This window comes from Gorilla gorilla, chromosome 1, assembly GCF_029281585.2.
Source record: "Gorilla gorilla gorilla isolate KB3781 chromosome 1, NHGRI_mGorGor1-v2.1_pri, whole genome shotgun sequence".
Lineage (NCBI taxonomy): Eukaryota > Metazoa > Chordata > Mammalia > Primates > Hominidae > Gorilla > Gorilla gorilla.
The window spans coordinates 99707841-99990993 of NC_073224.2; the positions used below are offsets into that span (position 1 = coordinate 99707841).

The window sequence follows — 283153 nt, forward strand, 5'->3', positions numbered from 1 at the left end:
CGGGAGTTGAGTAGGGGTGGCAGTCTGAGCACAGGTTGGGGGCTGGGAGGAGCAGGGGGGACCTTGGGGGATGGGAGTGCACAGGCTGAGGTGGAAGGCAGATCTAGAGATGAATTCCCAAAGGAGGGGGATGGAGCAAGTGGAGGAGGGACAGCAGCCGGGGTGGGCAGGGGAGCAGGGCTGAGAGCAGGGAGCACCCACCCCCCAGCCTCCTGCCCATGGTATTGATCTGCTAGATTACTCAATTTCACCCGTATTGATCAGGTAATTGCTTTATCTCGGTTCTCATTTGAGCTCTGCATTCTCCTGGCTTCCCCTTCTCTCTCTCTTGTTTTTTCCTATCAACCTGACACAGGGCTCCTTAACTCAGAATATATATAAAGTTTGGTTAGGCTGCCCTGGGTTGGCGTTTGGGGAAGGGGAAAAGGGTGGGAGGGAGGAAGAGACCTGCCTCCCCTCTGAGCCCCTGAGTTATCCTCTTCCAAGAAATCCTTCCTGGCTCCAGATAGTGGAAATGTCTGCCCATCCCAGCTTCTCAGAGGTCCGGAAAAGAACAAGGGAAATAGAATCCAGGGGTGACCCCAAACCCGAGAGGCCTAGAGCCTCTTCTCACCATGCCCCAATCCTGCGCCCCAGCTCCCATGCCTGGCTGTTGGCCAGCCCTCACGAAGCGTGAAGAACATCCATCCCTCTTGCTGCTCTTTCGGGGCCCCTGGAACTAAGCACCATGCCTGTTGGGTTCTGCCTGTCTGCAGCCCTGGGCATGTGTCCTTCCCACCCAGCTCCCTCACTCTCCCATCCCTTACCATTCTCCAAGAGCCCCCAACCCCTAGTGCTCAGGCCACACACCTGGCCTCCACCTGGAGGAAGGAGGACTAGGGAAGGGGACTCAGCCCCTCCTCCAGGCACCCCCCAATCCAAAGAAGGAGATGCAGTTCCTCCAGGAAGCTCGTCATCTGAGAAGCAATAGCTCCTGTCTCCCTGAAGCCCCCAGACTGAGGGAAGAGATAAGACCCCATCTGAGGACCAGCCAAGAGCACTACACAAAAGATAAAAGGGGAGGGCTCCAAGGGAGAGTCAACAGTGTGGGATCCTGGACAAGATTCAGTTCTCTCACCGTCTTCCAGAACGCAGCCCTGGACCAGCTCACAGACCAGCGGCACAGAGAGGCAGAGAGTGAGTGCATACTGAAATTGTCATTCTCAAAGGATACCACACTGAGACCAGGGCAGCCAGTGCCCCAGCCCAGGTGAAGCTCTTCAAGGCCAAGGGGACAGGCCCACGTGGAGCCACATTCCTCCTTCTAGCACACACTCTGGGTCTCTGGCACCCTCCAATTCCCTGTCCAAATGACAGGAGCCCCATCCAGGAGTGCTCGAGCCTCTGCCCTAGGCACATCCTCCTGAACAGGAGCAGTGTTGTTTCCACTCCCGCACAGATGCCTGCAAATGTCAGGAGCAGGCCAGGCCACACAGATTTTTAGTACTGGAGCTCTGTCTTCAAAACTTCTACTGAGAACTCAGTTTATAAAACAGATGTTTAAAACCTTGTGTGACCTCCAAAGTTTAAATCTTCATGGCTATGACAACCCCTCAAACTCCTCAAAGGCTCCAAAGGGCAGTGGCAGGGCAATTTGAAAGACACTGCCTTGAGACAAAACAGCAAGGGACAGCAGAGGCTGGAGGCCCCTCCGCTGGAGCCAGCTTGTGTCTGACTTTCCAGAGGCTTCTGCAGGAATGAGAGTTGCAGGTGCTCACCTGTGAGGCCCAGTGCAGGAGACCCCAGGGAAGACAGGAGCAGGAAGGATTAGAGGGATGTGGCTGACAGAAGGCACAGCCAGAGAACTAAAAGGGCCCCTTTGTCATTCACTCCCGGAGAAGAGGATGGCTAAAGCACTCAGGAGCAGGGGCAAAGCTATGAGTTTAGTCAAGACACATTTCCTGAGGGGCCATTATGTGCCAGGCACTGAGATGGGATTGGGAATTCCATGGTAAACATGACGGAGAAGGCTCCAACCCTCCTGTTGGAGTTCAGAGACTCTGGGAGACCATAAACAAGGTCTCCCTCCCCAAAGCCTCCTGACCTCCACGCCCATCACCCAGGGCCATCCAGGGCCCAGTCTGTCATCTTTGAGGAAGGTGGCCCACCAAGCAGAGAGAGGGAAGGACACAAAGCCAGACACCCTCACACTGTGCACTGAGGGAGTCCCGTCTCTGAGCCGTGCTCTCATCCCCATCCAGTGAGGAGACAGAGAGAGCAGCGTGGGGTGTGCAAGAGGGTGGGAGCCCCACAGGTGCTCTGTCTGGGTGCACCCCACCAGCCACAGGCAGGCAGGCTTAAGCCGTGAGCAGCCACACGCAGGCAAGCACGCTGTCTGCTGCTGTGCCCTGCAGAGCCCAGCACGACTTCCCTCTGGAGTTTTGCAGGGTGGGGGACAGCCCATCTCTTTTCCTTCCTGTGTTAGTTTCCAGAGTTCCCCTCTGTGCCCTGGGGAAGTTCCCCCTTTGATCTAACTATCATTCCTCCTGCTGCTCTCACAGCCTTTTTTTTCCTCGTTCCTCCCCCATTCAAATATCTCAACCTTTCCATCTACTCCTTCGACTCCCCTCACCCTACTAGTCTGCCATCCTTCCTTCCCTGATACCCGCACTGCCATTCACTTTGGCCTTCTCACGTCTATGCCTGGAAGGAGGGGGAACAATTGCCCTGTTTTTCTGGGACTGTTCCAGTTTTAGCACTGAAAGTACTGCATCTGGGGAACCTGTCAGTCCCAGGCAAAGCAGGACAGCGGAGCACCCCACCTGGAAGGTAGGACATTGTCTGAGGTCCAGCTCAAGGGGCCAGGTTGGGGCAGGGTTTTGGTGCCAGTACTGAGAGGCTAGCAGCATTTTCCCACAAGTACAGGGGACAAAGACAGTCACAACCCCCACCACACACACAGAGAGAGACACCCCCACACAGTCTCTGAAACAAAGCACAGCCCACGCACCCAGAGCAGACACCCCCAGAAACATGGGCTCACACACAGATTCACACACAGCAAGCCCAGGTTCACACACCCACCTTCTCAGAGATAGGTGTGCATGGACACAGGCACACACAGCCCACCAACACACACTGGAAACACAAAAACTGACACAAACACCTACGCACAAAAATACGTGGTTACAGAGACAGCCAGCCACAGAACACACAAATCCTGAGACACACAGACGCACACCTGCTAACAGAGACAGAAAGACACGCATTCAGACTCCCACACGGAGGCACACATGGAAAGACGTCTTTCTATAGACCCAGGAGTACAAAGAAGCCTTCACCTGCACCCACAGGGTGAGCTGATCAACAAATTCCAGAGCTTTTCCCTGTTCTGCCTTGGAAATAGCCCCAGGGTTTGGGAGGTGGCCCTAGCTCCTCCTTACCCCTAGAAAGAAGGAAGAACTGGGCCTGGGACTCACAGGGCCAGGTAGCAAGAACCCCCACCCTGCCCGGTGCCAGGGCTGGGGACGGTTCCGAGCACAGCCTCTCTGGAGTTCGGGTCAGGGGTGGGAAGCTCTCACTCCCTCTCGCGGGGTCGGGCTGGCGGGGGTGGAGAAGTGTGAGTGAAATGGGTTTATTACTGGGAGTCTGTTGCCTCGATTGGTATCGATCCCCACATGTCACCTTCCATTGCCGCTAATGGGACATGAAGAGTCTCCACCGACACCGCAGCCACCGGCTTCGCACACTCACACACCGCCTCCTCCCCTGCCCTCCCCCAGCCCTTGCGTCCCTCCTCCGGATGCAGCATTCCAGGGCTGCCTCAGCCAGGCCTCCTCCTGCCCTCTCTGGTCCCTCTCCTCTTCCCTCAGCCTCATCACTTCCTTCTAATCTTCCCCCTTTCCTTCTTCTTTGTCTCCTTAAATCAGATTTCTTCCTCCTTCCCAGTGCTTACCTGGCACCTCCTTTCCTGTCCTCTTTCTGGCCACCTGGGGCCTTGTCCCTCCCTGCAGGAGCGCCCCTGTTCCCTCCCCTCCCTCTGAGTTCAGTCTCAGTCACCACTTTGGCCCCTGCCTTTGGCCTCTGCCCCTCTAATGGGGGTGCATTGGGCCCCATCAGAATGGCAGAGAATGAGCCCTCTTTCTCCAACAGCCGGCAAGGAGTGCTTATGAGTGGGTATTCTTCTTCCGACACGATTGGACTGGCCAGACAGACCTTCCTGGAATCAGCCAGGCCCCCTGAACTTTACTCCACTGGCTGCCATGACCCCAGGCCAGATCCCTGGCTGAAGGGCAAGGAGCCAGTGGAGGAGAAGGGATGAGCCTGTTTTCCTGGCTTCTTCCTATTCCTCAGGAAGGCAATGGCACCATCTTGTCATCTCCACCCCTCCACCCTGTGCAGCTCCTTGAGAAACACTCCCCAAGGTCTGATCCCATCCCTGTGTCCTCTGGTGCTGCCCATTTTAATGTCAGATGGTTACAAAGGCTCAGTGAGGCCTGAGAGAACCCACTCGGGGTGGTGAGGTCTTGATACAAAGTCAATAGACTCTGAATTTAGTCACTTGTGCTGGTTGTTACTCAAGTATGAAAAAAGCGTCACTAACTAGAACAGGAAAAGTCTACTTGAAGCTCAAATAGCATATCCTTTGGCTTCCTCCTATGAGAGGACCCTTCCCGCCTGAGTTTGTGAGATTAATCTCTAGGGGCTGGGAGGAGAGCTGAGGACAGGAGGCTGTTCCCATTCCCTCCCTGGCCTCCCTCAGCCCAAGTGGATGCTGACAGACACCCAGAGCCAGCTCTAAGCACCAAAGCAAGACGGGCTGCCTCCTGCCAGGTTCCTGTCCCCAGACAGAGACAGCTCCACCCCCACCCATTTGGCCTAACCCCACTATTGTTCACCCTGTCAGGGAGTTTAGGGAGCTGGACAGTTAATGGAAATGAAGATGGGGGCTCATGCCTGTAATTCCAGCACTTTGGGAGGCCAAGGCAGGCAGATCACTTCAGCTCAGGAGTTTGAGACCAGCCTGGGCAACATGGTAAAACCCATCTCTACCAAAAATACAAAAATTAGCTGGGCATGGTGGTGTATGCCTGTAGTCCCAGCTACTTGGGATGCTGAGATAGGAGGATCACTTAAGCCCAGGAGGCGAACGTAGCAGTGAGCTGAGATTGCACCACTGCACTCCAGCCTGGGTAACAGAGTGAGACCCCACCTCAAAAAAATAAAATAAAATGTGTCGAGGCTGCCTATTGTGAGTGAGTCCAGGCAATTGGGCTGGCTAGAGCGTGGGGTGCTGATTGAAGCATGAGGTTCTTTTTGGTTTATTCACTTCCCAGTCATGACGGAGCAGCCCCCATATCCAGGCACTGTGCTACACACTAGGATGCACGCAGAAAGCTTCATAATCTAGAACGGTCTTGGTTGGGTCAGGAGATCCTCCACCCATGGCCATTTGCCATTTCCTCCACCCACTGCTAGGGAGCTAAGCCATCTGCTTATATTTAGAGGATGAAGCAGAGGAGGCTCAGCTTGCCATTCTAGCAGCCAAGGTCTGAGCCAAGCGCCTAGCGTCCATGCCCAGCCTAGCCTACAAAGGCCAACCACTGAAGTGTGAGTTGGACAGAAAGTAGGGAGCAGGCAGGAAGAACTGTCTTTATCCAGCTCTAGAAGATGAGAGGAAGCAGGTAGGGACAGTGGAAAGAGCAGCAGAAGAGAAGAGTGAAAATCCCACTCAGAAACAGCTCCTGAGGCCGGGGGTGGTGGCGCACACCTGTAATCTTAGCTACTTGGAGGGCTGAAGGCAGGGGGATCACTTGAGGCCAGAAGTTTGAGACCCCATCTCTACAAAAAAAAAAGGACTTGAAGATAGCCTTATGAGAGACTTTGCTGGGAGCTGGGATGGTCGCAGGAAGTGGGACCCCCACAATAGCTTGGAGCCTCCTTGTCTGGAGGTCTCTCAGATATTACCTCCTAGGAAAGCCTATAGAGGCAAGAGGAGGTCCAAATGATCCCGGGAGTCCAGTGCCTGGGTCTAGGCTCCTGTTCCCCCACTTCAGTTCTGCTCTGACCCCCTCTTTGGCAGGGCCTTCCTGAAGAGGAGGGGCAGAGCCATTCTTCCTAATGGAGTCCTCCTTGGCCTTGGCATCTTCTGCAGCTAACTCAAATGATCCTGAAACTCTTCAGTGAAGAAGAGAGGATGGGGTGGAGGTGAGCAAGGGGCAGGATAAGCTTTCCAGATGAGGAAGTACCAATGACACCTACGAGAAATGCCCAGGTTACCGCATCTTGGCTCTAACTTCAGTCTTTCTTGCCATAGATCTCTGTCTTTTATGGAGATCAAGTCTGTCTCGTCCTTGCTAATATCACCCCCACCCACCCATCCAACTCCATAGAACAGTGTTCTGTGCCATTCCTCCCTGTAGCCCCTTTCCTCTTTGCCCTAGTGGGCCTGGAGCCCAGTCCTCCCTGGCTCTCCCTGACCAGGACCCTCTCTCCATGGCCCCCAGCTCCTGCCTCCTCCATCAATCAGCCTCTCTCTCACCTTTCCCTCATGTTAGCTTCGGTTGATTTAGCCAGAAAACAACCCCCAGAATTTAATTCCATGGCCCTCCATTCCCATCTCGATCAGCTCAGGGTTGGGAGGGGCTGTATAATGAGGAGAGTGGAGGGTAGGGGGAAACTTGGTATCTCAGAGTCAGGGGAAAAAAAAAGAAAATCATATCGATTCCCCCAATGACATCCATCAATCTTCTCCCCGATGGTGAGTGGGGAGATTGGACACAGGGCCGACAGGCTCCAGGGTCACTTGATCCCCAGGACTTTAACGACAGAGCCCTGGTCTTCAGTATCCTCCCTCCTCCAGCTTCCCTGGAAAAGCCTTTCCTGAGGTCAGTTACCCACGTCCTCCATCCCCTCCCAGGACATTCTGGATTCCTACCCCTTCTCTTGTTTCTAATATTTCCTTAGCAGGCTCTCTGATGCCCCCGTCATCACTTTCTCCTGCCTGGTTTATCCCTTAGTTGGAAGTTCTTCCTGCTGTCTAACTTCAAGTCACATTAATTTTTTTAAAAAAGGAAAAATCATTTTCTACAACTCTAAGAGGAAACAGACATAATCGCTGCTTTAAAATCCTTAGGGAAAAGAGATTAGCTAAATGATTATCATTTTACTGGAGACTACGAAGAAAAGTTACAAATTGCAAAGATCCAGCACTACCATGGTGAGCAGAGCATGGCCTGGGGCTCAGAGGAGAAAACAAGGAGTGAGATGGTGTTAAGAATCAGAGGTTGGGAAGGGTGTTTCTTCTGCAGGTCTGGACTCCATCTCCACAGAAGTCTGCATAAAAGAAGGGCTGACAAAGTAGGAAGGGTGGACAGCAGAAGGCCTTCCCAATAGGTCAGCGTCCCTTTTCCTGGCGTTAAAGAAGGGGTAGCCCTCTCCCTAGTCTCCCTGTTGGTCAGATGTTTTAGGTCTGATCTTCCCCAGAGGCAGGCTCTGGATGCAAAGGACCCAGTGAGAGATACTCCCTCCCACCTCACCCCCAAAGAGGTGGGGGTGCAAGGGAAGGGGCTCAAGGCCGTGGTGTTGCTAGCCCCCGAAGGGTTAATGCTATTGTCTGAAAACCACATCGGCTCCCCTGGGAGCTTGGAGATCCCGCTCTCATTTTAAGTAACCCTAACGCGTGTGATGAGCGAGGAGGGGGTCGTTGCTGGGCGAGGAGAGCGCCAGAGGGAGCCAGTCGGAGGAGCACGGGGACCTGGCTGCTGCTCCAAGGTAAGGGACTCTGATGGCAGGTCTGCAGCTGGGGCCAGCCGGCAGGGACGAGCCCTTTTCTGTCCACCACCTCAATGGTGGAGCCGATCGTGGGGCAATTAGGAAGGGGAGACATAAGGAGAGCTAGGCACCGGGTGGAGAGGGGAACCCAAGGGTCACACTGAAGCTGCGTGGGAGGTGGCAGGGCTCTTCCATCTAGGTATGGGACAGCCACAGAGCCAGGTGTTGGGCACTTAGGCCAGAGAGAACCCTGGCACCTGCAGAAGGACATCATAATGACAGCAGGTCCAGCCTACCAATAGGCTCTCCTCCCCTGAGATGGGGCACAGCTGGGGTCAGCTATTGGCAGATACAACTCTTGGGATGAATGGATCAAGTTGGATCCTGGGGCTGACCGAATGCTGGTCTCAGCTACCTCCCTGCCCCAGGGTTCTGTGTCTCAGGGAGCTCTCTGCTGTCATCTCTGTGGCTGAGGTTGAAGATCAGTGGGTGAGGATTGACAATCAGCTGGTGGCTACTACTGGGCAGAGGGAGGCAGGTGAGGGTGTGGACCTCATAGCATGAGGACGGGAAGGAGCAGGGGTGGGCAGAGGGCCACCAGGATTGTGCTCCCACCTGATCCGGGCTGGGGTGTTCTGAATTGAAACCTCTGATGGGATGAGAGGATTCTGCCCCACTCCTACCTCCTTCCCTTCCTCAGACTCTTGGGATCCTTCTCAAGGAACTAGAAGAAGCCTAAAGTCTGAGAACGTGGGTCTCCTGCTTATCACGAGAGCCCCTGTGATGGTGAGGGCAGATCCAGGCTTGTGAGGCTGGAGAGACACAGAGATGATGCTCCCGTGGCAGAGAGAAGTCCTGCTCGTCTCACCAACTCCTTCCCAGTGGAGACAAGAGGAGAAGGGCTGGGGAGAGTGGTGCTGCTGTCTCGCCACCTCCGAGCCCCTTTCTGGTCCTGCCCAAGGGCAGTGGGGCTCCAGTGGGCACAGGGACCAGGGTGCATGGATGCAGCCTTCAATGAGGCTTTGGGCTTAGTGGAAGTTGAAGGTTCTTGTTAAGATTGGGGTTGGGGTTGAGGCTGGAAGTGGACATGAGGGTTGAGGGTTGGGGATTGAGTCAGAAGGTATCAGAGGCCCCCAGCTAGGGAGAATGGCCTCAGATGCCTGCTTCTCATGCTGCTGTCCTGGTCCCAGTTACTCAGCCCCATGCTGGCCCTGCCAGCTCATCCAGCTCAGCTGTTTGCTAGGAGCTTTCACTTCCTCTGCCTCTGACCTGCTCCTCTGCCACGTCATCGCCTGCTGGAGGGGATTTCTTGTCTCTGTGTTGGGGGGACAAAGGGAAGGATCAGGGGGTGTCCAGGCAGGGGGCTCCCCCAGGCACAGCTGATGGGAATGAGGTTGCCACTAGGGGAAGGTCAAGGGGTGCAGGGGGGATCTGAGGAGGAAGTAGGGGAGTGGGGTGGTGGTGCTGTAAGGGCAGGGCAGGGAAGCTGGGAGGCCTGTGGTCAGTTTCCTTCTCCAAAGCATGGATGAGAGATGGGGGGCAAGAGAAGAAAGAAAGACAAGGAAACAGAAAGCAACAAGAGGAGACAGTGACAGAGACAGCAAAACAGAGAGCACCAGGCTGGAAAAGAAGTGTTGAGACAGGCAACACTCCAGAGGAGGGAAATGGGCATTCCAAGGGGCAGGATAGGTAGGGCAACAAAGAGAGAGGCCATAGGATCGGCAGACACAGGAAGTAAAGGCAGAAATGGAGAGACCAAGAGAAACTGGCAGAGGAGAGGACAGGGGAGAAGAGAGAAAAGAGTGGAAAAATACATGGCAAAATCAATAATGGTGCGGAAGAAAGGCCAAGAGAAGGTTGCTGGGTGGGAAGTGGAAAGAAGGAAAAAGAATTAAAGTGGGAGGGAAGAGGAGAGAACAGTGAAGGAGCAAATGAGGCGAAGAAAGATAAACCGGTCAAACAGAGAGAAGTGGAGGCCGGCAGGGGCCTGACAGGCAGAGGGATGCGTGTGGAGCTGGAAGCTGGTCTCCAGACACCCTCTCCCTTCCCCCGGCCCCTGGGTCCCTGAAGGTGTGTGAGGGGATGACCTTCCCCCGACCTTCAGCTGCCCATCGTGACAGGTATGAGGGGCAGGGGATGGGAGTGTCTGGGTTTGGATTTCTGCTCCACGGAGTTACACAAAACTTTTAAATCCCACGGCCCCCAGGGACCCAAGAGACAAGAGTTGGAGGCATCTGCAAGGGACAGGGGGACTAAGAGGAGGGGCCGGGCAGAGATCTGAGGCTGTATGAGGGGACTGGGCAGTGACAGCAGTCGAGAGGGAGCCTGGAGGGGCGTTGAGGACTGAGGAAAGAGAAGGAGAAGCAGGACTGCTGCTGGACCCCACTCGGGGAGGCTCTCCCAGCTGTGGAGATAGAAGGAAGAGCTGAGGCTGCAGGAGGGAGACAGGGTTCGTCTGGCTGATTCCCAGCACCCTGCATCAAAAAGAGGTCCTCTCTATTGCCTGGGCAGGGAGAGAAAAGATGCCCTTGGGGTCACTGCCAGCATATCCCTTGATCAGGGGAGAAGGAAAGAGAAGTTAAGGGGACATGAAGGAAGGGTATCTAGCCCTCTCCTTCCCTCAAATTCTCCAAGGAAAAAGGTGACTGGCTTTGACCCTCCCAGGCCCCCAGCCCCTCTTGCTCTCCTACCTAAGCAGCTTTAACTAATAGCATTAAAGCAGGTCTCAGGACTAACCACTCTCCACTTGGGGCTGAGATCAAGAGGAGAGACCAGAAGCTTCTAATCAGATTGGGGATTTGGTGTAGGGGTGGGGGATGCAGTTTGTTCAGGGCTAAAAAGCACAAAATACCCCCTGGAGGTCACCAATGCAATGTCTCCAAGGGGTTTCTCCCTGCACTGTCGCCCCTCTAAGCTGGTTTCTCCACTCTGATCTTTCCATCCCCTGGGCCATATTCTGGACCTCACCTGTGTCCACAGCTTTTGATTTCTGCATCACTCTTTCTCTGTCTGATACTCTCTGATTCACTCTCTTTCTCACTGACTCACATGGTCCATCTCTTCCCGCTGCCTTTGTATTTACACACAGTCCCATTTTCCCACTGAATCAATCAAGCAGTCACTGAAAACACTTGGTTTGTCCAATCAATCTGATTATGCAGTCAATCCACTTCAGCCCCTTAAAAGGCTCCAACAACAAAGGGACTTTTGATGCAACTTTCCACTTTGTATACATGCGGCATTGGTCTTGAACACTCTGACTTTTTTTTTTTTTTTTTTAAGATTGTGTAGGTTCTTGTCTTTCTCATCCTTTCTGTATTGCTCTCTGCCCATTTGGCTGGCTGTCCTCTGGATTTCTGGGGACTCTGTGGATAATTTTTCTAGCAAAGAGCCCACATGGAGGGTTTAGACTAGAAGTGCTTCCTTCAGGGCCCAGGGCCTCCCATCAGCCTCACCTCTCTGCTCTGAAGTTTCATCCTCAACTTTTCTGCCCTGATTGACTGATTACAGCTTGGAGCCTAAAGTCAGACAGACCTGTTCCCATCCAGCTCCACCACTTGGCCAGGATATTATGCAAGTCTCTTAATCTTGAGCCTCAATTTCCTTAGCATACAAAACAGATAATGCCCATCTCGAAGGGTTATTGTGAAGAGTCAATGAAGTAACATAGGAAAACATGTTAAACCCAATACTGGGAGCATGATAGGGGCTCAATTCATATTAATTAAAATCTTCAAAAGGTGACCTGTGCTTTGGACATTTCCTTTGGCTCCAAGCCCTAGCTTAAGGCTTACTCTCTATTGTTATCTTCAGCATCTGTATTGCTTTTATTAAGTAATGACCTAAAACATACATGTGTTGTAATGAACATTTACACTGGCCAAGGGGGTTAATCATATTATTAGTAATCAGAATGATGGTGTGATGACAATACTAATTGCTTGCTGCTACAACCCTTCAAGAAACACAAAGTGCTTAAGAGAAGCCACTTTGATCATTCGAGATTGGGTTATGATCCTTTTTGATTTATGGTTTTCAATACTCATTCTCCTCTAAGATCTTGCCATGGGGGGTCTTGGGTAATCAGGGGCTGTGCAGAACCCATGGTCAGAGCTTCCCCAAGCTTTGTGTGTCTAGCCCACAGCACAAGAGGGGAGAAGTGGGAGCCTAGAAGATAGGGGCGGGGTGGGGACGGAATGGGACTCCTTCCCCAGCCTTGGGAGCATCACCACCAGAGCGTGGATTAAAGTGAAGCACATGGAGTTAAGGTTAAGTGCCAAGAACAGCTCTTGGACATGAAGGCAGAACTGAGACCTGGTGTTTTCTGAGTGTTCCCCAGTCAGCTCAGAGGCTCATGTAGGAAAGGAAGGATGGAGGGAAGGCGTTTGGCAGGACTTGTCAGCAGCAAGGATTTCCACACCCAGAACTGGCAAGCTCCTCAGAGACTTAAGGATCCACCAGGGACTCTCACAGACACGGGAGAGGCTGGGGAGGAGGCTGCTGGCATCAGGAAGCTTGGAGACTTGACCTTGCCTACTCATGCCACTTTGGTTTTGTATTTTGAGGTTTTTTTTCTTTTGGGGGAGTCAGAGAGGGGGTGTTGGGAGCCTACCTAGATGGCCGAACACTATAAATCTTGACTCAAGGTCTTGCTTTCCCCTCTTTTATTTAAGAGCTGTATGGCCTTAGAGAAGTTATGCAACCCCTCTGCTACCTCCTGTGAGGTTTCAGTATATGTCTATTTCAATCGCTTAAAGTAGTGCAGAGCACACTGAGTGTCTGGTCAGTGGTGGGGTTTATTGTTCTCTTCTTGCCAGATCCTAAATCTACCCTAAGGTTTCATTCCCATCCTTCAGACCAGAAAACACCATCAGACTCAGCAGGTGCCAGGGGGAGCCATAGGAAATTCTATCAGCTTCCTCCAGAGAACAGTCGTACCTTGGAATCTCTCAAAACTCACCTCTGCACCCTGCCCCATTTCCCAGCCCATTTTCTTAAGGTGAAGCAGAAGAGATCCTAATCAGATTGAGGTTTGACTGAGGAGGAATTTCCAAGTAGACAGGGAAGGAAAGGAGGTTGGAAGAGGAGTGGGGGCATCTGCTTCAGGGGAGGAAAGGAGAGAAGACTCCAGAATGTCAGCTGCCAGTTTAGAGACAGAGGGATGAGTAGGATAACCTATTCATGCAGATTCCAGGTGAGCTTGGATCTACTCACTGCCCTATTCACCTTAATTTCCAGAGACACTCTCAGTTCAGGCCAGAATGTGTGCCTCCAAGCTCCCACCCCTAACTGCCTGTCTGTCAGTTTACATCGCTGGCACTGAGCATTCCCTGGGAAAGGGAGAGTGAGAGACCAGATGATTTGGTGCCAGGAGTGGGAGGTGCCAGGATTCTTACAACCTGAAGTGTCTAGGGTTCCCTGACTTTCTGACATCCACAGCCTCTTTTTGCTGCATCCCATGGGTTCTATGGATTCTCACTGCTCAAAGTATGGTCTTCGGACCGGCAGCAGCAGCATCACCTAGGAGCTTGTTAGAAGTGCAGAGTCAGCTGGGCGCGGTGGCTCACGCCTGTAATCCCAGCACTTTGGGAGGCCGAGGCAGGCGGATCACGAGGTCAGGAGATCGAGACCATCCTGGCTAACACAGTGAAACCCCATCTCTACTAAAAATACAAAAAATTAGCCGGGTGTGGTGGCGGGTGCCTGTAGTCCCAGCTACTCGGGATGCTGAGGCAGGAGAATGGCGTGAACCCGGGAGGCGGAGCTTGCAGTGAGCTGAGATTGCGCCACTGCACTCCCGCCTGGGCAAAAGAGCAAGACTCTGTCTCAAAAAAAAAAAAAAAAAAAAAAAAAGAAGTGCAGAGTCTTGGTTGGGCGCGGTGGCTCACGCCTGTAATCCCAGTACTTTGGGAGGCCAAGGCGGGCAGATCACTTAAGGTCAGTTTGAGACCAGCCTGGCCACATAATGAAACCCCATTCCTACTAAAAATACAAAAATTAGCTAGTCGTGGTGATGGGTGCCTGTAGTCCTAGCTACTTGGGAGGCTGAGGTGGGAGAATTGCCTGTACCTGGAGGTTGCATTGAGCTGAGATCGTGCCACTGCACTCCAGCCTGGGTGACAGAGTGAGACTCTGTCTCAAAAAATAAATAAATAAATAAATAAATAAATAAATAAATAAATAATAGAAGTACAGAGTCTTAGGTCCCCCAAATCCCACTGAATCAGAATCTGTATTTTAAAGAGACCTTCAGATCATTCCTATTCACATTAGAGTCTGAAAATCACCAACATAGATTTTTTTTTTTTTTAAGTCTTAAGGCAACTCAGTATATGAGAAAGTGCTATGGATTAGGAGTCAGGGGGCAGGGCAGCTAACTCACCATCTGTCTTTGGTCAAGTCATTTTCCCTGTCTGAGCCTCCTCTGGAAAGTGAGGAAGCAACTCCAGACAAATCCTCACATGCCCTCCAGACCTCACAGCCCAATAAGTTCTCACTGAGACTACTGCACACTAACTCCACCAAAGATGGAGAGCCAGGCCCGGGTCACGTAACCCTGTTCATAGGCAGTCCTAAGCGCCCAGGAACCTCCCAATGCCCTGGCCCACCAGGAGCAGGTCCCATGTGCTGCATCCCCAAGGCGGCCTCTCCCAGTCCCTTTGCATATTGTTTCATCTTCCATTAGTTATAGTGGAAACCAGCCTTTTGCACCATCCAGAAGGCTTTCTGTTCCATCCAGAAGGCTTTAGAGCTTAGACATTTTTTTCTCTTTTCCTATATCAGGCAAGTCTATCTCACTAGGGCTCATTCCATAAACTCCCCACCCTTCTCATCGGAGAACCACAAGATTCCCGGTTCCTGTCCATGGTTCACAAATTCAACAAATATCTATAAAGCACCTTTGAGTATGAGGTCCTGTGCTACGATGGGATCTGGGGAGCCAGCAGAGGAGAACAAGACAGCTAGGGTTGCTGATCTCGGAGCTGACACTCTGAGCGGTATACAGATGTTCAACAAAGAAGACACTATCTATAAGTCCATTACCATTCATTCATTCGATCAGCAATCATTTATTGAACACCTATTTTGTGCCAGGCCCTTGGGACTGGCAAAAAAAAAGCCCATAAAAATTCCTGCTCGTCTGGGCATGGTGGCTCACACCTGTAATCCTAGCACTTTGGGAGGCGGAGGCAGGCGGATCACCTGAGGTCAGGAGTTCAAGACCAACCTAGCCAACAGGGCGAAACCCTGTCTCTACTAAAAATACAAAAATATGCTGGGCATGGTGGTGGGCACATGTAATCCCATCTACTCAGGAGGCTGAGGCAGAAGAATCGCTTGAACCTGGGAGGCAGAGGTTGCAGTGAGCCGAGATCTCACCACTACACTCCAGCCTGGGTGACAGAGCGAGACTCCATCTCAAAAAAACAAACAAACAAAAAAACCAAATTCCTGCTCTTCTCAAATGTGAAATTATTTGAAATACGGTAAAGGCGGCCAGGTGCAGTGGCTCACACTTGTAATCCCAGCACTTTGGGAGGCCAAGGTGGGCGGATCACGAGGTCAGGAGTTCGAGACCAGCCTGGCCAACATGGTGAAACCCCATCTCTACTAAAAATAAAAAATAAAAAAAATTAGCTGGGCGTGATGGCATGCACCTGTAATCCCAGCTACTCGGGAGGCTGAGGCAGGAGAATTGCTTGAATCTAGGAGGCGGACGTTGCAGTGAGCCGAGATCACCCCATTGCACTCCAGCCTGGGCGACAGGGCGAGACTCTGTCTCAAAAAAAATAAAAAAAGAAAGAAAAAAAAAAAAGAAATACTGTAAAGGCACAGGTATGTGTATATGCCACCTCCTTCCCACTCAAGATTTAGAATGAGCCCATGATTAATTACATTTCCTTTTGTCTTCTCTTGGGAAAAACTCCAATCCTGTTAAGCCCTAAGAAGAGATCTCATTCTCTGTCTAAATCCCCCAGCAGGGGCAGGATATAGGACCCTTTGCACTTCTCTCCATCTGTATAAGTAGCTCAGCCAGAAGCCCTGAGTCCGAGTCAGCCCTGGGCAGCGGGGAGGTCCCCAGAGGAGGCTGGGCCCTGTCTGGGTATAGGGAAGCTTGCTGCCTCTGGTTCCCTTTTCTCGCCTTCACTGGCAACCTCTTGTCCCTTCCCTTTTCTCTCTTTCTTTCCTGACCCTCTCCCTTCCTTCCTTCTTTCCCTCCATTTTTCCTTCCTCTTTCACTGTCCTCCCCTCTGCCTCCTTCCTTCCCTTCCTCTTAAGTGGTGACCATTTCCCCAAGGCCCAGACACAGCCCATCTCGCCGGAGTGGACCATGCACTGCAGCTGCTTGGCTGAGGGCATCCCAGCCAACCCCGGCAAATGGATCTCAGGTGAGCCTCTTGGCCAGGCCTACCCCCTGCTCCAACGGTGGCCTAAGGCAGGGCCTCCAGAGCCCTCACTCTCCCCTCTCCACCCAGGGTTGGCCTTCCCTGACTGGGCCTACAAAGCCGAGTCGTCCCCAGGCTCCCGGCAGATCCAGCTGTGGCACTTCATCCTGGAGCTGCTGCAGAAGGAAGAGTTCCGCCATGTCATCGCCTGGCAGCAGGGAGAGTACGGGGAATTTGTCATCAAGGATCCAGATGAGGTGGCCCGCCTCTGGGGCCGCAGGAAATGCAAACCACAGATGAATTATGACAAGCTGAGCCGGGCCCTCAGGTGAGAGGAGGCGGCTGACATGGCCAAAGAGGGGGGATTTCAAGGAAAAGGGCCGTGGTTTCTGGCACCCCTGCTGATTCCCACCCCTCCAAGGCTTGGGAAGTGTCCTGGCCTGTGGTGAGCAGCCTAGTGGTTCTCGGGGAACAGCTTAGGGTCAGCCCGGCTAGCGGGGAGAATGTGACTGGGTCCCTGACTCTATTCTCTGACTGCTGGGCCAACTCTATTCTCAACTTCGAATTCTCCAGATATTACTACAATAAGAGGATCCTGCATAAGACCAAAGGCAAAAGGTTCACATACAAGTTCAACTTCAGCAAGCTCATCGTAGTCAACTATCCTTTGTGGGAAGTGCGGGCGCCGCCATCCCCCCACTTGCCGCTGGGGGCCCCTGCCCTGTGTCGGCCAGCGCTGGTGCCCGTGGGTGTGCAGAGTGAGGTAAGAGCGGAGGTGGCCCCTGTCTCAGGGCTCCACCAGGTCCTGCCCCTCTGCGCAGGAGGCTCCCCACCCTCCTCTTTGCCTCTGGGGCCCATCAGCCTCCAGTTTTCTTCTCCTCCTGCATCCTAGACCCTGAGTGCCCCAGAGGCAGGGGTATTAACAATCCAGGTGGTACAGGACCCACCTGTGAGAAAGGGTGGCTCCTTCTGTGCTAGGCGCCACTCCTTTAGGGGTGGATCAGAGGGAAGGGCCCAGGGCATCTGAGACTGTAGGCAGCCGTGGCAGTGGGCTTTTAACAATGGGTATGAGAGGCCAGGCGTGGTGGCTCACGCCTGTAATCCCAGCACTTTGGGAGGACAAGGTGGACGGATCATTTGAGGTCAGGAGTTCGAGACCAGCCTGGACAATGTGGCAAAACCCTATCTCCACTAAAAATATAAAAGTAGCTGGGCGTGGTGGTACATGTCTGTAATCCCAGCTACTAGGGAGGCTGAGGCAGGAGAATCGCTTGAACCCAGGAGGCAGAGGTTGCAGTGAGCCAGGATGGCGCCTGGGTGACAGAGCAAGACTCCAACTCAAAAAAAAACAAAAAATCGGTATGAGAGTATTTCATTGTTTTAGCAACTGGCTAACAGTACCAGAGTGTACTGGAGGATACATGCCAAGGAGAGCCCATCACACCTCACACCTACTTCTCACCCCTCAGCTCCTGCACAGCATGCTATTCACCCATCAGGCCATGGTGGAGCAGCTGACAGGACAGCAGACCCCCCAAGGGCCACCAGAGGCCTCTGGGGATAAGAAGGGGAGCAGCAGCAGCGTCCACCGTGAGTGTTCAAGGCTGGGAGGGCCCAGGGGATCTTAGCCAGAGGAGGGAGGGCCCTCCTGACTGAGTACATGGCTGAGGGGGCATGAGACAAGGGATACTATGTAACTCATTCATTCATTCGACCAACATTTATTGAACATCAGCTATTTACTAGGTGTGGGGGTTCAGAGATGAAAGGCTCATGAGGCTCAGAACCTAGTGGGGAGCAGAGATGGGATTACTGCCAGCGACTGCTGCTGGCATTCAGGTAAGCACTAGGTGCTGTACATTCAGGTCCAGAGAAGGAACTGGGGCTTCCCAGAGGACACAACACTGGGGCAGGTGAAGGAGGTGGGAAAAGATGCCTAAGCAGAGGGAATAGCATTTATTTATTCTTTTTTTTTTTTTTTTTTTTTTTTTTTTGAGACGGAGTCTCACTGTTGCCCAGGCTGGAACACAGTGGCAGGATCTCAGCTCACTGCAGCCTCTGCCTCCCGGGTTCAAGTGATTCTCATGCCTCAGCCTCCTGAGTAGCTGGGACTACAGACATGCACCACCACGCCCAGCTAATTTTTGTATTTTTAGTAGAGACGGGGTTTCACCATGTTGGCCAGGCTGGTCTCGAACTCCTGACCTCAGGTGATCCACCCGCCTCAGCCTCCCAAAGTGCTGGGATTACAGGTGTGAGACACCACACCCAGTCAGAAATAGCATTTATAAAGCAAAAAGCTGTGAACAAGTGTAGCAAATCTGGAGAACTGCTGGTAGTTTGCTGTTGGAGAGCAAGTCTTGTGATGGGGTGGGAACAAGCAGGACGGATGAGAGACGGGGCTGGCAAGGCAAACAGGCGTCAGGCCACAGAGGCCTCACAAGCCATGCTAAGGGAGCAGGACTTTCTCCTGTGGGCAGGAGGGACTGGGAGGGAGATCCATGGTCAGGCTTTCATTTTATTTTACTTTATTTTATTATTTTTTGAGATGGCGTTTTGCTCTTGCTGCCCAGGCTGGAGTGCAATGGCGCAATCTTGGCTCACTGCAACCTCCGTCTCCTGGGTTCAAGCAATTCTCATGCCTCAGCCTCCCAAGTAACTGGGATTACAGGCATGCGCCACCACCTTGGCTAATTTTGTATTTTTAGTAGAGACCAGGTTTCTCCATGTTGGTCAGGCTGGTCTTGAACTCCTGACCTCAGGTGATCCTCCTGCCTCAGCCTTCCAAAGTGCTGGGATTACAGGCGTGAGCCACCGCGCCCGGCCACTTTCATTTTATAAAGATGACTGTGTGTGTGTAGAGTTTGGGTTGGAGGAAGCATAAGACTGGAGTTGGGAGGCTTTTGAAGATAATCTACGCAGGAGATGATGGGGTGGTAACCAAGACAAGGGCCATGGGATGAAGAAGGAGGCTCAGCTGGAGAGAGATTGGGAAGATAGGGTTCATTCACTCATTCACTCACTCATTCATTTCTTCTTTCAACAGATGCTTAATGACCCCCTGTTTAATGTGCCAGGCACTGTCCTAGGGGCTAGGAAGCCAATGTGAACAACACTGCCTTTATAGGACTTATAGGCAAGGGGGGTACTGATATTCAACTAATGATCGATAAGTGATTATAACTGTGCTAACTGCTGCAGACGAGAAGTGCAGGGTGCCGAGGGCATCAGAGAAGACTTCCTTGACAAAGTGACACTTGAGATGACACCCAAAGTGTACGTGAGTGTCAGCTTAGCTCAGAGGGAGTAGGGAGAGCATGGCGAGCGAGAGAATAGTGTGTGCAATGGCCCTGGAACAGAGGGCGAGCGAGAGAATAGTGCGTGCAATGGCCCTGGAACAGAGAGACTGGGAGAAGGCCAGTGCAGAAACACATGGCCAATGAGTGGGAGAAGAAGGTGGAAATGTAGGCAGACATCAGCTCTCACAGAGGCTGTGAGCTGGGAACTGACAATATCAGATTTTCTGTGAAAAAGATCACAGAGACACTCGGCCAAACCAAGGCTCTTGTGCAGAGGTCAAAGAATTGCCCCTCTACTCCAACCAATTTCATGGAAGGAGGATCCATGGCCTTCACCCACCCCGAGCTGCTGGGGGCCCAAGCTCTGCACCCCTGGGAGTGCAGCTGAGGCCATGGGTGTCGGGTACTCCAGGGCCTGCTGGGACTCGCTGGGCCTGGTCTGGCAGCCTGGAGCTAAATAGCACCTGAACAGTCCTCCCTGTTTCTCCACCCCCACCCACCCCGTCCCAGCTCTGGGAATGCCTTGGGCAGAGAGCTTCTCTCTTTAGGAAACTATGAGGGAAAGAAAAAAGTGTTCCCTCTCCAGGTGGATAGTGTTAGAAAAAAAAAGAAAGAAAGAAAGAAAGAAAAAAGTGTTCCCTCCCAAGCCCCACTTGGAGTGGGCTATTTTGCACCTCCCTCCCCTCTGCAGGCAAACACACATGCCCTGCCTATGCTTTGGCCCTAAGGGATGCTAAGCAGGTATAGGTCACCAGAAGATTGGAAGCAGCCACATGCCCCACTTCTAGACTGAGATTCCAGAAGCCTGTGCCAGCCCCTCACCTCCACCCTCACTCAGAGCATTTGGTGCCAAGAAAGGAAGCTGCTTCCGGGAGTGCCAGGTCTATTGAGCCGGAGGCAGGGAGCTGCAGGGCCAGTGCTGGGAAAGGTTGGGAACCGGTGGGAGAATGAGAGGAGGACTCTTAGAAATAAAAATATCTCTTCCACATGCCCTCAGGAGCGCCGAGGGACACAGCCTTCCCGTGCAACAGCAGTCTCCACCTCATCTAAGGACCCAAGGAAAAGGACAATGACTCAGAGAGAGGGTGTTCGGATAGGGGCCTCCACACTTGTTCTTCTAGAGGATCACTGCCACTGTTTTCTCCCTACATAGATCTGACTTCAGAAATATTCTTCTTATCAAATACACTGGACATATTAAGTAATAACTAATTTGTTTTTCCAGGTTTTTTTTTTTTTGAGACAGAGTTTCACTTTTGTTGCCCAGGCTGGAGTGCAATGGTGTGATCTTGGCTCACCGCAACCTCCGCCTCCCGGGTTCAAGCAATTCTCCTGTCTCAGCCTCTCGAGTAGCTGGGATTACAGGTGCGTGCCACCACGCCCGGCTAATTTTTGTATTTTTAGTAGAGACGGGGTTTCATCACATTGGTCAGGCTGGTCTCGAACTCCTGATCTTAGGTGATCCGCTCGCCTCGGCCTCCCAAAGTGCTGGGATTACAGGCATGAGCCACCACACCTGGCCTGTTTCTCCGGTTTTTATTCACTATAGCCCAACCAATGTGACTAAGTTGGGTTGATGCTTGTTCTTTTAGTTAAATGATGTGGTCTTGCTAAGAAAAATGTGGAATTGCAGTTAGGCTTTTCGAAATACAGAAAGTGATGTGAAGTTCTATATAGTCATCTCCAAGGCCCCCAGCTGGGAGGCCCTATCGTAGGGCCCTGGCAGGGTTGGAGAGGGAAAGAGGCAGGATTAGAAGGAGCAGGAAGAAGGAAGCCTTTTTGGAGGTGGAAAGTTATGGACCAGAGTGAGACAGAGAAGAAGGAGGCTGGGGCTCCCCATACCTGCCCTGGGCCTCCCGTCATGCACTCTGCAGGGCCTCTTCTTACCCATGACACAGCTTAATCCAAGCTAGGAGAGGGGATTTTATGGATGAAGAAACAGAGGACTGCAAATTTAAATGACAAGGCCAAGGCCACACAACCAGTTCTTTGCCCGGCTAGACTGGAGGCCCTTGCTGCAGGGGTAGGGAGTGAAGAATGGAACCATTGAGATATAGCAGAGAATATCCTTCCCTTATTCACTGGACTCATTTTTCTTGAGCACTGATTATGTCCAGACTGGCTAGATTCGAGGGAAAATAAAACAACTACAGCCCCTGCCCCCAAAGAGTTGGGCTCACAGACATTAAATAAAAAGCACACAAATGACTACATGACCCTAACTCAGCCGAGTGCCCTTGGAGGAAAGGTTCATGGAGGGATGAGAGCAGGCAGCAGGCACTCTCGCCTAGGCTAGGAGTCTCAGAAGTCTTCTCCAAAGAGTGATATTTATGATGAGGCCTAAAGAAAAGCAGAAAAGGGGCTGTACATGGTGGCTCATGCTTGTAATCCCAGCACTTTGGCCAAGGCAGGTGGATCACCTGAGGTCAGGAGTTCGAGACCAGCCTGACCAATATGGTGAAACCCTGTCTCTACAAAAAAATACAAAAATTAGCTGGATGTGGTGGCATGCACATGTAGTCTCAGCTACTCGGGAGGCTGAGACAGGAAAATTGCTTGAACCCGGGAGGAGGAGATTGCAGTGAGCCAAGATCACGCCACTGCACTCCAGCCTGGGCAACAGAGCAAGACTCTGTTTAAAAAAAAAAAAAAAAGAAAGAAAAAAGAAAAGAAAAGCATAAAAGGAAGGGCAAGCCTGTCAACACGGCGAGACTCAATCTATACAAAAAACACAAAAATTAGCCGGGCATGGTGGCACAGGCACCTGTAGTCCCAGCTACTCAGCAAGCTGAGGTGGGAGGATCGTTTGAACCCAGGTGGGGTTCAAGCCTACACTGCAGCCTGGGTGACAGAGAGAGACTCTCAAAAAAATAAGACAGAAAGAAAAGGAAGGGCAGTGGGGCGAGGAAGAGACTTCCAAGCAAGAAACAAGAAGGGCTGGGAAATGGGAGGAGCAAGGAACATCTGCGAGAGGTTGGGCTCCCTTGACCCTTTCTCTCTTTCTTTCTCTAGGACTTGGCTCTGCCCCAGGCCCCTGCCGGCTGGGCCTTTGCTGCCATTTGGGGAGCGTCCAAGGCGAGCTGCCTGGTGTTGCCTCCTTCACTCCTCCCCTCCCGCCCCCTCTGCCCTCCAACTGGACCTGTCTCTCGGGGCCCTTCTTGCCTCCTCTCCCGTCAGAGCAGCAGCTCCCAGGGGCTTTTAAGCCAGACATCCTGCTCCCAGGACCTAGGAGCCTCCCAGGGGCCTGGCATTTTCCAGGGCTTCCTCTCTTGGCAGGGCTGGGACAGGGTGCGGGTGAGAGGCTTTGGCTCTTGTCCCTCAGGCCCGAGGGGCTGGAAGTAAAGCCTGCTCCCATGATGGAGGCAAAGGGATGCCTGGATCCCAGGGAGGTCTTCTGCCCAGAGACCTGCAGACTCAAAACTGGGGAGGAAAGCCTTACTTCCCCCAATCTGGAGAACCTCAAAGCAGTGTGGCCCTTGGATCCTCCTTAACTGGAGAGGAAGGTGGGAAGTTGGGGAGGAGTCCTCCAAAGTCCATCTCTCCTCTTGCCCACCACCTCTGGGTTAGCCCCTTCCCCTACCTGGACATGGGCTGAAATTGCAGGATTTGAAGGGGTGGAGTTGGACCCAAGGTGGGGAGCATTGCAGGGAAGGTGTGAATGTAGAAATGGGAAAAACCAAGACAGGGTGCCCCTCCTCTTTCACCATATTGCTAAGCAGACTAAGGAGACATTCCTAATCTCAACTTTTCTTCAGGGAGACGAGAATAAAGTTTCTATAATTTCCATCCTGTCCACATAAGGGGGAAAATTAAGGGTCTAGCCTGGGGAGAGGACAGGGGTGGTTGTGTTCCCTGAGTCTTGTCTGGGGCCCATCTCCCTATTCCAGGCTAAGGTCTCCAGTCCCTTTCTCACCCCTCCATGCAACTTCTCTCCCATCCCTCTGATTTCTAAGACCCTGGAAACCCCTGTCCCATGCAGGCACTTCCTCCTCTCTCCATTTCCCCAGGACCCAGGCAGGTGGGGTAGGGAGACACTGGCCCTCTCTGCTCTGTAATACTCCACTGTGACCATGAATAAAATGCCCTTGCAAACTGTCCTCTGGCTGACCACCCCCCCTGCAGTGGACCCCCATCCTCCCATTGTGCTCCTCCTGCATTCTGGACTGGTGTGATGGGAAAAGGCCCGAGCAGGAGTTTGGAGGAGGACCTGAGGCCTGGAGTGGAGCTACACATCCCACCAGCCAGTCTCTTCCCTCCTGCCAGCATCTCCTCTCAGACAGAAAGGCTGGAAGGAAGCCAGGGCATGAGGAGCTTCCTGGGCACAGTGGGAAACCCGCCTCAAAGGAGGAACTTCAGACTACAGCAGGGGTCCTTAAAGAACGGCCCTCAGATCCCTGTGGACCACCTTGGAGCAGAAGGGTTGGGTGAGGAGGAGGAGGAGGATGCTGTCAGGGGCCCCTTTTCCTCTACACCCCAGGCCCTAAGAATGCCAAGCAGAGCAGCAGTGAGGCATCAGGTGCCTGGGAAGTAGGGGACATGTGACAGAGAGGGTCTTTTGCCCAAACAAGGACATGCCAACAGAGAGGGGTGCCCCAGGAGCCATGACTGTTGATCCCATCACCCTACTGTCAATAGGCTGCCAATTACAAGCCTAGGATCTGTCCCCACTCCCTTTCTATGACATGGAGCATGGACTCGTGTGGCACAGAGGGCCCCTTTACTCAATGTTTGTCCCTGTTCCTCAGTCCCAGGAGTTGGTGCATCCCTCTCAGGGACACCCTGAGCACGTGCTTCTGCAGCCTCTCAGCCCTTCTTAGTGGCATATGCATGGCCACAGGGCCACACATGGAACTGGGAAAGGAGAGACCCAGAGGGGGGCAGGATGGGCCCTCGCTCCTCAGGAAGGTGGTGATGGACACAGCACACAGGTCCTGGGTTTCCAAGCTGGATCTAGGCCAGGAGAAAGGATCTACGAGAGTTCTTCATCTCAGTCTCCCTCCTTCATGCCAGATGCCAAGAAAGTGGGGACCACAGAGTTTCTCTCCTGAGAGTTCCCAGCGCTACAATGAAAACTACTTCTCACTTGCCCCCAAAGCCACAGGCCCATCCCTGGCCCTGCAAGAAGGACGAGCCCCCAGGGGCTTTCCCATCACCCTGCCCAGTTCTGGGAGACAAAGAGCTAGTGTTGTCTGCTCCAGCATAAGGAACTGGATGGTTTTGTCATGGGGTTTGGGCCCTGTTCAGAGAGACCAGCTCCTGGGACAGAATTGTTCTCCTTCATGGGGATCCTCACATGCCCCTCTGCCAGACCCCACTGCCTCTTCACTGCTTTGTGGTATCTGTGACCCTCACGTCTCCGGCAATGGGAAATGCCTCGAGGTCATTCTTCTAAAATTTCTCTTTGGAGTAGGTGAACCTGGGAGACTAAAAGCTCAGCCCCAGAGGACTTACATTTCCAGGTGGTGCACTCTGCGTCTAGGCAATAGATTCGAGTGGAGCAGACTTTTTCAACCTTGGCACTGTTGATATTTTCGGCTGCATAATTCTTTGTTGTGGGCGGCTGTCCTGTGCATTCCTGGGCGTTTAGCAGCATCTGGGGCCCCTACTCAGTAGATTCCAGGAGCACCCTCCCCCACCCGGTTAGGACAACCAGACTGTCTCCAGACATTGGTAAATGTCTCCTGGGGAGACGGGAGAAACTGCTCCCAGTGGAGAACCACTTAAGTAGAGAAAGGCTTCAGCAAATCCAGATGTTCTGGCAAAGATGGGAACCAGGTTCCTCGGACTCAGAAGACTGTTGGTCTCCACAAGGCAAGAGTGCCCTCTGGTGGCCAGAGTCAGTACCGGCGGTCGAGAGGAGCTCAGAGCCCCGGCCTAGACTGGGTGCAGAGCCCACAGCCGACTCTGAGGTGAAGGACTGATGCCCACCTTGGAATCCTCTGAGAGGAGGAAGAGAGTTGCAGAAGAAAAACATTTTGTGAGAACCTTCCCATTTCAAACCCCCTTAGCAAATCATGGACTATCCACCAAAGGAGTACAGGTCTAACATAGCAACACACTCTGCAGCCTGTTTGTTTCTGGTGCAACCAGGTGACATCACATCCTCTGGCCATCTGTGACTGTGACTGTCAGCCTCATCTGGGGATAGAATGCTGTGGATGCTCAGTCTTCTTCCAGGACAGTGGACACCGGGCCGAGACACAGCAGAGTCAGCTCACCTGCCAGCCCTGCTCCTCGGCACTCGGCTCCACCGTACCAAAGGCACGTGCAGATACACACCTGGGCCTCGGGAGTTTCAGGGAGTCAGGCTCCCAGGCTGCACTGTTAGGAATCAGAAGGGACCTTTGAGAGCATCAAGTTCAAGTCCCATAACTTCACAGGCCCAGAGAGAAGAAGGTACTTGTTCAAAACCAAACAAGAGAAGAATCAAATGTAGAACATACATTTCCTAATTATCACTTAATGTTCTTTCCATTTCACCATGACCACTCAATTACAGAATTGAAAATCCCTTAGAAATGAGTATATATGTGAAGAGAAAAGTTTTAAAATTTATTCCTGAGTGATTTGTTTATTTATTTATTTGTTTGTTTATTTTGAGACACGATCTCACTTTGTCTCACAAGTTGGACTGCAGTGGCATGATCTCGGCTCACTGCAACCTCCATCTCCTGGGTTCAAGTGATTCTACCACCTCAACCTCCCGAGTAGCTAGGATTACAGGGGCGGACCACCATGCCAGGCTAATTTTTGTATTTTTACAAATACAAAATTTGTCTCAAACTCCTGACCTCAGGGGATCTGCCCACCTTGGCCTCCCAGAGTGCTGGGATTACAGGCGTGAGCCACCGTGCCCGGCCCACCTTGGAGATTTAAAAACAAAAGCAAAGTATTTGCTGTCCTGAGTTGTTGGTGAGAGTGAGGACAATCCCCATCCTCCCCCTTTCATTCCCTAATGAAGACGCTGACCCAGGGGGAAGAAAAAAATTCAAGCACCATATACATATTTCATACCTAAGATTTCAGTGCTCCACATCTTGTCCCACGGGAAAGTCTTCAGGGGCCATAACATGCATGGAGCTGTCATCTGCTATAACAACGCCTTCTTCTGGAATACCTTGTGAATGACCTGCCTGAGGCAATCCTGATTGTGCCCAAATGGACATGGATAATACTATACATGCTGCTCCATAACACAATATTTCATGGATGTCTTCCCAATTAAATATATAAAAATAAACAGTCATGCATTGCTTAATGACAGGGATACATTCTGAAAAAATGCATTGTTAGGCAATCTTTGAACAAACATCATAGGGTATATTTACACAAACCTAGATGGTACAGGCTGCCACACACCTAGGCTGCACATGGCCTGTTGCTCCTAGGCTACAAACCTTACAGCATGTTACTAAATACCATAGGCAGTTGTAATACAATGATAAGTACTTGTGTATCTAAACACAGAAAAGATACAGGAAAAATACAGCACAAGAGGTAGAAAACGGTACACCTGTAGAGCACATTTTGCCATGAATGGAGCTTGGAGGACTGGCAGTTGCTCTGGATAGGTCGGTGAGTGAGTGTTGAATGAATATGAAGCCTGAAGATATTACTGTACACTGTATAAACACTGTACACTTAGGCTACACTCAGGCTACACTCAATTGATTTAAAAGATTTTTTTCTGCAATAATAAACTAACCTTAGCTTACTGTAACTTTTTTACTTTTTATTTTATTTATTTTATTCATCTATTATTTGTATTTTTATTTTTATTTTTTGGAGACAAAGTCTTGCTCTGTGGCCCAGACTGGAGTGTAGTGGCGCGATCTCGGCTCACTGCAACCTCCGCCTCCCCAGTTCAAGCCATTCCCGTGCCTCCCAAGTAGCTGGGATTACAGGAGCATGCCACCATGCCTGGCTAATTTTTTGTATTTTTAGTAGAGACAGTGTTTTGCCATGTTGTCCAGGCTGTTCTTGAACTCCTGACCTCAGGTGATCCGCCTACCTTGGCCTCCCAAACTTTTTTACTTTAAAAGCTTTAATTTTTTTTTTAACCTTTAGACTCTTTTGTGGTAACACTTAGTTTAAGACACAAATACACTGCACCGATGTACAAAAATATTTTTTCTTTATATCCTTATATGTAAGGATATTATCTCTATTCTATAAGCTTTTTTCTATTTAACAAAATTTTTTAATTTATTACTTTTTAAACTTTTTTGTTAAAAGCTAAGACACAAGCGCACACATTAAGACACAAGCACATGGGCTGGGCGCAGTGGCTCACGCCTATAATCCCAGCACTTTGGGAGGCCAAGGCGGGCAGATCACAAGGTCAGGAGATCAAGACTATCCTGGCTAACATGGTGAAACCCGTCTCTCCTAAAAAATACAAAAAAATTAGCCAGGCGTGGTGGTGAGAGCCTGTAGTCCCAGCTGCTCGGGAGGCTGAGGCAGGAGAATGGCATGAACCTGGGAGGCGGAGCTTGCAGTGAGCGGAGATAGTGCCACCGCACTCCAGCCTGGGCGACAGAGAGAGACTCCATCTCAAAAAAAAAAAAAAAAGACACAAGCATGTGGCCTGAGTGGTGGCTCATGCCTATAATCCCAGCACCTTGGGAGGCCAAGGTGGGAGGATCACTTGAGCCCACGAGTTCCAAACCAGCATGGGCAACACAGGGAGACCTCCTCTCTATAAAAAATTAAAAAAAAAAAAATTAGCTGGGCCTGGTGGCATATGCCTGTGGTCCCAGCTACTCAGAAGGCTGAGGTTGGAGAATAGCTTGGGCCTGGGAGTCAAGGCTTCAGTAAGTTGTGATCGCTACTACGCTCTAGCCTATGTGACAGAGTGAGACTCTGTCTCAAAAACCAAACCAACCAAACAAACAAAGACACAGGCACACACAAGCGCAGACCTACACACAGGGTCAGGATCGTCAGTGTCACTGTCTCCCACCTCCACATCTTGTCGCACGGGAAAGTCTTCAGGGGCAATAACATGCAAGGGGCTGTTCATCTGCTATGAGAACAACACCTTCTGGAAAACCTCCGGAAGGACTTGCCTGAGGCTGTTTTACGGTTAATTTTTTTGAATAAGTGGAATGAGAACACTGAAATAATGATTTAAAAGTGTAGTACAGTAAATACATAAGCCAATAACATAGCCATTTATTATCACTATCAAGTATTAGGTACTGCACACAACTGTATGTGCTATACCTTTATATGACTGGCAGTGCCATAGGTTTGTTTACACCAGCATCACCACAAACACATGAAAAGTGTGGTGCACTACAACATTACAACAGCTACAATGTCATTAGGTGATAGGAATTTTTCAGCTCCATTATAATCTTATGGGACCACGCTGTTATGCGGCACATGACTGTATATACAGTTCAACAAACATTGATTAAATGCCTACTGTGTGCCAAACACGGCACTGCCAGGTGCTGAGAAACAGAGTACCTGCCTTAAGACACTTTCATCTGTGCTGTGTCACACAGGTAGCCTGGCAGAAGTCAGTACGTTGCACAGAAGGCAAGCGAGCTTGTAGGTGGATGGGGGTGGGGAGGAGTAGGGGAGCAGCCAGGAGGGGCGGCTCTGCAGGAGTTGTTTAGAAATCAACCTTTTTTTTTTTTTTTTTTCTGAGATGGAATCTCACTCTGTCACCCAGGCTGGAGTGCAGTGGCGCAATCTTGGCTCACTGCAACCTCCGCCTCCCAGGTTCAAGCGATTCCCATGCTTCAGCCTCTCAAGTAGCTGGGTTTACAGGAGCCCACCACCACGCCTGGCCAATTTTTTTTTCTTTGTATTTTTAGTAGAGATGGGGTTTCACCATGTTGGCCAGGCTGGTCTCAAACTCCTGACCTCAAGTGATCCGCCCACCTCCCGCCTCCCAAAGTGCTGGGATTACAGATGTGAGCCACCACGTCTGGCCCTGAAATCAACGTACTTTAAAATGCCCAAAAATAAATCTTAAGAAGCCATCTGTAATTCCCCAATGGAGAAAGCCAGGTGATATGTGCTTATAAAGTTATCATAACACATATACAACTCTGTGGTCACTTTTTTCCATCTAATTATTTAATAAACACTTCACCAGTTATTTGCAGCTAATGTTGATCATCTTAACCATAGCAAATATCCTGTCATGTTGATTCACATATATTTAGCCACTACCCTTTTGGTGATCTTTTAGGTTGTTTCTTGTTATTTGCTTTACAGATAAAAATGGTTTTGAAACTTTTGTCTGTGGTTAGAATCTTTTTTTTTCTTTCCTTATATTAATTCCTTGAGATAAATTCTCAGGAGTGAAATTACTGGGTCAAAAATTACGACATTTTCCCAGCTACTCTGGAGGCTGAAGTGGGAGGATCGCTTGAGCCTGGGAATTGAAGCTGCAATAAGCCATGATTGCACCACTGCGCTCCAGCCTGAGTGACAGAACATGACCCCATCACAAAAAAAAAAAAAAAAATTATGACATTGTAATGGCTTTGGATACATATTGCCCAACTATCCTCCAAAAGATTATCACAGTTTTAAAAAATCACATTTAGGCCGGGCACAGTGACTCATGCCTATAATAGCAACACTTTGGGAGGCCGAGGTTGGAGGATGACTTGAGCCCAGTAGTTCAAGACTAGCCTGGGTAACATAGTAATACCCCATTTCTACAAAAAAATAAAATAAAATAAAATAAAATAAAAAATTAGCCAGGGGTGGTGGTGTATGTCTGTACTCCCAGATCCTGCAGTGAGCCATGATCATGCCACTGCACTCCAGCCTGGGTGACAGAGCAAGACCTTGTTTCAAAAAATAAAAGTTACATTTATACACCATTCGCTATAAGCCATGCTGTTCTAAGTGCTTTGCATACATTAGCTCAATCAATACTCATAACAGCTTTGCACTATTATAATCCCATTTTTTTTTTTTTTTAGTTTTTTTTTTTTTGGTAGGAATGGGATCTCAGTATGTTGCCCAGGCTGGTCTCAAACTCCTGGCCTCAAGAGACCCTCCTGCCCCAGCCTCCCAAAGTGTTGGGATTACAGATATGAGCCACCACACTTGGCCTATAATCTCATTTTACAGATGAGGAAATTAAGGTCTAAACAGGTAAAATAACTTGCTCAAGGCCACATTCCTGGCAAGCAGCAGAGCCAGGGTTCAGACCTAAGCAGTCTGGCTCCGCAGTCTCTGCTCAAGTGCTGGCCTCCGATGCCAATAGCCAAAGACAAGTCCTCGGAACCTCAGCAGCTGTGGCCTTTCTCCACCTTTGGCCACTTTTACCAATAAGAGTATGGTTATGTCATCACTGTCCTCTTTGGTATGTCTTCAAATAGCTGGTGAGGGCAACCGAACGTTTTTCTGCTCATTTGCTACTTATAATTTGGCCTCTCCTGTTTTAAAATTAGGAACAAGGACCACCTCACTAACACAATATTGAAAAGATATTTTGGCCGGGCGCGGTGGCTCACGCCTGTAATCCCAGCACTTTGGGAGGCCAAGGCGGGTGGATCACGAGGTCAGGAGATTGAGACCATCCTGGCTAACACGGTGAAACCCCATCTCTACTAAAAATACAAAAAATTAGCCAGGTGTGGTGGCAGGCGCCTGTAGTCCCAGCTACTTGGGAGGCTGAGGCAGGAGAATGGCCTGAACCCGGGAGGCAGAGCTTGCAGTGAGCCGAGATCGCGCCACTGCAGTCCAGCGTGGGTGACAGAGAAAGACTCCGTCTCAAAAAAAAAAAAAAAGAAAAGATATTTTAAATTAATGTGACTGCCAGGTGAGGATGGAGGGAGGAAATAGGGATGGGTGAAGAAAGAGGAAGCAAAAAGGGGACAGAGTTCTTCAGAAGATTTTGAGGAAAAGGGGAAAGAAAATATTCCAATCACCAGGCTAGCCATCAATGAAGTAATCTTCATTTAGCATTGAAAAAATAAATGACTTTTATAGAACTCCCCTCTGGCTACTTGGGCTGAAAGCTGTAATTTCATTTGAAATTGTAATGCTGCAGCTAATTACTGACTGTTCGTAATTATTTCATTGTTTTATCCCAAACATTTCGGAGGCTCAGACCAGGCAGGGCAACCACAGGGGAAAACTGAGTGACCACCACCATAAATACCTGGAGGGTTCAGCCAGAAGAAAGCAAGCAACAGGTGAGACTGGGTCTTTGGGCATCCTAGTGCCATGAGACCCACGCAGCTCAGATACCATGGACCACTGCCAGGACTTAGCAATGGAGCCAGGGATATCGTCCAGTCCATCCATTTATTTTTTAGTTGCAGGTTCAAAGACCCCTGAGGAGAGTTGTTCCAGGTCATCAGGAAAAGTAAAACCTATGTATGAACCCCTGAGTGTCAATCACACTCACTTTTCCTACCATTAACTTGCTGTGAACTGATGGAGAAAATCTCCTAACTGCAAGACTTGTTGCTACCATAAACTCCTCCCTCTCCAACCTCATCTGGCCCTCACAAGCCTTTTGCTAGTCCTGGGTCAGCTCTTGGCATCTATTCTAAATCTTCCTCCACCCACATCCCACTCCCTTCATCTCCAAAGTCTACCGCAATTCCTTGGCCAGGCGTGGTGCCTCACACCTGTAATCCCAGCAGTTTGGAAGCCTGAGGCAGGTGGATCACCTGAGGTCAGGAATTCAAGACCACACTGACCAACATGGTGAAACCCCGTCTCTACTAAAAAATACAAAAATTAGCTGGGCATGGGGGCACATGCCTGTAATCCCAGCTACTTGGGAGGCTGAGGCAGGAGAATGGCTTGCAACCTGGGAGGCGGAGGTTGCAGTGAGCCAAGATCGCGCCATTGCACTCCAGCCTAGGCGACAGAGCAAAACTCCATCTCAAAAAAACAAACAAAACAAAACAAATAAAAAAACAAAGTCTACTGTACTTCCTACTAGGGCTTCCTTTCCTTCCCCCAGTCCTTACTTCTAGTCTCAAGAATGGGTTGTTCCTGACCCAGTGATGTAACCCCTCCACCTGTACCAAACAAGGAAAGTCAAGCAGGTGTTAGCTCTTGTGCCAACTCCAGTTAATTGACTGGGATGCAACTAGGAAGCACATGGTCAAGAAGGATTCCAAGGTTGTGCTGGGGGCTTAGGAAGGAGAGTGGTGCCATGTTTTTTCCATGACTTTCATAGTACTAAATCCAGTGACCACATTTTTGTCCTTATCTTATTTTGTCCTCTGGTTGTGACATCATGGACAGCCCTTTGTTCCATTAGCTGCCAATATCCATCCCTTCCCAGTTCTCTCTTTCCTAAGACTGTTGCTTTTCAAACTCATTTCTGGGCATTCCTCTGTATCCTCAACTTTGGGGTTCTCCAGAACACTGGTCCACAGCTCTGTGTATTTTACACATCCTTCCTAGAGAGTTTCCGTTTGGGCTTCTCTCTGTGCCTTAACCACCACCTAAATGCTGACTGCTCCTAGATCTGTATGACTAGCCCTGACCTCTGGCTCAAGCTTCAAGGTCATGGGTCCAAATGCCCACTGAGCATTGCTGCCTGGATGTCCCATAGGCATCTCAAACTTAGCATGTCCAAAATGGAACTCTTTGTCTCAACACCTGGTGCTGCCTTCCACTCTCCTTTTCTTTCTGTTCCTTGCTTTAGTTAATGACACCACAATACATCCAGTTATACCAAAGCAGGAACCAGGGTGTCAGCCCATGCTGTCTTTTCCCTCACCACCTATACCCAGTAGGTTGCCAGATCCGATCAGTTTCACCTCCTAAACATTTCCGAAATCTGCTTTCTCCTGGACAACTCTATACTGACTTAGTTTAGGCCCTATAGATAGTCTAATCTTGTCCCTTTCCAATCCATACTCCATATTGCTAAGGTGCTCTGTTTAAAATGCCAAACTGATCATTTAACTTAAAACTCTTCAATGGCTCCCCTGAAAGGAAAAAAAAAAAAAATCTCTCTATCCCCCTAGTGATGATAATTTATATGTACTATAATGTCATTTAAATAGATATAGACATAAAACTAGGTATAAATATATATTTATGGCACATAAAACTATAAAAGCAATGGCAATTTACCAATTAAATAGAAACAAAACTATAAAGCCAATACATTTTAAAATAAAAACATTAATGTATTGTGACAGATGATGTTTGCTGAAACTAATTGCTGCACAAAATGTGATCGTGGAATGGAGAGTTCCAGCTCAGGGTCTCTGGAGTTTGGCACGCTGTGCAATGACTCACTTCTCCCACCACTTTTCTCTATTGGAACTTCTGCTCACCCTTTGTTCATTCAGCCTGCTGGGAGGACATTTGGCCTCCTCCAGGCTCAAACGCATCATTTACATATTAAGTCCTCCTCTGTTCTTTTCTAATTAGCTGAGACAACTAAAGCAGCACTGCTTGGTGCCAGCTCAACACAAACACAAAGACGAATGCAGACACTGAAATCATTTGGCAATACAGGTTATAAAGTGCCACCCAGATGATCCAAACCATGATTATCTCATTTGTTTTTTATATTATCATTAAAAGTAAGACACAAAAGTTAACATTTTCCTAGAAAGTCTATGGACTTCAGATAAGACCTAAAGAGCCAGGCCCAAGCTCCCTACAACATGGGATCCAGGAGCTCATCACTGGACCCCACGCACTCACAGACACACTTCTGCAGCCACTTCCCAACACCCGCTTGGCACCCTGGTGGTACCAAATCCCTTGTGCTTCTGTGTTTTGGATGCCTGCTCATCCCTCCGACTGACAGGCCATGCCTGCCCTCTTCTTAGGCTAACTCCTCCTAATCCTTTAGGAGTTTGCTCAGAAGCTCATCTTTTTTTTTTTTTTTTTTTTTTTTAGACAGAGTCTTGCTCTGTCGCCCAGGCTGGAGTGCAGTGGCGCGATCTGGGCTCACTGCAAGCTCCACCTCCCAGATTCACACCATCCTCCTGCCTCAGCTTCCTGAGTAGCTGGGACTACAGGCACCCGCCAACACACCCAGCTAATTTTTTTGTTTTTGTATTTTTTTTTAGTACAGACGGGGTTTCACCATGTTAGCCAGGATGGTCTCGATCTCCTGACCTCATGATCTGCCCACCTCTGCCTCCCAAATTGCTGGGATTACAGGCGTGAGCCACCACACCCGGCCTACATATTTCCCGGCCCAGAAGCTCATCTTGACCCCACAGGCAGGGTCAACTGCCTTTCCTCTGTGCCTAGCTTTATCATAGCACTGACTGCATCGTGTGCAAATTACCCTGGAATGTAAGCTGCCCCAGGGCAGGGACGAGGCCCTATCAAGCTCTAGATAGGGTCTAGATAGGGTCTGGCATATGGCAACATGCAACAAGGGCTGCTGAACTAAAATCCAGGCTCCATGCTGTACTGGAGAGAAACTCTGACGGTGGCTGGGCTGTAGAACTTGCTTTGATGACCGTCTGTGATCTTAGACATGTCATTTCACCACCTCGAGCCCCAGCTGCCCCAACTATGAAACAGAGATGATACAGATATACTGGTACAGGTGCAAAATTACAAGGAAATTTGATGCAGCATGATTTCAAAAGAAAAATATCGGAAGCGCCTAAATGTCCACCTTTGGTGTGCTGATTAAACAAATAATGGTACATCCATACAACGGAACACTATGCACTGTCAAAAAGAAAGCAGAAGCTTATTATGTACTGATGTGGAATTACCTCTCAAGTTTGTCTTAAGAGAAAAAAGTGGGAGCAGAAGAGTATATGTGGGATTTTACTATTTGTTTAAGAAGGGGGAAAATACATATATAGATTTGTGTTGACTTGATTAGGTACTAAAATGCTTGAAAAGGACCGGGCACGATGGCTCACGGCTGTAATCTCAGCACTTTGGGAGGCCAAGGTGGGTGGATCACTTGAGGTCAGAAGTTCGAGACCAGCCTGGCCAACATAGTGAAACCCCATCTCTACTAGAAATAAAAAAATTAAAAAATTAGCCAGGTGTGGTGGTGCACGCCTGTACTCTCAGCTACTTGGGAAACTGAGGCAGGAGAATAACTTGAACCCAGGAGGCAGAGGCTGCAGTGAACTGAGATCACGCCACTGCACTCCAGCCTAGGTGACAGAGCAAGACTCCACCTCAAAAATACATACATACATAAATAAATACATAAATAAAATGTTTGAAAAGATAAACAAGAACAATAGAGGTTACCTATTGGGGAGAAGAAAATGGATGGATAGAGGACGGAAGAGAAGTAGATTTTTCACTGCATATATTTTATACTTATGATTTTAAAACTACAATACCATATTACTTACATAAAATTTAAAAATTTTAAAGTAAACATTTCCTGCCCACCATAATTACCTCACAAGATCAAGTAGGAAGATCAAGTAAACATTGTAGGCAGGGCATAGGGGCTCACGCCTGTAATCCCAGCACTTTAGGAGGCCAAGATGGGCAGATCACTTGAGGTCAGAAGTTCAAGACCAACCTGGCCAACATGTTGAAACCCCATCTCTACTAAAAATACAAAAATTAGCCAGGCATGGTGGCGTGTACCTGTAATCCCAGCTATTCGAGAGGCTGAGGTGGGAGAAATGCTTCAACCCGGGAGGCAGAGGTTGCAGTGAGCCGAGATCACGCCATTGCACTCCAGCCGCCTGGGCAACAAAGCAACACTGTCTGAAGAAAAAAAAAAAAAAAAAGTAAATATTGTAAAAGCATGTACTGTTGTTGGAAGGTGTAAGCAAGAATGACATTTTGTGGTGAAGCTACTGTGTTATACTTGTACTAATAATTATAATGACAAAGATACCTTCCCTTCTCCATCCGCATCTTTCTCCAACACACACCCTCCAGGGGAGCATCAAGCTTCACTCTCATTTTACAGAATAAAGGAGATTGAAAGAAGGGAAGTGACAGCTATGTTGACACATGATCTCACATCTGCTTCTAATACAGAGAGTCCCACACATGAACCTTCCCCTAAAGGGCCTTATAATAGCACCCTCTTCAACAAGATCCTGCCTACTTCCTATCCTCCCTTTCCATGCCCCATGCCTACCTTCTCAGGGACCCCCACACAACAAGGGGCTCTGCCACAGATTCTCAAACATCTCCCTTCAATTCCACACATCATTTTCTCATTAGTCTAGTATGCACACTGGGTCTGCTGACCTTTCCTCATCCACCTTGGCATCCTCACAGAAACCTCAAGGCTGCAAAATCCAAATAGCAGCCCAATGGCAGGCTCCACACAGAGATAGTGGGTGCTAACTCTGAGAACTCGAAACAAACCCTGTCATAAGGATGATGGCCTTCTTACTTCTCATCTCTCTTCCTCTTTGTCAAATATTTCCAAGAAACCAGAACTGGAGGGGACGAATGCTAAGGTTTGCTTCTGGAGAGCGGCCAGGTAATGTGTGCTAACACCCCAGGGATGTCTGCAGAAAGGGTCTTCTATGTTAAGGAATTCTGCATTCAGTCCTACTCAGTTCAAGGCATGGCTGAAAAGACCCTAATGAAATGATTAAACACATGGACTTTAATGTCACGTATTTATTTATTTATTTTTATTTTTATTTATTTATTTTTTGAATTGGAGTCTCGCTCTGTCGCCCAGGCTGGAGTGCAATGGAGTGCAATGGCACAATCTCGGCTCACTGCAACCTCTGCCTCCTGCAAGCAATTCTCCTGCCTTAACCTCCCAAGTAGCTGGGATTACAGGTGCCCACCACCACACCTGGCTAACTTTTGTATTTTTAGTAGAGACAGGGTTTCACCATGTTGGCTAGGCTGGTCTCGAACTCCTGACCTCAGATGATCCACCTGCCTCAGCCTCCCAAAGTGCTGGGATTACAGGCGTGAACCACCACACCCAGCCAATGTCATGCATTTATTAATTCAACAAATATTTATGGGGTACCTACTCAATCCTAGTCACTCTACTAGATAATGGCATGCTGGACCCTGATCTCCCAAAACAGAAATTTTTAAATCCTGATTTAAAGAATTTACCAATTACCATGGTGTAAATACTCCCACCACAGTCAATATCAGTGAATGTAGAACTGGGAAGAGATGTATACAATCGGCTCTTGTGATCCAGTACAAGCTGGCTTTGGCAAACCACTGGACAATGAACAAAATACACATAGACTCTATATTCATGAAATTAAGTATAATAACTAACATTTATTGAGTGTCTACTATATGTCAGATAATATTGGAAGAACTTTATAGATATAAACCATGTAATTATCACAAAACCCCTGGAAGGTATTGTTATCTAACAACAAAAAACTAAACATATAATCTCAAATTGTGATAAATGATATGAAGCAAACAAAAAGGGTTGGGGGAGAACACAAAATTGAAATGTTTGCTGATTTTCATGGTGTAAATACTCCCACCATGACCAAATTCAAGCTACCAATGTGACTTCAATTGGTTTGCCAAATTCCACAAAATTTACCATATTGCTCTCATTAGCCAATATGAGCCAGTACAAGCCAGCTCCAACATACTACTTGGATAGAAGAAGGAGGAGGAAGGGAGAGCGAATTTGGAATGATCACAGGTCTCTCTGGGAGATGGAATTTAAGCAGAGACATGAAAGATGACAAGGAGATAATCTTGTGCAGAACCAGGGAACACCCAGAAAGAGAGGCATGAAATGAGGTTACAGAGAAACGCTAGGGCCAGATCATGCAGTGTCCCTTTGACTGTGGGCAGAAGATTGAAATTTATTCCAAATGCATAGAGAGACCTGGGTTTAAATTTCAGTTCCACTGCTTACTATGTGTGTGATTATGGGAAAGTTCTTTAACTTCTTCAAGACTGTTTTCCTCATGGGTGAAATAGGTTTAATACCTGAAATCTATTCTCACTGTGTTATCATAACTAATACATGAGATGTGTATATAATGCCTGCCCAATACTGGAGCTGTTATTATTACTAACCCACAATACATAATGCCCATTCATGTGAGAAAGAGAGAACTAGGGGTAAATGTCTGAGAGCCCGGGAAAATTTGCTCCATATGAGGTTGCTCTAGGGTCTCAAACTCAAAGGCCTACAGGGTCAGGCATATCATACCCAATGGAACATGAAAGAGACTAAGGCAAACAGAGAACATGCTATGTTCCAAAGGGAGCAGTTATTACAAAATCCAACAGGTTGTAGTCATCTGTAACATGAACCCCATGTTGACCAGTCTTCCAATTATTGGGATTTTTATATGAAATCTCCCCATTTGCAAATGTTGACCCTAATTCCAATTTAAAACACTGTGTAGACCAAACCAAACAAGCCTACAGACCACTCATTTGTGACCCCGGCTTTATACCTTTCAATGGGCTCTTTCTCTAACCCAAGAGGAATTGGACTAGCCAAGGAATGCCTTTGGCTGGCTCAGACTGGGGACACACAAGTGAAGTTAGGCTGTAAGAGTGACCTTCAGGATGAAAAGGGCAACTCAACTTCGAAGGCAGTGGCCAAGCAAAAGAAATGATTCCGTATATCCTACAACTCCTAGATGCTCATAAGCTCGGAAATCACTTTCTGATAATATATTAGTTTCAATCCACCATCTTGTTTTTTTATGTTACTTTTTCTTCTTTTGAATTTTTAACAAATTGTTTCATTTCTTTTTTTGTCCTCTACTAATTTAGAAATTATATACACAGTTTCTGTCTTATAATGGGTTGACCTCAAAATTACGACTTGCATTCTTAACTTGTCCAATGTTGTTGTCTAATGTTAAGTACCTTTACTGCTCCATCCCAGACAGTATAAGAATCCTAAATATTTTCAGGTTTTAATTTTATTTTTATTTTTATTTTTTATAGAGATGGGGATCTCGCTTTGTTGCCCAGGCTGGTCTTGAACTCCTGGGCTCAAGTGATCTTCCCACCTCAGCCTCCCAAAGTGCTGGGATTACAGGTGTGAGCCGCCCTGCCTGGTTGGGAACCCTAAATATTTTAATTACACATCCCCTGGTCTCCACTGCCAAACCTCACTTTTGTGGTTTTCCCATTTTTGTCTGGCTGGAAAGATGACTCTTAGGGCCACCTTGGAAGCAATGTGCTGAAAATGGAGAGTATTTGCCTGCCCTGGTACCTGAATAAATAAGCAGGGAAGGGCTGTGTGCGTGCTATGTGTTTACCCACTCTGTACTGTTAGGTGATTAAGGAATACATTTATGATGGTTAAGGCACTGATATTTGGGGATTTGCTTGTTACAACACATAACATTATCCTATTTAATATAGATATTTTCAGACGGGCACGGTGGCTCACGCCTGTAATCCCAGCACTTTGGGAGGCAGAGGTGGGCAGGTCACAAGGTCAGGAGATCAAGACCAGCCTGGCCAATATGGTGAAACTCCATCTCTACTAAAAATACAAAAATTAGCTGGGTATGGTGGTGGGCACCTGTAGTCCCAGCTACTCAGGAGGCTGAGGCAGGAGAATCACTTGAACTCGGGAGGTGGAGGTTGCAGTGAGCCGAGATGAAGCCACTGCACTCCAGCCTGGGCAACAGGGTGAGACTCCGTCTCAAGAAAAAAAAAAAAAAGAAAGTAATTTGTCTTTTTTCTCTAATCGTTTTTTAAAAAAATTTCTGTGGTTCTTTCAATATGTGTCTTTACAGATAAGGAAGAATTCTTTATTTGTAACATAACCACAATATTGTTATCATACAAAATATTAACTGTAATTCCTTAAATCACCAAATAGCCCATGTACGAAATTCTAATTGTCTCACAAATGTCATTTGCTTTTTAAAAACAATGTGTTTGTTTAAACCAGTATTTATAAGGTGCACACATTATGATCAGATTATATCTTTTTAATCCTTTTATCTATAGGTTCACCCTTCATATTGCTCACTCTCCCTCTCTCTTTCTCTGTGTGTGTGATTTTTACATACATATGTATATGTATATACATACACACATGTATATAAAAATATAAATATAATTTTTTTCTGGCAGTTCATTTGTTAAAGAAACCTGATTGTCTTACAGAGGCCCCATAGTCTGCATTTTGATGATTACAGTTTAATGGTATCCTTTTAGTAAGATAACTTCATAGATAGTGTTGTGTAGAGTGTATAGTAGTCTCTCTATGCTAATTTATGGTCAATCCATTAGTTCACTAGAAGTTATATAATATTGATATCCCAATTACATCATATATTGATTTATTAGATAGAATACACCTATAAGGATAAATTCCCCTTCACCTTTTTTTTTTTTTTTTTTTTTGAAAGAGCTAGCTGAGGTTTTATTTTGGACCAAAAAAAAAAAAAAAAAAAGCAATTGAATTGTTTTGTAGCTGGAGGCATGGGCAAGCGGGGTCCCCAGGTAGTAAACTCCCCCGCAGGTGGGCTGAGGGCCAGGGCTGAGCCTCAGGTGGGTCTCCTGTTCCCAGTGCTACCCTGCATAGTGGCCTCCTCCCAAACTCTGGGGCAGCGCAGAAGGGGCAGGCTGGGAGGGGCTGCCGCAGCTGTTCACTTGGGCAGGAGTCGGAGGACTCGGACACCAGCTTCCTATCACGTGTCTCGATCTTCTTCACAACCACGGCCCTCGAGGAGCTGGTGCGGCTGAAGGAGCTGGAGCCCGCACCAGAGCCAAAGCTGGAGCCCAGGCCACAGCTGAGGCTGGGGCTTGTGAGGCCCCCAAAGGCCGAGCTCAGACCACCTGCATAGCCGCTGGTGGTCTTCGTATGAATACTCATGTTCTGCATCCCAGACTCCAGCCGGCTCTCCTCGCCCTCCAGCAGCTTCCTGTAGGTGGCGATCTCGACGTCTAGGACCAGCTTGACGTTCCTCAGCTCCTGGTACTCACACAGCTGCCGCAACATGTCCCGCTTGGCCCGCTGCAGGGCGGCCTCCAGCTCGGACAACTTGGCGTTGGCATACTTAATAGTCAGCTCTCCGCGCTGCTGGGCATCTGCAATGGCGGCCTCCAGGGAAGCCCTCTGGCCTTTGGGGCCCTCAATCTCAGCCTGGAGCCGGCTGATGTTCCGGTTTATCTCGGAGATCTCAGTCTTTGTGCGCCACAGGTCATCCCTGTGCTTCCCAGCCAGGCTCTTGCAGCTCCTCATTCTTGATCTGGTACATGCTCTCAGCCTCAGCCTGGCTGCGGTTGGCGGTCTCCTCGTACTGTGCCTTGACCTCAGCAATGACGCTGTCCATGTCCAGGGAGTGGCTGTTGTCCATGGACAGCACCACAGATGTGTCTGAGATCTGGGACTGCAGCTCCCGGATCTCCTCTTCATACAGCTGCCTGAGGAAGCTGATCTCTTCAGTCAGCCCTTCCAGGCGAGACTCCAGCTCTACCTTGTTCATGTAAGCTTCATCCACATCCTTCTTGGTGAGCACAAATTCATTCTCCATCTTTGTACGCTTATTGATCTCATCCTCATACTTGTTCTTGAAGGCCTCCACCAGCCCCTGGATGTTGCCAAGTTCCGCCTCCAGCTTCAGCTTCTCCTGGCCCAGAGTCTCCAGCTGCCGCCTAAGGTTGTTGATGTAGCTCTCGAACTTGTTGTCCATGTTGCTCCGAGCCGTCTTCTGCTGCTGCAGGAGGCTCCACTTGGTCTCCGGCATCTTGTTCTGCTGCTCCAGGAACCGTACCTTGTCTATGAAGGAGGCAAACTTGTTGTTGAGGGTCTTGATCTGCTCCTTCTCCTGGGTGCACACGGCCTGGATGTTGGGGTCCACCTCCAGGACAAGGGGGCTCAGCAGGTTCTGGTTTACCATGACTGCGGTGATGCCTCCCATGCCGCTGGCGCCACCATAACCGCCACCCAGGCCACCCCGAAAGCTGCTGCTGCCCACTTGGGAGAAGCTCAAGGAGCTGATGCAGGCACCGGGCCCACTCGAGTAGGAGTGGCTGCTGAAGGCCCGGGGACCAGAGGTGGACAACTTGTAGGACTTTTGGGTCACCCTGATGGACATGGTGGAGGCAGGAGTGGAGGCAGGCGGGCCAAACCAGGCGGAGATCCTAGAAGGAGTGGAGAAGCTGCTTCTTGGTCCCCTTCATCTTTTATTAGTTACCCAGTAGTGCAGTTTATATAGGAAAGACAGAATACATATATGATTATTTCCTGTATTTACCAGTTTTCAAAAAAAAAAAAAAATTAAACTGGTTCCCTAGCATCCTCCAAGTAACCAATTTACTTTGCTTTATTGCCGTTGTTTTTGTCATTAGGAATTCATAGATTTGAACATATTTGTTGTTTTGATCTACACCTAAGGGTGTAGCCCTTTGAGATTCTGGTTTAAAATGGACGTGTCTTATCAGAGCCTCACCTTTGGCAGGTCTTGGGTTTTTATTTTTGTCACCTTAGCCCCACGTCATCACCAAAAATACAGCGTAGTTTGGAAGATTGGAAATGGCTCTCAGGGCAAATACAACTTTGAGTGAAGGGCATGTCTCACTAGATTTTCATCTTCTCCTAGATGTTGGCCTATTAATTCCTATCTTAATTGCTTTTTTATATTTTCTAAATATTTAATTCAGTTTTATGACTATTCTCAGTAGGAAGATTGTTCTGAATTCTTTAGTCTCCATTACTATAAGAATTTACTTCCTTATGTGGTATATATACACCATGGAGTACTACTCAGCCATAAAAAGAACAAAATAATGTCTTTTACAGTAACTTGTATGGAGCTGAAGGCCACTATTCAAAATGAAGTTACTCAAAAATGGAAAATCAAATACTGCATGTTCTCACTTACAAATGGGAGCTAAGCTATGGGTACACAAGGGCATTCAGAGTGGTATCATGGACATTGGAGACTCAGAAGTGGGGGACAAGCAAAGGGTACAATGGGTACAATGTACAATACTCAGCTGACAGGTGCACTGAAATCTCAAACTTCATCACTATACAATTCACCCATGTAACCAAAACTTCTTATACCCCAAAAGCTATTGAAATAAAAAAAAAAGACTTTAAAGAATTCACTGTCTTGAAGATGCCTTTCCTGACCCAATCCTAACTCCTCAGAATCATCTGTGAGACTCTCAATAATCTAACCTCAGTAAACCTCCTCTTCCACTGCCTTCCCATTAAACTATATGTTTGAATTCTACAAATATTTTTCTTCCCTACCACTCTTTTTATCCCAGACTTCCTAGCCTTTGCACAGGCAGATTCCTTTGCCAAGAATGCCTTAAATTCCCCAAAATAATGATTAAACCCTAACTATTTTTTAAAGACTCAACCTAATTATCACTTTTCCCATGCTCCCCAAATATTATATTCATTCCTCCATTTTATCAATATAAAAGGTTATGTCACAAAAGCCATGGCAGGGTTTAAGGGCTGTGATCAATGGTGTCAAGTGTCTCAAAAGAGTCCAATGGTCACCAAAATATATCCACTGGACCTGACAGAATGGCAGCCACTGGAGACTGCTGCCCGGGCAGTTCAGAAATACAGTGGGGAAGAAATCCAGACTGAAACATGCTGAAGAAAAATGAGCAGTGGAGGTAAAAATGTAGATTATTATTTCAAGGAGCTTGGTTGTGAAGAGGCGCCAGAGGTTAGGTAGGTTTCATGTTTTGTAAATGGAAAAGATGCATAAATATGTCAGAGGAAAAAGACAGTAGAGAGGGAGAAGATAAAGATACAGGAGACAAAATGACAATTTATAGCACAAGTTCTCACTGAGACTTGAGGACAAAAGTAAGGTGGAGAGGTTTACAGAGAACCTTAGGGGTGGGGGTGAGCTTTAAATATGAGTTATAACTTCATCTTTTTTATTTTCATAAAACAAATAAGAAGACTTGTGGAGGGGAACACTTGAAGCAAGGGGTGAAAGTTTATAGTAGTTGTTATGGGGGAAAGGGGAGGAGTTGATACCTCTCAGAAACACACAGGATCACAGGAAATCAAGCAGAGGGAAGAGATCATGAATTTGTACTGGTATAAAATTCCGTGGTTGGGTAACTGACTGTCCAGCAGTCCTCGCCAACACAGATACAGGGTCGGAAAAGGAGGACAGATGTACTGCTCTGGGGTTGAAGTTTATAAAGGAACAATGGGTTTGGGGGTATTAATAAGAGAAGTGATGGATCATAGATATAGACTGATAGACTGGAGAAATTGGAGGAGTGAAGGGAATGTTGATTTTAGTGAGAGAGAACAGATGCAGAGAGGGATAAGTGTTGATAGGGAAGGAAGTCATAGCCAGGGATATTGGACTTGAAGAATCAGTTGATAACAAACTCCATGATACGGCATAAGAGTAAGTGGATGACATAGAGTAAAAGTAAAAGAAATTGAACACTAGACAAAGGACAAAAAAGCTTGAACATTGAACAGCCATTAACACTGATCCTGAAAGCCATCCAAGATGATGGCAGGATCCACAAGATATAGGAGAACTGAGTCAGGTGCCAGAATTTTAGAAGTGACCAAATCCCTATATGTCAATTTTCTATATAACAAATAGGAGCAGAGGGTCATGTTGCCAGACTAAAAGAGTCTCAAAGAGGATGGAAGAATTATGGTCATGGCTTTGGGCTTCCATTTTCTTTTCTGGAAAAAAAGGCGAGATTAAATTAGGTCATCTCTGAGCAATCTTAGAGCTCTAAAATCTACGAGCTCGTATCTAGACGATGACAGCCTGGAGGGTGCTCCCCATTTTCTAGCAGGGCACTCCCTACATCTGCTGCTCACACTCTGTTGGGGTTCCCACGTGTCAATGCTCAGCTTTTCAGTCACTCCTCAGCCATGCCCCTGTGTTTCCTGGGCTCATGGGCTGGTCTTTTCACCCTCTAAATCCCATGGACTCTGATTTATGTGGTCCTTGCCGTCTGTGCTAGCCTGGCCTACCTAGCTTGGTGTATCTATTTAGCAACAGGAAGCTCTCTTTATTCACTGTCCATCTTTTTACTCAAGCCTCAATATCCACCATTTACTCAGCTCTGCTCAGATACCTAGTTCTTGGCAGACCTCTTTCTGTTTCCTACCACTGACACCATGATGTAGGCCTATAGTTAACATGAATTAGGAAAGCCTTGGGCTGCCAAGGACCTCTTTCTCTCCTGTCCATAAAAGCCAAGACTGAATCAGATTGATTAGAGCTTCCCCTTCATCCAATGTCATTTTTACATGAGTCCACTCCATTTAATTTTTCTTCCTCAATCTTCATTATTCCACCACACATACTCATTTTAGGACTTCCAATTTCAACCTCACCCTTCACCCTATCCAGCAGCACAGCTTCTCACCTCCCACTTCCATCCCTAATGCTAACCCACTTCTCAAAAAGGCAGTCTCTCCCACTGTTGGAATCATTGTGATCTTGGTTGAGAATCTCTAATCTCTCCAGTCTGACTGCTGTGTGTTCTCCAGCTGTGAGGATTAGTGAGGCATCAGAATAGGTTGGCACACATGCTGGGCTATCCCTGCAGCTGTTGTGCTTTTTCAAAAACCACCAAGCAGGGAGCCCAGCCTGCCAGCAAAGAGCTACAGGCTATAGTGGCTTCTTGCAACTTTCCTCTGAAAACTCAGTGGGAAAGGTCACTATGTGTGCAAGTCCTCGGACAGGACTCCGTAAAAGCCTCCTGTGAAACTCATCCAAGTACATGAAGAAGTGGTAGTCAGAATATCTGGGCCCTTATCCATCCCACTTTACGTATTGCTGCTGGAATGAAGTAGTCTTTACCTTTTCCCATCTCCACCAGATAATCCTACTGGCTCCCTGCTGTCCTCTCTTAAAATTAAAATAATTTAGGGCCAGGCGCGGTGGCTCACACCTGTAATCCCAGCACTTTGGGAGGCCGAGGCAGGTGGATCACGAGGTCAGGAGTTTGAGACCAGCCTGGCCAACATAGTGAAAACCCATCTCTACTAAAACTACAAAAATTAGCCGGGCATGGTGGCGCCCTCCTGTAGTCCCAGCTACTCGGGAGGCTGATGCAGGAGAATCGCTTGAACCTGGGAGGCAGAGGTTGCAGTGAGCCAAGATTGTGCCACTATGCTCCAGCCTAGGTGACAGAGCGAGACTCCGTCACAAAAAAAATAAAAAATAAAATAAAATAATTTAAAAATTGTATGTTTTTATTATTGGACTAATACAGGTTATTGCAGAAAACCTGGAGGAAAACAAATGGAGAAGTGTAAAGAAGACTATATAAATCTCTTGTCATTCCAACACCCAGAAGTAATATTGTTATTATGTTGGCATGTTGCCTAACAATCTTCTTTTTTTTTTTTTTTTTTTTCGAGACGGAGTCTTGCTTGGTTGCCCAGGCTGGAGTGCAGTAGTGGTGCGATCTCGGTTCACTGCAAGCTCTGCCTCCCAGGTTCAAGCCATTCACCTGCCTCAGCCTCCCAAGTAGCCGGGACTACAGGAGTGAGCCACTGTGCCCGGCCACAGTCTTATGTGTATGTGTGTGGGGTGTGTGTGGGGGTGTAAGAATATGTTTGTGTTCCTGGTTTTGTTTTACAAAATTGGCACGCCTGATAATATTCCAGAATACAGTTAGGCTGTAATTCAATTATTTTATATTATCAAAAATTTTTCCAATTTTGTATTAGTATAAGTAATGATGCTGCAATAAACATCCTTGAGGAATTATTCAAGCAAAAGATATATCCACTGTAAGGCTCTTTATTCATGCTGCCAAATTGTCCCCCAAAGAGTAAAAATCAGTTTCTACTTTATTCAACGAGAGTTTCTATTTCATGGAACACTTCTTGCCCACATTAGATAGTTTTACTTTTCTAATGCTTTGCAAATTTGGTACTGTTTGGTAAACGACATCTTATTTGAATATGTACCCCTTATGAAAGAGGTTGCTCATTTTTTGTTTGTTTGTTTAGTGGGTTGGTTTGTTTTTTTAGAGACAGAGTTTCTGTGCCAGTCTGGAGTGCAGTGGTATGATCATGGCTATGGAGTAGCTGGACTACAGGTGTGTGCCATCACACCTGGGTAATTTTTTCATTTCTTTTGTGGAGATGGGGTCTCATTATGTTCCCAGGCTGGTCTTGAACCCCTGGGCTCAAGCATTCCTCCAGCCTTGGCCTCCCAAAGTGCTGGGATTACAAGTGTGAGCCACCACTCCCGGCCCTGTTGTACATTTTTTCCCATGCTGATTGGTCCATTCAATCTCAACAAAAATTAGCCCAGTCTCCAAACTTTATTCCACTGTGCTCATCCTCCTTTACCAACCTCATTTCTCATGACCTCCCACCAATCTGTATCCCACAATAGCCAAGCTTGTCTCATTACACAATGCTTGCACTCTTCATTTATACAAATAGCCAACTTTAATAATCATCTGCTATGTGTTAGGCATTGTACAAGCACTTTACAAGTATTAACTCATTTAGTCTTCACACCAGCTCTATAGGCAAGGTATTATTGTTATTATTAACTACTTTTAAAATGTGGATACAGGGACAGATAAATTAGTTAACGTTTCCAAGATCACACGGCTTGAATCTTGAACCCTGGAGGATCTAAGAATCAAATCCAGACAGAGGGCTCAAGAGCTGATCATTAGACTAAAAAGCCTCCCTCCTAAAAGGGTAACATGAACAGCCTTCCTTTAAAAATTTCACCAATGTGAAAATTTTTCAGATTTTAAGTATAGGAGTAGGGTTAAAGTTTGAAAATAAAGGGCAAGCAGAATTTTTCTTTTTAGCCCAGATAGAGTAGTAGGAACTGGATTCGGTTGTTTCAGTTGAAAACAACTGAAACAACTAAAAAAATAGACAAAATATATGAAACAATTGTTCTCAAGACATTGGATACCAGGAAATGAAGGACAGTGACTCCTGAGAAGTGGAAAACAAACACAGGGAGCCCTACATTGCTCCAGCTTACTTCCTGGACAAAGTTTCCAGGCCAAGGCACAGGAAGGGGGAACTCAAGTGGAGTCCTGTGGTATTCCCCGAGTTGAGGAGTCAAAATTAAGAGTCCAGGAGGGCAAGGTGGCTGGAGTTCACAGGCCAGAGTATCAAAAAGGAAACTGCTGCATAGAGAGGACTCCAGAGATCTGCACAGGGCCGGTCTCTTTTGAGTACTCAGCTGAATTTAGATCAATGAATGTACGTGAGGAAATTTCCTCAGAGTGAGGAAAAAACTTCCTGAAAGGATTAGAAAGAATAACGCTTGGCCAGGCACAGTGGCTCACACCTGCAATCCCTGTACTTTGGGAGGCCGAGGCAGGTGGATCACTTGAGGTTAGGAGTTCAAGACCAGTCTGGCCAACATGGTGAAAACTCGTCTCTACTAAAAATACAAAAATTAGCCCAGCTTGGTGGTGCATGTTTGTAATCCCAGCTACTCAGGAAGCTGAGGCATGAGAATTCCTTGAACCTGGGAGGTGGAGGTTGTAGTGAGCTGAGATCGTGCCATTGCACTTCAGCCTGGGCAATAAAGTGAGACTCCAACTCAAAAAAAAAAGAAAAAAAAGAAAAAGAAAGAATAACCCTTGACACTCACACAGGGCCAGCAATAGTGTCTGTTCCCACCAGCCAGAGTGAAAGATCTCTTAATTCACAAGGTAAGGCAGAGTACACAGAAAGGTCTAGCCTCAATAATGAGGGGGAAAAAAATCAACCTTAGAATAAATGTAGTCCTGGTTTTACCTCACAAAGTTTAAAAGAACAATCTGAAGGGTTCAGACTGTTTCTAAGAAACTTTACTGCATTCTACAGCAAAATTCAAGAATATATATAAGAAATCAAAAATATCTAGCACCCAACAAAGTAAAACTCACAATGCCTATTATCCAGTAAAAAATTGCCAGGCATGGACAAGACAGGGATGCCCTCTCTCACCACCCCTATTCAACATAGTGTTGGAAGTTCTGGCCAGGGCAATCAGGCAAGAGAAAGAAATAAAGGGTATTCAATTAGGAAAGGAAGAAGTCAAATTGTCCCTGTTTGCAGATGACATGATTGTGTATTTAGAAAACCCCATCATCTCAGCCCAAAATCTCCTTAAGCTGATAAGCAACTTCAGCAAAGTCTCAGGATACAAAATCAATGTGCAAAAATCACAAGCATTCTTATACACCATTAACAGACAGACAGGCAAATCATGAGTGAACTCCCATTCACAATTGCTACAAAGAGAATAAAATACATAGGAATCCAACTTACAAGGGATATAAAGGACCTCTTCAAGGAGAATTACAAACCACTGCTCAAGGAAATAAAAGAGGACACAAACAAGTAGAAGAACATTCCATGCTCATGGATAGGAAGAATCAGTATCATAAAAATGGCCATACTGTCCAAAGTAATTTATAGATTCAATGCCATCCCCATTAAGCTACAAATAACTTTCTTCACAGAATTGGAAAAAAAACTACTTTAACGTTCATATGGAACAAAAAAAGAGCCTGCATTGCCAAGACAATCCTAAGCAAAAAGAACAAAGCTGGAGGCATCACACTACTTGACTTCAAACTATACTACAAGGCTATAGTAACCAAAACATCATGGTACTGGTAGCAAAACAGATATATAGACCAATGGAAAAGCAAGAGGTCTCAGAAATAACACCACACATCTAACCATCTGATCTTTGACAAACCTGACAAAAACAAGAAATGGGAAAAGGATTTCCTATTTAATAAATGGTGCTGGGAAAACTGGCTAGCCATATGTAGAAAGCTGAAACTGGATCCCTTCCTTACACTTTATACAAAAATTAATTCAAGATGGATTAAAGACTTAAATGTTAGACCTAAAACCATAAAAACCCTAGAAGAAAACCTAGGCAATACCATTCAGGACACAGGTACGGGCAAGGACTTCATGACTAAAACACCAAAAGCAATGGCAACAAAAGCCAAAATAGACAAATGGGATCTAATTAAACTAAAGAGCTTCTGCACAGCAAAAGAAACTACTATCAGAGTGAACAGGCAACCTACAGAATGGGAGAAAATTTTTGCAATCTACCCATCTGACAAAGGGCTAATATCCAGAATCTACAAAGAACTCAAACAAATTTACAAGAAAAAAAACAACCCCATCAAAAAGTGAGCAAAGGATATGAACAGACACTTCTCAAAAGAAGACATCTATGCAGCCAACAGACACATGAAAAAATGCTTATCATCACTGGTCATCAGAGAAATGCAAATCAAAACCACAATGAGATACCATCTCACGCCAGCTAGAATGGCAATCATTAAAAAGTCAGGAAATAACTTTGTCGGAGAGGATGTGGAGAAATAGGAACGCTTTTACACTGTTGGTGGGAGTGTAAATTAGTTCAACCACTGTGGAAGACAGTGTGGCAATTCCTCAAGGATCTAGAACTAGAATTACCATTTGACCCCACAATCCCATTACTGGGGATTATATACCCAAAGGATTATAATTCATGCTACTATAAATACACATGCACGCATATGTTTATTATGGCACTATTCACAATAGCAAAGACTTGGAGCCAACCCAATGCCCATCAGTGATAGACTGGATAAATAAAATGTGGCACATATACACCATGGAATATATGCGGCCATAAAAAAGGATGAGTTCACGTCCTTTGCAGGGACATGGATGAAGCTGGAAACCATCCTTCTCAGCAAACTATCACAAGGACAGAAAACCAAACACCGCATGTTCTCACTCATAGGTGGGAATTGCACGATGAGATCACTTGGACACAGGGCAGGGAACATTACACACCAGGGCCTGTCGGGGGTTGGGGGGCTGGGGGAGGGATAGCATTAGGAGAAATGCCTAATGTAAATGATGAATTATGGGTGCAGCAAACTAACATGGCACATGTATGCCTATGGATCAAACCTGCACATTGTGCACATGTACCCTAGAACTTAAAGTATAAAAAAGAAATCCAAAATTAAATAACATAATCCATCACATCAGCTGGCTAATGAAGAAAAATTACATGATCATATTAATAGATGCAGAAAAAGCATTTGACAAAATCCAACATCTATTAAGGATAAAACTCTCAGTTAGCTAGGAATAGAGAGAAATTTCCTCAATTTGAGAAAGAATATCCATGAAAAAAAAAATGCCAGGCATGCAAAGGAAATTATTGCCTACAATAGGAAAAATATCAGTCAATTGAAACTGATCCAGAAATGATACATGAGATAGAATTAGTACCCACAAAGAATTATTTTAACTATATTACACACATTCAAGAAGCTAAAGGAAAGACTGAGCATATTAAGCATAGACATACAAAAAAAATGTAAAAAGAACCTAATTGAAGTTCTTGTTATGAAAACTCTAATGTTTTAAATGAAAAATATACTGGATATGATTAATAGCAAATTAGACATAGCAGAAGAAAAGATTAATGGATTTATAGAATAGCAATAGTAACTATCCAAAATGAAGCATAAAGAGAAAAAAAGACTGAAAAAAAAGAGATTCAGTGAGCTGTGAGATACTTCAAGTGTCCTATTATACAGAAATTAGTTTCCAAAGGAGAGGAATGAGATGAGGGAAACAGACAAAAATATCTGAAGAAATAACAAAAATTTACCAAATTTCATGAAAACTATAACCCACAGATCCAAGAAGCTCAATGAACCCGCAAGTAAAGAAACTATATTAAGAACATCATAATCCAATTGTTTGAAACAAGAGATAAAAAGAAGATTTTGAAGGAAGCCAGAGGAAAAAATACACATTACATACAGAAGAATAAAGATAGGGTATGAAGATGATTTCTCATTATTTTTTTAAAAAAATGCATGTTAGAAGATGGCGGAGCAACATCTTTAAACTATTAGAAGAAAATAAACTGTCAACTTAGAAACCTTTAACTCTACAAACATGTCCTTCAAAAATAAAGACAGGACCAGCCTGACCAACTTGGTGAAACCCTGTCTCCACTAAAAAAAACACACACAAAAATTAGCCGGGCATGTTGGTGTGCACCTGTAGTCCCAGCTACACAGCAGGCTGAGGCAGGAGAATCCTGAACCCAGGAGGCAGAGGCTGCAGTGAGCCGCGATTGCACCACTGCACTCCAGCCTGGGTGACAGGCCAAGACTCCGTCTCAATAATACATAAATAAATAAATACATAAATAAAAAAGACAGGCCAGGCACGATGGCTCATGCCTGTAATCCCAGCATCTTGGGAGGCTGAAGCGGGAGGATCAATTGAGCCCAGGAGTTCAAGACCAGCCTGGGCAATATGGCGAGGCTCCATCTCTACAAGAAATAAAGACAATTAGCCAGGCATAGTGCATGCCTCTAGTCTCAGCTGCTCAGGAAGCTGAGGTGGGAGGATTGTTTGAGCTTAGGAGGTCGAGGCTACAGTGAGCTGTGATTGTACCACTGCAGTCAGCCTGGGTAATAGAGTAAGACCCTGTCTAGAAAATAAATAAATAAAATAAAACATTTTCAGGCATACAAAAGTTGAAAGAATTTATCATCAGCAGACACTACACAATAAGAGATGTTAAAGGAAGTATTTCAGGCAGAAGGAATGATACCAGATGAAAATCTGGATTTATACAAAAAAATGAAGAGCACCAGAAATAGTCAGTATGTGGGTAAATACAAAGATTTCTATATTAATTATTTAAATCTCTTTAAAAGGCAGTTGACTGTTTAAAACAAAAAGAATAACAATGTAATGTAGAATTTGCAACAAATGTGGAACTAAAATATATGTTAACAATAGCACAAAAGCTGGGAGGAGAGAAATAGAAGGGTATTGTTACTGGGTTATTATATTATATGCAAAGTAGAATAATACCACTTGATAGTAGTAAAGAAAAATTAATGCATACTATAATAGCACAACAAAAAGTTACAGCTAATAAGTCAATAAGAGAGATTAAAATAAATCATTAAAAATATAACCATATATCTTAAGGAACTAGAAAAAAAAAGAGCAAACTAAGCCCAATGTTAGCAGAAGGTAAGAAATAATAAGAGTACAGTGAACAAAAATAAAAAAGAAAATAATAGAAAATGGAGAGAGTCAATGAAACCAAAACTTGGTTCTTTGAAAAGATCAACAAATTGACAAACCTTTAGCTAGGTTGACAGAAAAAAAGAAGACTCAAAATACTAAAATCAGAAATAAAAGTTAGGACATTACTACCAATTTTACAGAAGTAAAAAGGATTATAAAAGAATACTATGAACAATTGTATGTCAACCAACTGGAGAGCCATGCTGAAATGAACAGACTTCTAGAAACACACAAATTACCCTAACTCGAAAAGAAATAGAAAATCTAAATAGACCTGTAAGTCATATGGATATCAAACCAGTCATAAAAAACCTCCTGCTATGGACTAACTTATGTCCCACCAAATTCATAAGTTGAAGCTCTAACCTCAGTGTGATGATATTTGGACATGGGGACCTTTGGGAGGTTCAGATGAGGTCATGAGGATGGGGCCCTCATGATGGGATTAGTGTCCCTATTGGAAGAGATTTGAGAGCTTTCTCTAGTTTTTTTCTCCACCAGGTAAGAATACAGTGAGAAGGCAGCTATCTGCAATCCAGGAAGAAAGTCCTCACCAGAACCCAACAGTGCTGGTACCCTGATCTTGGACTTCCCAACCTCCAGAACTGTGAAAAATAAATGTCTGTTGTTTCTGTCACCCTGTCTGTAGTATTTTGTTATGGCAGCCCAAGCAGACTAATATACTTTCCAACAAAGAAAAGCCCCAGGACCAGATAACTTCACTAATAAATTCTACCAAATATTTAAGGAGGAATTAGTATAAATTTTTCTCTAACTCTTCCCCAAAATTGAAGAGGCAAGAATACTTCCTAACTCATTCAATGAGGCCAGCATTACCCTGATACCAAAGCCAGATAGGGAAACCACAAGAAAATTACAGACCAATATCCCTTATACAGACGCAAAAATTCTCAACAAAATACTAGCAAACCGAATTCAGCAGCATATTAAAAGGATTATACACCATGACCAAGTGGGATTTATTCTCAGAATGCCAGGATGGTTCAACATACAAAGATCAATCAATGTAAAACACCTCATTAATAGAATTAATTTTAAAAAGCACGATCATCTCAATTGATGCAGAAAAAGCATTTGACAAAATCTCACATCCTTTCATGATAAAAAACACTCAATAAACCAAAAATAGAAGGAAACTTTCTCAGCATGATCAAGACCATACATGAAAGATCCATACTCACTGGTGAAAGACTGGAAGCTTTCCCCTAAGGTCAGGAATGAGACAGATTCTTCCACTTTCATCACTTCTATTCAGAATAGTCCTGTAAGTTCTAACCTGAGCAATTACGCAAAAAAAAAAAAAAAAAAAAAAAAAAAAAAACCCATCCAAATTGGAAAGGAAGGAGTAAAATTATTTCTATTAGCAGATGATATGGCATTATATGTAGAAAATCTTAAAGAATACATACACGGAAATAGTTAGAATGAATAAACAAATTCAGGGGAGAACTGGGGCCTGCTCCCAGAGAGATACAGCTATGTTGATCAAAATTGAATCTTCGGATGTGATCCACCTTATCATGCAGTACTTGAAGGAGAACGGTTTACATCGGGCATTAGCCACCTTGCAGGAGGAGACTATTCTGTCTCTGAATACTGTGGACAGCATTGAGAGTTTTGTGGCTGACATTAACAGTGGCCATTGGGATACTGTGTTGCAGGCTATACAGTCTCTGAAATTGCCAGACAAAACCCTCATTGACCTCTATGAACAGATTGTTCTGGAATTGATAGAGCTCCGTGAATTGGGTGCTGCCAGGTCACTATTGAGACAGACTGATCCCATGATCATGTTAAAACAAACACAGCCAGAGCAATATATTCATCTGGAGAACCTTTTGGCCAGGTCTTACTTTGATCCTCGTGAGGCATACCCAGATGGAAGTAGCAAAGAAAAGAGAAGAGCAGCAATTGCCCAGGCCTTAGCTGGTGAAGTCAGTGTGGTGCCTCCATCTCATCTCATGGCACTGCTGGGACAGGCACTGAAGTGGCAGCAGCATCAGGGATTGCTTCCTCCTGGTATGACCATAGATTTGTTTTGAGGCAAAGCAGCTGTCAAAGATGTGGAAGAAGAAAAGTTTCCTACACAACTGAGCAGGCATATTAAGTTTGGTCAGAAATCACAAGTGGAGTGTGCTCGATTTTCTCCAGATGGTCACTATTTGGTCACTGGGTCTGTTGATGGACTCACTGAAGTATGGAACTTTACTACTGGAAAAATCAGAAAGGATCTTAAGTACCAGGCCCAGGATAACTTTATGATGATGGATGATGCTGTCCTCTGCATGTGTTTCAGCAGAGATACAGAAATGTTAGCAACTGGGGCCCAAGATGGAAAAATCAAGGTATGGAAGATTCAGAGTAGACAATATTTAAGGAGATATGAGAGGGCACACAGTAAGGGTGTCACGTGTCTAAGCTTTTCTAAGGATAGCAGTCAGATCCTTAGTGCTTCTTTTGACCACACAATTAGAATTCATGGTTTAAAATCTGGGAAAACCCTGAAGGAATTTTGTAGCCATTCCTCCTTTGTTAACAAAGCAACATTTACACAAGATGGACATTATATTATTAGTGCATCCTCTGATGGCACTGTAAAGATCTGGAATATGAAGACCACAGAATGTTCAAATACCTTTAAATCCCTGGGCAGCACTGCAGGGACAGATATTACCGTCAACAGTGTGATTCTACTTCCTAAAAATCCTGAGCACTTTGTGGTGTGCAATAGATCAAACACAGTGGTCATCATGAACATGCAGGGGCAGATTGTCAGAAACTTCAGTTCTGGTAAAAGAGAAGGTGGGGACTTTTCTGTGCCCTCTCTCCCCGTGGTGAATGGATCTACTGTGTAGGGGAGGACTTTGTGCTCTACTGTTTCAGTACAGCCACTGGCAAACTGGAGAGAACTTTGACAGTGCACGAGAAGGATGTGATTGGTATTGCACATCACCCTCATCAGAACCTGATTGCTACCTACAGTGAAGATGGACTCCTAAAGCTCTGGAAACCATAATTCAACTTTTCTTTTTAAATCAGCTTGAAAGCCCATACTTAAATGAAGGCATATTCATGTAATGTGCTTTTTTTTTTTGCCAGCTTTTCTAAGCAAATAGATTGTCTGAATTAGTCACAAGGATAATTTTGTGAAAATTCATGTTTAAGTAGCAAGTACCCTTCCTTTTCTTATATATTTTTAAGGTATTAGTTTATCTTCTTCTAACTGGTGCAGTCACTTAATGTTTTCATTAATCTTCTACCTGGAGAGTGAAATACTGATATTTCTAGAAAAAAATTTTACTCCTTTGATTATTTGAAATGCTGATTAAAACGTCCCTCCCATAGTAAAACTTATAAATAAGGAACTATATCATATTCAGTAGCTGTGTTCTGTTCCATCTTTTTTTTTTTTTTTTTTTTTTTTTGAGATGGAGTTTTGCTTATTGCCCAGGCTGGAGTGTAGTGGCACAATCCTCGTTCACTGCAACCTCTGCCTCCCGGGTTCAAGCGATTCTCCTGCCTCAGCCTCCCGAGTAGCTGGGACTATAGGTGTGCAACACCACACCTGGCTAATTTTTTTGTATTTTTAGTAGAGATGGGGTTTCACCATGTTGGCCAGGCTGGTCTCAAACTCCTGACCTCAAATGACCCACCCGCCTTGGCCTCCCAAAGTGCTGGGATCACAGGCGTAAGCCACCGTGCCCGGCCCATCTTTTTTTTTTTTCTTTTTTTTTTTAAGATGTTGATAAACTTTATACCTTTCTGGGAAAAAAAATTCAGCAAAGTTGCAGGACATAAACACACAAAAATCAGTTGTATTTATACACACTAGTAGTGAAGAATTTCAAAATAAAATTAAGAAAACTATTCTATTTTTCAGAGAATCAAAAAGAATAAAATACTTAGGAGTGAATTTAATCTAGGAGGTAAAAGACTTATACACTAAAAACTACAAAACATTGCTGAGGGAAATTAAGGATGACCTAGACAAATGGAACGACATCCCATGTCTATGGGTTAGAAGACAATATTGTTAAGGTGCCAATACTACCCAAAGCAATCTACAGAATCAATGCAGTCCCTATCAAAATCTCAAGGGAGTTTGTTTGTTTCAGGGTTTTTGGTGGAAATAGAAAAACTTATCATAAAATTATTTGGAATTTCAAGGGATCCCAAATAGCCAAAACAATCTCAAAAAAGAACAAAGATGACTCAAACGTCTCAATTTCAAAACTTACTACAAAGCAACAGTAGTACTGGCATATAGACATATAGACCAATAGAATAGAATAGAGACCCAAGAAATAAACCCTCATATATATGTTCAATTGATGTTTGACAAGCATATCAAGACCATTCAATGAGGAAAGGCAATCTTTTAAACAAATAGGACTGGGAAAAATAGATATTCACATGCAAAAGAAAGAAGTTGGACTAAATCTCACAACTTTTCATGATAAAACCCTTACCTTACACCATATATAAAAATTAGATAAAATGAATCAAAAAACTAAGTTTAAGAGGCAAAACTATAAAACTTGTAGGAGAAAACAGACAGGAATATCTTCATGACTTTGGATTTGGCAATGGTTTCTTAGATATGATAATAAAAGCACAGGCAATGAAAGAAAACATAGATAAATTGGGCTTAATCAAAATTAAACACCTCAGTGCATCAAATGACACTCACAAGTGAAAAGCCAACACACAGAATGGGAGGCAACATTTGAAAATCATATATCTGATGGAATTATATCCAGAATAAATAAAGAACAACTCATCAACAACGAAACAATCCAATTCAAAGATGGGCAAAGTTTCTCCAGAGAAGATATACAAATGGCCAGTGAGCGCATGAAAAGATATTCAACATCATTTGTCATAAGGGAAATGCAAATCGAAACCACAATGAGATACCACTTCACACTCAAAACAAGGGAAAACAAGTGTCCTTGGCAAGGATGTGGAAAAATTTGCACCCTTGTGTGTGGATAGTGGGACTGTACGATGGTGCAGCCACTGTGGAAAGCAGTTTGGTAGTGTCTCAAAAAGTTAAACATAACTGGGCACGGTGGCTCCCACTCGTAATCCCAGCACATTGGGAAGCTGAGGTGAGAAGGTCACTTGAGCCTAGGAATTCGAGACCAGCCTGAGCAACATAGTGAGACCCCATCTCTAAAAAAAATTTAAAAATTAGCCAAACATGGTGGCACACACCTGTAGTCCCAGCTACTTGGGAGACTGATGTGGGAGGATTGCTTGAGCCCAGGTCAAGGCTGCAGTAGGCTACGTAATGTCACTGCACTCCAGCCTGGGTGACAAAGTGAGACCCTGTCTCAAAAAAAAAAAAAAAAAAGTTAAACATAGAACTACCATACAATCCACCATATAATCCAGCAATTCTCCTCCTAGGTATGCATCCAAGAAAACTGAAAACAGAGACAACCATGTACTTGCACAGTAACCAACATGTGGAAACAACTCAAGTGCCCATCAACAGATGAATGGATAAACAAAATGTGGAATAATTAATATACACATGGTGAAATACTATTCAGTTATACAAAGTAATGAAATTCTGATATATGCTACAACATGAATAAAACTTGAAAATATTATGCTAAGTGAAATAAACCAGATACAAAAGGACAAATATTACATGATTCCATCTCTATATGAGATGTTTAGAATTGGCAAATTCATAGCAACAGAAAGTAGATTAGAGGTACCGGGGGCTACAAGAAAGGGGAAATGGGGAATTATTGCTTAATGGGTACAGACTTTCTGTTTGGGAAAATGAGAAAAGTTCTGGAAAAAGATAGCATAATGATTACACAATATTGTGAATATGCTTAATGCCACTGAATTGCACATTTAAAAATGGTTAAAATTATAAATCTGTTTTATATATAGATACACATATATGTTATATATATAAATATGTTTTATTTATATATGTTATATATATAAAACATATATATGTTATATATATAAAACATATATTTATATATATAACATATATTTTACCACAGTAAAATACACTCAATCCAAAAGAAGGAAGAAAAAATGGAAGAAAGAACAGATGGACAAAGAGAAATATAATAGCAAAATGGTAGACTGAAACCCAAACCAAAACAATAATCACATTGATTGTAAATATACTAAACAACTCAATTAGAAGGCAGAGATTGTCAGACTAGGGGCGTGGAGAAAGCAAGACATGACTATGTGCTGCCTACTAAAAACCCACTGTATTAGTCCATTTTCACACTGCTATAAAGAACTACCTGAGACTAGGTAATTTATAAAGAAAAGTTTAATTGAGTCGCAGTTTCTCAGGCTTAACAAAAAGCATGACTAGGAGGCCTTAGGAAACTTACAGTCATAGCAGAAGGCAAAGGGGAAGCAAGCATGTCTTACCATGGTGGAGCAGGAGAGAGAGAGACAGCGAGGGAGGAACTGCCACACACTTTTAAACCATCAGATCTCATGAGAACTCACTCACTATCATGAGAACAGCAAGGGGGAAATCAGCTCCCAAGATTCAGTCACCTCTCACCAGGCCCCTCGCCTAACATGTGGGGATTACAATTCAAGATGAGATTTGGGTTTGGGTGGGAACACAGAGCCAAACCATATCGTCCACTTTATCAATAGTTCCCTTGCATCAGAAGAGAAAAAAGAAATAAATAAACCTACTTTAAATGTAAAGACACAAATCAGTTACAAGTAAGAGTGGAAAAAGATATACTACGCTAACTCTAATTTTAAGAAAGTTGGAGTGGGGCTGGGTGTGGTGGCTCACGCCTGTAATCCCAGCACTTTGGGAGGCTGAGGTAGGCAGATCACTTGAGGTCAGGAGTTTGAGACCAGCCTGGGCAACATGGTGAAACCCCATCTCTACTAAAAAATACAAATATTAGCCAGGTGTGGTGGTGCATGCCTGTAATCCCAGTTAGTTGGGAGGCTGAGGCAGAAGAATCGCTTGAACCTAGAAGGCAGCGGTTGCAGGGAGCCAAGATCACACCACTGCATTCCAGCCTGGGCAACAGAGGGAGACTCCGTCTCAAAAAAATTAATGGCCAGGAGTGGTTGCTTATATCTGTAATCCCAGCACTTTGGGAGGCAAGGCAGGCGGATCACCTGAGGTCAGGAGTTTGAGACCAGCCTGGCCAACATGGTGAAACCCCGTCTCTACTAAAAATACAAAAATTAGCCAAGTATGGTGACACAGGCCTGTAATCCCAGCTACTCGGGAGGCCTAGGCAGGAGAATTGCTTGAACCCGGGAGGCAGAGGTTGCAGTGGGCCGGTATCACGCCACTGTACTCCTGCCTGGGCGACAGAGCGAGACTCCATCCCAAAAATAAATAAATAAATAAACAAATAAATAAATAAAGTTGAAGTGGCTTTATTAATATCAGAGAGTACATTTCAGAGCAAAGAATATTATCAGGGTTAAGGAGAGTCATTTCATAATGATATAGGAGTCAATTCATGAAGAAGATGTAATAATCCTAACCATGTAGGCACCTATTAACATAGCTCAAAAATACATGCAACAAAAATGGATAGAACTGAAAGAAGAATAGACAAATCCATAATTATAGTTAAATAGCTCATTCTCTCTCTCTCTCTCTCTCTCTCTCTGTGTTTCTCTCTCTGTCTCTGTCTCTCTCTCTCTCTCTCTCACCCTCTAATTCATCAAACAAATAGAGAGAAAATCAGTAAGGCCATAAAGGCTTGAACACCACTACTAACCAAACTGTCCTGACATTTATTAGAGCACTCCACCCAACAGTAGAAGAATGCATGGAATATTTACCAAGATAGACCAGATTCACTGCCATAAAACAAGTCTCAATAAATTTAAAAGGATTCAAGTCATACAAAGTATGTTCTCTAACCACAATATAATTAACTTAGCAATTAATAACAGAAAAATACCTGGAAAAGTCCCCAAATATTTAAAAACTAAGTAATTCACTTCTAAATAATCCATGGGGTCTTTTTTATCTTTCTTTCTTTTTTCTTTTCTTAAAATAGAGACAGAGTCTTGTTATGTTGGCCAGGTTGTTCTTGAACTCCTAGCCTCAAGCAATCCTCCTGCCTTGGCCTCCCAAAGTGCTAGGATTACAGATGTAAGCCACTGCACCTGGCCCATGAGTTTAAACTGAATGAAAATGAACACAGAACATAGCAAAATTTGTGGGATGTAGGTAAGACAGTACTTACAGAGATATTTTTAATGTGAAAGTGTCTATACTAGAAAAAAACTCAAATCAATAACCTCAGCTTTAACCTTAAGAAACTAGGGGAAAAAAAGCAAAATGAAATCCAAAGTAAGCAGAAAAAGGGAAAAAATAAATACCAGTGCAGAAATTAATGAAACAGAAAAAATTAGGAAAAAAAATCAATGAAACCAAAAGGTACTTGAGAAGATCAATACAATTTATAAACCTGTAGTCAGACTAGGGAAAAAATTACAAATATCAGGAATAAAGGAAGAGATCAGATTTTATACATATTGACAACATAGTAAAGGAATATTATAAACAGCTGTATACTGAGATATTCAACAACTTAGATGAAATGGACAAATTCTTTGCAAGACTGAATCTATCAAAGCTCTCTCAAGACAAAATAGATAACACAAACAGACTTATTTCTTATATCTATTATATTCTTATATCTATTATATTCTTATATCTATTAAGAAGATTGAAATTTTAGTTAAAACTTTCCTATGCAAAGGAAACTCCAGATCCAAATGGTTTCACTGGGGTATTCTACGAAACATATAAAGAAGGAATAATGCCAATTCCACACAAAGTCTTCTAGAACATGGAAGAGGAGATAATTCTTTCCAACTCATTCTATGAGGCCAGCATTATTCTGAAACTAGACAAAAACATTATAAGAAAAGAAAAGCGGCTGGGCATGGTGGCTCACGCCTGTAATCCCAACACTTTGGGAGGCCGAGGTTGGTGGATCACCTGAGGTCAGGAGTTCGAGACCAGACTAGCCAACATGGTGAAACCCCATCTCTACTAAAAATACCAAAATTAGCCAGGTATGGTTGCACGCACCTGTAATCCCAGCTACTTGGAAGGCTGGGGCAGGAGAATTGCTTGAACCCAGGAGGCGGAGGTCGCAGTGAAATGAGATCACACCCCTGCACTCCAGCCTGGGCAACAAAAGCAAGACTCCGTCTCAAAAAAAAAAAAAAAAAAAAAAAGAAAAGAAAAGCTACAGACCAGTATCTATCATGAGTATCATGAGCACATATGCAAAATCTTTAACAAATTTTTAGCAAATCAAATCTGACAATGTATAATAAGATTAATACATCATGACCAGGTAGAATTTATCCCAGAAATTCAAGCCTGGTTCAACACTGAAAATTCACCATATCAACAGGCTAAAGAAGAAAAACCATATAATCATGTCAACTAACGCAGAACAAAGGATTTGATAAAATACATCTATTCTTTTTTTAGAAAAAACAAATGTTATTGTGTATATTTGAGGTTTATAACGATGTTATGGGATACATATTGAGAGTAAAATGATTACTATAGTGAAGGAAGTTACCATATTAATCATCTCACGTACTTTCTTTGTATGACAAGAGTAGCTAAAATCTACTTATTTAACAAAATTTCCTAATATAATACAATTTCAACTCTAGTCCTCATGTTGTACATTAAAACACAACTATTCTTTGAAAGCTCCCAGCACACTAAGAACAGGAGAGAACTTCCACAACCTGATAGAAAGAATCTAAGAAAAACCTACAGATAATATCATATTTAATTGTGAAAAAACAATTGCTTTCCCCCTAAGATGAGAAACAAGGCAGGGATGTCTTATCTTAGTAGTTCTATTAACATTGCATTAGATGTTCTAGCTAGTGCAATAAGACAAGAAAAAGAAATAAAGGGAGTGCAGATTAGAAAGAAAGGAATAAAACTGTTATTATTCTCAGATAACATAACCATCTACTCAGAAAATTTGATGGAATTTACAAAATACCCACTAGAACTAATAAATAGGTTTACAAGATTGCAAGATACAGATCAATATACAAAAATAACTGTGTTTCTATGTACCAGCAGTAAGTAATCAGAAATTGAAATGTGAAAGATGCCATTCAGCAATAAATAAAAGCAACAACACAGATGAATCTGAAAATAATTATGCTGAGTACAAGTCATTAAAAAAGATACATACTATATGATTTCATTTATATAAAATTCTAGAAGATGGAAGCTAATCTATAGAAACAAAAAGTATATCCGTGATTGTCTGGGGACCAGAATAGGGAAGGGTGTCCAGTGGGAAGGGTTGGGAAGAAATAATCAGAAAGAAGCAACAGTAAACTCTTCAGCATAATGTTCACTATCTTGATTGTGCTGACAGTTTCATGTGTGTGTGTGTCAAAACTCATCAAATTATACGTTTTAAATATGTGTAATTTATTGCATGTCAATAAATTTCCTTTAACTTTTAAAAGGATATTTTTCAGTTTTGTTTGTTCATTTTGTTTTTGAGACAGGGTCTCACTGTGTCACTCAGGTGGGAGTGCAGTGCCATGATCATAGCCCACTGCAGCCTTGATCTCCTGAGCTTAAGCGATCCTCCCGGCCTCAGCCTCCAGAGTAGCTGGAACTACAGGTATGCACCATCACACTCAGCTAATCTTTTTGATTTTTAGTGGAGATGAGGTCTTGCTATGTAGCCCAGGCTGGTCTCAAACTCCGGAACTCAAGCAATCCTCCTGTCTTGACCTCACAATATTTTTCAGTTTTAAAAGCAGGATTTGGGCGGTTTTTTATTATCTTCCCCTTGGCATCTCACCTTTTTTGTTTCTCACATTTGATCCTGGGAACTTTGTCTTATTTGGAAGAAACACACACACACACACACACACACAACACATCCAACTTCCCAAAATATTAGCCTTCAGTCTAAAATTGGTTCTCTTTCACACATTTTTTTCTTTACAATTTATCTTGGCACCTTCTCTGTTATTCAATTTGTCTCAGCTACTTGGAGTGTGATGGGAGAGCCTGGTTTCTAAGGTAACCACAGACAGGAAGGTAGCAAGCTGGGGAAGCTGAAGGGCACACCTGGAAGGTGACCCTGCAAACAATGCAGACCTCTCACTGTGAGTAAAGGTGAGAAGCTCCTTCTCCAATAAATTCCCTGAGATCCTCAAGAGAGATGAGGGCCAAGTCTCTGGGGGAAAAAACTCAAGGGACATTGAGAGGGAAGGCAAAGAACTAAGAGAAAAATTGCTGGTCCACTGCCCCATGGGAAAAAGAAGTCTCTGGGGGGTTGAGGAGTTAAACCAATGGACTCTGCTTCTAGCTCCACCCTCCCCAGTTTCTCCTCAAAAAGCTCTGCACCTCTCCCATCTTTCTGAGAAGGTTCTGCCAAATTCATTTTTCTTTGGTTTTATCACTTTCCCCCCAGGGCCTGGCATGGTGCCTGTGACAAGGAGACAGCACAGGTAATAAAAGGAAAGCCAACCACAGACCCTGGAGCCAGACTGCCTGGGTTCCAGCTCTGTGACTCTGGACAAGTTATTCTCCCTCTCTGGGCCTCTGTTTCCCCATCTGAAAATAAGGTTGATATTATAATAGTACCTACTTCAAAAGGTTGCTGAGAAAATCAAGTAGTTAATTCTTGTAGTTTGCTTGGAACAGTATTTACATAGCAAGCACTATATATGTTTTGGGTATGATTATTACCTGATATTAAAATTTTATTGGGAATTCAACAGGTTAAATGAACATAATATTCTGAGTGACAATGAAATGACATCTGTAACAGAGATTTTAGGACTGGTTGTTCTGGCTACCCAGAAGTATTCTAGAGAAATCAAAATCAGCTAATGAAAAAACCACAGAATTTTCTCACCCTTAGGAGTAAGCAGTATCTTAATTAAGCCTCTCACATCATCTTCCCAACTAATAAAGGTTTAAGAGGAGTGAAAGATCGTCAATGAAACAATGGCACTATGTCTCCAGTGGTGATTTTAATTTGCCAGGTCTGTCCCTTAACAGCACCCTAGAAGGAGAATGACAGCAACCTGGAGTTCATCTCTTTAAAAGAAACACCAGTCTGGGATGGAGATGTCTGCTCATGGATGAGAAGTTGCTTCTCTAGAATTCACATCGTGAACCATTCAAGGTTTTTCATCATTGCTCTCCGTCAGCTATTCAATCAAGCATTGAGTTTCTAGAATCTCTCCCAGAAATAAAAGCTGACCATACCCACCTACCCACCTTTTTCTTTGCTTCTCACTACTTAAAGATAATCGGGTATGAATTCTAGCCTCAATCTATCAATTAATGGGATTTCATGCAAATCACCTAAAACTTCTCTGTGCCATAGTTTCCTTAACCTTAATGTAAAGACATAACAACTAGTGCCCTATCTATTCCCCAGGATGTTGGGCAGAGAAAAGGATTCATCTATTGATAGAGTTCTGTGGGAAAAAAGTTCAAAGGACTATGTTCATTTAAGGCAGAGGTGTCTAATCTTTTGGCTTCCCTGGGCCACACTGGAAGAAGAAGAATTGTCTTGGGCCACAAGTAAAATACACTAACACTAATGATAGCTAATGAGCTTTTAAAAAATCTCATAATGTTTTAAGAAAGTTTATGAATTTGTGTTGGGCTGCATTCCAAGTTGTCCTCGGCCACATATGGCCTGCGGGCCCCAGGTTGGACAAGGTTGTTTTAAGGTATCGCTCCCTAAGATTTATCCTGATTTTCCTGCCCAGCACTCTATAGCTTACAGAGCCCAGGCTTGTTCATATTAAATCCTTACAAACTGCAGATGGCAGTTCACAAAGTTATCTAGTTCTCCGGACTCCTAGTCTAGTGCTCTTTCCATTGATCACCAGCTGCCTCCAGATTCCTACAACCCAGTCTGTCTAGGACACAATCTAATCTATTTTGTTTTTTAACCTGAGACTTGCAGTTTACTTAAATGGCCAACTAACTTCAGGGAACTCTATCTTACTAAAGCCACCCTCGTAATCTTCAAAGTGGAGTGTTCAAGGAGATGCATGAGGAAAATATTTAAGAATGCACTCATGGCCGAGGCGGGTGGATCATGAGGTCAGGAGATCAAGACCATCATGGCTAACACAGTGAAACCCCATCTCTACTGAAAATACAAAAAATTAGCCGAGCGTGGTGGCGGGCGCCTGTAGTCCCAGCTACTCGGGAGGCTGAGGCAAGAGAATGGTGTGAACTTGGGAGGCGGAGCTTGCAGTGAGCCAAGATTGTGCCACTGCACTCCAGTCTCGGCGACAGAGCGAGACTCCGTCTCAAAAAAAAAAAAAAAAAAAGAATGCACTCATAATAGTATTTAATTATAGCAAAAATAATTAGGTTTTACTAATTATTAATAATTAGGTTTTACTAATGACATGGCATTCTCACTCAGTCACTATGTCAGAAGTCATCTGTCACACACAGCATACGAGGAGGTTCCAAGAACCAGAGGTAACATCACCACTGACGTTCATTTTCTTCATGATGTACGCCACCCACCAGACAAAAACAAGCCTGTTAACTGCTACAAACTTTACAATTCTTTGTAATGACAGAGAATGACCATGAAAATCTTTGCTGTGCAGATTAACAATCTCCTGGGGAAAGCCTAAAATGAAATACTGAACATGGAGGAGATGCACAGTTTTATTTCAGTGTTCTATGATGAGAAATGGCTGTCAAGAGTATGCTACCTAGCACTTACTTGCAAAAACAAAAACAAACAACAAAAACACCGCTTAATCTGTCCCTTCAAGCTGTCCCTTCAAGGTTAAGATGACAGTCTATCTATGAGTGAGGAAGTCACTGCTTTTCTAAAGAAACACATACTTCAGGAAAAAGTATTTTGAAGACGGATGACTGGAAATGGTTCCAATATTGTGATTTTTTTAATTACCAAAAACAATGGTTTCACCTATCAAAACCTTTGCACACTGAAAAATTAGGAAACAGAATTTGAAAACCTATTTTTTAAAGTTAAATGAAATTTCTTAATGGCTGGAACCCATTTGTTAAGAATATAAAAATGTAACACCTTCCAATCATTCAAGAAGGATTGACTTAAGATATAAATTTACTAGTTGAATTTCAATTAGAAGTCTTTGCATTGTTGATGAATGGGATTGGAAAATAAGTATCATGATTTAATAAATGCAATCAAGGGCATACTTCTTCTGTTTGAATCTACCTATCTTTGGCAAGCATCTTTTCCAGTTATGACAGCAATTAACTTTCACCAAAAAGCATGATTTAAAAAATGTTCATTTTTAAATTTCAACCTTTTAATATTTCTACACTAGGCAATGTTGTATAAGATATGTAATAAAATATATGTAAATACTTGCTTTAAAAATATTACATATATTAAGAAAACATTATCATTATTATTATTATTTTGAGATGGAGTTTCGCTCTTGTCACCCAGGCTGGCGTGCAGTGGCGCAATCTTGGCTCATTGCAACCTCTGCCTCCCGGGTTCAAGCGATTCTCCTGCCTCAACCTCCGGAGTAGCTAGGATTACAGGCGCTCCCCACCATACCCAGCTAATTTTTTGTACTTTTAGTAGAGACGGGGTTTCACCATGTTGGCCAGGCTGGTCTCGAACTTCTGACTTGAGGTGATCCACTCGCCTCGGTCTCCCAAAGTGCTGGGATTACAGGCGTGAGCCACCGCGCCTGGCCAAGAAAACATTATTTTAAAATGTGTGGCAACCAGTGGTCTGTCACCACAGAGCAGTGTCCACATTTGAGAGCATCATTTTTGCGGGTAGTATGGGAAAGAAAGACACAATTAAGTCAGCAACAATCTAGACTGTGCTTCAAATGCTGGGCAGATCACCTGTTTTGGGGAGTTCTGGCCTAGGGGTTGGTGGAGACAGGGTGAAGGAAGCAGGTTCTTTTATTTGCCAACCTATACCTGATATACATTAAAGGGAAAGTTCCTGGTTCATAGTAGGTCTTCAATTGATGCTTATTCGTTTCTTTTTCCTCTTGCAATTTGCATATCTACCACTTCTAACACTGGTGAGGTCACTCCAGAGCTCACGAATGTGTATAGATAATTTACATATACATATCCACCCCCTCCCAGAACAATCCAGGTAGTGTGGAAGGAGAGAACTTATGCAAACACCCCACCGCCTGCAGAGTATTTTACAATGGCATTTACCTAGGCAAGAAGGCAAAGTCCACTCCCCAATCCTAGTGAGAGTTTTTTTATTTTAATAATTAAAAAAAAATTTTTTTATTATTATTTTTTTGAGGCGGAGTCTCGCTCTGTTGCCCAGACTGGAGTGCAGTGGCGCAATCTCGGCTCACTGCAAGCTCCGCCTCCCGGGTTCAAGCGATTCTCGTGCCCTAGCCTACCGAGTAGCTGGGATTACAGGCACGCGCCACCACGTACGGCTAGTTTTGTATTTTTAGTAGAGAGGGGGTTTCACCATGTTGGCCCAGGATGGTCTCGAACTCCTGACCTCAGGCCCCGCCTCGGCCTTAATGATTTTTAATCATAACGCTCGGCACCTTCTGACAAATGTCACGTTACTTGTAAAGATTTAGAAACTGTGATTCTATGAGAGGGGGTTATGAAAATAGAATTGCTCTGGAAAGGCTCTTCCATAGAGTTCAAAGACACTTTACACAGCCTGCTATTAAGATGCCCAACCCAACCCGAGAGGAAACAGCGAAGGGTCTTCCCCCTAAGTCGGTGGTATTAGAAGTGGGAAGGACCACAGAAACGGGAGGAAACAGTTAAAAGAACTGACACCACGAAGGAGGCCGCAACAAATGTTTGAAAAATAAGATCAGAAGAGAGGTGGAGAGAGGGTGAGCCGCAGCTGCGGGCGCCGGGGTAATGCCGGTGGACGCAAAGAGGTAAACCTGCACCCGTGGGCAGGGGCACGGGGCGCGGGCACGGTGGCTGGGCGGGCAGGGGGTAGGAAACAAAGGTCGGCTCCCGAGCAGAAGTCAATAAAAGGGGGAAAAGCAGCCGAGGAAAAGCGGCGAAAAGGCGGCAGGGGTGGCGGTGGCGGCAGCGGCGGCGGCGGGGACGGCGCGCGGTGCCTGGCGGGGTCAGGGCCGGGGTCGCCCGCGGGCCGGGCCGGGGATCCGGCTGAGACGGGGACCCGCTAGGCCGCGCCGAGGGGCAGGGCCGGCGACTGAGGGGCCGCAGAGGGGACCGGCCGAGGAGCGACGGCAAAGGGTTGTGGGGGGCAGGGCGCGCAGGGAGGCCGGGACAGGGGCGGGCCGGTCGGCGGGAGTCGCGGCCGCGGGAACCGAGGCAGGGAAAGGCGGTCAGCTTCCCGCCCCCGCCCCCGGTTGCCGCGGCGAGAGGGGAAAGGCCGGCGGGCGGCGGGCGGCGGGCAGCGCAGCGAGGAGGAGGAGCCTGCGGCCCCGCCCCGCGGGAGCGAGGGAAGGAGAAAGGCTCGCAGGGAAGAAGGAGGGAGGGAAGCGGGGCGGCCGGCCGGGCCTGCGCCCGAGCGAGCGGCGAACCGAGGGGGAAGGGGCCCGGAAGGAGGCGAGCGCGGCCGCGACGCCGGCAGTCGGACGCCCGCTCGTGCCGGCCTGCCGCAGCCGCCGCAGCCTTCCCTGTACGCCGAGCCTGGCGTCCCGAGCGGCCGCGAAGGCCGGAACACGGCGGTCGGGCGCGGGGCGAGCAGCGCCGGGAGCCGGAGGCCCGGCCGGGCGTCCTGCGCGAGGCACTGCGGGCTCCTGCCTGCGAGATTAGGCGAGGGGCGGAAAGGGAGGCAAGGAGAGGCCGAGAGGAGACAGGCGATCGGATTTTCCAGGAGTCTGGTGTGGAAGAAAAACCCACCTCGAACTCAAATCCACAATAATAATCCGAACGAATAATAAGGGAGCCGTCTTTCTGGCCGGGCGAGAGAGAGGGAGAGAGAAGGGGGAACGGGAGGAAGCGAAATCTCCGTTTCATGGAGGCTGAGGCAAGAGAAAATTTCGGAGCCTGGATGTGGAGGAGCCCAACAGCAGAACTAACTCAGGAAATTGTCTTTCAGAAAAAGGCCGAACGTAGGCTGGGTCTGAGAATCAGGCTGGGGTAGGTGGAGGAACCTGCAAGTTTAAAGGAAAAAGAAAAGGAGAGAATATTTTCAGAGATTATCTCTGGTTTGTTATCATTACTACCATCTTAAAGGTAAAAAGCATTGCATTTCAGGTGTTCTTTGATTTTTTTTTTTTTTTTTTTTGGTGCAATTGGCTCATCTAAGAATTTCAAAACATTTAATGTAAAAGCTTTTTTTTTTTAAGGAAGTCCATAAATTTTGGTTCCCAGGGTTGCACTGGACTTGGAAGGAGTGCTGTTGTGTACATACTATTGTATGGTTTTATTTATTATTTTACTGTGCAAATCAGCTGAAAGAATTTTTCCAAGTGCCATTTCGGATTTATTAATCCTTTTTTTTTTCCTTTCCTCAAAGATATTTGCTGTTGTCATATTAAGCATTGGAGACTAGAAAATTACTTTCCCCCGTTGAGCTAGAGGGTCTCTTGCCAACAGAAGGACAGCTGAGAAAACTGGATTTAAAGGATGGTTTTATCTGTACTTTGCAGTTAACAGTGATATTTTGAAGGCACATTTTTCTGTGATTCATTTTTTTTAGCCCATAGTGCTAACCTTGAAGAGATTCGTGGCTGGGTTTTTGGTTTCTGAGGTCGTAGTTTTTCCTCTTTTCCTTTTTTTTCTTTTTTCTTTTCTCTTTTCTTTTTTTTTTTTAAAGCGGGGGAGGGGAAGAGGGGCTGAGAAAGGAAATCATGTTCACTGGTAGAAGTAGAGTGGAGCATCAGTTACCAGGGTCCTGAGAGCTGGAGGAGAAAGGATTCTATCTTCAAGTTGGGAGGCCCTCCTCTCACCTTGCTCAAAAATTGCAAGCGATTCAGTCCTGATCAAGACACCAAAGCTGCAGGATTCTGGAACCGTGGAGACACCGAGAAACCATGAGTGTAAGGTTACCCCAGAGTATAGACAGGTAGGTTTGCTAATAATTTGATATTTCAACATTGACTAAAGGAAAGACTGGGAGGGGTGGTGTTGCATTTTAATAAATGGTTGAAAATAGGGGTCTGGGTGGGCTATGGGAATTGGTGGGCTAGGAGCATTAGTCTCTGGGGACTGTCAGCCTATGTGGTTATGTGCTATCTGTGTGTCTATGTTAAAAACATAGCTCTTGATTCAGCGTCTTTTGAATATAAGCAATAAACAGTGAAGCCAGGAGAGGGAAAGGAGGAGGATGTGCTTCCAGTGGCTTTTGACTTTTGCCAGGGTAGAGGCTGAATTTGAGTCCCCCCAACTTGCTAGTCTCAGGTGGGGGCAAGCCAGTCTTGTGAGCTCCTAGGGGTGCACTAGGGGGACTGGCTTTAGGTGTTGGAGCTGCTGGGAGAAGGGCCCTGGCAGAGGCGTGGGCCTCCACCAGGCTGGTTGGTATGGAATGGTGGGTCTTGGTGACGGGGTGGATCCCATTTCTAGAAATGAAGAGGATGTTCTTGGCCTGAATGATGGGACAGAAACATCCTTTGCACCCATGCAAGTCTGGATTTTTACCAGTAGCTGACATGGTCCCAAAATGCATAGATCACATTAGAATTTCCTCTCCTCCAAGCTTAGAGTTTGAATTGAGACCTGCCAAGCGGCTGATGCTCTAGGTTTAATCTTCCAAGCTGTTCTTAATAAGCTTGACTCTGCAAAATGGGCCTTCCCTCTGCCTGGAGCCAGAAGAAATTGTTTTGGGCTCGTAGGCCTGCTGGGCAGCAGCACTGGCCCTCAGAGTCTGAACACATGACACCCCTTCCCCCAAGAGTCTGCCCAGCCACCTCTATCACTGGTAATGTTACTGTGTGGTTGCAATTCTTACCTCCAAATGATTGGTACAACTTTGTAAGGTGTCTGCCTTTTCCTTCCCTCCCCTACCCCTCCTCAACCCTTCTCCCCATGAGAACCTTGCTGTGGGGGGTGTGTTTTGTGGGCACTGCACACATCCTAACTGGATAGATGGGTGGTTGAAGGACTGAACAAGCAAATGAAAGGACTGGGCCTGGAAAAAAATATTATTGGAGAGATAGGGAATAATATTTGCAAGGGAGCAATTGCTCCCTTCATGCCCAGTCCACCTTCGGTTATCCATGCTAATAATAATTTCCTTTTGGCTGTGGAATGTGGCCTAAAATGCATATAATCTCTCTCTCCCAAGCACTAATCTCTGTATTGCCTCAGAGTCCCATTTAGATTAGTTCAGCAGTCCCTAGATGGGAACTGACTTGGCAGTGGAGAAGAGGAGGCAGACAGCCACAAAGGATATACGGCCAGTTCAGACCTCCTTCCTCCTTTCTGTTGGCCTCTCTGCAGTTTGACCCTTGGAAAGGGAGAACTGAGGTGTGTCAAGGTGAGGAATTGGAATGGTTTACATGGCTGCCCTTCTTCCCTTTTCATCCTCTTGGAGTTTGAGAATTAGTGCACTTGCCTTTTTAAGATTTGGATGGTGAACTCTTTCTGGTAAATGCAGGGATTTGAGAAGATGGGAACCCAAGTTTTGGGGGCGTGCAAGAAGGAGGAGGCGGTGAGCCTTCCTGAGTTGATGTGAGACACTCCTGGGGGTTCGGATATCCTCATAGATAAAAATCTCAGGATTTGCCCAGCACATTACAGTTTCCTAAGTGCTTTCGTAGAACATATCTCATTTGAATCTCACAGTGGTTCTGTGTGAGGTAGACAAAAGCATCAGAGGTTATTATTCATGTTTCACAGAAGGGGAAACTGAGGCTCAGAGAGGCTACCTGGCTTGCCCAGTGCCATCTTGCCTGGCTAGTGGCAGAATCTGGACTCAGAGACTCAAACACAGGTCTTCTGAGTCTGAATCTGTGGCTCTTTCATTGCCCCATCATGTCTAACTAGGCTTCTATACTGGTCCTGTAGAATGTGTGGGGCACCGTTTTCTTCTTTCTCTTTGGTAGTAGGGTAAAGTGCCCGTCAGCAGTCAAGGTCTTCCCTTCTACTTTTCTGTCTTGGGGCTCCTACCTTGGGGGTTCAGTCTTGGGGCTCATACCTGTAAGTCCTATGGTTAAAGCACTATTTTCTCTTGTAAGATAGTGCAGCTTTGCAGGGTAAGGGTATTCCTCACCTCCACCCTCCCTGATTCTCTTCCCCATTAAGAGTGGTAGGACTCAGATCCCCTTCAGACATCCCCAGCTAGCTGCACTGAATCTTACTCCCTTAACTGTAGGCTTATTCAATTGTAACTTTGGGCAATATCAGCCTCAAGACTCTATGGATTTTAAATAATTTACAGATTTAAATCACACTGAAAGGAATAATATGCTGCGGATTATGGAGTCTAGTATTCTTTCAGTTTATCAGTTTGCTGTGTAGAGAGCCTAGTGTAAGGTACTATAAGAGAGTTTTAGAAAATTAAGGTGTACAGTTCTTGCTCACAGAGAGAGCATGCAACTGGGGGACTGGGAAACATGTAAGACTCTTGAAGACCACATAAAGCAACACCAGACTGTAAGCCCCTCACAAGCAGGGACAGTTTGGTTTGCCTGTATGAAATCCTGTGTGCCTAGCTTAGTGTCTTGCATGAGGTGAGTACTCAAGAAATGTTTGACAAATGAATGTTAGAGTGAATGAACAGATCAGCAAGTATAAATTATTTCATTGCAGGTTGTTTCAACATTCACGTGTTAATTTCAAATGTAGTCAAATGAGGTCAATTAGAGAAGGTTTCCTAGGTAATGTGTATTTTCTAGAAAATAAATGACATAGTAAAGTACTATGTATTTGGAAAGAGATTGTAGCTGAGAGTAAGAAAACTTTGGAATATTTACTTGGCAGTCTTTCATCTCCTGTAGCACCCTGTTCAAGAGTGACTCCTGGGTCCATAGAAAGCATAAAGTATTTGCAACTATTCTTTATCTTTCAGTGTTAATCAGTTTGTTACTGAAAGATGGGCTAAAGTGTAGCTGTTCATGTCCCTTTCAGTTTTTGTCCATGGGCAACTTACTGCCCATTAATATATATTCCTTTCAAGAGTTTCTAAAAATGTGTTTGCTATTGCAAACAGAGATAATGATACTGAATTATTTTTACAGGAGTGGTCATGAGTTTTGCTAAGCCATCTATATCCGTTAGCCTGGTTCCCCCATGGCAAATGTTTTTGAGATGGACAGGAGGGTTAGGGGTTTGCATCCATGAAACATCTTTCCTCTGCCCAAAGTTAGTTCATGTGAGGATCAAACCAAAGTACTTTAAGCCAAGAGTTTGTGGTTTGAGTCCTGGCTTTCCCCTTAACTATGTGACCTTGGGGAAGTCACATGCCTCCTCTGGCTTCCTCATGTAAAGCAGTAGTAGTTCATTTCTATAAAGTACAATCCAGTTCTCAAACATTTTTATATGGTGTGTCATTTGAGGATTATAATGTTTGTTTCATCTCTCTCACAAGCCTATTGAAAGGAGCAAATCAAACGAGATAATGTATTTCAAATTGTTTTCTAAACTGTAAACTCTATATAAATTATAGATGGTAAATTCACAGATTTGATTTAGCTTCGTGCACAACTTTCCGAGCTAAGTATTCCAAAACAAAACAAGGTGACTGAAATCTTTATATCATTTTGAAGAATTTAAGCAGAGTGAACTGGCTTTATTGTTGTAGAAGTGCATGGGGTCAGGAGGAAGGAGTATTTTTCCAATAGATAGGGTACTAGAAGAATGTGAGAAGAGAAGGGTTACTGAATCTCCTTCCCAGGAACTCTGATGAATGAGAGAGACTTCATCTACCTTGGCTCACCTTAAATGTCTGTTAGTGATGGGGATAGAAAGGATTTGTTCTGTGATCTCCAGCCATTCCTTGTCTTAAAAGCGTATGACTTTCCTAATTCAAAATAAATCCAGACCCAGCAACTGTTCTCTGTCAGGGGTCTCTTCGCACCTTGGCTTCTGGTCATTATTGACCCCTGGGACCAAGAAGTCCCCAGACATTTAGCTGAGTTTCTACCTAGATTAGAAGGTTGGCCTCCCAGAATGGAGACAGGGATCCAGAGCTACGTATGGTAAGTCCCGGAAATGCTGAGTCTTTTCCAAAATGTACCCTTGTTCCCATCTAGGGGTGTGAGATGAGAGACACAATGGATTTGCAGCTGAAACATTTGGCAATTAATCACCATTATGAGAAGGAGCAGACTAAGCTTAACTTCAGATACTCAAAAACATTTCTGAAAGAGTGCCCTTTTATTATTGTATTTGTTTAGCTTTTTTAATAGACAAGAAATATGAAAAATTAAATGACAATACGAGTTCATCAAAAATAAAAAGATTTTGTGAACAGCACATAGCTAATCCCCTAGTTAGTATAAAGGTAAAGGAGTTCTGGAAGCTCACAGCCTCTGTGGAATGGAGTTTAGAAACTCTAGTTTGTATAGTGTTTCTTGCTGCTTTAAAGTTCTGATAATCTGATGTTTGTGAAAAGGCTTTGTTAACTGTTGAGTTCTATAACATAAGAGGAGTTATTTTAATCTATATTGACTGAATCTGTTTCACCTCTTCATAGTGGCATTGCCTTTAAAAATTCATTTTATTGGTTTATTATTTTTTAAGCTTAACTCAAAGATATATCACGTGGCTTGGAAACTCTTTTTGCTGTGGATCGTGGTGTTCCTTCTTTTGTCAATCACTATATTGATAAAAGACCCAAGCATACACCTGCTAGTGGCATGCAAGATCACTCCTTTGCCCCATGGGGTAAACCGTACTGAAGAAGTTGCTGATCCTGGTCTCAAAAAGAAAAAAGTATAACTTCATAAAAAGTCATGTTAGGTCTTTTGTGAAAGGAGGCTTGGAGTTCTGAGGAAAGAACACAACATCTGAGTTAGCAGACGTGGATGATGGAGCCAGGTTTGTTAGCAACTGGGTGAATGACCTTGCAAAGGTGCTTACCTGCCCTCGACCTCAGTTTGCTTATCTGGAAAAATGAGGGAATTAGGCTAGCCAGCCTCTAAGATTTGATTCCTTTTACCTATTACATTCTTTGAGCCTCTGAAACCAGAATGCTTTGTGTCCTTTCAGTGGGCCAAATGGTTTTTCAGAAATCATTCTCTGGCTTTCCTGAAAATCAGTGAAAATGAAAGCTTGAAAAGAACAGAGAACAAAGCTGCCAGATCAAATGGGAGAGAAGATGGAAGTACAGGGACATGGAAACATGGGGAGGAACTGAGAAATCCATGGCCCCTAATAGAATTGGAATAGGATTTGTTTTTTGTCTTTTGTTTTTTGGGACAGGGTCTCACTCTGTCGCCCAGGCTGGAGTGCAGTGGCATGATCGTGGCTCACTGCAGCCTTGACCTCCCCAGGCTCAGGTGGTCCTCCCACTTCAGCCTCCTGAGTAGCTGGCATTACAGGCATGTGCCACCACACCTGGCTAATTTTTGTAGATATGAGGTTCACCATGTTGCCCAGAGTGGTCTCAAACTCCTGAACTCAAGCAATCTGCCCACCTCGGCCTCCCAAAGTCCCAGGATTATGGGTGCAAGCCACCACGCCAGGCCTGGAAGGTGTTCTTAAGGTCTGGAAGAATACCCCAATTTATTGTACTAAAACAATTGGACAGATTTCAGGGAAAAATCACAAAAATCTGGCAGGACTTCAAGGGATCCTCTTGCCCTTTACTCTTGACTCCAAATAGGGTGTCTCTTAACCTAGTAAAGACAGGTTGAAGGCCTCTCCCATTTTCAGTGATCTCTGGAGGATGGTTCCATGAGTTCAACAATTAGAAATCCCTTTGGATACGAAACTTCCTCTGCCACAATTTAAAACCATTTTATTGTCTTTCTATTGTGATTTCAGCATAGGCCTTAAAGTCACTAGTATCCCTCTATTACCATTGTTGACTTCCTTAAGATTTTCCTCCTCATTTTAAAGAATAGCAAACTAAGACATGAATATGTGAGAAAGGGGCTTTGAAAAGTTAGAGTGAAGTAATTTCAGAGTCTTGCTTTCCAGACCCTGCTCCTTTCTCTCCAGTATTTGGGAGCAGCCACTACAAAATGGTGTGATGGGATCTGTAGTCATCAGTCACAGCCTGGCCTCAAATCATGTAGGGAACCAATCTAGCAGCCCTCCTGGTGATGACCTGTGATCTGCGGCGCTTGACAGTTGGTTGGTTGGACTTGAAATATTTATCAGATGGCTCAGTGCAGTTCTCAGTGTTCTGTGAGATAGTACAGGAGAACATAGAGCTTACATTCTTTTTTTTTTTTTGAGACGGAGTCTTGCTCTGTCACCCAGGCTGGAGTGCAGTGGCGTGATCTCGGCTCACTGCAACCTCCACCTCCTGGGTTCAAGCGATTCTCCGCCTCAGCTTCCCAAGTAGTTGGGATTACAGACACCTGCCACCACACCCGGTATACTTTTTGTATTTTTAGTAGAGACGGGGTTTCACCATGTTGGCCAGACTGGTCTCGAACTCCTGACCTCAAGTAAACTGCCCACTTCAGCCTCCCAAAGTGCTGGGATTACAGGCATGAGCCACTGTGCATGGCCTCAAGCCTAAATTCTTGTTGGGAAATGTTATTAACAAAACAACACAAAATAAAAAGATGGTACATAATTGCTGAATCGTTATGTACACCAAAAGGTACATTTAGAGAAGAGCACAAGGTTGGTGCTAATAAGAATAGTCAAAGGCAGAGTAGTTAGGAATTATTCAGGTCGAAGAAAGAGAAGAGGCCATTTCAGACTAGAGGAGCAACACGAGCAAGGTTCTGTCTGGGGTGGCACCAACATGGTGTGGTCTCCAAGTGTTAAGATTATTGTAGAGCAGAGAGAAATTAGATTGTTAAGATGGGTAGGGTAGGGAGAACGAAGGGATTCAGACTTTATGTGGTAGTAGAAAGGGAGCCGGGGAAGGTTTATGTATTATATGGTGATAAACATAGTGTTTAAAGAGAGAATTCTGATATTAATATATAGAGCAGAAGAGAGCTTGGGGTTAGGAAGCCTAGGAGTTTTTGTAGCAATCTTAGGAAAAGATAATGAGCTTCTGAATCAGAATGGTTATGGTGGGGACAAAGAGGAGTGGCAGGATTCCCTAGACGTTTTGGTAGCAGAATTAACCAGTATTTTAAGACTGAATCAAATTTATTTATTTATTTATTTATTTATTTATTTATTTATTTATTTATTTATTTATTTTGAGACAGAGTTTCGCTCTTGTTACCCAGGCTACAGTGCAATGGCACGATCTTGGCTCACTGCAACCCCTGCCTCCCAGGTTCAAGCAATTCTCATGCCTCAGCCTCCTGAGTAGCTGGGATTACAGGTGCCCGACCCCATGCCTGGCTAAGTTTTTATATTTTTTAGTAGAGACGGGGTTTCACCATGTTGGCCTGGCTAGTCTCAAACTCCTGATCTCAGGTGATCCGCCCGCCTCCACCTCCCACAGTGCTGGGATTACAGGTGTAAGCCACCGTGCCCTGCCCTGAATCAAGTTTTATTCCCAAATTTCTGAGACTGGTGGACTAGGAGAAGGGTAGTGCTATTGATAGACTAGGATCTTCAGTAGAAGTCATTTTGTCTGCCATTGATACCTAGCAATTTACTGAATACAGTGGATACTTAACCTTCCTTAGACCCTTAGGTTAGGCCATTTCTACCAAATAGTTTTAGAGTTCTTCAATACAGCTTTTTAAGAGAAGCAGGAGGCTGGGCGTGGTGGCTCATGCCTGTAATCCCAGCACTTTGGGAGGCCGAGGTGGGTGGATTACCTGAGGTGAGGCGTTTGAGACCAGCCTGGCCAACATGGTGAAACCCCGTCTCTACTAAAGATACAACAATTAGCCTGATGTGTTGGTGCACGCCTGTAGTCCCAGCTATTTGGGAGGCTGAAGCAGGAGAATCACTTGAACCCGGGAGACAGAGGTTCCAGGGAGCTGAGATCGCACCGCTGCACTCCAGCCTGGGTGACAGAGCAAGACTCCGCCTCAAAAAAACAAACAAAAAACAAACAAAAAAAAGTGAGTAGTCAGTTCTGGGAGATCCCTTAGGAAGTTGGGTCATGGTTTGAGGAGATTAGCATGTATTTGATGGATCCTGATTAATCAGCCATATATATATATATTCCTGTATATATATATATATATTCCTCTCTGTATATATTCCTCTATATATATATTCCTCTCTATATATTCCTATATATATTCCTATATATATATTCCTATATATATATTCCTATATATATTCCTATATATATATTCCTATATATATATTCCTCTATATATATTCATATATATATTCCTCTCTCTATATATTCCTATATCTATATTCCTATATCTATATTCCTGTATATATTCCTATATATCTATATTTCTATATATCTATTCCTATATATATTTCTATATATCTATATTCCTATACCTATATATATATTCCTATATATATATTCCTATATATATTCCTATGTATATATTCCTATATATATATTCCTATATATATTCCTATATATATTCCTATATATATATTCCTATATATATATTCCTATATATATATTCCTATATATATATTCCTCTATATATATTCCTCTATATATATTCCTCTATATATATTCCTATATATATATTCCTCTATATATATTCCTATATATATATTCCTCTATATATATTCCTATATATATATTCCTCTATATATATTCCTATATATATATTCCTATATATATTCCTATATATATATTCCTATATATATATTCCCACGTAGCCACCCAAACTCTGGGGCTGGAGGGCCATCTATGTGGAAATCATTCTAGTTGACTAATGTAGAGAATATAGGACTTTAAGTGAGCCCCAGCTGAGTGACTAATTAGCTATGTGATCAGGATAATTTGTACCAGCCTGGCCAACATGGTGAAACCCCGTCTCTACTAAAGATACAAAAATTAGCCTGATGTGTTGGTGCATGCCTGTAGTCCCAGCTACTTGGGAGGCTGAAGCAGGAGAATCACTTGAACCTGGGAGACAGAGGTTGCAGGGAGCTGAGATCGCACCGCTGCACTCCAGCCTGGGTGACAGAGCAAGACTCCGCCTCAAAAAAACAAACAAAAAACAACAACAAAAAAAGTGAGTAGTCAGTTCTGGGAGATCCCTTAGGAAGTTGGGTCATGGTTTGAGGAGATGAGCATGTATTTGATGGATCCTGATTAATCAGCCATATATATATATATATTCATATATATATTTTCATATATATTCATATATATATATTCCTATATAGATTCATATATAATTCCTATATAGATTCATATATATATTCCTATATAGATTCCTATATATATATTCCTATATAGATTCCTATATATATATTCCTATATATATTCCTATATATATATTCCTATATATATATTCCTATATATATTCCTATATAGATTCCTATATATATATTCCTATATATATTCCTATATATATATTCCTATATATATTCCTATATATATATTCCTATATATATTCCTATATATATATTCCTATATATATATTCCTATATATATTCCTATATATATATTCCTATATATATTCCTATATATATTCCTATATATATATATATTCCTATATATATTCCTATATATATATATATTCCTATATATATATATTCCCACATAGCCACCCAAACTCTGGGGCTGGAGGGCCATCTATGTGGAAATCATTCTAGTTGACTAATGTAGAGAATATGGGACTTTAAGTGAGCCCCAGCTGAGTGACTAACTAGCTATGTGATCAGGATAATTTGTACCAGCCTGACCAACATGGAGAAACCCCGTCTCTACTAAAAATACAAAATTAGCTGGGCGTGGTGGCACATGCCTGTAATCCCAGCTACTCAGGAGGCTGAGGCAGGAGAATGGCTTGAACCCGGGAGGCAGAGGTTGCGGTGAGCCGAGATTGCGCCATTGCTCTCCAGCCTGGGCAACAAGAGCGAAACTCCATCTCAAAAAAGAAAAAAAAAAAAAGCATTTTGTGAATTCCATGGTGCCAAACATATGGTGAGTGTTGTTAGGGCATTTGGTTTGGCAGGGACCCCAGATTGTCCTAAACTCTCCTCAGCTGCCACTAGAATACCCAAGCTTGAATTACCCTCAGTCCTGTGCTGATTCTCAACTAAGGACAGACAGGCATGGCTGTGGGACCATAGAGAACAAACACAGGACAGTAGTTAAAAATCAGGGGCCTAAGCGCTCATCCCAAAGCAGATCCTTTGCTAGAAACCCACAATGTCTTTCCTTTCTAGCCCAAGCTCCCCAGCTTGGGATTCATGACTTCTTTCTTCAGTTTAGCCCACATCTCAATAATCGTAGGTCTCATTACTGTACCCTGTCACCCTGCTTCGGGTAGACCAGCCTCATTCCTGGGCCCACCTCCCTCTTTGCACACCTTTATATCAGTGTTCTCTGTCTTCTGCCAACTCCATTACTCTTATTTCCTTCAAGGAAGCCTTTGCTGGTTAATATCACCAAACCCGACACCTTTATATTATTCAGCATTCCTTTTGTACATACATACAGCAATTCAACTCTATCTTATTTGCTTGTATAAAATAATTTGTGTAAAAGTTCTAGCAGAATATCTAGCACGTGGTAGACTGTTATGTTGGTTCTTTTATATGGTTCTTGTGTTTTATCCTGTTCCTAAGGGTTCAAGAGCAGTGTCTCCTCATTGTTCTGGGTTGTCTTCTTTGGCCCAGCTTAGTTCTCTTTAGACACGGTATACTCCCTATGTGCTCTTTCCTGACTCGAACACAGCTCATTCTTGACATTGCTGATTCATTCCATGCCTAGCCAAGGGATTTTAAGAAAGCAAGCTCTAAACACTCCTGTCAGGAACTAAGACCAAAATTCCTCTCGTTCTCATTGGGTGCTAGGTCTTTGGTACTTGGTATTTCTTGCAGGGACAGAGCAGCCTTGTTGGGGTTGCCTGCCTTCAGCCTCTCAGAGTTCTGGGGATTTCCCCATGGCGGCTTGATTTCCGGGCTGCCTTTCCCTGCAGGAGTCTGATGGGCACAAGGCCTACCCTGCCATTGTCCCGCCTGCCCCAGGCTGGCCCCATTCATTTCCCAGAGCAGGGCCTTCAGAAACTTCCCCCCAAGAGACTGCTGCTGCAGAGAAAGGCCACTGTTGTTCTGGGGGGAGGTGGCTGGAGAGAGTGTAGTAAATAGCTATGTGAATGGGACCTTGTGTGCAGCTAGAACCACAGACCCTCTTCCCTTCAGAGCCCAAGGGAGAGGGGAAAAATACCACTAGGATTTCAGTGTCTTCACAGGAACAGGGTTTCAGGTTTGGGAAACATTCATGCCATCCCTCAAATAAGAAGCTTGGTCTGTTTAACAAATCTTCACTTATCGTAGTGCTAGGCATCAAGGATTCAACCAGAATGCGCTGCATACCTTGCCCTTAAGGAGCTTATGGTTTTGTGGAGGGAGACAGAAGTAAGTATGATAGCACCCAAACTTACTCCTGTGATAACAGTTGAAGCACTGGGAGAGACACCTAAAGGTTTCCTGGTGGAGGAAAGGACCTTTACATTGAGGCCAAAAAATAAAAGCTAGGCTGGAGTAAGGGAAAGTCTAGGCAGAGGGAACAGCAGGTACAGAAGCCTCAAGCAAGAAAGAGCATGGTGTTGTGAGAATTGCAAGTGGCTGTGATCTGTAGTGAGACCATAGAACCATTAATTAAATGAAACTGGAGAAAAGGAAAATGAGTGGGAGCCAAGGCCTGAGGACCATGTAATGCTCTTAGAGGTTTTGGACTTGATCCTGAGGGCAGTGGAAGATCATTGTGAGATTTTAAATAGAGGGTGACATGATCAGATATGCTTTCACAAAAGAAAGATCACCATGGCTACAGTGCAGACATGGGATTAAACAAGTGAAAGAGTGGAGAGAGGGAAGATGGGTTAGGAGACCTTTGTAGTAACCTTGACAAGAGATGAATGTGGTCTCTGCTACGGAAGTGACTTCAGAGAGGGAGAAAAATGAGAGATCAGAGGTTACGAAGTTAATTATATGGGGGTATGCGGAGGCATGAAGGAGAGTGTGGGGCAAGGATGATACCCTTACCCTTGTCTTGGGCTACTGCATAGCACTGTTCAATTAAAAAAAGGAACTCTGGAGGAAGAACATAAGATGGTTGAGGGAGAGAGGAGGAGAGGGGTCAGCATCCCTTTGGACATGTTGTGTTTGAAGCGCCTGTGGGAGATCCAAGGAAAGATGTTCAGCAGACAACTGGAGCTTGGGCTGGAGGTCAGGAGGGGATAGAGAATCACATTAGCAGGTCATCAACACCTAGACGGAGCAGCAGAAGCATAAGACTGTCCAGGGGCAGGGTGTAGAGAGAGCAAAGGGCTGTGCACAGAACCCTGAGAGGCTTACATTTAAAAGGGAGGTGAAGGAAGATGAGAGGCATACATTTAAAAGGGAGGTGCAGAAGAGACTGGCAGGGAGTGACAGAAGCAACCAGGGCAGTGAGGAACCTCCAAAGTGAAGGGAGGGAGTGATTAACAATGTCAAGTTCTCCTAAGAGGTCATGGACGAAAAGTTCATGGACTTAGTAACTGGGAGGATGTTCATGGCCTCCGTGCATGGTTTCTGGGCAGTAGCAAGGGAAGGAGCCAGTTTCTAGTGGGTCCAAGTGAGAATAGGAGGTGAAGAAATGGTGATGGACATAGTCTAGTCAATTCTTTCGTGAAGTTTCGTCAGAAAGGAAAAAAAAAATGTCGCTCCTGGTCCTGTCAGGTAGGACTTTAATTTTTTCAAGGTAGGGATGTATTGCCCTAGGTCAAAGGTTCTCAATCTTTAGAATCCTTTAGAATCAGCTGGAGAGCTTGTTAAAATACAGGTCTGTGGGCCCCACCCAAAACGTTCTGACTCAGTGTGTTTGAGCTGAGTTTGGGGCCTGAGGATCTGCATTGTTACAACTTCCCAGATGATGCCAATACTGGCATTCTGTGCTTCCAGAGCCACTGCCTTATGACATCTGTGCTCTTAACGGACTCTTTTTATGTTCTCAGAACAGAACTTTTGTTCACTGTCTATTTCAAAACTTGTCAGTGGCTCTACTCTGCTGGGAATTGCTTCGGTGGCTGGTGAATACCTTGGAGCAGACTGGTCACTTTGTAAGCTTAACGTAAGCTCCCCATCTGGGAAACCTTGCTTACCCCATTTCTGTCTACCTCTGACATAGGTGCAAATAAATCCTATCTACTAGAGATCTTTAAGGATGGTGGGCTTACAGGATTTTTTGTAATTTCAAAATTAAAGCCCAGAAGAGTCATACGTAAGAGAAATGTCAAAGCTTATAGTAAATGTCAAAATCAAATATATATAATTTCAATAATTCAGTTTTGGATTAAGTGAGAGAATAAATTTCCTAAAATGGTTTCTCAAACTGATCGCAGGTTCTGAATTTTCCAGTGGTAAGGATCCTTGGAATGTCATTGTTGCCTCTTAGAATGTTGTTAGAGCTCTTAACACTGCACTCAAAGAGCTTAGGGCTCCAGAACATGCTTCCACAGAGTGATCGGTTGTTCTACCCTTGCAGGAGTCCACACCACCACTATGGCTTCTCTGCTCAAGGGGTGGGAGTAGGGATCCCATGCAGTTCTGGGGTTCTGTTCTAGGGCCTTTGCCACTCCCCTTGAAATTGGGTTCAGGGACCACACTACTGTGGTTTCTGAGAGCCCCCTGACCTTCAAGCCTCTTCTCTCCTGCTTTTCTTTTTGCCCTGTGCATTAGTGGGCCATTTCTCATCATCTCCAGGTTCTCCAGACCAATGGCTCTGAGTCTGAGATGCAGGTGTGGGTCCGAGGATAGTGGTAGGTACATGACATGGCCTGGCAATTCTTGTGCCAAAGGGTTTCCTAAATAACACTTCAAGCCTTAGGATCATTTAATTAAGTAATGGGAAACTCAGAAGAAATCCTAGTTCTCTTAGCTCAGCCTAGTTCAGGGCTAATAGCTACACTTCTGCTGGAACTCATGCCTGGAGACACATCCTTTTACTAATCCTGAACTTGAGGCCTGGCAGATTGAGAAAGAACTGGGCAAGATATGGGGGGAGAGACCACTCCTTTGTTAAGATCCTCCTTCCCATTTGTTGGTGTGGCCTATGGGAATTTTAAAATTCATTCAGCACATTTACTGAATACATATTAAATGTTAGGCAGCATTCCAGGCACTGGGGATACACTGGAACTTTCACTCTGCTGGAGCAAGACAGACAACAAGCAAGTGTTTAAAATTATTATTATTGTGATCCATCATATAAATGAATTTTATAAGACCTGGGTTCATAACTGCTGTGGGAGAGGCAGGAGGAAAGATGTGACAGGATTAAAGGAGGGATTAGAGTCAAGAAGAGAAGTCAGTTTTTAAAGTGGGCCAGGGCGGGGGCGGGGGCATAATTCATGGGAAGAGAAGAATGGAAGCTTGAGGACCCAGATAAGAGTGCAGTGATGATGAGGCTTCTTGGTATTTCTGCACTACAAGATGTATTTGGCAAAGTGTCTTGTCCATTATCTCATTGAGGTGGTCCAGGGCAAGGATTTTCATTCCCATTTTATAGATAGGGAAGCATGCTCAGGGAGGCTTTAGTAACTTGCTTAAGGTCCAGAAACTAAGAAGTAATGAAGTTGGGATTTTTTTTTTAATTCTGTGCCTACTGAGCCCTAACCTAGTGCTGTTCCTCTTTTCCTGTACCCCTGTCAAGGCTTGGTGGTAAAAATGTGTAATTCTTAAGGGAGCCGGACATCAGATTTGCCTGACAGTAGTGAAAGACAGTGAAATTTGCCTGACTAGGAAAGAGATAGGTAAATCAGGAGTCAAGTCCCCCAAGTTTTTCTGTCTCTTCCCAATACAATTTCCTTGTCCATGGCACCTTTAGGACCTGAGGTTTGCATTCACTGTCTAAGAAGAGGATAAGTCCCTCTTCTTTGCCTCCTCATTGGTTAATGGTGGGGAGAGTGGCACGCTGGGGCTGGTAATGTTTCAGTGAGGCTGGGAAAGATGCAATCTCCTCAAAAGTGGCTCAGCACTGTGCCACTTAGCAGTGCAGCATCTTTTAAGCTACTCAGGGGCCCTATCTTTGTGTACACTATGGTGCCTGGGACTGTGTAGTAAATGGATGCTCGGTAAAGTTTTATTGAAAAATAGGTACAATTTTTTTAGTTAACAGCTTTATTGAGATATACAATACCATAAAATCTACTGCTTTAGAGTGTACAGTTCAGTGATTTTTAGTATATTCACAGAGTTGTGCACCCATCATCACTGTCTAATTTTAGGACATTTTAATCACCCCCAAAGAAACCTTGGCCCATTAGCAGTCACTCCCCATTGCCCCCTTCCCCTAACCCCTGAAAACCACTAATCTACTTTTTTCTCTATGGTTTTGCCTATTCTGGACATTTCATGTAGATGTAATAATACAATATGTGGTTTGTTGTGTCTGGCTTCCTTCACTTAGCATGATATTTTAAAGATTTAACCATGTTTTAGTGTGTATAAGTACTTCATTCTTTTTATGGTTGAATAATATTCCACTGTATGGATAGACTACTTTTTGTTTATCCATTTATCAGCTCATGGACATTTGGGTTGTTTCCACTTTTTGGCTATTGTGGATAATACTGCTATTAACATTTGTGTGCAGGTTTTTGTGTGGACATATGTGTTCATTTCTCTTGGGTGTATACCTAGGAGGGGAATTGCTGATCATATGGGAACTCTGGGGAACTGCCAAACTGCCTTCCAAAGTGGTTGCACAGCCGGGCGCGGTGGCTCACGCCTGTAATCCCAGTGCTTTGGGAGGCCGAGGCAGGTGCATCACCTGAGGTCAGGAGTTCAAGACCAGCCTGACCAACATGGTGAAACCCCATCTCTACTAAAAATACAAAAATTAGCTGGGCATGGTGGCAGGTGCCTGTAGTCCCAGCTACTCAGGAGGCTGAGAGGCAGGAGAATTGCTTGAACTCAGGAGCTGGAGGTTGTAGTGAGCTGAGATTGTGCCATTGCACTCTAGCCTGGGCAACAGAGCAAGACTCTGTCTCAAAAACAACAACAACAACAACAACAAAAACCACCAAAGTGGTTGCACCATTTTACATTTCCACCAGCAATCTGTGAGGGCCCAGTTTTTTCATATCTTTCTTTTTTTTTTTTTTTTTTTTGAGACAGGGTCTCACTTCAGTTGCCTAGGCTGGAGTGCAATGGCACAATCTTGACTTACTGCTGCCTTGACCTCCCCAGCTCAGGTGACCATCCCACCTTAGCCTCCTGAGTAGCCGGGACTACAGGTGCATGCCACCGCGCCTGGCTAGTTTTTTGTATTTTTGGTAGAGATGGGGTTTTACCATTTTACCCAGCTGGTCTCGAACTCCTGGACTCAAGCACTCCGCCCACTGCAGCCTGCCAAAGTGCTGGGATTACAGGCATGAGCCACCACGCCCAGCCAGTTTCTCCATATCTTTACCAACACTTTCTTTTTGATTATAGCTAGGATTGTGGGTGTGAAGTGGTATCTCACGGTGGTTTGATTTGCATTTCCTTAATGCTTAAAGATGCCAGGCATCTTTTTATGTTGATTATTTGCATATTTTCTTTGGAGAAATGTTTACTCAAATCCTTTGCCCATTTAAAAATTGGGGTTATTTGTGCTTTTATTGTTGAGGAATGAATAGAATTTTAAGCTAAGTCATTTAACCTCTCTTGGCCTCAGTTTTATCAATTGTAAAGTGGGAAAGTTGGATTTGATCTCTGAGATCCATTCAAATATAGTATTATTTGATCTTTGGTAATTTGGTCACTCTTTTAGGGCTCTACTCGCCATCATGTTGCAGTCCAGTCTGGTAATTAGGGGTATGACTTTTATGTTGAATCAACCTAGGTTTCCTGTTACTTAACCTTTCTACGCCTGTTTTTCCCTTTGGAACATGAGAAAAAAAGTATTTCTTTCATGAGGTTCCTCTGAAGATTAAATAAAAATAATGCATGTGAAGTGCTTAGCAAAATACCTGATGTAGTTAAGAATTCAATAAATGTCAGCTATTATTATTATATCATTACTTCGTGTCTTATAGTCTCCAGTTAACAAGCCAGCTCCCCATCCCCTGGATGTGACTTGCTTGTCGTGATCTTGGAGCCTTTGCACAGATCAGTATTGTTCAGTTTATCCATTGCTCCCAAACGGGCTTAACGTAATTCTAATCATTTATTTTGCTCAGAATTCTGGCGGTTGATTGGGCTGAGCCAAGCAGTTGTTTTCACATGAGGTCTCTCATGCAGCTGTAGTCATATAGGGACACGGCTGGGCTTCCAGAGACTTCTTCACTCTGGCACCTTTGTTGGAAGGGCTCAAACAGCTGGGGCTTGAAACAGCCAGAGCTCTTCAGGGATCTCTCTCTTTCTCTTTCCCACCACCCTTTCTCTGGAATCTCTAGATTATCTTTCTACATGGCGACCTCAGAGTAGCTGACTTCTTAAAAGGGAGATGAAGGCTCTCAGAGCAAGCATCGCAAGACATTTGCAGAGGTGATGTCTTGATGAGCTAGCCTTGGGGGTCTGTTAGTTGAGGCAGTCACAAAGGCCAACCCAGGATCAGGGGAGAAGACATAGACTCTACCTCCTGATGGGCAGTGGCAAGGCTGTGAAAGAGCATCAGGGATGAGAACTACTGTTGCAGTTACTTTTGGAAAATTCATTTGCCACAATTATTTAACTCCTTTATTGTTAATTTTTGTCCCTCCTCTCCTTCAAATACCAGTTCAAAACTAACTTACTAGTGAGGTCTTACCTTATTAACTCTCCTTGATGTGGGTTTCTTCTTTCTCCTATAGCTCTCACCATGTAGGTCCCTTTTGATTTTTATATGACATCCAATTATCTTTTCTTGTGCCTCTGTATCTGTAAATACTCCCACAGTACCCACAACCAGACAGCACTCTTTTCGTTTTTTTTTGTTTTTTTTTTTTTTTTTTTGTGAGACAGGGTCTCACTCTGTCACCCAGACTGGAGTGCAGTGGCGTGATCTTGATCTTGGCTCACTGCAGCCTGGATTTCCTGGGTTCAAGTTATCCTCCCACATCCTGAGTAGCTGGGACTACAGGCATGTGCCACCGCACTCGGCTAATTTTTGTATGTTTTGTAGAGACAGGGTTTTGCCAAGTTGCCCAGGCTGGTCTCAAGTGATCCTAGGCTCAAGCGATCCTCCTGCCTTGCCCTCCTAAAGTGCTGGGATTACAGGTGTGAGCCACTGCACCCAGCCTAGACAGTACTCTTTAAGTAATGCTGACCAGCTACCTGAAAGAGTTTACTAAAAATCTCCAATTAGGGTTTTTCCAATAACTTTAATCAGCTAGTGATCAAATGTTGACTGGTTCTCTCGGCGTTAAAAATTCTCACACTTTTTCAGACTGACCCCCAACCCTGGTCCATGCTGCACTTTAGGGAAGCCCAAGTTCTCCACCCCTTTGTTTTCTCACATGTTATCACATCTAGGCATAAAGACTGATAGACACTGATAGACAGTGGGTCAGGAGAGATCCATAATAACAGTTAGCATTTGTTCAGCACTTTACTGATTTTGGAAAGTGCTTTAACAACAGGCATTCTGAAACATAGCTGTTACAGTTATTATTCTCCTTAATAGTGAGAAAGCTGAGGCTCACGGGAGTTGGTACTTGAAATCACATAGCGTTGAACCTATGCTCTGACCCTAAATCCTGGACTTCCTCCCCTTGCTTGAGGAAGGCCTCTGGCTTGGCCCCACTGGATCTCGGAAATTGCCTTCTACCTTCTAGTCTTTGTTGAGGGTACTGAACTTTGATGAAATCTCTTCTACAGTTCTAGCCCTACCTTCTCTATTATAATCATCTGGGTGATCTGGGACTCAGAGCTTTGTTTTCCTCACATGGTCTTGCCTCTGCTTCTTTGATTATTTACCCTGGAGATTGTGTTGCTTGGGCGCCCTATGAGCTTTGTTACTTTGAAAAAATGCACTCCCATTAAGGGAAATTGTGTGTGTGTGTGCGCGCGTGCATATGTGTGTGTTCTAGGAGGATGGTCTGAGAAATAGTGCTTAATAAAATAGGAAGCACAGAATGGGCAAAAGGACAGGAAGGTAGCTACAGAAGGTAGAGAAAAGAATCTCCCAAAGTGGTAGCTTTGAAGTTCTCTTTTCTTCAGTTGAGGAGAGAACAGGCAGATGCAAAACTGATGCTGTCTCTGCCTCTGACTCTGCTGGTATCTGCCCCTGACTGCAGAATGATACTTATGTCATCAGGGACTCTTCACTGAGAATTGGCTTCATTTTATTTCCTGTCTTGATGATCAAATATTTGGTGAATGTAGTTAGGGTGCTGTTGCAAGAACCAGGATATAAACCAGGCAAAGGATAAGAATCCACTTAATACAATAATCCTTGCAGTACCAAGCATTATACAGTGTTTTTATTCTTCAAAGCACTTTCCATCTATTGTTATACCTACCCTCATCACAGACTTGTAAGGAAGAACCTGGGCATGAAGAAGGAGCCATCTCCCTCCAAGTGGCTTAGTTTCCCTTTTCTCCTCTCCTTCCTTCTGCCTGGGTTCCCATAGGACACACTTTTTTGACAGATCTTTCCAGCTTTTGAAATTGCCCCCTTCTAATATAACTTAGCTCCTTGATCTATCCTCCCATGAATAGAGTGCCTTCCCTCCCTGGTAGTAATTAACAGGGGAGCCCGCTCATCTGTGTGGCTGCCCAGACTGTCATCATCAATCTCACGGAGAGCCCTTTATATGAAAGCTACAAGATTAGAAAATAAATTGGCTAGGGCAGAAAGATTACCAACTCAGGCTAGGAACCCGCATGTTCAGGAAGATGTCGGGGGGAGGGGTGCTGAGGAGGGAAGAATGAGGTAACTAGCTGGCAACACAGATCCTCCTGGAATCCAAGGTCCTTTTTCTCTCTCTACCAGATTTATGCCCTGTCTCATTTCAGCTACCATTGTCTCAGTCAGCATCTACACCTACTTTGTATTGTGTGCTTATTTATCTTCGACATGCATTGGGGAAGATAATGGAGACAAGTAGTACTTGCGTTTAGTGAACCTCAGGCTTGTTGGAAAGGCACCTGCAAAAGACCTAAGAACCTGGAAGCAGCAGAGTACATCACTTGAAAGGAAGAGTAAAGGCACCACAGCCCACAGCAGGAGTGCTTACTGTCTGTACCATCAGTTTGGTAGAGATAACAAATCTCCCCTTCTTTCTGATTTTACTTGTAAGTCTTATTTGGCAATTAATTGACTTCAGCAAGAGATGTTCATTGATCCTAAGTTGATGTGCCTGCACTGTGCTAGACAGAGGTTGTGGGGATTTAATTTATAAGAATATACTTAACGTGAGGTATGTGTTCAAAAAATAGGAAAGTAATAGTCATTCCAGGTGCCAGAGGAGTGACATATCTAACACACATTTTAAAAGGTTTTCCCTGGTATTGTGAATACACAAGGGGTTCAAGAGAAAACATGAGAGAACTATTAAACTATTACAGTAATCTAGTCAAGAGATGATGGGCGTAATTATGGAGTTAAAAATCTGTTGTTTTGACTATGGCATAGATACAAACTTCTTTAACTGTGGAAAAAGATAGGTTTCTGGTTTTTTTTTTTCCTTTCACCCATTCATTTTATCTTTAATACGGCTTTTGGTCAGAGATGAAAAGGAGATTATTATAAATGGACCCTCAAGTCAAGAGATAAATACATTAAAAGATATTTACATAGCATAGCAGGCTGGGCACCACCTATACCTGCAGACAAGTTTTTTGAGGTTAGCGAGTTGGCTGATTTAATTGCTACTTCATCTAACCTTCATGACTTCACAATCCATAGCCATTTATTTTGTATCATAATAATCCCTTGTGTATGTGCAGCACTTGCAGTTTTATAGTTTGAGAATTTTCATATATATTCTTCTTTTATAACAGCTTTTTGAGATATAATTCGTATGCCATGAGATTCACCTAATGTCGTGCACCCATTATCACTGTCTATAATTCCAGAAATTTTCATCACCCCAAAAATAAACCTCAAGCCCATTAGCAGTCACTTCTCATTCCCCCTCCCTACAGTCCCACCAGGCAACCACTAGTCTACCTTATCTCTATGGATTTGCCTATTTGGGACATTTCATATAAACGGAATTATACAAAATGTGGTCATTTGTATCTGGCTTCTTTCACTTAGCACGATACTTTAAAGGTTCATTGTGGTGTAGCATGTATCAATACTTCATTTTTTTATGCCAATTAATATCCTGTTATGTGGATATACTGCCTTCTATTTATCTGTTCATCAGTTGATGGACACTTGTTTCTACTTTTTGGCTATTATGAATAATGCTGCTATGAACATTTGTGTATAAGTTTTATGTGGGCATATGTTTTTATTTCTCTTGGTTGTATATGTAGGAGGGGAGTTGCTGGATCATATGTTAGCTCTGTGTTTAGCATGTTAAGGAACTACCAAACTTTTCCAAAGTGGTTGTACCATTTTACATTCCCACCAGCAATCTGTGAGGGTTCTAGTTTCTCCACATCCTCTCCAGCAGTTGTTATTATCTCTTTTTTTTTTTTTTTTTTTTTTTTTTGAGACGGAGTCTCACTCTGTTGCCCAGGCTGGAGTGCAATGGCACAATCTTGGCTCACTGCAACCTCCCCCTCCCTGTTTCAAACGATTCTTCAGCCTCAGCCTCCCGAGTAGCTGGTATTACAGGCACATGCCACTGCGTCTGGCTAATTTTTGTATTTTTAGTAGAGATGGGGTTTCACTATGTTGGCCAGGCTGATCTCAAACTCCTGTCCTCAGGTGATCTGCCCGCCTTGGCCTCCCAAAGCGTTGAGATTACAGGCGTGAGCCACGTGCCTGGCCTATTATCTGTCATTTTATTATAGCTGGACAGTGGGCATAAAGTAGTATCTCATGGTTTTGATTTGCATTTCCTCAATGACTAATGATGTTGAGCATCTTTTTATGTGCTTATTGGTCATTTGTATATCTTGGTTAGAGAAATATCTGTTCACATCCTTTGCCCATTTTTTATTTAAGTTATTCATCCCTTTATTGTTGAGTTTTAAGAGTTCTTTATAGATTCTGTATACTAGACCCTTGTCAGAGACATATGATTGGCAAATAATTTCTCCCATCTCATGGATTGTCTTTCCACTTTTATTGATGGTGTCTTTTGACACACAAGATGTTTTAATTTTAATTATGTCTAATCTCTTTTGTTGCTATGCTTTTGGTGTCATGTCTGATAAACCATTGCCTACCTCAAAAGTCATGAAGATTTACTCTCATGTTTCTTCTAAGAGTTTCATAGTTTAACTCGTATAGTCTATGGTCCATTTTGAGTTAATTTTTATGTATGGTATGAGGTAGGGGTCCAACTTCATACTTTTGCTTATGGATTTCTGATTGTCCCAGCCCCATTTGTTGAAAAAACTATTCTTTCTCCATTTAATTGTCTTGGCACCTTTGTTGAAAATCAGTGGACCCATAAATGTGATGGCCTATTTCTGGTTTCTCAGTTCCATTCCATTGATCTCTGTCATTATGCCAGTACTACACTGAAGCTTGGTAATAGGTTTTGAAATCAGAAAGTGTGAGTTCTCCAACTTTGAGTTTTTTTCAAGACTATTATGGCCATTCTGGGTCACTTATATTTCCATATGAATTTTAGGATCAGCTTGTCAATTTCTATTAAAAAATCAACAGATTTTGATAGGGATTGCATCAAATCTGTAGATAACTTTGTGGAGTAGTATCATCTTAACAATTTTAAACCTTCCAACCCATAAACATGGATGTCTTTCTATTTATTTAGGTCTTTACTTTTTTCAATGATGGTTTTTAGTTTTCAGTGTACAAGTCTTGCACTTCTTTTCTCAAATTTATTCCTAGGTATTGTATTCTCTTTAATGCTATTGTGAATGGAATTGTTATTTTTAATTTCATTCAGATTTTTTATTGCTGATGTATAGAAATACAAATTGAATTCTGTATCTTGATCTTGCATCCTGCAACCTTGCTGACTTTGTTTTTATTGTAATAGGTTTTGTTGTGGATTCCCTAGATTTTCTCTATGCAAGATCATTCCATGTATAGAGATAAGTTTTTCTTCTTCCTTTCCCACATGGATGGCTATTTCTTTTTCTTGTCTAATTTCCCTGGCTAGACTCAGCACATTGTTGAACAGAAGTAGTGAAAGTGGCCATCCTCAGTTTATTCCTGATCTTAGGGAGAAAGCATTCAGTTTTTCACCATTAAGTATGATAGCTTTGGCTTTTTTATAGATGATGTTCATCAGGTAGAGGATTTCTATTTCTAGTTTGCTGAATTTTTTTAATTGTAAAAGGGTGTTGGATTTTGTCAGACGCTCTTTTTACATCTATTGAGATGATCATGGTTTTGTTCTTTAATCTCTTAATATAGTATGTTACACAAATTGAGATTCATATGTTAAACCAACCTTGCATTCCTGGGATAAATCCCACTTGGTCATGGTAAAGAATCTATCCATATTGCTGGATTCAATTTGCTGATATTTTGATGAGGATTTTTGCAAATAGAGTCTTATTGGATCCTTGAAACAACCCTATGTGATTAGGGTCCATATGAAGAAACTGAGGCATAAGTTGTTTGCCTGTGACCACATAGTGTCAAACTGGAACAGGAATGCAAGACTTGAATTTAGTCTAACTTTTTTTCCACTGCTTTATTTGGCCTCTCGTTTAGCATCTATAACCCACAGTTGATTCCATTTATTTAAATGATTTCTTTTTATGAAACACCATCATTACTGTCTTGGATTGAAAACTTCCAGAGGGTGGTCTTGTTAATGCTCTCATCACATGACCACCTAATCAGGACTTAATATTGGATCCATTTGAGGTGATAATGAAATTTACATCCTTGATGGTTATTATTTTGATTTTAAATATATTCTTGTCATTGTCTTTTTGATTCAGGAGCATTACAGGGCAAGGACATGCCTGTGATTCTGCTTTCTTTTTTGGTGTTCAGCATTTGCCATCCTCAAATACTTGACACATACTTGATAAAGGCTTTAGGATTGGAAGGATGCATGTCTATAGTGCCCACCTGAAAGCATCTAAGGACAGGTTCTGTTGGCCAAGGATCCACCTGGCCTGAAATCTCTGTGTTCTTCTCTTCAGCCTGTACTGTGTACCCCATCACATCACTCTCTTTCCCATCTTCCTACAGAGCAACTGACATGTCAGAGACTGTAATTGCTGAGAATTTACTGACAGAATCTCAACATTAAATCTTTTGCTTTCTCCACCTTTTCTGATGTGTGCACAGGCTATTACACATTTCACATTTAGATATCCAGAAAAGCTCTTTGGGGCAGCTTGGAAGAGTGAGTGGGGAGCACATGGACAGACATTTACCTGGAAGTATATAACATTTTGCTGGCTTTTGAATTCAAATGAATGCTTTTAAATTCTCAATGCCTACATTTAATGCAATTGCTTTATCGATATCAGCATTGTAATTTATCCTTGCTGTGAACTCCTTAGCTCTTGCTGTAGTATAAAATAGGGAAAAAATGACCATTCATTTTAATGTTAGTCAAAGCCCAACATCCCTAAGAATATATCTGCTGCAAAACAAAACCCCGTATTATATTACAAAGGCAAATGAAAGTGTGCTTTGTAAAAATTATCTGTCTTTGCTGATTATTTGTGTTGCTTCTCCATTAATATGTGTGTTTGGAACTTGCCTATGCATTAATTGATTAAATAATCATATGTATGTACAAACAGATAAAATGCAAGACTGTATGTACATATTGTGATTTTCTTCCATTTTAAATTCAAAGACCATAGCCTCATTTTAGGATCTAGCAGCACTATGACCTGGACAATAAACAGAATGTCTTGGGACAGCCTTATATTACCACTAAAAAGAGCGAGTACCTGCATCTCTATAATTGAGTAAGGGAATGTTTAGTTTCTAATATGGACCCAGAATAATTTTTTTTCTTAATGCTGTTTTTTTTCTTTTAATCACTTTATTAAGGTATATTTGATGTACAATAAATGTGCACACTTACAGTATATAATTTGATGTGTTTTGACATACATGTACATCTGTGACACTATCCCCACAATCAAGATAAAAAACATACCCATCACCTCCAAAAGTTTCCTCATGTTCCTTTGTAATCCGTCTCTCTCTTCTTTTTTTTTTTCTTTTTTTTTTTTTTTTGAGACAGAGTCTCGCACTGTCACCCAGGCTGGAGTGCAGTGGCGTGATCTTGGCTCACTGCAAGCTCCGTCTCCCAGGTTCACGCTATTCTGCCTCAGCCTCCCGAGTAGCTGGGACTACAGGTGCCCGCCACCACACCTGGCTAATTTTTTTGTATTTTTAGTAGAGATGGGGTTTCACCGTGTTAGCCAGGATGGTCTCGATCTCCTGACCTTGTGATCTGCCCGCCTCGGCCTCCCAAAGTGCATCTCTCTTCTTTTCTCCCCTCTCCCTTCCCTAGGCAACTACTTGCCTCCTTTCTCTCACAGTAGATCAGTTCACATTTTCTATAATTCTGTGTAAATGTAATCATACACTATATGCTCATTTCTTGTCTTTTTTCAACGAACACAATTATTTTGCAGTGGATCTATATTGGTGTGTCTATCAATAGTGTGTTCCTTTTCATTGCTGAGTAGTATTCCATTTTATTAGTAATTTGTATATCTGTTCACCTGTTCATGGACATCTGGGCTGCTACAAATAAAGCTGCTGTGAACATTCATGTACAGGTCTTTGTGCAGACATGTTTACATTTTTCTTCTCTAAATCCTAGAAGAATGGCTGGGTCATATGATAGATGTGTGTTTAATGTCATAAGAAATTTCCAAATTGTTTCTCAAAGTGGTTTTATAATTTCACATTCCCACTGGCAGTGTGTCCTATTCCCAGTTGTTCTATATCCTGGTCAACACTTGGTAAGTTCAGTCTTTTTAATTTTAACCATGTTAGTACATGCATAGTAACATCTTGTTGTGGTTCTAATTTGCATTTCCCTGATGACTGATAATAATTTTATGTGTCAGTTTGTCATGTATATGCCTTTTTTTGTTGAAGTATTTGTTTGGGTCTTTTATCCATTTTCAGTGTCTTTTAAAACTTGTTTAAATTTGCATACAGTAAAATGCTTTGTCTTTTGAGGAACAAAAGTTCTTAATTTTGATGAAATCCAATATATAAGGTTTTTCTTTTATAGTTTGTACTCTTTGTATTTAATGAATAAATCTTTGCCAATTTCATAGCCACTAAGATTTTCCTCCTCTGTTTTCTTCTAGACATTTTATGGTTTTAGCTCTTACATTTAGATCTATGATTTATTCTTCGTTACTTTTTGTGTAGTGTGTGAGAGAAGAGTTGAGGTTAATTTATTACTATTTTTTGCATATGAGGTCCAGTTGTTCTGGCACCATTACTTGAAAATCATATTCTTTCCTCACTGAATTGTGTTGGCATCTTTGCTGAAAATCCATTGATCGTATATGTGTGGTCCAGACTCTACTGTGTTCCACTGATCTATATCAGAAACACACTGATTTGATTATTGTAGCTTTACAATATGTTTTAAAATCAGTTAATCAAGTCTTCCAATGTTATTCTTCTGTTTCCAGAATTGTTTTAGTATTCTAGGTCTTTTTCATTTCTTTTTTTTTTTTTTTTTTTGAGACAGAGTCTTGCTCTGTCGGCAGGCTGGAGTGCAGTGGCACGATCTCGGCTCACTGCAACCTCCGCCTCCCAGGTTCACGCCATTCTCCTGCCTCAGCCTCCCAAGTAACTGGGACTACAGGCGCCCGACACCACGCCCAGCTAATTTTTTTTGTATTTTTAGTAGAGATGGGGTTTCACCATGTTAGCCAGGATGGTCTCAATCTCCTGACCGCATGATCCGCCTGCCTTGACCTCCCAAAGTGCTGGGATTACAGGCATGAGCCACCGTGCCTGGCTGGTCTTTTTCATTTCTATATAGATTTTGGAATCAATTTGTCGGTTTCTGTAAAAGTGCCTTCTGAGATTATGATTGGGATTGTGCAGAAACCATAGATCAGTTCAGAGAGAATTGGCATTTTAACAACATTCAGTTTGTTAGTCTATAAATACCATGTATTTCTTCTTTTATTTAGGTCATTAAGTTCTCTCAGCAATGTTTTGTAGTTTTTAGTGTGAAGTCTTATACATTTCTTATCAAATTTATCCCTATTTCATATTTTTGAGGCTATTTTAACTGGTAGTATTTAAATATCAATTTTCATTTATTTTTGTTGGTATGTATAAACATACTTGATTTTTATATATAGATTTCATATCCTGAAACCTTGCTAAATTTACCTATTCTCTCATAGCTTTTTTGTTAATTCTCTAGGATTTTAGAATCAGCTTGCTTGATTCTAAGTCATGTTGTCTGGAAATATTAGTTTTACCTCTTCATTCCAATCTGTATGTTTTATGAGTTTTGGAGAAAATCAGGATTTTAGAACTTCTTGGTAGACCTTTGGAGCAGATGTTAGATTCTCTCTTACCAGAAATTCTTTAAAAATCAAAACAAAAGAGATTATTAAATCCTCTTCTCCGTTTCTTTTTTTTTTTTTTTTTTTTTTTTTGACACGGAGTCTCACTCTGTTGCCCAGGCTGGGCGGTCTTGGCTGACTGCAACCTCCACCTCCTGGGTTCAAGCGATTCTCCTGCCTGAGCCTCCCAAGTAGCTGGGATTACAGGCGCGTGCCACCACGTCCGGCTAATTTTTTGTATTTTTAGTAGAGACAAGGTTTCACCATGTTAGCCAGGATGATCTCGATCTCCTGACCTCGTGATCCACCCGCCTCGACCTCCCAAAGGGCTGGGTTTACAAGCATGAGCCACTGTGCCCGGCCTTCTCCATTTCTTTATTAATTCAGTGAACATTTAGTACCCACTGTATCAGACACTAGTGATTCATGGAAGAGACGGACATACAAACAAATAATTATAATTTAACAAGTAAGTGTAATAAGTGCCATGGTAGTTATGATACAGAGTGTGCTGGGAATTTAGAGGCAGGACCGTTCAGAATCTGGGCAGTGAGATGATCTCTGCAGACCCTGCTGTTCTGGAAGGGTATGACTGCCTGAGGAATACTTGGAGGTCATTGATAAGAAAGTATTTAAACTGAGCTATCTGGGGAAGTTCCACCTCTTCGCCATCCTGATTGTCCATATTTGCTTTATTATTATGGGGAGTCTGAAAGGAATACATCTTTATCAATAGTTCTTCTTCTCCTTCCTATTTTCTTTTTTAAATCTTAATGGTATGGCAGCAGCCTTAGCTTGCTTCTAGCCTTAAATCTCACTAGTCTGGATGTGGTGGGGTGTGCCTGTAGTCCCAGCTACTTGGGGGCTGAGGTGGGAGGATCGCTTGAGCCCAGGAGGTGGAGACTGCAGTGAGCTGAGATTGTGCTACTGCACTCCAGCCTGGATGACAAAGCAAGATTCTCTCTCAAAATAAATAAATAAATAAGTAAATAATAAAAACTCTATTATGGAAAATTTCAAACAAGAGTAGGATGAGATAAGGAACAACAGTTATCAACTCATGCCAATTTCATTTTGTCTGCACTCCTACATACCCTTCATCAGATTATGAAGCAAATCACAGACATTTTATCTGTAAATTTTTCAGTATGTATCTCAAAAAGATGAAAACGCTTAAAAATACAGTCACAATACTGTTACCACACACACAAAATGAACAGATGCCAAACAACCTAACAACAGAGAAAAATAATTTTAAAAACAGGAATATTAGGCTGGGCACCGTGGCTCACGCCTGTAATCCCAGCACTTCAGGAGGCCGAGGCAGGTGGATCACTTGAGGCCAGGAGTTTGAGACCAGCCTAGCCAACATGGTGAAACCCTGTCTCTACTAAAAATACAAAAATTAGCTGGGTGTGGTGGCAGGTGTCTATAATCCCAGCTACTCGGGAGGCTGAGGCAGGAGAATCGCTTAAATCTGGGAGGCGGAGGTTGCAGTGAGCCAAGATCGTGCCACTGCAGACAGAGCAATACTCTGTCTCAAAAAAAATAAAAAAATAAATAAAATAAATAAAAACAGTAATATTAGAAGTAGCTCCCTTTTGTTGCTTGCTGACCATGTGCCAGGCTTGTAATGGGTGCTATGGGTGCCTCATTCAGTCCTCACAATAGACACCTGGGGGTTTAGGTCTTATTTGTGATTGGCTGGGTAGTCTGACTCCTGGCAAGCATTTTTCCTACTGTTCTTTCGTTGTTTCATTACGGATTAAAATCTTAGAGATATCCACACACTCCTGGTTTATTTTTAAGACTGCAGTAGTCATCACATCACTCTTCCAATCCTCCTATTGTGAAAAGGTATCCCCTCCTCAGTTGAGAATTCCCAGAGGGCAGGGACCATAATAGCAAAGTGACTGGCACCTGGTGGAAATTCAGTAAATGTTTTTGATTGGGTGAATGAGTGTATCTGGCTCCCCCTGGGAGACATGCTCGTTGGGCCAGGTGGCCAAGAGTCCCATGGCTGACCTTCCATCCCAGTGCTTCCTCCTCCTTCAGTGGAAAGAGGCACTAATCCACACATGCCTGTGCTGCATGCGGTAAGGCCCTTCAGGATATTGTGACCATTAGCAGACACACACTGCGCATTACTGAGGACCTAGAGTGTAATTATGGCAGTAGACCTTCAGGCTGCAAAGATGGATAAGACAATCCCTGCCTCAAGTAGCTCAAAGACCATTAAATAGATGACCACAGTGCAAGATGAATGCAGTGATGGCGATGTGCCCTGTGAGTTAGGAGCAGGGTAAAGATAACCCAGCCAGGGGAGGAGAGTGGGGTTGCTTGTTTGTTTGATAAATACTCATATAGTACTTATGTACCAGGCACTGTTCTAAGAACTTTGCACATAATAATTCCTTTAATCCTCATAACAGCCTGTGAGTGTCCCCATTTCATAGCTGCGTATAATGAGACAGAGCATTAAGCACCTTACCCAAGTCACACAGCTGGTAAGTAGTAGAACTAGGATTCAGATCTAGGCAGTGTGGCCCTAGGTTCTGTCCTCTTAACCACTATATCAAGCAGTCTCTGAAATTCCTGAAGTAGAGGGGAAAATGAGAAGCATAGACAATTTGTATCAAATTGTCCAGGATGTATTGTTTAACTGGCTATGTGGTCAGAGAAAAGGAAGAGTCAAGATTGATTGCCAGAGTTCCTACCTGGGGGTTGAGAGAATAAAAGAGGAGGACAGAGGTGTGGTGCATGGAGATGAGTTTGTCACTGTGTTGAGTTTGAGCATCTATTGGCTGTGTTGTCCCCTAGAGAGTTCCATATGGAGCCTGAAATCTAAGAGAGACCGAAGGCTGAAAACAAGAATGAGAGTCCGCATTGTTACAAAAGTTGGTTAAAAGGAGAGTACGCACTGTCTCCTAAGAAGGAAGGGTAGGATAAAGTAGCAAGTCTGAAAGCAAGAGGAATCAACATTGGTGCATGCAGAGAGACATCCAGTGAGATGAGATCTGGAAAAGAAAATGCTCTGAACTTCTCAGTTGAGGAGCTGTTGGTAATCTTACTGAAAACAACCTCATCAGAGTTCTAGAGGCAGAAGCCAGATTGCAGTGGGTTGAGGGGTAAGTGGGAGGTGAGAAACTGGAGACAGTCGATGTAGACGACTCTTCCCAGGAGTCTGGATGAGAAGTGGAGAAAAGAGATTGGTTGGTTAGTAATAGCTAGAGGGGATTGTTGGGTCAAGGAAATATTTTTTCCTTTAAGAGAGAATTGGATCACTTTAGCCCAGGAGTTTGAGGCTGCAGTAAGCTACAATGGCACCACTACACTCCAGCCTGGACAGCAGAGCAAGACCCTGTCTCAAAAAGAGGAGAAAAAAAAAAGAGAGAGAGAGAGAATTGGATAAATTTATGGGCTGAGGAGGAAGAGCCAATACAATTAGATCTTGAAGATTTAGGAGGGTCATGAGTGAGATTTGAGCTTGAACTAGAGGGAAAAGGCTAAGATGAGTGTGAGGAGCTTGTAGGTAGAGGTAGGAAATTGAAGAACAGTGCTTAAAGGCTCCAGTTATTTTTATGTGGTAAGAGGCAATACAATCTAATGATAGGGAGAGGGTGGGCTTTAAATATGGAGGCTGAGGAGAGCTGTAAAGTTGTAGCATTGTGATGGAAAAGGTCATGGAAACACTAATAAAACCGTGATTGGAGGCACCAAAGGCCTCAGCAAGGCTGGAGACCTTGAATCTGCATGTTAGATCACACAGCAGTGTGATTTTTCCTTAGCTGAGTGCAGCTAACAAAGTAGAAGTAAAGCCCGAAAATGGGAGCTTTGCTCCAGTGCTAGTTTGTTGGACAAATTTGATGGGAGGACTGGGGATAAAAAGGAATCAGGACTGCTGCTTTAGGTGATCAGCTGTGGAATTCAGGCGAAAAGGAAGAGAAGCTGAGAGGATGTTGATACCTGGGAGGAAAATACAAGGGTCTGGTGATGTCACCAAGAAGAGCAAATGTGGTGAGACCAAATGTATGAGGGGAAACTGGAGCCTGTGTTTTTGAAGGTGGAAGTATTGTGAGCAATGTCAAGATTCAAAATGTAGTTCTGGGTGTGAGTAGTGGAGGTGGGGATGGGAGTGAAAGTCATGAAAATTAAGGGAAGAAAAGGAACTCAAAGTGGGTTGAAGGAGAGACACCCATAAATGGAGATTTGCTATACAGAATGAAAGGTGTTGTAATAGAGGGAGGGAGAATACCAAGTAAAGCAGGGGCCAAAAGGAAGGTGTGAGCAGCCATGCTGGGGGAGAGGCAGGGAAATGCTTCACCAAGAAGCATTAATGTTTGAGGAATTCATAGGGGCTTGAGGAATAAGCAGGAGTTTTTGCCAGGCATCCAAGGAGTAGGCATGGTGAGACATGGCTGTGCTACATACAGCGGCACAGGGAAAACCTAAACTGCCTTTGAAAGAAACCCACCCACCGGAGAAGGTTCTTGGTGTGTGTGTGTGTGTGTGTGTGTGAGATAGTGGGGAGTTATGAGCAGTTGGGGACAGACCCAAGTACCTGATGGAAGGGAAATGGAATTCAGCCCTGCAAGTAAACCAGATTTCTATACAATAGAGCAATAGTGGCTAGAGGTCTGGCAGAAGTAGTCAGTTGTAGGCATCCAGGACTAGATAGCAGAGCAAAAGATGAGGAGTCCACCTGAATATTAGCCTGTCAACTTCATATACCTCCTCTTCCACATCACTGCCCTGTCAACGCCCCCTAAAAAGTACCCTTATCTAAAGACCTGCAACGACTTTGCACCAGACAAGGAAGGGAAATCTGGCTTGTGCCCTATTTTACTTTTCTCCCTGAGACCTAGCTATAATGTTTCTTCATGTACATTAGACAGTAAATTTTGTTGAATGAATGGCCAAGAAATGATGAGGATGGCGGTGATGATGATTGCAACTAAAACTTATATAGCATCTACTACACACCAAGCACTGTTCTAAATGTTTTTCAATACTCAACAGCAGTGCTGTGAAGTAGGTACTCTTTTTATCCAGAGTCAACACAGATGATTTAGCAGAAATACTGAACTAATACCTAGACAGAGAAACTACTTACTTTGGATATATGGGCAACAGTTACCCATTCAGAGTAGACAGTAAGGAAAGTAGTGTCTTCTGAGAATCTCTTATGAGAGTACTAGGAAGTACGTTTTCTTCATATCTGTAAAACCAGAAAAGCATGGAAGTGGAGGGCTGGTTCTTTGTTCATTTTGTTTGTGTGTTATCGTTTTTTTGAAATGTATTGCACATATCATAAAATTCATCTATTTAAATTATATGGTTAAGTGATTTTTAGTATAGTCGCAGTTATGCCATTATCACATCCTAGTTTTAGAATTTTTCAGTATCCCAAATGGAAACCCTATGCTCTTCCCTTTCCTGCTCCCCACTCCTTCATCCCTGCCCCAGTTAGCCATTAATCTACTCTCTGTCTCTATGAATTTGCCTATTCTGAATATTTCACATACATGGATTCATACAACATGAAGTCTTTGTAACTGGCGTCTTTCACTTAGCATAATGCTTTCACGGTTCATCCGTGTTGTAGCATGTATCAGGATTTCGTTCTTTTTTTAATTGCCAGTTAATATGTTATTGTGTGGATATGCCATCTTTTGTTTATCTGTTAATCAGTTGATGGACATTTGGGTAGTTTTCTACTTTTTGGCTTTTGTAAATACTGCTGCTATGAACCTTCATGTACAAGTTTTTGTGTGAACACTTTTCACTTCTCTTGGGTATATACCTAGGAGTGGAATTGCTGGGTCATATAGCATATGTGTGTTTAACATTTTGAAGAACCGCGAAACTATTTTCCAAAGTGGCTGCCCTATTTTACATTCCCACCAGCAATGTATTAAGCTTCTCATTTCTCCACATCCTCACCAACACTTGTTATTTTCCATTACTTTTGTTCTAGTCATCCTAGTAGATCTAAAATGGTATCTCGTTGTTTTGATTTGCATTTCCTTAATAACTAATGATATTGAGCCTCTTCCATATGCATATAGGCCATTTGTATGTCTTCTTTGGAGAAGTATCTTTTCAGATCTTTGCCCATTTTTTAATTGTGTTATCTTTTTATTGTTGATTTGTAAGAGTTCTTTATATATTCTGGTTACAAGTCCCTTATCAGATATGTGGTTTGCAAATATTTTCTCCCATTCTGTGGGCTGTCTTTTCACTTTCTTGATGGCATCCTTTGAAGCACAAACGTTTTTCATTTTGATGAAGTCCAGTTTTTATATATTTTTTCTTTTGTTGCTTATGCTTTTGGTGTCATATCTAGAAAACCACTGCCTAACTCAAGGTCACAAAGATTTATTCCGATGTTTTCTTATAAGAGTTTTACAGTTAGGTCAATGATCCATTTTGAGTTAATTCTTGAGTTAATTCTTGTATATGATGTGAGGCAGGGGTCTAGCTTCATTCTTTTGCATGTGGATATCCAGTTGTCTTAGCACCATTTATTGAAAAGTCTATTACCTCTCCATTGAATTGTCCTGGCACTGTTGTCAAAATGAATTGACCCTAAATGTGAGAGTTTATTTCTGGATGTTCTGTTTTATTGATCTATGCCTATCCTTATGCCAGTCCCATACTGACTTGCTTACTGTAGCTTTCTGGTAGATTTTGAAATCAGGAATTATGAGTCCACCAACTTGATTCTCAAGATTGTTTTAGCTATTCATTTTCATATGAATTTTAGGGTCAACTTCTCAATTTCAAAAAAATTGAGATTTTAATAGGGATTTCATTTAATTTGTGGATCAATTTGTGGAATGTTGCCATCTTAACTATCTTAAGTCTTCCACTCTGTAAACATGGATGTCTTTTCATTTAATTGTTTTCCGTGATATTTTATAGTTTTTAGTATACAGGTCTTGCACTTATTTTGTTAAATTTATTCCTAGATATTTTATTCTTTTTGCCACTATTAATATGGGATTGTTTTCTTAATTTCATTTTTGTATTGTTCACTGCTAGTGTATAGAAATACAGTTTTTCAATCCAAGTATGGTGGCTCATGCCTATAATCTCAGCACTTCGGGAGGCTGAGATGGGAGGATTGCTTGAGGCCAGGAGTTTGAGACTGGGCTGGGCAATGTAGCAAGACCCCATCTCTACAAAAAATTTAAAAATAAAAATTAGCCAGGCTAATTGTCTACTTGGGAGGCTGAGGTGGGAAGATCCCTTGAGCCCAGGAGTTTGAAGCTGTAGTGAGCTACGATCACACAACTGCACTACAGCCTGGGTGACAGAGCAAGACCCTGTCTCTTAAAGAAAAAAAGAAATGCAATTTTTCATATGCTGATCTTATATCCTGCAACTTAGTTCTAATTTTTTTGTGTGGGCTCCTTAGGATTTTCTGTATGCAAGATCACATCATCTGTGAAAGGAGAGAGTTTTACTTTTTCCTTTTCCATCTGGATACCTTTTATTTCTTTTTCTTGCCTAATTGCCCTGGCCAGAACTCCCTAGTTCAACATCGAATGGAAGTGGCTAGAGCAGACATTCTTGTCTTTTTAAAATTTATTTTATTTTTTATAGAGATGGGATCTCGCTGTGTTGCCCAGGCTGGCCTCAAACTCCTAGGCTCAAGCAATCCTCCCTCCTTGGCCTCCCTAAGTTTTGAGGTTACAGGCATGAGCCATCACGCCCAGCCCAGATATTCTTGTCTTGTTGCTGACCTTAGGGCCAAGTCTTTCCCTGTTGAGTATGATGTTAGCTGTGGGGTTTTCATCTGTTTTTGAGGGAAGGGTGAGATTGAATTTGATAGGTGCTCCAGGCAGCAGGTTCATGTTGAGAAGAAAGCAAGAGAGGTTCAGTTTGAGATTCAGCTGATGCATATTGAATCGAGTGTGTGAGGAGAATGAGAGCCTTTTTACATTGGAATGAAGTGGCAAATAATAAGATTACAGGTCCTGGATATCTTAGTGTCTTTCAGCGTTTCCAGCCAGGTAGACTGGCTTTACCCTCCATAGAAGTTTTCCAGCTAGCTTAGACTAGCTCGTGAATCTGTGTTAGTAAGGAGTCCTGTGTTTAGATCAAATTATGGTTCAGAGTCAGGTTTAGAATCCAGGAGAAATAAAAGATAAGTATGCATCCCTTGTGGGTACCCTTTAAGAGCCTAGCTCAGTACCACCAACCTTAGGATAGCTCTCCTTGATGAGTTCCATTTTCTGATGTCTATGTTTATTACTCAGTACATTCTGTGTACAGTTGGCACTTTGTGGATTTGGACTTAACTTCTCTTATTTGTACATTGCACAAACTTAAGTCTGTTTTGCCTGTGTCTCCTAACTCCTCAAGATTGTATGTTTCCCAAGGACAAGAACCATGCCTGCACCTTAATATATGCCTCAAATGTCAAAGCATTTCTCTGTACCAGTAAATAGTTGTTAACTGTTGATAAGGGTAAATGTGGTCATAAATACAAAGATCTCTGAGTCATTTGGGAAGCATATTAAGTATAAGTCCATTTTATACTGGATAAGCAGACTTTTCATAGAGGTGAAGATCCCCTAAAAGTCATGATTTTAAGATGTGACACAGAGACACTTGGGTTTTTAAAAATGTGCAGAGACATTCATACTAAACTGCCCCCTAGGATTTATTTAGTTTCATTCTTAATTATCTACAGGTGATATACTGGGCAGTCTGACTTTTTACTTCCCATGGACCTTATCAGCATCTCTGCTAACTCCTACTGCTGAGTGCAATCTTGTAGTTCAACAATAGCTAGGAGGAAAAGCCTTTGAAAACAAATCCATGCCTTGCCTTTTGTTCCTTTCCCCACCTTGTGAAGGAATGAAGTAGGACTTAGGAGAACAGCTCCCTTTGGATCCCTTTCAAAGGTGATACCATTGGCTCCCAGCTTAGAGTAAGAAGCTCTGAGAAGTTGAATGAAGGGTGAGATAGAGATGCTGAACCCATTCTTCCAGCTTCTTCTAGTGTTGTTATTTCCAGAATGGCCAACACCCCTACATTGATACATAAACACATTCCAAGGCCTTGTGTAATAGAAAGTTCACCGTCCTCCTGGAATAGGAGCCCTGGGTTCTAGTTCTCACTCTGCCACTGGGGGAAAATCCAATTAAAGTCTGGTTTAGTCAGCTTGGGTCACCATAGACTGGGTGGCTTAAACAGCAGACATTTATTTCTGGTAGTTCTGGAGGCTACAAATCTAAGAGCAAGGTGCCAGCATGGTCACATTCTGGTGAGGGCCCTCTTCCTGGCTTGTAGACAGCTGCCTTCTCACCGTGTGCTCACATAGCCTTTCGTGTGTGTCTGTGTGTGTGTGTGTGTGTGCGTGCGTGCAAGCTTCCTGATGTCTCTTCTTAGAAGGACACCAACCCCATCATGAGAGCCCTACTCTCATGACTTAGCCTAACCCTAATTACCCTCCAAAGGCCCCATCTCCAAATGCCATCACGTTGGAGGGTAGAGCTTCAACATAGGGATTTTGGGGGACACAAACATTCAGTCCATAACAAAGGCTGTAGTCCTTAGTTTCCTTGTCTGTGAAATGAGAGTGTTGAGATTCTTTCTAGCCTTTATCATTTATAATTCTGTGAGATGTAGATTTGCATTATTTTCGAGTTTGAGTCATATGAAATGTTTCCCCCTACGTTTTCTTGGGCAACTGAGAACTGAGTAGGGCTAGGTTTAAATAGAGTTAGGCTTATTCTTTTATTTAATAAGCATTTTTGGAGCATCTACGGTGTTCCAGGAACTGAACTGTTGTAAACATTGGAGCTGTAACAGAGAACAAAAGAGACAAAAAACAAACAAACAAAAAAAAACCTTTGCCTTCTTGGAGCTTACATTACATTCTAAACAAATTAAATAAGAAAATTATTTGTTAGATATTACTGTGTATTAGATAATATGGTTACAAAGACAGAACAGGAAGTATCAGGAATGTGGGATTGCAATTTTAGATAAGGCAGTCAGAGAAAAGATCACCTTAGGTGGTATTTGTGTCAAGAAGGGAGAGAGAATGTTTAATTCTGTGTGGCCAGATTGGAAACTGAGACCCTGCTAGGGAAAGCGCCTTAACCAAAAATCGTATGGTAGCCTTGTTCTTCCTCCCAGATGCTGACAACTCACTTCTGTGTGCACATACTCCTCCCCCCGCCACACAACCCCATCATTCTGTTTTGTGCCAGACACTCTACACTAATTATTGATTTCACAGCCCTTTTATAAATCTCAGCCTAAGGACTGTAATAAGAAGTTCCATTGAACACCCCTGCTGCCAGTACTGCCTGAGTCTGGGAAGTCTGGCTGGCTTAGAATCTGTATCAACCCCTGAGACAATCTGATGTTTAAATACTGTGATGCCCTTTCTCCCCTTTTCAATGCTTCTTACTCTCTTTTGCTGGTTTCTCCTTCCTTTTTCCACATCTTTCCATATAACCATCTATCCCCCGCCATTTTATTCTCTCATTCTCTTGCTCTTCCCTTTCTTTTGTAACTTCCACATTTCCTCCTACTTCGTTTTTGTTTTTTCATCTCATGTCTGTATTTATCCTATCTCTAACTCTCCTGTTTTTTCTCCTCCTTTCCATCCTGTCATTCCCTTGTACCCTGAAATGTATGTGGAGAACAGGTGTGACACAGGTGAGGAGTTCTCTTCATTTACCCAGTCAGTCATGTCCTGCTACCTCTGCCGCCTCCCCCTAACTCTGTGCTGCCTGAGCATGCAGAACCCTTGAGGGGAGAGATTCTGACACAAGTCAGTTAGAAAGGGCTACCAACCTTAGCCAGCCTGGCCCTGCAGGAGCCACCCCTCACTAGGCCTGTGGCACAGAGCTCATGCTGCTGTTCTCAGGGTGCTTCACTGGGGCCCTTCATCTTCTGGCTCAGGCTCCTGGCACATTACACTTAGTGTATTATGGGGGTGGCATCACATACCAGTCAAATCGTTAAAGGTTCAGTGTGATCCAGGGAAGGAGGTGCCAGCAGATGGTGAAACTTTTCTCAGTCTCTGCCTTTCTGACCTGAGCCCTATCCAATTGTCTGGAAAGCCAGATCTGCGTGACTTCCCATGCTGTTACCAAGAACCAAAGTATTGAGCCCCAGGCCAGAGCTGTCTTCTGCACCAGAGAGCAGACAGGATCAGAGAGCAATTCTCTTCTTGTCCTCAGAACCCTTTTTTTCTGCCCAGGAAAGAGAGAAACTAGATTCTACCCATTTCTACCCTATGATTACGGTGCTTTTGGTGGAATACATCCTAGGTCTCTCACTCCCTCTCACAGTCCCACTCTGTCTTCAAATCAGAGTCAACTTCAGGATTGGAAGGAATCTTGGCAGTCATCTAATTAAACTGGCCCTCCGATTCTTAGCCCATATGATTGTGTGATTCCATCTTGGATAGCTCCAGTTTCTCTTTGGCTATCTGGTCTTTTAAATTTGTGATGTGTGGGCCAGGTGCAGTAGCTCATGTCTATAATCCTAGTGCTTTGGGAGTCTAAGGCAGGAGGATCCCTTGAAGGGCCGGGAAGTTCAAGACCAGGCTGGGCAGCATAGCAAGACCCTATCTCTACCAAAAAAAAAAAATAGATTTGTGATGTCCTGGCTGCCATCAATTGTCAACTGATTTGCCACACAAGTGGATTGAAGAATGCTGTGTGTAGAAACCTATATTTTATAGTGAATGTTTTATGTGTATGTACATATACACACATGCCCATGCAAAAACATGTTTTTCATCCAACTGGCCAGCAGAGGAGAATGCAAAATTTCAAAAATGGGAGATATACTCTTTTCTTTCAAGGAGTTTGCAGCTTAGTTGGGGAAACCAGAGATGTAGAAGTATATTGATCAAGAATACCTAGAAAAGGGTGTCAAAACAAGTGCCCTTTAATATAGAAATCAGGTCTCTTTAGAATGAACTCCAGGGAAAGTTCATATTTTTGGTCATACTGAATGTGTGAAATATAACTTGAAATAAATGGTTTGAATGGGTTTGTGTTGACTTTTTCACTTTGATTTTGTTGTAAGAGACTAAGTAGCAGTACAAGAATAAATTTGTGAGGACTGAAGTTAGGAGAGGCTAAATCAAGGAAAGCTTCATGGGATTAATGCGTTTTAAGTTAGGTTTTGATGGAATTGGGTGAGTACCAGAACTGTTTGGGGGCATTTCTCAGTCTGCTCTGTCAACCAGAATTCTCGGGGTTCTGAATGGCCTTGAGAAACTGCCCTGACAACCTTCAGTTCTGACCTCTGAGCTGTTGCTGTTCAAAAGACCTTTAGGATGTTGAAGTCCACTTCCTATTTGAGATGCCCCTCCATCCATCTTTTGCACTATCCGACATTAGCTTCACCTCCTGAAAGTCCCTAGAGGTGATTCCAGGGAACCCAGACCCTCTGAAGGCGGTCAACATTATGGGGGTTGGGGGGATGGAGCCAGCCCTGGGACCACTGGGAGCTATAAGGGACAGCATTCTCTTTTTAATGGTGGGTATAAGGCAGTCATCAAACCAAGCTGAGCAAATCCACTGCCCAAGCAACGGGCAGTAACACAGGAAGGAAGAAGGGAAGTACTATACAAAGTGTGAGTGTGCTGGAGTTTGAAATAATGGGAACATCAGCCCTACATTTCAGAATAGAAGAGCAGCATATTTAGAAATGAAGGCAAGGCCTGGCATTCCTTCCTGTTAGCCAAGATTAGAAGGAGCTGTGAGAGGGGGAGATTTTCTGCAGGACCCCTCTATGATCTTGGGAGTAAGAGTTATAGAGTCCTAGATTCCTTTGGCCTTCTGGATGTCATCATTTCCACATCCTGTCTCCAGCCAAGGCTCTCCCTTTCTGGAGAGATTGAAGTTGTTGTTTCCTATGTCACAGGATTCCTTTTATTTTTACGTTTGGGGGGTCTCACCCAGGGAATTCCTTCCTGATGTCATCTTTGTGGGATGTAAAGGAGGGAATGAGGGGAGGGGCCCCAAGAATGTTTCTCTTTCTGTGAAAGTTTTTTTCAGCTCTTACTGCCATTCAACATTACGTGTATCCATGAGATGGCTTCTTTCCTCCCTCACCCCACCCGTCTTCAGTTTCCTGGAAATGGAATGGGGGCTGGAAGAGAGAAAGGATGGAAATTCCCATTGCATCTCTCTCGGCTATGCAGTGGTTCAGATGGGGTTTTGGTGAGGGGGGTTGGGAGAAGTAGAGAGATGGAGTCAGCCCTGGAGGGAGAGGCCAGGAGACTGCTGAGCTGATGGTATGGGCCTAATTACTCCCTGCCTTGAGCTTGCCTGTAATTGTGGTTTCTGGGAGCCAGCACGTCCTGGAAATCTGCTGGCACAGCAGAGATTTGGGGTTTCCGCCTGGGATGGAGTTGAATTTTCCACTTGGAGCAACTTGCCCAGCCCCCATTTTTGGTTGGGGAGCAGAGTGAATCCTTAAAGCTCAAAAGGAGCGATTAGGATAGTGGTAGGAATATAAGGCCTTCCTTTGGAACTGAACGAGAGGTTGTATGCTCTGAAATGCTAGACATTTTTGAAAAGTTCAGAGAGGCGGCAGATAGCAGGACCTGGTAAAGAGTTGTATGGTTAAAGTTAGAATGTCAACTGTGTCCCAAACCTAGGACAAGTGATTTAATCTCTTTAGACATTAGTTTCTCCATCAGTGATTTGATTTGAATATGTGTCTTTTCTAACAAGGATGTCCCTTAAGTCATAGGTAGAGAAACGCTAGATGAATACAAGGGAGCAACTTAAGCCCCCCTTTTCCCATGGTGGTGATAAAAATAATAGCTAACATATTTTAAGCACTTAATGTGTGCCCTGTGCTAAAACGCTTTAATGAATTCTACCATTTAATCTCTTAACAATCCCGTGTAATAGTTACTTCTGTTATAGCTAAGGGAACGTGGGGTTAAGAGGTTAAATATGTTACCTGAGGTCATGGCCCCAGTGAGTGTCAGCATCAGGATTCTAAAGCCTGTGCATTTGGCCAGCAGACGTATAAATAGTTGTCTGCACTGCATTTTACTCGCTTGTGTCAGGAAACACTCAGAGCCAGGCTGGCTTAGTGAGGCTGGCTGTTGGATTTGGCATCAGAGAATCTGAGTTCAAGTCCTAGCTCTGGCTCTCACCAACCCTGGGACCTCAGGCAAGTCCTTTATCTTTTCTGAACCTGTTTTCCATTCATGAAACATATTTTCAAAGTTGTTCTGAGGGTTAAGTGAGATACTATCTGGCACAACACCTGCTACTCAGCAGATGCTTAGTGTATGTTAGCAGAATCTGAATTTGAATGAGGGGAATTCGAATAAGTGGCATAGTATAGACTCAAAATAAGCAGCCCTAGTCCCTACCCTCCTGAATTTGTGATCTGAGGTTTTAGAACACTGGCATAAGTTAAGGATGTATCTATGGCAAAGTCAAATGGATGGTGAGGACTCTCTCTAGACAGAGTGCAAAGCATTAGCAGAGTAAAGGCTCTGAAGTTAAAATGCTTGGGTTCATATCCCAGCTTCATCTCACTTGCTGGATGCATGAAATCAAGCAAGTGGCTCAGCCTTTCTGTAGCCCATTTTCTTATCTGTAAAATGGCAACATTAATAGTGCCAACTCATGAGGTTGTTGTGAGGATTAAATGTAATACATAAGAATGGCTAATATGAATAATCAACAATCAATCAATAAGGAATTCTTACTGAGTGCCAGGCCCTGGCCTGAGCATTTTTTGCATGTTTTAAATAATTTAGTCCTAACACTCTCATGAAATAGAATCCTAACATTCTTATGAATTCTCTCTATTATTATCCCCATTTTATGGATGAGTAGTCTGAGGCAAGAGATTAAGTAACTTGCCTAAAGTCACACAGCTAATAAATGTCAGGGCCAGCATTTACATCTGGGAGGGGAACTCAGGAGCCTACATTCTTGTCTCAGTAAGTGCTTTAAGAATTTGCTAGCTCTTATTATTATCATCATCATGAGTTCCCATTTATCAATCAGTCACAAGAATTTACTAAGAGTATATGCTTAGCACTGTGTTAGTTATTGCAGGCTCTATCAACAAAGTATATGTGACAGGATTTCTGCTTGTGAGGAGTTGATCATCTAGTTGGAGTGAGATATGAACAATATGGATGAAATGATTTGATAACAAGTGCCAAATAGCATAGTATGGACTCAAAATGCAGTAGAAATGGACTTAGTTACTGAAAGGATCATTGGGTAAGTTGGACTAGTTAGGAAGGTTTACTAGAGACAGTACTACTTGAATTCAGCCTTAGAAAAGTGGGCTGAAGGGCAAGGTTGGGCTGTTTGGAGCACTAGAGTTTGGGAGGATTTAGAATTTCAAGGTTGGTCATTCAGCATTCAACAAATTTCTGTTGAGTGTATCCTATGTGCCTCACTCGATGGAGAATGAGATCCAAACTGATTGCTCAGTCGCTGTTGTTTCTCTCCTGGCCAATCCAGGTTCATTTCCTGGAGATTGTGTTTTGTGGACTAGCAGTTTCCCAGTTGAAATGCTAGTATTGCCCTGTTCGAGGTGGTCCATTGTTGATGTAATAAAGCCTCATTATCATGTGATTTGTGCTTGGATAGAATCATCATATGTGTCTAGGTCCTGGAAAGGAACTGCAGGGATCACTTGGTTCATTCATCTCTTCCTCTCTCCCATCATTTCACCGCCCCGCTTCCCAATCCCATACATGCACATGCAACCACACTTTTTGCTTAGGAGAAATATAAGGCCTAGAACTAAGACTATAATCCAAATATTCAAACCTTTAGGATACTTTATTTAAACTGTGCTGCGTGAATTGTGAGTCAAATTAAGTGCTGTAGGACAAATGCCTACCATTTTTGTAAACCTACAGAGGGAATTATAAGCCCATATCCCAGTGCCAATAATTTTTGTCTTCCTAACACCCCTTTCACTGTTGTGCAAGCCCCTCAGTATCAAAGATGTAATTCAGTAGAAAGAGTGTAAGAGACAGCAACACTTGCTGGAAGTGGTAGGAGCCACTGCTCTAAAAACCACTTTTCCTCCCACAGAATGGTTTGGGATCTCCCCCAGTGGAGAGGGCACCCTCTGTTTGTGTGATCTAGATCTGCAAAGTGCCTGCATAGCCAGAGCCAATGGAGCATTCTTTTGGTTTGTGGCCTGCCTATTGCACCTCCTATCAGGCAGCTACATGTTGAGTTTGTTGCTTGGGGTTGTCTTTGTCATAAACACAGTGGCTAATGTTCTAGTGGTCCAAGGCCCATTAGTCAATGTGAGGGGATGGAGTAAACAACAGAGAGATCCAGAGTGGATCCTGGGTGATGAAACTGTGGCAAGAGCTGCAGGGATCTGGCTACTGGAAAACTTGACTCTGATTTTCTCTTGGCTGGCGTTCTGTCAGCATCCTAGCCAACTATGTATATCAAGTATACTTTGTAGAGCTCAGTCTATGGGTTGAGAGACCCATTTTAGGTTGTGGGAGACTTGGTGCTAAAGAAACAAAAAAATAGAAGATGTAAGTCTCTCCTTCAGAACAGGTATTTTATTAAACAGATCACACGGCAGAATATGTGAGTTTCTCTTAAAAGCAGTACACAGGCAGGGATCTGTGATGATAGCATAAGTCAGATGCTTAAGGGCCAGGAGATGTAAAGAATAGAAGTGTCATCATTCGAGAGTTCATTGAGGAAGGCTTCCTCAAGGAGGGGAGCTTCCGCACAGGTTTTAGAAGGGTAGAACAGGAATTTCCAGGGGGACCTGGAATAACCTCCCCTGTCTGCACGCCCTTCTTTCTTCTACTTCTGGCAGGGCTTCCTGAAGTCACCAGCCAAGAAAGTGGAGGGTATGGACTCAGCCTGTGAAGCTCTGGCCCCCCTCCCACTTCTGTCCCCCATTACAGTTGGGAGCTTAGGTTGCCATGACTCAGTTTGCATCTACCTGCAGTTACCTCAGCTGAAGAACAGGTTGCCTACAGCCTGCCCAAGGAAGGGGATTGCAAAGACAAGCAGACCTCATACCGTCAACTCCCATTACTTCCACAAGTTACCCATTTGATGGTTTAACCTCAGTGGTTTTAAAGTAGAACACTAACTTTCCTCTGCCACCCAGTACTTTCCTATCGATGTTGGTATGAACTCAGGGAAAGGGAGCTAATTTAAAATCCACCTTAAGAAAGTAAATTAGAAAGGTGAATCTTCTGGGCCAAATGACACACTTTTAAAAAGCAAAATGAAGACTTCTTGGATTGGCCATTATCCTGGGTACCTGTTTTATGGTTGGTCCTTTATTTGTGCCAATAATCAAAAATCGACTCAAGTAACAACTCCGTTTATACAAGGTATAAAGTATGCCTTCTTTGAAGAAAATCCAGTCTTTTGAGAATTTATATTTAAGGTATTATCACTTTCATGATGATTTACTTCAGAACATATTTACTTATCTTTTCAGGAAAACATTAGGTAAAACAAGATATGCCTGTAGGGCCGGGCACGGTAGATCATACCTATAATCCAAGCACTTTGGGAGGCTGAGGCAGGTGGCTCACTTGAGGTCAGGAGTTTGAGACCAGCCTGGCCAACATGGCAAAACCCCATCTTTACTAAAACTACAAAAATTAGCCTGGCATGTTGACACACGCTATAATTCCAGCTGCTCAGGAGACTGAGGCACAAGAATCACTTGAACCTGGGAGGTGAAGGTTGCAGTGAGCTGAGATCACACCACTGCACTCCAGCCTGTGTGATAGAGTGTGACTGTCTAAAAAAATTTTAAAAAAGATACTCTTGTAGAGTGGTTTTAGGATGACAAGTAATTTAATTATCACAGTGCCCTGCAAAAAGTACAAGGCTTGGTCTTCCCATCTTACTGTTAGGAAAGCTGAGACTGAGAAGTGGTGTGGCTTGCCCAGTGCCACACAGTGGCTACGATGTGGCAAGGAGGAAACCTCATTCCACAGATGGAGGCCTTTCCCTTCGGCCCTGGCAAGTCCCTGTGACAGATGCTTGTTCTTTATCTTGTAGGTTCTAGGTTCTGCTCATCTCCTTTGCCCTTTGTTGAAAACCAGGAAACTCAAATGAAAATATACTTATTCATCTTGTAGATATCACCAATGCAGACACAGAATTGCTTCTAGATCATGGTTGGTGATGGTGTCTGTTGTTTCTTTTCCAGTTGAAATGAATTTGGCTGTGGCCTGCCCTCCCTTTATTCTTTAGAGAGAATCTTTCCTTTCCAGGCTAGGGATGTAGTTCTGCCTGGGTGCAAGACCTGATATGCTGAAGAAGAATTATAAGGGACAAAGAATCAAGCAGAATTAAGAAAGGACGTGAGATGACCTAGCTCAGCTCCCTCGTCGTGGGGATGATAGGGCCAAGGCACAGGGAGAGGAAGCTGGGACTTTGGTATCAGACACACTTGAACTTGTGTCCTGGCTCTACTATTTAATAGCTGTATGGCCTGGGACGACTTATGTAACTTAGCTGAACCTCATTTTCCTTATCCGTAAAGGAAAATAACACTGTTATCTCACCAGGTTGTCAGGATTAAATGAATGCCTGTAACACATGCTTATTATATGTAATTTTCTTCTCCCTTTTCAAGGATATATAAAAAGATAAGGGCAGAGTGGGTCTAGAACTCAGGTGTCTAGGCTGCCAGCTGTCAGTCCTGTCCTCTTGTCAGAAGGGCCCGCCCCCTCTCTCCTGCTGGGGCAGCCTCCATGATTTCCCTTCCTGTGGCTTTGCTCTCCACCCCTGACTTCTACTCCTAATAATCAGATCTTGGATCTTCCTGAAAGTTGCTTTATGTTGTCTGGAGTCGCACAGCTAGTAAATGGCAGAATTAGCACCAATATCTAGGTCTCCTGGCTTCCTCTGGATGTCTTGAGATGCTATTCTTTTCATTGAACATAAGTTTGATGGAGGACTCCATGACAAAAGCAAATAAATATAGGCTAAACATAATATTCGGCAGTAGATCATCTAGGAGATCTTAGGAGATCTGTAAAATGGTTGCATCTATATTAGATAACTCAAGACTTGATTTTGTGTTTCAAGGCAGGATGTGCTTGCTTTGGCAGTAGCTTACTAATTGTGTCTGACGTAGGGCTTCAGCAAAGAATAGCACCCATTTTTAAAGTACTGCAGAGTGCCAGCCATTGTACTAGATACTGTACTTACATTACACCAATTCTTAAAACAGCCTGATAGGATAGGTGGCTAGTATTCCCATTTTGTAGATGAGAAAACTGAGGTTCGCAGAAAATAGTTTGCTCTCAGTCCCACAGATGGCCAGAGGCAGAGCCAGGCCTGTTCTAACTCCACACTTCACCACACTGCTCCTCAATATCAATGTAAATTCCTGGGCATAGCTTCGGCATTGAGCTTTTTCTGAGAAATATGTGACAAATTGGATAAGTCAGATGTGAGCTTGTGCCAATACCTATGCTGATAGAGCCTGCAAGGCTGATGGGGTGTTGGGTTCTGAGTGGAGAAAAGGGTGCACAGCCTAGGGCAGTGCTGGATTGTTCTCTACTAAGGGGTGAAGAGGGTGCCCTCAGAGCCGGGCTCTGCTTCCTTTCTGGGAGACAGTTGTGCCTCTTTACTCTAGGACTCACAGTCCAGCGAACAAGGAGAGAGGTCGACAATGTGGGAGGTGCTTTTGCAGAAATATATACCAGGTGCTGTGGGAGACAGAAGTTCCTGGAGGGTTGACTCTGGGCAGGCTTCTAGTTTTCTTTGACTGTTCTGAAGGCCAAGGAGGTCTCACCACTGGAGAGAATGTGGAAGTGTGGTGCAGCTGTGGCCAAAGGAGGCCAGACCAGTGCTGTCCAATAGAAAGATAGTGCAAACCACATGTAATTTAACATTTTCTAGTAGCCATAGTAAAAAAAATAATAATAATAATACAGGTGAAATTATTTTTAATGATATATTTCATTTAACCCAATATATTCAAAATACTCTAATATAAAAAGTTATTGAGATATTTTACATTCTTTTTTTTTTTCCACTAAAACTTTAAATCTGATGTGCATTTTATACAGTGTATTTCAATTTGAACCAGCCACATTTCTGGTGCTCTTAGCCACATGTGACCTGGGGTTCCTGTTAAGACAGTGCAGGGCTAGAGGGTACTCCCAGTGTCAGCTCCTAGTAACCCACTCTCAGCAGTCTGTCCCTCACCTGTGCTTTCTAGTGCATTCCACACATCGCTGTCTTTCAGGTGCACATCTGCTCTGCCGCAGCTGGTGTCTGGGCCTCCAGCCTTTCCTCCTCCAGGCCACTCTAGTCACTGCAGTCAGACTTATCTTTTTAAAGGCTAAACCTGATGCTATTGCTTCTTCGAGAAAGCCTTCAACAGCTCCCCCATCTGTAAATAATCAAATCTATAATCCTTAGTTACCGTTTAAGGCCCTCCATAACCTGTCTTTTTCCCTCCATCATACTCCCTAGCAATGATATGTTACTTTAGTATTTGCAGAACCTTTTGACATACTTTATCCCACTTAATTCTCACAGCAGCTGTGTGAGATAGGTAGGACAGGGCAGGTGAATTATAAGGCTCAGAGAGTTTAAGAGAGGTTCCTGGCTGGGCATGGTGTCTCACACTTGTAATCCCAGCACTTTGAGAGGCTGAGGCGGGAGGATTGCTTGAGCCTAGGAGTTCAAGACCAGCCTTGGCAACAAAGGGAGACCCCATCTCCAAAAAAAAAAAATTTTTTTTTAACTAGCCAGATACAGTGGTGCAGACCTGTAATCCCAGCTACTTGAGAGGCTGAGGCGGAAGGATCAGATAAGACCAGGAACTGGAGGTTTCAGTGAACTATTAATCATACCACTGCACTCCAGCCTGAGTGACAGAGCAAGACTTTGTCTCAAAAAAAAAAAAAAAAAAAAAGAGAGGGAGAGAGGTTCCTAAGCTCAGCCAGCTAGTAAGTGGCAGAATCAGGACGGAGACCCTTGTCTTTTTAATTTTATCTCTTGTTACACTCCTTGTTGTGAGATCCATCCCCTTTTCTCCCATATTGCATTGACAGCCTCCCCAGAGTCCCTGTGTCCGCCCTCTGCCTTCTGCTGCTTCCTCCCCTAGAATGTCCTTCCACAGCATAGCTACCTGTCAGAATTCTCCCCTTCCTCCAAGGCTCTGGTTAAAGTCCACCTCCTCTCTGATTTCTTCTTTGTCCATCCCCTCCCCAAATCTACTTTGTAACTACCAACACACTTTAACATGCAGTTTCTTATTTAGTTGATGCTTCACTGTCTTATGTGCAGAATTCAATTGTAGCAATCTGGGGCATTGAAGAATTTAGGAGCTTAAATAGTTCTTACAGGGTTGCCAGTGGTACTCCCCGCCTAAGTCCATAGAGAGGCTAACACGCTTCTAGTTTATTAGTCTTTGTTAAAACTATGAAATTATGAATTTAATCCTAATTTATATGCATTGTGGTCACTCAAAAATGTTTCTCTCAACAGCTGTGATAAGTATAGGCTTATTTTGATGTCTAAAGATCTGTTACCTATATCTGATTTCATCTTCCAACACATATTTATTGAATATCTACTATGTCCTGTGTTCTGGACAAGTATACATGAGAACAAGATACACGAAGTTTATCATTAAATGGGAAAAGAGCAGACATTTTAAAAAGCACCCAAACCGGCCGGGCACAGTGGCACATGCCTGTAATCCCAGCACGTTGGGAGGCTGAGGCTGAGGATCCCTTGTGCCCAGGAGTTTGAGACCAGCCTGGGCAAGATAGTCAGAGCTCATCTCTATTTAAAAAAAAAAAAAAAAAAAAAACAAGCTGGGCAGCTACTCAGGGAGCTTAGGTGGGAGGATTGCTTGAGCTCGAACCCAGGAAGTCGAGGCTGCAGTGAGCCGTGATTGCATCACTGCACTCCAGCCTGGGCAACAGAGTGAGACCCTGTCTCAAAGAAAAAATAAAGAGAAGAAGAAAAGGCACCCAAACAATAGTGTAGTTACTATTGAGTTAGGCACATTACAAAGGTAAATTTCAGGGAAACTCAGCACATTAAGTGTCAGAGAAGACCTCTCTGAGAAAGGGACACTTAAGCTGAACGCTGAGGAATGAGTGTGGGTTCCCCAGGCCAAGGTGGGAGAGAAAGCCCCTGAGGTTGAAATACAGTGAGTGAGAGGGAGGGTGACCAGATACACAGCTTGAGAATAGGCATGAGACCTCACCCAAGGACCTGCTAGCCATGTGCAGGATTTGGAACTTCATGCAAGGACAGTGAGAAACCATGGAAGGGTGTATATCCTCTAATTTCTCTCTTTAAAAGATCACTCTATGTGTAAGAATGGGTAGGGGCTACAGTAGACATGGGGAGGCCAGTTCTTCTAGGTGAGAGATGATGGCCTCTTAAATGAGCGTGGTGGCAGAGAGGGGGAGAAGAGAAGTAGGTGGATTTCAGAAATGTTAGGAGGTCATATCAGTAGGACTTGTCAATTGATTGGATTTGCAGAGAGATGTCAAAGATAATCTCAGATTTCTGGCGTGAGCAAGTGCACGGCAGTGTTTGAGGAGGAAACATTTGATCAGGAGCAGGGCTGGGGAGATTGATTGCAGTTTGACTGTTGTAGCTTTGAGGTGTCAGTGAAGGTGATTTGGTCCTCGCAATTACCCTTTGAGAAAGGTAGTATTACCTACATTTGTTATTGGAAAACTAAGGTTTGGAGAGGTTGGATGACTTGCCTAAGACTACATAGCCAAGAAAGGGCTGAGCCTGAGCTTGTGCCAGTATTTTGACTCCTAAAGCTGTGCTTTTAAAACCATACCACATGTCCTGTGTGCTGAATATTCGATGTTGAACCAAGCTAACCAACCTTCTCAACACACGAGTTCTCTGCCTCCCTTCTCCACACACACCTGTCTGCCAAGTTGTCTGCTCTGATAGTCAAACAAATCCTAAAATCTCTTCTTGTCTAAGACCTTCATGAAAGTAGAAAGGTGAGGTTTACTGGCCCTGCCCTACCTAGAATTTGAACACCCTGGGGGTATTTTTCACTCACTCATTCTAGTTCTGTTCCCCTCACACCTGACATTTTTCAAGCATAGGTCACCTACTGTACACCTGAAAAAAGAAAAAACACAATAAAACCATTTGCAGAGGGCTTTACACTTTCAAAGCACTTAATAAATATTATCTTTTTTGCCCTCACATCAGCCCTGGAAGAAAGAAAGGACGTATATGGTCCTTCAGCTAACATTTTTGGAGCGACCCTCACTATGCACCAGGCACTGTGCTGGAACTCAGCTGGTGATACAAGGATGAATAAGACATGGTCCCTGTTCTCAGGGGCTTAAAGTCTAAAAGAGATGACAGACTAACAGATGATATCAATATGTGTTCATTTTGGAGATAAGAAAGATGATAGACTGATGATAGATTCAGAAATTAAGGGACTTGTTTCAAGAGTTTCTCCAAGTTACGGTCCTCTGAATAAGGAATGGCTTGGGCTGCTTGTTGAAATAGATTCCACACCACAGACCTGCTGAATTGGATCCCTAAGGGTGGGGCCTGAAGTGATTCGTATGCTGCTGGATGGCTAGAAAGTGATCCAACTGAGGAGTGAACCTTCTCTGGTGCACTGCCAGAGACCATTTGTCTATTCTCTAGTTTAAGAGATGAGGGAACTGATGCTTATAGATCAGCAGCGGTTGTCTGCAAACAGCCGTCTTTCCTCATAGCCCTTACTGTAGGGATGTGCAGGTCTAGGACGGTGTGTTTGCCAGCCTCAGACCAGAGGGAAAATTCTACCCGGAGGCAGAATCCATAGAAAGTTAGGGTGCCAGGAGCCTGCTGAAAACTCCACCCTGGGAGATGAGGGAAACCAACCAGTAAGACCAGGTCAGAGTTCAGTAAGTATGGACTTTATCTGGAGCTAAGGTCCTGGTAGGGTGTCTCTTTCCCGGTTTACTGCTCTTATCTTTAGGGAAGGGCCCAGGAATATTACTTTGCCCCAGACTCAGGAAAACCTAGCTCAGCCTGTGTATAGTGTGCTTTCTTTATCTTTCTCTATCCATCTATTTTATGTATGTGTATTATGTATTTATATACATATATAGCATATGTCTATTATATATATCTTTAATCATGTCGTATATGTATATATTATATGTGTGTGGGCACATGTGATGTATATATGTGTATATGTCTGGAATGTGTGTGTATGTATGTAAAAGAGAAAATAAAGACCAAACAAATCTACATGTGGCATATACAGGTCATATAATTTTTTATTTAGGAGCACAGACCTTGAAGTCACACCAACTTTATGCACATCTTAACTTCATTTATTTAACCTCTCTGTTCACACACTGGAAAATGGGGATGTACTACCTGTTTCACCAGACTTTTGTGAGTATTGAATTAGATAAGGTTATATCAAGTGCTTAGCACAGCACGTGGTAGGTAGTAAGAACTTTATCATTATTACCACAGAACGTGGATGTTCTAGGCCTTGTCCTCATTTACACATTTGTGATGGGGTAGGCGTAAGGGTGAGGAGACCAGGAACCTCCCATTGACAGATGGAAAGGACATGATGTTATTTGCTTATCTTTGTTTCTTTAAACTCCAGAAGCCAGTCCTGTTTGGCCACCTTAAGTTCGAACTCGTATACTTTGTAGGGGTCTGAGTGAAGCAGTGGGCAGTGTAAGCTGTGGGCAGTGGTGACTGGGAAAGGTAAGACATGCCCATCTGGAGAGGGCTGCCACCACTCATTTTCAGCTGATTGTCTCTATGTGAGACCATAAGCTCGAGGATGCCAGAACTTCTGACTGACCTTTCAAGAGAAGTCAGAAATCTGTATTTTATTGCTTAGCAACTAACTTTTAAAATATATATATATATACACACACACATATATATACACATATATATACATATACATACATGTATATATATGTATGTATATATATATACACATTCACACACAGACACACCGCAGACCAACAAAAAGGATATGTGGGCTCTCTGGAAGGTCACCAAGCATCTCCTTGCTTTGTCGCCCACCCTGTGGGCTGGGGTGAGGAGCATGTGGATGCATAGTTAGAAGGCACCTGCTCTGTGCCTTGTGCTGCACTCAAGCATACCGGGAAGTCCACACTGCAACCTCTGCCCTCCAGCAGATAGGCAGGACTGATGCACCAGGCCACAGGGAGCCTTGGAGGAGGGGAGAATGTGTGCGCCAATGCGGGCTGCATTGTAAAGAAGAGGAAGAGTTCTGCGAGTTACTCTACAGATATTGTAAGTGAAAAAAGCAAAGTGCAAAAAGGGGATGATACTACCTGTTGTGTAAGGAAGAAAGGAAAATAAGAATATGTATAGGTATTTATTTAGTTTTACAAGAAGAAACACAGCAAGGAAACCAAAAACAAATGAAAATGATTACTTGGGGAATGGGGAGAAAGAATAGGTACACTTCTGAATATACTTTTAAAATTTCATTTTGATTTTTCAACCATGTAAATGTTTGATATATTCAAAAAATGAAATAAGCTTGAAAAAAAGCAAACCCTAAAATTCAGTGCAAATATAAAAAGAAACATAAATATATCTCAAATTGATAACATAAAAACAGATTTAAGACCAAGGACAGTGGCTCACGCCTGTAATCCCAGTGCTTTGGGAGGCCGAGGCAGGTGGATCACTTAAGCCCAGGAGTTCTAGACCAGCCTGGGCAACATGGCAAAACCCCATCTCTATAAAAAATACGAAAATTAGCCAGGCGTGGTGATGTGTGCCTGTAATCCCAGCTACTTGGGAGGCTAAGGCAGGAGGATCACTTGAACCCAGGAGGCAGAGGTTGCATTGAGCTGTAATTGTGCCACTGCACTCTAGTCTGGGCGACGGAGTGAAACCCTGTCTCAAAAAACTAAACAAAACAAACAAAAAACCCAACGGATTAACCCAGAAATTTTCACACACATTACTGATGATACTGGGATATAGTCTGAGGACAAAAAGAACTGCAAGAAAATCTTGAACTTCATAGGTTTGTTGTTACTAGTGATACTGATGTAACTCCAGGAACTATCTTTTCTGCATATTGAATAGAGCAGTGAGTAAATATATTGGTATTGTTTAGGAACGGGGTTCTCAATATGAGAAAAGGAAGACAAAATGTGGAACAGGGAAGATGAAGAACCCTGTTGTGTTGAGTTCAAATTGGAGATACCAGTGTGAACTCAAAAATTTATAATAAATTTTTCTAGCTCTGTCCATTAAAAGGGCCTGGAACGAGGGACACCTCAGCAGCAATGAGTACCTAGCAGTCAGATCTTGTTTGTAAATGCATTTCCTGCTAAAAGGAACAGGGCTCCTTGGAGAAATGTTTGATTCCAGGTCTGGCATAGGGGAAGTACAAGGTGAGCATGGAGTATCTTTTTGTGCCAGAAAGCAAGGACATGATCAAAGACAGATGGTGACATGTTAAAAGGACACAGGAGCTGGCTTTCAGAAGCTCCCACTGGTCAAATTGGAACATTTTAAACTTTTTTTTTTTAAAGGGTAATAGACTATAATATATTATTACTTTGGGAGGGAAACAAGATCTGTGAGTTCATAGCACTACTCCAGAAAAGGGATGAGATGACATTCTTTATAAAAGCTTACTGGCTAATATATGTTGAAGGAATGGTAGAATTAGCAAATTGCCATTTTGCAGGCACCAGTGCAATAAGCGCTTTAGGCAAGAATCATCTATGGATAGTAAAACTATTGGATGAGAGATTGTTGAAAAACAGAGTATCTATACAGTCTCAAAATATCATCCCACAGATTTCTCATTAATTCAAATGAGAAAATAGATTTTTACCATTGAAAAAATCTCAGGAATACCACTTTACCTAAGTAATCAAACCTACCATCACCAAAATGGGGCAAGCTATCCAACATCACTTATATAATAGTCTCTTAAAAATGTTTAACATGAATCTAACCGTGAGGAGGCATCAGATGAATCCAGATTGGAGGCCATTCAACAAGATTACTGGCCTAGACTCTGCAAAATGTCAGTGTTATGAGAGACAAGACCAAGAAAAGTAGGGAGAGTTCTAGATCAAATTAATCTGAGAGACAGGACGTAAGTATAATTCAAGATCTTTGATTGGCTCCTGAACTGAGGCAATTGGGGAATAGCTATAAAGAACTTAATAAGACAGTTGGGGAAATTTGAATGTGTACTGTATATTAGATAATATTGTATCAGACTCATTGGGTGTGCTGATGGCATTGTGGTTATATAGAAGAATTTCAATGCTCTTAGGGGATATAGGCTAAAATAGGGGTAAAGTGTCATGATGTCTACAATTTTCAAGTGAGAAAAAAATGTATAAACATAGATAAAGCAAATGTTAACAAATGTTAGTTGCTGAATCTAAATGAAGGGCATGTAGATATTCACCATGCTACTTCTTCAATGTTAATGTAGTTTGACCTTTTTCAAAATAAAATGTTGGGGTAAATGTGTGCTGCAGTGGTCAGGGATTGCTTTGTGGAGTCAATGCCATTTGATCAGGACCTTGAAAAAGTAGTAGGAGATGGACAGAGATGACAAGGGATGGCAACCATCAAGTCAGAGGTGGGAATGAGTATAGCATCACTTAGGATCCAATAGAGGTAGGTAGTAGGCAAGTAATCAGAGACGAATTTGAAAAGACGTTTGGGTCCACAGGATGAAAGTCCTTTAATACCAGGTTATTGGAGGCACATCTGATTGTGTAGATAATAAGGAGAGAAATGATAAGTTCTTGATGAGAGGGCCTGAGGGAGTAGTATTTGAGTAAGTTAGTCTGTGGTGGTGGAGTGCTGGATGGACTGGAGAGTGGAAAAGAGGTTTTTTTCAGTAATCCAGGCATGAGGCACTAGACATGTGGCTTCAAGGGATGAGTGTCAATGATTATGTAAAGAAAGGAGCGAGTCTGGGAAACGATTATAAAGAACCTACAGGTTTCTTTGACTGGCAGTAGGGGATAACTGAGAAGTTGGGTCAGAAAATCTGTCTCAGTGGTGCCATTTAGAGTACAAATTTGGGGGGAAATTCTCCACTCCTCAGGGCCGCCTCCATACCCCCAGGTTTAGGCTGAGCAGAATCTGAGCTCTGCTGCCAAATTTTGATGAGAATGTCCTCAGGAAAAGGGAGGGGCCACCATTAAAATCTTTTCTATCTATGACAGCCTCCATTTCAGGCCAAACTACCCTCCTCTCTCCTTTCCTTGTTTCTCAGATTTTTAACCTTCCAAGGTCTTCCTCCCAAATATGTGCTCAGACTCACAACCCAGCTGACACAATAGTCTGTCCATTGATTCTATCCATCAGGCCTGCCTTCCATAGGCATTTCTTCCTCCTTCAGTTCAATGGTAGTTTTCTCTCCTTTAAGCTCTCAGAAAAAAAAATTTTTTTTGCATCTGTTGCAAGTATACTTACATTGCCATCTCCTTGTCCCTCACATACCTGCCCTAGCCTCTGATTTTATTTTAGAGAAACTTTTGGTTACTGCTGAAATGGTCTTTGTCCATGCCCCTAACAATTGTTGACAGCAGGGACATGGACCTTTTGGTTCATTTGCCTTTGATTATGTGGAACTGCTCATGCCTCAGCTCAAATGCAAACCAAATCAGGTTCTCAGGTTCAAATGCACCTTCTAGGCTTTAGTATGGGCATAGGAAACCAGCTTCCTGGTGGGGTCAAGAACAAGGCAAGAAGGCCCGAGGTGTCCCAAGATAAGATGGGCTTTCTCTTTAGGTAGTAAGGAGGAGGAGTTCAAGCCCAGCGTGGATAACCCTGTGCAGTCATAGAGAATAAAGTAGGCAGAACATGTAGGAGGAAGGAACAGTATAGGCAGAGACAGAAGCCAGAAACCATAGCAAGTGAAAGGAGGACAGTAAAGAGCAGGGACCAAGAATAGGACTGAGCCCCTCCCTATTGTGTCAGGCACTGGGGACACAGCAGCAAGACCCTCTCTGCTTTCATGGACCTTCCAACCTTGCCTGTCTGTACGGCTTTACAGACAAGTGAACAGCAGCATTTTCAGTTGGGTATTTGAGCTGCAGGAAGGACAGATACTGGGAGCTGTGGAAAACATCAAAGGGCACTTCCCCGGGCATCAGGCATTATACCTCCTGTTAGATGCTGTGGCGAATGGCCTAGCTGAGGCCAGATGACTGTTCTCCCAAGTACAGTGGGGAGGTTCTAAAAGGTTTTAAGCAGCAAAATGACATGGGTAAATTTGGATGTTAGAAAGCTCATGGCTGTTAGTAAGCTCACCTTGTGGCCAGGTGCCTCCCCTGGGTCACTCTTGGCTCTGTTGTGGTTTTTCTTTGAACCAACCATCCCTAGTGTCTTGTCTGGTTTATGTCGTGTTTTGTTTTTCTTTCTCTTTCTTCCTCCTGTCCTGCGTTGCTCTCTCCTGGGCCCACGCTCTCTTCTTCCTTGATGTCCTTCTCTCTCTGATCCAAAGATCAGCCAGTAAAAAGCAGTCTCACCTGTCCAGGTAAGAGGGGTGCCATTGTGAGGGGGAACGAAGACCCACTTCTTTATATTTATAAGTTACTTGTACCCTCACATGGTTTCAAACATTAAAAGTACCAAAGAATATAATAAAAGCCTGCATTTCCATTCCTGTGCCCCAGCCACCCAGTTTCCCTCCTCAGAGACAACTGTGTTATATGTTTCTTTTGTATTCTTCCAGAGATATTTTAGATATTTTTGGATATGTAAATAAATATTTAAACATATATAAACACATAATTTTATTCTCTCCTTTACTCACTTTTTTAAACTGTCCGAATAATTCTATATTTTGTTTATTTCACTCAGTAACATATCATGGAGATCATTCTGTATCGTGTATAAAGAGCCTCTTCATTCTTTTTTATGACTGAGTTCTGTGTCATTGTATTACTGTAATTTATTTAACCAGTCACTCATTGTGAACATTTAGATTGTTTCCAGTGCTTTGCCATCACACACAGTGCTTCCATGAGTAGCCTTCTACTTAGTCATTTGCTATAGGTAGGATAGGAATTGCCCCTTTCTGAGGGGCAGCAACTATTGATTCAGGAACTTGCAACTTGTACACTTTTCCAAAAAGGAGTGCCACAGCAGTTATTGAAATTTCTTCTATTCCTGTGAGGGTCCTAGTTGAAGAGGAGAAGAAGCAGTGAATCCTTTGGTTTGGTGATGTGTACCACTTGAAGGTTTGAGGTCTTTAGTAGTTTCTAATTAGGCAAGGTGCCTCAGGCTGGCTGAGGGACTGGAGCTGAATATGGGGTTGGAATACTACCACCAAACAGACCAGATTCCTGTCCTCCCATGGTACCCAAAGGATAAATGGAATTTTCAAAGGCTTGGGCCGTTCCTCTACTGTCTTTTCTAGAAAGTGTGCAAGTTGCCAGTTACCCAGTGGGCTTATACTCATGCCCATTTACCCTCCTGGAGATCACTGTTAGGGAGAGGTGGAACTTTGAGGGACAAAGAGATGAAGCTAAATGGGGAGCTTGTCTCTGCTGCCACCACTACAGCCACATGTTGTGCTCATGCAGACCTCTGTATGTGTTTGACCCACCTCGTCCTTCCCTCCAGTCTCCCCTTCCTTTGCAAATCATTGCCTAAAACTAACTGGCTGTTTGTTTTTTTCCTGTCTTTTTCTTGCATTCATTTTCTCTGCTGCTCCGTTCTGTTCCATCAGCCCCATTGCAGCCTGGTAAGACCCAACAAGCATGTACACGTGTGCACATCCCCTTCTTGCTATTGTCTCTTTGTCGCCTAACTCCAGGAAGGGTTATTTCCCTTCACACCTTGCTGGGTATTAAAGAGATCATGCTTGCCCTGCCAGCCCAGGATTCCAGATAGGTGGTGTTACCAATGGTGTACACATGGCTAATGTCCTACCATATTGGGTTACAGGGTGGGTAGGTTGGTCTCTCATTATCCAAGACTCAGGGCCCCTTTTGACAGAGCCTCCAACTACTACAAGGCTGATCCCCCCCTGCTGAGCTCATTGGCATGCTTTCCTTACTCCTTCTCCAGGTTAAGTAGCCTGTCTTCTCTGGGAGATTCTGCACCTGAGCGCAAGTCCCCTTCCCACCATCGCCAGCCTTCGGATGCCTCTGAGACAACAGGTAACCTCCTTGGGCATTAACACACAAACACAGCCAGGCATGGTGGCACATGCCTGTATTCCCAGCTACTTGGGAGGCCAATGGGAGGATCGCTTGAGCCCAGGAGCTCTGGTCTGTAGTGTGCTATGCCAGTCAGGTGTCTGTACTAAGTTCAGCATCAATATGATGACCTCCCAGGAGCAGGGAACTACCAGGTTGCCGAAGGAGAGGTGAACTGACCGAGGTCAGAAATGGAGCAGGTCAGAACACCCATGCTTATCAGTAGTGGGATCACACCTATGAATAACCACTGTACTCCAGCCCGGGCAACATAGTAATACTCCATCTCTTTTAAAAAAAAAAAAAAAGGCACATGGCTGGGCGTGGTGGCTTATGTCTGTAATCGCAGCATTTTGGGAGGCCAAGGCAGGCAGATCACTTGACGTCAGGAGTTTGAGACCAGCCTGGCCAACATGGTGAAACCCCGTCTCTACTAAAAACACAAAAATTAGCCAGGTGTGGTGGTGCGTGCCTGTAGTCCCAGCTACTCAGGAGGCTGAGGCAGGAGAATTGCTTGAACCCAGAAGGCAGAGGTTGCAGTGAGTCGAGATTGTGCCATTGCACTCCAGCCTGGGTGACAGAGCAAGACTCTGTCTCAAAAGAAAACCCACATGGACACAGAGATGTACACTCATACAGACAGATCTGTATACTCCAAATGTAAAGCAACTTAGTGTTTATGTTAAGCACATGATGTATACTAGGCATTGTGTTAATGGGTTTTATATAAATTGCCTCCGTACATCAACATAGAAACTAGGTTTTATTATCTTTATTTTGCAAATGAGGGAGCTGAGGCACAGAGAGGTTAACAAATATGTCCAAGTTCGCAAGCTTATTGGGGACTTGAAACCAGTTCTGTTTTAACTCTAGAACCCACGCTTTAATCATTGCAGGATGCAATCACACATACTCATACACATGTACAATGTCTAGTATACACTCACAGGAATGGAGACATTTGGTAGTCATAACCTCTGTTTCTTTTTGTTTTTTAATTCCGTATTTTTTTAAAGGATACATGACAATATATGACAAGAAGAAAACCCTTTTATTTCAGAAATACAAGGGTTTTCTTCTTGTCATGTGTCCTTCCCTAGATTTGGCAAGAGACCACTCCTAAGTCACCCTGCATGAGTTATCCAACTCTATAAAAAGAATCAACAAGCATTGGTATACCACTTGCTGCATTCATTGGATGTCACTTAACATGTAACTTCTAGGCTCACTTGGGCTTCAATCCTGGGAGGCTCCTTATTGGTAATATTAGTCTTCAGGAGGATGGCTAGACCTGGTCCTACCCCATCTTTGACCAGTCTCACCCGGGCACACCAAAAGGGACAGACATGTATGTGAGAGACAAGCATTTTAGCACCTCAGAGAAGGGTAGTTTCTTATTTGGAATACAAAGTAAGTTATAGGTTTTGCCAACCACCAAGGGAGGCGTGTCATTGCGATAGTGTTTAGACAGGAATAGTCTAGGGAATTTGTTTAGTGTGAAAAGGCTTCTTGAAGAAGAAAGGCACTGGGGCTTCCCTGGGTTGGTCTTGGCATGTGTACACTAACCTCCCAATGACACTGCGTACTCAACCTTTCTCTCCGCCTTCCAGGTCTCGTTCAACGCTGTGTCATTATCCAAAAGGACCAGCATGGCTTCGGCTTCACAGTCAGTGGGGATCGCATTGTTCTGGTGCAGTCTGTGCGGCCTGGTGAGTGCTGCATCCCTCCTGCCCACGGTGGACAGTTCTTGCAAAGCCACCATGTATGTGACAGTGCCATTCTACCTGTGCTTTCCTGTGGGGCATGAATGAATTACTCTAGAACTGGTTCTCCATGGGTGCCTGGGGAAGCCTCTTCAATGCTAAGCCCCCAGGCAGAATTTCTAGAGATTGCACCTCATGCTTGCTTCCCTAGCTGGAAAGTGAAAAACCAGCAAAATAGCTGTCAGGTCATCATCAGGCAGATGTCTGATTGCCATCGAAGGGAGCCCCTCATACTGGGTCACAAGATTCCGTGGAGGAATCAAAGGCCCCCTTTCTTCATATTTACCTCCACATTACCTGGCTAAGTGCACAGATGGTCACTTTCTACAGAGGTTTATAACCTGAGACAGGCACAATGGTCCAAATGATTACAGAGCACATTTGCTGATACAATTAACATTAAATAATAAATTACCAACAGATGAATGATATGTTGGATGTGATGTCAGGGGAAATGGTGTTTGGAAGTTTGAGTAGTTTGTGATTTGAGGCATAGTCATTTTCCTTGTGATCATTTGGGAAGCCCTCTTAAAGGAAACAGGATTTTAGAAGTAGTTTGAAAGATGGAAATGAAAAGCAAATCAGCAGGATAGGAATTTGGTGGGAAGGAAGTGAAGAGTGGGTGGGCATCATAGCCAAATCCATCAAGTTACCAATTGTGTATAGAAGGGGTGTGAACAGTCAAAACTCTAGCATATGCCAGGTAGTGGAACCTTTGTTGGTGGTCCAGGCTGAGGAAGACAATCAAAAAGGCGATGGGTGGCCAGCTGTGGTGGCTCACGCCTGTAATCTCAGCACTATGGGAGGCCGAGGCGCACAGATCACGAGGTCAGGAGATCAAGACCATCCTGGCTAACATGGTGAAACCCTGTCTCTACTAAAAATACAAAGAAATTAGCCAGGCGTGGTGGCAGGCGCCTGTAGTCCCAGCTACTCGGGAGGCTGAGGCAGGAGAATGGCATGAACCCGTGGCCAGAGCTTGCGGTGAGCCAAGATCGTGCCACTGCACTTCAGCCTGGGTGACTGAGCGAGACTCCATCTCAAAAACAAAAAACAAAAAAAGAAAGGCAATGGGTGTGGGAGAGTCCTTAAAGGGTAAAGAAGTGTCCCTAAAAGGAGTGAACTTCAGTGCAGTAAGTAGCATTGGGCTGGTGACGTGGAGCATCCTAGGCTTGGCTTAAACAAGAGCACAAGGAAAGGATTCGGAGCAGGTTTCCTGATAGTGCAGAGCAGGAGGGAAAATATACTTGCATTGATTTTTGAGGAAGATATGAGATATGTTCACAGGAAAGGTGAAAAGAGAATTTCAAATTTATGACCAAAATGAGTATGTGGATCATATAAGGATATAAATAAGTATGGCTTCTTATATTTGGGAGTAAACTTATATCAGTGGGAGGTTTGTTTTGCATATCCTGGGGTGAAGCTCTAAAAAGATAGTTTTATTCTTTGCTTCTCTTATTTCTCAGGGTTCCTGGACTAGGGTGAGACAGAGTTAGTGGAACTGCCAGTAACTTGTACTTTTCCTCTGCTGGTCTATCTGGTACAGAAAATGTGTATGGGATCCCCTCCAGTGAAGTCAAGGTTCAGCTCTCCTTTACCTTCTTCCTTCTCTTAGGCTGAGCAGAGTCAGACCCAGAGAAGAAAGAAGGAAAAGATGGCTTACAAGGAGAATATGAGTTCTAGAGTCTGTGTGTGTGAGAGTTGTGTGTGTGTGCATGCATGCATGCGTGTGTGCATGTGTGTGTTGGGGAGGAGAGTAAAAGAGACTTCATTTGGATTGGCATTGAAGTCACAAGAGTAACAAAGCAGCGGTTATCTTTTCCAGATACATATTAGGTTTCTTTAATTCACTATTTCTCAAAGTATAGTCTGTGTTCTGCCTGTATTAGAATCACCTAAGCCCAAGATGATTGAAATCCTTTTTCTTGGGGCTGACCTCGGAAGCACTGAATTGCTTTCTGGCAAGAGGTCCAAGAAATACACTTTTTAAAAATTCCCACAGTGATTCTCATGCTTGCTGAAGTCTGAGAATTTCTGCTCAAGTTCCTTAACTCTGAAGAGTTTAGTTTAAAAAAAAAAAACACTAAGTTATTAGAAGTCACCTCACGTGTTTCATACATTCAGGCAAGATAGTTCTGATCTCTTTAACGTTAGTTTCTAAATGAATGTATAAGAGGGACTTTCAAGCTATTTGCAAGTACTCTTCCATAAATAGCACACTTTAGATGAGGGTAGTCTTGAGTCCCAGTATTGAAAAGCCAAATTGGAATGTAGTCATCACTGTATTTTTCTTTTTAGAGTAGAAACATTTAGATGGGCTTTGTGGGAGTTTTGTTTTGATCAGAGGAATGCAACTTAAAGATTTAATGATCACGTTGGGGCAAATGTACAATATGTAATTTTTATGCTTCTCATGAACTTGTTTTGGCTTTAGTGTTTTTTGTCTTCCTGGATGTAAATTGAACTAGGAATATAAGTCATTTAAAACTATCTTGTGAGGCTGGGCGAGATGACACATGCCTATAATCCCAGCACTTTGGGAGGCAAAGCCAGGAGGATTGCCTGAGCTCAGGAGTTCCAAGACCAGCCTGGGCAATATGGTGAAACCCTGTCTCTACAAAAAATACAAAAATTAGCCGGATGTGTTGGCACATGCCTGTAGTCCCAGCTACTTTGGAGGCCGAGATGGGAGGACCGCTTGAGCCCAAGATGTTGAGGCTGCGGTGAGCCAAAATCGCACCGCTGCACTCCAGCCTGGGTGACAGAGTGAGACACTGTCTCAAAACAAACAAACAAACCATATTGTGGTCAAAACCACTGTAGCCTCCAGTTGAATGACAAGTTGCAAAAGTCAAGAGCATGTTCTTTTGAGCACCTCACAGTCAGTCACCATCAGAAGCTCTTAATTTGGTCCATTTTAAAGGGAGAAACTGGGCTGAGTATGGAGGCTCACGCCTATAATCCCAGCATTTTGGGAAGCCAAGGCAGGAGGATCACTTGAGCCCAGGAGTTCAAGACCACCCTGGGCAACATAGTGAGACCTCATCTCTACAAAAAAAAATTTTTTTTTTTTTTTAATTAGCCAGGCATGGTGGCATGCACCTGTAGTTCCATAGCTACTTGGGAGGGTTGAGTTGGGAGGATCACTTGAACCCAGAAGATCCAGTCTGTAGTGAGCTGAGATCACACCTCTGCACTCCAGCTTGGGCTACAGGGCAAGACTGTCTATTAAAAAAAAGGAGGGGAGAAACCGTAAATGGCTTAAAACAGTTTTTTTAAAAGAAATAAAACAGTTGTCTTTAATGATGTGAATACCGAGAATATCTTTATGAACCTCTCAGGACTTAGGAAACTCTTGTTTTAATCCTTTTCTCCGAATTTCTCTTAATTATTATTTTAACAATTATGTTTCATACAGTAAACTCATTTCCCCTCCCCCGGAATATAACTGATTTGACCTTGGAACATATCCAGATACACTCGAATGAAGCACACGTGCTCTTCCCAGAGCCTGGCCCTGCCTCGCTCCTGCCTTGGCCTGGCTGTCAGAACTCTGGCATCTTATTTAGGTGAAAGGAAGAGCAGGAGATGGGACCTTATATAGTTCACTCTAGCTTAAAAGTAGTTGTGTCACTGGAGTAGAATAGGAAGTACACCCAGAATTTGAGATACTTAACACAGAGAAATAAGAGGAAATTTCAGAGGAGAGGTGATCTGACAGGGACCTTCGTGTAGCTTCAGTGGAAGAGGTTGTTGGGCACTGCTGACCAGGCCTTCTCCTTACAGGAGGTGCAGCCATGAAGGCCGGTGTGAAAGAGGGCGACCGGATCATCAAAGTGAGTGACCCCAACACGCACTCCCACTCCCAGCAGTGGAAATAGATGTGCAGGGCACTCCTGGCCTTGGCCCATCCTGCACACTTTCATCTTGATACCAACTGCCAGGCAGCCACTGAGTTAGGAGTGGTACCATACGAGGGAGCACAGTGGTATAGCATGAGAGAGAGTGAGGAGGAGGATAGCTGTGTTCTACATTTTAGGCCTTTCTTGACTCTAAAGCAACCAAGCTTCTAGAACAAGTTTTATTATTCTCATTTCACAAATGACCAAAATAAGATTAAGAGGGAGGGTTAGTAACTAGTGAAGGATCCAAGACTTCAATTCTCAGGTTGATATTCTTTCCTCCATATAATGCCAACCTGGGGTCTTTGCCCATTCTGAACTATTGTAACCTGCCCTGGTCGTTCAGACCTTTCTTCGACAGAATGGTGTTCAAGACTAGCCTGGGCAACATAGTGGGGTGCATTAAGGAAATCCTAGATGCAGAGACTTCTTAGTCCTCTGTAATGAGGAAGCACACTGGGTCAGTGGACATTCACATGTGTGTGAAGCAAATGGTTAGAAAAGTGTATACCAAAAATAAGTGAATGAATGAACAAATTAAGGAATGAAGACACAGGTCTTGTCCTTGAAAACTCATAGGCTAGCTGGAGAGACAGAACAAATAGCAGATACAAACAGAACAAATTCATAGTGTGACTGGAGTAAACAAGTGACCAGAGGAGGCTAAAGAGCATTGGAAAATGGCTTCCTAAAAACATGGCATTTTGGGCCGGGTGCAGTGGCTCACGCCTGTAATCCCAGCCCTTTGGGAGGCCAAGACGGGTGGATCACAAGGTCAGGAGATCGAGACCATCCTGGCTAACACGGTGAAACCCCATCTCTCCTAAAAATACAAAAGATTAGCCGGGCGTGGTGGCTGGTGCCTGTAGTCCCAGCTACTCAGGAGGCTGAGGCAGGAGAATGGCATGAACCCAGGAGGTGGAGCTTGCAGTGAGCCGAGATGGGCCACTGCACTCCAGCCTGGGCAACAGAGCAAGACTCCATCTCAAAAAAAAAAAAAAAAAAAAAAGTGTCATTTTGAACTTACAGAAGGATCCCCTAGCTGTTCATTACCATTACTCAATATTGTTTGTCCCTCCAACAGGTCAACGGCACCATGGTGACCAATAGCTCACACCTGGAAGTGGTAAAGCTGATCAAATGTGAGTTGGAGAGAGGTAACAACTAAAGTAGGGAAGCAGATGATCCGAGAGGGAGGAAAGGAGGGAGGAAAGGTCAGGCCTGGCATTCCAGGAGGTTTCCTTTGTAGATATGTGAGGCAGCTAAAGTCACATCTTTAATCTTAACATGGAGTGATCCACTGAAATGGCCACAATTCCCTATTATTTCAAGTGGAGACAGTACTAGGCTCTCATGAGACATCTTCATTTTTACCCACACTCATCTTTGCCACACCTATTTAGACCATATCCTACTGAGACCAGGTCTCCCTCAAATACCTTTCAATTCCCTCTGCCATTCATGGACATTCTTCCTCATTTGTTTTCTGTTTGGCAGGGAAAAGCAACAATAATCTGTTTATAGCCAGGAAGGCCCAACAATTGAGTCTGCACAAATATTCAAATAGAAACAACAAATGTTGAAGAAAGAATTGAAGAATGTGGGAAGTTTGGGGAGAGCAGAGGGCTAGAATCTGAGTGCCTGGTCTGTGCCATGTGGGCAGTATGCTCGGAGTGTGACACTGGCTACTTACTTTAGTGAGATAAAGGGGGAAACAAGAGGCTGCTGAGGCAGCCTGTGGGGCGTGTTCCCAGATATTTATGAGTGGAATTCTAGTTGAGGTCTCTGCATGAAGGAAGAGCAGGAAGTAGTACTTGGGCATGAAGGCAGGGATTAGAGAATGGGCGGGGCATTAAAAGTGAGGAGAACTTAATCTACAGAATAATGAGTTTAATGACAGGACAAGGGAGAACAGCCCCCTCCTGTATAGCTGGACTGTCTCTCCAGAACAGCACTCCTGGAGCAAGTCTCTCTCTGTTTCCCTCTAGCTGGTGCCTATGTCGCACTCACCCTCCTGGGCTCTTCACCTTCATCCGTGGGCATCTCTGGGCTCCAGCAGGACCCATCCCCAGCAGGAGCTCCCCGAATCACGTCAGTGATCCCCTCACCACCACCTCCTCCACCTCTACCACCTCCACAACGCATCACAGGACCCAAACCTCTGCAGGTAATAATCCTTCTGGCTTTCTTTCCTCACCCTAATGTCCTGTTGAAAAGCTCCGCATTGGGGAGGAAAGCAAGTTAAATCCAGTGGGGCTGTGGTAAACAGAGACAAGCCAAAAGACATATGAAAGACCATTGAAAGAGTTGAACAAAAATGAAGGCTGCACAATAACAGTTGTTCCATGCCTTAGTGTCCTCCTTCCATGCAAATGCATATGAGGTTTTATCACACAGCAACATTGTGTGTTTCCTAAATGTGTAGAAGACTCTAAGGATGCTGTCTAAAAGTGCTCCTCATCAGAGAGAGAGTGTACACTTCAGGCAGGGACAGAATGCATCTGTTCAAGACCATTGCCAGTCAGTGTTAACCAGGGTTTGGTATAAAGTCAAGGAGTGGGGGAAAGGCTTCCTAGAGAAAAAAGCCTGCTTTGAGGTGCGAAATATAGAGCCCACTCAGTAGAGGGAGGGACCAGAAAAGGACAAAAACAAGTAGAGGCTAGGCGCAGTGGCTCACGCCTGTAATTCCAACACTTTGTAGGGTAAGGTGGGAGGATCACTTGAGCTCAGGAGTTCGAGACCAGCCTGGGCAACATGGCAAAACCCTGTCTCTACCAAAAATACAAAAAATTAGCCAGACATGGTGGCATGCACCTGTGGTCCCAGGTACTCAGGAGGCTGAGGCAGGAGGGTTGTTTGAGCCCAGGAGGCAGAGGTTGCAGTGAGCCATGATCGTGCCAATGCACTCCAGCCTGGGTGACAGAGTGAGACCCCATCTCAAAGAAAAAACAAAACAAAAAAACAAGTAGAAAGAGAACTCTAGAAGCAAGAAACACCTATGTGAAGAGTTAAAAGAGGACAAGATGCAGACAAGTATAGGGAACAGGACTTTTCAGTTGGAATGAAGACTGAGCCCACAAGTCCTGGGAGACTTTAGAGAGCAACTTGATACCAAAGGTGATTACAGCCAAATTGAGGCATAAACTCAAAATAAGATTTTGTGTTTACTGCATTCCGGCAAGGTACTGAATAAAACATACTTATGATCCAGGCTCTACTCTCATAGCTGTCCTTGCCCAGGAACCAGCAGATAGAAGAGAGCTAAGCTGTTGAGTTAGTCCCTAATTCTTATATTGCCATATTTTCCATGTCTAGGATCCCGAAGTTCAAAAACATGCCACCCAGATCCTCAGGAATATGCTGAGGCAGGAAGAAAAAGAATTACAGGTAAGGTCACTGCCAAGGGTAGACTGGCCATTGCCTGAGTGAAATAATACTTTATCAGAGCAGCCTGCCAATGTACACAACTTAATTTACAGGCAATATCCTATCACAGTAAAACCTCAAAAAATAAAACTTCCGGGCCACTAAAGAATTGTCATTGGCCAGTAGAATTTGTTAAAGCAGAATTTCACCAATAAAGTGAATAGGATTCTCCATGTGTAATAGATTAGGATAGTGAATATGTACACAAAAAAAAGTCAACAGAGTTTATCTGGGACATTTCCAAGGAAGGGAAGGAAAAGAGGGAAGAAAGGGATTGGTAGGTGAGTGCTGGGCCAGACTGAAAGAGGTGGGGAACACTTGGGTGAAGGATGAAGAGAGTTTACAGGCCTAGGAAGTGATGTGCACAGAGAACAGTAAGAAGATTAATTTACTGGAGTGGAATAACCAGATTCCTATTATAGCCATCCATGTAAGTGCCACCATATATAAAACACTGTTTTAGTTTCTAGGCTATATAGAAATAAAAAAGATTAGAATGGTTCCTCCCCTCAACATGTTTAAAATCTAATGGAGGAAATTCAAATTACAGTAGGAGGGAGAGTGGGAGGACCAAAGAGCTTACAATAAGAGAACAAAGAAGAGAAAAATTAATTAATAATGGGAAATATGGGGAAGCACTTCACAGAGAGGATAGTATTTCAGCTGGGCCTTGAAGAGTGGTACTTTAATAGGCAAAAGAGATGAGGGAGGGAATGCCAGTGAAAAGACAGCATAGGTCAAAGGCACAAAGATATGAAAATACAAGTATTTATTTCACAAGCACTGAGTCCTTGCTATATGCTAGATACCGTGTGTGTGTTGGAGCAGTAGATGGGGGTAATGTTAGGGGTGGGTGTTGGAATGGTTACAAAGATAAACCTCTCCTTTAATGAGTTAGTGATTCCATAGGATATGGATGAATGAATGAAGATATACTATATTATGATAAGTGCTAACATTTATATATTGGCAAATGTCAGAGTAATCAAGACAGTATAATACTGGTTCAAGGATAGACCTGTAGATCAATGGAATAGAATTCACATGCCAGAAATTAAGCCATACATCTATGGTCAATTGATTTTCAACAAAGGTACCAAGACAATTCAATGGAGAAAGAATAGTATTTTCAACAAATGGTGCTGGGACAACTGGATATCTACATACAGATACTTAATTTGGACCCTTACCTCATACAGTAAACAAAATTTAACTCAAAGTGGACAAAGACTTAAATGTAAGAGCCAAAACTATTTTTAAAAACTGTAAAACTCCTAGAAAAAATTTTAGGTGGGAGTAAATCTTCATGACCTTGGATTGGGCAGTGGTTTCTTAGACATGACACCAAAAGCATAACCTCCCCCCAAAAAAATAGTTGGATTTCATCAAAATTTAAAGCTTGTATATGTCAAAGGATTCTATCAAGAAAGTAAAGACAACCCATAGAAGAAATGGGGAAAAATATTTACAATTCAAGTATCTGATAAGGATCTAATACCAGAATATATAAAGGACTCTTAAAAGCTCAGCAATAAAAAGACAACCCAATTTAAAAACTTGCAAAGGATTTGAATAGACAGCCTCTAAAGAAGACAGACATACAAATGGCCAATAAGCATGGGAAGATGCCCAGCATTGTTATTCAAAGGAAGATGCTAATCAAAATGACAATGACCTACCACTTCTTACCTATTAGGATGGCTATAACCAAAATAATAGAAAATAACAAGCGTTGTGAGATGTGGAGAAATCTAAACAATACTTGTTTATGTTTTGTCTGCATATTCACTGTGCTAATCTATTCCGCCATTGATGGTGGGAGTGTAAAATAGTGCAAGCACTCTGGAAAACAGTTTGACAGTACTTCAGAACATGAAACACAGCAATACTATATGACCCAGCAGTTCCACTCCCAGGTATATATCCAAGAGAATTGAGAACATAGGTTCACACAAAAACTTGTACATGAACATTCATACCAGCATTATTAATAATAGCCAGAAAGTAGAAACAACCCAAATGTTCGTCTGCTGATGAATAGATAAGCAAAATATAGTCTGTTCATACAATGGGATTTTACTCAGCCATAAAAAAGAAAGAAGTACTAATAAATGCTACAACATGGAAGAACCCTGAAAACACTATGCCAGGTGAGAGAAGCCAGACACAAAAATCTACAGGTCATATTATTCCACTTACATGGAGCGTCCGAAATATGCAGATTCATGAACAGAAAGTAGATCAGTGGTTGCCAGAGGGTGAAGGAAGGGGAAATTGGGAGTGACTGCTTACAGGTACCAGCTTTCTTTTTGGAGTTACGGAAATGTTCTGGAATTAGGTAGTAGGGGTGGCTGCACAACTCCGTGAATATACTAGAGACCACTGAGTTGTACACTTTAAAATGGTGGCGTTTATGTCATATGAATTACAGCTCTATAGCAATTTAAAAAAAATTTAATGCTCTTAAAGTCCAAAACAAAGCATAGTTATTTATGCAATAATCAGAAGGCTTCGTGAGGTGATGCTTGAGTTGGGTTCAGTCTGCTGTTAATAGAACGTTGAAAATGTCAGTGGGACCAGGAGTGGTAGCTCATGCCTGTAATCCCAGCACTTTGGGAAGCCAAAGTGGGAAGATTACTTGAGCCTACGAGTTCAACACCAGCCTGGGCAGCATAGTGAGACCATGTCTCTAAAAAAATTTTAAAAATTAGCCAGGCATAATGGTGCATGCCTGCAGTCCTAGCTACTTAGGAGGCTGAGGTAGGAGGATTGCTTAAGCCCAGGGGTTTGAGGCTGCAAAGCTATAATCGCACCACTGCACTCCAGCCTGAGTGACAGAGCAAGACCCTGTCTCAAAATAAAAAGAAAAAGAAAAAGAAAAGATGCAGTGAGTCTTGTGACTGGAAGGTGTTATTGGCCATGAATACCATGAGGAGCTTGGAATTTGTTTTGAAGTCTGTGGGAATTAATCAAAGAACTTTGAGTGGGGGACTGATGACATTTTCAAACCAGTGTTCTTTGGAGAAGTGTGTTAAATGTAAGGAAACCATCGAGGAGGCTATTGCAGTAGATAAGCAATAATGACAGATTTAACAAGAACAGCAGGAGTAAGAGCAAAAAGGAGAGGATAGCAATGGGAGACTTGTCAGAGGGCCAATCAGTAAAACTTATCCATTGGTGAAGGAGAAGAAAGAATAAAAGATGGCTCCAAGTTTGTGTGTCTGGGTAGATCAGGTGATACCAGTGACAGAGTGAGATAGAGGAGAGGAGCAGAGCTTAGGGGAAGGAAATGAAGGTCAGCTTTGGGTATACTAGTGTAGGGTGCCCATGAGACATTCAGATAAAAACCAGCCACCAGGCATATGGAGATAACAGGGCTGAACTTAGGAGAAAAGCCTGGGTTGAAACAGAGATTCGGATATCCTCAGTATGAAGGTGATAGTTGAAACTGGGGACTGGATGACTGAAAGAGATCACCCAGAACACCAGTACAGAGAGGAGAGAGCTGAGGATGGAATTTTGGGACATAGGTGCTTCTACAGCACATGGCACCAACCTCTAATAATCACACCACTTGCTATTACATTTGATTTTTGAAAGAGTAGCCTGTGCAGTAATGGGAGGAAACTAGATTGTATATGTTGATGAGCAACTAGAAGCAAAAGAAGTGCAGGGCCCTAGTTGTAGACTAATGTTTTGAAACATTTGGCTGTGGGCTGGGCATGGTGGCTCATGCCTATAATCCCAGCACTTGGGGAGGCCAAAGTAGAGGATCACTTGAGGCCAAGAGTTCAAGACCCCTGGGCAACATAGCAAGCCCCTGTGTCTATTTAAATAAATAAATAAAATAAAATCAGAAAACCACAGGCTCATATCCCTTTACAAAAAAAGAAAAAAAAGTGGCTGTGAAAAGAAGGGGAAACAAATGGGGCAGTGGCTTGAAGAATCATCAGAAATGATTGAAAGACTTTTGTTGGGGTGGTTTGTTTTTGTTTTAAATCAGGAAACTCAAACATTTTGTAGGATGGAGAGAAGGAGACATTGGAAAAAGGAGACTTTGAAGATATGTGAACAGTGCCCAAGAAGAGCCCAAAGCAGTCAGAAGGGTTAACTTTTTGAAAGATTTAGACATAGTTTTTCTTCTGAGCCAAGAGAAAAAGATGACTGAAGATGTTTTGAAATGGAGTACAGTTGGGAAGGTTTTTACCAGATGGTATTATCTGCCAAGGCTAGAGAAGGGTTGGGGTTTGATGGGCATGGAGAAGATGAAATATTAAGTATGGGGAATTTGTAAAATGGTTGTCAGGTAGTAGTGAAGCCCCAGATGAGCCTAGATAATATGTGAACCCAATGTCTTTATTTACCAACAAGCTTTATGGAGCATCTCCTTTTGTAATGAAATGTTAATAGCTGCCATGTATTCACGTATCTGACTTTGCGCTAGACATTCTGCTAAGCACTTCATATACATAATCTCACTCCACTATTACACCCGTCCCATGAGGCGGGTATTGTCATCTCCATTTTATCAATGAGGATGTATTCAAGCTTGCCCAAGTCTGTACAGCTAGTAAGTGGAGGTGCCAGAAGTCAAAGCCAGGTGTCCCTAACTGTGAAGCCCTGAGGAGTGCTAGATAAGTGGCTAGGATGGTACCTGCTCTCCAGGAGCTTCCTGAGGATGGGACTGGCACAGGCATTGGCTGTTGTAGTCGACACTGCTTCCTCTCATTTCTTGTGGTTCCATTGTGTGTAGGTTCCCTCTTAAGCACTTTTTTATGTTCTGGTCTGGACAATCAAATATTTCATACTTGAGTGGTAGCTGAAGAAGGCCTCATTTGGGATGTGGGACTTAAGGCAGACCTTGAAGAATGGCTCAGATTAGGACAGGCCTTTGTGTTTGTCTTCTTTCTGTGGTTGTCTCCTGTGTTCTTTTTCTCATCACTTACATCTTTTTCTGATCCTGAATGATGTTGAAATACTGTGCATCTACTTGGAGGCAGAGACCTCTTCTCTCTCCTCTTTGTTTTGGGATAACTGCCTATTCTCCCCACTGGTGAGTCATCCATTCTCTACTAACCAACCACCCCTCTGCCTTTTCCCCTCCCCCTTCTCCTCCTCACCCATCCCTAGCGTATCTGTGAGGTCTATAGCCGGAACCCCGCCAGCCTACTGGAAGAGCAGATCGAAGGTGCCCGGCGGCGAGTCACTCAGTTACAGCTGAAGATCCAGCAGGAGACTGGTGGCTCAGTGGTGAGTGATGTAGGCACAGCTCTAGTAAGGGCACATGCAGTAGAACTGGGGGTAGAGTGAGGGAAAAAGCAAGGACAGAAGGCTTCTTGGGTTATGCCAGGACCTCAAGGCTGAACTAGTAAGTGTTTAGTATTTTACAAAGAAACCAAGGTCAGCACCAAAGAGGCTGAGCATTGTAGTGACACTTGGGATACCATAAAAAGAAAAAGCCTATTTCTTGCCCTCCAACAACATAGGCAATGGAAAGAAAGAAATATGAAATAAACAGATTGTCAGTGTTAGTCTCTGAATTATCCTTCCCTTCTGGGTAGTTCTTCATAGTGGATGTATGTACATTTCTATGCTGGTTTTACCCAGTATTTCATCTGGTACCCTTTCCCACCACCTATACTCAAGTAATGAGTCTTCTCAAAGAAATACAAGTACTTTTTAAAGTCAGACTACATGAAAGACCCCCAGTCTGTTGAGATGGATCTGTATCAGCAGATAACCACACTTTATGGAAAACTCCAGAGAGTAGATTATTCTTTATTTATTCTCTTCAGGGACTTTGCTATTAGTGTCTTACTGCTCTCCATCAGGCCTTAATTCTTGGGGTAAATAAGAAGTAACTCTCCAGAAACTTTAAGGTCTCCAAGAATAACATTTGACAAAGCCAATAGGAATTATTTAAAGATGATCTACTTTTGCTTTTAGGATATCCAGATCAAAAAAGTTTGGGAAACATAGGCAAATACATTTAAACTGCTTCATTTTCTGAAGGACTTCTCGTATTACATGGCTGATAGGTAGGAGCTCAGGTTGTGGACTTAGACCATCTGGATTCAAATCCAGCATCACTTCTCATCAGCTTAAAGACTCTTGGGCAAGTTAATTAATCCATAGGAGCCTTAGCTTCCTCATTTATAAAATGGAGATCACAGTGTTGTCAGAGTTAAAGCATGCCTTTGACAGAGGGGCTGTACATGTTTGCTGCTGCCACTGCACTGTTGATTGTGCTATGAGGTGATGAGTCTGAGAAACTAAGCTTGGAATCTGAAGGTCTGAGCGCCAACCCTGGCCTTAGGGTTGACCTGCTGTGTATCTTGGGCAAATTACTTAAGATCTCTGAGCTTCTGTTTCCTCATTGATAACATGAGAGTAACATGCCTAAGCCAGAGCCATTGAAAGATTAAATGTGACATAGAAAAGTGCTTTGTAAACAGCAAAGCACTATCAGCATCGCTTCCTTCACATCCCACTAGCTCAGTCAGTCTCAGGCCAATGCCTGTCCATCCTCCTCAAAGATCTCCAAAGGTAAACCTTTTATATCTTCCCTTGGTCACCTGCTTGAGTCTTTTTTTATACTTCTTGATAGTTAAGAAGTTCTTTCTTGTATCCAAATAAGGCAATAGATGCTTTGAGGTCCAGGGTGATTGGATAAAGCTAGCTTTTAGAATTTCAGTAATGGTAAAGCTCCCTTTCCACCATTAGGGGTCATTGTCATCCTCAAACTGTACAAATGAAGCAATATCTCTTCTAGCTGGGCATTTTTGAGGCAATGAAGCGGAAGAGGCCACTAATTGTAAGCAAATAAGGCACTGATTGGTGGAAGAAAACCGTAGGGGGAGAGGCTCACAGAATTTGCCCACCCTGTGGGCCTTTCTGTTTCAGGACATACTTCCACTATATGGTGACACCAGCCAGAGACCATCAGAAGGTAAGTCCCCCATCACCCCTTTTTTCTCTGGCATATCTCTAGTCCAGGTTTCTTATCTGTTTACCCTCCCCATGGGGCAGATTCCAGGAAAGAAAATATATAGTGCCTGCCCTCTGAGAAATGAAATAATGGGAGAAAGCAGTACAAATACACAGGGAAGCTGGATACAACTTAGGCAGTAGAATAGAGTGTATAGCCAATAGCCGGGATAGATAAGGGCTAGTAAGATACCAGAATGAGTATGGTCCAGACAGCAGCTTGCCTGACAGCTCCTGGCACTAAGGAATTCAGCAAATATTTGTTGTAAGAAGAAATGGGTGGTGACCAGAAGAGGGTTGGGAAGGAGTTGAGGAGCAAAACTAGTTGTGAGAGGGAGTTATGGAGTCTTATTTCAGGAGGTGACATGGCCTGTGCCCAGGTGCAGAGACAGGTGAAAGCTAGATGTGATGAGAGCAGAGGGGAGGTGTGCCGGGAAGTGTCCGAGTCTAGGGGTCATGGGATGAGAGAGCTGAAGGGAAACTGGTGAAAGAAAAGGTGTCAGCTCCCCCTTCCTGCCCTGCACACAGGTGCCCAGAATAAAGGCTCTCTTTCCCCTAGGCCACAGCTCCTTCTGTATTATAGAAACTATTTTCTTCTCAGGCCGGCTCTCTCTGGATTCCCAGGAGGGGGACAGTGGCTTGGACTCTGGGACAGAACGCTTTCCTTCCCTCAGTGAGGTGAGTCCCAGCAGGGCAAGGCCCATTCAGAATGTGCATTCGGGGTCTCTTCCCTTGACCCAAGTTCTGCTGCCTACCAGCTGCACTGAGGCCTCTGTGTGCCTCTTCCATCGTTCTAGTTCCAAGGATGTAATCACTGTGCTCTGGGTTCCAAAGCAGAAATTTCAGATGCATCCAACATGCAAGATTATCAAATCTGACTTTCATTTTATCATTGTCAACTCTGTTATATAAAGAGTAGAGTGGAGAGGGCGGCCATGGCATTAACTGTGGCAAGCCTTTGAGAGTGAGGGAGCAGAGACGAAATAATCTAAAACAGTGACTTGACCAAAAACATATTTCCACCTGTCCAGGAGTAACATCATCTTAGATTAATACAGTGAACCCAACCTATTCAGAAGTGGTAGTCTTTTTTTGCTGTGGATCTTTTTCTTCCCAAATAGCTTGTCTTTTCTGGAATGACTAAAAGAATTTCAGGTTTTGACCTCAAAGGTTATCTCTTCCAGGTGTTCTCAGTTTGCACATGTAAACTATGAACTGCAATACAAAAGTAAGAATGAGTGGAAGAAGTAGTAATGAAGTTAGCAAAATATTTGCTTAGCCAGAGTAATTAAATATGTGAATATGTGGTTGAAAACATGTTAAAAACCTAATTTTAGATAACAATTGGAATTTTATTTTCTTACTGCCCTGTCCATGGGAAAATGATGAAATATATGTGAAAGGATCGGTATGTGGGAAAGTCACCAAGAAAGTGGAGTGGGACAGGGATCCTAAAGAATCTACAGTTGACATTATCTGGAAGGCCACAGAGTTGGTGATGAAGAGTGTGTGCTGTGAGTTGAGGCTGCCTGGGTTAAGTCCAGGATACACCTCATGACTAGCTCTCTGACTTAGCAAGTCTCATAACCTCTTGGAGCCTCAGTTTCTTTGTGTGAAAATGGGACGAATAATAGTATCTACCTCAAAGGGCTACTGTGTGAATCGAATGAGATAATGTGTAATGAAGGGCTTAGTATAATGTCAGGCACAGAGCAAGTACTGCACTTCTCTTAGCTGATGTTATAAGTATGGTTATCACCACCAACACCAAATGAGCTGAGCCTTGAGGGTCTTCCGGACAAGGTTCCTTCTCACAGAATTCTTTGTTTCTCTAGTCATTGATGAATCGGAACTCGGTACTGTCAGACCCTGGGCTAGACAGTCCTCGAACCTCCCCTGTGATCATGGCCAGGGTGGCCCAGCACCACAGGCGGCAGGGCTCGGATGCAGCAGTCCCCTCAACCGGTGACCAGGTGAGTGATCTGGAGCCACCCTGCAGTTTTCCTTTTCTCAGAAGTGAGATTTGGAGGCATGGGTGTTACCAATACATCGTCTTGGATCATCAGACTAAACCCCTACTTCAGCAACCCAAACTTTGAGACAGTCACTTACATAGAGAGCAAATAGTAAAGAAAGAGAACATGGCATAAATAGAGATATGAAAGTAAGGCTGGCTCCATTTCTACGTGGAGAGTGGGTGAATGCATCTGTAGGGAGTAACAGCTAAGGAGCGGATAGCTGGTCTTTCTGTCTATACAGAATAGGAAATAGGTTTAGGCAGTGTTTCTCCAGGATACTAATTTTCAGTTTCCCCGTTCCTTAGCAAAATCCTTTTCTCAAACAAAATCTTATTACTTGGAACCCTAACATAGAGAAGAAAAAAAAAAAAACTCAGCTCCCCTAGGACCTTTACTGATCAACCTCCCCCTGCCCTCAAGGGCGCTTCCATGGAGCCCTAAGGTTCTGCAAAACCTGATTTGAAAGGCCCTGCTCTCAAGGGTGGAGCTAGATCCAGGAGAGACTTCAGGAAGATGGGTTTTGACTTAATGCAAACAGCTTGCAAAGAAGCTGGGCTGTCTGGCAATGGAATGGACTTGAGAGCCAGAGAATTGCCTGTTGTTTTTCAGACACCGTTAACCGTGTCTAACAACGTTCAGACGTTGTTAGACATCTAAATATTCAACGTTCTACCTGTATAATGTTACTTAATATTTTTCTTTGAGCCAAGTTTAAGTTCTTTAAACTTAAATTCATCTTAAGGAAATCTGTCATTACCTTAAATTAAAACCAGCATCACAATACACTGTAAATGTAGAGTAAATGTAACACTAAATGTAAGTTTAGAACCAAGTTTGTTAAATTCTACCTAGAAAGATATAAGACAGTGTAGAAGAAAGCTGCCATTTATATTAAAAAGAGGAAAAGGAGCCTCTTTCTTAAGACATCTCTGGATGAATGTTTAAGAAACTGATGGTTATTGCCTCTGATGAGGGGAATTAGTTGGCTTGAGGACAAAGTGGATGGAAGACTTTTTATTATCTTTACCCCTTTGTGTCCTTTTAATTTTAAACTACGTGATGTAACTTGCCCAAAAAGTAGAGACAAAATTTAAAACAACCCGAAAAATAAACTCTAGATCAATTCTATTGCTTGTCAAAGGCTTTAATTAAGCTTGAGGCCAATTCTGCCTTGGTTAAAGGTATTAAAGCTATGCAGGCACCAGGCTGAAATTTTTCCTGGGTTAATCAAAAGGATGGAATGAGAACTGAAAAGAAACTAACTTTCTTACAATATGAGCCAGTATTATATAATGCCATGTCCAGATAGCACCTAAAATCATTTTGACCCTCAACAAAAATCATCTCACTTAAAATCCTTATGAGTTCCACTTCCCATGCTGGAAAACACTGGTGTCAGGAGTTAAACAGGTGGTATTTTCAAACTGTGGGTTGTCATCTTTTGGTGAGTCATGGTTTCAGTATTGAAGGTCATGAGCAGCATCTGTTTTAATGAAGTAGAATCTAATAGCATGGAAAAGAAAATACCAGAATTCATCACATGTAATAAAAGTATTTTGTGAAACTTCTGTTTTAATTACATATGTGTGTGCTGAGTTGCAGTGAAAACATATTTATTAGAAGTCATGGTCAACAGAAAGTTTGAAAGCTACTTTCTGGAGTTCTTTTGACTCTGGGAGCCTGTTAATCACTGAGTCCAGGAGGAGGTCTTCAGAAGATGGGGTCTCTAAAGTAATTTGGATAATGAGGGAGAAATGGTACAAGGAAGAAAACAGAGCAAACGATAATCCTGCTCACTGAGCTCTCTTTGGTGGTGTTGTGATTTTAGTAAACTTGTCCTCTCACCTTGGAGTTCAGGGTTCCAAACAGCATCTTTTTTCTCTTAGAGCATTTATCCCTCTGCTGTTACTTCCCTATGTGGCTTACCTCAACTTTATATGCTTTATCTCTGTAGGCATCTGGCACATAGTAGCCACCTTCATAATGTGTAGTGAATGAATGACTGAATGGGAGTAATCAAAATTGTCTTCTGAGTGGCATCTTAGGGGAGGACTTATCCAGGACACAGAGCTCTTAAGTTTCTTGAAGCTGAAGTTTCACAGTGTGATCTGTAGAAAAGAGGATCGTGGCCTAAGTGAACATACTTTTTTATAAATCTGGAGTTATGCAGGCATCAAAAGAAAATTCTAATCAAGAGCTACTGTGCAAAAGAAGAATACATGTGACCAAGCCTCTCTGAACCTATTCTGGTTGGGCTGCCAAATTCACAAAAAATAGAATTTAAAAAAGATGACAACATATGATACTCTAGTGTTACCCATTGTATAAAGTTTGGTTATTCTTACAATGTGGAGGGGAAAGGTGGGGAAAAGGACCTGACAGGTATTAAAATGCCTAGTGTACCAGCTGCTGTGCCAGATCTTTACCAAAAAATCTCAAGTAATTCTCACAATCAGGAAAAAAGTTGGCCATTAGAATCTTCGTGTGGTGTAAGGGAATGTTCAAGGGCTAGCCTTGTTACTGGCAGGGTCAGAACTAGAATTTAGTTCTCCTGGGCCCCAACACAGAGCTCTTTCCTATCCCAGCCGCTCTTTCATTGCCCTCTCTATACCCCTGTCTTTGTAGAACTAAAGGACCAAGTTCAGTTTGCTAAGGGGTTCAGGCGTCTATCCTGTTCTAGGAAAGGCTTTCCTTCAGGTGGCTCATAGAAGCAGGTGTGGGGTCAATAGTGTTGGAGCCCTTGTTTTCCTTCTGAAATTTTTTCATCTTCTGAAAACTAAGTTGGTATTTTCAAGTGTTAAGAGCAAATAGAGTATAATTCCAGTTTCTTAGTAGTAATAAATGTTAATAACAGCATAGGAAGAAAACCTATACTTTCCATAAAACTGTCAGCAGCAGGGAAATGGATGCATAAGGAACTCTCACTTTCTGTTATGTCATTCTATAACGTTTGATCTTTTTAATAATAAGCATATTCTACTTTTGTAATCAGAAAGAATATGTATTTCTAAAGACTTTAAAAAAAAATCCTCCCCATAAACAAGCAAAAGCTTAGTGCTTTTCAGGTTTCACCAGAGAGCTCAGTAGAGCCAGAAGTGCTCACCCACCACCTCCTGGGGCTCTCAGACCCCAAAAGGGTCAGAGAGTACGGTGTTTCAGAGAGGAGGATACTCAGGATGTGTCTGGGAAATACAAATACAGCACATCAGGCCTGATTCTGCAGCTTTGAGCACACCAGTCAGTCTGTCTGGGCCTCACTTTTTTCAATCATAAATGAGTGTTAGACTCTAGTGTCTGAGATACCTTCTGGGCCGCTCATGTTCTGTGACTCAGTCATTCTGGGCATAGAGACCATAAATATCCAGGAAAACAAAAAAGGGGTGAGGAGCATCAGAGAGGAACTGTCAGGAAAAGCCCCTTAAGAAAGTGGGTTAGGAGGGTATCATAGGTCTGGGTTAAAATAGGCACATGTAAGCTGAGTGGGTTCCAGAAGCAGAGACCTTGTTGGGGAATCACTGGAAATGAAAAATATCAAATTGAGTGAGAAATAGAGTTAGTAGAAAAGCTTTGAAAGCTCAAGGAACCTTTAGGAGAAAAATTTGTTCAGTGAAGCATCTGAGAAGTTTATGCAATATGAAGTCTCATCATACCTAATCCATGGCATGTCCATTAGGATTAGGTTTTTATTTAAATTAGCATAAGGGGGAAAGAAAGGAAAGCCAGACTAAGAAATTTGGATTTTAGACAGGTAATGGGGATCTACCACAGATTCTTGAGTGGGCAAACGAAATAATGCAAATGGTGTTAGAGAAAGATCAGCCGCATCTCCATTTGTTCAGAGAGGCAGAGATCTACTAGTAGGCTCTCCGATCATTATTTAGCCACCAGTACTTACTAGGCACAGAATAACTGTTCAGTAGCACTGTGGTAGACACTAGGTTTGGAGGATGTGTGTTTGGGATAGGGGTGGCTGTTTAGTCTGTTAAGTAAAACAGCCCCCAACCCAGCAGTCCAGCAGGAGCTGTAGGCTCTTATTTTGTTGACTGACAGTCCCACCCCAGATCTTTTGCAAACAGGAAGAGAGCATTTTCTCCTACTTCCCATCTTCATATGTCATGTGACCAGGCTGCTCTGAATCTGCCCTGCCCCACCCAGAAGCAGTTGACTTCCTGCAAGTGGAAATCATTTCATCTGTGCTCTGATTTTGGGGGCGGGAGTGAGATGCCAACGTTCACCAGACCCGGGTGGCTTTGTGAGTGCTGTGCTGCAATTAAACAGACTTCACTGAGGTGGTTGAATCCTCTGTCCTGTATAACCTCTCATCTCTGCAATTTGACTCTCTCCCCCAGGGTGTAGATCAAAGCCCAAAGCCTTTAATTATTGGCCCAGAGGAAGACTATGACCCGGGTTATTTCAACAACGAGGTAACGGTTTCCTAGTTTTCTCCTTTCATCATTTTTTTTTGTCATACAAGCTGCTCTTGACTAGAAGCAGTTTGACTAGCATCAGCTGTGAAGGGAACTTGAGGCGGGGAGCCTCCTGTTATGAACCCAGGACGGGGAATCACATGGGAGCTAAGCTGGAACCCGCTGTGCTGCTGTGCCCGGCTTCCCACCATGCTCATCCTTCTGCCTTCCAGAGCGACATCATATTCCAGGATCTGGAGAAACTGAAGTCTCGGCCAGCTCACCTGGGGGTTTTTCTACGTTACATCTTCTCTCAGGCGGACCCCAGTCCACTGGTAAGTCAGAATCATCTGTCTTGATTGAGTGCCTGCTGGTACTGGGCAGAGAGGACCTCTAGCCTCTGTTTCTGCTCCCTGGCTGTTACAAGTTAGATCCATGGGCACAGTCAGGCACTTCAAGGACAGACAAAATAGCCAAGAAGATGAAACCTATGGAGAGGGGATTTTTCACTGTATGACACAGCTAACTAACTACATCAGCTGCCTAGGGAGGAGCAAGAGAGCAAGGCCAGGAAAACTCATTCTTGATCAGTTCAGGAAGTCGTCTTGGAGAAGTTGCTCTTCCTAGAGTTTTTTTTTTTTTTTTTTTTTTTGAGACGGAGTCTCGCACTGTCGCCGAGGCTGGAGTGCAGTGGCGCAATCTCAGCTCACTGCAAGCTCCGCCTCCCAGGTTCACGCTGTTCTCCTGCCTCAGCCCCCCGAGTAGCTGGGACTACAGGCGCCCGTCACCATGCCCGGCTAATTTTTTTGTATTTTTAGTAGAGACGGGGTTTCACCGTATTAGCCAGGATGGTCTCGATCTCCTGACCTCATGATCCACCCGCCTCAGCCTCCCAAAGTGCTGGGATTACAGGCATGAGCCACCACGCCCGGCCTCTTCCTTCGTTTTTTAAACGAAGATAGATACAGACCGACTAGGGAGTTGAGAGAGTTGCCCTGCGAGAAAACTTGCAGATGGCAAGGCTTAAAGGGTCTTCCGTGTGAAGGTGATGACAAGAAGGAATGTGAAGGGATGGAGACCAAAGTGCCAGGGAAGGTGCTCAGAGCCAGCAACCTTCCCAGTTTCCTTATTCTGCTCAGCTGCTTAGAATGGGAGGGCAGATGGAGGAGAGGAGTTGCGGTTGTATTCTTCAGAATAAACTTCTCACCTGGGGCATGGGCTGCTGTTTTGTCTTTCTGGGGATACCATCAGAAGCCAGAATGAACAGCCATCCGCAGGTATTCATTGAACACCTGTGTGCATGTCCAAGTGCCAGAAGCATTCCTGAATAAGACAGGGCACACCACAAAGAGAAATAAAACATGAACCCTTAGGAAACAAGACGTAAACCAGCACAAGACACAAGTGAAATAGCACGTGTGGAGAGGATACAGAGTTGAGGAGTGATCAGTGTTGAAGATGTGCCCGTGGGAAAGGGGGTGGGGATTATTTTACCACAGGTTTCTGAAATACTCTGACCCCATCTTTCTCAACTGTTCTGAACTGGAGAATTCTTTGTTGTGGTAGACTGTTCTGTGCCTTTGGGGAAATACGGCTGCATCACTGGGCTGTACCCACTAGATGCCAGTAGCACCGCACTTGCCCAGTAGTTGTGACAACTAAAAATGTCTCCAGACATGGCCAAATGTCCCCTAGGGGGCAAAATCACTGCTAGGGGAGAACCACCGCTCTAACCCAGTTCTCTCTCCTCCTAGCTTTTTTACCTGTGTGCAGAAGTTTATCAGCAGACAAGCCCCAAGGATTCCCGAAGCTTGGGGAAAGACATCTGGAATATTTTCCTGGAGAAAAATGCGGTAAGGCAGTCATAGATTGGATTATAATTTTATCATATTCTTTGAACTCCTCAGAGGCAGGGAAAATTAAGCAAAACATCCAGGCCAAACGGAGACAGGTTCTTAAAGAGAAATCTAGGCTGAGAGATTAATATTCCTGGATTCTGTTCCTAGCGCCACTCTCAAAAAATCTCACAGTACCTCTGTTGTTCCACATATAGAATACACATTGCCTGTCTCTGGAATGTTTGGAGGAAGAGATTGTACCAAATTCTCCCTATTCTCCCCTGATTCAGTGCCCTGGTTTCCCCCAACCCTCCCTGCCTTGCCCATCCCTAGGCTGAAGAAACAGAGGTCTAGAGACATCAGATGACCTAGATCCGTGAGGCAAGAGGAGAACCCCGGTTTCTGAAGCTCAGTCTGAGTTGCTATTACTGCCCAAAGGCAGGAGTCAGAGATGGGAGGCCCCAGAGTGTCTGGGATACACAGCACCCTGTGCACTGGGACAGAGTTCCCGGGGTATGTCAGGGATCCCGCTGGCAAGAGCATTTCTGCCTGCAAAGGGCAATCGCCATCCCAGACTTTCTAATCTGATCAACTAGACTAATTCCAAGGTGACTTTATTCTTTTGGCAGTAAGCTAGTAGGGTTAATGACGTTGGAGAAAATTGGTTTTTCTTAAGAGTTTTATATTTGCCCTCTTAAATGGGTCTTGAGTAGGGAGGTTAGAGCTGCCAGTTGTTCTCTGTTGGTTGTTATGGAACCTCTCCAGTATCCAGGTGTCAGGGACTTGTGTAGCAAAAGCCAGAAAACCATGCTAACTGCAAGGCTGGGTGACACAAGGCTAGCTTTCCCATGGGAGTGAGCGGGAGGGAAAGTCCACCAAATAGCCTAATGAAGGCTTTTCCTTTTCCCTTGCTGCTAAGTCAGCGCAGGTCCACTTTTTGGACAACATGCCATTCCATGCGCTCTAATGGCCTGGAAATAAGAGTGAAAAAAACTGCCTGTGCCACCCTCAGAATATAGTACCATCTTGCTCTGTAGCCTCAGACTCCATTTCCCAAAAACCCTAGCCTAGAATTCAGGTGTGCAGTTGGAGAGTGATGAGAAGGATGGTAGTCAGATGTAGGCGAAAAGGCAAGAAGTTCATGTGGCCAAGCCCTCCTCGCCTCGCACACTGTTCATCTCCCTGGAGTGTGCAGACCTGACTGCTTCTGCTCCACACTTCTGTTTTTTAGCCTCTGAGAGTGAAGATCCCTGAGATGCTACAGGCTGAAATTGGTAAGTTGGCTCATTGGTCGGTTAGTCTCTTCTTGGTGGCTTTCTTGTCCTGAGCTCTCAGGAGGCTCCAGAGGACAGAAGGGACATAGTCCCTGTCCTTGGGCAACTGTCCTATAATAGAGGAAAAGACCCATGGGACGATTGCTCCAGAACACTGCACAGTAGCTTACGGACAGGTGCAAATGGGACAGACCCTGCCTAGGCGCTCACTCTGCCGGGGGGAGCTTGTCATGGGAAGACATTGGACTTGGAGTTAGGAGACCTGGGTTCATGTCTGCCAGCCTTCTACATGACCTCTCTGGGCCTCCGTTGGCTTATCTGAACAAAGAGGAAACAGACTTGATCAGGGATTCCTCAGCCAGGTTGATTGTCAAGAATCCCTTGGGGGAACTCAAAAAATACACAAACTAGGGCCTCGCTCCATCCTCCCTGCAGAGTTGGAATCTCCAGAGTGGTTTTTCTTATTGTTTTTTTTTTGGGGGGGGGGGTTATTTTTGTTTTTATAAGTTCCCTAACTAATACTGACAGCAGCGAGTCCAGAGTGAGGACCAGGCAGGCTAGATGGTGCCCGTCTCCCTTCTCCTTCTAATCATGAGTAGAAGAATTAAGGGGAGGCAGTCTAAGGTGATGTCAGCCTGAGAAGCTAATCACTGGCAGCTTTTTAGAGGACAGGAATTGGAAGCTGCATTTAGAAAGAGGTGATTTACGGGCACATGTGACGGGGAGGAAAGCCCAGGCATAGGGTGAACAGAGCTTGCTCAAAAGCAGAGTGAGAATGAAACACAGCTCCCAAGAACTTAGCCTAGCCTGGGTGGAGCTAGATGCGGGGACTAGAGGAGAGACATCTTTCAGTTTCTGCTGGGGAGCTCAGGTTTCATGGAGTGTGAAGTGCTTGCCTTTTTTAGCCTTGTGAGCTGCTTCTGGAGCAGTAGAGGGGAACAAGCCTCTCAGAGGTCTGCACTTGGATGTCAGAGGATGGTACTTAGACATATCCAATGAGAGGGGCTTTAATACTTCTCTTAATGGAGCACAGAACATCCAGAAAATATTTTTGTCCTTGCCTTGGACTTTAGATATCAGCATCCAGTCCTGAATTCAGGAATGACCTGAGAGGTCCAGGCCTCCTCTCCCTTTAGGCTAACAGGGCAGAAAGCCAGCCCTTCCTCCAGTGTCATAGGGAGCTGAAATGCCTTGAGATGCTCAGCAGAAGGGATCTCCCCCCGCCCCCAGTACCCCATCCACTCTGCTTTCTCTGATCTCCCACTACAGACTTGCGCCTGCGGAACAGCGAAGATGCCCGTGGTGTTCTCTGTGAAGCTCAAGAGGCAGCCATGCCTGAGATCCAAGAGCAGATCCACGACTACAGGTTGGCCCAGGAGCTGCCCTCCCACTGCTCTCCTCGTTCACCTCCACCTCTTGGCCCTGGCTCCTTCCCTCTGGGACGTGCACACATCTCTTGTTATATGTGTTTGTCTTGTTCTTTCTGGGTGTCCATCTGTTGAGTATTTGTGTATATTTCTTTCTTTCCCTGCGTTTATCTGGCTTAGAACGAAGCGCACACTGGGGCTGGGCAGCCTGTATGGTGAAAATGACCTGCTGGACCTGGATGGGGACCCTCTCCGAGAGCGCCAAGTGGCTGAGAAGCAGCTGGCTGCCCTTGGAGATATTTTGTGAGTCTTTCAGCTTCCTCCCACCCCACTGAACATCCTAAGCAGGTTGACATATTTTGTGGGTCTGTTCTTTCAACCTCTCCCCCTCTTCCACTTCTTGCCTGATTCTCCTGCCCCTGAAAGATGGGGAGTCCTGCCCTCCTGCTGCATTGGTCAGGCTGAGGGCTGCAGGTGTTCAAGGGTGTGGCAGAGCCTGGAGCTCCTGATAGTCATTTGGTGGTTATGACAGACCACGGTTCCCAGGAATGTGGTAAGCTTTCTGCTTTCCCCTGCTGGCCCTCCTCCTGACCTCTCTCCCTTCCTGCCTCTAAGATCTTATCTGTCACAGAGAGTGAGGCCAGTGATGTGTGTGCCCAGTGGATAAAGTTCCTTCAGGAGGCAGCTAGAACTGGCTTAGGGGAAATTGAACCATCTTTTACTAATCCACATCAGAAAACTGAACTAGTGCAACATATTAAGGTGCTTCTGGCACAGCTGCTTTTGTTATGTTTTTCTAGCGCCATTTTCGAAAGTGTCATAGGCACCTGTGATGCAAGCCCCAGTATCACAGACTTTGTGGGGACACTTCAGGCTTAGAAGCAATTTTTTGCCCTACTACTGCTTCTCACTAAGTAGTTATGTGACCTTGGTTAAGCCATTCCATACAAGTCAGATCCATAGGCACAGCCAGGCACTTTAAGGACAGGGTAAAAATAGCAAAGAAGAAGAAACCTATGCAGTCTCTGCTAAGGCTGATATTTCAACTCGGCAAATATTTATGGAGTTCCTGCTATGTACCAAATACTTGTGCATCAAACGTACTACTCTCCTTTTCCCCCACTAACCCTCCTTTCATCTAGGAAAAACTTACCCTCCTCCTAGCCTCTAACCAGGTGACCAGCCTCTGTCTTTGCAGTCTGAGTCATCTGTTCTTTCTTCCATTCCAGGTCCAAGTATGAGGAAGACAGGAGGTAAGCAAGTCTATGATGTGGATTTGCAGCTTTCAAGGTGGAAGGAGTGGGGTTAAGCTACTATGCTTTCCATTTCTGACAATCACAGGGGAGTCCCTCATGTTGTACAACCACGAAGGACAGTGGTTCCTGCAAGTCTAGCACTCAGGTGTCTGTGTGACCATAACATAGGGGTGATGAGGCCCACGTCCCTGATGCTCAGGGATCACTGCCTGGGGATGTGGGTCTGCTCCTCAGTGGGAAGACGCCAAGCTGCCATCGCTTCTCACAGTCCCATACCTGGTGGCAGCTTCTCTACCCAGATGAGCCCTTTGTCTCTCTTCTCACGTCTTTCCCTTAAACCACCTCAAGTAGTAACAGTAATCGTGGAATCAGCCTGTTAGTGACATCTGCAGAGGGGAGCTGGGGTGCAGCATAGTTCCTTTCTTGGCACATATTAGAATTTTTTTTTTTTTTTTTGCAGCCTATATATTTATCTCATTGTTTTTCATTAGCCAAGGTTAAAATGAGTCTGCATTCCCTGAGCATACACACTAATAAGGGAGAGAAAATGGGGTTAGGAGTCTGTTTAAGAGGGAAATACAGACAGAGCTGAAGCCTTGCTGCATTGAATGCATAGAGTGGGTCATCATCCATCCAGCAAATTGTGGGTCCAAGGACATTTTTAAACAGAGCTCTGGACATTTTCATTTGTGGCAGTTGGAAGCCACCTGACAGCTCCTTTTCCATCTCTTTTTCTCTGTACTGGGGTGGGAGGATGGTGAAGGCAGTGTACCTTGGCAGAGGCTGCTTGGCATTTCTCCTTTCCCCTGGCCTCCCCACCCCTGCACATATGCCTGAGAGTATCAGCTGCAGACCTCAGCCAGTCCTCCACATCTGCCTATGGCTTGACCAGGCAGGAAATTATTTACTTACATTTTAGGGAATTCGCATGTTCTTCCACTGACCATCATCTGCTCATGGGGAAGAGTTCTGCTTAGGGAAAGAATAAAACTTCTCCTGGGAAAAGTCTTATTCTTGGTTACCTGTGGGCTCACTGTGTGGAGAAGGTCACAGCCCAGACTTTTAGCCAGCTTCTGCCTGCTGTCCCATTTAATTATTCTAGACTTTTCTTTGAATACTTTCACCTGTAACTACCCCTTCCCCACTCCACTGCGTGGTGGTGAAGAGATTGTTTGGCACAGGGAAGATAACTTGAGCTCTCTGATTCGAGACACTGTTCCTCTTTTACAGCGCCCCCATGGACTTCGCCCTCAATACCTACATGAGCCATGCTGGGATCCGTCTTCGAGAGGCACGACCTTCCAACACAGCTGAAAAGGCCCAGTCTGCTCCTGACAAGGACAAGTGGCTACCGTTCTTCCCTAAGACCAAGAAGGTGAGGGCCGGGCATGGTGGCTCATGCCTGTAATCCTAGTACTTTGGAATGCCAAGGTGGGTGATTGCCTGAGCTCAGGAGTTCGAGACCAGCCTGGGCAACATGGTGAAACCCCATCTCTACTAAAATACAAAAATTAGTCCCGCATAGAGGTGCATGCCTGTAACCCCAGCTACTCGGGAGGCTGAGGCACAAGTATTGCTTGAACCCGGGAATTGGAGGTTTCAGTGAGCCAAGATCATACCACTGCACTCCAGCCTGGGCAACAGAGTGAGACTCTGTCTGAAAAAAAATAAGAAGGTAACAGAGCTGTCCTGGAAAATATCTCCTCTTGGTGCAGTTCTCTGTGCTGAGGTAGGTCAGGAAAGCCGTTTTGCAGGTCTCTGGCGACATCCCTCCACCTGGATGTGGAGTCAGTGAGGACCCCCAGACTAGAGCAGCTCTCAGTCTCTTCCAAACCCAGGCCAGAGGCGAACATGCTGGTTAGGGTACCAGCAAGAGTCAGCTCTCCAGTTACTTGCTGAGGGCCAGCCTTGGGGGACAATGGCAGAATTGATTAGCAGCCACGCCTGGGTATCAGGACCTCTTGCAAACACCAGTATCTCCTGTCTCAGCAGAGCAGCAATTCCAAGAAAGAAAAGGATGCCTTGGAGGACAAGAAGCGAAACCCTATCCTCAAATACATTGGGAAGCCCAAAAGCTCTTCTCAAAGCAGTGAGTATTTGGGGAGCAACAGCCTTGGGCATTCCCTGGGCAGGGACCTCAGCCCTTTCATGTACCAGTATGTTGGCAGAGGGCCTTCCTGTGTTTCTGGGAGCCACAGGCCCAAACTCAGACCACAGCCACTTTCTCCCCTTGCCAAATCCAGTGCAGGATCTCTGAGGTTCAGGTGAATGTTTCCGAGCCAAGGAAGCCGTGCCGGTCCCTGGGTCTTAGTCTAGGAACCCAGAGCAGTTCTAGCTACCAAACGACCACGTGAGAAACATTTCCCCTCGGCAAGGATCGCCCTGTGGACAGTAAATGCCCCCTTCACCTTCATCCAAGGGTCTATAATTGGTCCTAGCACACAAGACTACAGTAGTACAGATGCGGGCGGGGGATGGTTGAGTCACTATTAAGTAGAACTAGTCAGGTTGGGGGCAAGTTTGGGACCCAGAGATTCCCCTAATGCCATCAGGAACCCAAAACTCAACTGATCCTATCATTGATCTCTTCCCAGCGTGTGTCATTTGTCTGGAAATTGTTGCTGGCCCCTCCCAGTCAGTACCTTAAGCCCCCCAATATCAATGGGAATCTGTGAAGGGCAGTGGGGTGGGCTGGCCTCCCTTTCTGAAATTGCTGCATTGCAGGAAACGGAAAGAGATTCTTCTAGATCAGCCTTGATTTTCGCCACTACCTTTTAATTTTTTGGCTTGATGTAATTTTTATTTTGATTCTTAAAACATTGATTGACTTTTCATGGTTTACTTTTGTTTTTGTTTGTTTTTCTTTTAGCATTTCATATTCCCTTGTCCCCTGTGGAAGGTAAAAGGACCATTTTATTTGGGTTTGTCTTTGCATTAGCATTGAGTTTCCATCTCCCAAATCTTGTCTTTTCTGTTTCTTTCTCATCATCTCCCATCCTGTTCCTCCTCCCTCCCTTTCTTTCTTCTCTCCATTTCTCTTATGCGTTGCTCATTGTTGCTAAAGCTGCTGTGTGCTGCAAACCCTGTTGGGGATTGGGGAGGGCACCATCCTCATGCCAGGTACAAGACCTTGTCTCCTAACTCAGAGTTCCAGGGGGCAAGGCCCCTTCTCCTGCAGGGACAGCTCCTTCTGGTAGTTCTGGCCAAGACTAGACTTCTGGTTCCTCTGGCAGTTTTTCCATAGCCTGAGGCCTTTTCTCTATAATTCAGTCACATCTCCAAGGATGAGGGTCCAAAAATCCAGAGTTCTGTATAAGTGAGGGGAACCCTCACACATTGAAGGGTCTTGCAGTGAAGCAGAAGTGCCTCAGATTTTTTTTTTTTTTTTTTTTTTTTTTTTGGAGACACAGTTTCACTCTGTGGCCCAGGCTGGACTGCAGTGGTGTGATCTTGCCTCACTACAAACTCCGCCTCCCAGGTTCAAGGGATTCTCATGCCTCAGCCTCCCGAGTAGCTAGGACTACAGACATGTGCCACTACACCCAGCTAATTTTTGTATTTTTAGTAGAGATGGGGTTTCACCATATTGGCCAGGCTGGTCTCGAACTCCTGACCTCGGGCGATCCGCCCGCCTTGGCCTCCGAGAGTGCTGGGATTATAGGCATGAGCCACCGCGCCCGGTCAGTGCCTCAGATTTTTGTTTTCAGTTAAAATAATTAAAATGTCAGTTTTGAAGGTGATTTTATTTTTTATGTAAAGTATGAGTCTCCAACAGTGTTTCTCTTGGGTATTTTTGTTTGTATCATCTACTTAAGCCCTTCAATATAGCACCTCCATCTCTTTTGACGTTTGCCTACCAGCACTGTATAACCACAGCAGTGAAAAAAGAATGACCCTAAATGTATTTTAGAGGACCTAGTATCTTCCAGAATCCATGTATTTAAAACATTAATGTGATACACATTAACCCACAAGAAGCTTAGAGCCTACAGTGAATTGTCACAGAATTGAGCAAGTTCATTTCCTGTTAATAAGGTCCATATGCGTGCAACTGATTAACACTGTCTAGGTTCTACAATAAATATATATATAGAGAGAGAGAGAGACAGCAATGGGATGCAACCTGGAAACTATTCTGTTACTGCAATTTATTTTATGTAAAAGTGACAATTAAAAATATTATCTTCCAAATTAGTTTAAAAGTTACTAAATTCCTAGACTGTATGCCATTTTAAGCAGTAAAAATAAGGAATTAATGTAAAAAAGTTTATAAAACAAGGGGAAAAAAAGAATGGCCTTGAAATCCAGTCCTCAGGTTTTTTTGTTTTTGTTTTTATGTTTTGAGACAGGGTTTCGCCCTGTTGCCCAGGCTGGAGTGCAGTGGTCTAGTCATAGCTTACTACAGCCTTGAACTCCTGGCTCAAACAGTCCTCCCACCTCAGCCTTCCAAGTAGCTGGGGCCACAGACGTATATCACCACACCTGGCTGATTTATTTTTTGTAGAGAGAGGGTCTCACTATATTGCCCAGCCTGGTCTCAAACTGCTGGGCTCTTCAAGTGATCCTCCTGCCTTGGCCTACAAAAATGCTGAGATTGTAAGCATGAGGCACTGTGTGCCTCACCACTTTGCTCTTTTTAAAAATGCATTTCCTTCTACCTGTTTTTCCCCTGTTACTCTGGGTCATTCAGTTATACCAGATCTCAGGGCTACGCCTGTATTTTGCCACAGCTAAGGTATAACTCTATCTAGAACATTAATTGTGCATTTTCCAAGTGGCCCATGGGAAAGGGAAGAGTAGACTCAGCCTGCCGGCTTTCAGTTATAGGATGTTCCCAGGCTCCCACATCATCACCCAGCCAGGGCAGCTCAGGGCTGCGGCTGCCCAGCTGGCCTGGCATCTGCATGGCTTCAAGGCCCAGATGCACGTTCAGGCTGGGACAGGCAGATCTGCTCTTAATCTCCAAAGTGAGAGTGATGGTAATAGCCCTACTCCTGTAATGTGCACCCACAGCTACTTACACAGTTTTAGAAAAATATTCCCTAGCCACTTGCCTAAAGGCTGTCGAGTTGTAAACTTTGAAGACAGCAGCTAAATTTTTTTCTGTTCTCTCTGACTTAGAAGTTTTCTTATGAAAGTCAGATTTTGAGACAGATTTGTAAGTTTGTATATGTAGATGTCAGAATCTCTGAAGTAGGATCAGGGCCCAGACCCTGGGCTGTTGATATTGCCTCCTCATTTCCCCTTGTCCTTTCCGCTGGTCTCAGGCAGCCAGCATTTCTAGCCCACCCCTGTTCTAATATCGCTGGGCTCAGAACTGAGCTAGTTGACTTGAAGGTGAATTCCTTATCTCTCTTCCCTCCTGCTGAGAGCCACAGAACTCTGGGTCTGAGTTCTCCAGGGGCTGTAGTTGGCATTACCTGTGCCTTTTCACTCTCCCATCTGCCCTCTCTGTCTGAACAGGAACAGCTCTCTTCTGTCTTAGCTTTGAAAGGGGGCTGGAATTTGAATGCCAGTGAAGTCTCTCCTCTGTTCCTCCTAGGTCACCTCTTACGGTACTAAAGAGTCTGATTCTGTAGTGATGAAGGCCAGAGAAGGGCAGAAAGGACAGGAAGGAGAGGCAGAGAAAAACAAAGAACTCTAAAATTCATTTAAATTTGAGAAATGTCTGATATATTTTGGCAACATGGCCAAATTACATGTAGATGTGCTTTGGTCTTCCTGGCTGTTTTTTTAACCTATATGTGGCTTTTAGGAAAAACCTAATCATGACTTTCAAGCAGAAGCATTATTGTAATAATGTGAGAGCCAAAAGAATGCTTATGTAAAATATACTTCCAAACCCTCTCATTTTGCGCATGAGGAAAGAATAAACCCAGAAAGGTAGTGTGACTGCCCAAGGCCACACAGCATATTCATAGAAGAGCCAGGACCAGAACACATCTCCTGACTCTTGGTCCAGTGCTGTTCTCATCCACGCTTGCTCATTGCTCTGTCTTCTGGGATCTGGGGAAGTCCAAGCCTGAGAAGCCATCCCTGAACAGCAAGCCTAGTGTCCTTCTTTTTCTTTTTGCTTCTAGTCAAACCAGGCAATGTGAGGAACATCATTCAGCACTTTGAGAACAACCAGCAGTATGATGCCCCAGAACCTGGGACACAACGACTCTCGACTGGAAGCTTTCCCGAGGACCTGCTGGAGAGTGACAGGTAGCACTGGCTGGATGGGACTCGCCAGCTGCTCGAAGAGTGGGGCATGGGCAGGGCTGATGCTAGGGTTTAATTCCAGCTACTTTACCCCTCTCCACTAGCTTCTAAGGCTCCCTTTACAGAACTTCCTCCCCACCCCCAGTATCTTCAGGAGACACATTGTGTGCTGGTGAACAGGCCAGTGGAACAGCAAGTAGATCCCCGACTTCCAGCCCAAGAACTACACACTTTTCAAATTCCCTTTGGATTTATCACCTGACTACTCAGTAGCCTTCATCCAAGATTGAGCTAGGTGATAAAAAGCAGCTAATCAGGAAACCCTAAGTGACAAGGATGAGGAAGACTATAGTGGGGGCAAGAGGGAGTCCTGGGGAAAAAAGACCCAGGCAGGCAAAAGAAAGTGGTTTCCTGTCTGTATGTGAAGAAGAGAGCCAGAGATGAGGTTCTGCTGGGTACTTTAAAGACAAGTGATGTAACTATAGGCATCAGATGTCCACCTCAGCAAAGAGAGGCAAAGTGGATTGATTACAAATGGACTGTTTTTCCCTTTTCAAGAAGAATAAAGGGAATTGAGACTGGCATCTCTCATATTCTTCTTTGGTCAGGTTCTAACTAGAGTCCCCGTCTGGTATGAAAACTTGTTCTTGGACTTAACTTGCTCTTGATTGTGGCATGACAGCAGTCAAGTCATGTCTAAAATTCTATAGCCAACACTTAAAAACCAACACCACCCTTAAAGGTGACTTAAACAGGTAGAGTAATATGGTCTTGTGTGGGGGGAAATAATGCTTGTGTACAGTCAAGCCTCAGAGCCATTGAGCTGGAGTACAGGCAGGCATGAAAGCAAGTCAGTATGTAGCAGCGTGGATATTCAAGCCATTTTGCCTTTGTTTGTTTGTTTGTTTGTTTTGGGGATATTTTTTTTTTTTTTTTTGAAGAGACAGGATCCTTCTCTGTCGCCCAGGCTGGAGTGCAGTGGTGCAATCATAGTTCACTGCAGCCTGAAACTCCTGGGTTCAAGGGATCCTCCCACCTCAGCCTCCTGAGTAACTAGGGATACAGGCATGCACCACTGCACCTGGCTAATTGATTTTTATTTTTATTTTTTTGAGACAGTCTCACTATGTTGCCCAGCCTGGTCTCGAACTCCCAACCACAGCAATCTTCCTGCCTCAGCCTCCCAAAGTGCTAGGATTATAGGCATGAGCCACTGCACCTGGCCTATTTTGCTTTTGAAATAACTAATTATCAAACCATAAGCCAACCTTTCCTGCTTGAATGAAGGTTACTCCTTTCTGTTTATATGAAGCCTTTTTTCAGCTTAACACGTGTTAAAAGATTTTGCTGCCATGAGAATTGACAGATTTACAGGAGACAAAGGTTAGATTTGTACTAGGGGAAGGTTGAGTTCTAACATTAATGGGTAAGTTAAATATGCAAATTATGTGATTCCTGTGGAAGCACATGATGTCGTAGATATATCAAATATTTTAAGATTATAAGACATCAACATTTTGAGAAAATATTTGAGACCATTTACAAAGTTGCATTCTTGGCATTGCTAGGTAAATTTGCCCTAAGACACTCGCTAGGATCCTAAAGGTACTCTAAGCAGAAGCCTTTGGGTTTGATGATTATCAACTCATTGGCAATCTCAGAAGAAATAGTATTAGCAGTATGGTGGGTCAGAGATTGTTGTAGATACTCAACAGGTATAAGATGCCCCAGTTCTAGAAGGCAATACCCTAGGAATTTGGGGGCAAAGATAGATGATATGCCTCACTTCTTGGTGAGGAGCATTACTTACTTCTGGGTGCTTGAAGGAAGGTGCTTAGCTCTGCAGCCCCAGTAACTCCACTGGGTGTTTGTTGTGGTGGTACAGTGACCCATTAGGACACTGAAAAGTGTTTCGAGTTAGTCTGGGTTGGGATTGTTCTAACACAATTCTGGAGGGTGAATTCAATAAGGGATCAGTGGGCAGTATGTTTTCTAACCCTGCAGACAAAACCCTCAGGACCCTAGGAGGTGAGCTCCATTTTGGATCATCTGGCAGTTTGGGCACAATGAATGGAGACTGAGACATTTAGCTCCTCATTGCAGCAACCTGCTGTGCTATTAAGAGCTCTGCAGACATTTCCAGGCCTCCTGTGGTCCTAGAAGCAGAGCAGGATGTAGATTACTAATAATATCAGAAAACCAGCCCAACAGGGCCACAGCATGGAGGTGGGGTGACCGTCCTGGGGCGGCTAGGGGTCAGAGGTGCCAGCTGTCTTGGGCTGATGCACTGCAGGACTCGACACCGCAACACCCAGTCATCAGCATCTCATCAAACCCCAGAGACACTCAGTAGCCAAGCACGGCAGGCCAAGGAGCGGGTCCTGCCTATCAGTAAAAAGGCCCCTTTAAGCACAAGCCTGTCTGCTCTTGAGAGGAAATGGAATCTTAGGAACAGTACTGTTAAGATAAGAATGGAACTCATCCACATCACAACTAGAGGGCTAAGAATCCAGCAGCAGATAGAACTTTCTGACAGGCAGTGTGGAAAATCCTAAAATGAGCTGTGAATATAGTGACTCCACTTTCCTCTTAAGACCTCTTAAAAGAGGTTCGCCTTAAGCAGAGTTAAAGGTGGGAGCTGACCCGTTCCAAAGCAGAGGCAACGTGAACTGGCCACTAGGGGCAGGGAGCTGGGACCTTGTGTTCCCTGTTGAGGGACGATGATGTCTACCACCTTCTTGACAGAAGCATGGTGTCTCAGGCCTCTGGACACACTACAACTCTGAGTCTGTTAGCCCGAGATTTCATCTTCCTGTTAGGATCCCTTCCTAATAGCTCCAGAGGAAGATGACTCTGTCGATCCATCAGGCTAGGCTGGGGAGAGAGGAGGAGTTTGTAGAGCAGCAAAAATAGTCTGTCATTGAGAAGCTTCCACTGCCATCCAGCTGCTTTGGCCATGTTCAGGAGGAGAACCTGTGGCATGGAGGCATCTTTGAGATGGAGCCACAGGTAAGAGTTGGCCAGGATGTAAGCATGGCCCACTGACTTCCCAAGTCCCAAAGTCTTTTGTCCCTTCCCCCCAGTTCACGCTCAGAGATTCGCCTGGGCCGCTCTGAAAGCCTCAAGGGCCGGGAAGAGATGAAACGGTCTCGAAAGGCAGAGAACGTGCCCCGCTCTCGCAGTGATGTTGACATGGATGCTGCTGCGGAGGCTACTCGCCTGCACCAGTCAGCCTCATCCTCTACCTCCAGCCTCTCCACCAGGTGGGCAGGGCTACAACGGCTGCACCCATGGACATCTCAGGGGTGGGGGCAAGGATAGAGGGTTGCTGAGAGTTGACATTCCCTCCGCAGGTCTCTTGAGAACCCAACCCCTCCATTCACTCCCAAAATGGGCCGCAGGTAAGTGATGGGCACGGTAGTGCTTCTGTTTGGTGTCTCTGTGTCCCATCCACACCCAGCTGCTCCTCTCACCCACAAGGGGCTGGTTGGGTGGCTCTCTCCTCTTCTGGGCCCACTGGTTTCCCATGTGAATGGGGCAAGCAGGTCGGGCAGGAGAGGGAGGGCCAAACCCTCTGTGTGAGTTCTTCCTCCTAAATGAAGCTGAGCTGCCTGTTTTCCCCCAGGAGCATTGAGTCCCCCAGTTTGGGGTTCTGCACAGATGCCCTCCTTCCCCACCTCCTAGAGGATGATCTGGGCCAGCTGTCTGACCTGGAGCCAGAGCCAGATGCCCAAAATTGGCAGCATACAGTGGGCAAGGATGTGGTGGCTGGGCTAACCCAGCGGGAGATTGACCGGCAAGAGGTCATCAATGGTGAGAACGTGCTCCACTGCCCCCAGCTCTGCTCACACGTGTGGGAATAGGTCCAGAATGCCTAAGACACAAGGGTGGGAAAGAGGTAAATAGGGTGGGGGGCCCCTGTGTGCTGGAGCAGGTCCACGTTGCCTGTTGCTATAAGGTTCCCCTCAGTTCTGGCCCTTGGGGTAAGAGAAAAGTTGCTGTATGATCTGAAACTGGCACTTCAGTTCCCCCAAAAATAGAGTGGTGTGGGAACCAGGGCAGGGACTCTAGATACTTGCTGATCCATTTTCTCCCTGGCTTTCTACCCTCCTTGTCACAACCACCGCTCAGAGCTGTTTGTGACTGAAGCTTCCCACCTGCGCACACTCCGGGTCCTGGACCTGATCTTCTACCAGCGAATGAAGAAGGAGAACCTGATGCCCCGGGAGGAGCTGGCCCGGCTCTTCCCGAACCTGCCAGAACTCATAGAGATTCACAGTAAGGAGCCTGTGCCCCTCCAGACTCCTCTTCTGCTGCCCTTCAGCTTCCTGTTCCACTTTGGCCCCACTGCCAGGACCTCCCTGAGTAGGTAACCTCCCACCAATCCCTGGTGAGAAAAAGATGTGTGGACAGCCTGAAACCAGCACTGGAGTTCACCCCGAAAGTACAATGGTTTCCAGACCCTTCCCATGGCACTGCTGTCAGAGATTCACTTCTCTCTGTCAGAAAGGTTCTGGCAGTTGAGCTGAACCCCAGGCATTTCTATTTGTTCTCGTCTTGCCCCAGATTCCTGGTGTGAAGCCATGAAGAAGCTCCGGGAGGAAGGCCCCATCATCAAAGAGATCAGTGACCTCATGCTGGCCAGGGTATGGCTCCAAACTTCTCCCTCTTGGCAAGGAGGAGATTGGGGGAGGCAGGGTCTCATTACCCAAGGCCAGAGAATTTGGCAAAGGAAGGGATAGGCAGGGGTCTGGTCCCAGGCAGGGGTTTGATGCCTGGCCCCATGTCCATTCTGCCTCTTCAGTTTGATGGCCCTGCCCGAGAGGAACTCCAGCAAGTGGCTGCACAGTTCTGTTCCTATCAGTCAATAGCCCTAGAGCTAATCAAGACCAAGCAACGCAAGGAGAGTCGATTCCAGCTCTTCATGCAGGTGCGTCCTTGGCCATGCCTTGGCCTTCCTTCATCTCCATCAAGGTCACCAAGGATCTCCTGAACTTCTCTCCTTCTGGCCACATCATCCCTGTCTACAGCAACTCCCTCTACCCTTCGGCACACGCTCCTCAAAAGCGCTGACTCACTCTAGACAAAGAGACTTCTGTTTGTTGGAAAGAATCCTGGATTAGCAGTCAGAGGCCTGGCTCACCCACCAGCACCTGTGTGTCCTGAGATGGATCTCAGTTTCCTTGTCTATAGAATGGCAGCAATATGCCTGCCCTTCTGTTTTGACCATATCCCTTTGGATTGGTGTCTCCCTGCCACCACACACCCTTCTCTACATCTTTAAGGAAGAAGCTTCCACTGCCATTTCTGAGTGATCCATCTGGCGTTAGGACCTGTTTGTCATGTTCACACCCATCTTGGCCCTGAGCCCATAAGCCAGCTCCCAGCCACACTGACATCTCCTCCCTTCTGTGTCTCCTGCTGTCTAGGAGGCTGAGAGCCACCCTCAGTGTCGGCGGCTGCAGCTGAGAGACCTCATCATCTCTGAGATGCAGCGGCTCACCAAGTATCCGCTGCTGCTGGAGAGCATCATCAAGCACACAGAGGGTAGCACCTGGGGAGGGGCTAGCATCACAGGCAGTGGGCCTCGTGCCAGACCCTCATTCTGACACTGCTTTGTGACCTTAGCAAGTCACTGTGCCTTATGGTCTTTGGTGTCTTCGTCCTTTTTCTGTTGTGGGGTGTTTCAGAGAAGAAAATGATTGTAAATGTCCTTTGGAAAATATAAGGTGTTTAACAGTGGGAGGAGTAGGGGCCGCCATCGAAGGCCACCTGTGTGGGCCTTTGTGCAAATCCAAGGAAAGCATCTGGTGCCCAACACAAGCTGGCACTCAAGGAAGGGCACCTGGGTCCCTCTGGTTGCATGGGGCTGGATTTTATCCCCATTCATGCCCCCTGCAGTGCACAAAAGACACAGCCTATGTGGTAACACTAGAGGGGCAGGGGACCAGACTGAACAAGAGGGTCTAGCCTCAGGTTGTCACTCTCCCTGCGATCCTGGGCATCTTTCACTACCCCCAAATTTCAGACATTGGAGTCAGGACAGAGAGGTGTTAGGAACCCCAATCTGATTTGAACAGGCTTTCTAGAGGCATAATTGTGGCCATTTACCACAGTCTCTGTCCCTTGCATCTGTAGAGCTGGTTGTAGTAGAGGCAGGGATTCCCAGGAGCTATCAGCGTCTTCAAAGCAGTGGTCTGTCTGAGACCTGAAGATGCTCAGTAAAAGTTACCCTTACCACTTGGGGTCCTCATGTGAGGCAAGGGAGGCTCCCCTCCACCTACGCCTGCTGGTTTGAAGTAAGCCAGCTGCCATGGATGAATAGGCAGATAACAGCTGGCGCCATGTTAGACTTCTCAGGCAGGAGCCCCAACCATCTCTTCTTTCCATTTTGGTAGGTGGCACCTCTGAGCATGAGAAGCTGTGCCGGGCCCGGGACCAGTGTCGGGAGATTCTCAAGTATGTGAATGAAGCAGTAAAACAAACAGAGAACCGCCACCGTTTAGAGGGCTACCAGAAACGCCTGGATGCCACCGCCCTGGAGAGGGCCAGCAACCCCCTGGCAGCAGAGTTCAAGGTAGGAGGCAGAGGCTGCAGCAGTCAACCCCTCACACTTTGTAGGTACCCTTAGGAGCAGAAGACTGGTCAGGGCTTGGAGAGTCTTAGAGGTAGGAGACAGAGACCAGATAGGGTGGCACAATGGAGCCCCAGAAGACACACACCCTGCTATTGTCACCCTGTCCCTAGATGGACAAGGCAGGCCGCCCCACCTAAGAAAGACTAGATGTTGGAACTCAGCCTGAGAGAGCAGGGGATGGGGTAGAACTGGAGGTAAGGTGGAGATCTTCTGGGAGGGAATAGAGCTGGAGGCATGGGCAGGAAAAGCAGTATGTGGTCTTCTTGGGACTGTAGCTGGCACGTGGTAGGGGCAGGTGGGAGACCCAAGTCAGAGCCATTGGTATATCCCCCTGCTGCCACATGGCACATGACTTCACAGTTACCTTTTTGCTTGTCTTCATCCCCCACAAGAGAGTAAGGGCAAGGACTTTTTCTTATTTACCAATTCCCAGCACCTTAACACAATGTCTGGCATACAGTAGGCTCTCAAACACTTGAATGAATGAATGAATGAATGAATGAATGGTGTCTCCTTAACAGAGCCTGGATCTTACAACCAGAAAAATGATCCATGAGGGACCCCTGACCTGGAGGATCAGCAAGGATAAGACCCTGGGTATGTGCCAGGGGACTGGGACTGAGCAGGAACCTGTAGTGGGTGGGCCTCCCTGGGCTCTTCTGTCTTTCCCAAGCATTGAAACATGACTAGAGGTGATAGCTCAGGACATGGGAAGGGAATAACCAGAGAGAGAAATGGGGTCACCAGACTCCCAGGACTTCCTAGAGCCTCCAAGGGCCTGTGGCCCTGCATTGTGCTCATGAGGGATGAGTAGGCACCAGGGAACACCTTCCCATGACCATACCCCTCCAGACCTCCACGTGCTGCTGCTGGAGGACCTCCTAGTGCTGCTACAGAAACAGGATGAGAAGCTATTGCTGAAGTGCCACAGCAAGACCGCTGTGGGCTCCTCAGACAGCAAGCAGACCTTCAGCCCCGTGCTCAAGCTCAATGCTGTGCTCATCCGCTCTGTGGCCACAGGTACCTGGGGAGATGGTCCAGGCTGGCCTGGGGCTCAGGGACCATGTCCAGCAAGTGCTGGGTGAGGCAGGGCCAGTTTGGAGCCTTTACAGGACCTACCTGTCCACCTGTGTTCCTTTCCTCCTGTCCTGACCCAGCCTAAGCGGTAGGACTGGCCCAAAGTGGGGTAGGATGAGGGTTAGGATGGGGACCAAGAGGAAGACAGACAACCTGGCACAGGGGTGGTCAGCAGTCCCCAAGCACAGTGCTGGATGGGATGTGCACACCCAGGATGGGTAAGAGTGTCTGAGCAGGATTGGGAAGAATGGGATTAGGCAGAATGAGTAGGACAAGCCTTTCTGCTACAGAGTGACTTGGGCAGAGCTTGGTTACAGAAGATGTTAGTACCCACGGTACAGAGCTGGGTCCAGTGGACAGGGACATTTCAATGAGAAGTGTAGTGTGTGTGAGAAAGGGCTCTGGAGCAAAATTCTCTGGATTCACTTTCTTCGTCTGTAAGATAGGAGTGATACCTACCCTACCTCTTGTGGGCATCAAAAGGGATGACGGGTATGAAAAAGTTTTATAAACCCTTGACCAGGCACTGTGGCTCATGCCTGTAATCCCAGCCCTTTGGGAGGCCGAGGCACTCAGATCACTTGAGGTCAGGAGTTCAAGACCAGCCTGGCCAACATGGTGAAACCTTATCTCTACTAAAAATACAAAAATTAGCCAGGCATGTTGGCAGGCACCTGTAATTCCAGTTACTCGGGAGGCTGAGGCAGGAGAATCACTTGAATCCGGGAGGCGCAGGTTGCAGTGAGCTGAGAGGCGCCATTGTACTCCAGCCTGGGTGACAGAGCAAGAATCCGTTTCAAAAAAAAAAAAAAAATGTTTTATAACTCCTAAGCACCATACACCTATCAGCCATCACTGTTATTAGAGCAGGAGAGGAATGGGGGTGGCTGTGAAAGATGACATTAGAGGTCCTGGAATTTCCTCTGTCCCTTATGTAAGTGGGTTCCAAGTGGTCCTGAAGATCCACATCTGTCTCGTGCTGCGCTCTCCATCCGCGTTGAGGGTCAGGGCTTTGAGTCCCACTCTGTCACCCTGGCCCAGGCTGCAGTCACACCTGCCATCCCTAGTACAGACCCTTCTACCTTCCTTTCCTCACACAGATAAACGGGCCTTCTTCATCATCTGCACCTCCAAGCTGGGCCCACCCCAGATCTATGAGCTGGTTGCATTGACGTCATCAGACAAGAACACGTGAGAATTGATTGAGGGGTTACCCGTAACTGCGGTCCCTTTCGGACCAGGGTGGTGTGTATGAGGACAGTGGATAGCAAGGCCAGGTTTGGGCCCCAAAGCAGTCCCTGGACAAGGGGTTGGGAAGGAAGTGGGAGGTAGGACAGAAGTAGAGAAGCTGGGAGGGGTCATCACCCCCGACCTGGTCACCAGGCCCGCTTCTGGGAGAATGAGCTTCTGGCAGTCTTCCAGCCGCTGCTGCTGCTTCTTTCCTTCCTGCCCTACTCCCTTCACCATCAGGCGAATTAGATTCATGCATCCTTCTCAGGCATTTGCCTCCCACCCAGCCCATGTTCTTTGACAGCAGCTGCCAGAGGTGGCATGGTACAGTGGAAGGAGACAGGTTGAGTCAGACAGTTTCCCAACTCCAGGGTTTTCATCTGTAAAATGTGGCTAATGCTCCCTGTTAGAGGATTACTTTAGAGGGAAAACATAGAATGCTTTGCACAGAGTGTAACAGAGGGTTGGTGTCCAGGATTTGGTAGCTACAAGTAATATAACCGCAAGGGAGCAGCCAGGGAGGACTGTACAGGGAGGTGGGCACCTGCCAGGCAGAGGGTTCTTAGGGCCTGGAGAAGGGCCTGGAAGCCCTGTTCCAGTGGGCTCAGTACGGGGTGGTGCGTGCTGCTATCTTGCTCTCACTACAGTCCTCTCTGTTCCTGCCGAGCAACAGATGGATGGAGCTCTTAGAAGAGGCCGTGCGGAATGCCACCAGGCACCCCGGAGCTGCCCCGATGCCCATCCATCCTCCACCCCCAGGTCCCCGGGAGCCAGCCCACCAGGGCCCCACACCCAGCAGGTGCAGTGCTTAGCCCTCCAGACCCTGCACTCTCTCCACTCCAAACCTCCTGTTTCCTGCTGCTTTTAAGCCCTTCGCCCCCGTGGGTAGACAGCCACAACAGGGAAATGCTAGCAGGGAGCAGACAGCTCCAAGTGCTGGCAGATGGAGGAACATGCCCCCTGTCCCTGCTTCTTGTCCCTGTCCACTCCCCCACAGCCTGCCACCTGGCTGTAATAGAGCTGAGCCTGAAGAAGGGTGAGGGGGGTGTAGAGCAAGGGACCAGAGAAGCTCAGCCAGCAGCCCCCCTCCTCTCTGGGTTGCCAAGCAGACCAGCCAGGTGAAGAGGCCCACACCATCCTTCTCGGATCCTACTCCATTGCCCATTCTAACGCACGAGTCCAGGGTGGAATCTCATGACATCTCACCCTGTGTTGGTTTCCTTCCTCAGGGTAGAAATGGATGACTCAGACGTGTTCCATGGTGAACCCGAACCTGAGGAGCTGCCTGGAGGTAAGGGCCCTGAACTGTCCTGTGGGAGCCAGCCCAGGCCTTTTTCTGTAGGCACAGGTTGGGTGTGAGTATGGGGGCGATGGGAGAGTCCATCAGGGCCCGGGGTGTGAGGTTTTGATAAAGAGTAGAGAAGAAACAGGGCGGGAGGAAGAGTCTGGAAGAGGAAGGAGAGCAGACTGAACAGACTTAAGAAAGGGTGAACTCGCTCACCTGACCAGAAATTCCCACCCAGCCTCTCTGGGTGACGGCGTCAGCCGTGGAAGAAGACGAGCAGTCTGGCAGGATCCACGGGCCCTGCATCCTCCAGCCAGGGGTTACTGTTGGGGAGGGAGATACATGCTGCAACTATGGGAATGGAAAACATGGCGGGGCTGGGGAGCTCAAAGGGCTTAAGATGCAGTTACTCTGATGGGATTGGTAGAGGGGACAGCATTCTCATTGAGAGCTTGCGTGTGAAATAACCTGGGGTCTTGGGTTTCAGGAGAAATCTCGGGTTTCCTGGCTGGGTCCCTGTTGTTTCCTTCTGCTTAGAATGCTTTTCCTTCTAACGCCACACCTCCTTCGCGTCTTCATTCCAGTGTCCTCTTGGCCCAGTCTGTTTAATACTGTAGCCAGCACTGTCCAGCCCCTAGCCCCATGCCCTGCTGTTGTTTTCTTCTTTCCCGTGGAAGTTACCGCCTTCTAACAAACTACATAATTGACTGAAGTGTCTTATTTTTGTATGTCCCTCCCCTAGAATGTAAGCTCAACATAGGCAGGGATCTTTTTGTTTTGCTTACTGTTGTATGCCAAGAGCCTGGGACAGTGCCGGTCACAGGAAGTTCTCAGTAAACAACTGTAGAATAAGTCAGTGTTCCCAGCCCCTTGGCTCCAAAGCTGCCCATAGGCTCTCCCATATGTGCCCTCTCCCTTTCCCTGCCTTACAATCTTCTCTCATCCGAAACAGGCACTGGGTCCCAGCAGAGGGTCCAAGGGAAGCACCAGGTCCTGCTAGAGGACCCTGAGCAGGAGGGCAGTGCAGAGGAAGAGGAACTGGGTGTCCTGCCTTGCCCTTCCACATCCCTGGATGGAGAGAACAGGGGCATCAGGACAAGGAACCCCATCCACTTGGCCTTCCCAGGCCCTCTGTTCATGGAAGGGCTCGCTGACTCCGCTCTGGAAGATGGTGAGTGCTTCAAGGCCCTGCCGTCAGCCCCTGATCCCCAGTCGCATACCCAATGTGAACTGGCAGGCGCCTGCACCCTCCACCTTCCCGAAGGCTCTTCCTGGTGTGCTTGAGGAGAGATGGATGCAGAGACAGATGTCGTTCCCCACCCAACCCCCACCAGCTAGTTGGCCAGAGCCCTCCAGCTTCACCTGTGCCTGAGGTCACCACCTTGGGGTCAGTGGGGCAGTACAACGATCCTTCTGGCGTGGTGTGCAGTCCCATGCTGGGAAGACATCACCCTGTTTCCCCTCCAGTGGAGAACCTGCGACACCTGATCCTGTGGAGCCTGCTGCCAGGTCACACCATGGAAACTCAGGCTGCCCAGGAGCCCGAGGACGACCTGACACCCACACCTTCTGTCATCAGCGTCACCTCTCACCCCTGGGACCCAGGCTCCCCAGAGCAAGCACCCCCTGGGGGTGAAGGGGACAACACCCAGCTTGCAGGGCTGGAGGGGGAACGGCCAGAGCAGGAAGACGTGGGTCTCTGTTCTCTGGAACACCTACCCCCAAGGACCAGAAATTCTGGGATATGGGAGTCTCCAGAACTGGACAGGAATCTGGCTGAAGATGCTTCAAGCACAGAGGCAGCAGGAGGTTACAAAGTTGTGAGAAAAGGTAAAATAAATGGGAGTGTCCAGTGGGGAGACAAGCACCCTTGCTAGGTGAGATAAGTCTTCCGAACAGCTGCTTCCTTCCCTATACTCCCCCTGGGTACCGTGTGAGCAGAGACCTACGCTGGGTCCTGGAAGAAGGAGACAACGCCGATATCAGGCAGGCTTTGGAGTTGGACATTCGAGATTCAGAGCTTAGCTCTGCCACTTAATATCTGTGTGGCTTTAGACAAAATTCTGAATCATCTCTGAACTTCATTTTATAGCACATAAGGACATTTCTTTCTGCCTGGCACAAACCAACTACCAGTACCAGTCTCTGTTAGTGCTCCTCACTGATCTCCTGTTCCCAGGGAAAAGAGCCACTCTTCTCAGGAGCCTCAGGCCGGGAAAGACAGGGCAGGTGCATGCAGCCCCTCACGCCAGGCAACAGCTCCAAGGGCAGTAGAGGTGGCAGCTGGGACTGGAAGGGGTGGAGGACAAAGCTGGGAAGACATTTGGCGTGTGAGGGATGTGGGGAATGAACAAGGTGGCAGGGAGGGCACCCCGGGTTGGGAAACACCATGGGCAGCCTTGAGACAAGAAAAGCCAAGACAAGCTCACAGGAAGGCCAATAGATGAGCCCAGGGAGGAAGGTCCCCACCCCGGGAAGAGTGGGCCGGTCTGAGAGGGTGGCAAGAAAAGTAGAACAAAGCCTGGGGCACACATGGGATGGATGGGGTTCCACGCTAGTGGGCCTGCCCTCCCCTGGGATTCCACTCTGCCTCCCTTCCAGCAGCATTTTTCATTCCATCTGCCCAAGGGCCACCTGTCTCCTGGGTTTCTGGGAACTGACCTTCCTTCTCTGTCTCTTGGTGAATTGGTGGAAAGTTCTCTGCACTGCCTGGGATGTCATCGTGTATGATCTTGTGTTCACCTTGTTCTTCCCATTTTCTCCTCCCCCTGTCCCCACCTCCTGCCCTCTCTCCTTCCTGTTCTCTCTCCCTTCCCTTTCCTTGTCTTTTGGTCTCTCCTCTTCCTGGTGGTGGTGGTGTCGGTGCAGCTGAGGTGGCAGGCAGCAAGGTTGTCCCTGCACTACCAGAGAGTGGCCAGTCAGAGCCTGGGCCACCTGAAGTGGAAGGCGGAACAAAGGCTACGGGTAATAACTTTCTCCTTGGAGCTAAAGACAGGCCAAGACTGGAGTGTGGAACCTGTGAGGGCAGAGTCGGACCCCTGCCCATGGTCACACACACACCCACAAGCTCCCTCAGCTGCCTGGAATGGGGAGGAGGAAGATCTGGCTCTAAAGACGGGGAGATCTGGTTCTAAAGGCTGGCTGTCCATCCAGCCTTAAGAAGCCACCTGTCCAGGCTCCTGTTCAGAATGGCAGGGATAAACGCCTGTGTGCAATTGTGGGAGGGGCAGGGAAGCCTGGCCTGGGGGTGGGGACCCAGTGTCCTTCACCTGATACGCAAGCAGCCACTTCCCCACCTCAGCCGCCGCTCTGGTGTCACTGTGGAAATCGGCTGAAAGAGCCTCCCAGGTTCCGCAGTGGTTCTCTGTGCTTCCTGCCTGTCAGGAACCCTCCATTCCTTCCTCCAGCTCTCTCTGACACCCCTTGGTTGGGTCAAGGGACCTCCAGAGGATCGTGGCATGGATGGAAGAGGGGCAGGGCAGGGCTGTAGTTCATCCAGAGCTGGAGTCAGGCAGGGCAAGAGGGCTGCTGCCTGCTCCTTTCAAAAGAGCCTGAAACCAGCTCACAATCTGTTTACTCAAGGAGGGGGAGCCACTCCAATTTCCCCAAATGAAACACTGCAGCTCTGCCACTTCTCCCTTGAGTTCATCGCTCAGCATCTCCCCCAGGTTGGGGCCAGACTGAGCAAGTGCCATCTAGAAGGTCTCGGGAGCAGGGCTTTTAGGGGGCTGGCAGACAGTGAGCAAGGCCCACGTGCTCTGAGTTTGTCTGGAGAGGACTGCCTGGCCTGCTCTGTCAGGTGGCTGGGGAATCCCACGGGAACGGGAGGATAGCTTCGAGTTCTCTGTTTGCCTCCTGATCTCATTCTCTTACTGTGGGGACAGGGAACTGCTTTTATGTCAGCATGCCATCAGGACCCCTGGACTCAAGCACCGACCACTCAGGGGCACCCACGAGCCCCCCTCAGCCTGACAGCCTCCCTGCAGGGCAGACAGAGCCTCAGCCTCAGCTGCAGGGAGGCAACGATGATCCAAGACGCCCCAGCCGCTCTCCTCCAAGCCTGGCCCTCAGGGACGTGGGCATGATCTTCCGTACCATTGAGCAGCTCACTCTCAAGCTCAACAGGCTCAAGGTGAGGGAAACAGGGCTTGGGTCCCTGCAGGCCTTCAGTCCATCACCCCAAAACCATTCCCCATGAGTGAGATGTGTGTCTTTGCGGGAGCCCTAGATCCTGTCCTGGCCCAGGGATCTTCCCCCAGCCCACCCAGCCACCCTTAAATCACACCCTCCTCCCCAAGGCCCAGCACAGACCCCTTCCCCAGGGGCCTTAGGAATAGAAGGACTTGAGCAGACATTCCCCCACTGACTCTTCCAGGATATGGAGCTGGCCCACAGAGAGCTGCTCAAGTCCCTTGGGGGAGAGTCATCTGGTGGCACCACGCCTGTGGGCAGTTTCCACACAGAAGCAGCTAGATGGACAGATGGCTCCCTCTCACCTCCCACTAAGGAGCCCCTGGCTTCTGACTCCAGGAACAGCCATGAACTGGGGCCCTGCCCTGAGGATGGTGAGTGAAGCCAGGTCCCTCTCGGTACCTACCATGGGGGAGAAGTCTGCCAACTCGTGAGGACACATCACTAAGCAGTGAGAGATGGTGGTTCTGAGAGTCTGGTTTCCCCTTGAGTGAAACGAATTCATTCTCTCAGCTTCAGAGAGGGATCTTTTTAGGGAAGTCCCACAGAAGCTCCCTGGCAAAATGGGGAGCTTAGCACTGAGCCCTCTTTTTCCTTGTGCTATGGAGGTAACAAACCAGGAGGAGCCTGTTCTCACATCTAAGACCTGTTCTTTTTTTAATTTTATATATATATATATTTATTTATTTATTTATTTCTATTTATTTGAGACAAGGGCTGGCCTGGCTATGTTGCCCAGGCTGGTCTCAAACTCCTGGGCCGAAGTGATCCACCCACCTCAGCCTCCAAAGCAGCTGGGATTGCAGGTGCACACCATGGTGCCGGCCTAAGACTCGTGCTGATTAAATGATTCAGAACCACACTGGGTGGGCCGGGGACACAGCTATGTCATAACTCAGGAAGACAAGGCACATACCTACCTGACCTAAGGGCTTTAGGCGCTGATGAAAGTGGAGTTCAGCAGACAGCCCTTTTCAAGCCCTACAAGAAACTAGGGTTTCTGGAGGAGAAGGAAGGTGATGAAGGATCTGTTCTCGTGAGCCTGAACTTTCTAGACAAAACATGTGGAAGCAGTCACCTCAGGCTGGCCAGTTCCTCACCTTCATCCTCCTCCCACAGGCTCTGAAGCCCCCTTGGAAGACAGCACAGCAGACGCAGCCGCGTCACCAGGACCATAACCGTACAAACCACCAAATCCTCTGTGTCCCCACTCCTCCTTCAGGGACTGGCCTGAGACCGGGGCACAGGGTAGGGGGGATCCCAACACTCCTCCCTGTGGAGGAGGCAGTTGGGGAAACTAGGATCCAGCCAAGGCCCGGGGGGAGACCCGCATGTTGCTTGGTCTGCTCAAGTCGGAGTCAAGTTTCAGTGTCTTTTCCCTCCCTCAGCCCAACCCTCCAAGGCCTCATGTCTCCTAAGCATGCTGACTGCATCCGAAAGGCCCCCACTCACCATGGTCTGCCCTCACCCCACATATGTGTGTACATGCGCACGCCTGTATGTGCGCTGCCCTCAGACATGCAAGTGAAAGGAGGAGGCTTCTGTGTAAATGCACTTTCTTCCCTCTTTCTCCATAAGACCCCAGACAGAGGTGGGTGCCTCCCCTCCCGTCTTTGTCACTTTGGTTTCCTATAAATATGTATGTATCGTATGTGCATCTTTGCTATTGTAAATAACTTTGACCTTTTTTGTTCCTGTTCCTGAAGTGCTGGAGGCAGTTATGGAAGGAGCTGCTTAGGGAAGAGGGGGTTCACTTGTATCTCCTTAGTTAACAACCCAGTTCCAGGATCGAGCCTAAAGCGGGAGCCAGGCCTGAGTGTTCCTGTCCCTGTGAGTGGGAAGGTCTTCTGGCTCCCCATCCCACCTGGCTCCAGAGCCTGCCCTCCACAGCTTGCTGCCAAGCTACTCCCTCCCTCCCTGAACTTCTCATCTTCACAAGCTGGGGATCATGGGGGTTTCTTACCCCACCCATGTCCCCCCTTCCCCACCCTGTCCCTGTAGAAAACCAGTGAAGCAGGTACGGAGCTGAAGACTGGGCCCCAGGAGGTGGGGACAGGGGTCTGAATGCTGAGTCCCTGAATTCACCCAGGACCATCCAAGGGGCCACCGCAGCATTGGCCCCATCACCACGTCCTCACCCAGCTCTCCCTGATGAATAGAATATACACACTGTGCTAGGTGTATATATACATATATATATATAAATATATATATAATATATAAAATATAGATATGGAAATGACTGTTTTGCTGTTAAGATAATGTATACTCTTTTATTTTCTTCCTTTCATGGTTAAGATTTTTTTTTTAAGAAAAGTTAAATATCCTTCAATGGTGGTGTGTGTGTTTCTTGGAATCGCTGTGATAAAAGGTACGGTGTTTGTTCCCTGTAAGACTGGTTAGGATTGGATAGTGGGAACCAGAGGGAGCCCTCTCACCCCCAGACCCAGATCTTGCCTGTTCCCTCCCAGAGCTTCAGCTGTGCACTCACTGAACTAGGGACTGGGCAAACTTAAGTTATACAACCCCCATGGAGAAAACATGACAAGACACTGAACTCAGTTACACACACACAGATATATATATAGATACATATATATACACACATATATAGATATACACACACACACATATATATATATACACATATATGTGTATATAAAGGAGCAGTGGACCCAGAGTCAAGAGGTCTCATGAGCTGCCCTCAATGAGCTTGAAGACTTTAAAAGCCAAATCTAAGTGGGAGGGTTGCCTCAGGCCTGGCCAGTTCATCACTGTCATCATCCATCCACATCCTCCCACAGACGCAGCCACATCACCAAGACTGTAACCACCTCTGTCTCCTGGCATTCAGTGTTGGATTAAAGTGACAAATTCTCTCTCTTCCAGCCCAACCCTGACTCCTCTACCTCTCACAATCCTCAGCTGTGTCCTCATTAGGGTACAGTCTATTTGGGCATCAGAATTGATACAGGAGTCATTAGTGATGAAGGGTGGGATAAAGATATGGGCTGAAAGGGTCACTGAAGCTCTGGAGGACATGGCAAGTTTCCCTGCAGAAGCTGGGGTGACCATCATCCAGCACCTCAATGTGTTCAGTGTTGGGAATTCAAAGAAATGATAGGTTTTCCCTGGAGAAGCTGGCTCCACAGCCAGCTGCAGAGACAGAGCTGGGACAGTCAGACTAGGAGGGCTCCAGGCACTCAGAGGCAGGAGACAGGCCTAGGTGCCACTGAGCCACACAAAGTAAGACGGCAGGACAAGGGAATTCTAGGTAGGCAGAGGCAGTGGAATGAGGGAAGTAGGACTAGAGAATGTGGAACAGGTTGAATCTGCTTAGAAGTGAGGAAGGAAGGCTGGTCTTTGCTGATCTGTGCCTTCTCGGACACTGCTGTATAGGTTTACAGGTAGGCTCCCCGAAGCCAGTCCTGTGCTCTCTGGGCACTGGCAGGTGACCTCAATGGAGGCAGCACTGAAGGGTAAAGGTTTGGGGACCCTGACTCAGCCCAGGAACCTCTGGTTTCAGATTGCTGACTTCTGCAGGCAGGTTATTAGGGTTCATGTTCAATGCTTAGCGTTTGCTATGTAGATGTTGAGTGTTTAGCACCCTCTCCAAAGTGGCCTGCCAAGCCTTTGTTCATTTTCTTAAGCTGAACCCTTAACTCTCCTCCAAAGCAGTCAAACACCTGGGCCAGCCAGATGGGGAAGCAGAGGGGAGCGGGCATGGAGCCTGTGCTTAATTCCTCTGCTTCACCTACTCCTGCTCCCACTCCCTCCCAAGCCTATGTGTGTCAGTTACTAATCCCTATCCCAAATCTTTCTGAATGCAAACCCTGGCATAATGCATGTCCCCTAGGGAACACGGTGGGGGAATGGCTATTGCCTGAGCAAGGAAGAACTAGCCCCCAGGAGGCAGAAGGGCAATGCCCCTGGCTAACTGAGGCCGGAGGAGCTGAGATCATTCCCAGCGGAACTGTAATTCAGACCACTTTTCTGCCATTCCTGGCATGTAACATGGACAGACGCAAAATCTAAATGTTCCAAGTAGTTCTGGAAGAAAGTTTTCAGACGACCTCAAGGAAAAGTATAGCAACAGACTTTGTTATTGGTCTGAGATCTCCCCCAGGGAGGTCACCCCACACAGGGACAGGAGGTGCTTCTGTAGCCCGGAGTCTTAGAGGCAAGCAGGTGGGAGGGGGCTAGGGGAAGAATGCCATGGCCTCATCCTCACTGAGTTTGGCCTTGATGGGATCCCTTGGCAACATCAGCTCCTGGATTATGGTGTACGCAGGACATTGTGGGGCGAAGCAATTTTTCTGAAAAGAAAAGGAAGGCTGACATCTGACAAGAGGAAGATTAGTCCTCTGGGAGAAAAAAAAAATGGTCCTGGGGCAGGGTGGGTTAGGGGCTGGGGGACATGCAGAAAAAGCAGAGTGATTAATACTGCTGATTTTCCAGCAAGAGGAATGGAGGTTATGTTGTGATTTTTAAAAGGAAGCAGAGAAACTACAGACCTTCCTTGGAAATGGGGAGACAGAAGCTGCCTGCAGCAGCTGTCTAGTATGACAGCTGATAGGGGCAACGTCTGCTTCAGCAGGAGAGAGTGAAAGGGACTCACAGCCAGGGACAGCCACAGCAGCCCCACTGGACCCTTGGATGCACTCTTGGCCTTGGAGAACTGCATCTGATACTGCACTGTGGCGAGGAAGCCCTCCAGCCCCACCTCTGTGATGCGGTTCCCTGGTGGAAGGTACAGACAGGTGGCCTCTTAGCACCACAGGCCTCATTGGCACCTGACACACCAGACACCCCCAGCATCCCAGTTCCTCCAGCTCCCCACTCCAGACTCACTGGCCCAGGCACACCTTTCCCTGACCTAGCCCTTCACTCAGCTCTTACTCACACACTCCCCATCTCTCTAAGTCCCCTCATTACTCCAATCGCCTGTCCTCAGCCTCCTCCCAGACTCAGCACTTCCTCTGGCCCCTCCAGCCCTGTGCCAGAGAGCCTTGGGGGACATGTAGCCCAAAGATGGGAGGACCAGCTCTGCTCCATAGAGTCGGGGTAGACACCCTCAGGCAGGACAGGGCCCAGGTAGCCTCATGACAGGACAGGGGAGGTTGGCAGACATACGGATGAGGTTGAGATGCAAAAGGACCTTGTTCCCAGGCATGAAAACTTTCCCATCTCGGTGCTCCACAGGCTCCAGGAGAGGGTTGACCACCTCAGTAGCCTCAACAACCAGCTGCTAAAGCAGAATACTAATTGCAGCAGACAGCAGGGGAGCTGGTCAACAGGCCATTCATTCATTCATTCAACATACATGCTTTGACTGCCGGCTATAGTCCAGGCTTTGTCCCAAGTGCTGGGGATACAAAAATAAATAAGCCCATACCCTCAAGAAGCTCCTTTGTGTGGAGGAGCCAGAAAGTGAAAGTAACATGGTCTGGAGTGAGCGCTGACAGAGGCAAGCTCAGAGCACTGTGGGAGCACGGAAAAGTCCAGGCCAGGAAGGGTCTCCTGTGAATGCACATGATATTGTCAGATGAAGACGGGAAAGGTGTTCTAGGCAAAGAAAGCAGGTGCAAAGGCTCTAGAAGCATGAAACAGTATGTCGCATTCAGATTTTACTAAGTGTTTCCCAACACCTAGAGCAATGAGGAGAATGGATTGGAGGGAAGTAACAATGACGGCATGATGAAAAGAAATTGCAGTAGTCCTGGTACAATCAGCAGCCTGATCAAGACAGAGGCAGAGATGAAAAATGGAAACTGAAAGGCAACCCCAATCTCTTCCTCCCTCTGAATGTCCTCTTTTGTAAGATTTTGTCTTGAGTGCCAGAGAAGACTCCTGAAAGGAGAGGGGCCCTTCCCTGCCTAGGGTGTGCAGGGAGTCTTCCAATGGAAGAGAAAAGTAAAGAGAGGCAGATGCTCAGGCAGCTGACAGAACGGAGGGATGAGGGACCGTAAGAGCACTGAAGGCAGCCCAGGAAGATTTCCAATGCAAGCAGCAAGTTGGTCCAGGTTGTAAGGGGGCAGAGAAGATCCAGGGGCAAAAGAGAGAGGGTCTGAAGAAGGACCCATGCACAGGGTAGCGTGGGGCAGTGCCATGACCATAAAAATGCCCTGCCTTCCTCAGGGAGCTGCTGAGAGGGGCAAAAAAGAAGACGCATTGTTCCTATGCAACAGTCCAAGCAAGTGATGGAGGTGGTGATGAGGAACTGAGGGCCTCTGGGCCTCTGGGCCTCTGGGGAAGTAGCCTGGCTGAGTTGAGACAGCAGATCCAAAGTGTGGGCTACTAATAGACAAGGAAAAATAGAAGGGGCCTGCTCTTGTTATTCCCACAGAAGCCCAAGGTGAGATGTGAGGGGGTTTCAGGTGAGGTTGGGACAGGAGTGGAGGACAAATTTGAAAGCAAATGGCTGCTGCCACAGCATGGGGCTGGAGACCACATTCCAGGAGGGGCTGGGGTGAGATGTCTCAGGCAAGCCTGGAATCCCAGGGGTGCGCCCCCTGCCTCCACTCCTGGCAACTTACCTCGGACTCCAGGAGGATGCTGCGCTTCTCTCTGCTCCCGATCTTGATCCCTTTTGCCCTGCTTGGCTTCTGTTCAGGGATGGTTACCTCTGGGGCCAGAAGAGGAGCCAGAATGCACAGTGCACACTTCTGATACCACCCAGGCTCCCTCCCCAGAGAAAACAGGCTGTGAGGCAAAGAGACCCCCCAACTTTGGGTTTGGGTGCAATAGAAATGGCTGGAGGGGGCTGGGCGCGGTAGCTCACACCTGTAATCCCAGAACTTTGGGAGGCCGCAGCAGGAGGATCTCCTGAGGTCAGGAGTTTGCAACCAGCCTGGCCAACATGGTGAAGCCCCATCTCTACTAAAAATACAAAAATTAGCTGGGCGTGGTGGCGCGCACCTGTAATCCCAGCTACTGGGTAAGCTGGGGCAGGAGAATTGCTTGAACCCAGGAGACGGAGGTTGCAGTGAGCCAAGATTGCACCTCTGCACTCCAGCCTGGGCAACAGAGTGAGAATCCATCAAAAAAAAAAAGAGAGAGAAAGAAAGAGAGAGAGAGAGAAAAGAAAGAAAAAAAGAGAAAGAGAAAGAAAAAGAAAGAAAAGAAAGAAAGAAAGAAAGAAAGAAAGAAAGAAAAAGAAAAATAAAGAAAGAGAAAGAAAAAGAAAAATAAAGAAAGAGAAAGAAAAAGAAAAGAAAAGAAAAAAGAAATGGCTGGAGGGGGCCCCAGCTAGGTGGATGGGTTCTTTGAAGACAGGGCCACAGAGCTCCAGCTCCAACAAAGGGAATGAGGAGAGCAGTGGGTCAGGATGTCTGGGCTGGATGCGGCTCTCCACATCATCCCACCGTGAGAAGGAAATCAAGCCCAGAGGGGCATGGCGAGATGAGCTCCAGGCAGGTGCACCCAGGCCCAGAACAGCCTCCCGCACCCGGCCCGGCACTCTTCCCTCCTCCACACAGGAAGATGCCACCCAGGGGCACCCGCACTTACTCCCCTTGCCTGCCTTTGTGGCATCTTCTTTCTTAGGGGTTCCTTGTGTGGGTGACTGCCCAGACCCCGACTTCTCCTCTTTCTTGGCCAATTCCTGTGGAGAATGTGAGAAGAGAGGGGCAAGTCCCACCTCCGGAGGGGATGGGCAGTGGTGAGGGAAGGAGCCCAGGTTAGGACCCGGGGCCTTAGGGGGAACTTCAAAGGCCCATGTGGCCTTCTTCCCTCCACCACCTCTGTACATGATGGAAGCCCCCTCCCCTGTCCGTCCAGCACCCAGGATCTGTCCCATTGCACACCTACCCATGATTTCTCCTTTTTCTTGCCCAGGCCCTTAGGGGTTTTCATTGTCTGCGTCTTGTCTGTCTTGTCCACCAATGCACTATTGCTGATCCCTACCATCTGACTCTTCTCACGGTCCGTTTTGGAGTCCCCGTGTCGAGAGGAGGAGGGCTGTACTCACAAATGGGAGGGAAGGGGGGAAGAAGCCAGAGCCCCTTCCTCAATGGGGGCATGAAAGGTAGCTATACCCATACTTGGGGAGCAGTCGAGCTGACAGCACCCTCCCACCCACCTCCCTGCCTAAATGCTAAAATAATTTGTATAGGACTCCTCTGGGGTGAGATGCTTTCGGGAAGAAATAGCAGAGGGACCTGGGTGGGGTGAGATGAAGGGTGAGGCAGGGTCTCAGACTCATATTGAGGGGGAAATATAGCAGCTTTTATTGAGCTAACTGCCAGGTGCTATTTTAACTGCATTGCAGGAATTAAGTCTTTAAATCCTCTCGACAGTCATGAAATAGGTACAACTATCCCCACTTACAGATGAGGAAACTAAGGCAAGGAGAAGTTAAGTAACACAGGCCAGGTGCAGTGGCTCACGCCTGTAATCCCAATACTTTGGGAGGCCGAGGCGGGAGGATCATTTGAGACCAGGAGTTCGAGACCAGCCTGGTCAACATAGCGAAACCCCATCTTACTAAAAAATACAAAAATTAGCTGGGCATGGTGGCACATGCCTGAAGTCTCAGCTACTCAGGAGGCTGAGGCAGAAAAATCGCTTGAACCCGGGAGGCAGAGACTGCAGTGAACCGAGATCGCACCACTGCTCTCCAGCCCGGGTAACAGAGCCAGACTCCATCTCCCAAAAAAAAAAAAGTAAGAAGAAGAAAGAAGAAAGGAAGAAGAAGAAGAAGAAGAGGAAGAGGAAGAGGAGGAGGAGGAAGAAGAAGAGAAGAAGGAGAAGGAGAAGAAGAAGAGGAGGAGGAGGAATAAGAGGAAGAGGAAGAAAGAAGAATAAGAAGCAGCAGAAGCAGAAGCAGCAGCAGCAGCAGCAGCAGAAGAAGAAGAAGAAGAAGAAGAAGAAGAAGAAGAAGAAGAAGAAGAAGAAGAAGAAGAAGGAGAAGAAGAAGGAGGAGGAGGAGGAGAAGGAGAAGGAGAAGGAGGAGGAGAAGGAGAAGAAGAAGAAGAGGAGGAGGAGGAATAAGAGGAAGAGGAAGAAAGAAGAATAAGAAGCAGAAGCAGAAGAAGAAGAAGAAGAAGAAGAAGAAGAAGAAGAAGAAGAAGAAGAAGAAGAAGAAGAAGGAGAAGGAGAAGGAGAAGGAGAAGGAGGAGAAGGAGAAGGAGAAGGAGAAGGAGGAGAAGGAGAAGGAGAAGGAGAAGGAGGAGAAGGAGAAGGAGAAGGAGAAGGAGAAGAAGGAGAAGGAGAAGGAGAAGAAGGAGAAGGAGAAGGAGAAGGAGAAGGAGGAGAAGGAGAAGGAGAAGAAGAAGAGAAAGAAAGTAGAAAGAAAAAAGAAAGAAGAAGAAGAAGTTGTTTAGTAACATGCCCAAGGTTACAAGCTGGGATATGGATGAGCCGGATTTCAGGTCCAGATGGTCTCAATCTAGTGTCCTATCTCTGAACCAGTACACTCTACTGCCCATAGTGTGGTTCTGCAATTAGAGCCCGCCCAGCAGGGGCTTGGCAAAAGTCTGTGCAGAAATCGGAGGGAAAGACAGTCAGGACAGAGGGTGGAGATTAAACTGGATGGCCAGTTTGCTGAAAAGCAGCGGACTTGGGGAGTGGGCTCGAGGGTCAGAGGGGCTCTTGGCTGGTCCTGGGGCCTGGTAGCTCCTCACCGATCGCGAGCGCTCCTGTGTCCCTTTTTCCAGCAGGAGGCGTCGGCGCTCCACCACTTCGGTGTGTGTCAGCTCGAAGGCGCGCAGGACCTGAAGGAGGCGGGCGCTCAGCGGTCGGACGCCGGGGTAGTCAGGGTCGGCTCCCTCGGCCCGCCCACGCCCCGGCCCCACCTGATCGGCACACCCACCTCGGCCAGCTTCAGGGCGCCCTTGTCCTGGATGCGGTTGTGGGCCAGGGACAGCCAGAGCAGGGAACGGTTCAGCCGGAGGCCCTAAGAGGCGGGCAGGGACGCGTGAGCCGCCCAAGCCGCCCCTGCTCCCAGCAGGTCCCTCCCCGCCGTGCACGCACGTCCGCGATGTAGCCTGCGCCCTCGTCCCCGATGTGGTTGAAACCCAGGTTGAGCGAGACGAGGGTGCGGTTGCAGCTGTGCAGCGTGGACAGCGCCTGGCCCAGGAGTTGCGCCCCGCGGTCGTCGATGTTATTGTTCCGCAGAGACAAGTGCGCAATCCTGGGGCAGCCGGAGGGAGAATGTGGGTCGCTGGAAAAGGTACAGGGCGTCCGCCGGAATATGGGAGACTTGAGGGCTTGAGGGGGCGGTCTGGTCTGAGGATGTAGGGGCAGAAATCGAGGGCCCTTGCCGAGATGGTAGGGGGACAAGGAAGGGCGGGGACTAAAAATGGCTTGGAATTTCGAGACAGGCCCAGAGAAAGGGGGTGAGGGCAGGGAGTCTCACGTGCTGTCCAAGGCCATGAGCTTGTGATAGGACTGCTCCGGCAGTGGGTTCCCCTCCAGAGACACCTTCCTGAGGGCAGGGGAGATCTGAGAACCAGAAGGTACCACTGAGGCCAGGTAAGGGAAGGGAACAGAGAGGAAGTGTGCATCTCTGGGAAGCAGCTAGGAAGTAGAGTCAAAGGATTGCCCCCCCAATATAGGAAATATATGTGACAATTCCCCAGACTAAAAATTCACAGATGTGCCCATTGTGAAGGGACTGCTCCCCAAAGTTGGTGACCCATGGTAGGGTAGCCCCTAAGATGGCCTTCAGTGGTCCCCACCTCCTGGAACTCATGCCCCTGTGTCATTCCTTCCCCTTGAGTGTGGACTTCACATTAGAAGTGACTCACTTCTGGCCAGGCACAGTGGCTCACGCCTGTAATCCCAGCACTTTTTGAGGCCAAGGCGGGCAGATTGCCTGAGCTCAGGAGTTCGAGACCAGCCTGGGCAACAGGGTGAAACCCCGTCTTTACTAAAAATACAAAAAATTAGCGGGACATGGTGGCATGCACCTGTAATCCCAGCTACTTGGGAGGCTGAGGCAGAAGAATCACTTGAATCCAGGAGGCGGAGGTTGCAGTGAGCCAAGATTGTGCCACTGCACTCCAGTCTGGGCGACAGAGCAAGACTCTGTCTCCAAAAAGATAAAGAAGGGGTGGGGGGTGGGGTGGAGGGAAATAAGTGACTCACTTCTAATGAACAGAACATGGCAGAAGAGATGGGACAGCACTTCCAGGTTTAGGCTACAAAGGCGGTAGCTTCCGTCTTGAGTGCTCTCTGGCACTCTCTCAGCTGGCCAGCTGCCATGTGGTAAGGACACTCAGGCAGCCTGTGGAGAGGCCCAGGCAGCCACACAAGCGAGCCTGGAGGCAGATTCTCCACCACAGTTGATCCTTGAGGTAAGTGCAGCCACAGTCAGCAGCTGTACTGCAACCTCAAACCCTGAGCCAGAGCACTCAGCTAGCCCACCCCCAGGTCATCTCACAGCAGCTATGAGATCATAAATGTATGTCCTTTTAAGCCACTGAATCTTGGGGTTAATTTGTCACACAGCAAGAGATAACTACAACATGAGCCTCCACATGGCAGTGGCTTCTCTAACAGTGCTGTAAGAATGGAGGTCCTTTTCTAAGTCACAGCAAAAACTGAACTAATGGCTAGAAATGACTCTATGTAAAAATTTGCTCCCATGATTTCTTATTTTGTTCAACCTTTCAGCCTGCCTCGTCTGTCACATAAACTTGATTATTCAGTTTAAATTTGTTTATGTTGCTATGACTTACTTTTACACATTATTTACAGATGAATTCATATAGTTGTTTTCTGCTAGCTAATTCCCATGATGGAAGGAAATATGTTTCATGGTGTTTTACACAGAGTGCTGGGGACCCCCAGCTGTAGAAGACACAGTCCCTGCCCTCAAGGAGCATCCATGCCATCTACAGGAGGAAGACAGGCAAGCCACTGCATGGAGGGGTACCCCCCCCCCCCACCATGAAGCAAGAAGAGGCAGGGTGCTGTGGGAGCCTAGAGAAGGGGCGGGGCCAAATCAGCCTTGCCCCTTACACTCCCAACCACACCTGTAGTTACCTGCCCCATGCCTTGCTCCTGCTCCTTCCCATACAAGTACACCCTTTCCCAGTTCCCTCTCTGGCCTGCTCCTAGGCCTCCTTCAGCTCAGTACCACCTCCTCCAGGCAGTCTTCCAGGTCTTCCTGCCTCACATCCATAAAGTGGGTGGCACTTCTCTCTGCCCACTCCCTCCTCTGATGAACCAGTCCTCCATCACCAGTCTCCACATTGCCCTGCAGTATTTATTCTTGTGTCCTTTTCTCTCCCTCCCTGGACTGCGAGTTCCTGGAGGATAAGAACTGTGTCTTACCAGCCCCCAGTACAGGGCCAGGGCCCCAGGCAGCCAGGAAGGAGAGCGAGAACCTCTGGGGAGGGAGTGGAGGGTAATGAGACTAATGCAGGGGAGATAGGTTGAGTCCCTGAAGATCAGGCTCTTCGGGTGCTGGTGTGGGCAGAAAAGCGGACCTGGCTTCTTGTCTAATGGAGGTATCATGATCCAACAGACATTGCCTGCTTCCGATTCCACAGGGATGCCAGGCAGGCCCACAGGAGCTGGGACCTGCCACTTCCATCCCCACACTGCTCCCCTCTGACCACCCGCCCAGCCAGGCTTCCCAGGCACGGGGGGCCTCCCAGTCTGCTGACCTGAGCGTGGATGAACAGAGAGGCAGGAGCTCGATGAAGGTGGTCAGGGTCTTATCGGTCAGCCCCACCTTCCACAAGCTGTCGTGGGCGGGAAATGCAGAAATACAGAGCTAGAGCGCCCTCTCCTACTGGAAAACCCTCCCCACACCGTCCTCCCAGTGGTGCCCTTCCTCATCCCCCACTCCCGACCTCCCCACCGTCGCCAGGGTCTCCCATGCCCCTTGGTTCTCTCTCCCAAGCCACCAGGAGCCCCAACTCCCACTCTGGTCTCCCGCCCATCCCCTCAGTGCCTCTCACTTGATGGCCTGTAGCTGGGTAAGCGGGGGCAGACATTTAGAGAAGACACCCAGAATCCGTTCCTCAACCTTCCAACCTGCGGGCCAAGAGGAGGCAGGCGCCTCAGACCTGGGAGGCTCCAGGGGAGCGGGAGGGAGCTGGGGCGGGTGGGGGGAGCGGGGCTCACCGCGGATGTAGATTTCCTTCACTGACTTGCTGTCCTCCTGCTCCAGCTCCACCTGGATGGTGGGCTGGAAGAACACGTATTTGCTCTCCAGGCTATTGAGGCTGCAGGACCCCGACAGCCGCGGATCGTCTGGAAGGCAGAGGTGAGGAGGGAGGGGAACAGCCACCTCCAGGGCCCCACGCCGGGCCGGCCCACGGGTGCCCGGGTGGGATTGGAGGACACTGCCGGCGCGGGATGCGCCGGCCTGCGGGCTCTGCCTCTCCGGCCACTCGCGCCTCTGCTGGGTTGGAAAGGAAGACGGGAGACTCCCCCACCTCCCCACCGGCCTCGTCGAATACCCCCGACTCACACACACACACCGCCCCGCGTCCCTCCATTTGGCCCGGCGTGGAAAGGGAGGCTGAGGATGGACGAGGCGGCCCTGGCAGGCACCGGGGAGCTCCACTGTCACTCACCTAAGGTGGCCTTTTCCGACAAAGAGGCGGAGGGGACGAAGGGCGGGTGGGGGCGGGGCCGGTTGACAACTTTGGGGAAGTCCGTGTAGCCCCACCGCCTGCAGAGCTCGGCGAAGTCGGTCTCGAGGACCCCGGAGCACTGGTACTCCTCTGCGGGGGCGGGCAGGGGCGTGAGAGAAGGGGCTACGCCCACTCCCGCATCCCCAAGCTCTCCCGCGCGGGCGGAGGGGCCCTCCTCAGATGGATATTTTTGCAGCCATTCAACTTGCAAACGCTTGGAAGTACGGACGCTGAAAACACTTGATAGGAAACGGGGAAAGCAAGAGCTCGGAGAAAGGGGACTAACGGGCGTGCGTGCACGGTAGACAACGGGGTCCCCTCTTCTGTGTGCTGGCTTCCCCACCCCCAGGTCAAAGCCACTGCCACCCCTGCTCTCCACTCCCACCCAGCCCGGGCTTCCGCCTTTCCCAGGTGTGCCCAGCCCAGCCTCCTCCTCACAAGTCCTCCTTCCCTGCTGGAACTGCTCAGGGTCCCTGGGAGAAAGCGCAGGCCCGATGTGAGTTCCTTTCCACTCCCACTCCTTCCCTACACATACACCCAAGAGCAGCAGCACGATACTTTTATTTAACATTTCCCCTGTCCAGTGTGTTTATATGGCACTTCCTAGTGTCCAGTGCTGTTTGAAATGCTTTAGAAATATTAACTCATTTCTGAGTTATATTAATTCACACATGCCCACCACATCCCAACCTGAGGGCTGTGCTATGCAAACTTGAGACTCTGAGTCTTCAAGGGACACTTGCTCTTTCTGGCTCCCCACCATAGGCATCCCAGGAAGAAGTGGCTCCTAGAGATAGGACGGGAGTCCCTGCCAAGTGCCGGACAGCCTGGAGCTCCACAGAAGAGCACGCTGGCCACAGGGGCAGGTGCTGCAGGAGCTGTGCCGGGAGGGACGCCTGCAGCTCAGCAGTAGGGAGCCTGCCTGAGGGAGTGGAGGAGCTGGCAGGATGCAGAGAGGCTCGAGGGTTCATGGGGAAAGGCATGAGAGGCATTTTCCTCCTGTGTCCGGCCATCAGTGGTAACCCAGGCACAGCCAAGTGGGCGAAGCAGGTAAGAGAAGGCATAGGGAGGTTGCAGTGACCCCCTGGTCTGACCGGCTCCTGCACACCTCCCTGCCCTCCCAAACTTCCCTCTGCTGGGAGAGCCCCTCATGCTTCCTTGCTTCACTCATACCTCCCTTCTCAAGAACAGAGATTCTCAAGTTTTAACATCTTAAAAATCACCTGGAGAGCCTGCTAAAACAATTTCCTGGGCCCTATCCTACAGAAATTCTGATTCTGTAGCCCAGGTGAGAGCCATGATTTTGCATTTTTAGCAACTTCTCAGATGATGCTGAAGTTGCTGGTCCAAGGACAACACCTTGAGAAGCCCTGCTCTAAAAGAGCGCTGCCCTGTAGTGCTTCATGCCGGGATGGAAATGGGCTCTCTGCACTTTAGCAGGTAGTTACCTGTCACACAGCACAGCTCTTTTCCCCTTCCACACCCCTTTCTTATGCTCACTAATGATCTCACCTCGTAGCTTCTTGAGAAATAAAAGCCATTAGATAGGATTTCCTCTAAATCCCTACACCTTCCTATATCAGCCATCACTCTCTACCGGATGCGAGCCCACATCTGCCCCTGCCACAGCACACAGTTGGTGTCTGCTAAGGCCACCATGACCTCCATGTTGTCCTATCCAGGTGCCTGTGCAGGCATCACTCCCATTCCTACCTCTCTGCTGGCTGCTCAGGTTCCCCTGCCATCCTCTACAACCTGTAAGGCTGGATCCTGAGCCCTCTCCTCTTCTCTAATTATACTCCCTGCCTCCTTGAGGGGTCTCTTTCATTGCCAGGACTTAATTATGCCAGAACATCAGCAGCTCCCAAAGTCACAACTCCACCCAAAGTCACAACTCCACCCCTAACCTCTCAGGCACTGCTGACCCATGTGTCCAGCTGTCCAGCTGGCATCACCCCTTGGAGCTCCTCCCTTACATGCACCTCCTTTGGCCTTTCCCATCTCCATGAATGGCACCTCCTCCCACCCAGTGCCCAGTCCAGAAGCCTGAGAATCTTTCTTGCTCTGTCACTCACTCCCTACCCTGTCCAGTCCTTCGCCAACTCATTACTTCTACCTCAAAAGTGTTTCTCTGAGGAGCCTATCCCAACCACCCCTCACCATTCTCACTGCCCTATCCCAACTCCCACTGTCCCCAGACTAGGCTGTTGAAATAGTCTGGTAACTCATCTGTTTGCCTCCTTCTACCCTGTATTCTATACAGCAGCCATGTCGTGTGTGTGTGTGTGTGTGTGTGTGTGTGTGTGTGTGTGTGTGTGTGTGTGTGTGTGTGTTTTGAATGTAACTGGCTTCATACCTGTAGGGGATTGTATACTGTCTTGTCTTTCCTTCCAGAAGATGTTGTTTCTCCAGCTCCTATAATTCCTTCCCCCCATCCACCAGCACTGACAAGGAGATAGTACCTGGCTAATGCTGGATGATCAGATCTTTTCCCCAAGTTGTTTTACTTCGATTCCAGAGACAGCAAGTTCTTGTCCCCGTGATGATGAAGCTGGCAGATTTGTATCAAGAAGACTTCTGATACATTTCCGCTTCATGCTTAGTTTGATTGGGGTTCTATCACTTGCAACAAAAAGGGCCATACCTCTACTTATACCATTCTACTCATTTTCTTTTCCCAGAGGATGTAAACCCCATGGGGGCAGGACTGTGTCTACCTCGTTCTCCTCCGTGACATATCTGGCCTCATGGCTGGCATTTGGAAAGTAATTGTTGAATCAATGAATGAACATCTGTAAATTCTGTTCAAAGGCACCTCCTGGCAACCCCCCTGATGCCCTCACCCCCTGGGCCTTCCTCTCTTCTATATCTTATCACATCTTATTGGTATTTGTCACCATCCCAAACCAGAGTGTGGGTTCTTTAAGATCAAGTTCAATTGAAACATCTATCAAGCCGAGATTCAGGAACTCAAGGTAGGTATGTATGAGTTCAGCCATAACCTTGGAGCAGTGAGTAGCTAGTGGGAACCCGGGAAGACGCAGCCTGGAAGCCCGATCCCCAAACCCCTGCGCCAGCGTACCAGGGCTTTTGGGCTCCTCCTCCCCCACGGGAGGCAGAACGGTCGCCGGCTTCTCTTTGGCCGCGCGCTCTCCCTTTTTGGTCACCGCGCCAGAAGACTTCTGGGTCCCCGGACGCGGGGCCCTGGGTGAGGCCCCCGGCGCGCTCTGCTCGCTCGACATGCTGGTGTTGTCCGCAGCGTCTCTGGGACCTTCGTCGGGGCAGGAAGGTAGGATCGCACTCCACGGGGCTCACTCTGGGGGTGGCTGAATCAGGGGATCTCTGTTCCGCGTCCAGGGACCGGATCCGACCCGTCCGCGGTGGCGTAGCCTACGCGTCCCTCTCCAAGACAACCGCGCGAGGCGGGCAGGCCCGAGGGAAAGGGGCAACCGCAGAGAGCACGCGGGGCCGACAGGGGGCGCCGCAGGGCAGAGCAAGGCGAGGGGAGAGCCCACGAGGGCGGGTGGCGGAGCCAGAACCGGAGGGGCGGGCCAGGCCCGGCGGAGCAGGCAGGGCGAGGCCGGCCAGAGATCGCAGGAGCTGATGGGTCCCGGAGGGCCAGGGCTGGCCGAGCCTGTGCTCTAAGGGAGAAGGGCTAGGGTGACCTAGGACCTGAGCGGAGCCATGGCGAAGGAAACGAGTGGATCTTAGGACGGGAGCGGGGACAGGGATAGGGCGAGGGCGGGCAATCCAAAGTCATCCTGGAACTGGGCCTGGGGGAGCGGGGCGGAGCCTGGGGGAGTGGGGTAGTGGGCGGTCGGAGGACACTAGGGAGAATCCAGGTGGGGGCAGGTCCACTCTCCAGAGTCCACCCCCCTGTCCAGTAAGGAGAGAGCACCTGGTGGAAGGAGTCTAGAGAAACCCATCTAGTTGGTGTGGTGCTAGGTTTCTATTCTCGACCTCCATCTGTTTAGCCTCCTGGAGGTCTCTGGGGACTCAGTTAATCCGCTAACGAGTTAATAAGGTGAATCACACTCCTTACAAACCTGGGATTCAAAGTCATCACCTGACTCCTACTCTAGACCCTGATGGTTCTGCTCTGGTGGGCCCCATTTGAGTAAAGGTATACCCCCAAAATACTAAGGGTTGGGTTCCAGACTACTGCAATAAAGCTAATATGGCAATAAAGTGAGTCACACCGCTTTTGTTTTTCTCAGTGCCTGTAAAATTACGTTTACACTATACTGTAGTCTGTTAAGTGTGCAATAGCATTATGTCTAGAAATGCATGTACCTTTTTTTTTTTTTTTTTGAGACGGAGTCTCACTCTGTCGCCCAGGCTGGAGTGCGGTGGCGTGATCTCAGCTTACTGCAACCTCCGCTTCCCAGGTTCGAGCGATTCTCCTGCCTCAGCCTCCTTAGTAGCTGGGATTACAGACGCACACCACCATGTCTGGCTAATTTTTGTATTTTTAGTAGAGACGAAGTTTCACCATGTTTGCCAGTCTAGTCTTGAACTCCTGACCTCAAGTGATCCTCTCACCTTGGCCTCCCAAAGTGCTGGGATTACAGGCATGAGCCACAGCGCCCAGCCCAATGCACATACCTTAATTTTTTTTTTTATTATACTTTAAGTTTTAGGGTACATGTGCACATTGTGCAGGTTAGTTACATATGTATACATGTGCCATGCTGGTGCGCTGCACCCACTAACTCGTCATCTAGCATTAGGTATATCTCCCAATGCTATCCCTCCCCCCTCCCCCCACCCCACAACAGTCCCCAGAGTGTGATATTCCTCTTCCTGTGTCCATGTGATCTCATTGTTCAATTCCCACCTATGAGTGAGAATATGTGGTGTTTGGTTTTTTGTTCTTGCGATAGTTTACTGAGAATGATGGTTTCCAATTTCATCCATGTCCCTACAAAGGACATGAACTCATCATTTTTTATGGCTGCATAGTATTCCCTGGTGTATATGTGCCACATTTTCTTAATCCAGTCTATCATTGTTGGACATTTGGGTTGGTTCCAAGTCTTTGCTATTGTGAATAATGCCGCAATAAACATACGTGTGCAGCACATACCTTAATTTTAAAAATACTTTATTGCTAAAAATGTTACTATCATCTGAGCCTTTAGTGAGTCATAATCTTTTCACTGGTGCAGCGCCTTGCTTTGAGGTTGATGGCGGCTGACTGATCAGGGTGGTGGTTGCTGAAGGTTGGGGTGCCTGTAGCAATTTCTTAAAATAAGACAACAGTGAAGTTTGCCACATCGATTGACATCCTTTCACAAAAGATTTCTCAATAGCATGCAATGCTGTTTGATAGCATTTAACCCACTGTAGAACTTTTTTTCAAAATTGGAGTCAATTCTTCAAATCCTGCCACTGCTTTATCAACCAAGTTTATGGAATATTTTAAATCATTTCTTGTCATTTCAACAATGCTTACAGCATCTTCACCAAGAGTAGATTCCATCTCATGAAACTGCTTTCTTTGCTCATCCATAAGTAACTCCTCATCCATTCAACTTTTATCATGAATTGCAGCAATTCAGTTTCATCTTCAGGCTCCACTTCTAATTCTAGTTCTCTTGCTATTTCTACCACATCTGCAGTTACTTCCTCCACTGAAGTCTTGAACCTCTCCAAGTCATCCATGAGGGTTGGAGTCAACTTCTTCCAAACTCCTGTTAGCATGAATATTTTGACCTCCTCCCATCATGAATCACAAATGTTCTTAATGGCATTTAGAATGGTGAATCTTATCCAGGTTTTCAGTTGAATTTGCCCAGATCCATCAGAGGAATCACTATGTATGGCAACTCATGCTTTACAAAATGTATTTCTTAAATAATCAGACTTGAAAGTCGAAATTACTCCTCAATCCACAGGCTGCAGAATGGATACTGTATTAGCAACCATGCAAACAACATTAATCTCCTTGTACATCTCCAGGTGCATTGTCAAGGAGCAATAATATTTTTAAAGGAATACTTTTTTCTGAGCAGTGGATCTCAATAGTGGGCTTAAAATATTCAGTAAACCATGCTGTAAACAGATGTGCTATCATCCAGACTTTGTTCCTTTTCCAGAGCACAGGGACACAGGCAGGGTAAAATTAGCATTCTTTTCTATTTATTTATTTATTTTGAGACAGATTCGTGCTTTGTCACCCAGGCTGGAGTGCAGTGGCACGATCTTGGCTCACTGTAACCTCCGCCTCCCAGGTTCAAGCAGTTCTCCTGCCTCAGCCTCTCCAGCAGCTGGGACTACAGGTGCGCGCCACCACACTTGGCTAATTTTTTTTGTATTTTTAGTGGAGATGGGGTTTCACCATGTTGGCCAGGCTGGTTTCGAACTCCTGACCTCAAGTGATCCTCCCCACTCAGCCTCCCAAAGTGCTGGGATTATAGGCGTAAGCCACCATGCCCGGCCTTTTTTTTTTTTCTTTTTAGAGACAGGATCTTGCTCTGTCACCAAGGCTGGAGTCCAGTGATGATGATCATAGCTCACTACAGCCTTCTTTTTTTTTTTTTTTGAATCAGAGTTTCACACTTTCGCCCAGGCTGGAGTGCAGTGGTGCAATCTTGGCTCACTGCAAGCTCCTCCTCCTGGGTTCAATTGATTCTCCTGCCTCAGCCTCCCAGGTAGCTGGGACTACAGGCACCCGCCACCACACCCGGCTAATTTTTTGTATTTTTAGTACAGACAGGGTTTCACCATGTTAGCCAGGATGGTCTCAATCTCCTGACCTCGTGATCTGCCTGCCTCGGCCTCCCAAAGTGCTGGGATTACAGGCATGAGCCACCGCACCTGGCCTCACTATAGCCTTCTAACTGCTGGCCTTAAGCGAAACTCCCACCTCAGCCTCTCAAGTAGCTATGACTACAGGCATGTGCCACCACGCCACGCTAAATAATCAACATAATTCTTAAGGGCCTGAGGATTCTTGGAATGGTAAATGAGCATTAGCTTCAACTTAAAGTTACCAACTGTATTAGCCCCTAACACCTGTCCTTTGAAGCTCTGAAGCCAGACATTGACTTCTCTCTAGCTGTGAAAGTCCTAGATTAGCATCTTCCTCTAATATAGGCTGTTTTGTCTACATTGAAAATCTGTTGTTTAGAGGAGCCACCTTCATCGTTGTCTTAGCTAGATCTTCTGGATAACTTACTGCAGCTTCTACATCAGCACTGGCTGTTTCACCTTGCACTTTTATGTTATGGAGATGGCTTCTTAAACTTCTTTCATTAAACTTCACGAACCAACCTCTGCTGGCTTCTAAATTTTCTGTAGCTTCATCACCTCTCTCAGCCTTCATAAAACTGAAGAGAGTTAGGGTCTTGCTGCAGATTAGGCTTTGGCTTTTAAGGAAATATTGTGGCTGATTTGATCTATCCAGACCACTAAAAGTTTCTTCATATCAGCAACAAGGCTGTTTCGCTTTTTTTTTTTTTTTTAATGGAGTCTTGCTCTATCACCCAGGCTGGAGTGCAATGGCATGATCTCCGCTCATGGCAAACTCCGCCTCCCGGGTTCAAACGATTCTCCTGCCTCAGCCTCCTGAGTAGGTGAGATTACATGTGCGCGCCACCACACCTGGCTAATTTTTTGTATTTTTAGTAGAGACAGGGTTTCACCATGTTGGCCAGGCTGGTCTCAAACTCCTGACCTCATGATCCACCTGCCTTGGCCTCCCAAAGTGCTGGGATTACAGGCGTGACCCACCGCGCCCGGCCGGCTGTTTCACTTTCTTATTATTCATGTTTTCACTGGAGTAACACTTATAATTTCCTTCAAGAACTTTTCCCTTGCATCCACAACTTGGCTATTTAGTGCAAAAGGCCTAGCTTTCAGCCTATCTTGGCTTTCAACATGCCTTCCCCACTAAGCTTAATCATTTCTAGCTTCTGATTTTAAGTGAGAGATGTGTGACTATTCCTTTCACTTCAACACTTAGAGGCCCCTGTAGGGTTATTAATTGGCCTCATTTCAATATTGTTGTGTCTCAGGGAATAGGGAGGCCCTAAGAGAGGGAAAGACTTGGGGGAACGGCTGGTTGGTGGAGCAGTCAGAACACACACAACGTTTGCTGATTAAGTTTACCATGTTATATGGGTGCGGTTCATGGCGCCCCAAAACAATTACAATAATATATCAAAGATCACTGATCACAGATCACTGTAACACATAATAACAATGAAAATGCTTGAAATATTGCAAGCAATTACCAAAATGCGATGTAGAGACCCAAAATGAGCACATGCTATTGGAAAAATGGTGCCAACAGATTTGCTTAAAGCAGTGTTGACACAAATCTTCAATTTCTCTGCTTTGCTTTTCTTAACCTATTGCTGTCACATATATGTCCCCAAACCCTCAATTTCTTTAAAAATTCCGCTACCTGTGAAGTGCAATAAATCAAGGCATGCCTGTATACTCTCTCCTGTTATCCTGTCTCCAGCCTCTGCACCCCCCTCAGCCTCAGCCCCTCTGCACCCCTGCCCCTGGCACCTTCCCACACCTGAGCTCTGCGTTGTTACCCTGGGGAAATGCCACCCTTTAGGGAAGTCTCCAACTTATTCAGTCTGTAACTGTCAGAGCATACAGGTGGCTCATCTATCTTAGCAGTTACTGCATGTCACTGGTACTTAATTCAGTCAGCCACTCAGCCTTTTGGGGAGCATTTGTTGAGTGCCTACTCTGTGCCAAGGGAGAGCTAATATTGAGCATAAGCACAGGATCCTTGCCTTCAGGGAGCTTACAGTCTAGTGGGGGAGGCAGAGATTAATCAAATAATCACATAAAGAAACAACACATTAAAGAAGTGCCTGGCACCCTGTAGGCCTTCTGCAGGTACCTGGTGAGTGAACACAGCTGCAATCAGGGCTGTGAAAGACGTACGGAGGGTGGGTGCTTCCCTGAGGAGGAGGTGTAAAGGAAAAGCAGGGGTGAACAGGCGAGTGGGGGAGGAAGGGCACTCCAGGTGTGCAGGTCCCTGTGCCAGAAAGAAGAGTGGCCTACAGGAGGACCTAGAGGCCAGTGTGACTGGCGTGCAGTGACAGGAACACAGTTCAAGGTGAGGCTGGAGAGACAGATGGGCCAGGCAAAGCAGGGCCTTTAAGGCCTTCAAAAGTTTTGATATTGGCAGAAGAGCAAAGAGGCACCTATGAAGGCTTTCAGGTAGGGAGTAACTAACCAGCCTGTATTTTGAAATTATGAGCCATGCATTGGAAGGTTCACTGAATCAATGGAGGAGGCCAGTTAGGAGGCTATTGCTAGAGTTAATTGGGTTGGGTCCATCTCCCTACTAAATGGTAAGTGCCCTAGGACAGAACCTGTGCCTGGTACCCTTCTAAAATCACAGAAACACACACACGCACAGAGCCCAGCCCGAACGTGCATAGAAAAGGTACCCCACACGCATGTCTGAAATCAGAGTTACCCAGCAACTTCCAACCCACCAGTTTATGTACACAGGGCCCTGGAGGCCTTGGGAACAGTGGGTTGGGAAAGGGAGCCAGGCATTCTGCTGATCAGCGTCTCCCATGGTAGAACCCAGGAACGAGGCTCCCATCACTTGCTCTGTTAAGTGTTGTTCATGTTCACGGCCTGCCGGTCCACTCCCTGCTCCTGGCAGGGGTACACTAGGCTCTGTCCCCAGCCTTGAGCAGCAACAGCCAGGTGTGCTGGCCTCTGCCACACCATCCTGGCTCCTCAACGGTCCTGGCGTCGAAGTGGAGGTGATGGGGGATGCCGTACTGGAGGCAAGTCATAATGTCCAGGGATGTGGCTGTTCTTGGGTGAGTCATAGTGGCCGGGGGGTAGGCCCGGAGGCAGAGGGGGCTGGGAGCCCACAGAGTCTCGGTCTGGAAACATGAGGACAAGATAAGAGGGAGTGGCTCCTCCCACCACTCTCCCCACTCCTACCACTCCCACTGTGCTCCTCTCCTCTTCAGCCTCTTCAAGGCAAAGAGAAGGAGATGGGGCCTGGATACATACACCAGTTTACTATCAGCTGGCCGTGCGGCTCCAAGCAAAACTCTCTTAGCTCCTCAGCTGCCAATGGAGAAAACCACCTCAGCCCGCCCACCTCCCAGGATATGAGGAGACTTTATCACCTGCCTGGCTCCCTACTTTTCTGGGTACTAACTCCACCACTCTGATGCTGTACGACCCCACTTCTATCCTGAGCTCTGCGAAGTAGGTACACCATACTGTTCTCCAGATGAGGACACAGGCTCTGAGAGGCCACGTCGCCTCCCCATCATGCCTGATTTGAGCCCGAAGCTGACCCCAAAGGCCTCACTCTTGGTGCCACATCATGCCTTCTCTTCTCCCTCTGTTCCTTCTGTTTTTCTGCCTCCCTTGTCCCAGTTCTCTGCTGCTCCTGCCAGTGGAGAGGGAGGGCTCACCATGGATCAGGGGGCTGGGCTGCTCGTAGGTGCCACTGTCTCTCTGTGGCTGGGGTTGCCGCCGCCTCTGGCTGTCCCAGAACTGAGGAGGCTGCCTGGGGGGAGATCCTGAGGGAGGGCCTTTCATCTCCATGTAGCTGCTCTCCCGGGGGCCCCCTGGCAAGCTGGGCAGGTCCCGGATGGTGGCATATGGGTTCTCACTGCTCAGGGAAGCCACACTGGCCCCGAGCTCCTCTTCAGAGATGAGCCCTAAGGATAGAGGAAAGAAGTCAGGCTCCATGGAGGCACTGTTTCCTTAGCCCCAGCTCAGCCACCTCCCTTGTTGCCCCTGTGCCCATACCTTTATTGAAGAATGGGCCTGGGCCATTGCTGTAGCTATAGCTGTAGCTTCGGTCCAGGCGGCTGTTCCCTGAGGAGGAGGAGGCAACTGGTAATCAGCCCTCTGTCCCCTCCCCGGCTCACACTTCCTCTAGAACTGGGGCCCAGAGCCCCCGTCTCCAGACACACACACTCAGACGTGGCATCTGGGCCGCACACATCCACCCGCACCAGAGACCCTGGCCTCCCGGCACCTACCCCTGTCCAGAGGCCCTGGAGGGGGCTCCCGGCGGTGCTTCCAGTCAGCAGGCAGGGTGGTGTGGTTATCATGCCCTTGGGCCCCACCTGGCCGCTCAGGGGTCTGCAGGCTGGCAAAGAGCGGGCCTGGAACCTAAGAGGGGACAGTGCAGGAGGGAGAGCAAGAGGCAAGGACAGGGCTTTCCAGAGAAGCAGGTCTGTGCGCTTCCCTCCACAGTGCACCCCCTCCCCCGGCACTGACCTTGTTAGGGGGTGGGGGGTTCGGGGAGCACTGCGACAGGGTGTGGTAGCTGGGGTTGGAGTAGTAGTGACTGTAGCTCGGAGGGACATCTGCATGACAGACACAAGCACAGGGTGAGCTCAGCGATGGGCATGAGTCCAAGAGAGCTGTTTTGTCCCTGGAGATCAGTACTTTGGCCTCCCTGACCTCCCTTCCTCCCTCCTCCCCACTCCTCATCTTCCCTTTGGGTCATGCCCAGCATCCACTCTTGTGCCTATGAGCCAGCCACTCATCTGTGCCCCAGGCCCTGTGCCAGCTCACCTGGCATGACATACTCGGAGCCATCCAGGCGCCCGCTGCTGTAAGCCACAGCCAGGTGGTGGTGCTCCTTGCCTTTTTGCCAGTGCCGATAGCCAATGAACAGTGCCACCAGGGCTACCACAAGGGACCCCAGCACTGCAATGCCAATCACTGCACCCAGCGAGTTATACGCTACTGGAGTGGTCGGCATCACAGTAAAGGGCTCCTGGATTCCTGTGTGGAACGGGGTGCTCACTCAGAATGGCATCTTGGCTCTGCTGCATGGCAGAGGTGCTCAGGAGGGAAGTAGGGACTGTATGAGGGGCCTAGGTCCCAGTTCCCTGGGGACAATGGGTGTGAAGGAGAGGGCAAAGAACTCACCAATCCTGCAAGGTGCACCACTGTGCCCTGGGGGACATACACAGGCCCCAGTCTCTGGGTGGCACTTTTCTCCAGGACCACACTGGCAGGGCTGGGAGCAGTTAGCACCAAATGTCCCCAGAGGGCAGCCTGGGGAGACAGCCAAGGAGGCAGGCTGGCATCAGAGCCGCCAGGAAACTCTAGTCTCTTTTTTGGGTAAGGGTTAAGTTGGAGGCAGGGGCCTGGAGTTCCCCTTCTGTTGGTACCTTCTAAGCAGTGGTGTCCAGTCCAGCCTAGGGGGCAGATACAGCTCCCATCCTGGGGATGGCAGGTCCCACCATGGTGACACTGGCAGGTCTGGGCACAGTTTTCTCCCCAGTGTCCTGGAGGGCATGCTACGGGAGACAGGGGGCCTGTCTGGTGGGGTGGGTACAGCTTTTCCTGGATGAACTCTCAGCCCCCAGCATCACTGAAGCTTTTAGCTCAGCTTTGGTCTCCCTGGGGACACCAAAGCTTTGAACAGTATCTGCAACCAATGACTCACAAATGATTATATCCAGCCCCATCTCTCCCCCAAACTCCAGACCCACGTGTCCAACTACCTACTCAACATCTGCACTTGACTATCTAATAGCCACTTCAAAATAGTGTATTCAGTGCCACACAACCAAAGGCTTCCAAGCTACCCCGGATGGACTTTTGTTTTGTTTTTAACATAAGAAAGAAGTAAACATCTATCCTGTTTAAGGCATTATTTTTGTGTGTCTAACACTACAATAATCTAATAGTAGTTGTAACCAGATTCTATGGAAAAACTCTTCACCAAGATGACTTCCTTCTTTACCCCGCCTGCTGGTAAGCTGAAATTCAGTCTTCTTCATAACAGCCTGTTTCCTCTTTCCAAACTCGTTTTACTTGGCTTTTTTGGACTAATCTTTTCAATGATCTTAATATATTTTTGTGGGGGAAAGCTTCATAAAATAAAGAAATACATGTATTTATTAATATATAAATAAAAATAAACTGAAAAATGCAAAAGAAAAAAAGGGCTGGGCGCAGTGGCTCACACCTGTAATCCCAGCACTTTGGGAAGCCAAGATCACCTGAGGCAGATGGATCACCTGAGGTCAGGAGTTCGAGACCAGCCTGGCCAATATGATGAAACCCCAGGGGTCTCTACTAAACATACAAAAATTAGCCTGCTGTGGTGGCATGTGCCTGTAATCCCAGCTACTGGGGAGGCTGAGGCAAAAGAATTAGCTAAATCAGAGGCAGAGTTTGCAGGGAGCTGAGATCATGCCACTGCACTCTAGCTTGGGCAACAGAGTGAGACTCCGTGTCAAAAAAAAAAAAAGAAAGAAAGAGGGAGAGAAAAGAAGAAAGAAAGAAGAAAGAAAAGAAAGAAAAAAGAGAGAAAGAAAGAAAGAAAGCAAGAAAGAAAGAAAGAAAGAAAGAAAGAAAGAAAGAAAGAAAGAAAAGAAAGAAAGAAATCAAGAGAAAATGTCCCAAGCTAAGCCTATGATTTCCCCTGCTCCCATAAAAATACTGTTCTTCCCAGGCTTCCCATGCAGAAGGGCAGGAATTTTTTCCCCCTGACCTGTTCACTGCTGCATCCTTAGCACCTAGAGCAGTACCCAGCATGTAGGTGGTGCCCAGTAAATATTTACTCAAGGTGGGCCCAGAGGCTTTTATACCCAGGAGCTGGGGGACAGAGACCTCCCGTCCTCAGCACCCCCTCTCAGCATGCACGTATGCTCAGACACACAAGCTACCACATACGCTGGGAGCAGTCGGGGCCTGTCCAGCCAGCCAGGCAGTAGCAGGTCCCGTTCGACGGGTGGCAGAAGGAGTGGTTAGCGCACTTGCAGGGCACACAGCGTTTGCCATAGCGGCCAGGGTGACAGGCTGGGGGAAAGGAGTACATGGTGATTGGGGGCAGAGGCCAATCTTCAATCAGCCCTTACCCCACCGTCTCCCTCCCTCCTTCCCACTGCAGTAACTAGTCTGAAGACGGGTCAGAGGAAGAGACCGGGGGTAAGGTGGGGGAGGTGGGCGGCGGCGGGGGGGTGGGGGGTGGGGGCGGGGTGCTCTGGCATCTGACACTACACTGCCCCCTGCTGGTGGCAGGTGGAAGGGGCAGTAGGGAGCCTCACATCTCTGGCAGGAGGGGCCTCGGAATCCGGGTGCACACACACAGTTGCCATTCTCAGGGAGACAGGTGCCCCCATTCTTGCAGGTGCACGTGTTGCTACAGTTGACTCCCCATAAGCCCTCAGGGCAGGACAGGTGGCAGCGGGCACCTGTGGGAGACAGCAGTCAGGTGTGCCTGGCTGGGCCCCCTTCAGTTCCAGGGGGCTCTTCTGGACACATTTCCTACGGATGCATCCCCCAATCCACAGTAGGCCTGGGGCCCCAGAATGCTCACCCATCCAGCCAGCCTGGCACTGACAGCGTCCATGAACAGGGTCACAGCCATCAGAGTGGTCACAGTCACAGCGACTGGCACAACCTTCTCCAAACTGCCCCTTCTTGGAGAAGGAGTGGGGAGCAGGTAGGCCAGTCAGCTGGGGGACGCCATGCCCTCCCCTCCCCCAGGCAGACAGGCTGTCCAGCACTCACCGGACAAGGCAGCTGGCAGTGGGCCCCATGCCACCCAGGGGTGCAGGTACAGGCTCCAGTTTGGGGGCTGCAGACTGCCTCATGGGCACACTGGCAGCTGGCATTGCAACCGAAGCCCCAGGTTCCGGGTGGGCAGGGCACAGAGCAGTTACCACGCTGCCAACCTGGAGGAGGGGCCTGGTAGGTAGGTATGGGGACCCATCTCCCCTCCTGAGCAAGCACACAGTGGGAGCTGGCTGGGCCAGATTCTATGCTATGAGCTGGGGTGGGTGGGGGGTGTTCACGGCACCATACAGGAGAAAAGTTTATGAATTATTTGATGCGGAGCAGAAGGCTAACTGCCTTCCAGTGAGGTACCACCCCATTCTGGGTCTGGGGTGCCTTCTGCAAAATAAAGGGGATGGCACTAAACCCAAATGTTTACAGGGGCCCCATCAGGTAACTAAATGACTTATACAGAGGATGTGCCAGACAACAGGGAGTAGTGGGGACTGAAGATGGGAGACTTGTTAAACTTAATAGAAAGGTAGCCAAACAAAACACAACTGTATCAGAATCCAGCCTAAAGGTTGCCAATGTGTCAGTCTGGCAGATGTGAGGCCCTTCCCAGCATGGTAATTGTGTTTCTGTATGACTGAGGGTGAGGGATGTTCGCCAGTGAGGTGGCTTTTGGCCTCGGCCTTTAAGGACAGGTAGGATCTTTGTGGTTGAAGAAAAGCAAAGTGGATATTCCAGGAAGAAAGTAGCCTGGATACTTTCCCTGTGTCCAGCTGCTGCCCCTCCACCCTTAACCTGCAGCCGCTCCCCTGCCCTTGGCCTACCCATACTCTTGGACTCTCCCTTCTTCCCTTGGCCATCCCCCAAGTCCTCTCTCTGGGAAACTCCACCCTATTACCTTCCTTGCAGACGCACTCGCCGTCGATGGGTGAGCAGGCGATGGCATTTTCACATGAGCAGCGTGCAGAACAGTTGACACCGTAGGTGTCGGGAGGACAAAGACTAGCACAGTGAGGGCCCTGAAAGAGGGTGAGCGGGTGAGAGGGGCGGCCCATTCCTTGGCCTCTCCACCTGCCTCGCTTCCTTGCAGCCGGGCGCGCCTCACCGTGTAACCCGGCGCGCACTGACAGAGGCCGCTGGTAGCCTGGCAGACGCCACCGTGCAGGCAGAGACAGTGCTCCTGGCACCCTGGCCCGTGCGTGTCCTGCGGGCAGCTCTCGTTGCAGTGGAGGCCCGCCCAGCCCGGCAGGCAGGAGCACTCCCCGTTCATCGGGTGGCAGCTGGGGGCAGAGGCGGGGGCGTGGCGCGGTCTGAGCTGGGCAGGGGCAGGGCAGCTTCCCCGACCCCTCCGCGTGGTCAGTGGGATTCGCACATCGCTGGGGTAAGGGGGTCACTAGGGAGGCTCCGCGCTATTCTGAAAACTGGTTTGGGGCAAGTAGCGGTACCCCAGGCCCCTCCCGGCCCCCGAGGTCCCTCCCTTTCCCCTTCTGTGACACCTGTCCCCCTTGGATATGGCCCTGGCTCTGTGGTGACTTCGGCCAGGAAGACCTCCCCATTGGCCTCCTGACCCTTTGACCACATGTCCCGCGGCCCACCTGAGGCTGTGCTCCCGGTCGCAGGTGCAGGGGGCCTGGCAGCTGAGACCGTAGAAGCCGTCGGGGCAGAGGCGATCCGTGCAGCGGTCCCCAGTGAAGCCGTGTTCGCACAGACATGCGCCGTTGGCCGGGAAGCAACGGGCGTCCGGGGCGCAGTCGCACGTCTCAGTACAGTCCTGCCCAAAGCGGCCCACCGGGCACTCCTCCCGGCACCTGGGCACCTAGCTGAGTGAGCCTGGCGGCGCCCCACCTCCTCCCTCCCGTCTCCCGCCCGCCCCACGCCACTCACCGATCCCCAGTGTAACCCGGAGCGCAGCGGCACTGCCCAGTGAATCGGTCACAGAGGCCGCCGTTGTGGCAGCGACATTCCTGGGAGCAGTTGGGTCCATGAAAGCCCTCTGGGCAGGGCAGGGAGCAGATGGTGCCCTGTGGGGATGAGAGGTCAACAGGGCCCCAGGCACCCAGCCTCCTCCCCAAGGCCACAGGACCCCTTGACACCCCCATAACCACAGAGCTCACCCCCCTCACTCACACCCTCCTTGGAGCCCTGCTTAGCACCACCCACAGAATTCTCCCCAGACCCACACCCCATGCCCACAGGCCCCACCCTCCATACCATCCAGCCAGGGGGGCAGCTGCAGGAGCCCTGTGGGGTTTGGAAGACACCTCCATTTTGGCAAGGATGGGTGCTGGGGCAGAAGAAGCCAGAAGTGCCCTGGGAACAGGACACGTCACAGCTGCAGGACAGAGTGGGTGGAGTCAATGTGCAAACAAGCAATAACTGCTTCCTCTCTTGCCTCCAAGGACTGCCCCCACAACCCCCACCTCAGGACTTAGTGATTCACACTTGCTCTTTCCTGCTGGGGACTGTCAAGTCAGAAAGCAAAGGTTTCCAGGACTGGAAATGGCAGGGACACCCTGGCACCGGCAGGTGGGGGTGAGCAAAGAGCCACGGGTGGCATGTCTGCCTCTCGGGCGCCCCCACCTCCTCACCTTGGCTTGGTCTGTTCACTCTCGGGGAACATCTGTGCTACTGTAGTAGGCTCAACTCCACGAGCGCCTCCACAAAGCGTGATCCTGATTTCCACCTAGGTCTACCTTCTCCCTCCTGGGACTCCCCAGCTCCCCCTGCACCCTGCCTTGCAACAGGGTTCTCTGAGTCCTTGTCCCAGCCTCACTTTGCAGCATGCCTTCACACACGTGCTACCTCATGTTATCTTCACAGCCACCCTTCCATGTAGACAATACTATTCCCGTTTTACAGACAGGAAACAAGCCCACAAAGAGTCAATGATTTGCTCAAGGTCACTCCACTCGTGAGGAATAGGATCCACTGGGACCAGGATCTTGGCCTCCACACCATCCCCACACTTGGGGCCCTGTCTGAGTCACCTCATTTCCTCACATACGTCTGTGTGGCCTTGTGTCTGCGATCTTGTTAAAGTGTCGTTCCCCCCATTACATACCTGGGCCCAGTTCTCTCTGCGGGGCAGAAGCAGGCTCCAGTCTGGGGATCGCAGGGTGCCCCATGGCACTGGCAGCGGAACTGGCAGGCAGGGCCATAGTAGCCAGGGGTACAGGGCTGAAGGCAGTTCGGGGGCTGCAGACCAGAAGGGCAAGAACATACCCCACTCTTGGGATCACACGAGCTGTTGTTGCCGCAGCTGCAGGGCTTGTCACACTGTGGCCCCCACATTCCTGGGGCACACTCTGTGGGATAAGGAGGCGGGAAGGGGGTCACCAGCGGTCTAGTCCATCCCCAGCCTCCCAGCTGTCTCTGTCTCCCAGCCTCTGTCTCCCAGCCCCCACAGGCCCACCCTGTCTTCCACATCTCCAGAAAAGGCAGAAGGCAGCAATGGGGCTCTGGCGGGTAATCGCCCTGGGGTCCTAAGCCCCCGTGCCCTGGTAGGGAGGGTGTACCTGAGGGTCCTGTGGCCCTGAAGGCACAAGAGGCCACTCCCTGGGGTCAGTAGCCACTCACCACTGGAACAGTCATCGCCCCGCCAGCCTGGCACACACTGGCACTGATTGGGTGCCACACAACGGCCATGGACACACTCCTGGGCACAGAGCGCTGGGACAGAGATGGGTGTGGTGAGATGTGTCCACCCCTGCCCCTACCCAGCTTTTATCCTGCAAAGCCTAACCCCACCTTCTTCCAAAACCAGGGACCTGAAGTTCTCCAAGCCCCAATTCTGCCTCTAAGATAAAGACTGAGGGGCAGCAACTCAGGGGGAGAACTTAGCAAGATGCCAGTGTTCTGGGTTCCCCTCTTCCTTTTTGTGAAATTGTCTGAGCACCTTGTTGGGAAAATGCTTTGGGGGAGATCCTCAAAAGGGGACTGAACATGGACACTGTCCAGAGAGAGGGCAGGTGGGGGTCGGGGTTCTCTGGAGAGCAGTGTTTGCAGAGGCTCGTGATGGGCAGTGGCTGAGGGAAGTGGGAGGAAGAGGAAGACAGGCTCCAGTCATTACAGGGTGCTGGAAGGGGGGTGCAGTGGGCAGGAGAGACTGGATAGTGACAAGTCAGAGACCAATAGCAACAGAGAGTCAGAGAGAGGAAGAGACAGAGGCAGACCCAGACACCAAGTCCTGAGACACACAGTGACAGAGGGACAGAGACAGCCCAAAGACAGAACAAGAGCTCTAGGGCAGACAGCGATGCAGAGACACTGTTGAGGGACATGGAGAGATGGGGTGGGAGACACATGGGGCCGGCTGGAGACACGGGTGTGAAGTGGTAATGGAGAGGGAAGTGCTGATCCACATCCTGGGGACAAGGCCAGGGAGAGGAGAGGAGGGGGGAACCCAAAAGGGCAGAGGAGTAACCCCATTCTAGCGGGGGCCGGGAGGGACTCAGAAGAGTAGGCTAAGCTCCCCGCATTCCATTGCCCCACCCCGCTCCCTAACCCAACCCTGGACTCACGGACACAGAACCCCCTGCTCTCATAGAAGCCATGGCAGCACTGCAGGCGCTGGCGGTGGTCCATCTTCACCACCTGACGGTACACGGTCCTGTATACAACCCTGCGGAGGCCAGGAAGGCGGCCCTCAGCCCTCCCTGCTGTCCGCACTCACCACAGTGTGGCCAGGGGGAGGCCAGGGCAGGGGCACCACTCAACACTCTGGGCTGAGGGCGCATAGAAAGTGCATTCCCTGTTTGAGGTTGCAGTGCACTACGATCTCGCCACCGCACTCCAGCCTGGGTGACAGAGCGAGACCTTGTCTATTAAAAAAAGAAAGAGCATTCCCTTCTTGCCCCCCCACCAACCCCACAGGCATATACTGTAACATGCATGCGTAGCCTAAACACACATACACGCGTTCACATATACATCCCATACACACGTACCCGACACAGACCATGCAGAATGAATCCCTAGAAGCCAGGAGTTTCCTCTGAGTTTCTGAGAAGTGAACAGGTACAGAGGGCCAGGGGCCAGGCTGAGGCAGCGACTCAGGTAGCCCATCCACCCATGGAGGATGAGGAGCACTCACGTGGGCTGGGGGCAAGTATGAGGGCCCTCCCAGGGCCGCTCGCAGGGCTCTGAGGGGAGCAGGCTGAAGGGGCGGGAGTGGGACTCCTTGGTGGTGGTAGTGAAGCTGCAAGACAGGGAACAGGGTCAGGGCCGAGGGCAGGAGGAGGCCTGAGCGGCCACAACGGGAAAATGGCCATGAGGGCTTGGCCACAGTGGGGAATCCACAGCCCAATGCTGGGGCTGCTCCCCTAGCCTAGGATGGGACCCCCATCCTGTCCCACCTCTCAAGTCTGGAGGCTTCTCCCAGAACTGGAAGGTTCCTGGGATACCCTCCATCAGAGCGCCCTTCCCACTCTATTGGACCGGAGTCTTCCATTTTTCTCTCCCTGCCCTCTCCTCCCTGTATGGAAAGGGTGAGTGAGAACTGACTCCTGGGCCCAGCTGGCGGAGATGGGCTGAAGTATTTCCGGCTATATACTGCCCTGGGTCTTTTCTCCCCGCCCTGTTTCCTTTGCTCCCCCTGGGCCAGCCCCTCTGCTTGCTGCACAATGAATGGCTCCCACTCTGCGCTCTGTTCCAAAGTTGGCCTCCCACAGGAACTAAGGGACAGGGACAGAGAAAGGATGGTTCAGAGACTGAGACAAGGTCAGAAATGGGGCTGGAGTCAAAGACAACCCATAGAGAGGAGTAGAGAGAGCAGAAACAGAGAAATAGGCGGGAGGGGAGAGACTGGAGAGAAGGAAGGAGGTTAAGGAAGGACCAAGAAAAGGACCCCAGTAGGGACAATAGGGACAATCGGGAGCTAGGGCTTGGTGCCCTCAAGGTGCAGCAGGGGCCCTCTCACCTTTCCCAGAAGCTGCAGGTATTGGGATCACTGGGGTTGAGAGTTCCAGCCAGCCGCAGGCCCACAGCCAGGAGAAGGAGGGGACACAGAGGCGGTGACATTGCAGAGGCCTGCAGCAAGACCGGTGCAGAGTGGGCAGTGGCGCTGCAGCCAGCAGCCCGGAGGACCTGTCTGCAGAGATCTGAGCCGTGGGCATGCAGAAGAGACCAGACTGCGGCCCCGTGTCCTCTGGCCCCTTGCTCTGAGCTCCAGCTCCCCTACACCTCACTCCTGAACTGCAGTCACTTCCACGCCTCCGGTCTTTGCTCATAGTTTGCTTAGACACCCTCACGTCTCATTCTTCACCTGGAGTTCCCGTCTTTCAAGGTCTAGTTCAGGTGCCACCCCTTCCCTCCTCCACTTCCTGATGCTCACTGGCAGATGATCCCACTCATTCCTTCTGGGGGTCCCAGTACCATTCACCCCCACCCCACTGTTCCAGTGCCTGCTCCCTGACCATGACCTCCAGAGGCAGGGACCCAGTGCGTTTCATCTCTGAATCCCCAGCCCCCAGCCCAGGCCCTACCCAGGGCACATTGATATTTGTACCAAGGTGTGAGACTGGAACCAGTGAGGGGAAGTGATGAGGGACTCAGCCTTGGGCTCAGTCAGAGGAAGAACTTTCCAACAGTCAGAGCAGCTCAGGAATAGAATCGGCTACCTCAGGTGGTGAGTTCCCTGTCACTGGACATATGCAGGCAGAAGCCAAAACCAGCCTGATGAAATGCTGTCAGGGGTTTCCTGCTCTATATGGTGGGAGTGGGGCTGGGTCCAGGTGACCTCCCAACCAGTGGTGTGCTGGAACCAGCTCATACGGGCCCAGAGAGCCAATTGTATGCATCTCTTCCTAGCAACATGTTCAGTGATGTCACGTGAGTAGCTTGAAATCAGGCATGAGGGGTTATTGACACCAGAGAAACTAGCAAACACTAAAACCCAAGGCCAGTCTCCCTCCCAGAGTCAGTTGTGACACCTTAGCCAGCACACCACAACACCCAACTCTAGGTGCCATTACCTGAAGAGGTCACCAACCTGGCCTTGCATGTAAGGAAAAGCTCCCGCCTCCCTCAGACTGCCCTGTCAGCCATTTGGAAACGGGGTCCTCTCCATCCCCACCACCCCTGGCTCCCAGGACTTCAGACGGCTCTGCTGCCTCAGCTCCTGAGCTCAGGAGAGGCCGAGTTACCGCAGTACCCATCCCCGCGGCCGGCTTCAGGGTCTGCATTCCGTGTTCCCAGTGCCCATCCCCGCGGCCGGCTTCAGGGTCTGCATCCCGTGTTCCCAGTGCCCATCCCCGCAGCCGGCTTCAGGGTCTGCATCCCGTGTTCCCAGTGCCTGTCCCCGCAGCCGGCTTCAGGGTCTGCATTCCGTGTTCCCAGTGCCTGTCCCCGCAGCCGGCTTCAGGGTCTGCATTCCGTGTTCCCAAAACTTGCTCTGGCTCCCTGCTCTACGCCTCCCCGAGGCGCCCACATCTGCTTACAATTTTTCTGAGACGAGAGAGAGGTCGCGGTTGCTGGCCCCTTACCCCCCTGAGTATCTCTGGAATGTTGCTGCCTGGCCCTACCCCACACCCCACACCCCACACCCACACACTCCCAGGGTCCCCACAGCCACTCTCAGCCCCAAGAAGGGCGGCCCCTCCTTCCCTCCAGGTCTAGGCTCCTAACTTAACCCCATCTCAGCCGCCCATGTTCCTCCTTCACCTTTAACCCTCCAGCAGCCAAATCTCCAGCCTTTCATCCAGGATGCTGGCCCACCTATCCTCCCAGTGCCAGCATCTACCCACCCCTCCAGTGCAGCCCAGCCGCATGCCCCATCACACTTCCCGCAGGGCGAATCTCAGCCTCTAGCCTCCTCTGTGCTTCCTCCTATCCATCCTCGGTCCCCAAGTAACTCACCAGGTGGGGCCTGCCCACAGCTCAGCCCTGGGGCCTGGGGCCTGGGGCCTGGGGCCTGGGGGCCAGGGAATGTCCTGGGGGATCCCAGCATTCAGGATATGAAGCCTGAAAACAGGAAACAGAGCCTGGCTAGGAAGAGGGACAGCAGGGAGCGTGACGGGGGTGGCTCCATCCTCCCACCATCCTGAACGCAGTGGGTAGCATACGGGGAGGGCCATGACCAGAAGCCTCTTTCTGGCAGCTTGTCTCCAGAGCTGACACTGTGGCCCCCTCTGAAGGGGAGAGGCCACAGTCAGGAGTGCCCTAGAGACACTCCCCAGAGTCTGTCCCAGAGCTCCACCCCCACATCACCCAGACACATCCCCACTCCCAAACAGAGTCATCCCTTCTCCCAATGTCCCCAAACCATCCCCTCCCACCCTGCCCTGCTCCAGCCATCTTCCTAGGCCCAATGCCCACTCCAGGGATCGCTCTGCCTAGCCCCAGCTAACCTTCTCTCCACCTCTCCCTCAGTGTGGTTGGCAGCCAGGGCCCTGGGCAGGACCCCGAGCCCTCCATACGCCTCTGCCCCATCTCTCGGTCTCCACACTCCCCTCTTCCTGGACCCTCAGCTCTGGCCCTGGCATGGGGCCCCTGTGCTCCAACTGCAGCTCAGTCTGTCTGAAGCCAGGCTCATCACCCTTGTCCCCGGGTGAGCCTCATCTCCTGAGACACACAAGGACTCCGCAGCCATCCCCCTGCCCTGGATCTGTTCACAGAGCCTATGGCGTGGTGGCATGGACAAAACTTGTTGCAGGAAGGAGTCAAGTTAAGGCCCAGGGAGGAAGTGCCATATAGGTTGAGCTGTTGTTGGGCCGAGAAAAGTTCCTTCCTCCCATTCCTGTCAGCCCCTACCCACCCAAGTCCTGTCCCTGTCACCTCCTCCCAGCCAACTTCTAGAGGACACGGTTCACCTGGGGGGCTTTGAGATGGACTGAAGGACTAAGAAGCATGAGGAGGGGCTGACTCTCATCCCCACCCACTTCTGGCTGACTGGGAGGTTAGCTGGCTGGAGGGGTGAGTAGGTTCTGTTTTCCCAAAGGTCCTCAGGGTAGGGCTGGAGTGCGGAGGAAGCATCAGCTGGTCAGCCCAGGGGCTGGAAGCCAGGGTGGGGTCAGGGGAGATCAGTGGGTGGCCCAGGGAGGGGACAGATGGGATGGGGGTCCTGGCAGGAAGAGGAAGGTTTTGGCTTGACCATCCTCTGCCTCTGAGAAGGGAACACAGGCCAGACCAGGAGCCCAGAGCCCCAGCCTGGCCTCCAGGCTAGTTCCCATCTAAGCCTTTGTCCCTGAGGGGCAGGGCACCTGAGCCTGGCCCATGCTCCCCCAACCCCTTCCAGCCACAGCAGCAATGGGCCCCAAGAGATTGCATATACCCCTCAAGGGGGTGAAATGAGACCACTCCTGGGCCCCTGCTCTTCCCTAGGGGCCCACAGTGCACTCACTGAGGGGGACCCTGGAGCACCCCTGCTGCAGGCTTGCTTCTTCTCATGCAGAGGCCCCCTCCTGCTCCCCTACTCAACCTTCACCCTCCAAGCCTCTGGTTTGAGGGACTCAAACACCTTCCCTCCCAAGAATCATAAGGTGACCCCACGTATCGTTCACTGAGCTGCGACAGGCAGGGTGTTGAGAGATTTACGTGGATCATCACATTTAAAGTTTACATTAACCCCTTGTAGTAGGTGTTGTGGCCCACTTCAGAGATGAGGAAGCAGGCACAGAGAGGGTAAGAAACCTGACCAGGACCACACAGCCAGGAGTGTCAGAGCTGGGATCCAAATCCAGGCTGCTGGCAGAGGACTCCCCATGATTCTATTCTTTCCCAAGCCCAGATGGGAAGCCCAGGGGCTCTGTATCTTCTTTTTAAAAGTCTCTCTTATGGGGGTGGGGGAGCTGGCAGGGGATTGGACAGGAGAAGGTATGGGGGTGGGGGCTGCCACAAGAACATGATCAGAAGCGTGGGAACTGAGATGTGTTTACAGTCAAGAATGAGCTGACACTTCTCTCTCCTCCACCTCGAGATGCAAATCGGCTGGGCTCCTGGCCAGGCCCTGAGATCCCAGTCCCGCCTGCGCAGCCCAGCATCCCTGCCCTCTCAGCCTCCGAGCCCACACAGAAGACCAGATCACCCTCCCTGGGCTTCCCCAAACTCCAGCTCAGCTGGTTCCCTCTGGTGGGGAGCCCCCCTACCCTCACTGTGCCCCAACCCCTCCTAGGAGGAAGGAATTCAGTGTGGGCTCTGGGGGAGCAGGGGTGGGGGGGATTAGAGTTCCCGGTGGACAAGAGGATCCATTTCTATAGAAAGCAGAGAGTAAGGGTGATGGAAGTGAGATAGCAGAAGGGACTTCCCCACGGGCTCCCTTCCAGCTTCTCTGGGAAGTCATGTAGCATAGGATAACCCCTCAGCTCTGCATCCCCAACCCCTGCCCAAGTTCAAGCCTGGGTGTGAATCCCAGCCTGCAGTTCCCTCACCTAGAAAATGGGGATGAGATTAGTGCTTCCTTTGTAGGGTCACTGTGCAGACTAAATGAGTTGATCTAGATAAAGCAGTTAGACCCAGTACCTAATACGCTCAGTTAATATTAGCTGTCTCCATGATAGCGTTCTCAGTCCCACTCCTCCTCCTGCACCCAATGTGGCCCCCATCCGCCCTCCCCTTGGCGCCTTTGGGTATTCATTCCAGGAAAAACCTTCTTGTTTTTTCTGAAGAACCCCCAGGATGATCCGGGAATGGGAATGGGGCCACAAATGCTGACAGAGAGAAAGGAAGTGGGGGCAGGAGGGGGCCAGGCTCCCCCGAGAACCTGATCCCCCAAAACGATGGGCTGCCTGCCAGGTGCATCTTCAAGCCAGATGCGGTTGACAAGGCAGAATGCCTAAATTCTGCTTCCCCCAGCCCTGGGCCTAAGCACCAACCCTAGTTCCTTGCTCGGTCCGACTGCCCCCTCCTCTCTTCTCCATCTCACTCTCTCTCTCATCACTTCCCATCCTGGAGTACAAAGCTTCTAGTCCTATCTCTGTCTTACAAGCTGTGTAACCTGAGTTATAATACATAACTTGAGTCCTCTGATCCTCCATCTCCTCATCTGTAAAATGGGAGACTAGCACTCCCCGCCATCTCTCAGAGCCCTGCAAAGGTTGGAACTGCTGGTTCCAGTGACCATTCTGGAACAGAACCTCAGACCTCAGACTAGAGCCTGCTCCGTGGATGTGTGTTGATGCAAAAACAGAATCCTCCAAGCTCCAGGGTTTCTGCCTCTTCCTTTTGGACTTTTGTCTTGTTCTTCATCAAAAACTCTGCTGTCTGCCTTTCCCCATCCCCTTCCTTCGTCAGCTTCTTGGTCTCTGTCTTCCTGCCTCTCTTTTTCCATTCGTATACTAAGGCTGCCATGTAGAGTTGCACGGTGTATTTACCGCATAACAGCATCTACTTTCAAGGGCAGAGTGGAAGCTGAACTCCAGCTACAATCCACTCACTAAAGCCATGCGTCTTAGCTTGGTGCTAAGGTTGTCTTGCCTTGTATCTCTCTTGTCTTTCTGTCTGTCTCCCTGTCTCTGTGTCTGTTTCTCTGTGGCCTTTTCTAACCTATCTTTGCCATGGAGACAGGATCACTTAGTCCTTCCCACCCAGCAGTGAGATCGCAGTCCAAAGACTTCTCCCCTCCCTCCCCACACAGGGAGCTCCCCCAGCAGCCTGCTGCACTCCACAGGCTACCCAGTACACCCATGTACACGCTTGCACACTGAAGCACAGAGCACTGCCTATATCCAGCCTGGCCAGGCCCTCGGCACGCCAGGCATGTCTGCCGGATGGAGAAACAGGAAGCCTGCGTATGCGGCCAGAGTGCGCCAGAGGCTGGGCGGGAAAGGGGCAGGGGTGAGGGGCTGGACTTGTGTTCTCTGTGGCTCAGGAAACAGAAGCTAGAGGGTCCTAGGTCCGACCTGTTTACTCATCAGGAAATGGGGCAGCTGCAGGGATCCTGATTCACACATCTATCGCACCCCTCCCAGAGGGTGTCGCCAGTGCCAGTCCCAACCCTTGCCGCCACCCTGGAAGGTGCTGGTGACTGTCATCCCCATTTCGTAGGCAGCACAGTGGAGGGTCTCAGGTAAAATGCCTTGCTAAGGGCTGTCTGGCTGTCAGGGGCAAGAGCAGGATTCAAATCTGCTTCAAAGGACAAAGCAGTGTGGGGAGGTAAACCCTGGGTGACATAGACTAGGGAGCAGTGCCCCTCAGGCCCACCCTGCTCATCGCCACCCCGAGATTACCTTCAGAAAGTGCTCTGGCCACTGCCCCCTCTCCCACTCTGTGGCTGCCTACACCCCAAGAAAGAACACCCAGGGGGCCAGCCCCTACAAGGGGGTTCAGCTTCATTGCCTCTACCCCTGCGCTCCCATCACACTGGACAGCCGCTGACCCCACATGCCTCTCACCACACCGCCACCATGGCTCAGGCCACCCCTGAAATGCCCAGGTTCTACACAGCCTCAAGGCCAGCCGCTTCCAAGAAGCCCCTCAGTGGCTCCAGGCTCACGCCCTCCTCCCTGCTCTCCAGGGCTTCCTGCAGGCTCTCAGGAACACACAGTCACCACAGACCCGCGTGGCCTCAAGGAGGCCGGGGGTTGCTCTTCCCCCTGAATTCCCTGAGGCTGGCTCCCAGCTGGACATTCACCTGTCCCTGGAGGCTCCACACCTCCCCAAACCGCAGCCAAAGTCCTGGCACCAGTGTACCTCCTCTGGAAGCAAGCGGAACTCACCCAGGCCAACCCAGGGGTTCACAGCTCCCGACATACTCCAACTCTGCTGGGCTGATTAGGCTGATGGATACCCTACCTGTGATTGCTGGTTTGTGAGTCTGGTTTCCCCACCAGGTTGGACTCCCTCAAATCTTATTCCTCTCCAAGGCTCTGTGAGCGGGTCTGGGTGCCCCCTGGGTGTTTCCTCGCGGCTCCCATCCTATGAGTCATTATGCTTTTATTAAAGTCAGTCTGCCTCACTGGACTGGAGCTCCCCAGGGACAGGGAACTTCTCTGCCTTCCTCACCACTGTAACCCCAGGACTGGCCAGCACCTACACCCAGGATGCCCGGCACCCAACAGGCAATAACTAAACATTTGTGTGGAGTGGATGGACTGATACACCCTGAAATCTTTCTGACTCCAGTGCTCCTTGACTTTCCCAGGAATGAGAGAGAGGGAGAGATGCTCAGAAGCTGTGGCTTCTCCCCGTACTCCAGACAGTAGAGCTGGGCCCTTGCCTCGGGGCCCTCAAGACACAATGAGGTGCGTGTTTGATGAGATGATGGAAAGTGGAATGCAGAAAGAACTTTTCAACGTTACAAAGCAAAAGGCGGCTCCAGACTTGCCCTCCTGACCTCCAGCAGGAATTCCTCAGGGCTGGCCTCCAAGTTCCTATGAGATGATGCACAACAGTGCCAGGCCCTGAGTCACCTGGAGGTGGAGGGGCATGCCCACACCGCCTGAGCCGTCATCCTGTGCCTCCCCATCCAGGGCCAACACCCCCTCACTGTCCACTGCACACATTTCCCACTACACAGAGGGACTGGGCCTCAGGTGCCACTTCATGGGGGTAGGACGGAGGGCAAAAGTGGGAGGGCATGAGCACCCACCAGCAGTGAGCGGGCTACGCCCCAGGGCCCACTCACCTGCAGGGACCCTGATTCACACATCAATCGCACCCCTCCCGCAGGCTGTTGCCAGTGCCGGTCCCAACCCTCGCCGCCACCCTGTGAGGTGCTGGTGATTGTCATCCCCATTTGGTAGGCAGCACAGTGGAGGGTCTCAGGTAAAATGCCTTGCCAAGGGCTGTCTGGCTGCCAGGGGCAAGAGCAGGATTCAAATCTGCTTCAAAGGACAAAGCAGTGTGGGGAGGTAACCCCTGGGTTACCTCCCAGGTACTGGGATACTAATTACTGCGCCTCGTTAAATGTGTGCTGTGGCTAGATCCTGTCTTTTAGTTCTCCCAGCAAGCCTATAAAGTAAGCACTATTATGCCTCCCATTTTATGAAGAAATATCCCAGAAAGGTTCAGTGATTTGTCCTAGGCCACACAGGCAACTGAAGCCAGAGCAGGGATTTGGGCCAGGTCTATGTCATTCCAAAGCCTGTGCTGCTTTCTTTTTGTTTTGTTTTGAGACAGGGCTTCACTCTGTGCCCAGGCTGGAATGCAGTGGCGTGATCATGGCTCACTACAGCCTCAACCTCCTGGGCTCAAGTGATCCTCCCACCTCAGCCTCTTGAGTAGATGGGCCCACAGGCGGGCACTACCATGCCCAGCTAATTAAAAAAAAATTGTAGGGATGCAATCTCATTATGTTGACCAGTCCGGTCTTGAACTCCTGGCCTCCAGAGATCCTCATACCTTGGCCTCCCAAAATGCTGGGATTACCGGCGTGAGCCACCTTGCCTGGTGTTTCCAGTGTGCTGCTTTCTAACCTCATAGTTTCTCTTTGGTCTTCTGACTTTCTCCTCCTCTCCCTCTGTCTCCGCCTCCTTTTTGTTCTATCCCTAGGTCTCTGCTCTATTTTTCTAGGCCTGCTTTTCTCCCTCCGGGCATTTTGTTGTAATGAGTCTGTGCCTCTGCTGTGTCTCTGCATCTGTCAGCCTCTGTTTCCGTATTTATATCTGTCTCTATCTCTGTCTTTGTGTTTCTCTCTCTCCTTCCCTGTCTTCTCTGCCTCTTCCTTCTGGCTTCTCCCCTGTAGGTTAGATGACAGAAGCCAAGATCCTCCCCAAAGCTAGGATGGCACCCCAGGGTCCCCCATGAGTGCTGGGAGGCCTCTTTCTCAAGGCTCCCAAGGCTCCTCAGAGGAGAGGCTTGGGGAATGCCATGGAGGAGGCTCCACCTGGCCTCAGCCTCCTCCCCAGCAGTGTGTGTCGGGTACGGGGAGGCACACAGCAGCCCCATGACCTTCTATCTCTCTCCAGGTTTCCGACTGGTGGATGAGGCTGCCTGGAGCGTGAGTTTCCTCTTCTGGGAGAGTCTGATAGGAGATGTTGAGGGGGGACAGAGGGTGGAGGAACAGATGCCAACTCTCAGCTTCATCCTCCAGTGGAGAGAGAGGAAGGCAGAGAAGTGAGTCTGGCCAACCCAGCTCCTAGAGATGGCAGCCCCACCTGCAGTGGGGAACATGGTGGGTGGGCCTTCAGAGGCCTCAAGAGTGGGAGAGGCCACACAGCAGGGAGGAGACACAGGAGATAGGAGGGCTGCGCCCACACCCTGGCTTATGACTGGCTCACAAGCACACACAACAGGCCCTATACCATGAGCTGGTTTTGAGTGGGGTTCAGAGATGAGCTCGCCCGTCTCCAACTGTCCCCCTAGCACAAGGCCAGCTTAGGCCAGGGTTGAGAGCTGACACCCGGCCCAATCCTGCCCGAGCTGAGGCCTGGCTGAGCCTGGGAACCTCAGGCCAGCACAAGCTGTTCCTGTCCCCGGGGACTAGGGTCACAGCCCAGCCCCAGGAGAGGCCACTCATAACAGGCCAGAACAGGGGAGTGGAGAGCAGCTACTGGAGGGTGGAGATGGGGGTGGGGGTGAAGGGTGGCCTTGCTGGGGCCTGGGCTCCTGGGCCCCCCACACACCCACCTGGCCCTTAGCACAACTTCAGATCATCAGCCTGCCAAGTTTTCTGAGGATCCAGATGCCCGGGACCTCAAGCTGAACCCCCAGTCCTCATAACTGGCAAAGATGTGACAGCCAGGGACCTGCAAACCTGGGTCCTTCCCCTACATCCTCCCTCAAACATTCCTGCCGGTGGGCAGAGAGATGACACTGATAATCTGTTTATCTAGTGTCATTCAAAGCAGGAGACACGTTTTTGCTCACTTAAGCCTCACAACCCATGAGGTAGGCCCTATATTATTCTCCTTTAGAAATGAGAAACTGAGGCACAGAGGTCAGGTCTCTTGACCAAGACCCCACAGACAGTAAGCTGCAGAGTGGAGGGTGGCACTTAGGCAGTCTTGGCTCCAGTGTCGATGCTCTTGTGGCTACACTTCCCTTGAAAGCGAAGGACAGCACCCAGTCTTCTCTTCCCAGCCCTGGGAGGGGGCAGGGAGCCAGGCTGCCCCTGACTCACAAAGTCCGGGGACCAGGGGCTCAGGGAACAACCTCGCTAGCATTTCATCTCATTTACATGTTCATTACGGAAGGGAACCCCCAACCCATCCTCTCTGGCCCCCTCCACTGTCCCCTTCCCCTCCTTCACGTCTCTCTCCATCAGTCTCTCTTTTCTACACTCCTGGGTCTGGGGCCTCAGACTCCAGTCGAGGAGGGGGACCTCAGGGACCGCACGCCCTTTCCCGGGGACAGGGTGGTCTCCGGGGCCGCACCACCCGGGCCTCCCCTGCCAGGGAGCGCGCAGTCACTCACCTGCCTTGGAGTCCCGTCTCCCCTGCGGCCTGGGGTAGGAACCGCCGGGGTCTGCGAGGAGGAGGACTGGACAGCCGAGGACGGGGCAAGGGTCCCCGCTTCGAGCCCCAGCCTGACTGCGGGAACGGCGGGGAGGCGGGACGCTGCTGATCGCAGGGCCGGGAGGGGCGCCGAGGGGCGGGGGGCAGGAAGGGGGTGGGAACTCGGGCCCTCGCCAAGGCAGGAAGTTTTGACAAGGAAACAGGAGCCGGGGGAGGGGAGATCCAGGCGCCCGGGAGGGAAAACTGTATTCTGGGTGGGATCACAGAGGCCGACTCTGCGCGGCCTGGGCCAGGAGCAGAGGGGGATAAGAAGGGGATGAGGAGGGGAGGTCAGCGCTGGGGCCTAGGGCCCCAGTCCCTCCCTAGCTTCCCCTCGTTGTGCGGCCTGGGTTACTTAACCTCTCGTGCCTCAGCTTTCCTATCTGCAAAGTGGGGTTGTGGGAAGGAATCAATGAGATCGCCTACGTCGGGCACTGTCCAGTGCTGCCCGGCAACCGTGATCTTATTAAGACCCCTCCTGGGCACCGCATCCCACTAGTCTCGGAGAGGCTGACAGGGCGAGGCCCCCCTCTCCTCCTGCCGCCCCTAATCGCACTGCGGAAGGCCGGGCGCCGTGGCTCATGCCTGTAATCCCAGCACTTTGGAAGGCCGAGGCCGGCCGATCGTGGAGCCCAGAGTTTGGAGACCAGCCTGGCCAACATGGCGAAATCCTGTCTCTACTAAAAATACAAAAATTAGGGCCGGGCGCCGTGGCTCAGGCCTGTAATCCCAGCACTTTGGGAGGCCGAGGAGGGCGGGTCATTTGAGGTCAGGAGTTAGAGACCAGCCTGGCCAACACTGTGAAACCCCGTCTCTACGAAGAGTACAAAAAAAATTGCCGGGCGTGGTGGTGGACGCCTGTAATCCCAGCTACTGGGGGAGGCTGAGGCAGGAGAATAGCTTGAACCCAGGAGACGAAGGTGGCAGTGAGCCGAGATCGCGCCACTGAACTCCAGCTTGGGCGACAGAGCACAACTCCGTCAAAACAAAAAACAAAAAAACGCGCCAAGTGTGGTGACGCGCACCTGTGGTCTCGGTTTATTGGGGAGGCTGAAGAGGGAGGATCGCTTGAGCCTAGGAGGTCGAGACTGCAGTGAGCCAAGATCCTGCCACTCCACTCCAGCCTGGGCGACAGAGCGAGACCCTATCTTAAAAAAAAAAAAAAAAGGAAAAAAAAAGAAAAAAGTCACACCGCGGGAGGGTGTGACCCTGGGAAGCATTCTCCGCCTCTGCCCGCCCCGCCTCCGGTCCACACCCAGCAGCGCGTAAGCAACTCCTGAGCCCACCGAGTCCGGTGCGAGCGCCACCTCGCGGCTAGCATCCGCTTCCCAGAGCCCCACAGCCGGGGGACCGGACCTGGGAGCCCTTCCCCGCCTGATAGCAATGAATATTAGCTTTCGCCGTGGTCAGCCCTTCAGGCGTTTTGCCTCATTGAATCCTTCACTCGAGACTGGTTTCATCATTATGTCCTTTTACATATGGCGAAACCGACGTCCTGAGCGGCTTAGGACACTAATTAGTGGCAGAAGCACTATTTGGTTTGGTTTTGAGATGGAGTCTTGCTCTGTCTCCCACGAACGATCTCGGTTCACTGCAACCTCTGCCTCCCGGGTTCAAGCGATTCTCCCGCCTCAGCCTCCTGAGTAGCTGGGATTACAGGCGCGCGCCCACACGTCAGGCTAATTTTTGTATTTTCAGTAGAGATGGGGTTTCACCATGTTGCCCAGGCTGGTCTCGATTTCCTGGGCTCAGGCGATCCGCCTGCCTCGGCCTCCCAAAGTGTTGGGATTACAGACCTGAGCCACGGCGCCCCGCCTACAAGCAAGATTTGAACCGAGGTCTGTGGTGCGTCCAATTCCAGGGCTCACGCTCCACCTCCTCACACAGAGAGCCACAGAGTAAGCTTAGGTGAGGAGAGCAAAGCAGGATCATCCCTCCTGGGAGACTTTTAAAACTCAACTGTACTGAGGTATAATTGACGTACAATAAAAAATGTACCTACTTAGAGCATACAATTTGGTGAGTTTTGTTTTTTAGACTTTTTTAAACTGGAGTAAAATATACATACTATGAAATGTATCATTCGAAACATTTTCAAGTGTACAGTTCAGTGGCATTAAGTACGTCACTTGCGTGGAAGCATCGGTGTTATTCATCTCCTTTTCCAATGAAAAGGTCAACTTTTTTTTCAGCATCCCAAACTGCAACTCTGTACCCATTAAACGGTAACTTCCATTCCTCCTGCCCCCAGCCCCTGGTAACCACTATTCCACTTTCTGTCTCTATAAATTTGTCTGTTCTAGGTACCTCAAATAAGTGAAATCAGGAATACTTGTACTTTTGTGTCCGGCTTATTGCACTTAGCATAACACTAGCTCGATGAGTTCTTTGTATGTGTGTGCATCTGTTTAACCACCATCCCAATAAAAAAAAAAAAGTTTTTAAATTTCCATCTCCTCCAAAGTTTGCCTGCTCCCCTTTGCAGATAATGTCTCCAAATTCCATTTTCACTCCCTAACCCAAACCCTGTGAAATCTCTGATCTGTTAGGCCGGGCGTGGTGGCTCATGCCAGTAATCCCAGTGCTTTGGGAGGCCGAGGCAGGCAGAGGTCAGGAGTTCCAGACCAGCCCGGCCAACATGGTGAAACCCTGTCTCTACCGAAAATACAAAAATTAGCCAGGCATGGTGGCGGGTGCCTGTAATCTCAGCTACGCAGGAGGATCGCTTGAACCTGGGAGGTGAAGGTTGCAGTGAGCCGAGATCGCACCACTGCACTCCAGCCTGGGTGACAGAGTGAGACTCTGTCTCAAAAAAAAAAAAAGAAAAGAAAAGAAAAGAAAAGAAAGAAAGAAATCCCCCATGTGCTTTCTGTCACTGTAGGTTTATTTGTTCTAGAATTTCCATATAAATGGAACTGCACAATATGTGCTTTCTTTCCTTTAGCTTCTTTCACTTACCACAGAGCTTTTGAAAAGTCCACTCCTTCTCACCATGAGTAGAATTCCACTTTACGGACCAACCTTGTCTTATCCCCACCCCAGCTGATGGGCCCTTGGTCTTTTCTGGTTTGGGACTACTATGAGTGAAACTACTATGGATATTCTTGTACAAGTCTCATGTGGATATATATGTTTTCATTTCTCTTGATTGCTACTTAGGAATAGGATTGCTCGGTCATAAGAGTTACAAATTATTTATGTATTCAGTTTCAGATTGTCTAAAATGTATAACTGAGAATACTTTTGTCTGGGAAACTTCGATGTCAGAGACAAGCAAGAGATGTTTAATTGGTGTTTTAAGGGATGAGAGGTGTGTGTGGGTGGGCAACTGGATGGTGCTATTGGCTTTGGGGAAGAAAAGGAAGAATGAAAGATTCAAGGAGGCTTTTTAGGACTTCAGTGTCACCAAGAGGCTCCAGCAGAGGGCAGCAGAAACCATAGGACAGCTCAAGGGCCGGCGGCCAAAGACCATGGAGTTGCAGACTATCAGAGGCCAGAGGGACCTTGAAAGTCACCTGATCCAGCACTTTCAAGGAGCACAGTGGGAGACTGAGGCCTGAAAAGGAAGAGGTGCAGGCGCTCTTCCCTTCCTTTGCCTGGCCCACTTGTTCTCATCCTTCCACACTCAGGCATGAAATGTTTAACACACACATGTCTCTCTCCCTAGGACTCTGAGTTCTTCAAGGACTGGGGCCAGGTCAAAATCATCTTTATGCTCCCAGGGCCTGGCACAAAGTAAGTGCTCAATAAAGTACCACCTTGTGCAATGCTCTTCCAGCTCCCTGCCCCCCCAGCTGTGCCTGCTGGGCCCAGCCCTACGTATAGCTAAAAGGATGGACGTCCCCTGAGGCCTGCCAGGAAGGCAGATGCAGGCTCGAAGTTCTCATTCATTCAGCTGCTCAATAAGCACCATTTCGTGTCTGCCTAGTACCCAGGACACAGAGGAAATGACACTGATGATGACCATGATGATGATAATAGCAACTACTAACTTTGGGGTGGGGGATGCTGGCGCGCCAGCCTCCTACTGATTTAACTTACCTCCTCCTCCTAACTTACTCCTACGGATTACCAGGTACTATTTTAAACCTTTATTTAATAACTTATTTTAGCAATAAATAAGAGTTTCCTGCCCTCAAAGAGCTCACATGTGAATTGGGGAAAGAGTCAATTATTCATTGAATAAAGATTTATTGAGCACCTACTATATGCAGACATTGGGGCTACAGCTATGAACAAAATAGATAAGATTTTCTGCTTAAATATAGAAAGTGGAAAAAAAATGAAGCTAACATTCTGTTAGTGGTAGTGGAGAAGGGATGGTAAAGACGCTAAATCAGGAAAATCGTGACACATTAGATGATTAAAAGAACTATCATTTTAAAATAGAGAAATAAAACAGGGAAGAGAATAGGGAGTGCTGGGGGTGCAATTCTTGGAAAGGTGGTTACAGAAGATGTCATTGAAAAGGTAACCTCCACGTAAAGGAGATGAAGGCAGGAGCCATGGAGATTTCTGGGGGAAGAGCAAGAAACAGCAAGTACAAATGCCCTGAGGCCAGAGTGTGTGCTGTATTGAGAGAATAGCAATAGTAGCTCTGTTTGGAGCGTGGAGCCAAGTGAGTGATGGGGAGCATGGTGGCAGTCATTGAAGACAGAAGTGTAATGGGGGTCGAATCCTTCAGGCCCTCCTAGGCTGCGGTAAGGCGATTTGATTTTGCTTTGTGTGAGATGGAAGCCATTAGAGGATTTCAAGCAGAAGAGAGACATGATCCAACTCAGATTTTAAGAGAATGATTGCTGTTTTGAGAATAGGCTGTGGGGAGCAACAGTGGAAATGGGGAGACCAGTGAAGGGGCCGCAGCACTAATCCGGGTGAGCAGCCTGGTGGCTAGGCCAGTGGAGGTGCTGAGGAGTGGGCGCAGCACATCGCAAGGGCTCACAGAGGGCAGCTGGGATCAGAGTGGGGGTACCTCTTCCCTCCGGAGTGGGAAAGAGGTTGTGAGGAGTCCTAGGCTCCTGGAAGGGGCGGGAGAGGGCTCCCTGAGGCTGCGGCTGAGGGTGAGCAGGAGGCTGGTCTCAACTCCTGCACACATTCACCCCAGCAGGCCAAATGTTGGCACACACCGTGCATGCCACTCCATGTCTCACCCACAGTCCCGCAGGGATGCTCTAGCCAGAACACACAGACAGGGGGAGGGAGCGGCCTCTGTGCCCACACATGGCACCGGTGGGTGGCTGGCCTGGGTAGGGGCTGCAAGGAGCAGTGAGGTTGTCTCAGGGGAGTCCCACAGGGATAGCACATTCTTGCCGCTCTCCTTTCCTCTCCACCAAGCTTGTCATAAATGCCTGGCAATGGTGCTGATGACAGCAGTGGACCTGGCCCACTCACAGGGGCCATGCCCATCTGATCCCCTCCCTCACCCTCCTGGGTCTTGTGTGTGTGTGTGTGTGTGTGTGTGTGTGTGTAGGGGGTGGTCCATAATATACAAGCCAGGACCCCCTAGCTGCCCACCTTCCAGCCTGGCCTCCCCCTCCATCTCAGGCTCTCAGGTCCCGGCCCCTGTGTGGTCCCTGGTCTGAATCTGCCTACAGGGTCCCAATCCACACTCTCCTCTCCCCCTCCCAGCTCTGCCTTTGGCCTGCCCACCAGCCTGCCTGGCACTCAAACTCCCATCCCTCACTACCACCCCCCACTGTAGCTGTAATCACAGCTCAGCTCAGACCTCCCCCTCCTGTGAATAATTGGGGCTGATTTAGGGGCTATCAGGGGAGAGAGGGGGGGCTAATGGAGTTCGTGGGGGGCCGCCTTGGTGATGAGGGGAAGGTTGAGAGGCAATTAGCAGGGCTGACAGCCTCAGGAATCACCTAATGTGCCTGCCCGCAGGAAGGGCTGGTGAGGGGTTTGTGGGGAGGGGGCGGCTTGGACTTGGATTTGAGGAGGGATCTGCCCCTCCCTCAGCAGGAGGTTGAAGGACACAGCAGGAGGGACCTCCAGAAAAAAAAAAGAGGGCAAGGGGCAGGAGCAAGAGGGCTGGATGTGGTGGGGGCACTGGGGAGGGAGGGAGGCTGATGGGATGAGGCAGAAGCTCCTGGTCCCCCATCGCCCCCAACACACACACAGCGCCCCAGCTGAATCCTATCCCTCGCTGGGGACCAGCTCCTGATTAATACCAACATTAGCCCTGAGCACTCACCCCTCCTGGCCTCCTTGTCATTAATTACCTCCTCTCCCAGCCCAGCAGAGGCGACGCCAGCTCCTCCAGAGGAAAGAGCCAGAGCTTCTGACCCCCCTTGGCCAGAGAAGCCTCCTCTACTCCTTCCTCCCTGCTTCCAAAGAAAAAGGGAGGAAGAGAGGAAGAACAGAAGTGGAAGGAAGGGAGGAAGGAAGGAAGGAAGGGAGGAAGGAAGGAAGGAAGGGAGGAAGGAAGCGAGGGAGTGAGGGAAGAAAGAAGGGAGAGGGGAGGGAGTTGTGCCTTTCGCCTTTCGCCTTTCGGTTCCCAGACCCTGCTGCTCTCCCCTCAGGGTCTTTCTACAGTCTAAGCTCCGTCCCCAACCCTGGAGATGGTCAGCCAGGAGCTGGAAACTTCTGGCTGGAAACACCCATAGGGGGACCTCCCTGGAGGAGTTGGACAGCCAGATCCCTGAGCCCTGTCCCCAGCCTACATCCCTTCTGATTTCAGATTAGGAGCACGAATTTGCACAGACCCATGCAGACAGCTGAGTTTACACAGACCTTCTCACAAGGACTGTCACACACAAACACAAACCCAGATATACTGGGACCAGAATCACCCTGGGTGGGAAGGGGTGACAAGCTCCACTGTGAGGTACCTTTCACCATCACACATGAAATCACATCAAGAACATCCCATTCAAAGGAGCACCAGACAGCTGCCTGGAGAGGGCAGGGAAGGTGTTTCAGAGTATCCAAGTGCTGGAGGAGCAGGCAGGAGGGTGGGGTTGGTGGGCCAGCCTGTGTACATGAGCCTGGGGGGAGGGAGTCCTTCCTTGCTGTTGGGCGGCCCTCGTGGACCTCTCTAACTCAATTGCGAAAGCTCTCCCTTTCTCTCTCTCTCCCTCTCTCGCTCACTTTCTCTCTCTTTCTTTCTGTCTTTCTGTGTGTGACACACACACACACACTCAACCTTAAAGTAAAGTGTAGTAAACTGAAATCAAGCCCATTCCAGTCTGCTCCTTGCCCAGGGTGCCAAGCCCTGACTCCCCTCTCAGCCCTGCCTCACTCCTGCCTCCCAGGCCACTCGCCTCCCAAACTGTGTCTCTGCCTATCTTCCTTTCAGCAGACATGGGTAGCCCAGTGCCCACTCCAGGATATGGGTAAAGGGATTTGTGAGAGTTTTCTGAGCCCCTCCCAACACCCCCGTGAGCCCCATTATAAGACCAAGTGAGCCTGGAGACCTGGCGATCGATATTCCTCAAAGATGAAGACGCTAATAACTTTATCCCCTCTTGTCCTCCAACTCTCGCCTACATTAGCTCTGACCACAGGCCCCAGGCAGCTGGGACCTGCCGTGGGCGGGCCTGGAGCTGAGTAACCCCTTCAGATCCAGGTGGGAAGCATGAGGGTAGACTGTAGGAAGGACTTCCTGGCACTCAGGAACGGGAGGCCACAGGGATAAGGGATACAAAGTCTTTAAGGCATGTTTCCCTTAAAGGTCCATACTCTTGGAGACCTGTCTCAGGGTCTACGAGGATTTGTGCCCTCGGAAGCACCCTTCAAGGGTACAAAGGTCCCTGTCCAATCCCGGAGGGCTGCCCAGAGGCCGTGAGCTGAGAGAGAAATTCTCACTAGGGAAAATCAGGGAGTAGGAGAAGAGTAAACGAGGGACACGGGGCAGGGGAGCCTGGAAGCTCTTCCTACATCAGGGCCTTCTGGATCAGCCCAGGGACCTGGAGCCCACGGGGTGTCAGAGGGAGGGAGAAGGCCCTTCCTCACCTCACACTCTCTGCAGCCTGGCAAGTCCCCTGCAGCTAGAGGGAGTGGTTGGGATCAGGGAATAAGAGCTTCTCTTCTGCAAGCACTATCCCTTCAAAACATACAACCTGCCTCACCTCCACATACCAGGGCTAGGGCCTGGGCTGGCAGGATAGAGAGGAGGAGGAAGAATAGGGAGGGAAAGAAGGAGGGGGGAGAGAGTGTTTTTACATAGCAGCTACTAAGGCCAGGCCCTACAGGGAGAGCTTTCCACATGGGACTTGTTTAAACCTCATAACAATCCTGTGAGGTTATTGCTATTATTATCCTCATTTTGCAGAGGAGGAGACAAAAGTACAGAAAGGTTGAGTAACTTGCCCAATGTCACACAGCTGGTAAGTGGCACAGATTCCAGAATCTAGAGGCTTAAGCACCAGGAAACATAGCCCTTTAAGAAGAGGAATGGGGCCCAGTTCAGTAGGCGGTGGGCTCAAGAGCCTCTCATCCCCAGGGCTGGACTAGAAGCAGGGCTCATGAAAAGCGCATGGCTTCTGAGGCTCTGCTTCTGTGGCTCTTGGGTTCTGTCCTGTACCTCAGGCTCTCTGCCTTCTTCTCTGTTCCCTGCACATGCAGGGCTGAGTCTCTGCATGGATCTGGGTTGCCTCTCCTCTCTGCCCCTCCTTGCCCCCCCGTGTGGTCTCCTCCTGCAGCTCTGGCCTGTCTTGTCTGTCTTTCCTGCCTCCAGATCTCCATCCTGCCCACCACTCCAGAGCCACTGCAGCTCAAACTTTCCATCTTAGCACGGGAGTCCGTCCGCGCTGGGGTGGGAGACAGAGAGAGACAGTCTGGGAGGGTACTGTTGCTTAGAGCAATGGGGCCACCTTACTCCCCAGCATCCCAGGGGTGCCTGAGTCGCCTGGCAGTTCAGTAAGCAGCGGGCTGAAAGTCTGGATTCCTGGGTCCTGGCTCCTACCAGAAGAATCCCCCTCCCCTACCCCTGCTGGGCAGCTTGTCCAACGCTGCTTCAGGAATTTGGCAAGACAGGCTCTCTCCAGCTCATACTTAGAAAGGCCAGGGCCTCTGTCGTCTGGAATTCTCTCTAGGTTCTGTCTTTGGCCTGGGGATGCAAGGGGCCACAGGCTGGGTCACTCTCCACCAAGGCTGTCCTAGCACTCTGCCTGTCCTTTTCCTGGAAACCTGGACAGATGCTCTGCTCTCCTGTCAGGAAGCCAGCCCCTGTGGGAGCAGGGCAGGAAGGAGGCAGAGGCTCCTTAGGAAGGCTGAGAGCATTGAGGGTGGCTTGCACCCCTTCGTTCTTTAGAGACCCCATCCCAGTGCTGGAGGCCCCTGGGGAGCCCCACTGGTCTCTGCACTGCTGAGTCTTTCCTTCTAGAGTAAATGCGGAGGAGCTGGCAGAGGCTTGCTTAGACGGGAGAGTTCCAGCTTCTTTCTTCAGTGCTGGGTGTTCCTGAGGTGCCCACGACCCTTTCTGAGCCCCTGTCTTTCAACCAAGACAGCCCTCTCTGAAAAGGAGGGGCCTGGGCCAGGTTGGGGGGAACCCAAATGTCCGATCTTTACAGCTTCAGGTTGTTGTCCTGGTCCCAGCCCCCCACGGGGTCCTTGGGGCCCCATTCCATCGATCCCCCAGCAGCTATCCATCTCAGCTGGTGCTCAGCCCCTGGGGTATGTCGGGGCGGGGGCAGCTAATGGACTTGGCACAGCCAGGAGGTAATTAACAGGGAGGGGGCAAGGGCCACAGCAGGGTGGAGGAGGGCACTGTTAATGACAGTGGAATCCAGTGATTGGGGAGGGGGCTCTGTGTCTGTGTATGTGTGTGCATGTGTGTGCATGTGTCTGTGTTTGCACATGTGTATCTAGGCCGTGTGGGGGTAGGCCAGGTTCCCTGTGGATGTGCACACCTATGTGTATATCAGTGAAGGGGAGGGAATGGGGTGCTTTCAGGGGAGGGAAATATGGGTGCAAGCCCTCTCCTCACCAATCAAGACAAAGCCCAGGTCCAGATCACCTGAAGGGATTGGAGTGCCAGGCTCCAGCTCCCGCTCCCAGATCAATGAAAGATATTCAGTTCCTTCTCCTATGCTCTCCCGGAATCTCCCTTCCCTGTCCAAACCTTATTCCCAGAATCCCTCACCTCACCTGCCCAGCTTTTCCAGCAATACTTCTGGTTATGGTTTAAGAGCCTCTGATGTCCCCACATCTGAGGCCTGATAACCTTGAAAATGGTTCACATGCCCTGGCAGCTCCCTCGTGCTACCTGACCTCCAAACCAGCTCTTTAGTGATGCCCTATCCTGCTCTTTATGGGGCAAACCTCAGGTCCCCTCCTGTCTCTACCCACAGAGCCTCCACGTCTGGGTGTCCCATCCTCTCCTAGCCCCTGCAGAGAGGCTCAAAGGGCACAGGTGAGGGGGCAAGTGAGGTAGAAAGCCCCCTGGGGAGTCCATGACGTCCTCCCAGACTTCCTCTGATTGAGCCACTGCCGTACCTGTGTCTGTTTGCAGCGCTGGTCTCACCCTCTCTCTCCATGTGTGTCTGGCTATGTCTGTGTGTCTGTCTCCATCTTTCTCTCTATCTGCATGTCTCAGTCTTTATATCTCCCTCTGCTGTCTCTCTCTATGTCACTATGTCTGTACGTCCTGTCCCTGTCTCTCTCTCTGCACTGTCTCTCCCTTTGCATCCGTCCCTGGGCTCACCTGTTGGATCTGATCCCCCAACTCTGCATCCCTCACCATGTTCCCAAGCCCTTTCCTCCCGATGGCTCCATCTGCTTTAAGTGCCCTCCCTCATAGGGGTAATGCGGCACCAGCCCCACCCATACCCGGCAGGAGAGGAAGGCCTGTAAACTTGGCCCTTAGGGACCAACCACACACACACCCCCCAATCCCCCCATTGATCAGCCTGCAGCCCTGGGTCAGTCCTCCATTAGCACTAACCAGCCTGGACAAGAGGCAGACACACCACAGGGCTAGGCCTAGGGGTGATAAGACACAGATTGAATCATGGGAGTGGGGGTGGGGTGGGACTGGCACCCAGGGACATGAGACAGCCATGTGATTAGCCCTGAGGAGCCATGGGAAGCTTGCATTATTGCAGGAACTGGACAGGTGATTGGAAGTGATAGGGCTGAGGGTGGCGGGGAAGCTGCTCCTCCCTGGCTCTGGGTGGAATGCAAGCCTTTGGGTTAGGGAAGGTGGAGACAGGGCCCAGGTGCCCTGACATGAGGGGGCCCAGTCTCAGTGCTGCTGACAGAGCCTCAGACCACTCAGTTAAGGCCAGTGGTGTTCCAAGGGACAGAGGACAGGGGAGACCTCACCTACTCCCTTAGACAGAATGGGACAGGGAGATGGCTTTGTCCTTAGGAAATAGCCTCTTTACGCAGTACCTGGCCTCCAGATGCTAATCAAAGCACCTAGAGCTAAAAAGAGTAACAGAGGGGCAGGAACAAGGGGTCCCGCCTCCATCAATCCCTAGTCCAGCTCCCTCCCTTTCCTGCCCCCCCCCCCCCGCCCACACACACACACACACACACACACACACACACGTTTCTCTCTCATCTGCTGCTGCGTGCTTGCTCTGTCCTGGACACACCAATACAAGGAAGACACCCCATCAACGCTCCCATCCTACCAGTACATCTAACTTCCACCCCTTCCACTGTAGCCCAGCCTTCCTGAACATGAACTACAAAGATTGACAGTTAGGCTCTCAAAGTCTAGGAAGTTTGACCAGAGGCTGCCTCACCAGCAGGTGAGCCAGGTGACCATGGGAATGGGATCCAAACTATAGTCAAAGGTGAGAGTGACAGGTCCATGGAGTAGGGGTAGGCAGCTGAGGGGAACCTGAGTGGGGGAAGATCCCAGAGAGCTGTCCCCCTACCTGAATCCCAATGCCTCCCTCCTGGAACGACGTCATCCCAATAACTGGCAAGAGACACAGCCAAGGGATAATAAATATAATTGCTATGACGGGACCTTGCCTAGAGAAGCAGGAACATCCTCTACTCCCAGCCCCTACCTGTCCCCTCCCACATGCTGAGGGTGAATTAGATACTTTGAGATCACCCTGGGGCTGCTGGGAGCTATGGGGGATGCTGAGGGCAGGCCCCAGTATTCCAGCTAACCACTCCCAGCCCCTGGGCCGGCCCCCTAGCCCAGGACATCCAGGTAGACAGGAGGTGCCTGGGCCAGGGCTTGCAGCCGGGCGTGCACATCCTTGATGCTGTGGCGTTGCTGGGGCTCCCGCTGCCAGCAGCCCCGCATGATGGCGTAGACCTCTGGTGGGCAGGCACGTGGCCGCTCCAACTCACGTCCCTGCGTGATGCAGTCGATTGCCTGGGGCCACCGGAGAGACAGAGGAGAAAGCACGCTAGGCTGGAGGCAAGAGAGTGAGGCCAGTCCCAGTGCCCTCACTGAGGCTCCCAAGGCAGCTCACACTACTCGTCTGGGCTTCTTAGCTGCTAATAACCCGAATGGACACAGTCAACCCCAAGATTCATTTCTGCTCTGACACTGAGAAGTGAGAAGGATTAAGGCTCGACTCTGGGAAGCTTGGGCTGGGGTAGGATTGCTTCCAGAAAACTGGGATCAGATCCTAAGACTTGCCAGGTGGGTTGAGGAAGGGGAGGGGCTGAGGTATTTATCAATCCATCAGTTTAGTGTTGGGGGCTGAAAGGAGGAGGAGAAGGGCCCTCTGACTCTCAGCTCCAGAGAGAGAAAAGAAAATAGAGCAGAATTGTAGTTAAAGGGCTTGAAAAATAGCTGGCTTTCATTTTAAAGAAGAGGGCAATCCTTACTTCTCCCTTCTATAGATACCACTCTATGGGACTAGCTCTCCCAAAAAGAAACTGCAGCAAGAAAAATCAAAGTTAGACTCTAGGAAGAACTGCTAAAGCAGCCAAGGAATCCAAAGGAGAAAGGGTGGCAGGGAGTGATTGGAGAAGGGGCCTGGAGCTTCTTTTCCCCTTCTTCCCCCCTCCCTATTAGAGGACTTGGGTTATGGGCGGCACTAATTCCATTTCTTCTCTCAGTGCTTGAGAAAATTAAAATCTATAACCCTCTCCCCCACCCCACCAGCCTCTGGGGAGCAGACTGCATTAGGAGGAGAAATGGAAACTGACAGCTGCGAGCCAAGCAGGGGGTGGGGGCAGCTGCTCTGGGAGACAGAACACCTGGGGCCTGCTCTGGCTGTGGCCAGCTAGGAGGGCAGGGGGAGGGGGTAGGACTGTCCTTCTGACAGTCTAACCTCCAGCCGTCCTGCTGCAGTGTTGGGCCTTCTTGTGCTGGGTTCCTCTCCCCGTGCTGGTCCCTTCCACTCTGATAATTCCTGCTTAGGTCTATAAAGTGCAGCTAGGGATGGGGGTCTGGGCTCCTTGTACAAAGCACTTTGAGGTTCCCCCAGGGGCCAACTGGGCCTGGGCTTAGGACAGTAGGTGAAGGCAAGAATAAGGGAGGAAGAGAAGAACAGGGCCGGGGTGGAGGGGACACAGTGTGGGCACGGCGCTGGAAAGGGCCCCCCAACAGGCTGTGGCAGAGGGGCAGAAGGGGAACTGAGTTCCCTGAAAAAGGAACCTGAAGGGGCATGGGAGGGGGAGGCCAGCAAGCGGTGACCATGGGCCGGGGCTGACCTCCGTGTTGGAGAGCTGGTACCAGGGCTGCTTGCCGTAGGTGAAGATCTCCCAGAGCACCACGCCGAAGCTCCACACGTCGCTCTCGGTGGTGAACTTACGGTACAGGATGCTCTCGGGCGGCATCCAGCGAATGGGCAGCATGGTGCGGCCTCCCACCTGCCACGGGCGGGCGCTGCATCAATTCCGGGGGCGCCTGGGACAGCCCGTCAAGACACAGCCTGCCCCAGCCCCATCATTAAAAATAAATACACAAGCTCGGTGGTTCACGCCTGTAATCCCAGCACTTTGGGAGGCCGAGGTGGGCAATCACGAGGTCAGGAGATCGAGACCGTCCTGGCCAACATGGTGAAACCCCGTCTCTACTAAAAATACAAAAATTAGTTGGGCGTGATAGCGCGTGCCTGTAATCCCAGCTACTCGGGAGGCTGAAGCAGGAGAATCGCTTGAACCAGGGAGTCGGAGGTTGCAGTGAGCCTAGATCGTGCCACTGTACTCCAGCCTGGCAACAGAGTGAGACGCCGTCTCAAAAAAATAAATTAAATAAATAAATAAACAAACAGTAGTGGCACTCAGGTCTAAGAGGCAAAAACCGAAGGTACTGTTTCCGTCTGGGATAGCGAAGGAGACAGAGCCCCCTCCACCAGGAGCCGAGGAGGTAGGTTGAAAACCAGAGCCAGGGAATCTCAGACCCATGCAGCCATCCTAGCAAGGGCAGGCTCTCAGTGGTCTTGGGATCCAGGGTGTCTACAGTTTGGATGCAGGGGAAGGCGTTGGGGACAAAGGACCCTTACACGGTAATAGTCGGTGCTGTAGATATCCCTGCTCATGCCAAAATCACCAATCTTGACCACCAGTCCCTGGCCCACTAGACAGTTGCGTGTGGCCAGGTCCCGGTGCACAAAATGCAGACCCGCCAGGTACACCATCCCCGCAGCAACCTGGCTAGCCACGGCCAGCAGCTGCCCCAGACCCAGGGGGCCTGGAGCCACATCCTCCCCACCAGCCAGCAGCTTGGCATCAGGCCCATGGGATCTGTGAACAAGAAAAGAAGAGGGGATAGGCTGGGAGGATAGAACTCCCAGGAGCCTGAGGAAGGCGATCCCCAGCAGCCGTGTGTGATGGGAGAGGAGACTGGGGGCCTGGAAGTGGAGGATTGAGAGAACAGTAGAGGCAGCTGTCCAGAGGGGTGGGATGGAGGAGCGGAACAGGTGTGCCCACCTCCAGGGCTCCCACCAGAGACAGCCCATGGTTCCCACATCCATGCCTTCCTCTCTGGCAGCTCCTTGAACTCCAGATGCCCACTGGCCCCTACATCCCTTGCCATAGGCATGTCAGACTCAGCCCTTGCCAACTGGAGCTCGGTGTCTTTCCCCAAGCCTGCCCCTGCCTCAGGGAAGGGACCCTTCCCACCCAGGCAGACCCTGAAACCAGGGAGTCCTTGATTGTCCTGTCTCTCTTCCCTCTGCCCTCAGTGTCCAGCCATTCCTACGGGGTCTTCCTTCCTTTCGAAGGTGTCCAGGATGCCCGACTTCTCCCCAGAGCGAGCACTCGGGTCAGTCCTAGTCACTCATCCATATTCCCCAATGTTCCTTCTCCTGAACCTTTGCCTGAACTGATCACTTTGCAAAAATGCCCTTTCCTACTAGCCAATCTTCTCCTCATTTGTTTAGTTGAGGCATTTGTTAAACATTTCCAGTGTGCCAAGCACTGGGGCTACAGTGCAGAGTATGATGCAGATAAGCAGGTCATGGCAGTGCAGTGTGAGGGGCACCTGGCAGGCACCACGGGTGGGAATGGAAAAAGCCAGGGAAGGCTTCCTAGAGGAAGGGACACCTAAACTGAGACTCAAGTCCTGAAGACATTCGAAGGGAGCTGAGGCAGGGAGGGGTACAGTTTGTGTGTCTGTCTCCATCTTTCTATGGAGGGAGGGAGGCCCAATGCCCCAGGCAGAGGGAACTGGAAGTACAAAGGCCTGGAGGGGAGAAGGAACAGATGGTTCCTCCTAGGGGAAGTCTTCCAGACTCATCTCTGAGCATTAATGATTCCCTCCATTGATTGCCCCAGTGTTCCATCCAGCAGTTAGAGCCTCGTCTCCCACAGCCTGGGTCCCAGATGCTGGTATCTCCCTAGCCTGTGTCCCCAAGACCAGCACTGAGCCTATGCCATGTCTGGGAGCAAAGAGATAGGTTCCTCCCTGGCCTTCTTGGGCTCCTCTGTGCCGATCCTCCTCCACACTCAACCTTGGGTCTGGCCTCGCCTGCTGCTCCACACCCTGCATGGGCTCCCTCCTGGTCCACAGGATAAGCCCAAGACTCAGGGGTCTCTCCTAGCTGAGTCCTGCAGCCTGACTGCATGAATGACCCATCACTCCCAAAGGGATGTTTGGGGACCAGATCATGACCATCAACTGGACAACCACACAGCGCTTGCTCATCCAGAACCACAGCCCCCACACTGTCCCTCTTACTGGTGAGGAAAGTGAGGTCAGAGAGGAAAGCTACTTGGCAAAGAAGGTTCAGCTCATAAGTGGCAGCTGATTCCAAACCCTGCTCTTCTCCCTGCCTTGCAAACACTGCCCCATCCTCCCAGGGGTGATCTCATCAGAGAAGGACTAGACCGAGGGAACATGTGACCATCACATCAGGGGCTGAGAGTAGGGGCTCTGCCTGGGGCCACATCACCCCTGGGCCATTCACTACCTGTGTGCCCTTGGGCAAGTCACTGAACCTCTCTAAGCCTTATCTGTGAAACAGGCACATTTCTCGAAGTTATTAAAATTATCAGCACAAATAGATAAATACATCAGAGTTGTTCTGTCCGAAGCCAAAGAAATGAATTTTTTGTAACTTGCTTCAAGTGTAAATTGCAATATATGCTTGGAGGCCATAAAAAATAAATACATATTTATATTACTGTACAAGATATATATGTACCAGCACATAGAACCATAATAAGAACAAATTGTAGAGCCAGGTGCAATGGTGTGCACCTGTAGTCCCAGCTACTGGGAAGGCTAAGGCGGGAGAATTGCTTGAGCCCAGGAATTTGAGGCTGCAGTGAGCTATTATTGCAACACCGTTGCACTCCAGCCTAGGCAACAGAGCAAGACCCCAACTCTAAAACAATAACCATAACAAATACATTTTTAAAAATAAAAAATAATAAAGTATATAACATAGCACCTGGAACATAGAAGGTGCCTGATAAATGTTCGTTACTGTCGTTGTTACTGTCGTTATCTAAACTGCTACCCTTACAGGCCTGGCCTTTGTGTGCCACACACAAATGCACATACACCCTCTGCAAAGCCCACCCACCCCAAAGTTTTAGCTCACGGCCTTTGCCATCGCAACCTCCCTGACTACTGACACTTGCCCTTTGCAAGAGTCACCCCTACGTTCACACATCTGCCTCGTCTACCATCTCAGAGCTCCTTGGGGACGGGAATGTGCCTTCCTGATCTTTCTTGGTGTCTCCCCTTGGTTTGAAAGACAAGCAGGGATGTCTATAGGGAAGGGAAGACAGGGCCCAGAGCCAGGGGCCGGGGCCAGCGCTGAGGCCAGGTGCTGGTACCGGAGGAAGCGGTTGAGGTCCCCATGCCGCATATACTCAAAGACCATGAGCAGGGGGCGGCCCTCGGTGCAGACGCCGAAGAAGCGCACAATGTGCTGGTGCTGCAGCATGGTGAGCAGCTCAGCCTCACGCTGGAAGTCCTGCCGAGCACTCTCGGACACCTCCTTCAGTGCCTGGATGGAAGTGGCAGCGACAGGACTGAGTGGGGGCCGAGCCCTCACTGCTGTTCATCCAGGGCAGCCCGCCCACCCCAGTATCCAGCCATGTCAGCCCTCTGCATCTCCCCCCACTCTGTCCTGATGTGATGGAGCTCCTGGGGGTGGGACCCAGGCCAGCAGTACCCCCTGGGCAGGGTCTCACCTTGACAGCCACCAGCATCTTGTCCTGCTCAGGCAGGAGGTTGTGGCACTCAGCAAGGAAGACCTTCCCAAAGGCGCCCTCCCCCAGCTCCCACTTGAGCACGATGTCCCGGCGCTTGATGTGGTGAACACCTGAGGGGGCTTGCAGGGTCAGACGGTAGCCCCAATCTTGGGAGGGCTGGGGTTGTAGCGGGGACTGTCTTGGCAGGGCTGTGTGCTGCACAAGGCTGCCCAGACAAGGGACTGCATCGGGGCTAAAATTCAACCTGCACCCCTTCACCAAGCCCCATGTCATAGTGTGGGGCTGCATCTGCCCAGAGAGGACATGGTGTGGGCTAGCTGTGACTCTGGGCAGGGGCTGCAGCTAAGAGCCAGGCTGGACTCAGCCTGAGAAGAATATGACAGGGCTTATGGCTGGAATAGGGCTGGGGAGGGGTGGGAGAAAGGGAGGGATCGTTCAGGCCTAGGGGCTTCTACACACACACACACACACACACACACACACACACACACACACTCGCCCCTGCCCTTGACCCAGCATAGCCCCTCACAGGCATCACTGAAGTATTGTGGGTTCTCGATGATGTGGCCTTGGAGCCCAGAGCCTTTGCCCTCGGTGGGAGACAGGGAGCTGCCACCCAATGTCATGAAATGCAGGGACATGGCCAGCCCATCCTCTGGAGCCAGCACAGCCGGGCCTAGAGAGGAGACACAGCCGCATGGAGGGGTTTGCCCACACCTTGGCCCTGCCCACCCTTGCCTGCAGGATGCCTGGTCACCCCCACCTTGTAACTTGCAGGGGAGACACTGAGGAGCTAGGGAGCGAGACAGCAGGCAGGGGGAAGGGGGCACCACCGCCTCTCCCTGTGCTGGCTCCTGTCCCACCCTTGGCCCCATGGGCACCAAAGAACTCCCCCTCCACCCCCACAGAGCCCAGACCTCCCAGACCCACTTAACGCTTGACTACAATCCAGCCACCAATTAGCAGCTGCCGCCTCTGAAACTACCCCAGCACCAGCCCGACACACACTCCCACACACACTCACACTCACAAGCCTCACAGCCAGGCCTTCATTTATACCCCAAACACACTCACACGCCCTGGAACTCCCATGTGCACAGCCCCCCAGACAGAGACAGAGTCAGGAAGAGCCAGTGGGAAACAAAGCCAGGAGAACAGACAGACAGACAGCCCTCTGCAGCCCCGACTCACGGTTGATCCCAAACTTGTTTCTCCGTCCACATTTGTTGAGCACAAGGAGCAGCGTAGAAAGGAAGAGGCAGGCAAAGACGGCCAGGCCCACAGCCACCGAGACCTGGTCAGGGGCAGGGGTAGTTAGATCCAGGGGCTCCTCCTGTACTCTCAGAGACTCCTGTAGCAAGCCATTTTTTCATCCTGCATGGGAGCCCGGAGCCAGGTCTCCAGACCTGCCTCATCCTCCCCTGGGGACCCCTGCAGTGGCTGTGCGGGTGGCCGTCAGAGCTCAGGCCAGATGGTAGTGATCTCCCTGCTCTGACCAGAAATGACATGCAGATGAGCCTCTACCCAGCCTCCCGGTCCCAAAGTCTGCACAAGCTTCTACTTCCTATCTCACCCCAAAAGGTGTTTCGTCCTTCTTCTCCACCGGGTCTCCAGATGTGCTGTTAGTGTCTGTAGGGACACAGGGCAGGAGGGGTGAGCCTTGGCGCACATTGTAGCCTCCAGTAACCCCCCAACCCTGGCCCCAGCTGGTCTCTCAGGGATCAGTTCAGCTGTACCCTCTGCCCCAGCCTCAGCTCCAGAGACCAGGCAGAACCTGCCCTCCACCTTGGGCTACTCACCCACCGGCGAGAAGGAGACTGCAGCAGGAGGGAGGAGAGAAAGCAGTCAGAGGGAGGAGAGAAAGCAGTCAGAGGGAGGAGGAAAGCAGTGAGTCCCCTGCCTACTCTGGGACTCATTCGTTCATGGGATGAGGGGGGATGGAGGTGGGCTGCTGGGCCTCAAGGAAGAAGATGCATGTGACCCTTTTCCAGCTGGGCCATGATGCCCTGCTGCATGGCTGTCTCCTCAGCCAGCCTACAAGGACGGAATAGCTCAGGAGTTCAGGAGTCCTGGCTTGGGGAGAGGGTAAGGAGGCCAGAACAGCTGGACACCAGGACTCCAGACTCCTTTCTGTCCCAAACCAGGCACTCCAATTTCTGGGGTCAGGGCTATAGCAGGAAGTTGGCTGTAACCCAGGAGGAGCCCAGGAGTGGGGGCAGGGTTCAGGATGGCCCTCGCACCAGGGATGGGGTCCTCGGGGTTGAACTCGAAAGGGTTGTCCATGAAGGCAGCCATGATGGAGGCGGAGGCCTGGCCGAAGGGGTTGGCAGCCAGCAGCGTGTAGTTGCCGTTGTTGACGTGGGTGGGCTGGTTGAGGCGCAGACACCCGTGCCGCACGGTCTCATTGGCTGCCGGCTCCAGGAACTCAGTGAAGATGAAGCTGGTCTCATTGAGCACGGAGCCATTGAAGAGCCAACGCAGAGATGGTGCCGGCTGCCCATCCACAGAGAAGGGGATGCACCAGTGGTGCATCTCCACCGCCGTGTGCAGCTGCACACTGGCCGGGACTGTGGGCCAGAAAGAGCAACAGCAGGAGGTCAGGGCGCAGCTGGAGGGAGCCTGGCACACACCCGACAAGTCCAGGGGCAAAGCGAGTAGAACCCAAAATCAAAGGGCAGGCCTGGGAGAAACAGGTCAGCAGGCCCTGGGAAATTCACCAAGAAGAGACGTTTTGAAGAAAGTTGACAATACATTTTAAATAAATCAGGCAGCAGGCATATAAAATTTAGAGGCTTAAAGAACATAAGTGGTGGGCCATAAATAAGTCACAGCCCCACAGGAGTGGGGTATCAGCTTGTGACAATTAAACATGGAGTCTTTGGGGTAAGGAATCTAGAAGAAGTCAGTGTAACCAAACTGAAGAAGATGGGTCAGGGGCCCTAACAATCAAACCAGCCAAAAATATATACAGTTAAATTTTTGGGGAAAAGCCAGGCACAGTGACTTGCTCCTGTAATCCCAGCTACTCAGGGGGCTGAGGTGGGAGGATTGCTTGAGGCCAGGAGTTCAAGGCTGCAGTGAGTTATGATCCCAAAGCATTCCAGCCTGGGCAACAGGCTGAGACCCCATCTCTTCAAACACACACACACACACACACACACACACACTTTTTGAAAAAAGATATGGGTTTGAAATAGACCCAATCTGGACCAGGTGCGGTGGCTCACGCCTGTAATCCCAACACTTTGGGAGGCCGAGGCAGGCGGATCACGAGGTCAGGAGATCGAGACCATCCTGGCTAACACGGTGAAACCCTGTCTCCACTAAAAAAATACAAAAAATTAGCTGGGCATAGTGGAGGGCGCCTGTAGTCCCAGATACTCAGGAGGCTGAAGCAGGAGAATGGCGTGAACCTGGGAGGCGGAGCTTGCAGTGAGCCGAGATCGCGCCACTGCACTCCAGCCTGGGTGACAGAGCGAGACTCCATCTCAAAAAAAAAAATAAGAAATAGACCCAATCTGGTAAAAGTAAAAGCCCCTCAATGATAGAAAAAAAGTGTATGTATGCATAAATAAATATATATATATATAATATAGCATTCATACATAGGAATACTATTTAGCAATGAATTGCATGAGCTACATATAGCAACTCCCATTAACATGAATGAATCTTATAATGTTGAATGAAAGAGACCAGATACGAAATAATACACGCAGTATGATTCCATTTATATAATGTACAAGAACAGGCAAAACTAAATGATACCGATGGGAAAGCATATTTGAGAAAAATTATTTTTAAAAGCAAGGAAATGGTTATCCTGATAAAAGTCAACATGAGATGGGAGAGTGGGATGGGATTGCGAACAGGGAGAGGTGTTGGGTGGTGGGGGGTCTTCCGTGATGCTGGTAAGAGTAATTATTGTTTAAAGTATATATATTTTTTGCACATTTCTATGTATATTTCACAATAAAAGAAGAAAACTGATGTAAAGTAGAATATTTAAGATAATTTGTTGGCCGATCTAGAGAAATTAGGCAGCAAGCGTAAAGAGGAACTCAGGAGGAGAATTTCCTCTTTTGAAACTAGGATGCGGGGAGAAGGACCCGATGAGGGACGGGCATGAAAAAATACTTCGGAGCAGTGGGAACAGCCGGGCATCTGGCGTTGAGGGCCTCAGGTAGCAAGGCTCGGGCAGGGGGCCAGAAAGAAATCCATCTCCGTCCCTCTGGCCTTGACAAGACCCCAGGACTTCCCCCGAAGGATCAGGTTTTCATGGGAATCTGGAAACAGCTGGGAGGGATCAGCTGTGGAGACACACATCCCACCCTTTTGTCCAGCCCCCCACCCTACATCCTCTTTTGAGGGAAGAAGAGATGAGTAGTGGGTGGGTGCAGGAGCTGCCACTGAGACTCACAGGAGACGTTGACCTGAACAGAGACCTCTGCCCGGCCCACATCGTTCTCTGCCCAGCACGTCACGTTCTTCCTGTTGAGGTCACTGGTGACATTGGCCAGGGTCAGCCCCAGGGATGGCAGACCCCCAGATTTCTAGATCAGGAAAGAGACGGGGGAATAAGAAGGAGCTTTAGCCAGCTTGGGGCTGGGGCTGAAGTCTTTGGAGAGCCCCTCTGGCTCCAGATGGAAAGCAGAGGAGGGCTGGGAGGGAAGAGAAGGGAGAGAGGGGTGGGAGAGAATGTAGCAGAGAATGGCCTTCCTCCTTTAGGTTTGTTCGTTGACTATCTCCTGGATCACATTTTTTTTTATTTTATGTTTTATTTTTGTAGCGACGGGGTCTTACTGTCCTGCCCAGGCTGGTCTTGAACAGGGCCTCAAGCAATCCTCCCACCTCGGCCTCCCAAAGTATTGGGATTACAGGCGTGAGCCACTGCGCCCAGCCTGGATCACGTATTTAATTATCTGAAAAATCTAAGATCTAACCAGTAGCCTCAAAATAGGCACAAAATATCCCAAACTGAAACTAAAACCAGCCATCTGAGCAGCTAAACAGATGTCACGCATCCCAAGTACCAAATTTGTACACAGCTCGTTGGAGACCCCACTAGGACCTCACTGCCTATTCATTCCTGTTTTACACACAGTTCTAACAAACTGAGTCTCAGCCCAAGGAAGATCAGAAACAAAGAGATGGTGCAAATAGCACAGCAGCAGGTAGAAACAACAGCAGCGGTATCGCCTCCTGCAGCAGACGAGGACCATGGGTGAGGTTAGACAGGCAAAGTGACTTGATTCTGAATCATCGTCAGGATTGAATCAGATCGAGTTTCTCTTCCTAGGAAACCGTGGATTTGTCATGTGTAAGTTACATGATCTTACGACAATTCTTCATCTTGCTGAACTATGGGTTTTTTGTTTGTTTTGTAAGCTGAAGAGGTGGACAAATTATCTTCTGACATTTTAGGAAGTGATTTTCACAAAATGAAAATAATGAAGTGGTGGATAAATCTCATTTATCCGAAAACTTCATAAACGTGGAATCCTCTGACCACATGCCATAGGAGATATGGTTTCCCCAGGCTTCCATTGGAATATGTGAGTTCAAAGCTTCCAGTAGAGTTTCCAGCCTTTTGTGCAAGCTCTGGGTTCCAGCCACTTCGAGGGGAAGCCCTGCCCTGCTCTCTGCTTCCCGTGGCTCTCCCATCCCCTCCAATTACTGTGGGGCCAATAACTCTTCCCCTTGAGCTGGTCTGCCACCCCTTATCCTCCTAACTGAGGGAGAGCAGCCTCTCTTCTCCTCCGTTTAACCCATTTAGGGTGCAATTTTTTTTTAAGAGATAGGGTCTTGCCTTGTTGCCCAGGCTGGTCTCAAACTGCTGGTCTCAAGTGATTATCCCTCCTTGGCCTCCCAAAGTGCTGGGATTACAGGTATGGGCCACTGTGCCCAGTAGGGAGTGACTTTTGTATAGGTAGTTTCTAGAAAACACAGATGGTAGCAAACATGTAAGTCTCCCAACGAGAAAGCAAATCCTGGAATCACCCCAAACAGAGTTGATCTAAGGTCTCTCCATGCAGGGGTATGGCCTCTGCCTGGTCCCCTTTCTTTTACTCACTCTAGGCAGCTTTGCTCTCTGGAGCAGGGAGGAGCTGCTCAGTGGCTAGTTGTCCCTCCACCATGTCTGAAGCCCCCTGCTCAGTGCCCCAGTGGCACCTCCCTCAACATGGTTCCAGGGGCCTCCAGCAATTCTGGGGTGGACTCTCCCACCAAAGTGAAGGCTCCCCAACTAAACACCATGCTCCCAGCCCCCTAGGCACACATTCCTGGTCCCTGCATATCCACTCCTCCTGCCCAGGTGGAGCCAGGTTTTTGGGTGGGCACAGCCCATTGTCAGCTGCTGTTGACCTCGTCCACAAGGCCGACTGAGTTACCTGTGGCTACTCTCATCTGCCCATCGCCAGCCTAAGGACAAAGGGTAAGGCCTGGGAAGATGTCCAAAGGCATGTCTGGATAACAGAGATAGAGGCCAGAGAATGCCCAGGGGCAGGCAGGACATCAGAAGGCCATGATGTCCACCTTCTCAGCTTACAGATAAGAAAACCAAAGTGCAGGCAGATTAAGGGATTTTTCTGAAAGTCATTCCCAGAATTAATTAGTGAGAGAGCTGGAGCCAGACCTATGCCTCCCTTACTAATACGTTCATCACATGTCCAAGAGGATGCTGCTTCCAGAATCTCCAGAAAAAAGACCACGATACCCCCGAGAACTCATCCCGGATGCAGTACAACTGATATTGTGCCTCCTCCCTGGGTCCCAGTTTCCTTATATAGAAAAGTGATCTGCCGGGCACAGTGGCTCACGCCTGTAATCCCAGCACTTTGTGAGGCCAAGGTGGGTGGATCACGAGGTCAGGAGTTTGAGACCAGCGTGGCCAACATAGCGAAACCCCGTCTCTACTAAAAATACAAAAATGAGCTGGGCATGGTGACGCGTGCCTGTACTCCCAGCTACTCGGGAGGCTGAGGCAGGAGAATCGCAGAATCACTTGAACCCGAGAGGCGGAGGTTGCAGTGAGTCAAGATCGCGCCACTGCACTCCAGCCTGGGCAACAGAACGAAACTCCATAAAAGAAAGGAAGGAAGGAAGGAAGGAAGGAAGGAAGGAAGGAAGGAAGGAAGGAAGGAAGGAAGGAAGGAAGGAAGGAAGGAAGGAGGGAAGGAAGGAAGGAAGGAAGGAGAGAGAAAAGTGATGTACGGGAGGGATGGTCTGTTGGGTTCCTCTCAGTTCCAACATGTAAGGTTTCTGTGACCCTCTCCCTTGCAGCCAACACCATGTTCCCAGAAAGGGGTTCTAAGTCCTGGGGCTTCAAGTGTAGCCTGGGGTCCCTGCTGGGTCAGTGCCCACCCTGAGGGTGTGTGCGTGCCCTGGGCTGCCCCAGAGCATAGGCCTGAGCCCTGTGGGTCTAAACCATCTCTGTCCGTCCCTCAGCCTCAGTGTGCTCCTTATTCGTTGTCTCTTTCCTCCACAGTGTGTCTCTCTTTCCCCATCTTTGTCCCCTGTGCTCTGCCTGGACCTCTTGGGGGCTGCCAGCGAAGGTCTTCTCACCATCACTGTGGCTGACTGCTCCAGCTCTGTGAGGATCCAGTCGGCCTGCTCCAGACCCCGCCCCTCCACCTGGCACCGCAGCAGCACGTCGTCCCCCACATCCACCGAGGCATTGGGCACCTGGACCTTCAGCGTGGGCACACCTGGCCACCCAGGATGCCCGAGGGCCAAGGGGTGTTAGAGCTGGGAGTGGCCCCAGAACTCTACTGCGGGGCTGCTCCTTCCCCCCACCCTCCTCAATGACCCGGAGCCCAGGCGATGTCACCCCAGGCAGTTTTCCCCAGCCTTTGCCAATGCACATTCCCCAGGCCTTTTCAGTGCTTGCTCAGTGCCCTCTCCCCCAGGCAGGTAGGTCTCTTCCCCAGACCCCTTACACCACCTCCCTCACCCGGCACCTACCACAGCTGGCATTGGGCATGTGGGCCAGGGGCCCTTGCCCATGACACTGCAGCTTCTGTTCAGGCACTCCGCCCAGTCCCTCCTCCTCCCAGCGCTGTAGCCAGCGCAGGGCACAAGAACAGTGCAGAGGGTTCCCCGACAGGACCCTGGGGGGCATGGGGGACACCAACAGAGTCAAGGAAAGGGCCTGAGGGATCACAGGGGATAAGAGGGAGCAGTTAGGCAGCAGGGAGGACCGTCTACAGGTGAAAGGGAGGACACAGAGGTCTTTCTCTCTGACTCCAGTAACAGGATGTTATTCAAAGAAATAGGCCATTGGGAGGCCGAGGCGGGCGGATCACGAGGTCAGGAGATCGAGACCATCCTGGCTAACACGGTGAAACCCCGTCTCTACTAAAAATGCAAAAAATTAGCCAGGCATGGTGGCGGGCACCTGTAGTCCCACCTACTCAGGAGGCTGAGGCAGGAGAATGGCATGAACCCAGGAGGCGGAGCTTGCAGTGAGCCGAGATGAGATTGTGCCACTGCACTCCAGCCTGGGTGACAGAGCAAGACTCCGTCTCATAAAAAAAAAAAAGAAAAGAAAAGAAAAGAAAGAAAGAAAAGAAAAGAAAGAAAGAAAAGAAAAGAAATAAGCCAGGCGCAGTGACGCACACCTGTTATCCCGGCACTTTGGGAGGCCGAGGCAGAGGATGGCTTGAGCCCAGGAGTTCAAGATCAGCCTGGGCAACATGGCAATACCCCAACTCTACAAAAAGAAAAAATAATGTAAAAATGAAAGAAATCTAATGCAGAAAGTGGAAGACAAGACAGCTGATGTCTGAGGGATGCATGGGGCTCCCTCACCCCAGGCTCCCCAGGATGAGAAACCAGGCAAGGGCTCTCAGCATGGTGACAAGGAGGGAAGGGCACAGCCCCCCAGAGTGACCCAGAGGCCTTAAGTGCCCACCAGGTACACATGGACCCCTGCTGCCCCACTCACCCCTGTGCAGGGTGCCCTGGGAATGTGGGCAGATGTGCCTTGGACACACAGTGGGCCTGTAATCTGCTAAGCCAGGCCCAGCACACACACAGTCATCCAGGCCAGCTCCCTAGGGCAGTAGCCCACTTAACGGGTAGTCCTGCAGCCCCTGCTTTGATGGGGGTTTCACTGGCATGCACATAGTCCCCCAAAGAGACCCCCCAGCAGTGTCACACAGACACAGTGACCCAATGTCATCCGACAGACCCAAGTGCACACAGGCACACACACACTTGGTGCTCTTGCCCCTGGAAGTGCCCCCACTCACAGTTCCTGTAAGGAGAGGCCCTGCACAGTTTTCCAGGAGAGAGACTCCAGAGCGTTGAAGGAGAGATTCCTGCGGGCGTGGAGACACAGCAAGACAGACCCCTTGAGTGACCCGACCTCACTCTGACCCAGAATGAGGGAGGGGAGGAGCCAAGAAAGAAGTTGACATCTGGCTCCCCCGCCCCAGCCTAGGCAACCAGAACCAGCCCTGGAAGGCAGTGTGTGTAGATGGTGGGGTGGGGGGTGGGGGGACTTTCTGAGTCCCACTCCTTTCCCTGGGACAACAAGGGTTAACCCCACTTAACCCCCTCTCCAGACCCCAGGGAGGGGGATCTGAGGGAACAGCCGCTCCTCCCTCCCCCACTGCTTTGGCCCCAGCTGGCAAAGTGCTGAGGCCACAGCTGGGGGAAGGGCTCCATCTGTGCTCCCCTCCCTACAGAGCCCAGGACGGGGCCAGAGGAAGAGGGGGAGGGTTGAGGCTGCCACTCCCTTGCCCCTACCTGACCACAAGGAACTCAACGCACTTCCTCAGGTCCCCTCCTCCTCCTCCTTCCGGGCCCTCCTCAGGGACTAAAAGGTCAGGCAGGAAAGGACCCACACCCCCACACCCCCAGCCCCCTCGTTGTACGGATGGAAAAAGTGAGCCCAGCAGGGGCCCGGCTCCAGGCCACACAGGAAAATGATGTAGGAGCCCCAGTGCCCTGTGCCCTGTGCCAGGCTGCCGCTGCTGGGACCCTCTGCCTCTGAGGGGCCTATCCTGACCCCTCTTCTTTCGTAGCCAACCTAGAATTTGTGATGGCTGGGTGGGAGAAGTACCACCACATAGGGACCAAGACACAACCCACTCTAGAGCCAGCTAGAGCAGGTGTAAGTTCTATCCTGCCACTTATAGCTGTGTGACCTCAGTCCAGAAACTCAACCTCTCTGATTCTCAGAATTCTCATCTATGAAATGGGGACAAGAACACTCTCTCTCTCACCAGGTTGACTGTGAAGATTCATTGACATAAGTATCGTGAAGTGTCATTGAGCACGTTTTTAACTGAAGCCCCAGTGCATAGACGGTGATGTGACATCACTTTATTTTGCTCTGTTAAATTGCTGGACACAGCAGAGTTTAGAGGACACTGCATAACTCCATGAATGTCAGCCCCACCATCCTTCCCATCTCTCTGCCTGCTCATGTTGGGGGACAGGGGAGCTGAACTCCTGCCCTCAGAAGGCCAGGGAGGGGCTGCCAGGGACTCTGATAGTCTCTCCTGCCCATCCCATGACCCTCTCTGTCCTACAGCAGGGGTCCCCAATTCCCAGGCCACAGATGGGTAATAGTGCCACTATTCTCCAGCCTGAGCAGCAGAGGGAGACCCTGACTCTTAAAAAATAAATTAAAGAAAAAGAGAAGGACAGCAAGGAAGAGGGGCTATAAACAGGGCAAATATGTGGTCTCTTAGGAACCGGGCCACAGAGCAGGAGGTGAGCAGTGGTGAGTGAGCATTACCGCCTGAGCTCCGCCTCCTGTCATATCAATGGCAGCATTAGATTCTGTGAACTACTGCGCACGTGAGGGATCTAGGTTGTGCGCTCCTTTTGAGAATCTAACGAATGCCTCATAATCTGAGGTGGAACAGTTTCATCCTGAAATCATCCTCTCCTCCCGCACCATCCGTGGTAAAATTGTCTTCCATGAAACCAGTCTCTGGTGCCAAAAAAGTTGGGGTCCACTGCTCTACAGGAGGGATAGCTATGACTCCCAGGAATGAGGAGGGTGACAAATGGCAGACCTAACACCCCAGCTCCCAGGATGTCCTAGGGGCCAAGTCAATGAGTCCCTGGGAAACAGAGTCCCAGCCAGAACCCAGGAGTCCTGCTCCTGCCGCTTGCTGCCTTTGCACTGGTGTGTATCTGAGCCCTGGGAAGAAAGATAGGGCAGGCACCTATGAGAAGTGTCCTTGCAGCATGGACCATGGAAGTGAGGTGGCAAGGAGGACCTCTAGCTGTCAGGGGCGAGAGCATGCCATCCCTGAGGGAGATGGAAGGAAGCCCCAGGAGAATGGTGAGGTGACTTCCCTGACCAGGCTTGGGCCCTCCTCGCAATCATTCCCCGGGGACAGCCAAGCCCATTAGCAGCCCAAGTCTGGGTGTCCTCCCCAACTCCCACTGCCCAGCACTGGCCACACTCACAGGCGACTGAGCCGAGGAGTGAAATGGAAGGCATCTGGCGCCACGAAACGGAGACCACTCTTCACGATGGTGCTGGGGAAGGGTGCAGGAGGATCAGTCCCCAGGTCTCAGCTACTCTGGGCCCCTGGCCCTCCCTGCCCATCCCAGCCTCCCAGTCCCCTGTGCTGAACCCCTACCCCTCCTCAGGCCCCTCATTGTTTCCTCAACTACTCTAGACCCCTCAAAGCCCTGAGCTTCCTGACTTCTCCCAGTCCCTCAGTGCTCAGCCTCTCAGGTCCTCCCAGGCCCTCGGATGCTTGAGCCCTCCCTGACCTTCTGGTCTCCCCCAGGCCCATGCTGAGCTCCACACCCACAGTCCCCATTTCCCTCACAGGTTTCTCAGCTCCCCCAGGCCCCTCAGATCACGGAGCTCCAGATGCTGCAGATGCTGCTGGTTCTCGATGTAGCTGTGGGGAGAGCGGATGGGAGTCACAGGGCTCAGGCTCACACTTGAGTTCCCATGCCCACCCAGCTACTCCCTCACAATGCACATGCACATGCCACATGCACACACATATGCACCTGTTCAGACCTGCATACACACTTACACAGGCGTGCACACACAAATGCATACATGTGCACAGAGACGCACCTCAAGTCACACATGCACATGTGTGTGCATGAACACACAAGCGCACACACGTATGGATCCCCACACCCTCACACATATGCACATTCTCACATACCTCTTGCACACATGCACACACCCAGGTATGCACATGCGCACACACAGAGGCATAAGCATCTGCACAGATGATGCCATGCACCTGCACATGTGCCTGCAGGAACACGCTCACACATGGACACACAGAAACAAAGCTCACGTCCATCTCTCACGTGCACACACACAAGTCCATTCTCAGATTGGTGTTCTGCTTTTATATCAGGCATCCCCGGCACACACTCGTCAGTGGGAGGTTGTACTGAAACACTTGCTACCACAAAAGGCCAAGGCTTATCCCTGCCACTGCCCCACCCAGCACAGACGAAGCCTGCGCTCATGCAAATGTGTGTTCCCAAACGTGCCCGCCCAAGGGCCACTGCCCGGTCTCACCTGTACTACACACACACACAGACATACACACACACACACACACAAATATCTCTGCACCCCCATAGCCTCTGGCCCCTCTTCACACCCAAGCAGCAACCCCTACTCCACCGAAACCTCCCCTACCATCTTTTCAGCAGATCAAGCAAGAGTCTTAGAGGCTATCAGTTAGGGACCCCAAGGAGGGACCCAGGAAAGAGGAGAGGAGCAATGAGAGGAGGCAGTCAGAGTGTCGGGGAGGGGAGAAGAGGCACAGACTGGCTGACTTACACAGCAAGAGAGAGAGAGAGAGAGACAGAAAGATGGAAAGGCTCAACAAGGAGGGTGGGGGCAGAAGGGCAGAAAAACAAAGAGAGAGTGAAACAGAGACACTGAAAGAGAAACTGACAGGAAGAGGTCAGAGAGATAGTGACAGGCAAGAAGGAAGACAGATAAGGGGAGGGAGAGAGACAGATAAGGACAGAGAGCTACAGAAAGTGAGATAGACAAGAAAGAAAGAAGAATGAGTAGGCATTCGGGGCTAGGGGACAGCTGACGCCCTGGGGCCTGCCTAGCTGCTGGATCTGACATACCAGGGAGTTCCTGAGAACTCGGCTGCCCTGTAGTGACATGTTAGTGTGCCCCCCCCACCCCAACAATACACATGCCAGGGGCCCCTGACTGACTCACTGCCGGTTCTCAGAACTCTCCCCCTCTACCCTCTAACTTTCCCTAACTTATAGGAACCGGGACCAGCCTAAGTGACCCCTCCCTTCCTCCTTTCCTCCCTTCCCAGCCTTGGCCCCACCAGGACAGCCAGGATCAGGTCCTAAGTTTCCCTGTGGACTTAGTAGAGGCCTATAAAGTAACCTCCACTGACTCCGAGGGAGGCCAGGTCCCTATTCTACCCACCCCCCAGCCCCTGCCCAGAGGTTTTCAAGCTGTAGGGACCCAGGGAGGGGGTGAGAATGCAGTGGGCTGGCAGGGTGTGTGGGAGCTGTCAGGCCAGTGTGCTCAAAGCTGCCTCAAAGCTGCCTCATTCGTTTGGATTCATAATCAATCTGTCTATTCGAGTCCATTATCTCCTCGTTAGCTCTGCGGGTGAGGGAGGAGGGAGGGGGCTGTGCAGGCAGTGGGGAGGGGGTGTCAGGCTGCAGCCCCACCCAGGGGGACATCTCAGCTCACCACCCTGCATGCTTCCTAGTCCCCAGTTCTGGCCTGTCCACTCCCCCTACCACTCCCATCCCTACCCTGCTGGACCCGCTTGGGGCTTGGAAAGAGTTGGGAAATGCGAGCCCTGATGGGGAGCACTCAGGAGTCTGGACCCCAATCTGAAGGCCCAGGGTGATGAGAGAACTGGACTAGGACTGGCAACCTGTCTCTCATGCCCCCTCCCATCATGCAGAGACCTAGGCCTAGACCAAGACAAGGCCATCTCCTCTACTCCTGGTCTCCCTAGAGCTATTAGAGAGAGAGATTGAGTGCCTTCCCGTTAATTACCATGAGATACCCAAGGAACTCAGTGCCAATTACTGCAAGCTGCTCAAGTAACTTCCAGACAGTGATGATCCTCACCTCGGATACCTTCCAGCCCATCACAGCACAAGGCCAAGGTTCCTTGTCCACCCTCGAAACCCCAGGCCACAGGAGGAGGATTTTCTAGCAGTTCCTCCCCTCTTCTAGATGTCTTGCTGGCCATGATAGCCATATGTAATATTCAAGTATTTTCCAGCCATCACCATATGATGCCTGAGTACCTCCAGGCCAGTCATTACCGCATACTCCCATAGGTTTCACCAGCTGCTAAAAAGTACTTGAGTATTTTGTAACCAATTCCTGCAGAATGTCAGAGTCCTGCAGAATGCTGAAGATTCCTCCCAGCTTCGTGTACCAAAGGGAGGAGGCTCTCTCAGCAAGGGCCCTGACTCCCCGCCCCAGGTAGAGAGACAAGGTTGGAGAGGGAGATGGGAGTGGGGAGAGAAAATCCAGGAGGGGGTCCCATTTCCCAGATCCAAATCAACGGGTTCTGGGGGAAGGAATGGCAAAAATGGAAAGAGGAGAGCTCAACCACTCAGCTCCTCACCGCCTCCCACCAATGCCAGCCAGCTCAATCGCCAATTCCAGAAGAAAAGCTAGGGTTGCCTCCTCATAACAAGAAAGTGGGCGGGGGCTGGCTTGCCCCTAGAAAAGGAAAAAGGCAGTAAGGGTGACAAACTGGGGACTTCTCTGCTGGTAACCATCCTTCTCTGTGGGACAGAGCAGGGGCTTCTGGCTGAGCTCCAGAAAGCGCCTTCTAGACGGCTAGGCTCTCTCAGACCTGGTCCACGGAGATTCCCCCTTCGATCTCCCTGAAGTCGGCGGCCCAGCTGCCCTGAACACTAGGGGACATCCAGGAACTGACCATAAAGCTTGCTAGGGCAGCGGCGGCTGCGGAGGAACGCCCGGGCAGCGCAGAAGACTGCGTGGTGCCAGCCTTCCACCGTGCTCGCCCTGCCTGACCAGCAAACAAGCGGCGAGTCCGCGCCCTCGGGGCACTGCAATGCCTGCCTGTCCCCGCGCCCCCCCACCGCCCGCCGGACACTCACAGCTCAGTCAGGTTCTCTGCGCCGGGCAGGTGGTGGAGGCTATCCAGGGCCCCATCCCGGGTGCATCGCAGTCCCGAGGAGCCGTGGGGGCAGCAGGCATCGGGGCAGGGTGCGGCGCCCGCAGATGCCAGTATCAGCCAAGCCAGCAAGCTGCCCGGCCCCGCAGCCCAGCTGTGCCAGCCAAGCTGCCCGCGCCGTCCGCCTCGCAGCATCGCGGCGGCGCCCGCCTCGCTCAGGCGGGGCAGCCGTCTGTGCGCTCCCAGCTGCAGCTGCCAGGCCTCCCCCGACATGTGCGCTGGGCGGTGTTAAAGACCCAGCCGCCAGGAAAGGGCGGAGCCAGCGGCCCCCGCCCGGCCCCGCCTTGCCCCTCTTCTCCACCCCCTTCCCTACTCTCTGACGCCCCCAGCTCTGCCCCCTCCCCTGTTAGGGGCCCCCAGCGTCAGCCTTCTCCCCGAGGATCCCCCCCAGCTCCGGCAGACGCTGAGGGGCCGCAGCAGAACGCCTCGGAGGTGTCTGCTGAGGCCGGAGGTGGGAAGCTGATACGTTATTTCTCTCAGCTTAAAGCAGCTGCATTTTTACATTTGGGGAGGAGGGAAGATGACTGAGTTGAGGAAAGGTTGCTGTCCAGGTCATCCTAGCCAGCCCCAGGCTCAGCGCTCCATCCTCGCGGCGCGCGTGCCTAGGGGAGTGAGCATGTCACTTGGAGTAAGTTAGGTAGAACATTCTCCGAACTCTAGGAAGAAAACGAAAAGGACTACCAAAGCATCAATCGCAGAACCTGGGGAGGAAGACACAGACGGGGCAGAGAAACGGAAGGGGTCGCCTAATCCGGCCAAAGGGAGTCCGGAGAGCCAAGACCGCGCCTCCAAGAGAAGCCACAGGGTGGCGCGAGCTCCCCGCCCGCGCTGGGTGCCTGGGGGTGCGATCTGCAGTCCCCAGTGAGCAACGCCTCAGGTCTCAGCTTCAGTCCCTGACCCCGGCCAGCCAGCGCCGGCCCCGGGGCAGGATAGGGCAAGGCAGGGCAGGGCTGACATCGATCGCCTCCCTGACAAGAGCATCGATTTATTCGTGAAGAAATTAATAGATCTTCTCTTAGCTCCTCGGACGCGGGAGCCGCCCGCGGGTGGAGCTGAGGACCGCGCACCTTGGAGGCCAAGCACCTGGAAAGCCCCGGGATCCCCAGCACCCAGGGCAGCAGAAGGCTGGTCCCAACCCCTCCCACCGCGCGAGCCTCCGTGGCCGCACTAACCCATCCGTCTCAAGCTGGGGAGAGCGAAGGGAAGAGGGGTCTCTCTTGGCGGGGAGACAGGCAAGGCCCCAGGGAGCAGGGGAAGGAAGACCTCCTAGAGGCTCACGGTTCTCCTCTCCGCCAAGGCCCCAGCACGGATGGCCCCCCAAGTCCCCGAGACAGGGACACACAGACCGACCGAGCAGCCTGAGCTCAAGAAGGTGACCAGACGGAGGCAGAGCCCCACACAGTGATCGCCTTCTTCCTCGGGATCTTGGTCAGAACCAAGGGACTAGGAGGTGACGGAGCCTGGCGCTAAGGGGTCTCCAAAGAGGACAAGGAGGCCTCCTAGGAGGCTGAGAGGGGCTCCCAGAGGCCAAGGGCTGTCCACGTTCTCCTGGGTCGAGGCTGCCAGAAGTTACCCCGCAGGTGTCAAGGCACCGGGAAGCAGAATCTAGACACAGCGCTCCCCAGAAGCCCGGGCGCGCTGGCTGCCCCTCCGGCGGTGCAGCCCCACTTGGAAGAAGCCTGTGGTGGGGACAAAGGGTTGGCGGGACCCGCTGCAGCCGCAGCGGGATTTGAGGAAGCTCAGTTCTTGGCCCACCCTCCCCCCGTATTTTGGCCGTATTTCCCCAACAGACCTGTCCTCCCCTCAGTTGTCAGGCTAAATATTTTGACTTGGCGGGAGGGGTGGAGAGAACGGAAAGGTCCCTGCGAACCAATCTGTTTAGGCGGGGGGCGGGGAGGGCGGGAGCTGGGCGCGGCCCCTGCTTGCCGGCCCTGGGAAGGACCGCAGCCAGCACGGTCAGCTGGCGCTGGGGGGCCGCGCGCCCGGAGGGATCCAGGGAGACTCTCCCTGTGGAGTCCCACGCGCCCCGGGACCCCCGCTGCCCTCTTTGGGAGCGGTCCCCAGCCTGCTGCTCCGCCCTCAGGGTTGGCTGGCCTCTCCGCCTGCCTTTTGCTCAGAACCCTGTGTCATTTTCTCCCTCTGGAGGCCCGAGACTCTCCCTGTCACTGTCTGCATCTCTGTCCCCATCTCTCAATCTCATGCTGAGTCTCTCTGTCTCCAACTGCCTGTCACTGTCTTTGTGTCTCTGTGACTCTCATTTCTTTTTTTCTGTCTCCTGCTGTCTCTGTGTGGGATTCCTTGTCTCTCTGCCCCTGCCCTCCCTCTCCTATCTGAACCCTGGTGTCTGTGTCCCTTAGGGCTTATCACACCCTTCTCCCCAGAGTCACCGGGAGGACAGCCGGGACTGGACACAAGCCAGGGCTGGGACAATGGCAGTGCCTAGTCTGTGGCCCTGGGGAGCATGCCTGCCTGTGATCTTCCTCTCCTTGGGATTTGGCCTGGATACAGTAGAGGGTGAGTCCCCAGAACTGGCTCCCAGACCCCTACCTCCCTCCCAGCCAGCTGGGAGGCCAAACAACTGAGCTTGCAGCCACAGCACATCCGCTTACTCTGCACTGGAACATGGAGGTTGGGGTTAGCGCTCAGGAGAACTGCCCAGCAGGAAAAGCAGTTAGTTCCCCACATAAAGGTGTTTTTCCCTCAGCTCCCTCAGAGATGAGAAGAGCTTCAAAACGTGGACGAGTAGATATCTTCCGTCCCTACTAGTGAAACTGTGATCCCAGTGAAGCTTGCCTGAAAACCCAAATGAGGCCGTGAGAGTGTTAGAAGTCATCTCTAGGGCCACTGAATGGGAAGAGGCAGGGGTGGGATAGGTAGCTGAGAACCAGGCACCATTAAGTAATGGAGGCAATGTTGCCGACAGGAAACTGCAGCTCTGAGAACTAAGGGTAAAGCTAGACTGGGTCCTGAGCTCCTGCCTCCAGGGCCCTGTCTTGTGTCCCCCCTCTTAAGGCCCAATCCCTACAGGGAGGAAGGCTGGTTTTGGGGGAAGACTGCTTTTCCTCAACACCCCAGGGCCTGTACCCCAGGCTAGATACTGCCCATCAATACGTTTTAGAGAGGAGGGGTGGGGGGACTATATAGACTAAACGACCCTCATGGAGGTGCTGGGGGATTGGTGGAAAGAGGAAAAAGAGCTGAGGGTGGAAGCTTCAAAAAGGGAAGGATTCAGAGGTATCCCCTTCCCCAGTCCCACCATTCCCCTCCAAACTGAAGCAGCTCAGGAATCCAGACTCTGTGTTTGCCCGAGGGGTCCTATGATGCCCCTCAGACTGGGGGCTCCCAGGGGCAGGGGAGTCTCCTCTTCCCATGGAGATGGGAGAGTGATGCAATGGGCTGGGCAGGAGGTCCCCTAAAGGGCGCTAGTCACAGATCCTCTGTCTGTAAGGCATAGCACCACTCCCCCAACCACCGAACCCCCTCCTCTTCTGCACAGCAGATGCCAGCTGGGAGTGTGGTTGTCAGGACAGGAGCACATCCTTGGAGGGGCTAGTATTTGCTCAGGGGACCCAGATGTTCTGTTCCCAGTGCAGCTCTGCACAGAGCCAGGTCCTGAGGGAAGGCAGGGGTTAAACTGTGAAGGTTTTAGATTTGTTTTTCCAAATGACTCCCATCAGGGGAGCCCTGGAGAGGCAGGGGCATGATGGGAAGTGGGCGCCTGAGAGAACCCCCATCTGCCTCGCAGAGCCTGATTGGCTTTTGCCTGGAAGGGATAGAAGTGTTTTCTCATTCTCTCTCCCTCTTTTTTGTGTGTGTGTCTGCGTGGGCTCAGACATACACACACACACACACACACACACACACACACACACACATACACAGCTGCTGGGCAGAGCCAAGCTCAGGACCATTAATGACAACAGGGAGAAGATGTGAAGTAACCCCCAGGGAGCCAGCCTTGCCTGCCCACCTCTCTTAACAAACTATCAGGGATGGGGCCTGGATAGCGTGGCATGTGGCATGTGGTGTTTGTGATAACACCGGAGGGCTCAGTGGGAAGGGAAGTAGAGGCTGGAGACGTTAGCAGGAGCTGAATGTCAGGCTGAAACATTCAGACTTGAATCTTCTGCAGTGGGGAGCCACGGAAGGTCCTCTTGGGAGCAAGAGAGTCCAGGGAGAGAAAGGGAAGTGGGGCTTGGGCCCTAGTGAAGAAGCGAGACACACCCAGGTCCCCAAGGAAGGAGTGAACTTGGGATCCAGACATCCATTGTCCACGGTTCCTGAGTGCCCAGTGGTTCCAGCCCTGGACTGGGCACAACTGGGGGAAAGCAGAGCTGACTAACAAGGGTCCCACCCTCCTTGGAGGGGGTGACAGAGATGTATACAACAATTTTGGAGCCATGCCCCCAGGTAATGTGATGTGAGCGTTGGACTAAGTGCAGCTGAGCCTAAAGGGGAAGTGATTAACTCCCAGCCAGAGGGTCAGGGAAGAAAGGTCTGACCCGAGAGGCTGAAGGACCCTTCTGAGGCTGGATGCATTAGTAAGGAATGGTTTATCTACACCCTACAATGTCAGGCTGAGGAACTGAAACTTGAATCTTCAGCAATGGAATGTCCCTTCAAGAGTAATCAAATTAATTCAGGGAACAGGCATCTAACTCCCTTAAGACTGGGAGAGACATGGGACCTGCGAAGCTCAGATCATTTCTTCGCAGTCACAGAATTCACTCATTCATTCATTCATCAAATATTTATTGAGTGCCAACTTTGTGCCAGGAGCTATTGGTATAGCCACTAGGGTACAACATGAATTATACAAATATCCCTGCCCTTATGGAGCTTACAATAAACAAAATATATCTATTTCTATAAATAAATATCTATGTTAATATATAAATTATATTTTAGCCAGTGTTAAAAATAAATATATGGCCACGCATGATAGCTGATACCTGTAATCCCATCACTTTGGGAGGCCGAGGCAGAGGGATTACTTGAAGAGGCCAGGAGTTCAAGTATGCAGCAAACTATGATCCTCCCACTACGCTCTAGCCTGGGCAACAGAGTGAGACCATGTCTCAAAATATTATACACATACAAACACACACACACACACACACACACACACACACATGCACATTAGTCAGTGTTAAGAATTATAGAGAAAAATAAAGCAGAAGGGGGAGTAGAAAGTGTCACAATTTTATTTTATTTATTTTATTATAATTATTTTTAGACAGGGTCTCACTCTGTCGCCCAGGCTGGAGTGCAGTGGCGTGATCACGGCTCACTGCAGCCTTGACCTTCTGGGCTCAGGCGATCCTCCCACCTCAACCTCCTGAGTAGCTGAGACTATAGGTGTGCACCACCATGCCTGGCTAATTTTTGTATATTTTTTTTAGAGGTGGGGTTTTGCCATGTTGCCCAGGCTGGTCTCGAATTCCTAGGCTCAAGCAATCTTCCCACCTTGGCCTCCCAAAGTGCTGGAAATACAGATGTGAGCCACTGCACCCAGCCAGTGAAAATAGAAGTCAATTTTAACTAGGATGTTCAGGCCGGGCGTGGTGGTTCACGCCTGTAATCCCAGCACTTTGGGAGGCCAAGGTGGGTGGATCAATTGAGGTCAGGAGTTGGAGACCAGCCTGGCCAACATGGTAAAACCTTGCCTCTACTAAAAATGCAAAAAATTAGCTGGGTGTGGCGGCGGGCACCTGTAATCCCAGCTACTCGGGAGGCTGAGGCAGGAGAATCGCTTGAACTCGGGAGATGGAGGCTGCAGTGAGCTGAGATTGTGCCACTGCACTCTAGCCTGGGCGACAGAGTGAGACTCCATATCAAATAAATAGATAGATAGATAGATAGATAGATAGATAGATAGATAGATAGATAGATAGATAAAATTGGATGGTCAGAGAAGGCCTCATTGAGAAGGGGGCATTTGGCCAGACTTAAGGAGGTGAGCAAGCCATGTAGAGGGAAGAGGATTCTGGCCAGAAGGAACAGAAGGACAAAGACCCCAAGGCAGAAGCTTTGCTGGCTTGTTATAGTAGTAAAGCTCCTGTTATATATAAGGAAAAGCAAAGAAGTCAATGTGGCTGAAGATGATAAAAAGGATGAAATCAGAGAGGCTACAAGGGCTCAAATTGTGCAGGGCCCTGTAGGCTGTAGTAAGATCAAGAGAGATGGAAGTCATGGGGGGTTATAAGCAGAGGAGAAACATGATCCATCTGTGTTTTGAGATCACTCTGGCTGCAGAGTGGAGAATGGCCCATAGAGGGACAAGGGTGGAACTGGGGAGACAGTTTGGGAGGCTATGACTGTCAATCCAGGGGAAGATGATGGTGGAAGCTGTGAAGGTGTTGACAAGCAATTCAGATTCTGGACATATTTTAAAGATAAACCCACAGGATGTACAAGGTGAAAAAGAAAGGTGTTAAGGGTGATTTAGGTTGGGAGCCTGACTGCAAGAATGAAGTCGCTATTAACTAAGAAGGGGAGATGGGCTTGGGAGAGAGGATCAGGAATTCATTTTTGCCTGTGTGGCTCATCTAGTAGAGACCCTGCAGGCTGCAGGTGAGCCCTCCGGGGCCCAGGAAGGAGGCCACCCCACACCCAGAGCAGAGCCCGGCTCCTTACTCATTGTCCTACTGCCAGTGTGGCTCCCCTCCAAAGCTGCCAGGGCTGGATGTGGAATTTGGCCTGGGCTGTACTCAATGCTGCATGCCGTGTATGCCCACAGTGTGCCCCAGCCTGGACATTCGCTCAGAGGTGGCAGAGCTTCGTCAGCTGGAGAACTGCAGCGTGGTGGAGGGCCACCTGCAGATCCTGCTCATGTTCACAGCCACCGGGGAGGACTTCCGCGGCCTCAGCTTCCCTCGCCTCACCCAGGTCACCGACTACCTGCTGCTCTTCCGTGTCTACGGACTGCAGAGCCTGCGCGACCTCTTCCCCAACCTAGCAGTCATCCGCGGGACGCGCCTCTTCCTGGGCTATGCACTGGTCATCTTTGAGATGCCACATCTGCGTGACGTGGCACTGCCTGCGCTTGGGGCCGTGCTGCGTGGGGCTGTGCGTGTGGAGAAGAACCAGGAGCTCTGCCACCTCTCCACCATTGACTGGGGACTGCTGCAGCCAGCACCTGGCGCCAACCACATCGTGGGCAACAAGCTGGGCGAGGAGTGTGCTGACGTGTGCCCTGGTGTGCTGGGTGCTGCTGGTGAGCCCTGTGCCAAGACCACCTTCAGTGGGCACACTGACTACAGATGCTGGACCTCCAGCCACTGCCAGAGAGGTGGGCACTGGCACAGAACATGAATGTAGGGAAGGGAGAGAGCAGGGTCACATGGGGCTGGGTGGCCACAGGATGGTGTGGGTCAGTACTTTCAGCTGCCACTGTTTTTTAATCCTCACTCATCCTATGAGGCAGGTAAGGAAACTAAGGCTCAGAAAAGTTACATAACCAACGTGGCATAAGACAGCTAAGGGGTAGGCCCAAGACGGCATCATGGAATAGGTGAAGGACAGGTTCAAGGTGGGCATGGGGGGAAAAGAATAGGCACGAACAGAGAGTAGGCAGCGCAAGAAGCAGTGTGAGGCAGTGGCTAAGTCCAAAGCCAGAGGACCTGGCTTCAAGTCTCAGCTCTACCACTTACTGGCTATGTTCACTTAGCCTCTCTGTGCCACAGTTTCCTCAGCTGTAAAATGATCATTGGGTGTCATGAGGAATGAGTTACTCTACAAAGTGTCAGAGCAGGGCCTGGGTCATGGTAGCAGTTCTATGTTCCTAATCAGAGTGGCCACAGCACAGTGATCCAGGGTCAGCTGGCAATACTGTAATGGGAGGTTGAGGTTGGGGGTGAGCAGGAGAAGAAAGGAGATGATCAATGAAGAACTGAACAGGTGAAAGCAAAGATGTAAGGTGGGACCTTTAGGATGATGCAAGGAGAGGAAAAAGGCAGTAGAGAAAGGAGAAAGGAGAAAAAAGAGGGATGGCTGGTGCAGGAGTAAGCAAAACGTTATAGGAAAGGAAAAGAAAACCTTTCAGAGGTGGGGAGCAGATCTGGGGTGCCCCAACCTGGGGGTCTTTTCCACTCAGCTCCTGGAGGTCAGCTCCTCTCACCCCCAGTGCCTCAGCAGCAGGGCGGGCGGGAGAGTAACAAGATCCCTGCTGTATCGGCTGCACCCCACCTCCCTGATGCCTCCCTGTTGGCTGTAAACACAGCTGCTGCGCATCCTCTCATGTACAGTGTCAACACGACCTGGCTGACCCTACCCCACAGATCGCTCCCATAGCCAGCCAGCTACCACTGTGCAGTTTCTAGGTGATTGGGCCTCCAGCCCCAAACCCTCCCACTGCTGCTTGGAGCCACTTCCTGCCCAGGGCGGGCAGCTGAGGTGGGGGCGGTATGGGCAGAAGCATGGGTAAAACGACAGATGTCGGCCCCTCCCTGCACACACTCCCAGGCCCCTGGGCCTAGCTGCTCAGGAGAGGCTGGCCCGCTCACCCTGGCACCATGCCCAGCCATGATCTGGGCACCAGGCCTAGATAGGATAGACAGGACAGCAGGCTGGAGAGCAACAACCCTGATGGACAAGGTCACTGCTCTGTCCTGAGCTCTGACACCCCCAACTAGGCACTGTGGGAGGTGGGGAGCAGACGGCCACAGTCCTTGTCCTCAAGAATCCCATCGGAGGGGAACAGAGTCGGCCACCAGTGTCATCTGAATGGGAGGGACCTGGGTGCAGATTGAGTGTCATCCCAAGAGAAACAGAGTGGGGCCAGCATTGGAAGGACAGCCAGGACTGAGGGGGCATGGCCAACGTCTAACACACCACTCTCCCCACAGTGTGCCCCTGCCCCCATGGGATGGCTTGCACAGCGAGGGGCGAGTGCTGCCACACCGAATGCCTGGGGGGCTGCAGCCAGCCAGAAGACCCTCGTGCCTGTGTAGCTTGCCGCCACCTCTACTTCCAGGGTGCCTGCCTGTGGGCCTGCCCGCCAGGCACCTACCAGTATGAGTCCTGGCGCTGTGTCACAGCTGAGCGCTGTGCCAGCCTGCACTCTGTGCCCGGCCGTGCCTCCACCTTCGGCATACACCAGGGCTGTTGCCTGGCCCAGTGCCCTTCTGGCTTCACCCGTAATAGCAGCAGGTGAGTGTAGGGAGGGTGGGGGGCACCTTGGGAGCAGTGAGGAGGCCTGAGGAGGCCCAAACTGGTCCAAGGCTCAGGACATCTGCTTGCTCCTGCTAGCATATTCTGCCACAAGTGCGAGGGGCTGTGCCCTAAAGAGTGCAAGGTAGGCACCAAGACCATCGACTCCATCCAGGCGGCACAGGATCTTGTGGGCTGCACGCATGTGGAGGGAAGCCTCATCCTCAACCTTCGCCAGGGCTGTCAGTACCTACTTTGGGGCCACACCCCTCCTCCTGGTCATACCCTTCCTCCCAGACACAACCCTTACAATGACCCAACTCAGCACAATTTTCCATCATCCTGGGTCCCAGTCCTGAGGGCCCACTTTGCCGGGGCCCCCATTCAGCCCCCTTGCCCCACAGACCCATCACCTTCCTTGCTCCTACTCCAGCCCTGTCTTCCCATCCCTAGACAACCTGGAGCCACAGCTGCAGCACAGCCTGGGGCTGGTAGAAACCATTACTGGCTTCCTCAAAATCAAGCACTCCTTTGCCCTCGTGTCCCTGGGCTTTTTCAAGAACCTCAAACTAATCCGGGGAGACGCCATGGTGGATGGGTAAGGGTTAGGCCTCTGACCAGCTCCTTCTATTATACTCCTTCCTCCAACACTCCCAGAATAGTGGTGAAGAGAATGGGCTCTGGAACCAATTTTGCTACTCACTAGGCGTGTGACTCTAAGTAGGTTAACTTCTCTGGTCTTCAGTTTTCTCATCTGTAAAATAGGGCTAATATAACATTACTCACTTCTCAGGACTGTTTTGAATATTACTCAAGTTGTTATGTGTAAAGCACATAAAACAATGCCTGGAACACAGTATATACAATATAAATTACAGTCACATATAACTCTATAACGGTTGGCTATAATTGTCATCATCTGGTCCTGTCAGCTGCAGAGCAAGACTGCCTGGGTTTGAAACCCATTCCTATCATCTGTCAGTCAAGGCCTACCTATAATGTAGCCAGCATTTTTTAAAATAAAAAGAATGAGCCGGGCACGGTGGCTCACACCTGTAATCCCTGCACTTTGGGAGGCTGAGGCAGGTGGATCACTTGAGGTCAGGAATTCAAGACCAGCCTGGCCAACGTGGTGAAACCCCATCTCTACTAAAAATACAAAAAAAGTAGATGGGCATGGTGGCACGTGCCTTTAATCCCAGCTACTTGGGAGGCTGAGGCAGGAGAATTGTTTGAACCCAGAAGGCGGAGATTACAGTGAGCCGAAATCGTGCCACTGCACTCCAGCCTAGGGCCTGAGTTACAGAGAGGGACTCCATCTCAAAAAAAAAAAAAAAAAAAAAGAATGTTTTAAATTACCATCCAGGTCGGGCACGGTGGCTCCTGCCTGTAATCTCTGCACTTTGGGAGGGCGAGGCAGGAGGATCACCATGCGGTCAGGAGTTCAAGACCAGCCTGGCCAACATGGAGAAACCCCATCTCTACTAAAAATACAAAAATTAGCCAGGTGTGGTGGTGGGCACCTGTAGTCCCAGCTACTCAGGAGGCTGAGGCAGGAGAATCACTTGAACCTGGGAGACAGGGGTTACACTGAGCTGAGATCGTGCCACTATACTTCAGACTGGGTGACAGAGGGAGACTCCAGCTCAAAACATACATAAATAAATAACCATCCAGGCCAGATGCGGTGGCTCGTGCCTGTAATCCTAGCACTTTGCCAAGCCGAGGTGGGAGGATCACTTGAACCTAGGAGTTAGAGACCAGCCTGGGCAACATGGTGAAACTCTGTCTCTATAAAAAATAAAAAATTAGCTGACCGTGGTGGTGCATGCCTGTAGTCTCAGCTACTCAAGAGGCTGAGGTGGGAGGATCACCTGAGCCCCAGAGGTCAAGGCGGCAGTGGGCCACAATTGTGCCACTGCACTCTGGCCTGGATGACAGAGTGAGGAAAAAAAAAAAGTTACCATCTAGTCTAGTGGCTCTCTGTGGCTTCTCATGTCTCCAGACACATTGCATGTACGCCGAGAGTGTCCACACCTCAGCTGGAAAGGAATGGCCCAGGCTGAGTACTACTCCTCCTGGTGTCTCCAAAGCCTCCAGAGTCTGGCACATAGCAGGTGCTCAGTTCAAAGAGAGTCGAGGGAAGGATGGGGGCAGGGAAGCTGAGGACCCCATTTCACTGATGAGGAAAACCAAAAGATGGGGTGACTTGGCAGACATCATACTCCTGGTCAGTGGCACAGAGTGGGTATGCACGAATGCCCCCGGTGTGCTGGTGTGAGCCGGCCACTGAGTGCCCCTCTCCCCGGGCCCAGCAAAACCCTTCCACGAGGAACCCATAAGCCATCCCCTTTCCCACCCCCTGCCCCCACCTCCCCGCAGAGCAAGGTCCCCTGGCCTCCCCCAGGAACTACACTCTCTACGTGCTGGACAACCAGAACCTACAACAGCTAGGGTCCTGGGTGGCCGCGGGGCTCACCATTCCCGTGGGCAAGATCTACTTCGCCTTCAACCCGCGCCTCTGCTTGGAGCACATCTACCGACTGGAGGAGGTGACAGGCACGCGAGGTCGGCAGAACAAGGCTGAGATCAATCCCCGCACCAACGGAGACCGCGCCGCCTGTGAGACCCCAACCCCAGTGCCGGTGGACACGCGGCCACACACTAGACATGCACACCCGGGGGAGGGAGAAAGCTCGAGGGGGACAGTCTGAGAAGTTCTCTTCAGAGGTCTCACTGGGAATGGGGTGCCGCGGGGTCAGGGTGGGCGCTCAAGCCGCTGGCAGGCGCGGTTGCGAGCAGGCCCCTCGCCCCACCCAGGCCAGACTCGCACCCTGCGCTTCGTGTCCAACGTGACGGAGGCAGACCGCATCCTGCTACGCTGGGAGCGCTATGAGCCACTGGAGGCCCGCGACCTGCTCAGCTTCATCGTGTACTACAAGGAGTCGTGAGTGCCGGGGGCGGGGCCGGAGCGGGGGCGGGACCGGACGAGGCCAATTTCTTCGCGACCACAGGCAGGTGAGGGCGGAGCTCAGCGAGGCTATGAAGACCCAGGAAGCCAGGACCCGCAAGTTGTACTCCGTGGTAGGGCCCAGGTCTGGCTCTCTTCCCTCACCTTCTTCATGCCTTCATGCCTCGGTTTCCCCTCACCAAGTGAAATGGAGAAGACAGGGCTTCTGAGAGCCCAGGAGAGCCATCCTGCTGGGAAGGCTTGGATCATTAAACTTCACTTCATTATGCTAATGTTCTACACTGACCACACGCTCCTGCCCCAGCAGCGGTTTGGGGAGAGCCCACTAATTTGGCCAGTTTTATGAGCAGCTCTGCCAGCATTTCATTTAAGCCTTAGGAAGGGAGGGAGCAGGGGCCGCCAGGGACCACAGCTGCTCTTTTCTTTGGAGAGAGTCAACTGACCCTAACAATAAGGATAGTGGTTAGACCACAGGAAAGACTTCTCCAAAAACACGGTTAGGAATCAAAAGGAGATATCCTTAGAGGAGGGAAGTGGATTTCAGATGCAGGCTGGGAAGGCAGGAGTAAGGAGTTCATGCTGTCTCTCTCTGGTAGATATTATAGAAGATGGAGGCCACCTGGCTTAGAAGCATTTCCTGTGAATTAAAATGGAGAGGACTTAGCTGACCACTGGCTCAGGGTCTGGCTTGGGAGGAAAAAGGAAGGAAGTCAGTTGTAGGAGACCCACTCAAATGGCCGAGACTCTCCTAGGTCTCAGTGGTAGGTGAAGGTCTCTAGCGTGGGCAGCTGGAGAGTTTGTTAAATACAGATTCCTGGGCCTCGCCCCCCACTGATTCTGATTCAGTTAATCCTGAGCAGGGCCCAAGAATCCACATGTCTAATAAGCTCCTAGGAGATGCTGAAGCTGCTGGTTTGTGGACTGCACTCTAAGGAGCCCTGGCATGACTACAATGTGAATCTCCCCCAGCTCCCCAGCTTGTGCACTTCACAATCTGCACAACTATACACAGCTGTCTCTGGGCTCAAAGAGCAGAGAACCTTGGGAACCCTTCAACAAGCTTCCCTGACATCACTGCCCTGCAGCGTGGCTGCAGCTATGCTCCCTCAGAGACACACACTGCAGATCCTGCCCAATCCTGACTCCAGACAGACCCAGAACTGCTCAGTGTGTCATGCCTCACAGGACACCTGCTCCCATGACACCCACTATGAGCCCCCACCCCCCCAACCTGCTCCTGGACTATCCTGCTTATAGGTCCCAACAAAGGCAGGCACTTCCAGCTGGGCCACAAGTTCCCCCACTGCCACCCAATTTGACCTCCCTCAAGTTTTGTCCCTGGCTCAGCATGAATTCCATCATCCCCTTCCCAGTCCAAAGAAACAAATTATCATGAACATCAATGTGATGTTCCATTGTCTCCCATGGTCTGTTCTGCTATCTCCCATGGGGGGTCCACTGTCATCTCCCCCAGGGAGCCCTCTTCTACCCCTAAAGCCAGTGATGCTTCCCCAAGCCCTGCCCCGAAACTGGCCTTCAGGCAGCCAGCACTAGTTGCCTCTGGCCCGTTAATTTCCCTGTGGCAGTGGGTCTTGGCCTTTTAGGTTCATGGACATGTTTGAGAAGCTGTTGAAGCTAGGAACACTCTCTCTAGAAAAACACACATGCACAAAACTTTGCTATAGTTTGGGAGGCTCATAAACCTCCAAAGTCAATTCAAGGGCCTAAGTGAAGACACTGGGAAGGGAGCAGTCTCCTGTTCCTCGTTCCAGGCAATTAGACTTAGGGGAATTAGGATAACCTTATTGCTTGCTGTTTCTAGGAGAGGGGACTCTTTCACACACACTTTCTTGTTTTATTTATACAATGCAAGATTTTTTCAATATTCATTGAAACTAGAACTTCATATTCCCTGCTAAGGATGAGGAGCTATATCATTACAAATTTCACTGACACAGATATCACAGTCCCTCCCCTCCTCCACCCCCCCCCCCTTGCCAAGGTCTAACAGGTGGCTGGAGTCATGGCTTTGCCCTCATGCATACTGGAAGGACAATGACAGTCCTGGGGTGATTCAGAGGGGGGGTGCCAGAACTTGAGGGTGGGGTTGAATGACCCCTCAGCTCTGGGGATGGGTGTTCAGCCCATTCCAGAACGCCACAGAGCACGTGGGTCCAGATGCTTGTGGAACCCAGAGCTGGAACCTGCTGGATGTGGAGCTGCCCCTAAGCCGCACCCAGGAGCCAGGGGTGACCCTAGCCTCCCTCAAGCCTTGGACACAGTACGCAGTGTTTGTGCGGGCCATCACGCTAACCACTGAGGAGGACAGCCCTCATCAAGGAGCCCAGAGTCCCATCGTCTACCTCCGAACGCTGCCTGCAGGTAGGCATTTGGAGGGTACAAGAGTCAGTCAGACGCCTGCATCCATGAGAACAGGGGAGCACAGGCACCAGAAATAGAGAAGCCGGGGCACTGAACACCTGGCCCACAGAGGCTGGAAGGCCAGATGCTTGAGTCCTAGAAAGAAGGGGGAGCATTTGCCTAGGTCCTTGCGGGGCTGGGATTGGGACAGTCCAGGGTCAATAGCTGAGGGAACTGAAGGGCCTATGGCAGAGAAGGGGAGGACAGAAACAAAACATTGAGTCCTAGGAAGCCAGGGATGAGGATCACCTATTCTTTGGGAGAACAAGGCTGTTGGACCCCAGAAAGGAGGGCTCATTACTAGATAGTATTCAGGAGGAAGACCCACACCCCTGAGCTGCATCCTTCTCGCACTCCTAGCTCCCACGGTGCCCCAAGACGTCATCTCCACGTCCAACTCCTCCTCCCACCTCCTGGTGCGCTGGAAGCCACCGACCCAGCGCAATGGGAACCTCACCTACTACCTGGTGCTGTGGCAGCGGCTGGCAGAGGACGGCGACCTCTACCTCAATGACTACTGCCACCGCGGTGCGCAGGGACGACGCGCAGGCCGGCCGCGGGGCGGGTGGGGAAGGGGAGATGGAGGCGCAGGGCCGGGGCAGGTGGGGGAATCAGAGGCGGGTAGACCGCCTGTCTTACTAGTGTCTTCCCGCTGCGGCGCCAGGCTTGCGGCTGCCCACCAGCAACAACGATCCGCGCTTCGACCGCGAAGACGGGGATCCTGAGGCCGAGATGGAGTCCGACTGCTGCCCTTGCCAGCACCCACCTCCTGGTCAGGTTCTGCCCCCGCTGGAGGCGCAAGAGGCCTCGTTCCAGAAGAAGTTTGAAAACTTTCTACACAACGCGATCACCATCCCCATGTGCGAAGAGCGCGCGCGGCCTGGGAGGGTCTGATGAGCGGGGCCTGTGAGGGGCGGGTCTTGCGGGAGGGGTGGGGTTTGTGGGTGGGGCCTTGCTTGTGTGGGCGGGTCCCGAGTTGTGGGTGCTTTTGGAGGCGGTACGCGCTGCAGAGGGCACAGGGGTGCATCCGGACAGGCCTGATAGGGCTACTCCTGGCCTCCCCAGATCCCCTTGGAAGGTGACGTCCATCAACAAGAGCCCCCAAAGGTGAGCAGGACTAGGGCAGGTGCTGAGGGGCGTGGCTTTGGGGGCTGGGCCTTGGCTCTGACTCGCTCTCCCCAGGGACTCAGGGCGGCACCGCCGGGCAGCTGGGCCCCTCCGGCTGGGGGGCAACAGCTCGGATTTCGAGATCCAGGAGGACAAGGTGCCCCGTGAGCGAGCGGTGCTGAGCGGCCTGCGCCACTTCACGGAATACCGGATCGACATCCATGCCTGCAACCACGCGGCGCACACCGTGGGCTGCAGCGCCGCCACCTTCGTCTTTGCGCGCACCATGCCCCACAGTAGGTGACCCACACACACACCTTCTACCCCCATCACCGACCCCAAGGACCCTGTGCAAAGGTTTGGGGTTTGACTTCTCGCTAACCCCAGAGCCTCGCTTTGCTTGCCCCTCTCAGTTCCCATAATCCCAAAGCTTTCCCCACCTCCCAGCTCAGCCCAGTTTAGCTTGGGTTTGAACATAAGGTGAGATGAACCACTTTTGGCCCGGCTGCTGGATGCCCCTTCCCGCAGGAGAGGCTGATGGTATTCCAGGAAAGGTGGCCTGGGAGGCCTCCAGCAAGAACAGTGTCCTTCTGCGCTGGCTGGAGCCACCAGACCCCAACGGACTCATCCTCAAGTACGAAATCAAGTACCGCCGCTTGGGAGAGGTAGGTGCCCGTGGGACCCCCATCCCAGCCCCGTTTTGTGCCTACATCGCCTTCCCAGCCAGCTGTTCTGCGTTACTCTCAGGAGGCCACAGTGCTGTGTGTGTCCCGTCTTCGATATGCGAAGTTTGGGGGAGTCCACCTGGCCCTGCTGCCCCCTGGAAACTACTCTGCCAGGGTTAGGGCAACCTCACTGGCTGGCAATGGCTCTTGGACAGACAGTGTTGCCTTCTACATCCTTGGCCCAGGTATACACAGCCTCTCTCACAGACCTGTATCACCGAACAGCCCTACCTGGTCCCCAGCCCACCACAGGCCCCTCCCCCGCATCCCTCCCCATCCTCACCTCCCAGCATGGAAAGAGAAGCATGACCTTCCCTCTGACTTCTACATCTTTGACTCTACCGTCTGCTGCCCTCTGACTGCCAGAGGAGGAGGATGCTGGGGGGCTGCATGTCCTCCTCACTGCCACCCCTGTGGGGCTCACGCTGCTCATCGTTCTTGCTGCCCTTGGTTTCTTCTACGGCAAGAAGAGGTGATGATAAGTCCCACCGGTCCCCACCCCCTTTTCTCCCTGAGCCCTCATCATAAAGTCTGTCAAAGGGAGGTAGATGAGACAGTAGAAAGACAGGTCTTCCATACAGGCAGTAACTCTTCCCCTGCGGTGGCACGGAGGAAACATACCTCTCAGTTAGGGTGACCAACTCATCCCGGTTAGCCTGGGACTTTCCTGGTTTTATCAGTAAAAGTCGCACATCCTAGGAAACCTCTCAGTCCAGCCACACTGGGATTGTTGGTCACCACACTCTCACACCACCTGTCAGGTGTGAGAGTTTGTGCACCCAAGCTGAGAAATAATAAAGCTGTCCCTTATTAGGATAAGAAGCAGGAGGCCTGGGGATGTGTTCCAGAATGCCTGATGTCAGATCCTTCCAGGGCTGACTGCAAGAGGAAAATGGGGCTGGACCTTGATCAGCTTGGCTATAGGGACTAGCTGACAGGGCGGAAGCCCCTTTACTCCTGTGTCCTCCCTATTCCCTGTTAGATCCCAGGAATAGGGCCAAGGCCAGCTTGGAGGGTACTTAGGGATTCCCAGGAGTCACCCTGACCAAGGCTGGGGGTGTGGTCAGTAACTTCCCTCCTCCTTGAAATGTCCTTCTTCCTTCTTCTGATGTTGCTCATTCCTTCCTGAGAACCCTTCCAGCCTGACCCCCTCACCTCCCGTTGCAGAAACAGAACCCTGTATGCTTCTGTGAATCCAGAGTACTTCAGCGCCTCTGATAGTAGGTCTGGGAGTGGGTGGGCAGGTGGTGTGGGAAAGGGAGACAGGAGAGGAGCAGAGAGACTTCCAGAAGACCTTCTTGCAGAAGATAGCCTTGGGACCAGAGCCCTTCAGAAGAGGAGAAGAGAAGTTGGGGGGTGAGGTGTGGCAAAGAGCAGCATCCTCGCTTTGTGACCCTCCACCTCCTTGCAGTGTATGTCCCTGATGAATGGGAGGTGCCTCGGGAGCAGATCTCGATAATCCGGGAACTGGGCCAGGGCTCTTTTGGGATGGTATATGAGGGGCTGGCACGAGGACTTGAGGCTGGAGAGGAGTCCACACCCGTGGCCCTGAAGACGGTGAATGAGCTGGCCAGCCCACGGGAATGCATTGAGTTTCTCAAGGAAGCTTCTGTCATGAAAGCCTTCAAGTGTCACCATGTGGTAAGGGAGAGCCAAGGGCATTGTCAGGATCATAATTAGTGTAAAGGTCATGTGGTAAGAAAGAAAGGGTCAGAGATGAGGTTAGGGCACCATTAAGGTCAAGATTGGGACCATGGTTAGGATCCTAATTGGGGTAAAGGTCATGGTTAGGGTTAGAGTCAAACAGGGTCATAGTAGGGCCACTGTAGAGTCATGGCTAGGGCTGAGATCAGTCATGATTGGGGCTCAATATTGGGTGTCCAGATCATTATTAGAGTCCTGATTGGGCTCAAGGCCAAAGTTGGACCAAGTTCGTGACTGTGATGATCATCAGATATGATGAAGGTCATGGGTTAGGGTCAGGGTCATTGTTAGGTCAGGAGTCAGGTTATAGTCTTGGTTGGGGTTAGGGTCAGGTTTGGTGTCTGAGTCAGATTGTGGTCATAGCAGATCAGACTTTTGGCCAAATGGGTCAAGGGGAACTAGGGGGTCTGCTAGGCCCTTTGTCTGTCCCAGGTGCGTCTCCTGGGTGTGGTATCTCAGGGCCAGCCAACTCTGGTCATCATGGAGTTAATGACCCGTGGGGACCTCAAGAGCCATCTTCGATCTTTGCGGCCTGAGGCAGAGGTAGGGACCAGGAAGACCCTGGGGAGTGAGAGAAGGGTTGGGCACAGTGTGGGAGGTGGGGGCCAGTTCTGGACAGGAGACCAGCCTCTGGGTTCCTTCCTCACCAGCCCCCAATCTTGGCTCTAGAACAACCCTGGGCTCCCACAGCCAGCACTGGGGGAAATGATCCAAATGGCTGGTGAGATTGCAGACGGCATGGCCTACCTTGCTGCCAACAAGTTTGTGCACCGAGATCTAGCAGCCCGCAACTGCATGGTGTCCCAGGACTTCACCGTCAAGATCGGGGGTACCGAGGGTGCCAGGCAGATGAGGGCGGCCTGAAAAGTAGAGAGACTCCCTTAAGCTAGGCATCAGGAGACCCGCAGCCCTGGTCCTGACAGCCTGTGAGACCCTTGGCAAGTCACCCCCACCCTGTATCTTAGTCTCTTGTCCAAGGGCAGAGGGGTTTGGATGGGATGAGCTCTGAGGTCCATTGAGCCCCTACTTTCCAGGGTTCTTGGTGACTCTGGAGGATGAGAAGATTGGGAGAGGTATCCCAGGGGCAGGAGCTAGTGCATGGCTCTTATGCCCCACACCTCCTCCACCCTCACCCTCACTTTCCAGACTTCGGGATGACTCGGGACGTGTATGAGACAGACTATTACCGCAAGGGTGGGAAGGGGCTGCTGCCCGTGCGCTGGATGGCCCCCGAGTCCCTCAAAGATGGGATCTTCACCACCCACTCGGATGTCTGGTGGGGCCAAGCTGGAGCACAGGGCTCCAGGGATGTGGAGGCGGGATCTGGGGAGGGGCCTGGAACACCCCCATCCCTTGGAGTGCACTGAGTAGCACGAAGGGTGCTGGGCTCAGGAGCTCCTGCATGCCCCCAGGTCCTTTGGCGTGGTACTCTGGGAGATTGTGACCCTGGCAGAACAACCCTACCAGGGCCTGTCCAATGAGCAGGTGCTGAAGTTCGTCATGGATGGCGGGGTCCTGGAGGAGCTGGAGGGCTGTCCCCTTCAGCTGTGAGTCACCTCCCCTGCCCCTTCCTCATTGCTGATCTACCTACAACCCTCCCCCACCTGGCCCCATGATTCTGGCTCACCTCCTCTGATGCTTTGACATCCACTGACCCTCAGCTATGAGCGCCACCCCCCCATCCCAAACCCCCAAGACTCCCATTTAATCCCTTCTCACTCTCCCAGGCATAATGGCCCACGATCCCCACTCCCACCAACTGACCCTCAGTGCAGGAGGCTGAGAGCGCGGCAGGGGCTCCCGGATGCCTCTGACCCTGCTCCCCACACCCACCAGGCAGGAGCTGATGAGCCGCTGCTGGCAGCCGAACCCACGCCTGCGCCCATCTTTCACACACATTCTGGACAGCATACAGGAGGAGCTGCAGCCCTCCTTCCGCCTCCTCTCCTTCTACTACAGCCCGGAATGCCGGGGGGCCCGGGGCTCCCTGCCTACCACCGATGCAGAGCCTGACTCCTCACCCACTCCAAGAGACTGCAGCCCTCAAAATGGGGGTCCAGGGCACTGAGGGGCACCTCATTCCCTGGCTGGCTGGCCTCCCATGGGGAGAGAGGAAGGGACCTGACCTCTGTGGCTGAGACGCCTGAATGTTCACCCCCACCCCCACTCAGGGCAAGGGATGGCCGAGGGTGGGGCAGAGAAGAGGAGCAGGGAAGGCTGTGGGGGTGGGCAGAGGGGTCTCACCATAGGAGTTTCTCAGACTCTGAGTCCCTCGGGGGAGAGCAAGCAGGGTCAAAGCCAGAGGAGTAGAGATCAGGTCAGGGACAGATGTCCTGCCCTCAGAGGTAGGGACCCCACTCAGACTAGGAAGAGGGGGCCCGCCCACCCTAGAGGCCCTGCCCCTCAGTTTGGGGTCTCCTCTGGACAGGTAGGGCCATCGACATGTTTGAAATCAGATGAGCAATCAGAAGCAGGCCTGGGGCACTCTCCGTGCATGTGGGGGAGGGGGTGGGGGGTCCACATGACTGCCTTGCTTGCCACTGGTTTCACCTCCTCCCCTCAGCTCCACTGACCAGGTGGCATGCGGAGAACCCAGGGGCCTGGGGAGTGGTTCCCAGCCTGCCCGCCCTCACCTCCTCCTCTCCTCTTGCCCTGCCCAGGGCTCCCCAAGCTTGGTGCTCCTTCCTCCTTTTCTCCAGGGGCATCCCTTGGAGTACAGTCACCCTTTCTTCAGTCCCTCCCCTCAATGATTAGCCCTGGATGCTTAAGGCTTTCAGAGCCTCATCTTCCTCCCTCCCCTCACCCTCACCCAGCCCCGCCCCCACCCCTGCCTCTCATGGGAAGACTGGAGAAGGCACAATAAATGCTGAGGCCTGTTTGTACCCTGGTCCCAGGCAGCCCATTATCTCTCCATCTACATGGTGTTAACACTGGATGAACTTCCTTTCTCCCTCCTCTGGGACTCGAGGTGGTGACCCTAAGGCAGAGACACGGGATAAATACACTGCTGTCAAACACCACCTCCATGAGGACCCGAGCAGCCAGGGTTGCCATGGCAGTGAGGCAGGACAATCTTGCTATTATCTCCCGCTCAGGACCAGAAGTGGTTGAGCCCGGCAGGGAACCTTTGTGTCTAGCCTCCAAGCAGAACCAACCAGTCCCGGACACCTCATCTTAATTTCATCCCTTGTTATGTTTGTTATATTGGTCCACTGGGTAGGTATTTTCTGGTGTGTCATAGGACAGACTTTAAGTGGGCAGACATGGGGCAAGGGAGAGGCCCTGATGACATCACCTGTTCATGCCAGATGCCCCCACCCAAGCCAGGGAACACACAGCAGAGCAGGGTCTGTGTGTCTGGCACCCTGTGGTTATCCTGGGAGGCCAGAATCTCAGTGTTCATCGCACGTATAGAGACACCATTGAGGCATGTGGATGTTGCACAGGAGAGCCAGCTCCCAGGCTTTTCTGCCAGTGCCATGAGGGCATTTGAAAGGGAAGGGTTGCAAAAGAATGACTTCAAACCTTGACGAAGGGGGTGGCAGCGGGAAGGGCTGCCCACGGCTCAGAACTCTTAGCTTCCTGCACCCAGGGGCTTGGGGCATAGCTGCCATGCCACACACATGCCACACACTCTGGGTCTGGCAAGATGAGCCTTTCTGTGCACCCTTGCTCACGCCCGCCAGCAGTTGTCCTGCAAACCACAGCTCCCTCACACCAGAGTGGAGTGGGCACGAGTCTGCGTGAGGCCGTCTCTATGACAACAACTACCCTGTTATCCCCACAGGGCCAGGGTGGGCAGCAAGGACCACCTGTGTGGAGCCCCACCCCTCCCCTGCCCTGCATTGGTGACTGAAGCAACAGTGACCCCTAATGGTTACCAGCAGAACCGCAGCTAAGGGAAAAAGTTGGGGAGTTTGGGCTTCCCTGCCTTCTGTTGCTGGGTCTCTGAGAGGCCTCCAGGAGGGTGAAAGGGTAGAGAGACTCCACGCAAGCCCTGGCTCTGAGACCTGCACACTCACACAGAGCACACAGGCATGCCTGCATTTGCACACGCCTGCAGGGCAGCAGTGGGGTCAACCCCTCTCCCCACTACCTATGCCCCCTAACCCTCACAGTGCCGATTGTCTGGATGTGGAAGAGCTTAAGGAAGGGATTGGAAGTCGAAGAAAAGAGGGCTTCAGAAATATGCCATCGGGGCTGCACCTGCAAAGATGGGCAGGTGGTGTCTGGCCCAGAAGTACTTCTGGGGGAAGAATGTAGGGATGCTAGGAAATAAGCTCTATTGCTGTCCAAGTCCTAGAAAAGAAGTGGATTTAACTAGGTAGCAAGATAGATGGAGGTTGGACTTCAGGAGGGACTTCCCAACACTACAGGGAAGCTTTGGGGAGGGAAAATATGTCTCCTGAGAGACAGTTGCAGGCAGACAACAGGTTGACCTGGAGAAGGAAGGATGAACACCTACCACAGAGGCAGAACAGTAAATGCAGTGACTGAAATACAGAAACACCCATCTTGGTCCCCCTCCTCTTCCCCAGATTCAGACAGAACTCCAGAAAAAAAAAAACTTGTAGCTGGCTGGGAGAAGACAGGTGAGCATAAAAGAAGGGAATGTTTACCATCCATCCCTCACAACTGTCCCTGTGGCCTTGTGGCAGGTCCTCCACCCGAGAATGGGTGCTGGGGACTATGGATCTCATACCCTACCCCCTCTAAGCTCAGGAACAACTGATGCATCTTTGTGGGGGCTGGGAGAACAGGTTGGAGTTCTCTGGGGAGAGAGGCCCAGAGGCCTGGGGGAGGAGGTGGAAATGGTCCGAAGTCAAGTGAGCTGTGCCACTAAGCCAGGCATCGGTGGCAGCAGGATGAGGTTCCTCTTCCTCTAGGCTCACAGTTATTCTTCCTCTAGGCTCTGGCTATGGAGCAGAGGGTGGTTCCTGGCTGTCACCAAGTAGGAAGAAGAATGGGGTACAAGGACATGAGAGCTCAGCTTCCGACACCTGCTCATACCAACGTGTTTTATCCCGCCCCATAATACCAAGCTCCAAGTCCCAGGGAGCTTGGATGGAAGAGTACCAGGTCTTAGATGTCCAGCCAAGGGGCAGTCCTGGAGTAGACACTTCGGACCTTGCCCTTGGCCCAGTGTGGACGCACTGTGGAAGCTCCTCCCCTGGTCCATGAGCTGTTTGGCATCTTCTCACACTTTCTGTTGAGGGCTAAGAACAAGGGGGATGTTAGTATGTGACCACCAACCCAGTGAAGGTCTTCCTGCTTCCAGCCAGAGGCTCCCATGCACAACTCCTCAGGCCAACACCACCTGCTCCCAGGGGTAGGACTGAAGTTTTGGTCTCCTCTAAGCCCTGTGAGGTCGACTGACAAAGTACTGACACTCCCTGCCCACCCCCTTTCTTTGCACAGGAGGCAGAGAGCTTGAACCACCTGGCTCATCTCCTGGTCATCCACCATGAAATTGAGCCCCTCTGGGTTACTCGGCCAAGGGCCCACTAGTAAGTGATCACTAGGGTGGCACCATCCACTGCTGGAGAGAGTGGGGAATGTAGCATCCTCTTGAATGTGTGCCAAATAAGGAATCCAGGTGGGCGGAGCTGGGGATGGGTTTAGAGCAGATGATACTTGGTGAGCCCCTGGACCCTGGATGCAAAGCTGAAGTGAAGGGTGCTTGGGGAGCCCTGGGCACATAGTGCAGAAGGTACCTGGCGAGTCCCTGGTACACAGTTGGAGCACAAGGTGCTTGGTGAGCCCCAGATGCACGGTCAGATGGGAAGGGCACTTGGTAAGACAGGAGCTGGAGATCAAGTCCTCGGCTGCAGCTGATGCCTGGCTGAGGCAAGGCTCTTTAAAGGGGCCACATGGCTCAGAGTTCTGATGTCCTTGCTGTTGAAAAGTGGCCTGATGAGCCATGGGTTAAGTGTTCAGAGTGGATGTGGCGAGGGGTGGGGTGACCACTGGGCGTGGATATCTGGATTTCCCTAACTCTGAAATATTTGCCCTTTTCCAAAGCCAGGAGATCTAGACTCCTGCCCAGGATCTTGGCTAATTGCACAGCTTGTCCAGCTCCAGCTTAGATATGCTCCTCATTCAGCCCTGTGAAATATGCTCCTCATTCAGTCCTGTGAAGGCAGCACATCTGAATGGTTTGGCCTCCCCGACTTAGCAGGCCCAGAGTTGCAGGCAGAGTCCAGCCTCTCCTCACCTTCAGCACTCCCACCATGAAAGAGGAGGGAGGAGGGAGGGGCATAAGGGAGGCACTCACAGGGTGAAGATAGGACTGAAGTTCCAGGACCAAAAAGTGAGGCTAGTTCAGGGACAGAGGGCATTCCTTCTTGCCTCTCTCCCTACCCTGTCCTTCCACACAGAGGGAGGTAGCTGTCAAGCACCAAGGCCTCTAGGTGTCAGAGGGAGGACAAGAAAGAATGGGGATGCCAGGTAGGTCATGAGGAGAGAAAGAAATAGAGCAGGGTGTGGAAGAGAGAGGCAGCGGTAGGGAGACAGGAACTCAGAAACGTCCCTATGCACAGGACGTTTGAGGACACCCCGGGACTTTTTACCCAGCCCTGTCCCTTTGATGTCTGTGGGTGTGGCCCCCAACCCTCCCCACTTGTGAACAGCAGGGGGACTTTCTGCTCAGTCATTTCTGGAGATGAGATGGGTCCCATCCTGAGGGCCCACTCTGGCTCCCAGCCTCCCAGGTGTGTCATCCTGTGTCTTAAGCAGAACTGGACAGGAGCCGGGGGGCGGACAGACACGCAGGAGGAGACAGGGGAGGACAGATGAAGCAGAGGAGACAAGGGTGGCAGCCAGGAGGAAGTTCTGAGACTATGAAGAGGGATTCTCAAGAAAATGAGATAAAAAGGACAGAAGTTGACAGCAGGTTCAGACAAGAAACGGAGAGGGAGAAGGGGCCTGGCTAGCGACCCTCCCTAGATGGCGGCAACTTCTGGGGCATGGGAGGCACAGGTGTGAAGGAGACAGGGGTACCTCTTTTGGAAGCAGAATTTCCCAGGGGAGAGACCTTAATGCTGGAAGGCCAAGAGCTGAAATAAGATAATGGATGCCCTGTGCTTTGTAAGCTATAAAGCACTATACAAATTATTGTCGTTGTTATCTGGTTGTGATATCATTTACAAAGATACTGCAGAAGTACATTTAGTGACATGGAAAGATGGCCAGGATGAACTATGGAGTGAAAAGAGCAGGTTACAGATAATATAAATGATGCCATTTTTTACATTTCCATGTACAAATTCAGAAAAAATATCTGGAAGCATAAATATGCATCTGGGTGATGAGTTGTGGATGATTTATATCTTCTTTTTGCTTATCTGTATTTTCTCTTTGTGATTTTTAAAGAACATACATTATTCATGCAGAGAAAAACAAGCAGTTTGCTTTTAAAAGAACGAGGCTTCCTGCCCAGAGGTCTGGACTCAGGATGAGTGAACAGAGCCTTACAGGCGCCCTGCTCTGTCCCCTCGCTACCTGGGTGTGTATCGCGGGCTCTGTCACATACATACTCTCCAAGGACATTTTTTTCCTTCGTGTTTTAGGCTGGGACAAAGTCCATTTTCTTGAATTCAGGATTGGCAGCATGTTTTTATAGCCCTACCATGTCTTCCATCCCAGGAGACATAAAACAGGTAGGAAGTAGAGAAAAGCAGACACTTCTCAGAGATTCCTAGCAACCCTAGGCTTACCCCAAGGGAGGCCAATAGCTCTCTGTTTACAGGATCTTTGGGGCCATAAAAAGTGAGGGCACCTTCCCCTCCCAACCCTGTGTGGTCGGCCTCTGCCTATAGTGGCTCAAACTCCCAAGTCTGGGTTCCCACACCCTTCCATTTCTCACACATTCCATGCCCATCACCTAGACGTGTCTCCTTTTTCCATTCCTTCCCTCATTCTCTGCTCACCCTTTCCTCCCAGTCTAAGTGTGGACCATCACACCCCTTGAGGCCTTCCCCAAATTCTTCCTCACTGGGCTCCCACTCTTCTTTCTTTCCCAGCCTGAAAATACAACCCCCCCTCTCCCCAGCCCATTCCTGAATCTTCTCCCCCAGAGCCACTCCTCCCCACCTACCCAGAATAGTTTTTGTTCTGTTTCTTTTTTTTTTCTTGAAACAGGGTCTCTATCACCCAGGCTGGAATGCAGTCAGAATAACATTTAACATAAGTAACTCTTTATAGTGGCAAAGAGTTTTCTATTTCCAAATTAGATGTTTTAAAATCTACTTTAGAGAGGGCAGCATCAATGATCTGAGAAGCAAAATGACTCGCCTAAGATCACATAGCCAGTTACTGCAGGTCCAGCCCACATCCACCACCTCACTCTGCCTCGAGGACTGAGAATACAGCCGCATTTTCCTCTCTTGGCCTTCAGTCTCTGTCTATAGTTCTAAATTGCATCTTCCCTGTCCCCAGGCTGTGGCATTTAAGCCTTCTACTTCTAGCTGCAACCTGCCTTTCCAGCATCATGATATGCCCCAGCCTAATACAAAGCCCATGTTTCAATCAGTCTAGACTCTTCCCTAACTGCCAGCTTGTACTGTGTCACCCACCACCAAGCCTGGGACTTGCATCTTCTGAGACTGGCCTTCACATCTGTCCCCACTCCCTCCTCTGCATCCTTGGTCTCTGTGGCTTCCCCGTGATGCCCTTTCTGATCTCTATACCACCCACAGGGCATTTAATACCTACTACCATACACAGCTATGGTGTGAGTGTTAGGCGTCC

General features: G+C 48.5%; 7 protein-coding genes, 1 long non-coding RNA gene and 1 pseudogene across 36 annotated transcripts; 4 read left to right on the plus strand and 5 right to left on the minus strand.

The window, feature by feature from the left end:
* Window positions 1-15799: 15799 nt before the first annotated feature.
* Window positions 15800-23535, plus strand: ETV3L (ETS variant transcription factor 3 like). The gene is made up of 5 exons (XM_004027003.2): window positions 15800-16142; window positions 16230-16467; window positions 16713-16902; window positions 17609-17729; window positions 22451-23535. The coding sequence occupies exons 1-5, from the start codon at window positions 16085-16087 to the stop codon at window positions 22927-22929; spliced, it is 1086 nt and encodes a 361-aa protein (XP_004027052.1). The 5' UTR covers window positions 15800-16084; the 3' UTR covers window positions 22930-23535.
* A 1640-nt stretch (window positions 23536-25175) lies between these two features.
* On the minus strand, window positions 25176-42448 carry LOC101132977 (keratin, type II cytoskeletal 8-like). The gene is given in 3 exon segments (XM_055386162.2): window positions 25176-25377; window positions 40894-41522; window positions 41524-42448. Coding segments are annotated over 3 exon segments (1701 nt in total). The 5' UTR covers window positions 42394-42448.
* Window positions 42449-54892: 12444 nt separating this feature from the next.
* On the plus strand, window positions 54893-56502 carry LOC101128981 (WD40 repeat-containing protein SMU1-like; annotated as a pseudogene).
* A 12347-nt stretch (window positions 56503-68849) lies between these two features.
* On the plus strand, window positions 68850-181511 carry ARHGEF11 (Rho guanine nucleotide exchange factor 11). 18 transcript variants are annotated; one of them, XM_019024856.4, is made up of 43 exons: window positions 69077-69356; window positions 128614-128646; window positions 129844-129858; window positions 130185-130276; window positions 131926-132024; window positions 135868-135917; window positions 137068-137125; window positions 137972-138150; window positions 139299-139370; window positions 144540-144659; window positions 146313-146358; window positions 146998-147074; window positions 148232-148369; window positions 152764-152838; window positions 153054-153155; window positions 154575-154673; window positions 155890-155932; window positions 157202-157298; window positions 157480-157602; window positions 158529-158552; window positions 159786-159930; window positions 160545-160644; window positions 161425-161454; window positions 164636-164762; window positions 167843-168022; window positions 168113-168160; window positions 168385-168572; window positions 168891-169037; window positions 169326-169405; window positions 169564-169689; window positions 170189-170306; window positions 171158-171336; window positions 171918-171993; window positions 172249-172416; window positions 173574-173664; window positions 174377-174502; window positions 174933-174994; window positions 175941-176159; window positions 176456-176818; window positions 177857-177952; window positions 178873-179120; window positions 179364-179553; window positions 180299-181511. In XM_019024856.4, the coding sequence occupies exons 1-43, from the start codon at window positions 69337-69339 to the stop codon at window positions 180355-180357; spliced, it is 4728 nt and encodes a 1575-aa protein (XP_018880401.3). In that variant the 5' UTR covers window positions 69077-69336; the 3' UTR covers window positions 180358-181511. The 18 variants fall into 18 exon arrangements, with proteins under 18 accessions (XP_018880436.3, XP_018880401.3, XP_055218353.2 ...); XM_019024839.4 differs by lacking the exon at window positions 69077-69356 and adding an exon at window positions 69702-71464; XM_019024849.4 differs by lacking the exon at window positions 69077-69356 and adding an exon at window positions 69703-71464 and having other exon boundaries at window positions 160548-160644.
* LOC129526837 (uncharacterized) lies at window positions 128442-167309 on the minus strand. 2 transcript variants are annotated; one of them, XR_010129325.1, is made up of 4 exons: window positions 166570-167309; window positions 150341-150522; window positions 149764-149917; window positions 128442-128638 (listed from the first exon to the last, which is right to left on the minus strand). It is a non-coding gene; the product is annotated as an uncharacterized lncRNA (long non-coding RNA). The 2 variants fall into 2 exon arrangements; XR_008671593.1 differs by lacking the exon at window positions 166570-167309 and adding an exon at window positions 154028-154143.
* A 1748-nt stretch (window positions 181512-183259) lies between the features above and the next one.
* Window positions 183260-196195, minus strand: LRRC71 (leucine rich repeat containing 71). 6 transcript variants are annotated; one of them, XM_019024816.3, is made up of 15 exons: window positions 195854-196195; window positions 192712-192861; window positions 192257-192385; window positions 192091-192166; window positions 191794-191871; window positions 189537-189605; window positions 189152-189311; window positions 188991-189074; window positions 188803-188892; window positions 186989-187138; window positions 186689-186782; window positions 185716-185804; window positions 184338-184424; window positions 183798-183919; window positions 183260-183495 (listed from the first exon to the last, which is right to left on the minus strand). In XM_019024816.3, exons 1-15 carry the CDS (start codon window positions 196011-196013, stop codon window positions 183456-183458), a joined length of 1578 nt encoding a protein of 525 aa, XP_018880361.1. In that variant the 5' UTR covers window positions 196014-196195; the 3' UTR covers window positions 183260-183455. The 6 variants fall into 6 exon arrangements, with proteins under 6 accessions (XP_018880361.1, XP_018880355.3, XP_018880349.1 ...); XM_019024810.3 differs by having other exon boundaries at window positions 184338-184427; XM_019024804.3 differs by having other exon boundaries at window positions 184313-184427.
* A 4670-nt stretch (window positions 196196-200865) lies between these two features.
* PEAR1 (platelet endothelial aggregation receptor 1) lies at window positions 200866-223710 on the minus strand. 4 transcript variants are annotated; one of them, XM_019024791.4, is made up of 24 exons: window positions 223552-223710; window positions 215119-215223; window positions 213182-213291; window positions 212357-212461; window positions 211785-211885; window positions 210841-210933; window positions 210326-210569; window positions 209476-209596; window positions 209149-209285; window positions 208860-209072; window positions 208370-208544; window positions 208163-208283; window positions 207268-207431; window positions 207074-207176; window positions 206802-206948; window positions 206428-206553; window positions 204915-205043; window positions 204670-204798; window positions 204310-204522; window positions 204010-204098; window positions 203769-203901; window positions 203533-203601; window positions 203193-203441; window positions 200866-202646 (listed from the first exon to the last, which is right to left on the minus strand). In XM_019024791.4, exons 3-24 carry the CDS (start codon window positions 213280-213282, stop codon window positions 202495-202497), a joined length of 3114 nt encoding a protein of 1037 aa, XP_018880336.1. In that variant the 5' UTR covers window positions 213283-213291; window positions 215119-215223; window positions 223552-223710; the 3' UTR covers window positions 200866-202494. The 4 variants fall into 4 exon arrangements, with proteins under 4 accessions (XP_018880336.1, XP_055218346.1, XP_055218348.1 ...); XM_055362371.2 differs by lacking the exon at window positions 215119-215223; XM_055362373.2 differs by lacking the exons at window positions 213182-213291; window positions 215119-215223; window positions 223552-223710 and having other exon boundaries at window positions 212211-212441.
* An 11813-nt stretch (window positions 223711-235523) lies between these two features.
* Window positions 235524-256562, minus strand: NTRK1 (neurotrophic receptor tyrosine kinase 1). 2 transcript variants are annotated; one of them, XM_004026994.4, is made up of 16 exons: window positions 256251-256562; window positions 252968-253042; window positions 252597-252668; window positions 250418-250486; window positions 249129-249274; window positions 248730-248872; window positions 245587-245719; window positions 243407-243733; window positions 242740-242795; window positions 242358-242460; window positions 241696-241842; window positions 241146-241276; window positions 240786-240958; window positions 238004-238244; window positions 237210-237368; window positions 235524-235917 (listed from the first exon to the last, which is right to left on the minus strand). In XM_004026994.4, the coding sequence occupies exons 1-16, from the start codon at window positions 256538-256540 to the stop codon at window positions 235732-235734; spliced, it is 2451 nt and encodes an 816-aa protein (XP_004027043.1). In that variant the 5' UTR covers window positions 256541-256562; the 3' UTR covers window positions 235524-235731. The 2 variants fall into 2 exon arrangements, with proteins under 2 accessions (XP_004027043.1, XP_063550007.1); XM_063693937.1 differs by lacking the exon at window positions 235524-235917 and having other exon boundaries at window positions 236946-237368.
* Window positions 256563-258260: 1698 nt separating this feature from the next.
* On the plus strand, window positions 258261-277287 carry INSRR (insulin receptor related receptor). Of its 2 annotated transcripts, XM_004026992.5 has the most exons (22): window positions 258261-258841; window positions 263067-263618; window positions 265174-265477; window positions 265577-265719; window positions 265931-266075; window positions 267885-268099; window positions 268298-268424; window positions 270592-270830; window positions 271230-271397; window positions 271534-271729; window positions 271935-271976; window positions 272052-272272; window positions 272505-272641; window positions 272724-272886; window positions 273068-273173; window positions 273869-273921; window positions 274113-274342; window positions 274838-274948; window positions 275075-275234; window positions 275552-275681; window positions 275818-275952; window positions 276242-277287. In XM_004026992.5, the coding sequence occupies exons 1-22, from the start codon at window positions 258757-258759 to the stop codon at window positions 276471-276473; spliced, it is 3894 nt and encodes a 1297-aa protein (XP_004027041.3). In that variant the 5' UTR covers window positions 258261-258756; the 3' UTR covers window positions 276474-277287. The 2 variants fall into 2 exon arrangements, with proteins under 2 accessions (XP_004027041.3, XP_055218333.2); XM_055362358.2 differs by lacking the exons at window positions 265577-265719; window positions 265931-266075.
* Window positions 277288-283153: the final 5866 nt, after the last annotated feature.

Excerpts from the sequence above, each read along its gene's own strand:
- ETV3L (XM_004027003.2), top strand. The coding sequence starts at position 16,085 with ATGCACTGCAGCTGCTTGGCTGAGGGCATCCCAGCCAACCCCGGCAAA. Across the intron at positions 16,143-16,229 it reads CCCCGGCAAATGGATCTCAG|GGTTGGCCTTCCCTGACTGG; the intron begins GTGAGCCTCTTG and ends CTCTCCACCCAG. Across the intron at positions 16,468-16,712 it reads AAGCTGAGCCGGGCCCTCAG|ATATTACTACAATAAGAGGA; the intron begins GTGAGAGGAGGC and ends CGAATTCTCCAG.
- ARHGEF11 (XM_019024839.4), top strand. The coding sequence starts at position 71,433 with ATGAGTGTAAGGTTACCCCAGAGTATAGACAG. Across the intron at positions 135,918-137,067 it reads AGGGCGACCGGATCATCAAA|GTCAACGGCACCATGGTGAC; the intron begins GTGAGTGACCCC and ends TCCCTCCAACAG. Across the intron at positions 169,038-169,325 it reads AGAACTCATAGAGATTCACA|ATTCCTGGTGTGAAGCCATG; the intron begins GTAAGGAGCCTG and ends GTCTTGCCCCAG.
- LRRC71 (XM_019024804.3), bottom strand. The coding sequence starts at position 196,013 with ATGTCGAGCGAGCAGAGCGCGCCGGGGGCCTCACCCAGGGCCCCGCGT. Across the intron at positions 192,386-192,711 it reads GTCGGAAAAGGCCACCTTAG|ACGATCCGCGGCTGTCGGGG; the intron begins GTGAGTGACAGT and ends TCTGCCTTCCAG. Across the intron at positions 183,496-183,797 it reads TGCTGTGGCTGTCCCTGGCT|AAAAATTGCTTCGCCCCACA; the intron begins GTGAGTCCCTTT and ends TTTTCTTTTCAG.
- PEAR1 (XM_055362371.2), bottom strand. The coding sequence starts at position 213,282 with ATGTCACCGCCTCTGTGTCCCCTCCTTCTCCTGGCTGTGGGCCTGCGG. Across the intron at positions 211,886-212,356 it reads CATACTTGCCCCCAGCCCAC|GGTTGTATACAGGACCGTGT; the intron begins GTGAGTGCTCCT and ends TGGCCTCCGCAG. Across the intron at positions 206,554-206,801 it reads AGGCCCCTCCTGCCAGAGAT|CCTGTCACCCTGGCCGCTAT; the intron begins GTGAGGCTCCCT and ends CCTTTCCCCCAG.
- NTRK1 (XM_063693937.1), bottom strand. The coding sequence starts at position 256,540 with ATGTCGGGGGAGGCCTGGCAGCTGCAGCTGGGAGCGCACAGACGGCTG. Across the intron at positions 252,669-252,967 it reads CTGGGGGAGCTGAGAAACCT|CACCATCGTGAAGAGTGGTC; the intron begins GTGAGGGAAATG and ends ACCCTTCCCCAG. Across the intron at positions 242,461-242,739 it reads AGGACGAAACACCTTTTGGG|GTCTCGGTGGCTGTGGGCCT; the intron begins GTGAGATAGGAA and ends GCCCCTGACCAG.
- INSRR (XM_004026992.5), top strand. The coding sequence starts at position 258,757 with ATGGCAGTGCCTAGTCTGTGGCCCTGGGGAGCATGCCTGCCTGTGATC. Across the intron at positions 272,273-272,504 it reads TGCGCGCACCATGCCCCACA|GAGAGGCTGATGGTATTCCA; the intron begins GTAGGTGACCCA and ends CCCTTCCCGCAG. Across the intron at positions 274,343-274,837 it reads CCTTCAAGTGTCACCATGTG|GTGCGTCTCCTGGGTGTGGT; the intron begins GTAAGGGAGAGC and ends TGTCTGTCCCAG.